At 40.1% G+C, this 272,941-nt stretch overlaps 7 protein-coding genes and 1 long non-coding RNA gene across 17 annotated transcripts; 2 read left to right on the top strand and 6 right to left on the bottom strand.

Annotated features, from left to right (window-relative positions):
- Positions 1–58,650: 58,650 nt before the first annotated feature.
- tmem38b (transmembrane protein 38B) lies at positions 58,651–72,471 on the bottom strand. Its single transcript, XM_074690631.1, has 6 exons — positions 72,033–72,471; positions 63,624–63,780; positions 63,003–63,187; positions 62,832–62,919; positions 61,563–61,680; positions 58,651–59,525 (listed from the first exon to the last, which is right to left on the bottom strand). The coding sequence occupies exons 1-6, from the start codon at positions 72,154–72,156 to the stop codon at positions 59,220–59,222; spliced, it is 978 nt and encodes a 325-aa protein (XP_074546732.1). The 5' UTR covers positions 72,157–72,471; the 3' UTR covers positions 58,651–59,219.
- Positions 72,472–76,143: 3,672 nt separating this feature from the next.
- On the top strand, positions 76,144–149,155 carry prag1 (PEAK1 related, kinase-activating pseudokinase 1). Of its 3 annotated transcripts, XM_074690321.1 has the most exons (8): positions 76,144–76,288; positions 100,366–100,469; positions 109,735–109,880; positions 130,550–130,883; positions 130,973–132,699; positions 141,441–141,586; positions 143,394–144,160; positions 146,804–149,155. In XM_074690321.1, exons 4-8 carry the CDS (start codon positions 130,626–130,628, stop codon positions 147,965–147,967), a joined length of 4,062 nt encoding a protein of 1,353 aa, XP_074546422.1. In that variant the 5' UTR covers positions 76,144–76,288; positions 100,366–100,469; positions 109,735–109,880; positions 130,550–130,625; the 3' UTR covers positions 147,968–149,155. The 3 variants fall into 3 exon arrangements, with proteins under 3 accessions (XP_074546422.1, XP_074546420.1, XP_074546419.1); XM_074690319.1 differs by lacking the exon at positions 109,735–109,880; XM_074690318.1 differs by lacking the exons at positions 76,144–76,288; positions 100,366–100,469; positions 109,735–109,880 and adding an exon at positions 126,723–126,978.
- A 5,000-nt stretch (positions 149,156–154,155) lies between these two features.
- On the bottom strand, positions 154,156–156,734 carry edf1 (endothelial differentiation-related factor 1). The gene is made up of 5 exons (XM_074689688.1): positions 156,482–156,734; positions 155,329–155,380; positions 155,032–155,192; positions 154,788–154,881; positions 154,156–154,710 (listed from the first exon to the last, which is right to left on the bottom strand). Exons 1-5 carry the CDS (start codon positions 156,557–156,559, stop codon positions 154,649–154,651), a joined length of 447 nt encoding a protein of 148 aa, XP_074545789.1. The 5' UTR covers positions 156,560–156,734; the 3' UTR covers positions 154,156–154,648.
- Positions 156,735–158,589: 1,855 nt separating this feature from the next.
- LOC141805739 (uncharacterized) lies at positions 158,590–160,514 on the bottom strand. The gene is made up of 4 exons (XR_012599727.1): positions 160,373–160,514; positions 159,414–159,552; positions 159,214–159,318; positions 158,590–158,971 (listed from the first exon to the last, which is right to left on the bottom strand). It is a non-coding gene; the product is annotated as an uncharacterized LOC141805739 (long non-coding RNA).
- Positions 160,515–161,929: 1,415 nt separating this feature from the next.
- On the bottom strand, positions 161,930–188,180 carry prrc2b (proline-rich coiled-coil 2B). Of its 4 annotated transcripts, none has more exons than XM_074689805.1 (31): positions 188,017–188,180; positions 180,371–180,548; positions 180,104–180,278; positions 179,755–179,857; positions 179,548–179,611; positions 179,238–179,381; positions 178,328–178,641; positions 178,015–178,139; positions 177,763–177,926; positions 177,198–177,282; positions 176,945–177,104; positions 176,046–176,391; positions 175,755–175,948; positions 174,878–175,079; positions 174,592–174,796; positions 171,521–173,551; positions 169,725–169,888; positions 169,484–169,599; positions 169,252–169,393; positions 169,084–169,160; positions 168,702–168,989; positions 168,523–168,624; positions 168,224–168,416; positions 168,036–168,133; positions 167,822–167,949; positions 167,488–167,728; positions 167,234–167,401; positions 166,533–166,630; positions 166,340–166,421; positions 165,787–165,996; positions 161,930–164,148 (listed from the first exon to the last, which is right to left on the bottom strand). In XM_074689805.1, exons 2-31 carry the CDS (start codon positions 180,483–180,485, stop codon positions 163,981–163,983), a joined length of 6,702 nt encoding a protein of 2,233 aa, XP_074545906.1. In that variant the 5' UTR covers positions 180,486–180,548; positions 188,017–188,180; the 3' UTR covers positions 161,930–163,980. The 4 variants fall into 4 exon arrangements, with proteins under 4 accessions (XP_074545906.1, XP_074545907.1, XP_074545905.1 ...); XM_074689806.1 differs by having other exon boundaries at positions 169,725–169,885; positions 180,104–180,281; XM_074689804.1 differs by having other exon boundaries at positions 180,104–180,281; positions 188,017–188,179.
- A 5,341-nt stretch (positions 188,181–193,521) lies between these two features.
- On the bottom strand, positions 193,522–202,177 carry LOC141804987 (inactive phospholipid phosphatase 7-like). Of its 2 annotated transcripts, none has more exons than XM_074689647.1 (3): positions 201,889–202,177; positions 201,018–201,757; positions 193,522–194,851 (listed from the first exon to the last, which is right to left on the bottom strand). In XM_074689647.1, exons 2-3 carry the CDS (start codon positions 201,523–201,525, stop codon positions 194,463–194,465), a joined length of 897 nt encoding a protein of 298 aa, XP_074545748.1. In that variant the 5' UTR covers positions 201,526–201,757; positions 201,889–202,177; the 3' UTR covers positions 193,522–194,462. The 2 variants fall into 2 exon arrangements, with proteins under 2 accessions (XP_074545748.1, XP_074545746.1); XM_074689645.1 differs by having other exon boundaries at positions 201,018–201,760.
- Positions 202,178–203,205: 1,028 nt separating this feature from the next.
- fam78ab (family with sequence similarity 78 member Ab) lies at positions 203,206–215,484 on the top strand. Of its 2 annotated transcripts, XM_074690814.1 has the most exons (3): positions 203,206–203,681; positions 204,459–204,762; positions 210,734–215,484. In XM_074690814.1, exons 2-3 carry the CDS (start codon positions 204,500–204,502, stop codon positions 211,257–211,259), a joined length of 789 nt encoding a protein of 262 aa, XP_074546915.1. In that variant the 5' UTR covers positions 203,206–203,681; positions 204,459–204,499; the 3' UTR covers positions 211,260–215,484. The 2 variants fall into 2 exon arrangements, with proteins under 2 accessions (XP_074546915.1, XP_074546914.1); XM_074690813.1 differs by lacking the exon at positions 203,206–203,681 and having other exon boundaries at positions 203,704–204,762.
- Positions 215,485–231,007: 15,523 nt separating this feature from the next.
- On the bottom strand, positions 231,008–272,675 carry nup214 (nucleoporin 214). 3 transcript variants are annotated; one of them, XM_074690143.1, is made up of 36 exons: positions 272,447–272,675; positions 270,641–270,836; positions 270,397–270,551; positions 270,107–270,305; positions 267,915–267,985; positions 267,733–267,796; positions 267,445–267,548; positions 267,037–267,143; positions 266,852–266,918; positions 266,478–266,601; positions 261,917–262,075; positions 259,427–259,913; positions 259,183–259,313; positions 258,986–259,074; positions 256,951–257,034; positions 256,526–256,675; positions 256,110–256,268; positions 255,898–256,001; positions 255,636–255,815; positions 254,446–254,534; positions 254,269–254,352; positions 253,725–254,033; positions 253,457–253,624; positions 252,990–253,098; positions 251,019–251,082; positions 250,224–250,293; positions 249,942–250,026; positions 248,862–248,914; positions 247,276–248,781; positions 245,232–245,299; positions 244,968–245,148; positions 244,735–244,887; positions 237,606–237,777; positions 236,502–236,647; positions 234,318–234,354; positions 231,008–231,541 (listed from the first exon to the last, which is right to left on the bottom strand). In XM_074690143.1, exons 1-36 carry the CDS (start codon positions 272,486–272,488, stop codon positions 231,505–231,507), a joined length of 6,003 nt encoding a protein of 2,000 aa, XP_074546244.1. In that variant the 5' UTR covers positions 272,489–272,675; the 3' UTR covers positions 231,008–231,504. The 3 variants fall into 3 exon arrangements, with proteins under 3 accessions (XP_074546244.1, XP_074546245.1, XP_074546243.1); XM_074690144.1 differs by having other exon boundaries at positions 244,968–245,145; positions 254,269–254,355; XM_074690142.1 differs by having other exon boundaries at positions 254,269–254,355.
- Positions 272,676–272,941: the final 266 nt, after the last annotated feature.

Here is a 272,941-nt window from a genome sequence, read left to right on the forward strand (position 1 = left end):
TAACACCTTATTTTGTGGCTCAAAACATGAATGTGGCTTATTTTGTTCCTAATTAAATATTTTCACTAAAAATAGGACAAACTCCTGCTAAGATTTAAGTTTTTGCAGTGCGACTTTAGAATGCACTCGTCTGATTTCTCGTCAGAGTATCTCATTACCGTAAATAAAAGTCACATTCACTTGACAACCCCAGAAATAGTAACGCATTTAAGAATTTACGAACTAAAACTAAGACCTGAAATGCTCGTTATGTCATGTAAAAGTAGTTGCCAATGCAGCGAGCCAAGTTTGGTGAAGTTTCTCGAAAGAGGATGTAATACTTACTTTAAAACACTCCTGTGAGAAAGTGTGAGTAATGTATTGGCAGATGTTTTTACACAAATCAATAATTTATTGGGAGGTAAGATCAAGAAAGATTTGTTTCTGGACTTGACAGGTGAATGTGACTTTTACTGAGTGTAATGAGATGTTTTAACAAGAAATGTAACAGATACCCTCAATGCTATATTACTACAGAGTTTAAAAATTGTGTGATGTTAATGTCACTGTTTTAAATCATTTGACCTCAAGTGATTCTAAAGTTTTGTAGCTTAATGATTCAGTCTTGGTTTTGATTTTCAAAATAAAAGACTTTTACTTCTTTTCTTTTTGTCTTGCAGAGTTCTGCGAGGAAAATAAACTTAGAGAGCCCTTCAACCTCATTTTTATTCTTCTACTAAAACTGGATGGTTGTAATGGCTGTGATCAGGGTGGTGTGAGAGGGATGAATGACGTCTTTTGCAGACAGTAGATGTTAAGAACATTTCCTTTGAGTATAACAAAAGTGCCTAAATCAGGCATGTCCAAATACAGGTTCATTTTCATATGGCCCCTAGCTTTGAAATTACAATTTATTACTAATGGCACTTCAATTCTTCACGTTCTAAATTATGAGTATGTAAGTGCACAGCTGACATCTTCAACTATCTGGTGCATAGTGGTCACTGCAGAGCAGAGCTACCTGAAAGTAATGTTCTCTTAAATGCAATGATTTCTGCAGTGGAGGTTAAAAAGCTCATCAACAATAAACAATGCAAAGTTAAAATGTTTTTGAATATGTTTAAATGTTTTGCAAAGCATAAAAAAATATTAATGGAATTACAAAATAAATTTTAAAAATGAATAAATTAAAAACAAATTCACAATAATAATAATAATAATAATAATAATAATAATAATAATAATAATAATAATAATAATAATAATAATAAAATTATTATTATTATTATTATTATTATTATTATTATTATTATTATTATTATTCAAACATAAAATAGTGGAAATGTCTGTATAATTCTGAAAAAATACAATATTTGAAAATCAACTGTAACTTTTTTTCATGCCCAAAGAAAAATAAAAAAAACTAAAGGAAATCATCGTGACACTGGCTTTCATATTTCAAGCATCAGAGAGTTAAATGAACACATTTCTTAGGTTCTGTGAAAATGTGCTTGGGCATCTAAAGCTCAAAAATCACATTTGGGAGAATCAATACAAGATTAAAGTTATCAAATGATGTAGAAAATGCAAAAAATGGTGCATTAGATAGTTCAGAAATCAGGATAAGAAATATTTGGTATAGAATTGTTGTTTTTAGGTCAAAATAGTCTAAAAAAAATCAATAAAAACAATCAGGAAAAAATCCAGACCCTGATCCTGCCATAAAAAATCTCTTGACATACTTACTTCATATCGTCTCCTAATATAGAACGTTTTCCTTGAGAAGAAGCAGAGTTTACTGATGTTAACGCAGCACGTAACACTGCAGAGAACTGACCACTTATCATCTGGTATTAAGAGACATTTAAGAGGCAGAGGGACTGAGGCAAACAAGACAGCTGAGGTTTGATTTCATAAGTCCATGATGATGGAATAAGAATGATGAGAAGTCACTATAATGAATCAAAAATCAAATTTCGCCCTCTAAGTCACCCCTGGCTCTCAATGGTTTTTTATAAAACAGTAAAAATTAAATCATAAACAGCAACAAAAGGTTGTTTGCATCCCAAAAAACTTCTTTTTACTGTGTGTGACATTCAAACACCTTACAAACCTCAAACGAGCGCACAGTCTGACGACTCTTTGCTGATTTACAGGCAGAGACGCAGTGAGGAATTAAATTTTTGTAAGATACAGACGCAGTTAATCATACTTGACAAGTGTTGGTGTTGCCTCATGTGAGGTTTGGCTTATGAATTATGGATTGTGCTGCTCATATTTTTTGTGAAATTTAATAGAAAGCTCCACGTTCAAGGCTGCTCCTCACTACTACTGTAACACAGGGTTGTACACAGCGTTGTTAAACAATGTGACACAAAGTGTGCCCAAAATATACGACACCTTGGCATCTGAGTTATGTAAGTATTTTAAATATATAATGTGCTGTTATGCAGAAGGTGACAGATGGAGACAGGAATGAATCTTTTTTTAAATGCAGGTCAATAGTGCCAGTTCTCCTGTTGCAGTGACGTACGTAGCTGCATGTATTTCCCAAACACTGTGGCTGCAAATCGTTTGGCACGAAGCTGACTTCCTGCTCCTTCAGGGTTACCTAAGACACCCTGTTGTTCATTCACCTGAATCTTTTAACTCTGAGCGTCCTTAAGAAGCTAAAAACACACCTGTAATTTTTACACCAACAGCATTTTTGATGTCTCAACAGATCCTTAAAGGAGTGTCTCTGGAGAATCAATGTGTGAAATACACACCCATGCAGACACGCACACATACACACACTGGGTTGACAGTGCGTCCTGTGGGTGCCAGGTAGCAGCCGGGGTTTATCACGCTGCTTGGACATATGGCTGCTGCGGCAAATCTGATTAATATGGGAAGGCCGTGCAGGAGTCCGGTGTACAGCAGAGGACAGGCTGCACCAGGACATCCCCACTGGTCTGGCCTCCCCCGCACACCATCCAGCACGGCTAAAAACAGAGCAGTCTGCAGGGATTCAGATGGTCTGAGCGGCAGGAGAGCAGGAGGAGCGGGGTCGCAGTCCAGATTTAGAAGATGACTTCTTGGAATCATCTAATACTAACACAAACTACAAGAAAAAATTTTTTTTGCAGCGAATAAAAAAGCATCCTTTTGCAAGTTATTCATTTTAAAACTGTTTGGGAAAAAAAATATTTTAGTGATACATTGGAATGTGGACCATGTCATGCTGGATGTTTTTCTTTATTCTGCTGAACGGTGAATGAATAAAACTTCACAGGACTGGAAGTGAGACACAGCAGAGTCCTGTATGGGTCAACAAACATTACAAGAGGTCTGGTGTATCAGACAGGAGAGAGCAGAGGAGATAAAAACAAAGATGGTCACCTTAAAAGCTGGAGATTTCATGGGTCAGTTACAAATCTGATTGAGCTGCATGATGCCACCGGTCACATAAACCTTCGGAAGAGATAACGTATAGTGTACAGGTGCTACATGAAGCAAATGTCACATTATTTTCACATGATTGTAATAATAAGTACCGCTTAGCTAGTTTTCAGACTGGCTCTGAGATGCTCTCACCAACTATGCTGCTGTGCCCGGATTGCAGGGCAGGATCTTGCTCCATTTCCCTCTGAAAAATCAGAGATGGGTGATGCCCACTAGCTCCTCAGGTTGCTTTCATATCTGTGCCTGTCAGTTGTACTTGTACTGTAGCCTGAGACAGAAAATAACACGCTTTCTTTAACGCAGGATGCTAATGGAAGCTAACTTTTTTTTTTTTTTGCCACATTGTCAATAGGCAGAGGTGAGTTAATTATAAAAAAGGCCTCTGCACTGGTTAGTCATAATGTAGCATCAACATCCTTTATGTTTCTTAACTTTATGTACACTCTTCTGAGGAATCATTTTAAAAATGTGTTCCTATTGTACTGAAGTTTAAAGAGGGGGTATGGGGGCATGAATATTTATATATATATATATATATATATATATATATATATATATATATATATATATATATATATATATATATATATATATATATACATATTAGGGCTGGGCAACGATTAAAACTTTTAATTGTAATTAATCGCATGATTTCCCTGATTAATCATAATTAATCGCATTGTGAAAGTGCCATAACATCTGTCATGCAAACACTAAATCAGTACTTGTTATACAGTGATAGGTAAATCACATATTTAGTGCAAATCAAATTTACAAAATGTAAATACAAAATTAAAGCTTATTGCCACTGTCAGGGCATTAAAGTGATACTCCGGGATGGAACAAGTTGGGTCCTATCACAAGGTTTAGGGCAGAAATTACCCCTACAGCAGTGTTTTTGTGCAGCAGAAGCCCAGGGCGCACGCACCAAAGGCCCCCCTTCCTGCTCGTCTGCCGGTTTCCTCTGTACTCAGACGGGGCCATATTTAACTTGACCAAAAACACAAATTAACAGACTCCCACCGAAAAAGTCTGATATCAGTCTGCATTCACGCCGTATTTAGAGAATTTTCAGCGCGTTACTTTCACACAAAAACACCGCTAAATAAGGCTCTAGTTCTCATCGTGTCTCTTCGTCCTAGCAGACTACCTGCGTTTGTTTATATCTGGCAGGCCGTGCACGCGTACTGATACACTAAGCGGCGAGCGCCTTTAAGTTCCGTGGCATTGCCCCTCTTCTCCATGCTTGTTTTGGTAACTCATCGTGTTTTTCCGCCAATTTCACTTCTGGTTCCACCGCGGTCAGCAACAGACATTTACAAAATAAAAGCATGTGAGCAACATGCACCAATGTGCGATAAAATATTCAACGGTGTTAATAGATTGACGGGTTAACGCGAAAATAACGCGCTAACTAGCACAGCACTGATATATATATATATATATATATATATATATATATATATATATATATATATATATATATATATATATATATATATATATATATATATCGTTGTTGACTTATGTTTATTAATTTGTAATGTCATGAATCTGCTTACTGTCCAAAACAGTCCGCTCCACAAACAGCTCCAGATCTTTTCAAATCTAATGAAATGATGATGTCATCACATAAGAATCTCCTTGGAGGGGAGGGCCTAAAAACACCAAGGTCGGCTCATTGCTCTGCCCCAAAAAGGCTTCCTAAGGCCTGGCTAATCTAAAGGAATGGGGTTAAAGGAGCAGGGAGCCTTAAAGAGACAGCAGCACAAAAAAGCATTTCAGACAGACAAATAAGGGTTTTCTAAAACAGCAGTGTGTGGGAAAGTTGAGATTTTGTTTGAGCTGTGAATCATGTAAAGCTACTACTTGTGCCTACAGTACAGTTAAGAGATGAAAAAAAAGTTAAGGTTTGTGTCCACAGGTGCTTATCTTAATAACTTTCTGTAAAATGAGAGAGAAGTTAAACTGAAGCCACATTTTTTGCACATACTTGTCAAATGTGACTAATTCTGCTCTAACACTTCTCCCTCATAAAAAGCAGACAATTCAAAAACACAGTAAACACAAAAACACACAAATGAAGCATCTGTTACTGTCAGGCTAACCTGACATTACAGAATCAGTTTACTCCAACAGTCTGACAGATCTACTCAATGGACTTTTTGATTATACGATTTTAATTTAAAAGACAGTAATTATTTTTCACCAGTATATACACCATCTGCTAAAAAATGTTGTTTCTCTAACAATTACATTGCAGCTACTGTTTGTGAGGGAACATACATGACTGAAGCTTTAACTACTTTGCCTTTTAGATACACTCTTTAATTAATCCAAAATGTTTGTGTGATGTCACAGTTATCCCAGAAACACCAGAAATTGAGGGCTGAATAACATTTTCTGGTCCATAAAACCAGAATCTGACGTGCTGTACAAACATTTTCCATGTATGCTTTTTTTTCCTTTTCATCGTTTGTGTTTCTTTTTTTTCCTGCTGTATTTCTATAGTATTGGGCCACTGGTGAATTTAAGGCCTTAAGTTGTCTGTCAGTGCATGCTGAGTTCAGCTCCTCAAGATTCTTTGCAGGAGTATGCAAGCAGAGGCTCAAAAGAAGAAGAATCTGAAAACACGCTTTATGAAAGACACAACTGTTAGGCAACATCTAGGGTGTCTAAGAGAGAACAACTGATCTTCAGGTGTCTCTGGGCTTTTATTTTGCAGGATTTTTACACCACATGTAGTTTAAAGTTATATTTTCCTCTGAACCTAGAGAGACAAGGCAGTGCAGCCATTACGTTGCACTTAAAGTACATAAAAGAGCAGCAAAAGGAACAATTCATATACCTGCTGTGTAATGGGGATGCAATTTTCAGCGGTCCAAACTTGAAATGCTCATTTGAATGAGAGCACTCTATGTTCAGCAGAATGCGACAAAGTTGTTACAGCAGACAAAGCAAGGCAGCATTTTAATCTCTGTTTGTTTCCAGCATTCAAAGAAGCTTTTCATCAAATATGAATACTGAAAAAGGCTCATCATATTTAAAGTGCATCTTTATTTATTCAAAGCAAATTGTTTATATATTTTATATTTTTTTACTGGAATACAACTAAAGCATTTCATGGTGTTGCAGTTTTTCTCCTCTTTTGACCTTCAATGCAAAACATTTGAATTTAAAATGTACTTATTCCATATAATCACACTTATACTGTACATTAAGGAAGATAAAAGTGGCCAGAGTCTATAAACCTTGCATACAATCTTGCAGATTGTTAGAAATCCCCGATATAATAAATAAAAAAAGAGCAAATATGACAGAAACAGCATGGGTTCAAGCAGCTAGCAAACTGCTGCCCTGTGATTTGCATAATCTTTCCATGGCTCATTTGGCTATCACACCCTGATATGTAGATGTCACTGGATGCATCACCTCTTGAAGGGCCAAGGGATTTTTCTGCCACTCCTGTTTCTTCCTCGTCTCCCTCATGGCTGGCTGGCTGCGGCTGCTCCTGATGGTGTGAGAGGCGAACTGTAAAGGAATGGTAACATCCTGCTGCCATGATTTTAATTCTCTCAGATCATCAACAAGTCATGAATGATATCATGAATCAAACAGAAACAGACACAGTTGTAAGTGATTAAAAAGAAAAGTCTTCATAACCACTCCTTCAGCTCAACAGGCTGATCTGAGTTGAAGCTAAACGTTAATAACTACACAGAAACATGTCTACCATGAAAACAAAAACATACTAACGGTCAGCTAGCTCACAACTTATGTAACCAGCAAGCTGAAGGTCGCTTTTTGTTGCAACTATGGACTTTATGAAACATGGACAGGACAACATCTACCCCAAAGTGAAGCCAAATCTTTAGAGCCCTTCCAGGTGATTTGGTCAAACTGAAAAATCAAAATACATTTCAGAATTTCTTGAAAGTGCTCCCTGCCATGCTTCCTTACTTGCGAGTGTACATTTTTCAGAGCTTATGTGCTCGGAAAATTTTACCTTTATTGATAGGACAGCTGGAGAGAGACTGAAAAGGTGAGAAGATGAGAGTGAGGGAAGACACGTGGCAAAGAGTTGTGGCTGGGAACCTAACCAGCAACTGCTTAAGCACAAGGGACAGTGCTTAAACCACTGATATAGGGGCCGTTTACAAGACAACAGTTTTAGGGTGAAACGCAAAACTATTGTAGCGTTTTGGCCTTGGGTTTATATGGAAGCGGTAAACCATGTTGTGCTTGTGCTGCTTAGTCTGCTGAAACTTCTAACTTCCTTTCAAACAAAATGTGCATCTGTTGCTGCACTTCTGCACTTAATATTCACCAATACACCAGATGATCAGCTCAACTCTACTTCAGTGGAGATCTACCAAAAGCAGCTTCTGGACGAGACAGTTATAGCACCAACTACGGGCCTGGCATGCTCACTACAGTGTTTTCAGTCCATGTAAACACAGATTTATATCACTGCGTTTTAGTGTTTTTGGATGAAACATTGTAATGTAAATGTGGCTATAGCCTGTGCCCTTGAGTCCTCAGAGGTGTTCCTTGCACAGTAAAGACCAAGCCAAGGAATCTGGTTGCCTGCGCAAGTGTCCACTGGAAAGTCATGATTAATTTCTCCAAAAAGAATCCTCAGAATCAAAATCATAGGTCTTTTATTTTTACCAGATACCAAAGCAATGATGCATCAATTTGCACAGAGCAGATTGATCAGGAAGTCATTCACTGAGACCTCATGAAACATTTCAAATAAAACACACTGTTGACACACTGAATGGCAAAATGACTGCTCTAATGTAGCCCTTTACCAATCTGTCAGACAACTGGAAGCACTTCTACAGTACTTGTCACATTCACCAATTCACATCACATTTAAACACTGATGGCTAAGGATGCTATTACAGAGGACCGCCTCTGTCACCAGGAACAACTCCTGCCTAAGGACACCTCAGCATGCAACTGCAGGAGCTGAAATCAAAGAGCCAACCTTCTCCCTGAGAGATACCTGATTCTACCACTGAGCCACAGCTGCCCTTGAAAGGCAGCGTTTTGGTTTCCCAAGCTCAGTCCTGACAGACTGAGATACTGTTACCCACACGAATTAAAGGGATACATCATCTGGGAAATATGAAAGTTTAGACAAAGTTTCATGCTAATCCATGTCCCTGGTGTTGAGATTTATAAATTCATATAAACGTAGGCCTACTGATGCTACAAGGTATAAAGACTGGGGACAAACCAGTTCATTAAGACCCATCCTCTGGACATCATGAATAATGGCAATATCATAATGACATCCGTCAAAACATGGTTGAAATAATCATTGAATAAGAATTTTTTTAAAATTCTTTTCTTTTTAAACTGAAGTGGAGTCCCCGTCAAACGGTCGCAGTTGTTTAAAAATTATCTTCTTGGGACCATGAACTTCATTAAAATACACTATGACATAATTCATAAGATAGGTTAGAAAATAACGGGTTGAAAAAAAAAAAATTTTGGAAAGTGTGTTTAACTGATGTAGTCAGATAAAAAAAGTCAGGGTCAATTAGATTCATCCTCTGGAAACCATGAATATTAGTACATAACAAAATAACTCGCTTTTAAGAACAGTTGAAAAACATTCTGTCCATGCCAAACGGTGTTAGAAAAAATGGACTCTTTATAATGTCTCCTGTGGGGACCATGAATGTAAGTGTAAATAGTAGCCAGAGATGTCTACTTGATGCTAAACATTGCTCAAAGTAAATAGTCCCCCCCAGTCTCAGGCTTATCTTCGATTGGTTTTTGCTTAACTTATCATCCACTGTTGAAAACAATACAATGAAAAATGTGAGGACATGGTTTTCCATATTGTTTAATCCATATTAAAGTGATTTGCTCTGAATTTTACCACAGTAAGAAGCTCACAGGGAGTGTGCACGTGTGTTTCTCTCTGTGTGTGCAGGTGGATAATTTCTCATTGTGGGGAATTTTATTGCTTTCAAGTCCTCATTCTCTGACCTCAGTGAAGTGATTGCCTCTGATAATGCCATTAACCACTGCCCTGCAATTCTCTGGGGCGCAGTCAAAGAGACTGAGAATAGAAAACACTTTCATTTCTGAGAGAGAGGTGTGGATGTTTCTTGCTCCTGATTTATCAAAGGGCAAAAATTGACCACATTTTATTTGCCTCCAACTAACTGAATCATACATCGATTGGTCCTCGGCCACTAAGCCTTTCATTTGTATTCCAGGAGCCGAGGCGGGGAAGCATGGTGAAATGAATGGGTTGTAACAAATGGCACTCTAATGTCTTAAAGCCAAGGCATCTTTTTCAATGTTTATTGCTTCAAATGTCAATAGAGAAGAGCATAACAATAATAAGAGCACTTTGTGTTGAGTATAATAGGGAGACGAATTAATGCCAAGTTTCTGCAAGTCGCTATGAGTTACTCAGTCTGCTGGTCCCCACTTAGGTCTAACTCAAATGTTTCAACAACCAGTGTATTGCTTACTATGGGATTTCATACACACATTCATCCCCATCCAACGATAACTCTTCTACACTTCTGTGTTCCTCCCAAGTAAGGTCTTGATGGTACAGATGTAGACATTTGAAAGTATCTGAAGGGATGACAGGTTTTTGAGCCCATGTCATGAAACTCTCAAATAGAATAGAATAGAATAGAATAGAATAGAATAGAATAGAATAGAATAGATCTTTATTGTCATTGTAACAAGTACAACGAAATGGAAGTCACAGCAGCAATCAACAAAACAAAAGTATGAAAGTGTATAGAAAGTGCAAAAAGGTCCATAAGAAGATAGATGCTGACAGCTTGTCCATCATCCTCCAGTTCAGCCAGCCTCCACCTCCACAGGGTCCAGGACTGAGCTTCTTCAGCAGTCTGTTCAGTCTCTGTCTCCTGGATCCTGTCTGCCCACAGCAGGTGAAGCTCTTCCAATGTGGCGTTGGTGTCTGATGTTAGCTCCGCTAGCCATGTCTGTGAATAGCATGATGCTACTCTGCCCTCTGGTATTCCCTCTGTTGCTGGGATAGTACAGCTAACTCATCCATCTTATTGGAGATAGATCTTACGTTCCCAATAACGATGGATGGAAGGACAGGTCCATGTCATCACTTTCACACCTGAGAACCAGCATGTTGTTCTCACTTCCTTCTCCTCACCTCCTCACATCAGGCCTTAAACCAGTTAGCATTGACATGCTACAGGCTGCTAGCAGCTGAGTTCACATGTAAACAATATGGCCATGGTTACATGTAGGATCTCCAGACAAACACAGGAGAAAAAGTAGTGAAAATATCACTGAAGCCACAAAACGTTGAGTGTCCACGACCAAAAAATGAGCCATACAAAGTGATGATCTACTCCAAATACAAAGATTACAAAAAAGAGACGAAAAAAATTACAAGAAACTGACAAAGAAGAGAGAGCTGCTGCAAAAGGCAGCCATAGCCAACAGGGCGGTGCCTAGCATGTAATATAGCAAATGTAGCAAATCTAATGAAATCTAGCAAATGTAATATAAGTGACGTTGAAATTGTCTCTCGATTGTATATTTACCTGTTCTTACTCAATGATTTAAAATGAAATTATCAGCTTCACAATCAATTACTCCAGAATCCTGTTTGAGTTTCCATGTGCGAGTCTGATTTTCCCAGGAGAACATGAATCCATTTACTAGATGAAAAGTCCCTTTGACAAGACTACACCAACCAACAAAGTTTAGCAGTGAGAAGTAAGATCTGTTCTTTTCTTTGAAGACAAGGAGTTCTTAGATTAAGTTTGCCGTGTAAGTGGACACTGGAGTGGGACTGCCAAAAAGAAAAAGGACAGAAGAGCAAAACTAGAGTAAGGTAACGTTTGTTTTGCTTGATAAATGAGCACTGGTAAGACACATGTATGTGTAAGTAAAGAGTGGTACCATTGTTCTTAAAAGATATTAGTTGTGATTGTTAAGGGCAGTCTGGTATTTTATACATTAAAGAGGGGTATTATTGTTCCTTAAAAGATATTATTTGTGGTTGAAACCTTGCATTGGTTAATTGTACCATCTAAGTGATTTGTTTTGTTTAAACCCTTTCTCAATACAACTGGTAAAATGATACAACTGTGGTTTGTATTTATCGATTGATCCACCAAGCTCCAGAGAGACGGACCTTAACATCTAGCATAGATTTGTATATATCCACGCGCACACACACACACACACACACACACACACACACACACACACACACACACACACACACACACACCTATTCATAGTTAATTCCATGATCTTATCATTATAGACATACCTTAAATACTGTTTTGATATGCACAAACTTAGTAAATTGTTACATACAACCAGGATCCACTAATGTTACATGTTACATGCACGTCTTAAACCACTGTCTGCGAGTACCACTAAACAGTCTGCTCACCTTCTGGGCAGTAAACTATGCTACAAACAGAGTTTACAAAGTTTATCTATTTGTGCTGTTTCAAACTACAGATTTATATATTACTTCATCACTTTGTATCCTGTAAAAAGTTGTCTTGAATCAAATGGATGATCCTCACAGTGTTTGTTAGCACAGCCCTTTATTTACATATATTACATACAAATACAGAAGTCATCTAACTTTTGATGGTAAAATGTGTAGAAATCTGAAAATTTAGGGAAAATTTAGAATTCGCTAGCGGCCAGATTTTGTACTGTAAGGCTGCTCCCTGTGACTGTTGAAGTGACAGAGGCCTTAGCAAACTAGAAGCTGCTGCTTTTTATCAAAAAACAAAACGGCACCTTTCCCTTAAATTCGTAAACACATATTGCACATACTGGTTTGTAGAAACATGGCGAGGCAAGATGGCAGCCTCCATGGAAGGGGACCAGCTACTGTGTAGATTAAAAAAAAAATCTCATGTTTAGGTGATAATACACTTATTTAAAAAAGTAAAACCTTTATTTCATTTCTACTCAATGCTGTGAACACTGAACCTTCAAATGTAAAGAAAACCATTTCCAGTTTGTTGCGACATTTCGGATTGCCTGTAAGCTACTTTGTTGTGCTGCTGTAGCTGAGCTTGCCCATCTAAACTTGTATCTCACAGTTTCTACCCTTGAATCATTTGAATCCACTGCATCCTCTTTCTTTGTCCCTCCATCTGTCCTTCCATCTATGCTTGTGCCTTCAGGCGCTGTCCACTGTGCCCAGTTGTTATCCCCATCCATGTAACAATAAATCTGCTCTGCCACACAAACTAAAAAGTCCCCAGGTGACTCAGGTCTCCTATCAGGGAACAGCCAAGCATACAGTGGACAGTGGCATCTCTGGGATTAAAAACTGCTGCATCCACTGTTCCCCCGGCCCATTGACGGATGGATAAAGCCTTGGACTTCACCTTATTGAAAGAAGCAGAGAGTGCCCGGGGAGCCATGAAATCCATAGACCCTTCTTTAAATGGGTTTGTAAGAGGCTTCCGCCAAGCAAACCACGGCTGAAAGAGCCCATTAAATAAAGCCCGGCTCCTCAGCAAGGAGCTGGGGCAGATTCATCAGAGAGGAGAAGGCAAAGATAATGATAGCTCATGGCCAGATGTGAGACTTTGGCTGTACTTGCATGTCATGTGAGACCACGTCAATGACAACAAGAACAGACACGCAAAGAGTATTTACCACTTACTTGTGCCTTTTTTCTCCTTTGTGTCTTGTACAGATTACAAACAGTTTCATTCAGAGTATTGTTCTTCAGGAACGGACCATTATCTTGAAGCTAAGCAGTTCCACATCTCAGAGGTCTTAAGGTATACCAGGGTAGGCATGAGTCCCCCCCCTGTCACTTCAGAAACCAGGGTGGGGACAGAAACCCACCTTTTTCTGATCCCTTCCTTGGTGGTTTGGCGAGACCTTCACAACAAAAGACAAGGTGGAATGCAGCCGGGTTTAGATTTGAATATCAATGTGGTCAGATAGGATGGGAAGGTGCTGGAAGGAGGGAGGCAGGAGCGCTGAGGAGGGCCTCTGGCAGGACAGTGGGTGAGATGTGGGGAGAGAGGGAGAGGGAGATTTGTCATTTGCTCTCCGTTCCACCTGCTCCCCTGTCATGCATCCTGCCGGGGGGGAAATAAACCCTGATGTCTGAGGGAGACAGAGAGGGAAGGGATGAGTGAGGTGGAGCAGGGGGGAAGCAAACGGAGGTGGAGGGGGAAGATGGACAGGAGCGAAAAGGAGACAAAAGAAGGCAAGATGAAATAAGAAAGAGACAGGAGGGAAATATATGCCCATCGCTGCATATTTGAGGTGCCAAGTCCTGATTTCTGTAGCTAACTACAGGGGCTGGCAGGTATGCAAATAGGAGGATGTTCCAGTGCACCACAAGATTACTTTTCCTGCATTTGCTATTCATATATTTGCAAGGTGACTCACTTCAGACAAAGCAGGTGATCAAGAGCCCTTTCCTCTTCTCTCTCCTTCTCTTCCTTCCCTCACATCTGAAAAAAAGCAAGGAGTAGAGAAGGAGAGCAGTGCAAGGCATGATGGATCCACAGCCTCAGCAGAAGTCATAAGCCTTGCAAATGCCACAGCCCACAATTGCATGCCCGCAGATTTGATATGTATTCCGTCAGCAAACCCCATTTAATCCATTTTGCTGTCAGCCCCCCTTAAAGGCATCTCGGCTAATACAGGGAGGGTTTGGAGTGCAGGAGAGACACAAACAAGACACCAACATGCATATCTAAAAATCACACCTGAATCACCGAGAAACATTTCATCTGTATGATTTCTACTTTGTTTCTCCTGCCAGTTCTCTTAAAATCTCTTCCTCCCTCAGGTTTAAACCTTGCAGACTGACTCTCCTAAAGCTTTAAAGCATTGACATATTTGATGACTAATTGCACAGGTTCAGGGAAGTTCACATTGCAACTAAGCTAAGGTAGCAAATAGATGTAGTTAACTTGGGAAAGTACCCAGAAACAGTCGTCTGCTGAGGCCCAGCCTTCTGGGTAAGGAGCTCAGACATTTTGCATTGAAAGAAGCCAGTTGAAGAGTTTTGAGCTTCTATTTTGGACAATGATTTTGGAAGGATCATCCAACTAAGGGAAAACCTATGGATCCCCAACAAAGGGCTGGAAAGGGCCAAATGGTTGTTGCCATATTGGTAAATTGGTAAAACTCATTTTTTGTTCAACCTAATTTTTTTGTTCAACCTAATTTTTATTTCTTCTTCTTTTCTTATTTATTTAGTTTTTTTCAGGTCCTGGTAAAAAATTCTAAGGAACTACATGGTTTGTGTGGCTCATTGCTATTCTTTCTTCCACGGGTCAAAGTCCTGAGTGGATTATGTAAGTCAGGCTAATGAGTGGAGAAAAAAAAAGTGATTGCAATGCTCCACCAGACCAGTGGAGGGCACCATAGAAGACAGACAAAACAATATAATACTGCAGTTAGCCTGTTAGCATGCAGGATAATTAGCCAGCGCTGGTTTTGATTGTGCTTTATCCCTTTGCTGATGAATTTGTTGACACTTGAAAGGCAAGAAGCACTAGTGGCAAAGCCGTCACTGGTTGAAGCCATTTTGAACATGCTAAACATGACGACAGCAGAGATCAACCCGTTTTTTTCGCATAGAAACCAGCCTGCTGATCGACCAGTTTCAGCGTGTTGCATCCCTCTTCAACAGCTTCAGATGATCATGAAATACTCATCTGATGAGAATATTTCAACTAGAGATAGGCCAATATGGATTTTTTGGGGCCTATACCAATACCGATACTGAATATTAGAAGGCAAGGAGGCCAAAAAACGATATTTGAAGCCGATATTCATTTGCAGTCAAAGTGAAAATATTGGCATGAAAATTTTGAACAATACAAAGTCCAATACTTAACTGCAATCAAATGCCTTCAAGCACAGCTTCCACGCTTAGCAGCATGTTTTATAAAGTTAAATGAAAACTTAAAAAAAAAAAAAAAATTCAGTGTAACTGCAATAAAACTGGACAGAATTGAGTTTGTGCTGCCTTTGACAGACATGAAATGCAGCTGAATTAATTTTCAGTTTGGTTTTACATGACTGATTTTAGATGACCATCTAGGGCTTCCATAGTGTAGACAGGGAGATATTATGTGCAGAGAATCATTAGAGCCAAAACAACATAGTTTTGAATGGGTTTCATATCGGCCGTCGGATTAAAAAAAAGGCAGATGCTGATATACTCCAAAAAGCCAAATATCGGCCCCGATAATTGGCTTGGCCAATTATCGGTCTATCCCTAATTTAAACACAGATATATGAGACTAAACTGCATTCCCAAGAATGTCTTCTGTTTTGGAACATCTGTTGAAAACTGAAGCTTCTGTAAGACTTTCAGCTGAAGGTCTTCATTTTTACAGGGTCACTCTTTAAACTTTAATACCAGAAGCTGATGAAGGCACAATCACACTATAGTGGACATTGGGTAAAACGATCCACCAATTAAAGACATCCAGCTTGCAGGCCCCACCCCCAACAGTTCCTGAACATCTGGGAAGCACTATCCTGCAGACATGGGAGTTTCTATGGCTAAATTGATTACCTCAGAACCAAATTTAGACCCTTATTGCAGAAAGAGCACATATGGTGCATTCCACTTGTACTCGGAACTGGGAAGTCAGGATTGGGAATGACGCAATCTCCGAATTCAGCGTTCTGGTTGCCAAGTCAGAAAAACTTGCATTACAGCAGTATTTCTGTATATAAACATCGGATAATACTATGGATATAACTGGAGCTTTATCACCGTTTACTCCTGAACTCTGAATTTCCTACTGGGAACTCGGAGGTGGTGTAGGTGCTCTGACTTCCAAGTCAGACATTCCGACCTCAGGGGGCATTCCAGTTGGGTGTTCCCACTTGAAACTCGGAAATTTGGACTACTAAGTACAAATGGAACGCACCAATAGTGGACGCTTGAGGAACTGTTTGCATCTCTGCATTAGCTTCAGTTCCCAGCTCTTGTTTGAAACACAACAGGAGGGGGATCTGTCCATACACAAAAAAATATCTCATGGAAGTCACTAGGTCCAGAGCAAACCTCAAAGAATGCAGGAATATATATGTGCTGCAGCATATTGACCAGGATGACAAACAGATCCATCCACACCCATCTCCCCATAAGCCTCTGTGGGGTTTCTGCGGGAGAGCTCTGAGATCTTTCTGCCCTTTATTCATCATTCATCTGTACGATCACAGCCCTGTAAGCTCTCAGTAAACATATGAACATGTACAACATTGAAGATTTCCTTTCAGACCCATGAATTTGTCACGGTACCATCACATAAGGAGAATATCTCTGAGGTACCCAGAGCACGACAAGGTGTCACAGTCTCTCCAAGGTCACGCTTCATCTCTCCACCAAGGCTGTCATGCAATCACTGGAAATAAATGAAAAGAGTGCAGCATCCTGAGGGGGGAAAAACCACTGCAAACACTGTGATAGTCTGAAATACCACGAAGAGGAGTTTGAAAATGGTTTCATAAATTACAATATTTCTTACAGTTCATTTTCAAATGAGGCAAGGGAACTCCAAAGTGACAATCATGTCCGTGGAGCCAGCTCAGAATGACAGTACCAGTATTTGTAAATTACATTCAAAGTGAATTTTTCCTTTTGGTGGAATCTCAGGAATCAAATCCAAGACTCCAGGCAACATAGTGACCCATATTTCATCATGTGGACACTTCCCTCTCATGACTAGGTTCACCCAGCTCTGGGAAATGCTTCTTTTTAGAGCTCTAATACAATCTGTTATCTCACACACTGAATGTTTTAACATCAGCTGTTACAGGACACAAAAATTCCTTCAGGTTAAAGCTTCTCTGAAAGATGCCGTCAAAATGAGAGGTGTTGTTTTAAAAACTTGTAATCGTTAGCTATTGGTAATTGAGGCATTAAGACAGTGCAACAGATTCTCCCTTATCTCAAAAATTAACAGCCTGTGTGGAAATTAAAGGGAATCTCATTTAGCCTCTGTATTTTTAGAAAAGCTGAAGAGCTCTCACTTAAATATTTATTATCCACAGGTGAAATCACAAAGCATGAAATGACACTTTTTGTCTTGACTTCTTAGTTGAATTTTAAACCTTACTCTAAAAAAGGTCACACTTGTCAATACAAAGATATGAAAGTAGTAGGTATGAAATATTAAAGCCGGGGCGTAACTCCAGGAAGCACAGAAGAAGTTGTCGGCATTTAATTTCACTTCTTTGTTGAGATTTCTTCCTGAGACAGTCGGCGGTGTCAGCAGATTCCTGCCGCTGGCACAAAATTCATGGGACAAGTGTCCATGTCAGCACTTTCTCCCCCTTCAGCCGGTGTATAAAAGGACATCACTTGTAAGCTGCAGTGAGCCCAAATTATACGGACAAATAAAACGGTATGACTGTGAGGGAGGCTGTTCACGGAGGATGCCCTTTCGGCTGAATGAAATGATGACTTGTTTGAGATTCTCACATCCACTGACAGATTGATAGCCAGTGTTTGTTGATTTGCTCTGACACTTTACATTCATTTGTAAGAGATCCACATTCATAGAATGTCTTCACTTCTTAAAGAAATACCCTTAATCTTAAAACATTGTTATTTTGTCCATCTGAGCTGCTGTAGAACCAGGCAGTGCAAAATGACACACTTATTGTGCTCCCAAGTTTATGTTCCAGTTGGAAAGTGGAAGCTAACAAGCTAAGCTAACAAGCTTATACTTGCAGAATTGAAACTTCAGAAGTTAGTTAGCCTGACTCTGGTTACCATTAAGTTTTAAGGGTTCAAGACTCGATCACAACACCTGAGTAAGTCCTGTACATCGGAGACTGTTAGGAAGAGGGTTCCAGCTAGCATTAGCTAGCATTAGACTTCATTTTGTGTAACTGGCTACAGTGAATGACCAGTCTGTCACAAAATTGTACCACGAGAAAAGTAGTCATAAAATTTGGAACTGTATTAGAATTAGGATGTAGGGCCTCAAGGGCTTGTGTACACAAAATACATCATTTTTCATACACTGTTCTTAAACTTGTCTACAGCAATCATAGAGATCTATTTGAAGGACTAAGAAACATTTTTTTTTATTTTTAAATGTACAATTTGGGGAAAAAACAGTATACAATATCAGGTTAGGCATATGATCACGATGTAAAGCTCAAGGGCCTGTGTCCACTAAATGCCTTTTTTATTCACCATGAACTTACATCAGCTGTTTTATATACAAGCTCATTGCATTTTCAGCATTTAGCATCTGAAACACCAAAAAGCTCTTGGCCACTGCTATTTTTCGTGGCTGCTCTCTGCACCTTACTTTTAAAAATGGTGTAACTGTCATCATCAAAAATGGGCGGGACTTCTGTTATCTGATGGGGGTTCTAGCCATTACTCGTCAAACTTCTTTTGTGGCCCTGGCTACAGTTAAAGACCAGACTGTTACAACCAAAAAAGGCTCCTATTAATGTGGTCTGCATTTTGGTCTCATAAAAGTTCAAACAGGTTGGAAATTAGTCAGGGTTTGGAGTTCAAGGACATGTGTCCACCAAAGGCTTTTTTTTTTTTTGCTTTGCACCATTTTCCTGAACAAGACCAATACAATGCAGCGTTTTTAGCATTCACTACTTTAAACACAAAATCACCCTCAATGCCTTTAGTTGAAACAAAAAATAAATAAACAAAAATAAAATAAAAAAACAATTATCATGATCAAGCAGGGGCGGGACTTCTGTTATCAATATTGTGAATGTCAATGTTTTAGAGGTACAATTTAATTTTTTTTTTTCTTAAATTCATTTGAATAAAAATGAAGCTTTACTTATTTGAACTCTTCAGACCTTTTTGAAAGCAGTACAACAATTATAAGTGATGATGAGAATGACCCTGAAATTAAGGTCATCACAAATGAATAAATAAATGCTTTAAAAAAATTGCTGGTTTTGGACACAGGCCCAAATGTTTTCAATATCATCCAGTTGAGAATAACAAGAAAGGTAACACAGAGGGGCAAACTGGGGTTAAGATTACTTTGAAACTGCTTGTTTTCCCATGTAAATCCAACTTACAGAGTGTAAGTTGAAACCGCAAAGTCAGTTGCCCTGGAGGAAAAAAAAGAGAACATGAGACACAAAACAGGTATACATAAGTATATATAATGCGAGAAATAACCAAACAAAATCACTGCAGGTATTAATGTCTAAGGAAAACATTAATTTTAATTTCAATTAAACCTCATTATAAAAAGATAACACCCTTTATGTTCCTGTTTCTTTTGCCATTCACACATACTGCAGTGAGAAGTTGGAGGAATGGTGAGGAGCTAAGTCAGGTTAGGACTTAGTAGCTGGTAGGTGTGGATTAAGGTTTTGGCTCATTAAAGAGGGAGCAGAGCCATAATCCACATCCACCCTCACTGCACACACACAAGGCTTACATACTGTACACACACAGGACCAAACACCAGGCTCAATCCATTAAAAAAGTTTGCATTCATTAATTTTGCATGACCTAATGGCAGGATCCTCTCTTTCAGGTTTTACACATGGAGCTGCTGCTGATGTAACCGGGTGGAAACGACAGGAAGGTTGCAGCAGGTATATAAACTGAGATTGTATCTGAGGCTGTAATGTTTCTGCGTCTGAATCAGGGTTATGGCTGCAGTCTTTTTCTGTGAGGTGAGGCTGAAGCAGAGGTCTGCAAAAGTCTAATCCTCCGCAGTTTTATCAAAATCCTCACAGGGCGTCATTATGAAGTTATTGATCTGGCGACTTGCCCTGCTGAATGTCAGTGTAAAGATAGAGGCAATTTTCTTGGTATATAACGGTATCAAAACTGCAGGCTCTGGCGTGAAAGCAAAAATAGTGAGGAGGTGTGTGGTGTAATGACTTATCATTGACATGATTCAATGTTTAAGTGACACCGTAGAAAAAGTGACACTTCATCTGAGGACTTTACTATTATATTACAATGTCTCAGTGACAGATGATTCTTTAAACTTGTTTGTGCACATTTCTTATTCATGCATTATCATTTTGCAAGCAAGAGCTGCACCATCAACAGGATGTGATTAAAAATAAGTTATACTGGAATGATGATTCTGACTTTGGTGTTGTTCTGTGCTGTCATTCATTTAAGTATCCACGATAGCTCCTAGAAATCCCCTCAGGGCCATATGGGTAGGAGGACAGAAATAAACAGACAAAAAATGGAAGAAGAGGGTTACATACGGCAAGGGATGGGTACCTTTCACATTTGAAACAATAAGGTATCAATGCCTGGTACCTAGCAATCAGTATTGATTCTTAGCCGTACCAATTTTTTAGAACTTTTGTGTGTGTTTATGTGGTAATAAATACTCATATTTTTGTTGTAATAAAAAGACAAAGTTTCTCAGTGTAACATAGTCATTTCTCAATATATAAACTAACAATACTGTGTTCATGTCCAGCATAGAAAATCACCTATTCTTTTACTCCCTCACAGTCACAAGGGAGGGTCTAGGTCAGGGGTGGGCTGGCCATCAGGAAATTCGGGACGTGTCCTGTTGCTGTCAGCTGGGCCAAGTCAAAGTCCAGGGCTGCTTTTCAGCCCCAGTCCGCCACTGGTATATAGGTACCGAAACATGGTACCATTTGACTTTACTTGACTCTGTACTCAGTACTACTACAGTACCTTTAAAAGTACATAAATCGGTTTCCCTACGTCTGGCCCCTCAGTTAAAGAATTTTACAATATCAAATGATTTTGGAAATGTGTCCGACCCCAAACATGATGAGGAAAAATGTCCTTTGAACAGTTTTGTTCTTGTACTGACAAAAATAAAGGTAACATGAAACATTATCTGCTTAAAAAAAGTTTCGACTCAATTAGCTCATCTTGATAACATATCAGTCTCTAACATCTGGCCTTGTCAGTCCCCATTGCTACTCAACCACTTATTAATACATCTAATCCTCCTTTCTCCTCTAGAACTACAGGCCCTTATCAAAGTTGCTGTTTTATTTTCAAAGTATTACAAAAAGTGATTGCTAACTAGCTTGCATCTCTCCTAGATGATCATGATATTTTAGATACATTTCAATCTGGCTCCCATCAGCACTATTCAGCAGAAACTGCTCTTCTCAGCATTTGATGCTGTTGAGGACAGGGTGTTTATCAGAGGCTCAGACTGAAGGTGGGTTTCTTTGAGTCAGTGGTGGACTGGATGTTTTCTTGTCTGTGTTACATTATGTCCAGTACTGGAGATGTCTAGAGGTGTCCCTCAGGGTACCATCCTGGGTCCTCTGATGTTTTCTCTTCATCTTCTCCTCCTGGGGTTTCTTTTTTTTCCTATTCATTTTTTTATTCAGGGTTTTTGTGCCTTTATCAGAGGTCACAGTAGTGGATAGAGTAGGAATCTGGGCAGAAATGGGGAGTGATACACTGGACAGAGTCTGCTTGAGTGATAACCTCATGGGGCACAACCTAAAGAGCCTTTATAGATGTTTCACACACTTTCTATACAGGTGACATTCAGCTGTACTTTTCTTTTAAAACGCTTAATGTCCTTAAGTTTTCAGTCCAATTTGACCGGATAATTTTCTTGATCCAAATCGAGATAAAACTGAAGATCGTATCGCTTCTCTTGAACATATTGCTTCAGAGTGGAACAAAGTCTTTATTTTTTATCATCACCTGTTAAATCTGCTTTGTTTTCACCTCGGCATCCAAATGAGCAAGGCCAATCCTCTTTTAAAAAAAAATGTGGCCAAACTCAGGCCTTTCTTTGTGAAGGGCTGAGCAAGAGATGATGTCTTTTTACATCTTTGCAATGCCTCTTTATATCATATCTGGTCTGAAAATGCTGACAAATCATCAAGAAGGTCTCCTGTTTCTCCAATACATTAACTTCTTTGAAAAATAGATGAAAATAGAATCAACGTCAGCCCTGCAGAAATGAAAACAACATCTTAATGATGCTGTAGAAGTAGCATCAAATGTGACAGCTCTGAAGAAGTGTGAGCTTTTTGAGCTGCAAGGTAATCATATGAGCTTTAAATAAGTAAAAACTTCAGCCGTGTAGGCGGGTACGCCTCAGTGGAAAGTACAATATGTATGCATTTGTTAACATTCATTTTTCTGCTGTTGATGGACACATATTCTTCCCCTAGGACCTTTTCCCTGCATTAACAGTCAGCCTGACAGAATTCAAAACATTCTCATTTTGCATGATAGTTTTCTGCACCCAAACGATCGTCACTGAGCACATCTCCCACATATTTGTTACAGTTTCTGACTTTCACCGTCCACACTCCTCCTTCCTCTGCATGAAAATCATGTGGGAGGGCACTACGGCACACAAAGGCAGAAAAAAAATCTGAACCACATCTGCAGGAGCTTCACCTTATCTCAGGAACACTGGAGGCAGCTTTTCAGGCATGTGATGTTTTATATTCAGGGCTAATATCCGGATTCAGATGAACAGAGGAACCCAGGTGTATCTGGCCACTGTCTGTGCAGAATTCAATCAAAGCAACAGCAGATCTGCTCCATCTCCCTCTCTTCCTCTCACTATTTCTCTTAATTTCATTTCTATCTGCAGGCAGGAATGATAGATGGGCGCTACTGCCACATCTAACAATAAACAAATGTTTTTTTTTACTTTTCTTTTGTACAATGCATCACCCATATTGATCTGTTCAACTGCCAACAGCCCTCAATGTCATTTTTTACTTTGTCTCCTTCTATCTTTTCCCGTCTGTCAAAAACCTTTGAGCATCATGAAGTTAAACCAGGTCAGCCGCCTCAAAACTGAAATATACTTGTTTACAGCATATCTCATTTCTCAGGTCCACAGTTTTTTTAATCTTCTCTTGAACTTTGAATGAACATTCAAGATTCATGTATTAGAATTAGAATCTGTTGAATAAAAGCATCACCCTGATTTTGCCAAGAAACAAGGGGGTGGGGGGGAATCTTTAGTATGAGAATTTAAATCATAAATATGAAATAATAAAATATATATGAAATGATATATTTAGTAATAATCAGCTAAAAAGAAATAAGAAAGGAAAGGGTAAGCACAATGATTTTTTTTTTGTATTTATCTCATCTCATTTTGACTCAATTTCTCATGATTCCATGGTTTTGCTCTGAGATGAGACTTTTTATCTCATCATTTTGATTCTTTATCCCATGATGATTATGATTTTTAGGAAGGCATATCAGGTCCATTGTAAATCTGGAAAAATATGTGCATGAGTTGAAGAGTAATATAATACCAACCACAAATTCATGAGAGAAAACATAGACAATGTTTGAGAACCTCATCCCCTCTCATTTTTCAGAAGTTGCTCATTTTTCACAACCACATAGACCTCAACTTCTCATTTTAATTGGATGTCTTTATGATCAGAAAACTTTTTCATTAATTTCATGAGAAAACTCACCTCCATATTGTGAAAAGGCTGCTGTGAATTTTATAGTAAGCTACTGTAAATATATTTACAGTATCATTAATGTATTCATGTCACTCATTTCTTTCTCTGATTTTTACTGCAATATACAGAAAAGACATTTACCAGGAAGTTACAGCAGATATGTTTATCTAACAATACACATACAATAAACACTGAAATACTATTGTTAGGATTTTTATAAATGCTCATTTCAGTTTGTTTTATTCTTTAATTTAATACCTCAGTCTTGTTTTTCTTCTGATTTTATTTGTTTTTCCTTTCCCCTTTGGCCTTAATTGTCACATTTTTTATTCAACATAAAGAGGAGGGAGGACCCAACTGGAGAAAACTACAAACTCATGGAACAAAAACCAAAAATCCAACAAACAAACAAACAAACAAAACTCAAAAATCTGAAAGCACTTACTCAGGGATGGAAGTCACAGCCACAAGAGGAAAAAAAACACAGAGAGCACAAGAAGTACATCAGATTAGGATTTAACACTGAGACTATACAGAGAGAGAGAGAGTAACAACAAGGCACAGGTGTAAGGCGAAACACAGGTAAAACCAATGAGGTGTAAGCAAAAAGGAGGGAAACACACAAGAGCAGGAAGTAAAACTAAACCAGAACACGGGGAGCTTAGTACTTCAAAATAAAACAGGAAACATTAAACACACTAAACAAACAAACAAATACGAGACGTACTGAGACACAGGACACTGATCGACAGTGACTGATAAACAACACAGAAGGATTGAAGCAGATTACACAGACTGTAACAGATTTTTGTAATCTGAACAGTGTTTTACTCCAATAACTGCAGTAATTTACTAGCTAAGGTCTTTTCAATATATTTCAGATAACAGCAAAGGGTTGTTGGAAAAATACAGTAATGATACTGTAAACTTAAAGACATTTATGTTACTATGAATAATTTTACAGTAATTTACTGTAAAAAATGAAGTGTTAAAAAATGTGAAGCTGAAACGTGAAGCTCTGGATCCAGCAGTGCTCCACTGTGGTGCACATTTGCCTCTGTGTGCTCACACTTGGTTGGGAGGGGATTGGATTTGCTCTCTCCATTTGGGCCACCAGTGATTAGATGAGTCTATGTCTGAGGGTTTAATCCTAGTTGGAAGGATCTCCAAGTTGCATGTGGCCTGCTTGCACGCACACATTCACACGCTCAAACTCACCATTTTAGATTCAGATCCAGATGTATCTCCTTCCTTTTTTTTTTCTTTCTTTTTTTTTTTTTAAAGTGGAGCTGCATCTGCATGCGGTGCTCATGGCACAGGCCCAAGCTGCTTATTGATGGGCAGATTTAGCCGTTCATTTCACTCAGACATTCCTTTGTTAGACCCTCATGCTGGCTTTCTTTCTCTGGACACACACACACACACACACACACACACACACACACACACACACACACACACACACACACACACACACACACACACACACACACACACACACACACACCATGTGTTGGATGATGTCAGCAGGGGATGGAGACTTTGAGTAACAGTCTAGAAAATAAAGAAATAAAGAAAATAATCCAGTTGTCAGATGTTGAATCTTTCTTTTCTTCTCCCACAGTGTGTGAAAATAGAAAGTTGATTAAATAATGAGTTAAATGAATCTCAGTGTATGTCAGATGTAAACATGCTTCATTCAGATAGACAGACCGGGTTTAGCATAACAATGCAGCTTCTTACTGTACATTAATATTCATATTCACACACTCATCTGCTGCTTTGACAAGTCAGGCCTGCATGCACCTGCCAGACACCTGTGTCAGATGGACACACACAAATTTATTTTCCCTCTTTTTTAAAATAAAAATACACACCAACTGTCGACTGACCACAATCCTCTCCTGTCCGTCTCATGTCTTCTTGATGTAAAGGTTACATTAATAATAAGATGAGTAAATTAATTCACAGAATTCTTTTCCGCCCCAACTTTGTCACAAGCTGTCGAAGAGGCAATTTGGATTTTTTACTGTTTTCTAATTTGTTTTCAAACATTTTTTTTTTCAACAGTTCCCTCCAGCACCAAAAAGTCATTTGAATTTTAATAAGTTGGATTAATCTGCTTACCAAAACACGTTTCAACAAGGACAGGTTTTCAAACTTTACAGCAGGAGGTTAAGGGAGGTGAGGGCAGGAAACAGTTTACTAAAAGAGGGAACTTGAACAACAAGTAAGAGTTTTTAAACACATCTTCAGTCTTGTTCTTTCCTTAGAAATAAAAAAAGGAAAGGATCCCCTCATTGTTGTCGTTAAGGTCCCTTCAGAGGATTTAATTTTTAAAAATTTTAAATCTGATTTTTCATCTCTTTTACTTTGGGTCATATAACACTATTACATTGTCACAGAATCTGTAACTTTTTGAAAGTACAATCTTGAGTAAATCTGCCAAAGCTTTAAGTTGTCTTAGTGTTTTTAAAAAAATATTATAATGGGCGTATGTGTAGATTTTAAGACACACTGTAATTGTTTTGGGTGAAACTTTCTAGTTGTTGTTTTGTTTTGTTTTTTTTCTTGAACATTTCTTGAGAGATTTTGCTTATTTAAAAAAAGAGATAAAAACATTTGAGGTATTATCAATATTCTTCTGGACTAATTTGCAGATTGTTTTTCTTTTTTTTCCCACTGTTTTATTTATTTTGTGGTCATTATTTTGTTACTTTAGAGTAAAAGAGTTACTTCCTGCTTGTTTAGGTTACTTCTGATTTTTGGAGGTATAATTTGATGTTTTTGTTTGAATATTTTGTTACTGGAGGTTTCTTTGTGGCTTGTTCTGGGCATTTTTGATTATTTCAGGCCAATTTATTAATTGTTTTGGTAGGTTTTTTATTGTTTGTTTATTTTGTTGGTTAATTTACTGGGATGTTTTTTTTGGCTCACTTTGGTAACTTTGGAGTCATTTTAATGTCCTTTCATTCAGGGTGCCTTAGGCCTCAACCCTGACAGCATAAAAATCATATTTATGTTTATTGAAGTGCTTTGTTTAAAGTACTGTACAATACTTTTAAACAAAATATATTTAAACTGTTTGAAAAACCTTAAGTGGGATTGATACATTTGCAAAATATAGTAGGGTATAGGTTTACAATTAAAATTAAAATTACAGCTGATAAAACTCAAGCTCAGCACAGAGATGACAACACTCATAAGATAACGACTAAAATCCCATGTAGCAGGTTACCTGAGGCTGTCTTATAGTCACTCATCCTAATTTTAGAGGCCAGCTAAAAAAATTTAAAAAATGATTATCAAATTAAATTTTATCTTTGGTACAGCATGAAATGTGTCTGTTTTAGTTGTAGGTGTCCTTTAAAAAAAGAAAAGTGTCTGCTTGCTGGGTTTTCCTCTCAGAGCCCTCTCTGCATGCATGTCTGCCATCGTGCCAGAGCAGCTGCTGTTTCCTCTGTCCCCCAGTGCAACTCATGCATCCTCTGGCTCCAACACACATCATCATGTTACTCATGCCATCCTAAAAAGAACACACACACACACACACACACACACACAAACACACACACACACACACACACACACACACACACACACACACACACACACACACACACACACACACACACACACACACACACACTCTGAGACACAGACAACACGTTACTCATTGCATCCCAAAGACAGGGCCAGCTCTCTCTCTCTCTCACACACACCATCCACGAAAACGGGCTACATAACAGTATTTCCAAAGTCTTCTCTTTTATTTTGTCTGTGAGGGGCCTTTCTCCTTGAGATTTTCTCCACATGCTCAAAGAGCATGCCTGTAGATATATACAATAGATGTAAGATACGTTGAAACTGCATCCTCTCAGTCCCCAGAGTCTCATATTGAAGAAGTCATTACTTCAAAACAAAATGTGTTTTGTGTATTTTAATGCAGTCTCTGCCTCGACTATATGAGATGTCTGCTCCTTTTCAACTTTTTCACTCAACCAAGGACCTACATTACATACAGTCACTCTGCCACTTCATCCTTTGGCTGCACGCTTTGAGATGAGTGACCTGCATGTTGCAGCTGACTCAGAGCACCTGGTAATGTGTGCAGCAAACAATGTGGCCATTCGTCTGGTGCTCCACAAAGAAGGACTTTGACTCTGACAGTTCATGTGCACCGTTCAAAGTTTGTTGCCAAGTATAACCACAGACAGCAAAACTTGCATAAACGCAGACATGTTCATTTTTGCTTGTAAAAGTAGTGTGAAAAGGGTAAAAAAATGAGAGACATTGACTGTTTTTCTAAAAGGTACTGATTTGGCTAAAATGTAGTGCATGAAAAAAATAAATCTGCCAAAAAATACAGCATGTCACACTGATCCAGGCAAGTCTACATCATACACCCACGAAGGATAGCACGAATGCTCATTGTCTTCTTCTTCTGTCTTTTGTGGGTGGCACTTTTAGGCCTATTTCTGCCACCTGCTGGAATAAGTAAGCATTACAAATACAACACAACGTACCAATGTTCGACATTAGATTAAGAGTGAAGTAATGGGAAAGAAACACTGGAGATTCTTTTCACTTCTAGTGATAAAAGGGTTAATACCCAAGGAGAAAATCCAGTTTGGAAAAATGAAGTCACTGTGGAAGTGCTGAAAGTCGCAGTTCATCTGGTATCCCCTTGAGGATACTAGAAAAACTGACTTTTACAGCATTAAAAAACATTGGGACACACTGTATAGGGATACTTTTTTATTATTATTATTATGCTCCTTGTGTGCAGTTTAATATGGATCATCGATGTCTTCATGAAATGGTTGTAACATGTTTTGGTCCAAAAAGCCAATAAATCAAGCACAGCAGCATTGTTTCCAGGCTCTAATAGCCCCTCTGTTCAGAACTCTTTGATTTAGTGGGCGTGACCTTCATATGTAAATGAGCCACCACTGATACCGCCCTGCTCTTCAGCGTCACTGAGAGCGGAGCCACGAGCTCCGAGTTCACAATGTGTAGAAAACAGTGAAGCTTGTTTACTGTAACATTACAGGATAAAACAACAGGCCAACCGCAGCTAAAGTTAGCATCCTGAAGCTAACACAGAGACAGGGGGGACACTGAGGAAAAGCTCTTACATCTGCTCCACAGCACATAGCATTTAAAATACTCACGTTTCCAGGGTCCGAGGTTTGTTGGTGGATGGTTAGTAATGCGCCTGGATTCAGGACCAGTCCATTCGCTAGCCCTCTGACGTACTGTCCAAAGTTGGAAAAGCAGTCAGCCGTGAAGTGACTAGCACACACATGCACAGTTTTACTGAGTGTAGCTGGCACATTTCCCTCATAAATGAACTCTAGCCACTTAGTCTTGTCTTCTTCAGAGATGAGAAGCTTGTGCATGGAACTATGTGGCTGTTTACAGCCAAAAACAGAGCAGTGATGGCTTTTCAACTTCAGCATTCTTCTCCCTGGGGAGATTTCTTTTGCTCTCCAGCAGCGGGGAGGATGTTCAGAAGTATCTGCTCCGGTGGACCAATCAGGTCAGACTTACTTCTGATTGGTCAAAAAAAGGGAATGGCTGACGTTGGCAAATCCCCAAAATCCAAACAGCTCATTTTAGGTCAACATTTTACATTCACAAGCACTACTAAGTACAGATTTTGTCATTAAATATCACATTTTGTGGGTTGGGAGGAAAGCCACAGACCCACACATTTTATTTTTTGCATAATATGGGACCTTTAAAAACTACACTTTATCAAGTGTCCACTTTTGGCTGACTCTGTAAATACCACAAAGCAAATGCACACCAATTCAAAAAACAATCTTTACTGCAAAAAATGACATATTTACAGCCTGGTTCAGTAACCCTTTGAGTCTGTTTTGCTCATTTCTCTATCAGCACATACTGTACAGGGGGGTAGTTAGAGCAATATTAAGATTATGAGCTTGCCCAATTAGAGGCACAGTTGACTTGATTGACAGCGGGTGGCGGTTGCTGTGAGTGTGGAGTCCGCCTCTTTGCACTGGACTACTTCAATGGAAGTTAGGTTGTGTTCAGCTTTTCCAATATGGCTGCAGACAACAACAGGCTCTGAAACTCTGTATCAGAATCAGATGTGTGAGGTCACTGAGACAACATCCATATAGTATATTTCAGATTTCAGTAATATTGTAACGATAGCAAAGGCTCTGCTATGTGGCTGTGTGTGTTTTTCTTCTGTTTTATGGTTTAAGGAGAGGTCTACTGATTCTAAATACAGCCCCTTCCTTTAACTAATGAGACTGTGTTTGTGATGGAGAAACAGCAGGAACCCGGGATTATTTCCCCTCAGAGCTGTCATGTTTTTGCATGAAATGTGATCATCTTTCCACTCAGACAGGATGTGACATAGATTGGAGTGCAAAGGATGGGAGATGAATCAGACAGGGACAATAAGAGGCTTCTTTTTGTCATTCTGCTGAGAAACAAACAGTGATTTCTGTGGAATTAAAATTGAAGAAAAGGGAGAAATGGCAACAGTTGGGCAGAGGAGGAGCAAAAAGTGGCGTGTTTCAGAGAAAGTAAGAATGTGTTTATATCGCCACGTAGACCTTTTGTCCCCAAACAATCTTTTTTTTTTGTCTGTGTTTTGATCTACATCAGTTCTCCACGGATGACGCCCAATCTCTGCTGCTCTGCAACCTGTCTTCGGTGCCACTTTTTATTGCGACAGAAGCAGTGAAAAATAGTTTGTTCCTTGCATATATAGATGTCTGCCTTGCTCTCAGAGGTGAGCGCAGCACAATTAGTATGCAACAAAGACACCCCGATGTGGCCGCAATCTGAATAGAGAAAATGAAAGTTGTGGAAAATATGATGTGTTTTCAGAGCCTTGGGAGAATGGAGCTAATATGCATGTCAGTCAAGCCTACTGGCAGCAGATAAAGCACAGCAACCATTTTATGCCTGAGAGTGACGAAGATATTGGTGTGAACTAACTGACCGGATGCTGTTTTCAGAGTCAGTGACCTCCAAACAGAGATTTATGCAGAGCAGGGGGGAGCGCGGGGAGAGCGGGAACAGTGATTCTCATTTGTCCGAGACGTCATTCAAATCGGGAGCGGAGTGACACTTCAATTAACTCCCCGTCCTCAACAAAGTTTACCTTGGTCTTCAGAAAGGCGCAGTATTTCATCTCATCCTGCAGGATTAGCCAATCATATTTCCAATCTTGGAGCTGTCACCATGGTGTCGCTGTGCGGCAGCTGGTAGTCATAATGACAATATATTCCTCAGGAAGTGAAGTGAACTGTTTTTCCCTCAGTTTTTCAAACTAAAGACAGTTTCTCAGTCCACATAGCTCCAAGGATAAATCCAGAATCTGTCCACCTTTTTCTTTTAACTCATCCTCAACCTTCTTGCATCAGCCTGTCGCTCATCTTTCCTCCTGTCTCCCTGTCTTTTGTTTATTTTTAAGTTTTCTGTCTACAAACTTGTTTCCTCCTTCCAGACTCTGGCAAAGAATCTGGGTTCAGTTTGGAGAAACACTCTGAGGAATCTCAGGATCTCAGAAGAGCAGCGGACACATAAAGACCTATGAGGACTGACATTCTTCCAGATGTTGCAGCAGGACAGCTCTGGCCAGCATCACCTCTCTCCACCTCTGGAAGGAAACACCAAGAGACGGCAGAGGAATGTGAGCAGATGTTCAGCTTCGCTGTATGTGGGCCCAGTCTGGTGTGGCTGCTCCCCTCATGGATATCATGACGGCTGACAAAGACTAACTATGTGTCTGCTGCAAGTGACAACATTTGCACTGCACGGTTTAATCATCCCTTCTGAAAAAAACATCTTATGTCATGGCTTATGGCACCCAAATGATCTGTGTTCACTTCAAATAACTTGCTTACTTACTTACTTGAAAGAGTTTCAGTGCCCAATCATGACCTACACTTTAAAACAAGATTATCAGTGCCCATATAGGTTATTTCAAAATGCTACTTATTAGCTTCTACCTCTAAGTCTCTTAATGACAACAGCTGGCTGACGAAGTTTGGATGTGAAAAGAGATATCTGTATTTTTCTCTGCTAGAAATGATTTCTTAAGTCTTTTTTTTTGGTAATGGGAACACAGGGGCCAAACTATCATAAAAAAGACAGAAGAGCAGAAGAAAGATAATAGGAGAGTGATACAGCCGAGCTAAAGGCTAAGATAAGGGTTAAGCTGTTTTGGATAATGTACAAACTTACATCATTTATTTGTTCTTCACTGTGTAACTGTACTGATAAATACCTTACCTCGTTGCATTGTATCCAGTAAAAAGTTGTCTTGAATAAAAAATATTAGTTCCAATACAAACACGCCTGGTTACAAGTCACGTCTTCACAACAGGGTGTGTGAGACTCCAGGCCAGAAGGTGGCGACGCAGTCTGGTTAAAACAGATCCTCCTCACAGCACTTTTAAGCAAATAAATTGAGCTAAACATTGATGTGAAGTTGGCCATTAGTTTTCACTCACTTCATACACACTGGTTTGTGTCATTCATGCTGCACACCTGACAAGAACTTGAGCCCTAACTCACATAATAAATTCAGTCAATGTTTTTTTTAAACAATATTAAAACCCTGCATTTGTGGTAATCTACATTGATGAGAACAATGAGACAAATGAGACAACACACTCCTCACTTCATGTCAGAGTTTTGCTCACCTTGTTCAAATTATACCTCACATAACCACCCGCCAGCTACACACAATTACTCACAAAATTAAAGGTTCTTAATCTTTGTTGCATTTTGAGACGAGGCACATGAGAAAACATTTAGCCTTACATGCTGAAAAATGTGTTACCTAGGATGATTGCGTGGTGTGAGATATACAGGCGTTCATCCAGTTACGAACGAGTTCCGTTACTGCGACGCGTTGTGACTGTAAATTTAGTGTAAGTTGGATTTTTACCCTAAATACCCCCAAAATCTCTAAATAACTATCCAACTACACATATTATACTTCATATTCATGGGAAAACAGTATAGACAATTAAAAAAGACATTTCATTTAAAATGAACAATAAACACTTTGACTCGACTCGAGATAAAGTGGACGATGCTGATGACTACGTAGCACTGCACAGCTGTGTATTCATACGCATTCTGCGTCAAAAACTAGCAGCTAACCAACAGAGCTGGGTAACTTCGAAACGTTCTCTATTTTCTCACGTACACATATTTATTGGCGTTGTAAAGTCGAAAACAACGTAAGTCGAAGATCTTCTGTATCTATTTTTCTCTAAAATTTAACACTTTATGTGTCATTAAAAATCTGCTGTTTGAAATGCCTCTTGTTGAACTCCTCACTATGGCTCTGATTTTGAGACTTCTCTGCCAAGATAAAATATCAATTGACACTGGTGTTTGCTTTCTCGTGCCATCAGCTATTTGTCCTTCACTTCTGAAAATTAGAACACCTGCTGTGTTATTGACTCATTTTAACTCTCTCTGCTGGTGGCAAAGACACACAAAACATGTGACCCTGAGCTCATTTTAAACATTCAAAAGGATACATGCACTTTATCATCCAGTGTTAGTGCTTTGCTTAAAGATCCTGTGTTGGTGTTTAAGTGTTTGAGGGAAAACATGATGTAAAATGTAAAATCTTAGTTGAGGTGAGAATTACAAGTATTCCCTGATTTATTACCGAGCTGTCATAAACAAGGCAATCATAATGTCACTCTTGAAGGCATGCATTTATTTCCTCTTGTCTGCTCTTCTTGTGCCTCCACTTTCCTTTCCTCCATTTAGCCACATTGCAATCCTACCTTCTAGCACACAAATGGCCTTAATTTGATATTTTCCAATCATTGTACTTTTTAAAGAGCTCCACTTGTTGTTCCTCTCCTCATCAGTCATAACTAATCAATGATCTGACGACACTTCAGACCTGTGTGAAATGTGAGATGTGATGATCAGAAACCTCTATGACTCACGCAGATGCAATAAATCTCTCTTTTTTTTCTCATTCCTCTGAGATCATCAATGTGTCATCTTTTGCGTGCAACACAGGCTCATTGCAGCTCATGCAAACATGCCAAATATTATTCCCCCCCAAAGCCTCATGCGGTAGGACATGACTCCTCCATCATTACACACCTTACAAAGTGCGTCCGCGGTCATGAATATCAATTCACTGCCCCATAAAGAAATGGATCTTGACAACAGCATCTAATAAGAATATTCACACTGTATATCCAGGCATGCGTGAATGAATATAATTGAGATATGTGGAGTATGAGCAAAAGAGAGGAAATGAAAAACACGAGGGAAACTGTAAGGAGATGGAGAGATGGAGAACTGTGAACTGAATACTGAGAGCGCTGATTGAAAATAGAAGAAAGATCAAAATTAGCCTGTAACAGTTGTTCACTGTGGCAGCACATGACCCCGGGTCTGAAACGCAGACGTCTTTTACTTTCTTACCTTAGATTCTCCTGCACAGACTCCTTAGGACCAGAGCATTGAGGACTCTGTAGGTTAGGATTTTCCAGGATTTTGGTGCCCCTGAAATAAAAAGTGCTGTTTTTTTGCCTGGCCTGTTAAAGAAAAAAAAAAACTCATCAATTTACTGTTTTTGAATGTGGACAGGACCTCAAAAGCCTCCCCCAAAACCCCAGTCCTCACCTCACCAGGACAGTGGGAGCTTGGCAGGTTCAGTAAGAAAGATGTTTTTTTTTCTTGTTCTTTTTCTTTTTAACGTTATATTTCCAAAAGTTTGTGTTGATTTTGGCACCCCCTCTGGACAGAGTGATAACTTATTTGATTTTTTCCAAGTTCTAGTTTCAGCTTCTAATGCCTTTATTCAAAGATGGTTTCCCAACCATACATGTTGGGTTGGTTAAGCTTGGTCTTGTTTGCGTTTTCAAAGCCAACCGTCCAAAGCTGGATGCCGACAGATCAGTAACATAATAGCGTGACCCCATAGGAGCGCAACACAGTGTACCCCACTAATAAATCCAACAAAGAAGAAAAATGCGACACAGTAAACAAAGAGCAACAATGGAAGACATCTAGCATTTCGTCCTCTTGCGATTGGCATGTGGCTCTTTGATTCAAAGCACAATCAAACTTTGATTCAGAGAAGACTGTGTACCACCAGGAGGAACGCAGCCGCTGTCACGTGGTTAGTGACGATTCTTTTGGCCAATCAAAGGTCTGCAGTGTTGTAGCTCCTCCTTCCGAGATCGGATTGATTTGGTCCGACACCGAGCAGTCTGACGGCTCATCTCGGTTATTTGGGGGTCTGTCCCGGGATTAGTCAGTAGAAACGTTGTAAAATGCGTGACAAACTGAACTGAACCGCTTGGTGGAAACGAGGCTTACTTGAGGACTAACCTCATGAGGGCGACACAAACTCCTTTGCTTGGAGCTCCAGGAGATTTTCTTCACAAAACAAAACGTATTCAGCTCCTTGGTGAAACGTGGACAGGAAATGAGATATTTGGGGAAAATGGTGATAACACCAAATTTTTGTCAATTTCCAGATGTCCCTTTAAGAGTTACTTCTCTGAAGGGTTATGTCCAACTCACTTGGTATTTTTTTCACAGCTATAAGAGATTTCAACTCTTGAAAAACTCAAAAGCTCCTTCACAAAAGTTTGAGGGTGTGGCTCTGGGTATTTCGTCAAGACACAATAAGTACAAGTGAGATTTGACCAGTATCGCCATCTAGTGGTAGTCCTCCTTTTTTAAATATATTTCTACATAGAAAAAATAATAATATACAACATGGAGTATTTAGTAGGTGGGCATTACATTCTATAATAGAAACTAGTTTCTAATACTTTGGATCTTAGTTTTGCCTCAAACAAGCCTCTTACATCTTATATTTTTATTGGCAAATTGAAGAAACCCATGGGGTTAAAAAAAAAAAACCTGGAATGATTCTTTAGGGTACAAGCTGGATAGAAGCTGAGAAAACAAAACAAAGAAGACATTTTGACTCTATCCTTTGCTTTGCATACTGCATTCTTCATGACAGAATAGCTTTAAATCTGCCTGATAAATTCTGCTCTCTTACTGGTTGCTAATGTTAGCTACATGCTAACTGTATTGTAGAAACCTGGAGAAGCATTTCTCCTTTTTCTTGTCGACAAACTGCCTCCCAACACATCCAGCCCCCCTGCAGCAACCAACAGCTGTCCACTGCAAACACAGGACACAACCCAGCAAACAAGACAGGCCATCACCTCCCAAACATCACATTTATCGAAGTGAAGTAATCACATTTCTATAACAGACAACTGAGGGAAAGATGTGTCACAGCCACACATTGATGAATGAACATGCCTGGTCCAGATTTAATGCTGAGCACTGCAGAAGAACCTGTTCTGAAAATAACACATGGCACACCTGGCTGGAACATGTGGTGACAACGCCACGAGTCTGGGAACAAAAGAAGTGGGGGAACGGCCTCAGTTTGACGGCATCCACAAATACTGCTGTCTGAGGAAAAGCAATAACAAATCTTGTTTTCTTCAATTCTTGTAGTACCTTTGAAAGGTAACGACAAAGAGGTGTTGGTGGTTTCATAGTCTTCATGCCATGCTATGCTCCTCTTGGTGTGTTCTGACCTTTGAGCAGGTGATACGACCAAAACAAACTTTCTGTTTTCAAGCCACTCCAGTTTTTCTCAGACTCAGTCAGATTTACATCCTTGATGTATTTTATTCCCACAAGTGTAGGTTACACATAGCATCATCAGCACTTTAGGCTAACCTTGATTTGCGGTATGAGACATAGAGCCAGAGGAAAGTTGTAAGGTTAAGGGGGGGGGGGTATTTTCTCATATTTTTAACATGGAATCCAGGGAATCTGAAAATCTATCAATGAACTGCTAGAAATGTTTCATTGTAAAAATAGCACAAGATTTTCTTCACTAGACTTGACGACGTGACAAGGTCTTTAAATACAAATCTCCCAACCTGTTTATGACACACTGGAGTGGTGAGTCTGAAACATTAAGGTCTGATCATAGCTCTGCCCCCTAAAAAGGTCTCCACAGGGCTAGCCAATCAGAAGGAAGGGGGTTTGTGGGGCAGGAGCCTTAAAGAGACAGCAGCTACAATGAAGCGTTTCAAACAGAGGCTGAAATGAGGGTTTTCTAAAACACCAGTGTAAGTAAAAAGATATATTCTTTCAAGCTGTAAATCATAATACAGTGGCACGGATGGTACAGTACAAAGCCTCCTTAACCTCCTCTTTAACCCTCTATTTTGTTTTTGTTCCATTTCAGGTTGTTTTACTAGCCTGTTGCCAGTCAATATGAATCACTGTAAAAAATTCATTATTGGTATTTGATATTTTTACAACTTTTTTAGTGTATTGTTGCCAAAATCCTAACTTCATTGTGACATGTTACTAGCATCAGATTTAGAATGGGCACATCATTTCCCAAGAGCAATCAAATTTTGCGGTTTAAAAGTTTAGTTGTCTTTGAATTATAATAAACTAGATTTTGTTTTTTTGATTTTTTGAAAGTTTCATTCACCTTGACAAAATTACTTGATGAAATGTGACTTTTGAGAGTTTTTTTAATTGTTACTAACATTTTCAATACTTAGTAAAGGTTAGTTAATTTACAAGCTCACACACGTCACCTCTTTTTGATGTGTATCAGTCTTTATCATGTTTAAGCTCACAAGCTCAACACTGCTGACCTTCCCGTAGTTAATGACCCTTGTTATCGCACGGGCTCCACACCAGCATTTTACACCAGGGAGAAAGTACAAACAACAGCCTCGGTCGAGCGCTCTTCAATCTCTGCTCCATAATAGCAGTTACCTTGGCACGGTGATATCCGTCATCATCATCTTGCATTAATTTGTCATAAAGGATGAGGTGTTTGAAGCTGCAGAGGGACCAAACACAGAGAGCAGTGACAGGGGCTCCCTCTGGTGTGATGAAGAAAAAAACACCGAGAGTTTCATGCTGTGATGGGAAAAATAGTATGTATGTCAAAATGATGTGACAAAATGATGTTTGGGGAAATTGAGCAGTGTTTCAGGGAAGATTGCTGAAGAATGATAGCAATTTAAGACTTTGTGAAACTCAGTTTATGTTGGAATCCTGAGAAATATTTCTGTTGGTTACTTTCTTTTTCTTGTGTATTTTTCTCAAATTTTAAGGGACAAACTGGTAAACATTTGGTCACCAGGATTTGCCTCAGAGCTCAGTGAGAGGAAGCTAAATGGGTAAAACATCAGGGCTGTGGCTACCATTGAAAACTCTGAGGTAATGTCCTTGGTACCGTTTCCTGGAAATGAGGATGTGGGGGATTTTTTGGCTCCTTCCAAAAATGTAGGACTGGGTTTATATTTGACACAAATTTTTTAGTTATCATGGACCTCATGACTATTTACAGCCTGGTGCCAAAAAATGGCTCATGTCTTAATTCAGGGGTGGGCAAACTTTTTGATTCGTGGGCCACAATGGGTTCTAACATCTGACAAAGGGGCCAGACCAGGAGCAGATGGATGGAGTGCTTTAGTAACCTATCAGGTTATCATTCGTTTATTCCATATCCGGTTTAGAATCCAAAATCGGAAAACGGATAACGACTTGTTATTCAATTTTTTTGTTTTCAAATCAAAAATCAGAAAACAAATAACGGTCTATTTTTTGCTGTTTTGATTTTGTTTTGAAATTAAAATTAGAATATGAGAGAATGGAATTATAATGGGAATTTTAATCTGTGTATGGTTTGTTCTTTTGTTATTCTGTTTCAAAACAAAATAATTTTTAAAAAAATGAAAAAATTGACTTGTTTTTTTGTTTTTCTGTTTTAAAGTAAGACGGAAAAACAGAATTACAGAAAAACAGAAAAACAGAAAAACAGAAAACGTGTTTTTTCTGTCCTGGTTGTAAAAATGAAATTACAAAAAATAAAAGATTGTCTAAAAATTGTTTAAGTGATATTTTGATATTAAATATTAACATCTCTATATAAAAATTAGACAAATAACTCACATTGAAGGTTTATACAGACATGTTCCTGAGCTTTTTTTTTAATATAAGTAACAGATCACTGACGATCTACTCCATCTTATCCGTGCGCATCTGTCCACTTCCATGTGCTTCATTGAGTTTTGTTTTGTCCACTTTCCTTTTCTTAGGTCTGTTCATCTTTACAGAAGGGCTGATGGGTCAGAGGGTAAAGTGCAAATGTGGAGTAATAGGCCTACGCTTCACCTCAACAAAGCCAATGTCTCTACAGTGCGCCATCTATTGGGAAAACATCAGAATTGCAGGGAAAATAAAACATTACCAAGGTTTATTAATTTAATTTTTTCAAGTTCGGCGGGTGGGATTAAAACGTGGCCCCCCGGCCGTAGTTTGCCCATGTCTGTCTTAATTGCTAATTTCACTATTGGCACACACTGTGCAAGGGTTGAATTTTTTCCTGACTCAGCAGTTGAGAAGATATTAAAGAAGATATTCCACCAAGCAGTCTGGTTCGGTTAGTCTCGGATCGGTTTGTCTCGGTACGGCGCGCATTTTATGGTGTTTCCACTGACTTATTCCGGGACAGATCCCCAAATAACCTAGAGGAGCCATCCCACTTTTTAGGACCCTTTCGTATGGGTGCCAGACTGAACCGATCCGCTCTCAGAAGGTGGAGCAACACACTGCAGACCGTTGATTGGCCAGAAGAATAGTCACTTACTTCAACAGTGGCTGCGTTTCTTCTGGCAGCACACAGTCTTCTCTGGAAACAAAAGCTTGATTGCACTTTATATCAAAGAGCTACATGCCAATCACAGAGAGGACAAAATGCTGCCCATCTTCCATCTATGCTCTCCGTTTACTGTGTCGCGTTTTTTCTTTGTTGGATTTATTAGCGGGGTAAAATGTGTTGCACTGCTACGGCGTCGCGCTATTGTTTAACAGCGGCGGCTTTTGGCATCCGGCTTACACGCCACCTACCACGAGAGGGCACAGTTTTGCTGTGGAAGCACAAACAGGATCAGGCTTAGTTGTACCAAACCGAACTGAAGGCACAGCTCAGGTCACGTTACTTGACGTTTGACTTTGCAGAGACTTTGCTTAATATTTATGTGGTCTATACCACAATCGACGAGTTTGATGGACTGGCTGTTTCTATTTTGAACTAAAACTAAAAATGCCTGGAACCACTGCCAGGGTTTCCCCTAAGCAACTGAAACAATATTTTTCTTGACATTATTTTAACATACCCGATCTCCAAAAGAAAACAGTAAAAATCTTGTTTGAACAATTCTTACTCATCCAAAATGTGGGACAAAATTAATCCAGCGGTAATTCTTCTTTTTCCTCAGGGGGCACCAAAATTGACACAGAGCATGAGTTCCTCAGAGGAGCTTTAAAGGGTACATATCATGCTGATCCGTGATTTAATACTTACATATAAAATAATAAAGTTGAAAACAAGACCTTACACCCCCTGAATTTTCAAAAAATGAGATATTGTATTTTTTCTGATATCCTAGAACGAGATTTGATGCCTCTTAAAATAGGTCATTGACATTTGGCCGTGAGATTTCAACCTTCGTGACGACACGAGGATCCTTTCTTTTTATTGGAGTAATCTGATAAAGCAGCTCCTCCTCTGTGAAGTCAGTTAGTCACACAACCGCCACCGAGGGATACACCCACCAAGAGCAGAGTATAAACATATAAACTCTCCATGTTACAGTACCGGTTTGACTCACCACACCGAAGCGTCCTGAGATGATCTGTGTCGAGGTGGATTTTCTTCCTCCTGAGCTACAGGACCGTCCAGGTCTGACTCTGGGTCCTATACAATAGGACGTGTCCTACACTCTGCCATTTTATTAGTGCTATCAATGCCTTACGGTGAAGTTTTGGCAAACAGCAAACTCGCTCGGTCTGCTCCATTCAATGTGGCGGTTTTGTAAATATTGCCATGCTGCAAAAACCGCCCCTGGCTCTACCCCCTCCGCCCCTCTGATAACTGACCAATCAGAGCACAAAGGGCTGTGACGCTGCGAGGTTATTGGAGGTCATTCTCGAAACGAAGCGTTTCAACGAGATCTTCAGAATGGCCTAAAATGAGGATATTGAGAACGCTATTGTGGGGCAATGAAGGAACTAAATGACTTGTACTGAGGGCAGAAATGCTTTACAGGCATCCTAGTCTGGCATAGTGAAAAGGAGAAACAAGCATGATATGTCCCCTTTAAGGAGGTGCTATGGGTCTAAATAAACTTTGAAATATGATGTTTGTAGCTATGTAACTAACATTTGTATAGAATGCAACTAAGACAACAAGATGTTTAGTTTTCAAGGAAGTTAGCATGACTCTCCAAAGGACTTCCAATGGTAATCACCTCAAAGCAGACTCCTGCACCTGTCAGACTTCTTAATATGGTTTGAAAAGCTCATTGAAAACATAATGTAGAGGAAAAAGTTATCGACAGTGTCTCTACCATTTTGACTGCCCTAGAAGTCTACAAGGACTTGGGCAAAAGAACTTAACACATGATTATTAGTATTACCAGGCAGAAAAAAGCAACAAGTAACTGTTACAGTCATGAAATCAAACCTGAGTTTACACTAAGTATCATGTCAGCAGTAACCCTGCTAGGTTTACAGGGAGGTCCATAGGGGACCGTGAGGAGGAAGCAATCTCTCCCACAGGAAGGGTTTCTGAGCAGATGGTTGCCTGGGTGTACAGGCTCGGTAGAAATCCTTCCTGCCCCCTTTTTTTTTCCTCCAGCATGTGTGTATGAGTGTGTGTGACTGTGTGTGAGTGAGTGTGTGTCACCCTGGCATCACGCAGCTCCTTCGCGAAGGGCAGCTGACAGCCATTCACCCACTCATCAGTTGAGACACCATGTTGGAGCTTGTCCTTGGTGTAGGAGGAGGCAGATTATAACCAGATTGTGGTGGAGGATTTGAGAATGTTTTCATCACTGATTTGAAGAAAAAAAATGTAGCAGGATTGGTGAGGAAAATGCTGGACCTTCCTGGAAGCTGTGTGAAGATTTAGTCTTTGGTATTTTTCATTTGGAAGCAGATTTTGGGCCAAACAAGAACACTGATTGCAGACTAATTTGAAAAATCCTAGATTACAAACAATGCTGTTCAGAGTCCCTATTTTGTGGTAGAGATTAAGTTTGGGCTACACATCTTAGACATGTGGAGTCCAGATCAGCGGGGGTTCAGACCCATGGACTTCTTTTAGCAGCTCAATGGTTGGTTGTGTCACCTGTTCTTCTGTCCTGAGGCAGATCCTTCCTAGCATATTTACTTCCTCTTTTCCATTCAATCATCTCCTGTTTCCTTCCTTCCTGAGCCCTTTAAAGATACAAAAAAAAAAAAAAAAACCTAACCCTGGTTTCCTGGTTTTAACCAACTTGACCTGAGCAATTATTATAGACCCAACTCAGGACTCCTGTATTCAAAGCAGTATTGGTTCAGCTACTGTTGATGTTTGCTCTTTCTGCAACATGAAAAGCTTGAGCTACTCTACCTCTGCCTCACTTTTTTCCTCCTTGCACTTTCTGGCTGGTTTCTAATGTATTCTACCCCCTTGGTGGCCTCAGGCCAGCCCAGCTCTTATGTTCCTCAACAATGAGGAGGGAGGAGGTCACTTGATGCCTCTCCTCAGCTCGACTCTGCTCTCTTTTGCTCCTCTCGTATTCTCTCATAGCCCCGCTCCTGTCTCCCTTTTCTTCTGTTATTCCTCTCTTCTTTTCTGCCTGTTTTCCCTCTTCTTTCGTTTTCTCCTCAGCCCCTGGGTGAGACTGTCCTACGCGGGTGCAACTCAGCTCTTTTCTCTGTCGTGGTTTGTCTCAAGAGAAATGATAGAGCTGATGGGGGGCACGTTTGGAGAGACAGGCTCGTCAGAAGACGATGTGACTCCTGAACATATACAGGACATGGCCTTAAATGTGTAGACACCCAAATATGAGAACTTGTGCTCCTGCCACATGAGCAATGAGCTTTGCTCACACTGGAAGATTTTTAGAATCTTAAAGGTAGTCTGTAGGATTTTAAGAAATAAAATGTCAACTTTTACAGGAATAATCAAGCGTCTCCTATGGGTTTCTACACATGTGTGTCAGTGTCTGTGTCTGCCTCAACACCTCCCCTGCCTGTGTGTTGATGTTTTGGTTGTGTCGAGACATTTCTGGACGGAGTAGATGTGGTATAATCAACCAATCACAGCGTGGCCAGTGTGCAAGACACTTAGTGGGTTGATGATAGCAAGTGGAAGAAGCTATTTAGAACAGCTACGATGGTGGATGTAGCATGGGGAAAAAAGAGAAGAATAAAGGGAAACAAACACTGAATAGACAAAGCTTTTTCCAAAGTGAGGGTAAATGTCTGTGATTAGCTAGTGCTAACATGCCAAGTCAGATACATGGCTCCCAGGTAGGAATACGATGCTAAGGGTGGTTGCTGGGCTATTAAGTGTGTTCACATAGTCATGGTTGGAAGCAGTAGGTGTGCGCTGCTGCTGGCACTGAGCCAAGGAGGAGAAGCCCTGTTTGAGCGTTGTGTTTACAAACAAGTAACTGAAATTCCTGTGGACCCTGCTTTTAGCAGATGTTGAAAAGGTGAGAGGGGCTGCACGCAACAGTTAGTGCAGCCTCACAACAAGAAGGTCACCGGTACCATTCCCTGCTAGGCCAGTGGGCCTTTCTGTCTGGCGTTTGCATGTTCCCCCCTTGCATGCATGAGTTCTCTGACTTCCTCCCACAGTCCAAAAACATGCTCATCAAGTTAATTGATTGCTCTACATTGTCTGTAGGTGTGAGTGTGAGCATGAATGGTTGTCTGTCTATGTGTCAGACTTGAGATTGACTGGCGACCAGTCCAGGGTGTACCGCGCCTCTCACCCAATGGCAGCTGGGATAGGCTCCAGCCACCCCTGACCCTGGACAGGATAAGGGGTTCAGCGGTTTAGAGGAGAATACACATTCAAGTCACTTTCACTTTTAAAACCAACCAAAAAACCAAAACTTCTTCTTGTATACAGTATCTAACTAAAGAAGCTATTCAGGCCTGAGTGGAAAACAACTTTTTCTACGTTTTGTTTTTTGCAAATATGTAAGATCAAGCACAAAATATATATTTATAAACCTCACTTTTAATGAGACTACATAGAATTGATTCCTCAAGGTTAAAACCCTCTTGTGTTTAGTATTGCTCAATTAAAATGTCAAATTCAAGATTTCCAGCCCCAACAATGAGTGGGGTTTCTTACATTCTTCTGTTCAAACTGCCCATGTAGCTTTCAGTTAATCCTGATCAGAAGTCTTGCTGCTCAGCCTCCCTTCCCTTGTATCCTTTTATCCTCATACAACCCAGAGGAGCTGCATCAGGAGCCGCGGCAGCCTCAGACTTCGTCTGTGGACTCAGCACAGGAACTTGCCATCAGGTCTTCATCGACCTCCCTCTCCACCCCTCAATCCCAGTCCAGGACCCTGCTGGCGGCCATGATGAATGATTCATCCTCTGAGCGAAAAGAGCTGACTCATCGCTGCTTTCCAGCTCCATATTTCCAAAGTGGGCAGGCGCTTAAATGGCTTTACCAATAGCCTCGTCTTGTGACCAGCAGCAGCTACCTTCTTCGACTTTCTGCTGCTGCTGAATATGCAGAAGAAGGAAGTGATGTATCAAAATGAATTGCTGTTTTTGAAGTTGTTGAGTTGGAGCCATGGAGACCTATTAATCCCTGCAGAACACAGCTTAACTAAGGTGCTGCTTTATTAAGTCTAAAGAAAAATCCCTATCAATTTAACATCTCAGAATTTTAACGTGTTTTTTTTTTGTGATAAGATTGGTTTGTGAATGATGCAGATGTCAGTTGGTCAGAGTTGGTTTCTCGTACTTTTCTGTGCACAAAGCTTGCCACATGTTGACATTTTAACTTGAAGGACATTTAGCTATGCTCTGCTGCAGTGAACTAATGCTCAATAACAGATCCATTTTCCTCACAGTACAGTACATTGATGTGTGTGTTGTATGGCCCGTCAGTGTCTGCCCTTCACTTCCTCTCCAGCAGTTATTACAGACATTTGAAATTCTGTGCCAGCTTCTAGATTGAGCAGGGGGATTACTCATCTGCCTCAGATATTGTGCTCCTTGGTGGTGCTTGGCTTTGTGGCTGATTTAATGAGAGTGGAAGGCTTTGTTGTTGTGAATTTTTCTCTATTCATCCAAAAGGGGAGGAAAGGAGAGCAGAAAAGAAATAAGGTAGCTACTCTCAGCTGCTTTTCCTGGTGAAAAGGAATGACAACTAATACCTGAGGGCACCTCCTTATCTCAAGCCTGTCAACACAGACAAGTCATATCATTCTCCAAGAGCTTTGCTCAATGGGAAAAAGCCATACACCAATGGGAATAAGCTCCGTCTTGAAAACAGTGGTGCTCTATCTCTGACTGTGGCTCGGTAACCTTTATCGTACGGTGTTTACGGAAGAATGGTTCCTCCCTTGCTCTGCCAAATTCTGAGACTTTCTTTCATTTCCTGATTTCAAAGCAGAGGCTGAGATGTTCTCGGCTTAAGAGGAAACAGGGTGAGGTGAGGAGGCAGGAAGTGATGGACAAAGATGAGATTAGGAGGGGGTGAAGAGAGAAGAGCAGGGTTGAGATTCAAAAGATGTGCTGACCGCAGGTGGAGATGAAAATGTGAGTCTCAGACATTTTATATTTGAGGATCAAAATTCCAGTGCAGACACTTTTTCAAGCTTGACCGGAAAATTGCAAGAGAAACAGAACTGAGGGCAATACGACAGGCTCACATTTCAGAAGGGTGATCATCAAAAAGTTGAAGTCATTGGTAAAAATCTAGCTGATCTTTACTGATGTAGATTCATAGGCAAATAAAATGTTGCAGATGAACAGGGCTGTAGTCAGAGTGACGGGGAACATCATACACTTTTCTTAGAACCCCAAAACCACCAAAGCCACAGCCTGCATGAACTCATGACAACCACATCCGTCCACACTGAAGGAGGAAGCTTGTTCCTCTCACTGGGACAAGTCTTAGAAAACTCTGCCTGACAAAGACGTTGATACTCACCCACACACAACTCGCTAAACTGTTATAAAACTCTCTTTCATGGTTGTAACTTGAGTCATTAAAGGTACAGGGTCTTGAAATGAGAACATTTAATGATGGTGTCCACTCCTCCCTTCTTTCCGTAAAGCAGTGTCCTTCTAAGTAACACAGCTCCTGTCAGGCCTGATAAGTATGGCTCTGCATTTGTCAGGCATTTACAGCCTAAAACGTGTATCAGGAAAAAAAATCTTCTGCCCATAAAAACGCAATCTTGTCTTTTTTCCTCTGTCCTTTGCAGCTGACAAGAAAAATGTCCCTGTAAAATGTTGTCACATATGTAAGGATCACATTCTTGGGATGAGCAGCAGAGCTAAGTTTGTGTATTTTGCCCATGTAAAATTTTCCAAACCTTCTCCTCCGATGCCAGATTGCTTCAACAAAGGTCAAATAAGCTGTTTGGCACTGGGAGAGAAGATTTGCCAAATTTTGCTGACAATCAGTTGTCTGGGGGAAATTCAGGAGTCACCGCAGCAATCAAGAAAACAAAAGTAGGACCGTGTCTATAAAGTGTAAAAAGGTCCATAAGAAAATAGATGACGACAGCTTGTCCATCATTCTCCAGTTCAGCCAGCCTCCACCTCCACAAGGTCCAGGACTGAACTTCTTCAGTCATGCTCCATCTCTGTCTCCTGTATCCTGTCTGTTCACAGCAGGTAAAGCTCTTCCAATGTGGTGTTGGTGACTGGTGTTAGCTCTATTTGCCATGTCTATGAATACCTATATGCTATTCTGCCTTCTGGTATATCCCCTATTGCTGGGCTAGGATGGCTAGCTTGTCCATCTGATTGGAGGTAGATCTTACATCCCCAACAACGATGGATGGAAGGACAGGTCGATGTCGTCACTTCTTAGCTCTCATCTCAGTACCAGCACGTCATCCTCACCTCCTTCTTTTCACCTGGTGGGGAAACATCAGGCCTTGCACCAGTTAGCATTGACATGCTACAGGCTGCAACAGCTGATCTCATATGTAAACAATGCGTAAAAAATGCGAGTAAAAATAGTAAAATTATCACTGAGGACAAAACCAATTTGGTGTCTACCAACAAATGACCCATACAAAGTAATGATCCACTCCAAATGCGAAGATGATAAAAAAGAGATGAAAAAAATTACTAGAAACAGACAAAGGTAAGAGCCGGCGCAACAGACAGCCACTTGGGTGGCACCTAGCAATGGAGTCTGTTCTGCTGATTGCTGCTAAATTCTATAAACTGATTCTTCAAGTATTAGTAATCTTATTTTGTGAAAATAACTTCAAGTTTCTGTGGGTGGGTTTTTGCCCTATCTGCATTATAATCACTTCATTACTAATGTGTAGTATTGCTGGACTAACAAAAAAAGTGTCTGTTTCTTGAGTGAGCAAACCATCCCATCTGACTCCTACAGGACTCAGGACTTATAAGATATCAACAATGAAATCATCTTTTGTGTCTTTAATGATCTTGTTTGCTTTTGAAGGCCATTTAGAAGCACCACTGTTAATTTCAAAGAAGTTTGAAAAGTTGCTTTCAAAAGCTCCCAGGTACTTTAAGTAAAAAAAAAAAACTGCTTAAAAGTAAATCTTCTATCCTCTGTCCAACATTTTAAATGTGATTTTTTATTTTATTTTACCTGTCTGAGTGTAAATCTTTCCTTGTTTCTCTGCCCTTGAATCTTTACTTTTAAATATCACACATGTAGGACATGTCTCCAGCCAATATCTGCTTGTATGCTAACAAGTACAAAATACAAATGAAGCTAGAGGAAATGTGTTGACTTTCCAATATAATTTCATCAATGATAAAAAAAAAAATCTCTATTCTTTTTTCCATCACTCTCTCTTCTGTCAAGATACCCAACATCTCATGGCTTATATCTGATGATGACAGTGATGATGAAGTATTGAGGACCTGTAGTCTCTAGAGTTCTGGGTTGCTCACATCCACTCCTCCCTCTCTTTGATATGATTGGTCGTTGAGTTAATTGTGGAGGTCACGGATGTTCTGGGAATTGAACTCCTCCCTCTGAGACTTTAAAAACTAGATCACTCAAAAGGAGATGGCATCATTAAAAGTAAACTAGTGCTGTGATAATAAAGACTGATTGCTACTATTTTTTGTTCTTCGTAGAAAACCGTTCAGTGATTAAAGCTGGAAGTAGAAAGAATGGTACTGTAGTATAAAGTCACATAAATTCACAAGGAAAAAGATTTTCTGCTCTCATCACACAATGGCTATGTGAATTCTCTGTCCTTTGAGTTTTGATTTATGCAAAAGTAGCTGATCCAGTGACCTGGTTTAACTGGTTTTGGGAAATTCTAACCCAAACAATGATGTCATTATAAGTAAGCGTTATGTTTGTTGAATTTTTGTGCTATACTTTTCGGAAAGCCACTTTTTACCTCCACCAAGGAGGTTATGTTTTTGGGAGAGTTTGTCTGTTTGTTTGTCTGTGAACAACAAAACTCAAAAAGTAACAAACAGATCTTGATGAAATTTTCAGGAAATGTTCAAAATGGGACAAGACAGAAGTGATTAAATTTTGGAGATGATCCAGATCACCGTCTGGATCTAGGATTTGTTTTTTTTAAAGGATTCTTTATCATTGTGAGATAGGGCTGTTTTCACCATATGTGTATATAACTCCACAATAAATGGTTGGATTGCTTTGCAAAACAATACAAGACAAGGTCACCATATTTTCTGACAGATGTAAAAGTACAATCCAGATCCTGGCAATGTTCTGGATACTAAGATTCACAATATGAAATACTGGGTCATCATAATTTTCAACACTGTCAGGTAACAAATTATGGTACAAACCTGCAACTAACACCAAATTGTAGCAGACAGTCTGCTGAAAGGGAGTATAACATTAAAGTAGGACTAAAGTGTTGTGTGACAATCACAGTATGCTTGGTAGAGGTCTGCTCTCTCTGAGACCTTTTCTAGTTTAAGCACTGATTTTCAAACCTACCACCTTTGTTCCTCAGACTCCTTAAGCAAATGCCAAAGCTAATGGGCTATAGCATGGTGCTTATATTTGCCAGTGGAAAGGCACACAGGAGGCTGCAGTTGAGTTCTGAGACCTGGTGTTAGTCTGTATTTCTCAGCCGACCCTTTGGTTGGAGTCATGCATTCCTTTCCAGACGCAGGTTGATCTTTGTGCCAGAGGGAGCTGGAGTAACAGATGGTTGCTGGAGCAAGTTTGGCCTTTCCCCACTGCTCTCTCCCTCTCCCACTTCCTTTCTCTTTCTCTCTTTCTCCTCACAATAACCCCACTGCTGTTCTCAAAGTAACACGATCTGCCGGCTCTGAAGGATTGGATTTTTACAGGACACATGAGCTCAGCACTGTACCAGCGATGGACACCCTGCTCCCTCTGTCTCTCAGCTTCCTTCCTGCACCTTCATCTCTTTTTCAGTCTCTAGTGAATGTTTCGTTTCTTCCTCCTCCTCCTCCCTTTGGCCCAGGTTCTCTTTTGTCTCCTTTATCTGTCTCCACCTCCTCCCCTCAGCTCATCTGTCATCGCTGCTTGTTGAGTCAACCGTGCTTTCTCCCTCTTCCTTCTTCCTCCTGGTGTTGTTTCATCATCCAGAAATCCCAACCATGACTGGGCTTTATCAGCTCACTTGTATAAATCTAACTCCTATCTAATCTCTTGCATCTGCTGTGCTATTGTTCTGCTTTTCTTTGTTTCACTGTGTCTTCAAGCAGCTTGCCTCTACTGTATCATGTTCTCCAGACTTCACTGATACTCTTATCGTGGTGGATATGGTCTCTTTATTTAGAGACAGGATGATCTGAGGTTCTTCTGGTGTGGTTTAGTTGTTTCTTTTTGGAGGTTAATCAGGGATACACACAAGCACAAACCCATACAAACACACTTATTAAGGATATTAGATTTAAACAGGCACAGCATGGTGTAGGAAAGACAGCCAGCTGTTCTCCGGACCATCCTAGATTTCTGAAACAGTGGCCATCTGTGGCGCAGAGATTGAGGGGGTGACCCGTTTTGAATTCAAAACATCTACAAATCAAATGCGAGACCACACATGCACGCACGTTCGCCCAACCCCTGCACCATCAAAGACGAAATTCAAATCACGGGAGTTAAGGCTGGCTCTGTGTGTGCCTTGCCATCTTTCCATCCACAAGGTGAGCTCCCTCTACCTCCTCTTTCTCCCTCTGACGGCATTGTAAATGGAATGAGTCTGGTTGCATTGCTGTATTACGCTGGGATAAAGTATCAGTGCTGGTAATCTTCCGTGGATTAATGGCTTCTTCTTTATCTGCTGCGGCTGCTCCACTCAGATGTCTGGCCGGGCCAGGAGCCTCCTGCTGGAATACTAATGACAGACAGACAGCTCCAGCTCTCCCTGTCCCCAGCCCCAGCCCAGCCCACAGGAGCTGTATGTGTGTGTGTGTGTTTGTGGAAGAAAGGGAGCACATATGTGTGAAGTGCATGTGCACAGCAGAGACAGAGAAGGAGACTTGCACGTGTCAAGAGTGAGTGTGTGTGCGCGCTCGTTTTGCCCCCAAGACCCTGTCGCCTCCTTTGTGAGGTATAGTCGCTGTCCTCTGTGTCCTGGCTGACACCTGCTTTGCATACAGGAGGGGCCAAGCAGGGAGAAGAGGAGGGGCAATGGTGGTGAAATGAGGGTCCCCCAGGATGTGAGAGAGGGACACAAGGGGAGGGGGCAAAGGAGGGAAGGAGGAGATACAGCAGATTAGTAGAAGAAAATAAAGCAGACTGATGGAGAAAGGAACAATGGGAGATTTTAACAGATACAACCAGCTTGACTATGTAATGTCGCCCATGCTGTGTAAATAACCTGCAGTATGGTGTTGTCATTGTGGATCGGCAACTCCAATTCCATTCGCTTTGCAGGAAGGTCACATCTACCCCATACAGACCCTGGGATAAGAATACCTAGTAGGTTCTTTATGAAAAGGAAAAAGACCAACACCAAAGGCCATCTGTTTCCTCAGTGAAAGAAAAAAAGAGAAGGTGGAGGAGGAGGGGGAGAGACAGAAGCACACCATGTACCAACTACTGGCTCGGCTTATGAGAGCAGGAATACAGAGGAGAACAAAAGAGGGCACCAAGCTTACCTAATTTCCAAGGTGGAGGAGTGGAGCAGGAACCAATGTTAGAGGAGGCAGGCAACAGAAAATCCAACTCATGGCACATCTGAGCTAACATCAACCCTAACTGTCCTCAAAGAAATGTGATCACATTTTAACATAACCTCATGAATATTAGAAAAATGAAAAAGAAGAAGTCATCCATTGATTTCTGAAGATATCAAGCCCAATAATGTTGGTCAACACATAGAAATGCTGACTCCAGGTAACCCAATCCAACCACAGGTAGCAAGAGTTTAAGGGGGTGCCAGAAGCAGAAACCAGTCAATAGCAACAGCAGAATCAGCTGTTCAGGGTGGGCCGAGTACATTCGGTAACATTTTTAATGGAGCATAATCCACACACTCAGCTTAGACACATGTAAAAAAGAAAAAAAAAAAACAAGCTAAATAAAGAAAACTTTGGTTTGACTTGTTTTTGAATGGCCAGTGTTAGCCCAAATATGGTATTGAGTGAGCTAGCATGTTGTGCTAACTTAGCCCTTTACAGTGTTGAGAACAGATTGGAACAGGTGCACAGATAACATACTAGTTTTCTACAAGCTCACCATTTAATTTATTTATTTATTCAATCAATCTGCCTCTTCTTTTCAAAGACCTTTATGACAAACAACAGTCATTTTATGAACAAAGTGTTGAAAACTAGTAGAGTGACAATGTAAGAACCTGAAACTATTTTTTTTAAGTTGCAATCACATTCAAATTTGTTTTTTATTTTTGAAGTTATAAAACTAAACAAAGGCCTCCACTTAAAACAAAACGAAAACACAAATGGCACAATAGCAAGTATCCATGTGTTGTCCTGGGGGTCATTTTGACCCAGAATAAAATCTTTTATTGTCAGAAACAGGGTATACTTTTCTGTAAACAAGGTCTTTTGGCCCTAAAGTCCCACCCCACCCTAGAAAAAAAAGAAAAGAAAAGAAAGAAGAAAAAGAAGTAGGAAAAAAACCCCAGAAACAATTGGTAATGGGTTGGACTGAAATAAGACTAAGGTGTAACACATCATTGATGACAGTTTATATTATATACTAAAATAACAGTCAAATCATGAAGGTTCATTTTTGACCCCAGAGGACAAAAGGTGTACGACAATCAGGATGACATTACAAGGGGTATGATTTTAAACAAGCTTAGAGATTTTCACATTTTCTTAAAGGGCAGAGTTCTCAATGAAAATAAACTATGTATGTGAAGTGGATTATTACAGGTGTATTGGTCTCATGATGGAGCTTCCATGGTTAAAGAGGAGAAACACTCTTGGTCAGTCTCATGACTCTGAAACTAGACGTCAGAGGGTTTTGAAAAGATTCACTTGTTATTCAGTCCAGTCATACACCAAAGCACACCTGTTCAATCTAATGCAATCCATTGCAATAGACCTGCAATAAATCCTTGTTGAGGTTACCACGATCTGTTTTTGTTGACAGTGAGTTAGAGAGGCTTTTATCCAGCTCCACATTCACTTTTGAGCGTTATTATAGGGAAAGATGGTTTAGATACTCAGTACGTGCTCCGCGTGAATCCACACAGGTTCAAACATAACATCTTGGATTTCCTCTCTTACCAGTAGAGTTTATAAGCATAATGATTTACTTTTGTGTTGTTCATAAAGTTCATTACCTGTCTTACCTCATTGGGACCAGACTGTGATTAATACTTGATTCTGACTGGTCAAACCATAGACTGAATAATTAATGAATACAGTCTCAGTTACATCACCCATCTGTTTCTGATACACAGTTTTGAAGCCTATCGTTGACAGAAGCCATAATCAAAATACTTAACTCAACCTGTCTTTGTTTAAGTTAGGATGAGGTAAAGAAGCAGACCTTTAGCACATGTCAGTCACGTCAGCTAAGCCCTTATACGGGCAAAACTCATACGTTTATGAACTTCTGAAATAATAGTTTATAAAAGAATTAATCCCCAGTAAAATTTGTGCCAACTGAGAAATTAGCTCTTTCAAATCAAGTGATCTGAATTTCCCCTCGGGGATAAATAAAGTATTTTCTATTTCTATTTCTATTTCTATTTTTTTGTACTAGGATGTAATCTCGGGATGGGTACCTTTCACATTTAAAAGAATACCGCACTAATTCCTGGTACCTGGCAATTGGTATCGGTACTCAATGGTACAAATTTTCAATACTTTTTTACGTTTATGTGGTAATAAATATTAATTTGTTTAACAGTAAAATCTCAGAGTTTTTCCAATTTAATACATGTATTTTTTAACATATAAACTTGCAATGCTGTGTTCATGTCCAGCCTGGAAAATCACCTACTCTGAGGTACCTAAACATGGTACCGTACTCGATACTACAGACGGAATTTGGACGGTACCTATAAATGTTCCTAAATTGGTACCCATCCCTGGTAAACATGCTCATTTTGCTTTCCGGTGTTTCTGCAGCCTGCCCCCAAATGGACGCGTAAAGAACTGCAATTTTTAGCACTTCTACAAAGCCTTCATATTTCAAAATAAGAAGTTTCGGCCTTCTAAAAATCCCCAAAACATCTCAATGGAGGGGTGGTCAGGCACAATTCATCTCTGCCTGTTGATGCTGCGACAAAAAACAGTACTGCTTCAAATGAGAGTATGAGCTAAATCAAATAAGAAAGACGCTATCTGTATGACATTGTGTTTAAGGGTTCACAACACTTAAGAACATTCATAGCACCATTGACTTGTATGACTTGTTTGCAATTTGCACCAATTCTCAGATACATCTTATTGCCATATATGAAATGCTGTATGAAGAATTAAGAAGTGTACATAACAAATACACATTTTAGAAGGGAACCCTCTCATTCTGTGTCCGTCACACACACACACACACACACACACACACACACACACACACACACACACACACACACACACACACACACACACACACACACACACACACACACACACACACACATACACACAGTCAGCTAGTCAGATTACAGTAGTTCCGTTTTTTGGCATTCTCCTCGCAGCTGTTCTTTACAAGCCAGATCTTGAATGGCGGGAGACATCGGCCGTTTGGTTTGGCGCCCAGTCAGGGCTCTCTGAAGAGGCTGCTGTGTTTTTGTGTGAGCATAAGTGTGTTTATGAGAGTGAAAGAGAAAGAGAGGGAGAGAAACATGTCATGCACACAACACCACAATGTTGTCACGACGTAGCTCCACACATTGCTTTCTCTCCTCCAGTTAGTATTCCCTCTCTTTATTCTGTCTTGTCCTCTATTTGCCTTTCTCCTTCCTTCCCCAGCCTTTTCCTGTGTGGTCCCAAGCACTTCTCTCCTTACTTTCATCTGACTTGAAGAGATAATGAGCTTGATTGCATCACCCGTTTGACAAAACTTTGGATTAAAAAACACTTTGATCATTTGGGAAATATCCCATAAGGAAGGAGTTGTCAGGAAAAAAGTAGTTATTGCTGTTACACCTATGAAAACTTTCTACCCTATTAGTTTTTCTCTTATTTATTTGATGTATCAGCCGTGGCAGACTTCAGCTTAGGGTGCACAGGATCCCAATAGAGCTCATGTCAGTGTGTGGTGAGAGGCCAAACAAGGTTCGGCCTGAGACATCACATTCAGACACCACTGAGCTGGAGCAGGTGCACAGCCACAAGCCATAAGATTGCAGCTCGTTTAACACTTTCACACTTATTTCCGTGGTGTGATGGGAGGTCTCACAAGGCAAAATATCAGTGAGATTATTGACACTGACTAAAACTGAGCCAAAAAGCTCACTGTAGCTTCATCTTTCCCAAACAAAAAAGGAGAATGACTTCACAATTGTTATTTTTTTTGTGTGGTTGTTCAGTGTAAGAGGGAAACAAAGGGGTTAGGTTTCAGTGGTGGTCGAAAGGATTTGTTAAGTGTGTGTGTGTGTGTGTGTGTGTGTGTGTGTGTGTGTGAGAGAGAGCCCTAGAGCTCTTTGTGCCTTTTTGATGGACTCAGCCTTTGTTGCCACTCTTCGTGTCACAGGCACATGCATCAACACGGACAAACTGACGCACACAAACGCTCAGCACTATCTGCATATAAGCCTACTGGTCTTCCTACCCTTAAGAGGACTATGTTAAATAGCTCCCCCTTAAATCCTCAGTGCAAACATCTAAAGTACATCTGTGTTTTCAAAGATCTTATTGGATTGAGTCACAGTTTCTTCACCCTGAAGTCATCTTCGTCCATCTAAATTCCCTCACCACTGAAAATGTCCTCATAAGACCACTAAACCGTCTGAGGTGAGTCCCAACAAGCACAGCTAAACCAGACCACACACACTCACACACGTGCAGGCAGACACCATTGGCTCTGCAAGGAAGGTCCCCTCCTGTCCCCATCCCCTCTCGCCTGCAGCTGCTGGCCAGCCTGTCAGTTCCCAGGCATCAAGCCATCAGAGATGATGCCTCCTTACACCACCTAGTGGCCATCACCTGTCATGACACTCTCAGCAACAGGAGCTCTGTCTCTGAGGCAGCAATGGGAGTGGGAGATGCAGCCAAAATAGACTTTTCATCCACTGTGTCATAAAATAAATCATGTAAGAGTGGAGACTATAGGCTGACACTATAATCTAAAATTGATGCTCAACTTTGAAATACAAACTTTAAAATTTTTCATTTATCTGTCATTTTTATAGTTTTACAGAATCTTTTTTATTTATTTATCAAATTTATAAAGGAAAGATTACTGATGTTAAATTTACTCACTTTATGTGTCATACCATAGCTGAGGTAAAGCTTCATTGTATATTCAGCTCCTGTGAAGGTCTCATCGACAAACGGGGTCTCCTACATCTTGAAAAATAATTTTTAAGACTTTAAAAACACATTACAATAGAGAAAAAAAATCTAGTAGGGGAGACTGGGTATGGTTGAAACATTTTATGCTTCAGCACCTCCAACTCTCTGAATTTTCATGTCAGAGTTCTTAAATTTTAACGCAAAGTACCCATATTTGTTTATTACAAATGGCACCAGTGTAAGCCACTGCAAGAATATTACAGACCTCACCAGGCAATGTCAAATACATAGTGGTCCTTTGTTCCCCACTGCCAGGGCGTCACAGTATGTCCTCCTGTACCTCAGAGAAAACCTAGCTGCTGCTCCAGTAACCTACACTGGGTCCAGTAACCTACACTGGGACATCACTGGACCCTCAGCTTCTGCAGTGATTTGTGGTAATATGTCAGATCCCATGTGCCTTTGTCACAGATCTGACTGATCTGTTCTTTGTGACTTCATCAGATGCTTTTTATAAACAACTGTGAGTCTTTCTTATCCACTACCTAGGCGTTATTTAAAAGTATTAAAATCAAGAAAATGTTCTTAGTTGTACATGAGGGGATGGTTCTGGCACTTTTTACGTGTCAGCCAGTGTTTAGCTAGCTGTATTGGTATAGTGGATTGAAATTAGCATGGGAAAAATGCATCACATTTTGCCTGAGAAACTACAATTCATTATGATATAAGTCAAATAGTTTTATCTGGAATAGTATAAGTACTAAAAAAATATACAGCCTTAGTCAAAAACTTTAATTTCTTACCTCAAAATCTATTTTTTTTTCTCTATAGAATCTGCATGCAGCTGCTTCCAGCATTGACAATCACAATGTGTGATCAGGGTGGAAGTGGGTAAATACTGAAATAATCTTATGACTATTTTATCCCTGATTGGTGGAATTGTTGGTGTTACAACTCTCCCTATGTTACAACCATACCTGGTCTCCCCTACTATTTTTTCACAGAGGAACAAACACACACAAACACACATATGTATAAAATATATTCACGTGTTGTGGTTGATTATATAACAAGCTGCTGTAAATATCACATATCTGTGGTTGCCATTTTGCACAAATTTTCAGCTTTCTATCCTGTGGATTTGTCACGTCTTTCTTTACATAGCACCTTTCACACATTCAAGCATTCAGTCCAAAGGAAAAAAATAAAAATAAAATAAGATTATTTCCAGCAACATCTTTGCTTGGTAATCAGCAGGGTGCATTAATGAATTAAAAAGTGTGGTTATTAAAATTGACTGTAAATACGTATGGACATCCCATTGTTCCAGTACAAAACCCTAATTTAGGGAGTAAAATAAGATTAAAAATGTGTCAATATCTAAAAATAAAATCCAATGTCAAGCATTGTGGAAATTTTAAAATGAGAGAGGCATTTTTTTTTGTAACCAAATAAAACAGAATGTAATTAAAGAATGCATTTTTTAGGACTATTTTTATTATTATTATTATTATTTTTCAACATTAAAAGTAGTTTGATGTATGCAAGTACATGTGAACAATACTTGGGCAAGATCATTGCTGAAAATGATTCTTAACTTGCTCTTTTCCACAAAGATTTAAATAAAGAAAGCACAGTTTTTAATAAATGGATGGTAATATTGTAGACGATGATGTTTATCAAAGACTAAATATAAGTAAAAAAAACAAGAATGAGATTGAAAGAAGCAGGTTATAGATGCGGTATAGAATGGCAGGCACACCCTAACGGCTTCTCTTTCTTGTGTCGGCCTCTGTGTGGATTTGACTGTGGATATTCAAATCAACTATGGTGTGTTTCCTACCAGAGTCCCTGTGGCTTAAAGTCTTGTGTATCAGACTTGTGTCGAACCTATACATGCATATAAACGCTGTTTTTGTGTGTCTATTGTGAAATATATATCTGATATTTCTGAACCTCATCCTTTTTTTTCTATCCGTGACCTTTACTCGGCTGCCGCAGTGAGGATTAAAGTCAAGTTTATAGAAATGTCTGCATGCATTGTGTAGAAAATTGAGGATTAATTTCCTGCACCTGACAACTGGAAAACAGGCAGAAATGTGGAGGAAAAAAGAGCCTGAGGAGATGTGTAGTTGAGCAGGTGAAGCGCAGGGGGTGAAAGGAGCAGGGGCTAGTCAGTGGGGGGGTTCTCAGTTCAGTGAGTAATTGTGGAGGGGGTCATAAAGGTCCGGACCTCATTAAGAGAATTGTCTGGGAACTTTCAGCTGCCGTCATGTCACCTGCCTTCCTGTCATCGGAGGAAAACAGCAGCTTATTAATGTCTTTCAGTTTTCCGGGTCACACAGTTCAGCATTAGAGGATCAACACACACAGTTTCTCAGCAAACAGTCTGAAAGGCAGGAGGCGAGTAATTGACATGCATACATCTGACATCTGAGGCGAATTAAAGGCAGGTACATCATCTCCAGCAGCATCGTCTCTTTTGATCGTCTTTTGAACGTCTTCTCTTTTCTCTTCAACACCGAACCCATCTGTTCTTAATTTGTATTCGCAGTGGGGTTCTTCTCCGTCTGAGATTACATAGATGAGAATTGAGGGGGATTTGAGGGGGATCTCTCTCCAGCAGCTTTTTAAAGCGAGTGAGGTATCAATCAGGTGCTGATGTTACTCTGATGCAATGTTTCAGCCTATAGAGGAGGTTACTTGTGGACGCTGAGCTGCTTTTAACCAACTCACCAGCAGCGAAGGGGAGCCTCTTCTCGTGTTGTACAACTTTTAAACTGAACTAATGATCTGCTTTTTATTCACGTGCTTTCAAACAGATTTCAAAGCACTCACTTGAGAAACTTCGAACGAAGATTGTCATCCATTCTGAAATCTCACACATTCAAGAGTGCAGTTTTTAGTATAAATAGAATAAAATATCTGAGTGTCGTAGAATATAAGCTTTTCTCTTTTATAAAATTACTTTTTGCCATTGCGGAGTAGGAAATATAGCATTTTCACAAAGTAGATTAGATACAGAGAGGAAAGAGGAAAGACAAACATTCATAGAGCAGCAGGTAAACAGCATTGTTCCCAAAACCCAGAGATAAAAGTTTCAGTTTGTTTTCATTATAAATATATATCGTAAAAATTAAGCTACACTTTTGTACTGCATGTGCGCAATCAGCCGTGGGATAGTTTGATTTTCACATCTGACAGCGTGAATATCACAGTACTGATTATCTCACAATAAGGTGCAGGGTTAGCTGGAGTCACCTCGTATTGAAATGCTTTTTTTAGCAGTCAGGAAACTTTAAGTCTTGACTTGACAAATCTGAATCAGAAATGACTCCACAACCCGACTTTGAGGTGAAAAGGCGCTACAGGGCAGGGGCTGACTACTCAGTCTTCTTGCAGCTCTTCGTCTCTTCATTCCCTGACTCGTCTTTGGCGTTGAGTGATTCACTTTGTCCGCTGACAGGAGAAGCAGGGCTGCGCTTCCTCACTCCTCCGTTCTCGGTGGACTCTTTGTTTTTGTCCGCAGTAGAGGCTGCAGTCTTCGCTGTTCTGTTATCAATGCAAGGTTTTTCTTCCTCACCGGTGAGGGCGGCGTAAGGGGAGTGGCCGGTGAAGAGGGTCTTGTAGACGGCGGACTCGATGGCAGCGAATGGGGAGGTGGAGGAGCCTGTCAGCATCATCCTCGACTGAAAAATTCAACAGTGAGGAATGAAATATGTGAATGTGTAAGAAATAACTGCAAAATGTCCTAGTTTCCAGAAGCTGTTAAAGACTTTCAGTTCTGAATTAGTCATAAGTCACATGACTGCTCATATCTGAAAGGGGTCACTCATGGTCATAAACCTTGACTGACTCATTAGCCAGCTGTGCAGATCTGACTAATCCTCACAGGGTTGAAGTCAGCAGCTATAGATGGATCAAACTTTCATCCAGGACACTAGTGTTTGAATCCCTTGATTTTGATTGGTCAAACTGGGTAAGAGGGCGGGATTGATTGTACAACATTAATATCTTATCATCATATCAACTCAATCTAGGGGCTATTTTGCTCTCAGCACGTTGACACTGTGACAAAAACACTGCTTCCTGTTGTTATCATTTTAAACTGGTAAACTTTGTGGCAAGTCAACTGGTCTGTGTAGAGTTTAGGAAGATGTTTCACCTTTCTCCAAATTTCGCACTTTATAAAACAAAAAGTGAGATTTGCAAAAAGTTGTTAGATTTGTGTTGTTTCAGTTAAAAAATGTGCTACTGCTAAACCCCTGGAATAAAGTTAACTGAATGGGGACAAAAATGTCAAAAAGTCTCAGAAGTGTCTAATTTATTTTTTATTAACCCTTAAAAAGAACTAAAGTCTCTCTCAAAAGGTTTCTTTTTATCTGTAATCTCTTTGATTTTCTTTTTCTTTAGTGTTAACTGATGGCACTCCTTTGGGCTTTTATTTTGAAGGCTGGGTTCAAACCAGGTTAGCGCCTAACAAGTAGCTTCCTTTTAGCTCTGTTAGTCAAGTCCTGCTATCCAGTCTCTTTTAAATGCTTTTTAAATGACTTTTTGGATTTTGAGTGTTTATTTTAATAATCTTGGGGGTTTGTTTACTGTCAATTTGTGTAGTTACATTTTTACATAATCTAAATTGTAATCTAACTCCTCATGTGACCGTTTATGTTGTAAATACAATGGTTGATTAGGTTATCAATGTTTTTTTCTGTTCCTGTTTCAGCAGTTTTCTTTAGCTATATGTCAATCATTTTTGGATCAATAAAATTGTCCTAAATCAATATTTTTATGTAAATGTTACATGAGTTGGTTGCTGGGGAATGAGCCAGATAATGTTTAATGGTTGAGCAATTTAACATCCAGGGCAGACCCCAACGCAAAGCTTTATGACTTTTTCTCCTGCTTAACCTCTTTATTTTAGAGTGTTAGCATCGTTGGAATGAAAACACAAAACGCACATGCTAGCTGGTGAAAAAGGAAAAACTTATAACAGCTAACAAGCTTTCTCCCAGAGGAGGAGGCCAAATGCTAAGATACAAGCAGGATAAATGTGTAAGACAGAAACACAGTTTCTAATAATTGCTAGTGTGCTCACGAAGTTTTTATATTTTAACATTTCAATATTAACAATCTTCCATATTAAGTTTTGAATGACAACGCTGATTTAATGGAAACCCTCTTTTCTTTCTAAAGTATGGCAATGAAAAATGTGCTTATGCTACGGGAAACTTTAGCATCCTTATCATTAGCAGCACAAAATAACATACAGCAGTTTTAGATGCAGCTTTTTAAATCTGATGAAATGGCTTGGCGTTAATTTGACGGATCAGAGACAGAGCAGGCAAACAGAATGAGAGTTGAAAGAAGACATGGTGGATTTATCTGTGTCTCAGTCAAGAGCACAAGTTTCCCAGAGAAGAGAGGATGATGCAAGCTGATGAAAATGATGCAAAAGCCCCAGCCCTGCGGGTAATACCGAGTTAATGTGAGTCACATCAGCTAAAACTTCAAAAAGGCAGCGAGAGAAAGGTCATTTAGAAGACAGGACACTGCAGACTTTGAGGGTGCAACAGCACAGAAACATTTTTGGTACCTGAGAAATGTTCAAAAAAACAGCTCAATACATCAAATTCTTTACTTCGCCAACAGAATTTAAAGCCTAATGCACGTCTTCCTGTTTCATTTTTATGGTCACATAACAAACACAACAACTATGACAGACTGACCTTGTTGACGACAGTGAAGACTGTGTAGAGGAGCATCAAGTGGTGCTTCTGGAGAGGCAGATAGTCTGTCTGCTGCAGAGCAAACAGCACAGCACCGATCAGGGTGATCTTCGTGGGGCTTTGAAAGAAAATTAAATGAGAGTTAAGCAACGATAAAACTGTGAATAAACATTAAATCATGTAAAGAACAAAGAAGTCTTAATGATCTCCCTTAAAAACATATACTGTTGTGCGCTTTATTTATATTTATTGACAAATTCACTGCACCAAAGACAAAGCATCATCTTCATTAAAGATGGGTATGGTGTTTTTTTTATTGTCCAATTGGTACCCTTGTGGTGGTACTATATGTTTAAAGCTCAAAAAAATCCCAAATTTTTCACACTAGTGTTTTACAGAATTCTTATTTTAGCTTCTCTAAAATGCTTAATTTCAGCTGCTGTCTCTTTTAGGCTCCATGCTCCACAAACCCCCTTTCCTCTGATTGGCTAGCCCTCAGGAGGCCTGTTAGCTTGGTATCTGGGACCACTCCTACTTGTAAAAATTAAAGATTCTTGTCTCTTTGACCTCATCATTTCAGCAGGTGTTGAGAAGATCTAGTGAAGACCCCATGCTAGTTTTAAACAGATTGTTTTGAGCCGTTTACAGACAGATTCAAGGATTTGTATAATGAATATTTCTGGGATGAATTAGTTGGTTATTTGTAAATCAACCCTTTGCCTTTGCTTACACTCCGCTCTTTTCTTCTTTTCTACTGTACCTCCCTTTCATCCCCTTGCCATCCCTGCAGAATGTAACATGTTCATTCTCAAACTACCTTTCTTTAATGATCCCAACTCCACCATACACTAAATGGGTCTTGGATGGTTGTTGTTTTGTTAGATTGATAAAAATATAATAAACTAGAGCAAGGTACATCATAAGCCAGTGTTTTTACTATATTTACATTTTGAATGGTAAAATGATCTGCGCCATGTGATGCCACAATATGGTTTATCTATAACTTTTAACAAACTTTTTCTTCTGGGGTTACTAAATCAAAACTGATGTGTTTTTTGACCTCCCTCGTAGAATTAAATCTAGTGGTGATTAGGGGAGTAAAGTATGTGTTTTAGCATTTCTGGATGAAACTCCTGGAAGACACCCCGACACATACTTAGCTGCAATTAAAAATTGTAGTTTGAAAAGCTCTAAAAGTCAAATCATTCCTTTGGATTTATTTTACTCCACTAGATCTCTTTTATCAGCAAAATGATATAGAAGACTTACTAAGACATCTTGAGGAGCTCATTGGTCTCTGGTTTCCAAACACCTCGAACAAGCTGTTCAAAGTTACTGATCAGACCTCCACCAGCACCTACAATTTAAACATAGTGTTACGTATGTATGCATTATTCAGTTTTCTCTTATAAAATTCTACATGCTACACCAGCTACTGACCTTTAGCCCAGCCGATGGCTATCATAACAAGCAGACTGTCCTTATATTTGCCGTGTGCCTGTGTGACCCCACCCAGCACCTTCCAAGTCCTGGTCACCTCCTTCATTCCTGAAAGCACCAGCCTGAGAGGCAGCAGGGCAGCGGTGCAGTAAACCAGGTCCATGGGGCAGTAAAACACCAGGTACCTGCAGAGACACGTGATTCAAATAAAGAGGAAAACTCTCAGAGCCCTTTTACATGTAAGAGTTCGCATAGTATATTTCTTCAGTGAGGGCCTCAGCTGACAGTCTGTCAATTACCCCCCCATTACCAGCAGAGGGCAGTGTTAGGTAACCCTGTGAGGAAGCTTGTTCTGGAGTGTAATTATACCTGACACCAGTAGAGGGACCCAGAGACAACATTTTAAAGATGGAAACTTCACAGTTTGCTTTGTTTCATTGAGAATTTTGACATTTCAAGCTCCTTAATACATTGAATCAGTTAGTTTCACATTTTTAAGAATTAAAAAAACTCTTAACTGTGCTCTGTGGTTGGAGGAAGAGGGAAATCATGAGTTTCTTCCTTGTCTTAGTTCCCTTCTTAATTAACAAACTTGTTTTTTTTCACCCTTGGATTATTTACCAGATGATGGAGGCGAGCAGAACACTGGTGCTGTTGGACAAAGGCGCAACAACAGGCTCGGCCAACATGATGGCAGATAGCACCGCTCCACCGAAACAGAAGAGCATGGAGCTGAACCAGCAGGCTAAAGGGCTGACTCTGGAGACCTGGAGAGCTCCTGTGCAAGAAGAGAAATATATTTATCATCAGATTCACCGTCAGTGGTGTATTTTCAATCTTTATGAGGCATTCGTAAAACAAAAAAAAGTAAAGAGTTCTGGTGGTGGGACAAAATTATGCTGCCATGCTTCCTTTAACAAGACAGAGTGAGCAGTCATCCAAATCCCTCTACTATGATCAAGACAATAACAAGTATTTTGTGTCAAAACCAATTCAACTCATCACATCAGGGTGGGAGACAACACTAAAGTTTGAGACCTTGGCCCTTTCCCTATCTGATAAACCAATCCCTGGCTCTGTGTAAATATTAACAGAGGGAACAAAGAGACAGGTCTGACAAGCTCTATTACATTATTTGTGTCTAGTTTACAGAGCAAAGTCCTGAGTAAATACATAACATTTACAGTTACAAATACCCCCATGCTGGAGATACCATCAGTTACTTGATGTTCCCACCCTTCTTTTAAAGGACACTGCCTTCACTTTGCTTGTCATGCCAATTACACACCAACTTCATTTGAAACAGTTTAGCTCACAATAATTCTTAACCGCTATGTGTCAAGATTTTTATGTTTTTGGAAGCTGAAAATATCAATATTGACTATAACATGAAAGAAAACGATGAATACAAGTAGGGAAGAGTTGGGATTTTGTATCATAATAAAAAAATGAATAGTTTAACATGAGAAAGCAAAAGTGCCGCTGTGATATTAAGAAGTACAAAAAAAACCTAGTGACTTCTGCAGCAACAAAGAGTTCAGAGAGGAACTCATATGAAAAAAATAAACAAAAAATGACCCTATCCATTTAGATGCATTATCTGGAAAGTTTGCACAGCCACTAAATGAATCTTTTTATCTTTATGTTTGCAGTGGGAGTGAGGAACCATTCGACTAATGGGCAAATATCTATAAGTTACTATTAAATAGTATTTTTGCTTGTATTGCCCATCCTTAGAATAAAGTGAAGTTAAAGTTCACATAGTTTTATGGACAATATACTTCAGTCCATTGGTATTTTACACCTCTATTCACACATGCATAAAAACATGACCAAATCTTTCTGCTTGGGCGGCTCATGCTTGGTCTTTCAAAGTACTATTCAACTGTCACTGGCATCTTTTCAGAAATTGGTCAAATTTCCTGTTTCTGAAGCTCTTAGCACTTGGATGTAGTAGTTGTTAATTTTTGCATGTTCTTTTGCTATTTGATGGTATTCATTCTTCTCCTGTTATGTAATGTGATTAGCAAACAGCTTTAGGACCAAGTGGCAACCTCCAGTTTAAGAATATGAGACAATGTGGAAGTGCTAAAATGTGCTTTTTCTCGAGTGTCCACTTGAGGTTGACTCCTGAAGTACACATACACACCAAGCAAAAAAAAAGCTGTTTTCAAAGCAGGAATTAACCTTTTCACAGCGTGGTTCAAAAAATGTCTCCTGTCTGAATCGCTAATTTTGCTATTGGCACACACTGCATAGGGGGGTGAATTTTTTTCTAACTTGGCAGTTCAGAGGATATTAAGATGACAAGCTCGCCCAATCAGAGGTACAGCTCAGGTCATATGACTGAAAGGCACCCTAGCTGTACTCAAAGCCCTTGCCACTTCCGAAACAGCTGCAATAGCTGATCCTCTCCTAAAAAATCTGTTTCAGAAACAAACGGGTGACGTCAGGGAGACTATGTCCATCAATTATACAGTCTATGTTAAGGATGCGCTACAGCTACCATCTGGTGAGAATACTGTATTACAATCAGGGACTGGAAAAAAATGATTAAAAAAATGTGATCTCCCTTTTCAGTAGATAATACAGGTGATAAACATAGGATTTTAATGAAGTACGGAAAATTCAATGACTTGTGTTTGATTGGCACCAAGTAGTTCCCACAGAATCGCTTTAGAAATACAGTAGCGTTGGTTCACCATGTTGATCTAAGGTTTGTCAGAAAACCTGACCAATCCCTAATGTAAACAAAAATGACTGAATTTTCAATGCTGGCTAACTTAACCAGGATATTTTTCTGCCAGCTTCTTTTGTAAAATTCCCAGTAAGCGAAGTTCAGCTAATTTGTGAACAAACCAGGTAAAAATCAGAAAAACTTTCTACAAGCGAGTGACTGGATGAACTGTTGATCCACTTCACATTGGGTGGAGTTTCTCTGCTCTAAACCTCAAAAGTCAGTATGTTTTTTATTGTTGTGTTTGTTGAGAGGCAACACCCTTATAAATGATGTTTTATTAATAACAGAGAGACTTCCATCTTGTCCACAAGCATTACTCAGCTGCTTTCTCTCATTTCAACAACAGCATACAAGTTATGAGAGTATGTCTCAGAGAGGAAATCTCCTGCTTTAAGATGCAGACAAATTCCTCAAGGTTTCTGAGCCTTGATGATCTAAAATGATCTAGAAATTGTCAGTTCTCCATGTGTGAGAGTTCCTTTGGACTGACTGTAGCCACCCAAGGACAATTGGTTGTACAGTATGTGTTTCACTTAACCTTATACAGGAAGCAGCTCAGTCAATATGGAGTCAACATGACTGTACACAGGACCATGGAGGTAATCTGAGGATTAAAGACAGATTATAGACTCCTGGAGAGAGAGAGATTGGTAAACCAGGAAGACTTATGGCTCTATCTCCTCCTCTGCAGGCTTCAGGTCTTTGTAGAGTGGAACATGTTAGAGAGGACATCAGAATAACTGTCTACTTACAAATACATATGGTCTACAGCTAAAAGAGTTATTAGAAATTTGATAGAAGTACTATGTACAACCATACAATGGAAAAACTCATACAGACCCATGGCATTGTGGACATCTTTTAATTGAGCAAAATCCTGGATTCTGCTTCAGTAAATGTAAAGTCAATACAACATAAAAATAATGAATAAGCATCTTAAAATTTTACTAAGATTTCCTGTTGTTTTATCCTGCTTTTGTACTTTCTGCCTCTTCTCTCATTTTAAGTAGCAGAGAATGTGCCCTTAATTTACCAGACATCCTAATCTGACTAATCCCTCAGACTAGTCAGCTAAAAAAGGATTTAATACAATTGTTTCAAAACTTTTGGGTCAGTTATTATACTGTGTTGACCTTTTTTAAAGCTATTAGAAAATCCTCTTAGTGTTAGATCCATGTTTCCAATAATTTGGAGTTTTTGGGTTGTACATGGGACAGTTGTATATGGTCCATTTTTGGCTTTGTTTTCATTGGAGAAAAGATAAGTCTATCACTGGATTTCTTTGATGCAACACTACAAAAAAAAAATTCCTTTGTTGCAGAGATATTTTGCACTCAGAAAGTCAACATCAACTTGAGGCTAATATATATGCAAGGAATTTTACTATGGAACTGCATAATACAGGGATGTGATCTTTGTGACATCACTCATTTGTTTCTGATACAGAGATTTGAAGCCTATTGTCAGCAGTAGCCATATAATTACCAAACCAGATTTCTGTGGAGTTTGGATGAGGCTAACAGGCAGTCTCTTAAACCTTAAGTTGAATTGCTCATAGGTTGAATAACTCATCAGTTTTTGTACACTTGAAAGTTTAATAACTTTAAAAATGGACAAACTGCACAATTCAGACCATAAATGGTTTTGACCCAGCCTGTAAACATGCTAATTTCTGCTTTACATATCAGCTTTTTTGAATGGGTTTGTGGGTTTCCAGGTTTCTGGAGACTGCCTCTCTTGCACACCTGATGAACTGCAATATTGAGCACTTCTGCTAAGGCTTTACATTTTACTGGTGTGATTCTATTTGGTGCAAAATGTTGTTTTTAATGTTGTTAAGTATCTTCATACAGTCGTTTCCACTAACAGCCATCAAAGCCAATTCTGCTGCTCTATGTTCGTAAACAGAACTGAATTTACTCCCCTTGTTTTTTTATTGTGCACCTGTTCCTTTCATCTCATGTCTTTGAACTTTCTCGTTGCCCCTGGTTCACCCCTCACCATTAAAGACTTTTATCAACTAGAAATAACTACAGCAGCTGCAACACATGCACAAAAACAAGCACTGCTTTTTAAGTACTTAGGAGAGGAAAATGGTGACACAATCACACCATTCTCCCTTTGAGCTGACGCTGTAAACCGTAGATAAAGAACCTTAGTGATTTAGGAGAAGCTCTCTCTGTAAAAACAGGAAGTTGTACCCAAATCTCACAGGAAAAAAGTGGTTATAATACACCTCATCAATCTTTGGCAGTCATGCATACCCTGTCCTACTGTGCAGACACCTCAGACTATAGAAGCTATAGATGACACCTAACAGCTCTGTATCAACAGCTCATGGGAACCTCACAATGTTCACAAAGTTCACAGTGTCGCTATGTCAACACTTCAGGTTTCAGAGCAGAACAAAATGTAGGTGGTGTATGTCTCTGACAGGCTAACCACCAACTTTACAAGCCAATCATTGAGAAAATATTTATGTTCCATAAAATAAAGAAGCACACTTTCACCCATAGTTACAGCACCATAAGAAAAATGCTAGAAATAAAAATGTATGGGCCATGAAGCTAGATCTCCTAACAAGCCTCTACCTCCAGGCTTGCTCTTAAAGGAGACACTATAACAAGTCAAATTTACAAGTCAAATTTCCAGGTGAGGTACCAAGAACTGTTTTCTTTACTTTTTTTCCAGTTTAAAGTATTGACTATCCAAACATTAAAGGGTAAGAAGAAGATTTTCTTGTTTATTTTTTTTCCCTCGAGTTCTGTTTCTTCTCATTCCAGAGCCACATAACAGAGTTGTACTGCTGTATTTTTATGACCCTCAAAACTAAGCACTCATGGAGGCCAGTAATGGTTTGTAGGGGGGGGGGGGGGGGGGGTAAACTCAAAGTCACTATAACTCAAGTTAACCCATTTACAGATGGGTTCTAACAGCATTTTCTGGGCCTCAAGTGGACGCTAAAGGAACTGCAGTCAGTTTCAAATACTTTGGTGGTGGCTTTATTTTTTAACTGCTACAATTCTAAGCTTGGCTGAAACAATGTGACGACCCCTAGTGCAAAATTATATAGCCTATGTGGAAGTGCTAAAAACTGCAGTTCTTTAAGCACCCACTTGAGGCTGGCTTCAGAAACATTGGACACACAAACACACCAACTCAAAAAAGCTGATCTTTACAGCAAAAATAAGCATGTTTCTAGTCTGGCTCATTTGTTCTGTTCACATTTGCCTATTTTTTTATCGGCACACACTGTATGAGAAGTAATTTTTTTCTTTCGCTCGTCATTTTTTTTATTAACAAGATTTGCCCATATAAGGGCATGGCTAATTTGATTGACAGGTAGCACACTGCAGCCACCGGCAAAGAGACTAAAGGTCAACCTCTTTTCCGCACCCAAACTTGGACAAATTTAGGTTGAGTTCACCTTTTTTAATGTGACCTCCATCGACTAAAGGCTTCAAAACTAATATTTAAAACAAATAAGTGATGTCAAGGAGATAACATCCATGTAATATGCAGTCTATGGTTGAGACTTGTTAACTTCAAATACCTTTACATGTCTATTAAATAAAGGAGCATAGCTATTTGGTTTTAAATAAGATTGATGCAAATTTAATATGAAATGTTTAATTTATTTCACTTTTAACTGACTTTTTTTTTTATAAACTTTTGCATTCTGATGTTTTTTTTCTGCTGTCACTCTTATGGTGTAGAGGGGAGAGTTTGGGGGTATGATTTGCATATTGTCACCGACTAAAGCAACCCTCCCTTCCACACCAAAAGTGAAAGAAAGCTAAAAACTGAAAAAAGACAATACGCTTAAAAAAAGGTGTGATCAAACTGTCATTGATTAAAAAATGTCATTAAATAAATACAAAATGATTTCAATTCAAAACCATCAGGATGCAAAAATGTTTTAAAATGAAATAATATAAAACATTTCATGTTTGCGTTTTTAACTTCAGAAAAAAGTTATCAATGCCATTACCTGTTTTGATGCCATTATATTTTGTTTAATACACATTTTTCCAATGCCAATGTTTCTTTTTTAAGTTTCAACTTCAGTTTAAGTTTCACTGCCAAATTTTATTTTTAATACCAAACATTATAGTCACTGTTTTGGCGCCATAAAAGTCTACAACAGTTTGTGTGTTCTTGCCCAAATGTGGTTACTTTTGGTTTCAAAAAAAGACAGATTAAAAGCCAAACTAGACATGATAGAATATTAGAGAGCAATCGAATTGATGACTTTGCACTGTGTGTTGTTCATGGTAGAGACAGCAAGATGAAAATTCATTGAGTTACAACTGCAGCAATGAGAGTGAAGCCTGATAAAGTCCTAACCAAGAGCATGATCACAGGTGTCATTTAAGACTGCCTGCTGCACAGGCCTCACACCTCCTTCCTCTTAATCTACTATGTTTTTTTTTGCTTTCAAAAAACCTTTATCAAACTAACGTCCCTTTTCAAACATTTTCTCCCCTTCTATCTTGTCCCGCCTGTGGACACTGCCCTTGCGTGCAGGACCAGATAAGAAAAAGTGGCTAATCTCCGGTTATTTTTGGATTGGACCAATGATTGACACGCAACCACTGTTCTTCCTTCATGTCCCTGTCCTCTTGAGTCTACTCAATCCAAACACAATGTTTATAAATCTGCTCAGAATAACGCCATGCTAATCTGCATTGACAGTGTTACAAACATGTGGAAATAACTGGAAGGCTCTTTAAAAACTTGGTACTGACTTAGTTTCTGCTAAGGATAAGTGATTCAGATAAGTGTTGTCCAGCTTCAAAGGTTTGGATAATTAGAAAAAAGTGCAGATGCTAAATTTCTATTTGTGAAAGTGCTGAGCAGCTGCAGCACTAAACTCTGAGGCTGGATGCAGTTAAAGGCAGTGAGGGAAGATTTAGCACAGGAAGGAGAAAAGAGAGAAACAGGGTTGAAAGGTTTACAGCATTCCTTTCCTTTTTGGGGAGGAGAAGAACTGGAGCTCAGTTCCTGTTTATTTCTTGATTTTTACAGAAGTTTTACAGGATGTTCTTTTTTCTTCAAGAGGCTTCTTTTTAAGCAAGTAACCCTTAATGTGAAACACACAAACTGGAAGGGGGGCTATTCAAGGTTTTGTGTTGTGTTTACTGACTGCTACGATATTGTCTCTCCATATTTACACACTCTGTTTGTATCAGCTCCAGATAGATGGGAGCTGAAGGCGAAGGGTTAAAAGGTCACGGGAGCTCAGATGCTTTGCAAGGCAAGTTCAAAAATAGACTCTCAGCGGCGGGACTACAATGGACTGTGTGTGTGCTCTTGTGTTTGTGTGTGTGTGTGGTTAAAGTCCACCTGTCCCTGTTGCTACTTCCCCTGTGACATAACATAGCTGGCTTGGTGCTGGGCTTTGGTTTGAGCTGTGACAATCGACTGTTACAGAGAAAGTTTTTTAAAAGTTAGGTTGTGTTTTGTGAGTAAATAAGAAAGCAAAAATAGCATGGGGATCAGTTAGATGATGAAAGACGACTGTGTGCAGGTTGGTTGTTCAAGAAATAAACTCATAATTGAGTTAACTTTTGACAACTGTCAGTTGCAGTATTACAATAAAACTATTTAGATGATTGGGACCATTTGAGGATCACTGGTGACATGTTGGTTCTTTTAAAGCAATCTATTCATATTGATTAAGTCTTTCAGATATCTATATAGGAAAATTATGTTAAATGACTCAATAAATGAGAATTACAGTTGCATTCACTGGTGTTTTTTATCTGTTATCCAAGTTCTGGGGTAGTTGCGTACCACCTTTGTATTTCAAATTGCTGCATTGCAGACTTATACACTTCTCCAATATAAAACCTAAATTATGAACACCTAAGAACACAACATTTTCATAGCTTTAGTTATTGTGAAAAAAATGTGGATTTTCCTCTTAAAAATGAAACCAGCTGGAATCTCCACAGTACATGACAGTTGCTACACCATGTAATATTAATCAAAGAAAAAGAATATAATATTTTTTTAAGAGTGTTCAAAGTATTTTTTATTTGATTACCGTTACATTTTCTGTAAAGTTTCTGTTATCGAAGTCAATTCGTTCTAGTTTAAGTTGAAACATAATGTCCCAAAAATGACTGCACGGTACATGGTGCCTGTAATACCAGCATAGCTCCAGGCTTGTTACAGAGGTACAACTCCAACCAGGTGCAAAGTATTGCATAATAATGCATAACAGCTCCTTTGAGTTGTCCCAAAACTTAAATATGGTTCAGGCGCTTAAACTTGGGCTTACTTACCTGGCTGCTCCCTCAAAGCCATGACTGACACGATGTAATGCGCCATGTCAAAGTATGGAAACATGGACAAGTTTGCCAGTCCGTGGGACAGCTCGTCCAAATGCAGCACGTCAAACACATCCATAGTGTTGTTTGTAAAACTCTACAGAAGATGTGAACAAGTTTATCCAAATTAGGAGTTCTTCTGTTTAAAAAGCGGCACCGGTCCAACTCAGAGCATCAAGGCAGTAGCGGCTCGGTCCGTCAGCTGGTGGCCCAAACAGCTGTGTGTCTCTGATGCGCTGATGCTCTGCTGCCAAGTTGCTCACAGCTGATTAGTTGCCTTCTGGGGTTACCTCTCGCGACCGGGCAACAGTTCTGTATCGCCTCAGGACGGTCATTATCGATGACCCCCCTTCTCGACGCTGTCATCAGCGCATAGGCGGAATTCCTGCTCTGTGTTCCGCCATACTAGTGATGTGGCGGGCGGAGCTAGTTCGGCTCGCTGATTGGTTAAGCGGAAGCACGGCGAACCAATCATGTGTCAGAGTGTGGCTCAGCGGGGTGATGCTACAGGGTTTGGAAACGCTTGCTGGACCCAAACAAACAAATCTCCCCAGCCATTACAGATATTTGATTTCAATATGACAAAATAGAAGCGATTTATACTTCTGCTTTGAATCTTGGGTTGGTCTCTGGGTTTTATTCTACCAGCTATCTCTAAATCCTACCCCAATTCATTTTTTAATTTCAAAGTTTATTCATGAAAAACTGTTACTCTTACCTTCCTTTATTACTGTGTCAGTTTGTCTCCTAAAATACACTTGGGCTTAAATTTTGGACATTAAGATGATGGAATATTAGAGAAAATGTAGTCTGTTTAACTGGTACATAAGAAGACACTGCTGCCTAAAAGTGTTTCTACAAAAAACAGTCGACTGCTGTCACAGTGTGAGCCCCATCTTAGCTGTTTAACCACAGAGCTATTCATGTTTTCACAATAACATATGAGAGGACACTGGAGACTTCACAGTGTGTTCACAACAGTGGACTGGTTGAACTCAATTGAACTGAGTGAGGTTAGATTGACTGCAACGTTTGTGGTTTCACTGTGGCTTCAGAAACCATGTGCAAATCATCCACTGTAAAAACTCGAAAATGAAGAAAAGAGGTCTTTCTTTAATAAAATTGGTTGCCATGGATTGCTCTCATGAGAGACACTTCTGTAGGACACAGGCTCTGTGACTGATGACTTACAGAGAAGAAAGTTTGCTGACAGAATGTGTGATGAAATCTGGATGTGTAAACTTCCCCACTTTCATCACCTCACTTTGTTGACCGAGGACTTTGTGATAGTTTTCTATCTTAAGCAAATGCTTTGAGAATTGTGTTGAAATGTACACTATGTTTAAACCATGTGACGTCTTTCATATGGCTGTCTTCTCATTGACATGACCATGCCACCTGGTGGTCACTCCAAGAAAAACCTTGATTTCCTTTTTTTTTTTTTTTTTTTAAAAAACATCATCTTGTTGCCCTATATCTCTACTGCAATTTGCATATTCTAATAAGTGCTGTAGTCTTACTAAGTCGTCTTGGAGTTTGTGTCATTTAAAAGCTTAATGTTGTTGTTATTTACCCAATCATTTTCCATCACAGCAGCAGAAGGAGGCAGAAAGACACTGTGGCAGCTAATCAACTGTAACAAATGCTTCTGCTGAAAAATATCATTCAAATGGTACTTTACCTGTTTTATTTATTTATTTGTTTGTTTGTTTATTTATTTTTAGATGGTAACAGTGGGAAATAGCAACATAATCTGTAATTTTATCTAAGAACCACTAGATGGCAGGAGTTTGCCACCAATCAAAAGCCTGAGCACGCTCAAGTCTTCTCTCTAACAATGTTATCTATCCAATATCCAAGGAATGAAATATTACTCCAACCATAGCTGATGTGTCTTGTATTTACAGGAACAAGTCTTCAATCGATCATCCAGACTGCTTACAGACATTTTTTGGAAAAATAAATAGTCCTTATGAGATTAAGTTGATTTTATTAGTCATCAGTCCTGGGCTTAATGAAGGTGTGGACCAGGTGTATGCACGCCTTGTCTGACCTTTACAACACACACCATTGTGTCAAACACTGAATTTATAGTGATAAACATCTGACAGACATAATGTAGATGACGCAGAATGCCTCTCATGGCCGTGCTGTGATGTAATCCTGTATTTAAAACCAACATCACCCTCAAACTCCACCCGAAACCACTCCTGTGTTTGTGTTGGTACACTAGCGGAGGACCGAGATGTGTATCAGCTTGTTGAAACCTCTCACTTGTTCAATATGTCGTCACTGTAGGCTGTAGATTATCTCCAGAGCCTGCTGTTCAGATATCCTCCCCACTATATTGTGTGGCACCTTCCATAAATATATTATAGGACTGTGGGTCTTTCAGGTTCAAGGCTCAGCACTAAAACACACACAGACACTCTCTCTCCTCTCTCTCATCTGAGCTCTTCTCATCAGTATTCTCTCTGTGGTGCAGGATTAAACTGTGTCCGCAGCACAGGGACTGCCTCTCATTCCTCAGATTTCTGGGGCCCACCTCAAAGACCCAGAGGCAAGAACTGGGGATTTAGCAACTACAGATTTTTATTTAATTACGTCTGTGGCCACAAACCCTGCATCAATGTGATACCCTCTGTTTCAAACCCCGAAGTGACTCCCTCTGGGCAATGTCAGGCTGGGGTGAAACAAAATGAGGTTGTGCCTGTGTTTCAGATATGTGTCCTCTTGGAGAGTTTGCTGGTGTTGGAACGGCTTCCGTTGAATTATAGTTAAACAATTGAAGGTCAGGTAAAAGTATTCAGTGACGTATAAAGAATAATATTGTGCTCAGCTTGTCAGTGAGGGCAAAGTCATGTTTGGTCAACATTCATTGCTGCTACAAGTGAAATATTTGAAATTAATCACATTAAGACTGAATTCCTTGTTGGGACATTTTTCAGTTATAAAAGGTCTAAACCTTTGCAAGTTGCCATGAACAGGTAAACAAAGGCAGAAATGAAATCTCCAGAATTAAAAAAAAAAAATCAATTAATTTAAAAAAATTAGACAGATGCAACCCAGGTAAATAATATCATTTATGTTGTCTTCAGGGCTTGACATTAACACCGGCCAACCGGCCAAATGCGGGTGGATTTTGGCAGTGGCTGGTAACACCACTGCTCCCACTGGCCACTTTGGCGGGTTGAATTTTATTTCAAACATTGAGCAGAAAGACAAGCAAAAAGATTACTCTGATGATGAAAGCTCTGAGGAAATATAATTTACCTCTCCTTCATTGTCATTCTCATGAAAAAAGAAATTATTTTCTGATTACAATTGTTAATAAATATTTAAGCAGACAGTGTCTCTTGCTGAGTTTTTATCAGTTCAATTAATCCCCTTTACAATTTTATCATAAGCAATAACAAACAACTATTTTAATTACTATGTCTTAATAGACTGCATATTTTCATATGAAAGGAGCACACTGTTACACACAGCTTTATCAGAGCTGAACACCTGATTAAGGACCTGTGGATTTTAACATTGATGTGGTCTGGTTTTAGTGTGCATAGGGGTCATTTACAGTTAAAGAAGGTGTAAATCTTTTTACAGTAAACTTTAGCGTGTCATCATTGGCTTTAATCAAATAGAACATAATTATCCAACAACAAATTGTGGCCAGTGAAAACACTGAGTGGCTAGTAACTCAGGGATACCACTAGCCACAGTGGCTGGTGAGCAAAAAAGTTAATGCCAAGCCCTGTATGTCTTATTTAATACCTTGCAATAAATCATGTCATATTAATTTGTCTTACATATTATCTTGTTTTATTTTCTGTCATATCAATATTTTCGATATTGATATTACAGAATTAATATGCAAAATTAATAAATATTAGTATGAGAAATTAGGTGTATCACAGTTTAAAAGTTTTTAATTAATGTTGTCAATTGATAACGAAAGCGTGCTCCAGGTCGCGTCTAGTCATGTGACACGCGCCGGCCAATCACGGCGCTCGCGGCATCACATCAGACAGCAGCTGTTGTCAATCGCAGGTAATTAGCTCTGGTGACGGCAAGTGCACGTCCGCACGTTACGCTCGTTTACCCTCCGTTACTAGCATGACGCTGTTTGCTCAAAGTGCACTAAGTTGCCCTCCTCTATCTGTCTGCCTGTTTCGCCGGATTGAGCGCCCATGAATCCTCTTCTGAACGCAATGGTGAGCTGTTGAGTAACACTGAATAACACCGAATACTACTGCTGTTGGTAGCATGCTAGCTTTTTATACTTTGAGCATTTCACATCCTGAACTCTTTAAAGGTATCTTTATTTCAAACCACTTGGGGGCAGTGTAACAGAGAAATTGACCGACTGTCCCAAACAGTCTTTGCTAACCACGAGGTTTAACTTAAAACTTGTTTGAGTTTTAGTTTAGATAGTAAAATCCAGGGTTGTTCTTCGAGAAAAAAAGCTTCTTACCCAAAATAATGACACAAATGTGAGCACTGAGATGTCAAAAAGCATGAAACAGTGAATTTGTTAGCCTTAGCAGAAAAACAATTAGAAGAATTTGCATCCAGCATGTAAAGCATCTTGAGTTTTTTTCATTCGAGTTACTTTCATGTCACGTTATTGAATAATATTTATTTGTATTTCTTCACGGAGGAGTAAAATGAACTCGTAGCTGTTTAAAAAGTACAGAAATATAAATAAGAAAATAATGTAAATAAAAAACGGAGGGCTTCAACAAATAATATGGAAAATGAATGATTAATGAGCCATGAATATGCACTTCAGGCCGTAAAGGACTAGAAATTCTTCTAAAATCTTACCTAATAAACTCAACATGAAACAGGGAAAGGCCTTTTGGTCTGCATATTGTTGCTTTCAGAGAAGTAACAGAGTGAATTTCTTGGTACAGTGAGAAAGATGCAGTATACAAACCCATAAATCAAACTGAACCACTGTGGGATTCATTATCTGTGTGTGAGAGTGTGTCTCTGACTGAGCTCGGCACTAAATGACTTTCCAAGAACTTTTTTTAATCAGCATGCCCAAAGCTCTCCAGGGTCTCAATCGAGCTTACGGTTCCTCAGCAGTTTGAAGTTCAATTTTGATAAAACTTTTGCCTCTTGTGTAACATGTTAAAATACCTAATATCAAAAAGGAGACCAAAGAAAGGCTTAAGGTGACACCCTGAAGAGTTTAAGCGCAGCACTACTGTAGCTGACTTTTCTCCAATGGCTTCTTGGATTCTTGTGACTCACTCGGTCAAATTGATTGTAATTATAGCATGGCACCCTAATCTTTCTAAATTACTGACTTAAGTATCTTCAAACACTTACTCTTCCAAATTCATCCTTCTTGTTAGTGCTGGATGAGGTTTGGTGAGATCAAGTCTCCCAGTAAACAAATTTACAGCACTTAACATGTAGCTCAGAGTCATTAGGCTACATGTTTTCTATACTGTATTGATGTGACGCTCATACCTAATTGTGTTAACTACTTGATTGTGATTGGCTAAAAATCCTTAACAGTATTTATACATTTACAGTGGAAACTTGATCGTATTTATTACATCAAAGCAATCAGTAAAAAGGGGGACTGGTATATTTTACTTCTGCTTATTGACACTGTGGCAAAAATGTACATTTTGATGGCATTTTAATTTGGTAGATATTGTATTAAAATGTAAGTTTCCATCTAAGGCTAATCCTGAGAATTTGGAAATAGTGAGTTCATAGGCCGAATTGTTAGAGCTGCCTGAGAAGCCAACTGTGTTCATGCGGAACCCATAGCTCATCCTTTAAGGATTCCCACATCCACGACCTTCTATTCACTACACTGTATCCCTTTAAAGTTCAAACTTAAAAGTGCTCACCCACACATCCAAGTGTGCACCTAAACTTTTCAGTATACAATTTTCACTTTAAATAGTGAGTATTTTAAAGTGAACACTTTGAAGAGCATACTTGTAAGTTCAAATTTTGTAGTGCATACTTAATATGCACACTTTGATTTGAATTCAAAAGTTGTCAAAAACCATAAAGTGTGTTGATTTCATTCAGGAGCTTCACAAGTGAATATCCCCTAAGGATCTGTAGGACTGTGTAGGCTACTATGGTGTCTTCTCTGTACCCGCAAGTGAACACATTAGTGAGTACTCGTTGGTATTCACAGAAATGCAAGGTTGTTAGTGCTTTGAAGGTTGCATTTAAAAGTGCACACTTATATCAGAACCTAAAAGTTGTAAAAAGAACATTTAATTTGTTCATAGTTATAAGTTGTAGTATATAACTATTATATTATTATGTATTATAGTCATAAGTTCATGGCAGGCTAATTCAGCATTCTGCATTAGAAGTTGAGCGCAAGCTTTTCAAGACTTCATTCAACCATTTTCAGACATGCCTTCAGTCATTCATCTTCAGCATTCTGCATTAGCAGTTCAGCGCAAGCTGCTTCAGCATTCTGCATTTACAGCGCAGAAATTGCTTTTCTAGTTTGCTGACATCGTGCTCAGACTGTTACAAATGAACATCCAAGTTCTGTCGGACTTACCTGCTGCTCTGTCTATGCCCCATTCTTGAAAGTGCACATAATACTTTGAAGTGCATACTTACAAGTGCACCACTCGAAGTCTTTACTTGTAAATTTGCATTTGTGTTGCTTTGTTTTGTTACATTTAATATGACCAATAAACAGTTGTCTAACACAACAACAGCAAGATATGACGGTAAAATAGAAAATCCAAAGATTGTACAATTGTTATATTAGCAGCAGTTCTTATAAATTTGGTAATTCATTACACATAGAAGTTTAGTACTTTTAGTTCTAAAATGTGGTATGTTTTTCATACAATCCTGCCTATTTTCTCTATGAGCTAAAGTGATATTTGTCTACTTCAACCTCTACCAGAGAACCTGTGACTGAGGAGTTACAACAGGACAGTAACAAACATTAATCCCCAGCAACAACAACTCTTAAAACAGAAACTAACCCTGAAACACCCTGGAAAGAGCAGTGACATTTTTGTGGTTAGCTAAAATTTCAAACGATGCGTTAGCTTCATATAAGGTTACTGTGGTTTGCAGAACATGTGAGAGGCCAACATGCTGGAGCTAAACTTGTTTGTTTCTGCTGAACCTTCTCAACACAAACATACATACAAACCCTGTTAGTAGAGAAACAGCAACAATGTTCCAGCAGCTAACATAAGAGCATCAGGTGCTTCTTGGTGCCAGCAGTGTAACAGACTCCTCTGGGTGCTCTCAAGCCTCATGGAAGACACAAAGACGTTAGTTACACAAAGGCTCACTTGTGTTTAACCTGAACACAGTGTTTATATGAAAACGGAAGAACTGCCTTTAGAATGACTGAAAAAGGTCAGAAGGGGTTCAGGATCAGTTCCTCCAAGTCATTTTCTCATACACCCCCTCTCCTGGTCTTGTTCAGCTGAATGAAGTACTGTGGCTTGGTTCAATCAGACAAGCGTGGTCTCATTGATCTGCTTCAACATTGATTAAAAACTCTTAGTAAGTAGGTTTTAATTGACTATACACCATTGTAGGTCTAAAAGGACTTGTGTGAAGCTCGGTTATCTTTTTTACTTGCTCTAGTAAGACAGAATAGGATCAATTGGATTATTGTAAAACAGTAAATAAAAAAGTTTGGAACCGAAAAGAGCTACAGTAAACCATGTCTGGTTTCTTGTACAGGTGCTTCATGGTTTTGACTTTTCTTAGAATTAGGTTGAACTGCATCAGCGAAACAGAGGGCAGTGACGTGGGACAATGAGGTCCTCGGCACGTTAAATGTACATGGAAGGTCAGTCAGTGAGTCAGATAGTTGTTTTCCGCCTCAGGAAACTCGATGTATGTGGGACATTAGTCGCCTCTGGGTCTGGATGGAAAAACCTCTCACCCTCGAGACCTTTCCACACTATTCTCAGCTGCCAGAGACACACACACACATATACACAAATACATGTGAACGATGTAGACACTCTGAGGTCTATCTTCGGCATCCTCAACCAAATGTGTGTGCTGGTGTGTGTCTGCACGACCACACAGCGATGCAGGGAGTCGTGTGGCTGGCGTCACTCTGTGGTAAATTAGTAGTCATGTTATAAACAGATTATTTTAGTCTCTGATTACGTACTTACTAAATGATGGCTTAGCCTAAACACCAGCGACTCTGCCCAAGTGTCCTCTCCTCTTTGATTACACGGAGGAGGTTTCAGGGATAAGTATCAGACTGAAGAAAGTTGCAGAGAATGATAACTAAGAAGTTTAAAGGTATGTCTCAGGCACCTCCCACTCAGTCTTCCAAGTTGGTTTCACTTGAAGGATAAAAATTGTAACTAAAGCCTGAAATATTTGACTGACTCCTAAAACCAATCACCCAGTGCCAAATTGGATGTGGTGCAAAACTTTTTTATCTTCTCACCACTTTTACATTTCTTGTTAGATCCCATGTTTAATTTCAGATGTATGTAGATTTTGAGGCCAGACAAGGAAAAACTTAGGAATTTCCTTTTCATTTCCTTCTCCACCTTTACCCGGATGTAGCAGCTGTTTCCGCATACAACTGTGAAAAAGGAGTATTAATGTTCTTTGTGACACACAGGGTGTGATGCTAATACTGACAACACACACCAACTCAGGCTTTCTGTTGGAACCCTTCCGAGTATTGAAACAAATGAAATCACCTCTGCTTGCGTTATGATCTCAGACACGGGGGGGAAAGGGTGGAGCGTGAACTGCACCCTCTTAACAAACCTCACCGACCTCCTCTCTCTCATAAATCCCTCGAGCACACGTGCACTTCTTCTGCTTTTCTCCCACTGTATCATTTTGGTAGAGCCAAATGTGGGTGTAGTCTGCCTTTGGTGAAACCACACTACATAGCTGGTTGGAGGAATGGCTGTGGCAATACCTTCACAGAAACAATGACTGTTTATGTTAGTCACAGAGGGTTGAATGGAAACAGAAGTGGCAACTAGGAAAAAAAGAGCCTCACCCAAAACAGGACCTGATTTTTTACCCTGCAGTGTCTGCAAGTCTGGTCTTTTCAAATTAGGGCCTTTAAAATCACAGGGGTAAGAAAAATTAAGATTTAACCAGAGGACTCGTGTAGGAGTGAGAGTAAAAGCAAACATTAAACACACTCTGGCATTAAGACAATCAGAGAAGAACTGACCCTTTGCACTGACCTTTAACTTCATCTGTGAGAGAAGATTACTCACAGCAATTCACCTTGAGGACAGAACAAAACAGGTCTATCCTATGCCAGGAGATACGCTGTGGGAACATTCTTGATATTCACAAGTGTAGATATGGAGCTTCTGAAGGGCATGGGCAGAGTTTGTTTTGGCTTATCAATTTTTTTTTTTTTTTAATGCAGGTATGGTCAGATAAAATTAGCCTACTCAGGTCAATAACAAACTGTGGATCACTGCTTTACGTTTGCTTTCAAACTAAGGTAGATAGATGGTAACACATATTTTCAACAACACACATCTTTCTGTTTCTTGGGGTCTTAAAAAGAATTGCTCTATGATCAACTCCTGCCCCAAAATATAAATAATCCCATGCTCAAACATAAAGCCTACCAAGTGGGATAGAAAATAGAAGCAATAGAAAGGGGAAGATGATCTTTTGCAAATAAAAAAATATTGCAGATAAACAGAAACTTTTATTGCCCCTAATGACATATGCCAGTAAACTCCAACTCAACTAAACGTATATTCTTATACAAGACTAAACCAGAATGAAGACAGTGGTCATGAAAATACCAAATAAGTAGTAGTTCCTTAATTGGCCACTCGAGGCTAGCTCAAAGAAACAAGTTAATCCCCAAAGCTTGTAATTGAAGTAACCCATCTTGTGTCATCCAAGTGGTGACAAGCAGTTGGACAGTTCAGAAACACTTCTGATGTATGCTGTATTTAATCTTTCTTGCTAACAAATTAGCCTCCATCATGGGCTGGATGACTCCATAAATTTGATGGACAGCCTAAAAGCTTGAATTGAGACTTTTAACCAAAGAGTGGCACTACTTTTTCGGTACCAGTTTTTCATTCTAACAAAGTCACATTCATAAGCATCAGCACCTGGGTGAGACAGAAGCTCAAAACGAGAGTCAACAGCAGAATAAGCTATTTGGCGTTGGCAGAGAAGATTTGGCAAATGTTTCATGGGCACAACCTATATACTCTGCTGCCCATGAATGCATGTTCCTTTAAAATGTGGCACCAGTTAAAGGGAAATGAACAGGCTTTCCAAAGGTATATGATTTATTGTTACAACAAATACATTATCTACCAAACACAAAATGCCTTACTTTTTGTGCTAGGTTTAAATGTTTTTACTTTTACCCAAGCAGAATAAGGCAGCCAGCTTAATACAGCGTATTTTCACACCTTTTGTAACACTGCTTGGTTGTTTGGTTTCTCTCTCCCCGTCTTATTATCTGGTCTATTCATTGCCATTAACAGGGTGTCAGACTGCAGGTCAACTGAAACAGCTGAGCCTACTGAGGGACTGCCAAAGGCTCTGTCTGCTCTCTATTGGCTTCTTACCGGTGAGGAGAAAGGAGTGTTTGTGTGCAATTCAGTACAAAGATCCACGGTGGGAAACCTTGTTGTGTATTTTGCACACACTGATAGGCTGTGTATTTTCTGTGTTGAAATCGAGGCCAAGGCCTGACCAGAGAAACTTGTTGTCAAGGGCACTTTAAATTCGTTAGGTCTCCTTATGCTTTATGATTGACTCTCATTTACATTGCAACCCATTTAAATGCCATTTCTTTTAGGGTAATTAAACATCTCCTTCATACCACCATCATCACCATTTTAAAGCCATATTCCCATCTTTTTGCATTTCCTCCTGTTGCTTCAGGCAGACACTCAGATTAATCAAGCCTGACTTGAGCTGTTGTCGTGCTGAGGAGGAATGCTCCTCTTGACTCTCTTCGTGCTTGAGGATAATTGGTACTGATTACTGCCTCTTACTGTGTGTACTCACTGCTCACTGATGAGGAAAAGCTCAAACACACAGATGCTCACAAACACACAGACGCACTTTGTTGTGGCAGAGAGAAACACTCGAAACACAAAGGCTTGTACGTGCAGACACACACTCACACACACACTGATTCCCCTATTATCTGTGCTGGCACATACCTGTAGAGGAGGAAGCTTGTTTATATGAGCTGCTGTGTCTCTTAGAGACATTCCAGGATGGTTTTCCCACGCTGAGGGCGGTAGATGGTGAGGGTGGTGGATCGGCTTGGGGCAACAACCTCTTGGACTTTGTGTTGATAGCCGGTGCATGAACATCCAAAAACACACATTCCTCTGAGACATGTCCAGACATGTTGGAGGAGAGTATGCAAGGACACACACTTTTCCTCTGATTGGGTTGTTTAGAGAAATTAAGAAGGGTGCAGTGATCCAAGTTTCCCTCCTTGTGGTAAATTAGGTCTCCAAAAGTAGTATGGGAGGCAGATCCTAGGCAGCTCTTCCATGAAATCACTTACCCTTTTGGATACAGGAGGCAGATGCGCGCTCTTTGGCTTTTTTGACAAGGCTAACCTCTAATCCACACATTAAGCGTGAGCACCATGCTGCACAGTGCTGTGTTTTTTTTGCACGTGCCATTTCATACTCAATGTGTCTCTGGAGCGCAGTGCAGTGCACTGCATAGCAGGTGGAAATGCAAGATCACAGGAAAACCACATGTTCCTGCAGAAATCACACCCATGACAACGTACTTGCATGGTAATTGATCAGTATGTTAAACTCACCTGGAAGTCCCAAAATGTTAAAAAAAATCTAAGTTTTTCATCTCCAAGATTAAGTTGGCCTTGACTAAAGCATTGGATTTCCTCTGGGTCTGACCTGCTGAATAATTTTCCTGTTTGGTACAAGCTGACCTACCAAGAGTGACGCGTCTTCGGGCAAATAAAGACTCTCCCTTGGTGTTGGCGGTGCAGACGGACCGCAGTGCATGCTGTGTGAATGCTATGATCGACTAGAGTGGTTTCTAAGCAGAGTCGCACACCGTCTTGCGCTGCACACCACACACCGCTCACCGGTGTGGTTACCTTTAGTAGGGCTTTGCATCGTTGGTATCGTACATATTTGAATGGTTCTGGTTCTTGTCAATTCCTTATTTCAATTCCATTATTTTGCAGATTAAAAGCAATGAATATCACAAGAAGAAAAGTAAGTCTGCCTTTATTGTAGGGCCATTTAGACTCTCTAGTTTGACTGTCAACTGTGCAAATGACCTTTGCCTGAAAATGTATGTCACTGTCAGGAACTGAAATGTATGTGCCTTTTAGAATCCACAAATCTTCATAATTTGGATATAGTTCCTGATTTCCAACCCTAACCATTAAAGCTGGCCCAGCCTTAGATCAGACTCTAGATATGCTGCTTTAGGCTTAGACTAAAGGAGAACTGATGCACAGAGCTCCTGTCTCCTCCTCCATCTCTCCACAGAGGTACATTTATTTTCCTTTTATGCATGCAATTGTTTCTACCCCACCTGCTGATGTCAAATCCTGTTGCTACAATAATTACTGACAGCCATTCGTAACTCCATAGCACCATTGTTCGCATTTCTTTGCCTATACCATTGTGCCCACCAGTGAGACTCTTTCTGATGAGGTGTTTTGGGATTGGTAGATAACAACGGTTCTCTTCGAATATTGTTAGACCAGACTCTAAACCGTGCCTTTATGTGACGTCTCCACTTTTGTTGAGATTTGGCACCTTTTTAAAAAGATTGATTTGACACCTGTGAACTGCAGTTACCGTTACTGTTGTATCTTGAACCATCTCATTGCTTATAAATACAGGTGTTGTAGCTTTGCCAAGATGGCAGCAACAGTTAAGCTTTAGAAAAATGACACGATAATGCAGCCAACATTAGAGACACACGGTAAAAACAGAGAAGAAAACCACAAGCGTGAAGCCTCCCTGAACTCTGTGGCTCCAAAATAGATCTTATCATCAAGGCTCCCGTTGCCAGACAACTGACGACAGAGAACCGTTGACTGTCTATTTATGCACACACACTCACACACATTAAACTGCTGTTAAAGCCCGCTGCAGCATCCACAAAGCACCCATTGCCAGTGTTTATCAGCAACGTTTTGATGAAACCAGACTCCCCAGGCATCAGAGAGCCCAAAGAAGCAAAGCAAAGAAGGCGGCCCCCACCCTCCTGTCTGTCTCTTTCACCCCCAGCTGAGAGGGAGGGGCACTGCTGTGCCCAGTAAGACCCAGGCGTCTGATTTATACCCCGCAGGTGTCTGGCATGTTCATGTGCATGCATGCAGAAGTCCCTGCACATGCAGCGTTGGAACAGATCTGCCCCTTCAATGGGCTGCAGGAAGAAACCGTAAGATGAATGTTTCACACTTTGAAGCTGCTTCATTAATCCTGCACTGTAAACGTCTCTGAACTGCTTTCTTTGTCAGATTAAGTGTGCACTTGTGGCCTCACTGCAAAGCGCACAATAAAGTTAGGAAGAATTTAACAGTTATCTGAACAACTGAGAAGACTTAACTAGGATTTTACGCCTTCAGATAAAGAATAACCAACAAGTTTTTGTCTATGAGCAGGACGGTTTTTATATTGACACAATCACAGATAAGTAGTTGGAAAAAAGTAATTTCTACTGTTTCAAAGAGAATTACACAGAAAGTAAGTTTCTTTATTGAACTATTTAGGACAGGGAGGAAAAATGAAGTAAGTGACAAATGTATTGATGTACAAGCTGTTGTTTACTTTTTGTACCATTTAAAGCTCCTCCGAAGTGTGTTTTTGAAGCTCCCCTGAGAAGTTTCTTTAAACTCCTTGAAGATTTAATTTGAAACACCTCTAAAGAGTTTTTAAGCTCCTGTAAGGGGTTTTAGAGCTACTGTATGGATTATATTTTAAAGCTAAAGTAAAGATTTTGTTGTAATAGGTAGGAAGCACATTGTTTTTATGAGCCACAAGGGCCAACCTGATCAGGATTTTATTAACAAACTAATGATGTCATATGTGATCCCAATAATTGCTGCTGCAGGGTAGGTGTGAGATGAAGTGATTTTTTTTTTTCATCTCCTAAAGCAGATCATCTTGACTAAGAAAAGAAGCCATAGTTTAAATTTAAAACTGCAATTTAGAAGCAGAATAAAATTAACAGACACTTGAGGTACCAGTTTGTTCACAGCAGGACACCAAAATCACTGCAAATCAATGAATCTTCCTCACATGAGCTTTAATCTCACTTTAAATTTGGTTTTTGACATCCTCTTGTGTTTATTTGGCTAAAAGACAGAGAAACAAAAACTAAATATAGTCCTCTTCTGTGTATACTTTTTACTTGTCTCAGCAGTTTCTTTCACTAGGACTACAGTGAAGCATTACAGAAGCATCTTCACAGACACCTAAAAGCCAAATTGCTGCCTCCGTGTTAAAGTCTCCTCTGGTGAAAAACTGTCAGACACCCATTCTGTGAAGTTTTGCCTGCATGTCTGACAAGTTCACAGGAAGCACCGACAGTGTGCTGTGGGTCTGTTGACATACGCTCACACAGATCATCACACAAAGACAGGTAAACAAACAGTACATCTTTTCTCAGGGCTGCTGACAAAGCATCAGATTCTCAAGCTCCAAAAGTAGAAAAGGATAAGTTTTAACTTAAATCTAGGATTGATCTGCATTTTCTCTCTTTTTCTACATTCCCCAGACTCCTCTTTGTGTCTTAAACCAGCCCCACCCTTTCTCTACATCTCCTCTTTCATGTTCCCAGACGGAGAGTCTAGATAAAGGGTATACTATTAGAGGAGATAGAAGGGAAAGTGATGAGGCGATAAGAAAGACAGGCTGTGTGGTCACTAAAGGGGTGTTCAGAGAGGGGTCGGGTTAGTGAAGACTGCTGAATCAGCTCTTCCTCACACCCATCTCTTGATCTATTACAGAGTTTCCCCAGGGAGCGCTTACTTTCTCAAGGCTTCAGGCTTTATATAACAGGACCATTCATTGAAGAGACAGCTCACAGTGACAGGGATTACATTTCAGTCACATTATCATTAAACTTCTGATGGGGATTTTTTTTTGTGTCTTCTAAAACTTCTTTTTCTCTTGGCCTCTCCTTTTTTTTTTTTTTTTTGGGGGGGGGGGGGGTTCATTGATGTTGATGGTCAGTCCACTGACATTAGCAGACTTTATGCTTAACAATTTCCCTGTCAAATCTTTACATCACGCAGGGGCAGCCAGACTTAACATCGACCAGTCTACTGCAGCTATCTTAGCTTAGTACAGAGATAAGGCAAGGCAAGGCAAGGCAAGTTTATTTGTAGAGCACAATTCTTACACAAGGCAATTCAAAGTGCTTTACAGCTAAAATAAAATAAAATCACAACAGGCAAAATAAAATTAGTGGTCACATAGAGCTCATACAACCCCACTTCAAAAAAACTGAACTGTCCCTTTAAGAACTAAACATACAAAGAAATGTACATTACTCTCCCACAAGAGATTTCCATTCAATACACTCAATACGTAAATTATCTCCTTGTTGGCCAAAACTGATAGAGAAAAATAGCGCTAGCTTGATGCAAATGTATTGATACGCTAGTGGTTAGCATACATCAGTATTACTTTCGGTTTTATAACAGAATTTTAACTTTTATCACAGAAACAAATCACACTTACTCTTTGCAAACAATACCGAGAACTCTAGATGTCAAAATACTTACAGGCAAGATAGAAGAAAAGGGGCGTGCAGGCTCATGGTTGACTTTGGTATTAACACGGCAAGCTCAATATGCTATAACCATTGTGATACACTAGATGGCATATTTCAATATACAACAAAACAGTACATCAACGTCATGCAACATGTGATTTTTACTTATTTTTATTCACATCCAGAGATATCCAGATCTGCTGGCGAATTTCACATTTATTTACTTATTAACGCAATAAAATCCTTTGCAAGTAATGCAACCAAGGTGGATGTCTTCCACATTTCCAGAGAAGGGGAACATGATTGTAGTTCACAAAACATGTGCCACGAGTTTTCCAAAAGGAGCAAGGAAGTTAGCCAGTCAGTTTGACAAGGCTCATTTAAGTCATCTGACAAGCTGTCGTAGCAACACATGTATATTGAGGAAATATAAAGCAGCAGCTAATGTTAGCACCAACAAAACGGTATGTGCCATGATTCATCTGGCATTTGATGACGCATAACCTAGAGCTATTCATTCCTTAAATCGATTTAATTATCCATTCAAAATAAGAGCAATTGAGGACAGGAAGCAAACCCCAACACCTGTTGGTTGTTTGCTTGAAAACTGAATAGAGTGAAGTCTAAACTCATCTTATCCCACTTTTGTTGTATAACGTATGATAGACAGAAAAATCAAAGTGTTAATGCCAAAAGAACATGTGAAAATCCACCACAGCTTTAAAATCAAGCTGAATAACCCTGAGGAAAATAACTGTGGGAAGTTGTTTTTGGCTATGATGATGCATCGTTATTTTCAGCTGTTAAAAAAACCCAAATATAATAAAACGTCCGTCCACATCTGTTCGTCCCTGGCTGCATCTTCCTCTCCTTGCCCTACATTTAGCTCACTCATCTTTAAGTCGAAACAATAGGGAGCAGCTAAGAGTAGGTCAAGGCCATCACAGACACTCACACAGCTCAGATGACCGTTCTCATTGGCTGACAGGAAGGAAGTGGATGAATACCAGGAAGTAAGGTTCACTGGAAAGACCTTAACGGCTGCAGCCGCTTTGGTTGCTGGAGGCTAAAATGTGAAAAAATTCTCTGAGTCTGCCCAACTCTGCTGCCGCTGTTGCTTAGCAACTCTGATTAAGTTTAATCAGTGAGAGACCTTTATCTGCTCCAGACTGCAGCGTGTGCCCTGCCCTTTGGAGAGGTCACAGCAGTCTGAGTGTGTGTGTGTGTGTGTGTGTGTGTGTGTGCATATGCAGTGATAAGATGATGATCAGAGTTTCTTGACATCTATGGCTCCACATTCTCATGTTTTATGGCATTTTTCCTCTTCATTGTTTCTTCAAATATCTAAAAAGGCAATTTTAGCATTTTCTTTAGAGCATAAATAAATGAGGATAAATAATCCTTCTCCCTCTGGGCTGTTTTCATTATTAATTCGCTGAAACCACATTCAGTAAGGCTGTCCGATTCACCACACATTTCTCACAATCAGCACTCTATTTCTTCTCACTCTCCCTTTATCTCATTGCTTCTTCTATCTTCCCTTCAATCTCTCACTGTATGTCAGCCTCACCTTTATTCCACAATCACATTCTTCGGTCCTTATAAGGAAACAACAGGTAAAGACGCTAAACCTACACAGAGAGAGATGGTGGTGAAAGCAGTTATGCGTGTAAACCTATATCAAGCCTGTAAATGATTAATCGACGGTAGGAGACGTGTTTATTTTGTATTCAGCTCACACAAGGTGTTGGTTTTTCTGTAACATCTTTGGCTGAGGTAGAGAAGGAAAGGAGTATGGAGATAACTGTACTCCCTGCAGAAGTTCAAAAGTGCTTTTCTCTCATCTTGAAAATGAACAAAACAAGATCTGAAGTAAAAGCTCTCACCACAGGATACTGTTAAGATTGTGGTGTGTGTTAAAGCGTACTTCCTTTTGTGATCACAGGAAAGCAGATGTAAACACAAATGCAGACTCACTCCAAAAATTGCTCAACATAGCTTTATTCTTTTGCAAGAAGTGGAGGTGAAATTCTAGCAACATCCCTGCAAATACAAAACATGATCCTTTCACCCTGCCAGTTCAGGGTGCAGTGTAATGTTTTGTATTTGACTTGAATATCTTTTTTTTCTTACATTTAAGCCTTGCAAATCATTCACGTTCCTTCATTTACGTTGAGGTCAAGATACAATTGTAACAAACCCAAATTGGTCATAAAGGGCAATGCTAAGTGAGAATAACTGCAAACCCAGATGAAGACTTCTGAGATTCATTCATTCATTCATTTTCTGAACCACTTATCCTGTTCAGGGTTGCAGGTGGCTGGAGCCTATCCCAGCTGTCATTGGTCGAGAGGCGAGGTACACCCTGGACTGGCCGCCAGCCAATCACAGGGCTGACACGTAGACAGACAACTTAAACTGTCTTTGAGAAATTGTTTCATAAATGTGCTGGAACTGAAGGTGAGAGCAGAGGAGTTACGGGATCACTTTCTCTACATGGTTTCAGAGCCAGCCTCAAGTGGATGTGTGATGAACTGCAGCTTTTGGCGCTTCTGCTCGTGTTTTTTGAGATCCCTGGTCATAAATACGAAACCAATGTTAATGTGCAAAAAATGGGCATTTCATCTGTACACCACTTGAGGAAGGAACCAGGAACCACATTAACACCAGGCAAATATAGTGGATTTTAAACCAAAAATGAAACTCATTTCTTTTAGAGTTAATAAACTTACGAGTTTTGTCCACATAAGGACATAGTTGGCTTGACTGACTGGCAGAAATGTAAGAAGGCTAAAGCTCTGTCTCTTTACCTCATCCTAACTCAAACTAAACCAGCTCAGCATTTCCAGCATGGTCCTCTTCGATGATAGGCTTCAAAACTCTGTATAAGAAGCAGATGGGTGATGTCACAGAGACTACATCCATATATCATACAGTCCATGGTGTTTACACATTGTGCATCTGGAGCTTCTCCAACCTTTACACCTAATGTAAAATCCCAAGCAGGGATATCAATATTTTATTGAAGCAGGATCAATATCCAAGCACAGATGAAATAACAGCAGAGCTTTACTGCCATGGTTACCATCAGTGGCAACAACGCAAGTCTCTCATTAGGTGTAGAGGACCTGCTCAGAAGTTCATGATTTACTCGTCCTGGTTTTAGATTTCAAAGAAGTACGTGGGCCTTTTGACAAAAACGTAAACTACACAGTAACCTCAGCTAAAAATTAGTCCAAAGTCCCGGACTAGACGTCACCTCAGTTTTTCTTAAATGGTGAAACCTGTATAGAAAAGAAATATACATTATGTGGTTTTAGCCTAAAAAGCAGAAAACTGTTGAAATGAGAGGGAATAACTACAAGGGGAAAAGCGACTTGAAAAATGAATGGTTTGGATTTTTTTTTTTCTGTTTTTTTTTTTTTTTAATTTAATTTTATTTGTATTAATGCCCATTTCTTGCCCTACATAATTGATTGCAAAAATTTCTTAGTTATACTAAGTGTCTGATCTCTGGACAGCACAGCTATTGTAGTCGGTTGGATTTCCTGTATTTCTGTCAACGGGCAGAGCAGCACTTACAGACGTTTACTGCATAAACACAGAGCCACAGGACAAAAAGAGACAGCTAACAAAACCACCGCAATTATTAATCAAACCACTGATACAGGGAGACAGATGGTAGAGTGTGTGTGTGTGTGTGTGTGTGTGTGTGTGTGTGTGTGTGTGTGTGTGTGTGTGTGTGTGTGTGTGTGTGAGACAGCTGTGGCTGTCATACATGTTTGACGTAAACCTTCCCAGGTGTTGCCTCCTGGGCCTCACCAAGGGAGGCATGGTGGGCATTTTTCTGAGAGTGTGTGTTTGTCTAGTTGTGTGTCTGTCTGAGGGGAAATCAACACTTCTGTGTGTGTGTGTGTGTGTGTGTGTGTGTGTGTGTGTGTGTGTGTGTGTGTGTGTGTGTGTGTGTGTGTGTGTGTGTGTTTTTCTTACTCTTGGGTTTCGGTGCCGATACACAAGTGTACATGTCATGTCCTGCCCTCGTCAAAGTGAGTGTTCGCAGTAAATCTCATGCTGTGTCTCAAAGCAGTTGGCATGGAAAGAGACAAAGGGAATTTTCTTAAAGCTGAAGCAGCTCTCACGTGTGCATTCTTCTCATTCCAAAATCCGGCCAACGCCAAGATTAAACAAAGGAGAGATTTAATTTAGTCAGCGAATATTTGTTCAGGAAGTCTTGTTTGGAGCAAAGAGTCCAAAAGGAGCAGGAAAAAGAAAAAGGCAAATAACTGCTGAAACTGGAGACATTTAAAATATGCTCAAAAAAATCTGTATACATATGCCCTTAACAAACTACTGATTATAAAACCTGTCAAGACACAGAAATGTGTTGAAATCTATTACGGCACTTGTACACCTATACATTAAGACTTCTCCCTTTACCCCCTGATCATTTGAAATTGTGGTACATGTCACTTTAGATCTGACCTGACATGACACCACATGTGCCAGTTTCAAACTTTTACTGCAATCTTGCTTCTCTTCGTCTGAATTAGTGTATTTTAGAAAAGAGCGACGACAACGACTCTTAAGACCTCTAAAAAGCAAACTTTAATTCACGCATCATTAGTCAGTCATGTATTGAACCCATGAGCAATTTCAAAAGCCCTGACACCGCAATAATGTGAGTCACTTTCGACATCAGCAGATAAAACCAGAAGTTGTCTGTGAGCCTTGTGGTATCAGCCACGTCATTCATTTGCATTGCTGTCATCATCATCATCATCACCATCATCACCACATTCTGGTGAAGCTTGTGACCCACAATGGGGCGAGAAGAAAAACAGACAAAGAGTTCCTGTGGTCGTGATCTGACCGGACCTTGAATGGCTCCGTCACCTGCTGCTCGACACTGACAGGAAGCAGATCTCTGACTGATCTGGTTTCAGTTCCCCGGCCGCTCAGAAGCAGGAAGTTTGACTGATAAGAAAGAGTCAGACAATGAACAAGCATGAAATATATCAGTGAAGAGGACCTTATACTGAAGCCACGTGCTTGTGTACAGACGTATGCAATACATACCTCATGACTGCCCTGAAGTTGTGTGCATGATTACAAAGCATGATTTATGACATGAAAACTGCTTACACTGCTCTCTGTTGCTGGTAGTGCAATAAATGAGCTTATTGTTTCACTATCTGCACAGAAAAAAAACATGGCAGACTCCCGGTAATGAAAGGCATTTATCAGGTTTCTCATCAAAAAAGGAAAACTTGGGCCTTTTGTCCTGTTACTGTTGCAGTGTTTTCTGCTGAACTGCAACATCACAATACGAAAATAACAAAACAGCAGCACACATTTGGATAGTTTAGTTTTAACCATCTAAAGCTCAAAATGTCCACATGACATTAAAAGCAACAGACAGATTGTTGTTTGTGTTTTCACACAGTTACAGTCTTTCACCCCTTTCTGTTAAATTCCAAAGCTGTTGTTTAAAATCCCAAAGGATCTACATAAAACACAGTTCAGGATATCCTGCTGGTGGCGATCCTTCCTTCAGGAAGGGGATGAGAGGTCAGCACATGCTAATTTTTGTGCTGCAGGAAGAGGGTGTCAGTATTATGAGGGCGTGTGGCGCGACTGGCCTGGATTTCCCTGTATGTGAAAGCTGTGGGCACAGCACTGTGGTGAAAGTAGTTTACCTCATCTTTTAAGGGTTATTTGAAAACATTAAGAAAAAGTTAAGGACTGGTGTTTCTGTTTCATGCTATGCCGCAATGTTTGTATGTCTACTTGACTACCTGGCTTACTACCAATAATGAAGTATTTCTTCCTTTTATGTGCTTACTTAAAGCACCTGTAAGTAGTTTATAGCAGACTGAATGTTATAGCAACATCTCAAACAAGACCATGAGAAGAAAGCCTGGTTTATACTTCTGTGTTGAATCAACAGTGTAGCCTACACGTACGTAGTTCAGCAACTCAGACTCAGAATAAATCATACAGATTTATTATCATTACTATACAAATCATACTGCCTACATGTGATGTGGAGAAATACTGAAAAGAGACGCTCACACAACATGGAAGAACATTTCAAAAGTTTTGAATGAATTATACGTTCGCACAGTTTGTCCACAGGGGGCACCAAAACCAACACAAACAGAAAATACCTCACAGGAGCTTTAAACAAGAAAAAACATTGTTTTGTCAGATCAAAAGTGATGATAGAAATGACAAAGAAGTTCAATTTTACAATTTTATTTGACCGACTAATGATAATTAATGTTGCTTTACAATACTTAGCCATTATTCATCTACTGGTCAGTACAATGCTCTTTTGTATTACACAAGTAGTTTGTTTTTTGTTTATGGTACAATATCAAGATTGCAGCTATCAACAGCCTGTTATTTTTTTCTCAGTTATTTGTTTAATACAGGGCAAATAAAACACTCATAAGTCAGTTTGAGAGTCTTACAAACAGAACAAAGTCCTAGCACAAACACAAGCTTAATTAGCCTAAGTTGAAGCAGATCATGTCAAGTTGTTCTCACAAAATTCACAGTAATCAGTGAAAATTAAAAAAAAGAAAAGACTTAAATTATGGGCATATTGGTTAAAAGTGTTACAGACTGCTTTGTTTTGATAAATGTAATACCTTCAGTTATTTGAAATTGCAAATGTCGCCTCAATTTCAAGGATTTCAGAGAGATGTGAGCTCTACCCAGCATTCTGAATCTGTGACAGGTCTAATGACTAACCCAATGGTCATCCCGCTCCCCAAACTCTCACTCTCTCTCTCTCTCTCTCTCTCTCTCTCACACACACACACACACACACACACACACACACACACACACACACACACACACACACACACACACACACACACACACACTCTCACACACACTCTCCCCTCAATACCACAAACAGAGCATAGCCAATTAAGTGAGATGAGCAGCAAAGCTTGGAGTTACTGGAAGCACACAAAAGGCTTTTGTATGGCAGCCCCTCACCAACACACACTGGTTGAATGTATGGGAAAAGATTAACCATGCATACATTACTATGTAGCCAGAAACCATTATGGAGGAGTGTGATTCACGCAGACTGCGCCTCTTTTCTGCATCTTCACACTGAATGTGGACGGCCCGTAAGACCAATCATTTCAAGAACTGAAGCAAAATAAAAGATGTGCCTCTAACAACCCCAAGGGCAGATTTGTTCATGTTTATTTAAATTAATGATTTTGACAGACTTAAAGAGCTGAATTTTAAAACTCTTTCACAGTTTAGAGACTTAAACAGTTTCTTAAGGGAGGAAGGGCGGACAGGAGAGAAAACAGGGGAGATTGAGTGGTGTGTGGGGAAATAGAGGGAAAAGGGGGAACACAAAGACGGACCCTTGACAAAGGATAAGAAAAAATCATTGTTCAAGCAGAAAAGAATTATTATTAGTTTAGACAAAGGAGAGGAAAAAGAAAAGGAAAACAGAAAGAAAATGGAGAGCACAGAGGAGCAGGCATGTCCTGACTCATCCAGACAGACAATAGGTGAATGATACAGTGTCCAACCTGGTTATAATTCAACAACCGGTGCTGGCTGGTTAAGAAGACCAGTGAAAACACGTTTGGAGAGAAGATACTGTGATACATCACACGGACACAGAATTCCTGGCGACTTCCTGAAACATCTTAGGGTGAGATGCATGTGTTCAAATAAACAATCTTCACCTTGGGAATCTTAAACTGAAACTGATACAGTTTCTATTACATCATCCATTGGTTTCAGATGCGCTGTTCTGAGGCCTATAGATGGTGGTTGACATCATAAAAATTCTTGTAAGTATCAACCTAAGTACTGGTAGAGGTGAAGTTGAGGAAGGCTATTAGCTTCCTGGTCAACAGTCAAGTTTAACATTCCCCACAATATGCAAAACTCATAACCTTAATATCCACGCATGTAATAAATAACTAGCCAAGATTAGCTTTTTAAAAAGGGTTTTGTTTGTGGCATATGGTGTTTTTGTTGCCAGCCCCAACTGAACATCAAAGGAGCTGCAGTATTTTTGCACTTACATATTAGCTCATATTTCACAGCCAAATGGTGCTCATAGATACAAATGTACTACGAATGGCAGGGGCAATACTTATACTCATGTCTTGGTTTGAAGTGAGGAGAGGGACCACTGACTGTATAACATACGGATATAGTCTCCATGATGTCGCCCATTTGTTTTTGCTATGGAGCTTTTAAGCCTATTGGCAATGGATCCTCAATGGAAATGCTAAACTTAATGTAGCTTTGTTCAAGTCTGGATGGTGTTAAGAGGTGGGCCTGGGAGTCTACCTATGTATCCATCAAGTCAGCTGTGGCCCTTAAATTGGTAAAACTTGAAAGTTTGATAACTTTAAAAGTTAAATTAAAAATCACAACCCTCCCTCGAAAGTATGAAATGTGTTTATCAGTGCTGTTAAAATCAGGTTGCTGCTTGAGAGAGACGCACAACAGGATGCGGTTTAGAGAGTTATTTTTAAGATTAAAACAACAGAGGTGTCCACCCATCTAGTTTTTCATGTGAGACTTAATTCAATGATAGAGCCCCAGAGAACTTTCTTGAAAATTTCAGAGTTTGCATACTTAAGCAGCATGTTTGTAATGGATATCTGAATCTGACAAGTCTTCCATTGTAACAGTTTTGTGAATGAGCAGTAAAATATTTATAAGCAATTTTGTCCTGGATACCTCCCAGCTCATAAAATACAAACATGAATGCCAGCCTGCATGCTCAAGCAAACTGATGCCAACATGCATACAAATGAAGACAGCTGTGTTGCTGCCTGTATACCCGCTGTAGTCGCTAGCATGCTCCAATCTGCAGAAGGCTGTATGAAATTGAATAATTCAAAAGCAGTGAGGGTTGGTTTCTCGGTCTAATTTCAAACACACACAGACAAACACACACAGACATTCATCGACACATACAGTATGATGTCAATCACACTATACCTTTACAGAGTCTTCAAGGGCAGACCTATTTCTATTTAATGAAGACTTCAATAAATGTATCATTAAAAGACAGAAGGGTAATGGAGTAGGAAGATAGCCCAGGACCAAGATGTGTTATTTACTTGTTTACTTATCTTAAAAAGCAATTTAAAATTTAGGGCAATGCTCCTGATATAGAGTTTTAAACATTAATACCCATAACTCTTGCACCTGAAGAATAAATTAAAGAGGAGGTATTATTCTTTCCATTAAATTAAAGAGGTGGTATTTTGCTTTCAAACATGGGTATAAAGCAACAATGCTGGATGTCTCGTATAAATTTGACAATTTTTCAAACTGCTACTTATTCATGTGTTGTAGAAATCCCTGAATCTGTCTGTTACAGATCAAAATGTTGTTTTCTTTTTAGCTGCAAATCATGTAAAGCTACTGCGGGGGTACCAAAGTGACAGGATATGCATTCATTTCTTTAAAATAAATGAATAAATAAATAATCCTGATGTCGTTCAAAAATTTGCTAAAAATAAATTTTCTGCCCTTGGTAGTACAAAGAGAAAAACACTTTTCCATTAAATTGGGACTTTTAAAATTGCTGAAAGTAAATGTAAAGTCAAATAAAAATGTATTTTTTTCTATCCAGAAGTAGAAACTTCTGGTTTTAAAAATGAAGGAGAAAAGGTTCATTTAACAGTTGACTTTTTTGTTTTGTCACTCTTATGCAACCAATGAATGTTTTTATATATTTTTTCCTTCATCTTTATTCAAATATCTTGTATTGTTTTAATGTAGAGTGCCTACAGTAACATGTTGATCCTCATGTTCTCAGTCTGTAAACATAAAAGCATGGACATATTGATAAACAGCACACCAGAAAAACACAGATCATTACACAAACTGATCTAACTCCATGTGAAACAACGATCAGTGTTCAAAGTTCAAAAAAACACAGTCAGGGACATGTATTCACATCTTTCCTGTGATTTATTTGACATTTACTGGGATGTTCCCTTTGTCCTCTGGAGAGTTTTTCAAGCCGAGAGATTTTCGAGTTCCTTCCATTTCCACGGGAAACAAAGGTTGTAACCTCGAGGGTTGGTGGTGCATTTACTGTCTCTTCTTCAGTGGTGATGGTGACAGAGTCAGGGAGGAATGCAGCTGGAAGCGTCACCGCTGGAAGAAATTGTTCAGGAAGGTGTTCATTAGATTTCCCTTTTCCAACACAGGCAGTAATTTGTTAGCAGGCAGACACGGTGATAGGCAGTGCGCTTTTTTATTTTGGTTTCCAACAGACCAAAAAAGAAAGAAGTGAGACAGCTTGAATAGAAAACGGGTCTAAACCTTATTTTTTTTTGACTTCTTGAGAGTACAATGCAAAATAACAGCAGAACATTAAGATGTTCTAACATGTTTCATCTTTTCCAAAATCCTGCAGCAAGTTTTTGTACAGCTGTTTTCATGATCTTCACCACAGTGACAGGACTGTGGCTTTTTCCGAAAACACCCGCCACTCACAATTTAATTTGATTTTTTCAACCCCGTCCAAAATATGTGTGAATGGTTGCACCCTCAACTGTGCCACAACAATGCACTGAGAAAAGTAGTTTGGATGGTCACTTACCAAGCAATATGTTCCACCATGCAGACTGACGAGAAAAAACAATGTGCAGTGGCTTTTTTGAACCAAAAACAAGGTGTTTCATGATGAGATCAGAATTTTTTTCAATTTTTCATAGTCTGCATGCATGAGACAAATTACATAATTATTTCATTAAAAATAAACTGTATACTACATTTAGTTTAGTATTTTGTTAGAATACCTACTGTATAATATTAATCAATGAAAGTCTTGATATTTTGGATTCTAATAGTAGTGTAAAGCTCATACGTTTTGACTGTGTTTGTAACTCTTTTTCAGTGCCTCTGCAGCAAGCCTCAAGCAGAGACTCAAGGAACTGCAGTTCTCAGCATTTCTGCATAGGTTTCATATCATAAGACTGGAGGTTGCAGCTTTAAAAACACATAACAGAGCATGTAGGATGGAACTGCCTGCTTGTGAAAGACACAGAAATATTTCTTAAACGAAAAAAAACACCTCATCTTTGAGTTTGTTGTTTCTTCCCTTTTGTGTGTTGTGTCATCTGAGCCTTCTCAACAAACTGCTGACATCACTGACGATGTTCTCTGGAAGGAGGGCTACAAGTTCAGCCTTGATGTGGTTGAATTTTGCATGTAACGCCTGGCTGGTGAAGTTAACCTGTTTAATCCTCTCTCTGAGCAGCTAATTCTTTGCCCTTGAGAGAATAAGGTCTGCCCTGTGCCCTTTGACAGTAGAAACCAGCCGTAAGCTTTTGAGTCATTGCTGTCAAGTTGCTGAGTCGAGTCGTAGCTGTCTGCCCTTTTGATTAAAGCAGAGGTGGTTCAGATAATCCACCATCTTCCTACAAAAATTCTCATGCTCCAATATCACCTTGGGGGTATTCAACCTGAAGTGTATTACAATATGTCCATGTAGATTCTTCTTCATCCATGTCATGGTAATTCTGAAGACACAAAAAAATAGAAAAGCACTCAGAGAGCACAGACCTCCACTAAGCATATTGTGATTCACACCAACACTTTAGTCCTACTTTAATGTTATACTTCCTTTCAGCAGACTGTCTGCTACATTTTGGTGTTAGCTGCAGGTTTGTACAATAATTTGTTTTCTGGCAGTGTTGAAAATTATGATGACCCAGTACATATTACATATTCCAGATCTTAGTATCCAGAATATTGCCAGGATCTGGATCGTACTTTTACATCTGTCAGAAATCATGGTGACCTTGTCTTGTCTTGTTTTGCAAAGCAATCCGACCATTTATTTACGCATACGGTGAAAACGGCCCTATCTCACAATGATAAAGAATCCTTTAAAAATATCCTGGTTCCAGACGATGATCCGGATCACCTCCACAATTTAATCACTTCTTCCTTATCCCGTTTTGAACATTTCCTGAAAATTTCATCAAGATCCATTTGGTAGTATTTGAGTTATGTGGTTCACAGACAGACAGACAAACTTTCTTTTGGTGGCGGTAACAAAGAAACTGGACTGTGTTGAGTCCCAAACCACCACCGTTTAGTTACGTTAGCTTAAATGCTAGCTGCCTTTGAAAGCAATGGTTACTCAAAATGTAAATCACAAAGTCACCTGCCACAAATGGAAAGTCCACTTCTGCTGATCACTGTTTAAACCTACAGACCCAGTAAAGTCCATGGTTTCTTTTCTGATATGGAATTAAAGCCACTTGAAAGTCATGGCAAGTCAAAAAGCAGTTATAGAACTGAGTGCCCAATGACACAACCCACTTGCTTCATCTGCATTTATGTGTAAAAATTCAGATTATGCCTCAAAAATGTTCATGAAAAACCTGAGAGATGTATCACTTTCATCAAAAAGCCTTTTGAGTTCCATTCAGTCAGTTATAAGCAGAGCTAAGCTTATTAGTTTTTGCTTGTACTTACATTGCAAAACTAAAAGTCTTTCTTCTTTCTTTTATAGAAAAGTGTTCGATCCTTGTTCAAGTTTTCTGAAAGTCTGGGAACTGCGCCACAATCTGCCCTGCTGGGACTCGAGGGACAACAACCAAATGAAGTTCAGCCTTGGTGAGAAATAAATAATGGAGTTGTCAAAATGCTTTCTCAACTTATGAGTCATTATAACAATTAGGGAGTGAGTTTATTCCCCCTTTCCCCAAACAGCAGAGTCAGTCTCTTTGTCTTCAGATCCTCTATTATTGCTGGAGGCCACTTTAATTGCACAGAGTCCCATTTTCTGATTCAGCACTTCCACCGCGTTAGAAAAGCAATCAGGATTGTCCCACAGCGATGCGCTTTATTGCTCTGCTCGCTCCGTCTTATTTCAGATGATGTGAAGTGAAACACAGAACAATGTTCGGTGAAGCTCTGAGGCCAAATCAGGGGGATGTTTTGCTCCATTTTGTTGCCTCATTGTGTTTGTGTGATTAAATCGTTCATTTGTAAGGGACGTCCTTGCTGCTTAGGTTTGAACAACAGGAAGATCTTGTCTGTTGTCCTGTCACTTCAGGTTTTCTTTTTCTCTTTCCTTTTCTGAGCTTTTTCCTTCCTTTCTTCTTTGCTTTCCCTCTTTTTTTTACCTGAGTGTTTACTGTTTTTTTTCAAGTTCTGTACATTTTTTTTATCTTTAACACATTCTCATTTTTATGAATTTAGGCCTCCCTAATTGAATTACTTTGACGTTAGTTTGAAGTTCAATGTTTCTAAACATAACAGATGACACAGAGTGTAAATATCAATACTGCAGTCATTAAACAGCTATTACTAATGTATTCTATTACATTTGTAAGATTCATTAGACATGTCTGATATAGTGGCTCGTTGTATTGATCATGTCTGGAGTATTAAAGCAAATCCACCTCCAGAAACAAGACCAAAGCAAGCACATTGATCAAAAGAGCTGCTCTTAATACTTGGCCCAAGGTACATGAAATGCCCGCAGGCAAATCAACATGAAGGCCACCAGCGGGAGGAATAAAGCAACAGAAAGTGTAACAAAAATACATCTGTACATCTGCAAGTCTTATTTTTGGCAGGGGTTCCCATTTATATGCTAACAAGTCGGGGCCAAGCAGCAGCTCATTGAAGCCCATTTTTACAAATTAAAAAAAAAACAAAATCAGAAGACTTTCCAATAGGACAAAAAGGTAAACTTGTCAAAACTATGAGACGAGAAGTTAAAATTGGAGATAAAAGTCAGAATTCCCATGAGATAAAAAGAAATTTTATTACTAACACTTTAAACATCTCATACATTTGACTTAAGATCTCAAAATGTCAAATTTTCACATCATAATTTCAACTTCCTTTTTTTTTTATTATTAAGGCAAGTTTCCTTTTTTTAATCTGGCAGAAACAGGCTTCCATAGAAACCTCCAGTATTCAACAATGAAGCCAAATGCAAAACTGTAGTTCCTGAAGTGTCCACTTGAGGCCAGCTGCAAAACCCAAAGAATCTACATTATGTATCACATTAAAATTCAAATACCGCAAAATTAAACATATTTAGACCTGTTCAAAAATGATTAGGGTGTGTAGCTCATTCATTTATCATTCATTTATTTTTCAGTTGGGAGTTTAGGCAATAACTTTAGCTCTTTTAGAAGAATAGAATAGAATAGAATAGAATAGAATAGAATAGAATAGAATAGAATAGAATAGAATAGAATAGATCTTTATTGTCATTGTAACAAGTACAACGAAATTGAAGTCACAGCAGCAAAAGTAAGAAAGTGTATAGAAAGTGCAAAAAGGTCCATAAGAAAATAGATGATGACAACATGTCCATCATTCTCCAGTTCAGCCAGCCTCCACCTCCACAGGGTCCAGGACTGAGCTTCTTCAGTCAAGCTCCATCTCTGTCTCCTAGTCGGGCTCTGTCTGCTCACAGCAGGTGAAGCTCCTCCAATGTGACGTTGGTGTCTGATGTTCGCCTCATTAGCCATGTCTGTGAATAGCATGATGCTACTCTGCCCTCTGGTATTCCCTCTGTTGCTGGGTTAGCACAGCTAGCTCATCCATCTTATTGGAGATAGATCTTATGTTCTCAATAACCATGGACAAAAGGACAGGTCAATGTTGTCACTTCTTAGCTCACACCTGAGAACCAGCACATCGTCCTCACCTCCTTCTCCTCACCTTGTGGGGAAACATCAGGCCTTGCACCAGTTAGCATTGACATGCTACAGGCTGCTAACAGCTAATTTCACATGTAAACAACGCGACCATGGTTACATGTAGGATCTCCAGACAAACACAGGAGAAAAAATAGTAAAATTATCACTGAAGCTACAAAAACAATTTGGTGTCAATGACCAGCAAATGAACCAAACAAAGTAATGATCCACTACAAATACAAAGATTATGAAAAAGAGACCAAAAAATGACAGGAAACGGACAAGGAAGAGAGAGCTGCTGCAAAAGGCAGCCACAGCCAACAGGGTGGCGCCTAGCAATTTTTTTAAGGGTGACTTCAATCTAATAAAGTAACAGTAAGCACTTATTAGCTCTGTGCAAGCCTTCCAACAAATGGTTACAGATGAAGTCTTAAAATAGTCATTTCATGCTAGCTGACCTACTTGTAAAATATTTGTGGCCTCAATCTTAAAACTTCAGCCCTCATCATGTTACAAACTTGCACACATTCAGACAAGTTTCACCATGTCTCACTGCACAGCATTTATTTTAATTGTCCAAATTATGACTTGATCATGTTTTTGGCGTCCTGTACAGTTGTTTTCAGTAAGCAAACAGAAGGATTTTTTTCTCTCTGAAGCAAAGCCAAATCACCCTACCTCCAACTTAAACCCTGATTTCTTCTCGAGTCTCATTTTTGAACATCTCAACTCTCTGAGGAAAGGAACTGAGAGGAAGAGAAATTGAAGATGTTGGGAGGAGACAAAGACTTCACTGTAGCTGGACATTTGCTGCTGAAACTCCAAACTAAGCACAAAAAAAGAGTAATAGCGCAGGAAAGACCTGCACCTGTGGCAGCCCTGTCAACAAATGACAAGCGATCACTGATCCCTGTTGTGATGGGGCTTTGCAGACACACAAACACACTCACACACACAAACACACACAGAAACCAGACAGGAATTTCTGGTCTCCCCCTCAAGACAGGTGCTTATTAAGAAAGCAAAGCCCTTCTTTTCTTCCTCTTGGTGCCCTACTTGGCAGAGGTCAAGAAACTGAATGTCAGAGAAAAAAAAGAGGGATGATGACTTCTTCTGGACCACACACCACTCCTAAGATTTGCACTAAAGAAACCAGAAAAGTGGGATAAGTCAACAAAATTCAGCCTGTTTGATCCATTTGCCAAATGTTTGTACTGCAAACATCGGCTTCTTTCAATTTGCTTTTTTATGTTACAGCTGAAAGCAGATAAAATAGAAGCTTTTTTTCAGTCTCAGGAAGATTTTTGGATTTAATAGAATGAAATGGAGGAATCTGTGATAAAAACTAGGAGGATCTAGAAATGTTGCTTGTAACCTTCCATTGTCTCTGATGGCTCTCTAGAAATCTTGCTCTAAGAACGAAAAAAATGCATGTGAGGTCACACCTGAAGATCTGATAAAACTCAGAGACAAGACATTACAAAATAGCGACAATATTTGATCTGGTTTGATCCCTTAATGGTTATTTACAAAAAACTGTTTTCCGTATCAGAGCTAGCTGTTCTCATTAGCATGGGAATAAGAAGAAACCTCCGGTCAGGAAATATGATGCCCATGCAGAAGTATTGAAATCTGTAATTCTTCAAGTGTCCTGTAAATGCAACAAAAAACGCGCTCACACCCATTTAAAAAAAGAAGATTTTACCTTCCTTTGAAACGTCTTAAACTTATGAATTTGGTCATATAAAGGCATAGCTGACTTGATTGACAGTCTCTTTCCACATGGCTGCTGTCGACAATAGGCTTCAAAACTCTGTATCAGAAACAAATGGGTGATGTCACAGAGATTTATGTCCATATTTTATTTTATCTATGAATGGCAACCAGTTGACAATTGGTACCTGAAACGTGTGATAATATCACACTGATATTGTGTGATACTCAATCACGGACAACAAGAACCACCTATGGCAGAAAAAAGTAACTCTCAGAAGTTGCATACCAAAAAATCTGCAGCGTTGCTTTTCTGAGTGTTAAAAAGTAAAGAAGCTGAACCACAGCACTGGTAACAAAAGATTTCACAGAAACTTGGTTAAAAAAATATTTGAGATGTGGATTAACATTGATTTCAAATACTTTTAATGTGCTTAATTTTTGTAGATAAGACCCTGAGGCTCCATATGGATTTGGGTGTAGGGTGGCTTTGCAGATGAAGTGGCTACATTTTACATTTTAAGTCCCTTTCAAACTGGTTTCTCGTTTCATGTCTGGACGATCCGTCTCCCACCCTCAGTGATAATAATCCCTCTGTTCTGCTGACTTCAGCACTCTGCTTTTAATATTCCTGCTATTGTTGTGGCTTTCCTCCTCCGCACTGTTAATCTGGAAGTTGTTTGAAATGTGAAGCCGGAGCGCTGTGGGGTTTCTCGTTGTGGTTGCTGATGGAGGATGGTATGTTCCTCATGAATCAAGGATCAGTGAGATTGTGTGGGAGCGAGGCCAGCACTTCCTCTGCGGTTAGATAGGACGTTTCATGGTCATTATTTTTTTACCTCTGTACATGAGTTTGTGTGTTGATAGATCTGATACGACAGCTGCCAAAAAAAGACTGTCTACACATCTTACATGTGTGTTACATGACATTGTTTGTGTGTATGTGTGGACATGGCTTGATGGTTTGCATGCTTCAGAGGGTGGTATGAGTCTCTGAGACTGTATGTATTTTATAGCACTCATTAAGCTTGGTTGGATGGTTGCTGTAAGTCATTAAATCGAAGTTTGGCATGGCCCAGTGCGTGTGTATGGACCCAGAAAATCAGGGTTATATATAAAAAAGATATGGTCTGCGTGTGCTGAGATGAGAAGTGGTAAACAAAAGGTAAATACTGCTTTGAAAAAGGGGAGTAGCATTCATTTTCTGTTTTGAAGTTATTTTAGCTGGAGAAGCTGGTTCAGATCAGTTTTGTTGTGCTAACCAAGTTGAAGCTGATTAGCTTCACCTAGCATGAAAACAAGGTGTAAAAGCGAGCTTTGCTTGGTCTAAATTTCATGAAATCTGCTCTTAAGTTATTTAAATTAATGATTTTATAACAACAAGTTGGGCGTTTTATTGAAAAATAAAGACTGGTCTAAAACAGCTGGACTCCAAGCTAGCTGCTTCATGATGCTGCTGCTTTTTGCCAAGTCATGCTATTCAGTTGCTGTAGCTTCATTTTCAGGGCTTGTGTTCCTCCAAAAACCTCTTCCACATAAAAATTTTGTGACCCTGGTTTGCCTGAGAAGCAAAAATATGAATCTTTAAAGTTTTTTGTTTTTAAGATATTAAGTGAAGCTAACCACTTTCGCAACCATGTTTCTGCCATGTTTTGTTTAAGTATTAATAATTCCCAAGATGAACTGTCTGAAAATAATACCATTGTCCTCATATTTGAACTCTTGTTATGAACTGAAGGCTTCATTTTAAAGATTATTGTTGTTGAGGTGTAGCTGTAGCGATTATTATTTTCATGAAACTTCAGTGTTAATGCTCCGTTTAATCAGCATTTCTTCCTGTTACAGCCTAATCACACGCCACACCTCTCCCTCTCTCCACACACAAGATTATTAATCACCACATTGTAATTTAAGCACATTTAGCTCCAGAAACTCTGACCTGCTTTCTCTCTCTGATAATAATAACCAGGAGAGTGAGCAGGTGCTCTCATCATCCTAATGCACTGTACCCGGTAATACGATCTCCTGGGCAGAGGGGCTGTAAGTGAGCGCTTTCCCCTGTCATCCCTTAAAATCCCACTGGACCAGCATTATGCTCCTGTAAATTATTCAAGTGGACATAAGTCTGAAGGGTTTATCATCAGGAGGTATTACTGTTCTTACCTTAGATTACCTGTTTGTTATAAGTCTCCTGTCTTCCTAAGAGAAAAGCATTTTCTTCCCACAGTTCATCTTCACTTAATCAGCCTAACATGTGTACTTTCAACCACATCGCAGAGGTGACAAGAATGCCTTTTAATCTGCCAGAGAAAAAAAAGAGCCTTGTGTCCCACTGTGCAAGATTATCCGTGCGAGTGTGTGGTCAGCCACCAGCGATATAATTGAGCTGAGTGCCAGATGTGCCCCTCGTACATTATAAATGATAGTGGCAAACATAAGGTCTGCATGGGGTTTCCACATCAATGACCCCCTCTGAGTCTTTCTCTGAGATCAGCTCTGTATGAGTGTCTGTTTTATTGTTATTCATAATTTTGATTTATTGCAGCTTGTTCTTCCTGAATAGTCAAACTCATTTGTCTTCTCGTCTTTTTGGAAAAAATGGTGGAACAGAAGAGGAATTCTGCGGCTTAACTTCAGTATAGACTTTACTGAAAAGGGCATTTAGTCAAATTAGACATGTTTGTGGTAAAGGTTATTTAAATAAATGTATAACTCTTATGCTTCAAGAAATCTGACAACTCATTAAAAAGCCTGAACCACAATAGCCTGAAACTTTGTAACATGTTTATCAGACTTACTATTAAACCATTTAGAGTCGGTTTACAGTATGACACAAATATCCAACAAAGTTTGAATTTCTGATGTTAAAATAATATCAAATAGCTGTTTGCAGCCTGGTCAATATATAAGAAGGCAGAAAAAGGTTTTAGCAAGGAGCATCAAATACAGTGGTGAGAGAAAAGTTTTCAGATATCCAATGCATTTATGAAATATTGCATTAAGAATCACTCGTAGGTCTTCAGGTGCAATTTCTTTTAGTACAGTCACTGCCAAAATATAAATAAATCCTAAAAAAAATCTTAAAACTGATTGTTTCCATTAAGAAATGTTGAGTATTGGGTCATTTTGTGACCAGTTCTCCACTAATGAAGGTTGTGCTTTTTGCTAAAAGACAATTTTTGTTGCTGTGCTCCATGTCTACATAAAGGCAGCATATTTGAAGGTTCTTCAGAGACAAAAATGCCTAAAACGAGGAGCCTAACTCAGGGAAAAATCCTGAGTTACAGATTCTCAGCCAGTGAGGGCAGCTGCCATCAGATAGCCAGGAAGTGCAGATCAGGTTCTTCAGCAGTTGAGTACACTCTGTGAAGAACCAACAGCTCGGAAGACAAACCAAGATCTGAGTGTCCAAGAGTTTCTGAGACCAACTTTTGGATCATGGCTTAAAGTGATACTCCGGGATGGAACAAGTTGGGTCCTATCACAAGGTTTAGGGCAGAAATTACCCCCATAGCAGTGTTTTTGTGCTGCAGAAGCCCAGAGCGCACGCACCTAACACCCCCTCCCTGCTCCTCTGCTGGTTTCCTCTGCACTCAGACGGGGCCAATTTTTACTTGACCAAAAACACAAATAAATGGACTCCCACCGAAAAAATCTGATATCAGTCTGCATTCACGCTTTATTTAGAGAATTATCAGCGTGTTACTTTCACACAAAAACACCGCTAAATAAGGCTCTAGTTCTCATCGTGTCTCTTCCTCCTGGCAGACTACCTGCGTTTGTTTATATCTGGCACGCCGCGCACGCGGACTGATACACCAAGCGGCGAGCGCCTCGTAGCCAGCTGTGGCTCTGCAGGTAGCGCCGTTTTATGACACAATGAGAACTAAAGCCTTGTTTAGCGGTGTTTTTGTGTAAAAGTAACGCGCTGAAAATTCTCTAAATAAAGCGTGAATGCAGACCGATATCAGATTTTTTCGGTTGGAGTCCGTTTATTTGTGTCTTGGGTCATGTAAAAATTGGCCCCGTCTGAATGCAGAGGAAACCGGCAGAGGAGCAGAGAGGGGGTCTTTGGTGCGTGCGCCCTGGGCTTCTGCTGCACAAAAACACTGCTGTAGGGGTAATTTCTGCCCTAAACCTTGTGATAGGACCCAACTTGTTCCATCTTGGAGTATCACTTTCAGGTCCTACAAGGCTGTCAAGCAGCCCCTGATCTATGAGAGACAGAGGTTAGCCTGGTGTCGTTGAGCCCAAGCACACAAGAACTGGACAGCCAGGAACTGGAAGGGGATCCTTTGGTCTGATGAGTCCAGCTTCATCCCTCCCCTGCTGATGTGGGGGTACACAGAAGGCCAGGAGAAGAACTATCTCCAGCATGTACAGTACCTACTGTCAGCATGGTGGAAGAGGTATCATGGTTCGGGGATGCATGAGTGCTGCTGGTGTTGGTCATCTCACTGTCTGTGAAAGCACACAACTTCCTCAAACCCACATGCTCTCTTCTGTACATGCTTTGCGTCATCAAGGTCAAAACTGGATGTTTTAACAAGACCTAACATCATCCTTTTCAACATCCTAACCGCATCTTATCCAGCCGAAGCAACATTTGCAGGTATTTTAATACTAAATTGTCAACAAGTTAACTCACATGCAAGCTAATATTAGCTGCATATTCTTCTTTTTAAAAGCTATGTCCTACTAGCTTTGTGATTTGAGGTGGTTTTGCTTTTCAGTGGTTTTAATAGACAACAAAGAGATTAATTAAAGACGATGCAAAGAAACAAAATGCTCCACATGGTTCCATATTTTTCTCATAGGGAAAACATGAGTTAAGTCATTACAGATCAGATTTATAAGCTGTACCAGGCTGGATTAATAAACATGCTCCTGTATCCCTTGTTATTCTCCTCCTCTCTCTCTCCTCTCCCTTTAAATTGGTGGGGCAGGTGTTTGGGTGCAGCAGAGGTTAATGCATCTTTCTTCCCTCTCCTTAGAGACCTGTGTCTACAGCCCTGTTTCATACCATTAAAAAGTAATTGTGATTAATGCGGGCGCACACACACACACACACACACACACACACACACACACACACACACACACACACACAAACACACACACATACAGTATCTTATTATGTTTATGGAATTAAATGACATATTCCTTCCAATGTTTAAGGTGATTTATGACTTAATGTAATTAAATCCTGTTTGTGAGAACATCTGTTATATATTGGATTTCAGAGGCTTTGTGCCTCATTTCTTTTTTCCATTTTAATATTACTCAAAACACACTCTGACATCCAGGATTTTCTCTGCTTCTGCATAGTTCTCTGTTTACCTATTCAGAGTTATTCAAAAAACACTGATGAGCAGACTCTTTGTTTGAATCTCTAACACGTGTATTATTGGGAGAAGTACAACGTGTGAAAATCTTTACAACAGTGCATATCAGATGTTGATGATGGTGATTATTATAATCAGGATTGTTATTGCTCATTACAGCAATCCGGACATTACTGCCACAGCTGCTCATAAACAAGTCGCAGGAAAATGGGATGCCTGATTTGAATGCAGATGAGACGACCTGCCGAGAGCGTGGGAAGCTTCATAATTACTTCTCTTTGTGTGAAACTTGAAAACAGAAACAGGTAAACCCAAAAACAATCCTGTCAGAATCAACGCCACACTCGACTGCAGATCTCTTTCCTGTGGGGCTTTATCAGCAGTCTGCTCTGGGTCACACTGCAGACATATTTGTTTTCTATGCTGCCTGGTCAAAAAAGGAATTATTGCTCCACGCTCCTGTGCCATAATAAGCCTCCAATATTGATTTCCTTTGGATTTACTGATCATTAATGCTGCTGGGGTTGTTTTTCTCACACAAGCTTTATTTTAAGATGCAGTGGGGTGTTGGATGCTACACTCCATTTCCTTTCAGCTCACTCAATCAGGTTATTATTTTTATGCATTTGGTTTGTTCAGATGTGCTTGGAGGAAAAAACATTTTTCCTTTGTCAGTTAGAGCCAGTATGAAGGAGACAAGGAGCCACTTAGGGGAGGGGGGGGGGGGGGGGGGGGGGGTAAATTTAGAATTTGTTTATTTGTGAACAGACCATGGTCAATAACAAACACTAATATTACCATTTTAACACTCTGTATCAGAGTTAGCTGAAAGCTAGTTTGCATCTGCAGTCTCTTAGCTGATCTTCAATACAATATCACATGGTTGAACACACACACACAGACATTTTTTTTTAAATTGAAGCAGTAATTTTATGAGAATGCAAAATCTAAATTTGTGAAAAATGTCTTAGCATTACTAGATTTAAGTGCAGCTATACTGTAATCAAGTCAAACAAATTTCCAGGAATGGAAAAAGTAATACTACAAAACTTATGATTATACAATACTTAAGTCCTTTAATGGGAAAATCATGAATGTTAAGAATAATTTGAAAAATGTTAAGACAAAAAATATATATATTAATTTAAAAAATCTGTAAATTTATGTGAATGATGTCATAATATTATAAGGAAAAAGGGTAGATTTTCACAACAAAAATTGTAAATGTGATTTTATGTGAATAAACTTGTAGTAAATCAAGAACAAAGTATCAAGAAAATAAAATCTCAGATTTGCAAAGACAGTGTTATAATATCAATATCAAGATCCTAAATGTAAGCAATTGAGCCACAAGGATAAGTTCAAATTAATACAAGCATAAAGTTGTAAAAGAAAGAGTTGTGAATTATTTTATAGTTTTACTGCCTTGAAGTCATAAGAATAAAGGCAGAAGAGTTGAAAAAGGAAAAACAAAGTTGCATTTTTTTTCAGAATGAAAGATTTGGTGAAAAAAAAAGTTAATTTATTGGATCATAGATTCATGAGGAAAAGTAGTCAATTCAAAGGAGCAGAGCTGAAACATAGTAAAAAATAATGTTTCGGACTTCCTGTTATGGCGCCCAAGGAGGACGTGATTTGCTTTGCTCTGCTGTAGCTTCCAAAAATAATTTCTAAAGACCTCGTGCTGACACAAATTTTCCCTAAAATATTGCATTAGGATTTGAAGGTCAACATGATGCAAAGGGAGATTAAAAAAAAAAAAAGCCACAAATCAAACAGAAGGAGTAACTTAACTGTACTCTCCAAAGCAGTGTAGCTTCAAAAGCTAAAGCTAATGCTAACATGGCTACACAGAAGATGTCGGACGCAAACGAAGAGCATTGGTCGGCAAACAGGTCAGGTCTGTGGAAAGTAAAGTTGACCAAGTTCTGTCCATGTTGAGCTCAGTGAAAAAATAATGTTTCATTTTTAGCCTTTGATTGGCGAGGATATTATTTTGAAGGGGAAAGTGAATGTGTGCCGTCTGCACTCAGAGGATGCTTTATGATCTTGTGAAGTTATACTGGGTTATACTCAGTCTCACACAGAATAAGAAAACATCTTTAGGGACATCAAAACTACAATTTTACAAATATCTAACCACAGACCCAAAACTATTACCAGTTTATTATACAGCCTATTATCAACACTGACATCGTTGTTCCTCAAATCCAGCCTGTAAACAAAGACTCTGCTGAGGAGCCACGTGCATGCCTGAGTGAAACCCGGGCCTTTTGTCTCTGGTTCTGGTTCAACACACAAATGCAAGCGGGTAAAGAATCACTGGACTGACAGGTTTCCCGCAACTCGACCTGACTTTAGCTAACCCATGTGGAATTTCAAGGTTTAGTGATTGAGTTACATTTGAGAGGCTTGACAAGATATGAAATGTTGCACATTTCTCAAACAGAGCTCAGAAGTCTGGAGGGATCCCCTGAGCCGCAGTTATGTACAGTTTGGAAAGTAGTGTTTGAGTGTTAAAAGGAGACAGAAAACTCTGAGCTGACCAAATTAGAGGAATCTCTATGGATGAAAGCGATGATAAAATCACAGCCCTGATCCACAACCTCAAAACATAAAAACCAAGAAGTAAAGCAGTCCAGATCATCTATTTCCATCTCTGCTCCCCAGACGGACAAAAAGGTTATTTCTGAAAACATGACTGGCTATTTTTACACACCCAGAATATCACCGTCTTGTTTACTGATTCTCTGTCCCATTTCACAGCGCTCACCCCCTCCTCCTCCTCTCTTGTTCCACTTCTCTATCCCACTCAGCCTGTGAGCCTCAGATTTAACAAGCAGAGATTAAGACGGAGGAGAATCACACCCAGTCTCTGACTTTACAAGACGTGTCTCTTTTCTGCATCTGCGATTGTAATTACACAGCAATCTGCTGCTCCCACTCACTGTGCCCTCCATTTTCATCTGTCTTTGTGTTCAACCTCCCTTCTTCTTTCTTTTCTTCACTGTTTGTTTTTCAGTATACATACTTTTTTCCACCATTGCAAACATCTTGGTTTTAAAGTTTATAGTCACTTTTACCAAGTTTTTTGATTTCATATTCATGTATTTGATGAAACAGGACTTCTGCTAAACCTGGCGACTGCCTAACCCACCAAAAACTTCCCTTTAGTTGTTGGCAGACTAGGGAAGCCAAGAGTTTCAGTTCCTCCTACATCATTTGCATGCTAAATTTCACTCACCAGCAAAAATAAGGACGTGCTCCTACACATCATAGTCAGCTAAACAAAACCAAACCTCAGCGTGCTTTTCAAGTGCACCATTAGGCTCTATATTTTCTTCACACAAGTCTCTGACGTGACTCTTCAACTCGATGATATTGTCTGAACATTCCCACATAAAGGTGAATATAACCAGAAAGTAAACCTACCTTCAGAGAGAACTATCGCAAAGATAATTTTGGAGAATCATTACATTAGCATGTCCTCTTCCTCTTCAGTTGGCTAACAGTGTCTGAGCAGGTGTCTCAAATGCTTCTACCAAAAGAATGATAATTCAGTAACATCATTGCAACAGAATAATGAATAAAGCCAAAATAAAACACTTGAGGCATGAGCAAGAGGTACAATTAAACCATTTCTCCATCATGGTGTATCATGTAACCAAACTAAACCACAAATTTCTAAAGCAGGTACTTTGCACTCCCATTACCCATCTCAGTCAACTCCCATCAGCCTGAATGGCCTCTTTGTTAACAGACTGCACCTAAACACAACATCTGTACACACCAAGCCAAGCATGTTTGCAGCCTGGTACAAAATATGTCTCCCGTCTGAATTGTTGCTTTAGAAGATATGAAGATGACAAGATCGCCCAATCTGTTAGTGTGGAGGCTCGAAGCTGACCTTATTCCCAATTTGGTTCCTGCCGGCAATTTGCTTCAAATATCTGTGTCAGTAACAGACGGGTAAAATCACGGAGACTACGTCCACTTATTATATGGTAATGGTCAGACCCAATCGTTTGTCATTTATTAGGATTTGGCTTGGGTCCTTTACACAGCCCGTGCTGGAATGTAATATGACATTCACACCAAACAAAAATAAAACTAGAAAAACACTCAGAGAGCACAGACTTCCACCAATGATATTGTGATTATCACCAACACTTTAGTCCTACTTTGATATTATACTCCCTTTCAGCAGACTGTCTGCTACAATTTGGTGTTAGCTGCAGGTTTGTACGATAATTTGTTTCCTGTCAATGTTGAAAATTATTATGACCCAGTTCATATTTCATATTCCAGATCTTAGTATCCAGAATATTGCCAGGATCTGGATCATAGTTTTACATCAGTCAGAAATTATGATGACCTTGTCTTGTATTGTTTTGCAAAGCAATTTGATCATTTATCATGGTGTTGTATCTCAAAATGATAAAGAATCCTTTAAAAAAGTCCTGGATCCAGACGGTGATCCAGATCACCTCAAAAATTTAATCACCTCTTCCTTATCCCATTTTGAGCATTTCTTGAAAATTTCATCAAGATCCGTTGGTTATTTTTTGAGTTATGTTGTTCACAGACAAACAGACTCCCAAAAACATACCCTTCTTGATGGAGGTAATTTGCACTGGTGATTTCAATATAAAGTCACTGTAAAGATGCTAGTTCCTAGTGGCAGCGCAACAGATGCTAATTAGACTATGTTAATTGAGTGTTTAATTGAGTTAAAAAATAATAATAATTAAACATGTGAATTGTGCAAATTCCTGAAGCATTCCATGCTAAACGTGGTTCATTTGAATTCCCCTGGTGACATAAAACTTTTTGTTGGTGGTGTGGCAATACCTGTATATGGTGCATCCACACACATGAACACAGGGCACGTTCAGACCAAGCATCACTCTGATCAGGCGGCTCGTTTAGTGGTGGAAATAATAACCACCCTGGAGAAGGGCGATGACTCTCTACCTGAACTCCCACGGTCATATCTTCAGCTCATGTTTGAAGTTTTTGAGGTGAGGAACCATTCTTTTAACTATTTGGTCAATTTATGTGCATTTTGTTTTCTTTTTACAGAACAACCTTGAAAATTATACTCCTAGAAAACTTTGCTAGATGGGTACAACATGTGCAGAGTGAATCAGTGTTGTGCTTTTTAATGAGAAATAAGCAGCACACACATGAACACATCCAGCTCTAGAAAAACACACAGCAAAAATCAGCCAGGATCAAGAGAGCTGCTAAGTTTGATTCTTTCCTCAAACCAGGCTCACGTCTTTGGTGTCTGACATGATATAAAGACGTGCTGACCTCGCGGAGGTCATCACAGGAAAACAAGGAGGGGGAGGTGAAGTCTGGAGTGAACGTGCGTCTGGGAACCAAGTGTGATTCACACGCTACTCATCCCCATACAGCTCTGCTCTATACAGAGCCCCAGGCACTTCACTGAGAGGGGGCTTTGTGTGGAGTCCTCTGAGTGTTTGTGAGTGAGAGTTCCAAAGACCTCCTGTGAATCAACAACTGTATTTTTCATTTGTCTCCTCCTGACAAGTCAAGAGTTTGTGGTTTGTTCATTTGCTTCTTTGTTCTTTAGACTCAGAACAGCCCGCAGGAAGAAAGGAATCAAACAGGAATCAGCACAGGACTGAGTTCAAGTCAAGTAAAGTTCATCTGCACAAACTGGGGCACAAAAAGAAAGAGGCTGACTTGTGTTGTTTGACTCCACACGTGGCTTTAAGTGGAGAAGTGAAACGAGCTGTTTCCCACAATAGAGCTAATTAGAGCACTGCTTCTAAACGCATTACGTTGAGGGCTTGAGAGTGACAGAAGCGTGGTCACGAATCTCACAACTCCATGGAAACTTCATCATTCACACCTCTTTCATCCCCGGAAACTGCTAAAAATAGCAAAAAATTACTGCGAATAAGTAAGAATACACTGAAATGTAAATTAAAATAAACCTCTTTGATAGAAACCAGACTGAAAAGAGGGGACATGGATGTGAAGACCTTTTCTCAACGCTGTGTGGGTGAGGCTAATCACATTTTGATTGACAGCTCCCAGGCTTTGCTCACAACAATGGTGCTGGAGACAATCGGTGCAGTGTTGTACTTAATTTTAATCTTAGAGACGTCAGACTCAAAGGAGGAGATGTCCTGCTAACAGACTCTCTGATGGTTCACTGAATGAGGAGTTCATTTCCATTGCAAGCGGTTAGCATGTGCCTGCAGTTTTAGCCAAAGTGTCTCTTTTTTTGTACACCTATGAATCCAATGTTAAAGCCCTGTTTCCACCAAGCAGTCCGGTCTAGATCAGTACGGTTTGGTACAGGTTGGCTTGGTTGAGCTTGGTCCTTTTTGTGTTTCCACAGCCAACCTTGCCTCCTCTCGGTAGGCGACGTGTCGACAGCCGCATCAGTAACATAATAGCCTGACGCCATAGCAGCACGACACAGTGTACCCTGCAAATAAATCCAACAAAGAAGAAAAAGGCAACACAGTTCACAAAGAAGACATCAAGCATTTCATCCTCTTTGTGATCGGCATGTTGCTCTTTGATACAAAGTGCAATCAAGCTTTGTTTCAGAGAAATGTAGACGCTGTCGCATGATGAGTGACGATCCTTTTGACCAATCAACAGTCCGTAGTGCCGTAGCTCCACCTTCTGAGTTGGATCGGTTTTTATAACAGAAATTGGGACGGCTCGTCTCGGTTAAGGGTCTGTTGGATTAGTCTGCGGAAACACCGTAGAATGTGTGCTGTACCGAGATGACCAGAATTGAACCGCTTGGTGGAAACGAGGCTAAAGTGATGGCTGTGTTAGCTCCTGCTGTTAGGACACAGGAAAACTCTAAAAGCTAATACACCCCACCAATAAAAATACACTGAGCAAAAGAAATAAATATGCAACACTTTTGTTTTTGCACCCATTTTTCATGAGCTGAACTCAAAGATCTGAGACTGTTAAGGAAAGACCTTTTTCTCTTAAACATTGTTCAAGTGTTGCTTGAATGAGGGAGGCATTGCATCTTGAGCGTGGAGAAGCCTCCTTGCCTCAAACTCTACGTCTCTCTTTTGCACCTTGGTGTTCACCTCTGACACCAGTTTGAGAAGAGACCTGACACCCTAATCAAATCTGTCCAAATGAAAACCTGGTTTCTCTGCTGAAGGCTGAGGAATTTTGCTAGAAGAGCCACCTTGGCTCTAAAGGGCTGCATGTGCCAGTGCATCTCCAATGGTTTGGTCATGAATTGTTGTACAAACACAATTAGTCTTCCAGGCTCAATGCTCACTACAAATTTTTAGTCTTTGATGTTTTATTTCCTCCTTTTATCATTTGATGTTTTGTCAGACCCTTATTGGCTCCAAGAAAAGAATCTTGTTCTTTCGCCTTGACCCTCACATCAGAGGTGACAACACCAAAGGAGCAGCTCCAGCTCTCAGTCTGGTGTTGAGGTGAAAGGTCAGTGCTCTGTCCTACATACTGAAAATAACTATTCAAAGTAAGACAAGGCGGCTTTACAAAGGTCAATGTGTTTGTATTTAAGTACAAAAATGAGGCTCTTGAGGGTTTCATTGATGAGTTAACACTGTTTAAGTGACAGGTGGATTTCTTAATAAGTGGAGGTTGTATGTATGTGTGAGTGTGGGAGAACGAGACGGGGACAGAGTGCACATCCAGCCCGTCAGAGTCGCACTGAGTGGGAGGAATGTCAGCGACTGACTGTAATCTCAGCTCTGAGGAAGATCAATCATGTGAGAAACCTGCGAGGCAGACAGGAGGAGACTGCAGTCACACAGCGGTGTGAGATTTCTGAGATTTCATATTTGGAGAGAGAGTTAAAGACGACAGACTCATAAACAGAATTCCTTCGTCATTTTAAAATTACAAGTAATCTGCAGAACTTTCCTCAGCAGCTTTTAATTTAGCATTCCAACAGACTAAAATAACTCTACTTTACCTTCTCTGTCCTGTGTTCACTTTTACCCTGTTCAAAGGTTGGTGCACCATTTTTAGCTAATGTTGGCGTGTTGCCTCAGGAAGGCAGAGTAGTTTGACCTGACTTTGTAATGAAGCTGTCGGAGCCTGGCTTGAATTAAAAGGGTTTTTATTTTCACTGGAAGACTGGAGGGGACATTAGACTCAGCAGCAAAGCAGGTTTATAGAATCCTTCGATAAGTGTTTTAACTTAATGATTCACCTCAAATATGAATACAAGCTTGAAGCTTTTGCAGGTGCTAAGTTTTCATTTTGATATGCACTGTATTCATACGTGTTTAAACTCCAAACTATAAACACGTTTGCTTGTCAACAAGTGAAGCAGGCATCTGCTTGGGCCCCCAGGCCAGTAGAGGCTCCTGACACACTGTATGTGCTCTGATGTGTCACATGTGAATTATCCCTGTTTCTCTATAGAAGAGGCTTAAAAATAAAAAAGGAGTCTGAATGAAAGTGATATAGGAAAGATGAAAAAGGAGAACAGAGAACAGTAATAATGACTAAATGAATCAGTAAATGACTGCCTGTTGCTTTTCTAGCCCATGGGGGGAGTAATGCATAAATAACAGAATTATATCATGGTGTTTCTGCTTTGACAGTTATAATAGCTCACAGATCAGTCAAGTGTGTCAACCCCTAATAGTAGTGACCGGGTTGAGAGCAGGGAAACACCACTGCACGTGCTGCTGAGAATCAGTTTCTCAGCAGATATCTGCCTTGACGGTTGCATTTTTCAATCTTACTTTATTACCTCCGCCAAGGAGGTTTATGTTTTTTGGGAGAGTTTGTCTGTCTATCTGTTTGTCTTTGAACAACATAACTCAAAAACTAACAAACAGATTTTCATGAAATTTTCAGGAAATGTTCAAAATGGGATAAGGGAGAAATACTTAAATTTTGGTGGTGATCTGGATCACCATCTGGATCTAGGATATTTTTAAATAATTCTTTATCATTGTGAGATAGGGCTGTTTTCACCATATGTGTATATAACTCCACCATAAATGGTCGGATTGCTTTGCAAAACAATACAAGACAAGGTCATCATAATTTCTGACAGATGTTAAAGTACGATCCAGACCCTGGCAATATTCTGGATACTAAGATCTGGAATATGAAATATGTACTGGGTCATAATAATTTTCAACGCTGTCAGGTAACAAATTATCGTACAAACCTGCAACTAACACCAAATTGTAGCAGACAGTCTGCTGAAAGAGAGTATAACATTAAAGTAGGACTTCAGTGTTGCATCACAATCACAATATGAATGGTGGAGGTCTGCGCTCTCTAAGTGCTTTTCTAGTTCAAACAGTGCAATGCCGGTTCATTTTGGTAGACTTCCAGCTTGTCCATCACATTAAATAGCAAACAGCAGGAAAATAAATGTCAGGGAACTTTTTCTTTCAGTGATGTCTTGAACAAGCTTCTCTTGTCTCTCAGCTGTCCCTTGATACCAGATGTTAAGGAGCTAGTTTTCTGCAGTATTAGGTGTTGTGTGAACATCAGCAAACTCTGCTTCTTCGCAAAGAAAATCGTCTCCATTATGGGATGATATAGGGAAAATATGTCAGGATCTTTTCATGGCAGGATCAGGATCTGGATTTAATCAGAATTGTTTTTCATATTCAGACTATTTTTCAAACAACATTTAGCCTCAAATATTTCTTAATCTGCATTTTGGACTGTTTTTCTGCACTGTCTAATTTTAATCTAGTCTTGTGTCCTCTGATGTGTTCAGCTATTAACTTAACTCAATGGTTTTCTCTAACTTGGTCGTGTGACCTGTTTTTGAGAGAAAGAAGGAGATGATGGAGAGATACAGATTAAGTGAGAAAGAGAAGAAGAGACAGCCCCCTCTGAGAATGTGGGACTTTGGCTAACTTGAAAAAATGTCCTGAGTCCCCCCCCCATGAACCCCTGAACCTCCACACTCCCCGTGCCCTGCTATGATAGCTGAGGCCTGGTCTGACCTGGGCATCTGTGGAGTGCTAATGCATCTGGCAGATGGTGTGTGGGTGTTGGCGTGTGTGTGTGTGTGTGGGTGTTGGCGTGTGTGTGTGTGTGTGTGCGCATCTGTGAAAAAACTACGCTAACATTCGTGTTTGTGTTTATGTGTGTTAAGCATTCAAGCAAAGCAGCCGTCACATCCCAGGACAAACAGGTCAATGGTGTGCACTAGGTATTAGCGAGGTACATGTGTGAGCCAGATTAACAGCCAATCACAAATCGAGCAGCTGCTACGTCTCTAACTCACTGCCTCAGACATGTGTGCCTGATAAGAAAAATCCAACAGCTTTGACCCTGTGGACTGGAGTGAGATTTTATCATCTGAGTTGACACTTTAACAAGAAAAATTATGTAAAGTGTTTGAAGATTCTTGTCATCATTATGTTTGGGTGATACAGTAAAACAGAAAATCTGGTTCCTCAGCAGGTGTGAGATCTCAAATGTAACCATCTGTACTACAAGTCCTCTTTTATCAGGAACAAAACAGGCCTTGCCAAATTTCCCTTCAGTTGTATTTATTTTATTTTAGTTATTTCTGATTCCCCTTATCACTGCTGTGGTGTTGGAGTGATTTGGTGTCAGAGAAGTTGATTGCAAGTATGTTTGCACATTCGCATTTCCACATCAAGGAGCTCCAATGGCTGTGTTTGAATATCGGCTAACACTGGCTGTGTCCAAAGTTGAAAAAGTTTGTCTTCTGAAACTATTAAACTCAGCATTGATTTTAAACTGTTTCATTATTTAGAAGCAATGCAAAATCAACCCCCTTAGTGTCTTTGTTGATGTTCCCAGCAGCTGTTGGCTAAGCTAGGCTAATTACCCTCTTGCTCTTACCACATGCTTGATGCTCTGTGTCTACATGGTGCTAACCCCAAGTCCTTTCAAGTCTCTAACGTGTTGTGATCGTTCCTATTCTTCAAACAAGGTGATAATTTCAGAAGAAAAACAAGAATTTAAACTTGGTAGTTTTACATTTACAAGCCAACTCTTAATGTAAACGCCATAGACAGGTAGAATTTAAAAGAAATGGGTTGTTGAAGTATATGTTTTGTTTCCTTCACCGATTCACATGTAATGGTTTTATTTTGACATAGTATTGTTTCTTATCATCACTGTGCTTATTCACAATTATAATTTTAACATTTAGAGCTTAGGAACATTTTTGAAACAGGATTTACATACAGTGTCTTATAATAACATAAGTAATCCTGGTAAATTAAGGTGAGATCACATCGGAATCTCTATAAACAAATGATGATGTGTCCCATTGATGTTGAAATTAAGCGTGAGGGTTTTGTGTGTGTGTGTGTGTGTGTATGTGTGTGTGTTTGCGTGTGTGTGTGTGTGTGTCATAATCACAGGGGGCAGCCTGTAGGGACAGGTACAGGAATGCACCCATGGAGGCAGCGGAGAAACATCGTCATCGGAGACTGTGTAGGTGATGGAAAGCATACAGTGGAGTGGGGTTTGTGTGTGTGTGTGTGTGTGTGTGTGTGTGTGTGTGTGTGTGTGTGTGTGTGTGTGTGTGTGTGTGTGTGTGTGTGTGTGTGTGTGTGTGTGTGTGTGTGTGTGGGTGTGTGTGTGTGTGTGTGTGTGTGTGTGTGTGTGTGTGTGTGGCATGTTATTTAACTTTGTGTGTTTGTGTGAGGTGCGGCTCTGCCTTGCGTTATCTCTGCATTCCTTACCACAAAACCTCCTCACACACAACTGCTATGGCAACCAAGAATGGAAAAGGCACTGAATCTGACACCCCAACTCTCCCTTTGACAGACACACACACATACGCACACACACACACACACACACACACACAATTAATTCCTGGTGCCTGGCTCTCAGAGGCATACAGTTACATGAGGGGGCTAGCTTTGAATGTTCAGGTTTTAAGAGCGACAACCTGGGGAGAAAAAAGTGAGTCCTGAGGGAATAAGTCTTCAATCTGGCTTTTTGTAGTGCTTCCGACAGGCAGTATACAGCAAACAGAAATGTGCTCCTTTTATCTTTCATGTCAAGCACCTGCTGTAAAATCTCCAAATTCCCCTTGAACTTCAATATGTTTTCAGTCCATTTTAACACAATCTGACAGAAGCATTGAGTTACAAATGGGTAGTGTAAAGTCTCCTGAGACTGACTTCTCTTCACAGTCAGGCCACATGCAAACAAAGCCCTTTTGGTGTCGTGACAGGATATCTTTTATGGGGCCTCCTGTGGTAAAAGGGAAGTGTCACACAGAAAAAGTCAGAAACCTGAGCTGCACCACAAGCTGGTTTGTCAATTAGCCCAAACAAACACTGCGAGGGCCAAACTCTGAACTTCTGCTTTTGGGGAAGAGAGTTTATAGCTAGCAAGAACAATGCTTACAAAGACAGTTTACAAGAGTATCATATCAAAGCCTACACAGTAACTGCTTTTAAGTTACCTTAACAGTATTGTATTGTAATTTCTGCCGTAACTCATTGGGAAAGGTCCATTCTGTATATTACATACAGCACTGATGAGTATTTAATCTTATGTTAGAAATAATCTTCCCTCTTTTTTGGCTTTACATCACAATTATTCTCCCACATACAAACTAGCTGTCCTTGTTTGTGGTCATACAGATTTGTTTTGTTTTATGATATCTCTGTCATTTTTGATTGATTTACTTAATGTTAGATTATAATGTTAATGCTTCTGATGTTACTGTTGTTATTTTGTTGCGTAATGTCCCCATGAGGAATAATAAACAATAACTGAATCATGGTATTATAACTGGATTGATTTTCTGTTTGACATGCTAAGTGCCACCCTGTTGGCTATAGCTGCCTTTTGCAGCAGCTCTCTCTTCTTTTTTCGTTTCTTGTAAATTTTTTGTCTCTTTTTCATAATCTTTGTATTTGGAGTGGATCATTACTTTGATTGGCTCATTTGTTGGTCACAGATACCAAACTTTTTGTGGCTTCAGCGAAATTTTAACTATTTTTGCTCCTATGTTTGTCTGGAGATCCTACATGTAACCATGGCTGCATTGTTTACATGTGAACTCAGCTGTTAGCAGCCTGTAGCATGTCAATGCTAACTGGTGTAAGGCCTGATGTCTTCCCACAAGGTGAGGAGAGGGGGGTGGGGATGATGTGCTGGTTCTCAGGTGTGAGCTAAGAAGTGACGACATGGACCTGTCCTTCCATCCATCATTATTGGGAACGTACGATCTGTCTCCAATAAGATGGACGAGCTAATTGTGCTAACCCAGCAACAGAGGTAATAATGAAAAATATTAATGAAAAAAAATACTCCTGCTCAACCTGTTAGGACTCTAATATGCACAACCACCTCCTCATTTCACAACATCCCTTACTTTAACATAGAGGGTTGTTAGTTAAATTATAAAGCCAGTATAGACCACAAACTATATGGGGTCACTTTTTAGCTCCTCAGCACAAGCTTGACTAACACTAAACACCTGAAGCTGGGTGTTTAAGCTGATAAGTGCTGTAACTCTCTTAAGACATTCATTGCCTTTTGTTCAATTGAGTTCCTAGGTTAAAACTTTGGATGTGATTGATGTGTCATTACTTAGTGTGTTTTGTCTTTGTCTTGGACACCATGGACACCTTTGTAGTTTTGTTGTTGTCAGACTTTGCACCAACATTCTTGAAAGTTATTTAACATCCTTGATGTTGAAGCACTAGTATCTTTATGACCTCTGCCTCTTAAAAGAGCCAAACACTTAATTTTAGAGAGCACAAAGGATCAGGTAAAATCATGAAGTCAACTTTGAAATGTAGCTTAATGAAAAATCCCATCTGTGAGTAAAAAACTGCACTCTCTACACAGTCAATTTCACTTAAAGTCTGAGATATTCACTTTCCTGAGCCAACAGAGCATCCTCAGCACTTTAATATGACTCTGCTTATCCTAAGTGACAGTGGGCTCAGTGGGAGAGATAGCGTTGCTCCTATCTTGCCTGAGTAATGCTTTAAATGAAGTCAATTTTTGCTACTTTGCATGAAAACCCGCCTCTCTCCTCTCTGAATTTAATTTGAGATGATTGTCCCTTTAAAAATTCATCCATTCTGAGGAGGAAAAACGTGCAGGTAGAGCAGTGAGTGATGCAGGTGGATGCATAGATACTAACCGTGAATCCATCACTTTTCGCCACACTGCAGGGGAATCAGGAGAGATGCAAACACTATACATCATACCGAGCTGTCGGAGTACAGCTCATATTTCAGCATCTTGACGTTGTATCTGTGGCCGGCTGGTTTATGATTGGCTCTCCTCCAACAGCATCCTCACATTGCAGTGTGCAGCCTCTCCCTCAAACTCAGAGCAGTCTGCAGAATGTCAACAAACTGCTAATTCATCAGTGGGCACGGCGTGGCAGAGGCTCTCACGGCCGGCCAGATTAACAGTGAGTGGCTGTGATGCCCTTCATAATTTAAGGGAGGCTTATAAAAGATGAGCAGCTGAAAATGTTTTATGGGACACGGTGTACACAGGATGACAACTTCAGCCTCGTGCCAGCACTAGAAAGTGCTGCACATGTTTGTGGCTGCAGTATATTTCAGCAAATGACCTCTTTAATTCACCTACAATAATGTGATTTCAATTTCGATGCTCACACCGTGTTTTAGCAGCACAATTCAGACTCTAGACACACAATTTATCACAGCGTGTCAAGGGAAAGATATGACAGCCCCTCCTGTGAGTGTGCAGTGTGACTCTACATACAAATATAGGCATGCACATCACTATTAGGACAGGATATGAGGCTTCCTCCATCAGTGCTGTAGCTTCTCAAGCAAACTGAGAGAGAAAAAGTGCCATTCTGTGCATGCAGCAACTTTTATTCATCTACTACCTAATAACAAGCCTGCGTATTATTATGGGATATGCTACATCCTGCACAATGAGATTTAAAATTTGCATCATTACTCCAGCAAAATGTTTCTCTATGCTACTCTCCAGTATTTTTATGCAAAGCACAAGCCGTTCAAATCACCCCATTAGCAGAATTATTACACACTCTGAGCTGCCAAAAATAGATGCGAGGCAACAAACTCTTAATCCTCTTGATGAAATTGTGACTCTTTCCAGATTCAACAGGTGGTCTTGTAAAAAGATATCACTTTTCCTGGATCCAGTCTGTGCCACGCCACTTATGCTGATTGTCTCAGCTCGGCTATAAATCTTTGTGAGAGGTTCAGGAAACCGGTTGGTTCTGTGTCCAATCAATTCATATGCATGGATGTATACTTTAGGAAGACGTATAGCAGAGTGATAGGGTCCTGAGGAAGGAAGAGTTGGCTACCTGATCTGAGGGTTTTACAGACTCTGTAATTAAACATCTCTGTAGGCCCTCTTTATCTATGATAGTGAAGAAATGTTAAATGGGCTGAAAACAGTCTTGATTCCAGGGGTGCTGTGTTTAAATAACTCAAGAAGCCAACAGATAACACCTTGTTCTCGTGTTATTCCTCAGTAAGACACAAGAAGAGACTCTCAGTCAAAAGGTTAATCTCAATGGATGACTGCCTTTATCCAGCACAGCGGCTGTTTGTCGCTCTGCCTCTCCTTTTGCTGCCTCTAATGGAAACCAGCAGGGGGTCCCGCCCGGCTCAGTAGCAGGGCCAATGTTTTTCTACTTCTCCTGTCACCCCAGGCATGATGAACAGGAGCAGGAGCAGTCCAGGGGGTAGCAGTGGGGAAGGAGCTGCAAAAAGCAGGAAGGCCTGTGTATGTCTAATGTTAGCCAAATCAAAGGGTCTGTGATCAAGACTGAGGGCTTTTAGAATATATCTGAACAGCTTAAAAAGGGGGTTTCTGTCTTTTCTGCATTCCCTCCAAAGCATATCCAGTAATGTCTCATGAACACTACATTTGGACTATGAATATTTTACTTTTATAAAGCTAAAGCTCTGTACATTCTGCAAAAACTCAAGACTGCTTGTTCAAATAAATGTGTTTATTGTGATGTGAAAATGTGCCTTGTGAATATCCACAGCTTAAAAGCGCATTAAAAGAAACACTACAAAGTGGTGCAAAAAAAGACATAAACTGTGCAATAAAATAGGCAAAAATGCAGGATAAGAAATATATGGGGCTAAAAATGTTGTTTGCAGGTCAAACTAATCTGAAATAAAAAAAAATCCTGATAAAATCCAGATCCTGATCCAGCCATAAAAACATCCGGACATATTCTCCCCATATCGCCCCCTAATGGAGAACATTATCCTTAACCATAGACTGTATAAAACATGGACGCACTCTCCTCGATGTCACCCATCTGTTTTTGAAACGAAAAATGAAGCACATCGGCTTTTGCTGCCAAATTGGTTGTGGCAAGGGGTTTGCGTTCAGCTAGAGGGGGCCTGTCGGTTACGTGACCCTGAGCTGTGCCTCTGATTGGGCGAGCTTGTGATCGTAATATCCTCTGAACTGCTAAGTTTAAAAAAATATATATCCCCTGTGCAGTGTGTGCTGATAGTAAAATCAGAGACTCAGACAGGAGCCGTTTTTTGAACCAGGCTGTAAATAGGTTAATTTCTGCTTTGAAAACATCTTGTTTTTGTTTGGCTTGGTGTGTATGTGACTGATACTTCCAGAGCCAGCTTCAAGCAGACACTCAAGAAACAGCAGATTTTAGCACTTCCGCATTGTCTCATATTCTTGGACCAGAGATTGCCACTTGTGTGTAACACTGCAGAAAAAAATCTGTTTTTTTTTTAACTCCCCCAAGCAGCCAGAAGTAAAACAGGGCTGTTTTTTTATTCCCAGTTTTATGAACAATGAATTTTGCTTTTGCGTCTTCTGCAACATAAGCAACATTCATTGTTTCAGGCGATAAAAATAGAGGATAAATAGAAAGTATTTATTCTATACGAGGTTTGAAGTGTACAGCTGAAATTTGTGGTACTAGGTGGTATTCAGTGAAGCAAATTTAGATATCCAAACCTGTATGTTGTTGGAAAAAAAAACATGGGGGAACATCTCTAATGACAGCTTGTAAGGACAAAAGCCTTAATGAAAATGTGTGACTCTGGCCACTGTCCAGACTGCATGCCTGGGTAGGAGCTCCTCCCACCTCCCTCCCTGTGCTCTCCCCACGCCGCCGCCGCCGCTGCTGCTTCTGCTGCTGCAGAGGACTCCTCCTGCTCCGCCTCAGCTCAGCACTCCACCTCTGCACAGTGCAACAGCAGCAACAGAAGCAGCATGCCCGGCTGGAGCTGAAGCTGAAGCGAGCCTGCTGCAGGAGCTGTCTTCCCCCGGTGTATTAACCTGTCGGGTGCTGGATACGTGAAGGAAAACGGATATCTGTATGTGCGAGATTTACACAGCTGTGTAGTTGTGTGTATCCTCTGTTTTTGGAGGGTTTTTTGTGTTGCCAGGGAAGGAAAGTCCGAGCAGGTGAGCTTGCAGTAGATAACCTTGGCTACTCTCGCATGGTTATAGTAATGCAGCTGTGACGTTTTCTAAATTTCCTTTTCAATACTCCACTCTCATTTTGTAAGCAGCTAATAATGAGATAAGTTGCTGTAGTTTTTTCCCTTGAAAAGCTTTTTTTTCGAACAGGTGAAAAAAAACAAAATCCATTGTTGCCAGTTGTGCGCGTGGACATTCGAATATATTTGATACATTAACCGATTAACCGACCATGAAAGTATTCAACCGAATTCCAGTTACTTCAACCTCAAAAACAGATGCTCAAACCGAAACACGTGTGTGGTGTTGAAGGTGTATCAAAACAGGTGCTTCTCGGCTACTCAATTTAATGGATTTTAAGGTGAAAGTTTGGCGTTAATACCCGAAAAGTGAACACTTTTTGGCGGAAATCCCTCGAAAAAACAGGTTGACCCCCCCTGAATGAATGAGCTGGGAGTGAGGCAGCCGTGACAAATGCTGCTCGTAAAGAATTCGGTGACTAAACACAGATTTGACCTGGTTATTAGACCGTAGTAGCCGCTTTTTAGTCCGGTTATTATTTTCTTATGAATGACTGACTTCATTGTTTGTAGCTTTTTGTGGTGGGTGAGCATTTATTTTGGTGAAACACTGCAACTATGAGGGGAAAAAGTCGGTTCAATCATGTATAAGAAAATGTTTCAGTAAACACAGTGAACATGAAACGACCTTTACTTCACCAAAGCAGCCAGTGGTGTGTTTAGGGGGTCAAACGTGACTGCTGTAGCTTCTGCTTTAGGGAGTGTAGTTTTACCAGCTGTTTAAAGTTGATAAGCCCTCTAACCTTTACCTTAATTACTCCTGTGGGCTATTTAAAATGTTGCCATCCTGTCTGATTGTCTGTTGCCGGACCAGTGTATTTCAACATGTTAGCTTCAAGACGTGAGACGTATTCATGGGAACAGTTTCAGCCTCCATGCTCAAAACAAAAGTAGGTTTTCAGTATTTAATTTTCTAATTTGCATCAAATGTGACTTTTGAGACATCTAGTGGCCAGGCGTTTGAGTGATGTGCTGTATATGGGCAGAGATCAATGGGATTTCATTTGTGATGTTAAAATAGTCATATTGTATGTATTTGCCTGTTCTTAACACAATTTGAAATAGGCTTTGGGCGACCTGGCCAGTCCATTTAGGGCAAGGTCCTTAAGAAAAAAACTTCTGGGATTTATTTTGTTGTAATTACAACAAAAAAGTTGTCTTGAACAAAGAAAAGTAGAGTAAAAAAAGACAATAACATCTCCTTGTATTAACTTCTAAAATAAGTGTATGCTTTAATAAGAGTCACATCCTTATGACAGTTGGTTATAGTGATCATGGGTAATAGAGTCTTTACCTGGAAGCTTTTCCTCACAGTGCCTTTTATTTGGCTTTGACTGTAAATTCAACATCCAGTCTCAAGTTTTATTTCGAAAAGCAGTTTTTTGGCACTCTCATATGGATAGATTTCTAGCATGAGCGTGTGTGTTCTTACAAGTGAGAAATATTGGACCTTGAGCTTGAGAAGGTGTGGGGAATGTGGACAGGAGGGTCTATGTCTGTTCAAAAGAAAAATGTTGTGAAGATGTAAACAAGAGCGAGAAGAAACTGTCCAGAAAAATGTTTAGAAATTTTATCTGAGCCTCAGCCTTTTTTGTGTTTAGTCTTCTTTGACTCCCTGCTGTGAAACAGCAACAACAAAGTGTCTCCTGAACTCGATCTGGCTACTCATTGTCATCGCTCAGCTGAACCCCTCAAGACATACTCCTGTGTCAGTCAGTCTCTTTCTCTCTAACAGGAGGCCTGGTAGTCAAATGATCTGTGTGTCTCTGATCAGTCATCACTTCGTATGACTCATGCACAGTGCCATAAGATGTTAAGCAAGACTTGGTTTCCTCTGTTGTCGCAGGAACGGTTAAACAAACAGTGAGCTAGTCGGGTGCTTTCCTGCCTTAACTGAGTCAGACAGAACAAAGAAAAATGTAAACATGCATTATCTTTACCAACAGGAAATCTCTTCATGCTTAAGGGATTAGTGGATCGTGAGGGTGTTATACTGGAGCCTTGAGTTACCAGAAGGTTCAGAAGTCTTTTGCACTCTTTATCTTTGGTCAATAAATGTTGGTATTTTGGACATATCAAAGATCACTGAGGCTTAAAGAGAGTCTAATGTTACAGGAAAGCTTAGTCGACACTTAAGCACACCCAGACCCCCTTGATTGTCCCATGGGAGTACTTATTTACCCTCTTAAACTGTACCTTTTTTCTCATTCTGCAGATAATGAGTGTAGATGCTGGGTTAATGTTGCTCTCTGTCTTTGCAGCACCTTGTTGAAAGGCAATTAAAGCTGTGTAAAGACCATAAAGAGGGACACCCAGATGCAAGGAAGCATGGGATCTCTGTGAAATGGTGTTGATCTTCTCACTGTCAGTCCAGTTAAACAGGACACACAGGAGAAAGAGGAAGGAGGTGTGTGGGGGTCAGTTTGTTTGTGAGAGAAGGACACATGTGGAGTGGGAGGTTTCTGTGTGTGTGTGTGGAGGGGGGAAGGGAGGTTGTCGTGGGTGTGAGATTCACCCTTGTAAGACTTGCGCCTGTAGACATTCCTGACATTCCGACCTCCAGGATGCTTGAGGCTCCTCCATCTTCTTCTAGCATGTCGGGGGCTGCGGAGGACCCTGGAGGGCTTTTATGTCACAGGGCTCGCACCGTCAGGGCCTTTGGTTGAACAGAAACCACATACCCTCTAATTTAGGAGGCCATGGGAACAAGTAGCTCAGACGGCTGCAGGTCTTCTTACGTTGCATCCACAGATGACACTTTAACCTTAACTGTGGTCTCCTGTGAGTATAAAGGCACTTGCCAGCTTTGACACCTGCAACACTGTCTTAAAAACTCCATGCAGATTTTTTCTCATCAAATCTTTGTAATTTTTTGGAATTGTACACCTCCCAAAATAGGCGCATTAATAATGGAGAATTAAAGCTTGACAAAACAGTTACTTGATTTGTATTGTGATAAATATTGATACCAACTGACATTAAAGAAATTACCGTGATAGCATTTTTCTCATATCGCCCAACCCTATAAGTAGTTCTTCAATACCAACAGGATTTTTGTTTTAACTGTAAACCTCAGCAGTGGTATGCAGTCCTAAAAATGTTGGACTGGTGTATCCGTAGTCACTGTTACCTGATCTACTCTCGGTGTCTGTATTAGACCATATCCGTGTATCCCCAAATACCTGTACACTATTTTCCAAATCTTTAATTGTTAGTCTCATCTTTCAAACCTTTTTTTTTTTGCTCTGAAAAAATCCCAAGTGTTGGGCAAATTAAGTGCCTAGGTGGACTTTTTCAAGAAGCCACAGCACTTATGTCATGTGAACAGCTTGTCTCAGTGACAAAGACATGCCGGGTTATTATTGTGATTCAGCCTTTGCACACAAAGCATCCACTTCCTCCTAACAATGTTCCTTTCTCTTCTCTCCTTCCCTTTTCATTATCATCCTGTGACATTTGAATCTTCGCTGATCCAGCCATGACAGCTCATCCCTTGTCCCCCCGATCCATCAACATCCTCTTCTGACCGAACCCTGATTTAGCAGTCCAAAGATGTCAGCGTGCAGCGACTTTGCAGAACACGTGTGGAAACCCGGCTCTTGTAAGAACTGCTTCCACCCGCTCAGCGCGCACCACAAAGCTGTTGCCGGCTTGGGTGGCAGCGCACCAGCCGCTTGTTTGAAGAGCAGCTTGGGAGGTGATGAAGAAGGTGGAGTGACGTCACCTTCGCCCTACAGCAAGCCAACCATCGCTGTCAAGCCCACGATGATGAATGAGTCGATAACCGATGTTAACATGAATGTTGAGCAGGTGATTCTCGTACATTTTCCAAACACTAGATTTCATTTCTAGTTTGACAATATATCTGTTCTTTAACTTGTTCTGTTTTTGTGTTTTAGGAGAACACGAAGAGCCCAGCTGAGCGATTGGGCCTGACAAAGCTTTTGGACTTATCATCTCTTTACATTGACAACAACGGCTGCAACAAAGCCCACAGAGATGCAGTTCTTAAGAGCCCTGAATCAAAGAAAGACTACAACAACTGCTTCTCTTTTGCTTCCTTATCCCCCAACATCCTGCCCAAAGACTCCATGATCATCAGCAACATCTTTGTCACCCAGGAGGAGGGTAAAAGTTCCCAGAATGTGAAGAAGAACGCCAGTGGAGACAAGCAGAAAACAACCACAACAAGAACCAAGAGCACTTATAATGGAATTGGTGTTTCTGCCAAGGTAAATCATCAGGAGTCCAATGAGGCGTCAATAGAGGTAACTTTTCCTCTGGATATTGTCTCGTCCAATCCGGCCACAGTTCATATAAATGGTATCAGCAGTGGGAGTGCTGCTACTGTTACAAATAAGACATCCAGCACTTCACCAAACAAAGCCCTAAGTGTGGACACTACGAGCAACGATCATCCACCTCCACCAACCCTCCATTCTCCTCCCGTCCTGTCTGAACAGACAAGCCTATCAGACTCAACCTGCTCTTATCGCAGTAGTACAGATTCACTTCCTGGGCCAGAAGGTTTGGGACAGGTCCGGACTGGGAGCCCCAAAAGTCCATCAGTCACAGGAAGCTTTGAGTCCGCCCCAAGTTCTCCTGAGGGAAAATCAAATTCAGAACCCATTTATGCAGAAAGCACCAAGAAAAAGCGCAGGCCGCAAGGAAACGGGGTGCACTCAAATCCAGAGTCTCCCACCCAGACGTCCAAGGGCCCTGAGCTTTCAGGAGAAACTCAACGGGCCACAATCACCGTAATGGCAACCCACACGGAGGAGAACAACAGGACTTTCTACCTGAGCAGTCCAGATTCAGCCATCGGCACCCAGTGCCACTTCAGCCCCACAGCACGCAAAGACCCCAGCAGCCCGGCCTTCAGGTGGCCAAGTCCAAGCCACAGTGCACCATCCTTGACTACAGAGGTCTTCCATACTCCTAATATAAACCCCAAGCCTCAGTCCAGCCCACCCATTCCCCCAAAGAGGACAAGTCGATCCCCCAAACTGGGAACCTCCAGCCTTTCTCCATCCGTGTCCTCTCCAGTTCCTCTTCCTGATCTCCCCAAACTTGGAACCTCCAGCCTGTCTACGTCCGTCTCCTCCCCGATCCCCCTCCCAGAACTCCCCATGCTTTTCCTAGTCTCAGCTCGAGAGGGCCACTTCAAAGTCCACACTGAGACCCACAGCACAGTGGCGCCCGAACGTTGGCACAAGCCGCTCCACCACAACTCCGGTTGGAACTGTCGCATCGAGGAGGAAGAGGAGGAAGAAGAGAAAGAGCGGAAAGAAGGGGAAAAGAAGAAGCTGGCTGCCAAGCCGGGGCAGACAACCGCTCGGGTGACAGGCCTGGTCAATGGTGCCGCTGTCTGGAAGGAGGCCAAGGCCCACAGCAGCAGCCCCCCTCCGTTGACAGAGCCAGGCACGGCCCCCCCAGCTGCCCCCAACAATGGAGCCTGTCAGGGGGATACTGAGGGCACCGGTGCAGAGGAGGAGGGCAAGCAGAACGGGAGCATGCCGGCAAGGCAACCGGTGCATGGCGGCTCATCAGAGGTGCTGGCAGCAGGGAAAGGAGCTGCCAACAATGAGGCCAATCCTCCACCCCCCCCTCCAAAAAAACTGCACAGGTAAGCCTCTCAAAGAAACTTTTGTTATGCTTTCGCAAGTTAATCAACGACTTTCTTGACTGTGAGGAACACATGTCCTGTATCTGAAGATAATCGATGTATGTCGACATTAGTGATGAAACGTTTTCACTCATGTTATTGAGGAAGTGTCTGAATGTCAAGCTGCCAAGTAGCCAGGCCGTAACATCGCTAGATTACAAGAATTCTCATTGGTCGATATAAAACATCTTTTTATGTTAACTGGACAAAAATTACAAGACGCCCTTTATGTGGAAGAAGCCCAGAGCATTTATTATAAACCAACGTTCTTGAGGAAGAGTTGATCCTAAATTCTGTATACAGCAACTGTTAAAAAAAATAAACAAGCTTAGCAATGTGCTTTAATCAAACTGTAAACACGTGAGGTAAGATGACTTGCATTCACTTTATTACCCACTCTAGCACATATTGCATGCATACACCCCAGTCTTGCGTTATATATGCAACTGTACTTCAACCCTGGCATAGAAGTTTCATTATACTCCATAATTTATCAGTTATATAACATACTTAGTTTAACTGTGTTTTGCACTCTGATGGGGCATCTATATTTAGCATTAGAGTACATTATGGAATATAATCTGTATTTAATTACTTCTGTGTTGGAGCACACTCATGCATCTTAGTGCACTCGTCTGTGCCTTCTCCTTTCATACCATCATTATTCTTCCTTGAATCAACCTCCATTCTTGCGCCGTGTAATCATTCAAACTGGCCATAGTTGTCAATGCATGCCTTGTTCTATTCACGCTGGTAATGTGACTTTTTTTCTATTCTAATTAACACACAAAATGGGTCTGTTAAATAGTCTCCTGCTGTGTCACATTGCTGTAAATTTGTTTTGGCTGCAGGACAAAAGATGGAACTGTAAAGAGACACAAAAAAGGAGCTGGTTCCATTGATATTGTCACGCAGGGACACAACTGTCATTACGAATTGTTCGGATGCATCTTTATGTCACTGGATGTTCACTTAATGCTGATGAATTTAGAAGACTAGGCAAATTCAATTGCCTAAAGGCCCTGAGAGGACATTATAAGTGATCTTGAAGTAATCTCAATTTTATACATTTGTCTGTTCATAATCTACTACTTAAAATGAGGTTATCTGCACCAAAATCAATTATTTCTAAATGCTATTCCCCTGTATGTGCTTTAGAGTTGGGTTTTCCCCAGAAGAACATGAATCTATTCACAGCACATAGACCAAAAGTCCACTATACTGGCTGGCAAAATTTAAAAGTGGGTGGCAAGATCTGGGCCGTCCAACCTTTACTGATGAAATAGGACCATTCGTACTAATGGTGAAAAAAAATGATTAGCGGATTTCATGAGCCTGGTTAACGCCCCAACAGAGCATTGAATTTAACCTCACCAGGGGCTAACGGCAGGATTATTGCACCTGTTGGGTTGTTTTAAAGATAGCAGACATCATGCTTACGAGTTACTGTTTAAAGAGGCTGCGAGGAGTTTGAAAGTGATCTTGAAAAAGTCTCCTTTCTAGATATATGCCTGACCATAATCCACACTTTAAAATGAGATTATCAGCGCCAATATTAGTGGTTACAGGTTATTTTAAATTGCTACTTCTTAGCATCCACTTTGGGTCGACCAGGAGCGTACTGATTAACTTGGTCTCAATGACAAAACCACGCCAGCTGACAAAGTTGAGTAGAGAGAAGAGATAAGACACAGAAATCTGCTTTTTTCTCTGCTAAAAACTATTTCTGTGACTAATTGTGTTGTGATGGAGGAAACAGGAGCTGAACTGTCAGGCAAAAAAAGTACAGCGGAGTAGAAGAAAGCTAAACAGGAGAGTGATACAGCCTGAGCTGAAGGCTAACTAGCCTTTAGCTTGGCAACAAATCCTCCTCATAGCAAATTTAAGACAAAATATGCAAAGAGAACAGATATAAAGGGTTCAAATGAATCCTTTAGAAAAGTATGACCATGTTGAGGTATACAGCAAATTAGGATTTAAGAGGCAACATTTTTCGTGTGTATTGCTTTTTATGCGAAGAACGCATGCACAATTTGAGTTGGATAAGGGTTCTGCAGGAAGGTCCTAAATATATGACATTGGGCACCTGCCTTTGTTTCATGGTGGAATGAGGTAATTTGCCAATTTTTTGGCAGACCTACACGCGGCTTACACTAAGTCCAAATTGGCCATTCCATAACGTTACGACTAATGGTCCCATTTCTTTAATCACTGGACGTGTATACGGGCTCTTGCCTTTTTTTCAATCGACTTCTTGGATTTATTTTGGAGTAATAGTGGATGCTAGAGCTGGACTGTCAAAAAAAAAAGGACACAAGAGCAGAAAACAGCTGAACAGGAGAGTGATAGAGCACAGGCTAAAGCACAGGCTACAGGCTGAAACAAGGGCTAAGCTGTTTGTGATAATGTGCATTATTTAAAGCCCACATACAGTGTAACATCCCAGAAGCTCAGTGTCTTTACATATTCATACATTTCTGCTTTTATTCAAGTTGTGCAGCGTTCTAATCCACCCAGGGCTAAGAGGTCATTTCTTAGCTGTCACATCCCCTCACGTGTCTTAACCTGAGTCTGCATGCTGCTAAGAATACACCCTACTCTCTGAGTCAGCCACAGAAAGGAGCCACACTGCAGTTATTAAAACATCAAATGATGTCCTCTAAATAAACTCTGCTTTGTCCGAGGTGTGTGATGAAGTGCAGCACGCAGCCCGAGACTTCCTTGAGACAAACAGATGTTTCGCCACCTTAAGCTGCCGGAGTCAGCAAAAGCTGAGTGGGAGTGTTTAACTGTGAAAAACACAGTTTGCTGATCAAATTTCAAGGGCCCTTATGTCTGCGGTAATTCTAGTAAGGACCCATCTCTGCTGTTATGACATTGCCGACATTCTGCGCTGATAAAAATACACCTTGTTGAGACACATGTGGGAACACGCCTCGAGCCAGCCATCAAGCGACAGTTGTGGCTTTCTGGTGTTCCAAGTTTATCTTTTGGTTCAACGTGTTGTGTCAGCGAGTGTCCTCGGTCAGCAAGTCAAGTGCCTCAGGGACTAAGAATCTAAAATTTTATCTGTGAACTATTCCAGTATACTCCAAAGAGAAACAGAAATCTGAGTTGAAAATAGTCATGATAAAAACATGCCCATGAAGCAGCATTTTCAGATTCTGAATTATTAAAAAACCACAAATGCTTTAAGGAGTCTACTAATTTTCCACCTTCAATCCTCCTATCAGGGGGAACTTAATGCATGGGGTTGGTCAAACGTGTGTGTGTGTGTGTGTGCATGAGTTTAGGTCTTGGTACTCTTTAACGTGGGAAGGCGTGTCAACTTGTAAGTGAAGGTTGCTGGAGGGGATGGGCTCTGGTGAACAGATTGTTGCCCCTGGCACTCAGTTGCCACCAATAGAAGCAGAATTTATAGATCAGCCATGTGGATTGGAGTCCACTAACTTGGACTTGGGTGTGAATTGCCTTTTGCTTCCTATACTATCGTTCCAAGATGTGGTGCCGCCCCTCCCATCCTGCCGCCGTCCTGATCCCTTCTGCGCTGCAGAACAGATAGCATCTTGTTGCTGCCTGACAGACCCAGACCTGCTCTAAAATACAACTCCTGGGTCAATGAGTGAATGCTATATATGAAATTTAGCTGCTTTAATTTTGTGCATCTAATGGGTGCCCTTGGTTTCCTGTGGAGACACACTTTAAATACACATATGACTCGTGTGGAGCCAGGGTTCTGTTTCTACACATGGAGGGGCTTTAGAGAGCCTCCATTCTGATCCAGGGGCATTCTGAGCCCGTCAGCCTGATGAGGACCTCTCCAGTATGAGGTAGGCACCTGTTGGAGCCTTTTCTTCTTTCTGTGTGTTTCATAAGAGATTGTGATGAAACATCTTCTGTTTGACGCGTGAAGGAAGGAAGTGGTGATGCTCTGCTCTGAACAGGAAGACGGTGGCAGAGTTTGAGTTTCAGGGAGATCGTGACAAACCACACAGGTCTCTGCTTGTTTCAAACCCAAGCTGGATGCTCTCTCTGCAGAGTCACAGATGGTATAGGGGCAACTTTTTGCCCTTTTCTTCTTCTAATCCTTCTCTACCTTAATTATCTCATTCTTTCATTTTAGGCTCATCCTGCTTGTGAGATTAAATTACTAGTAAGATTTAGAGGATTAGAAGTGAAATTGATTAAGAACAATGTGTGCAACCGCTCTACCAGATGTAGTGCAAATACATGAAAGTGGGTTTGTAATGAATAAGGGTGATAGAGGAGGAGATAGCAAGACAAGGCTGCAGTGTGAGAGAGATAAGGAAGACTGGTGTCAAACATTAATGGAGGTTTGTTTCAAAGATGTGGGTTATGAAGCAATATATCTATGGTTACTATCCTTCAATCAGAGGACAGAAACAATGTGTTATTCTTCTCTGTGTCGTGACGTACAAAGGTATAAAAAAAGTTACAAAAACAGTACAAACAATACCATAAAAACGACCTTTGTGAGTGACTTTATCAGATAGCATCAAGTTTGACAGGGAAGGCTTGAAAGAGAGCCAGACAGTGAAACCAGCACTGCAATTCGATCCACCACAACAACAACACTACAGTTTATTCTGAGTCTTATTTTACGCTGTCACACTGCTATCTCTAGCTACTTAGCTGTAATCTCAGTCTGAGCCCTTTTAGAAACACCACCAGCTCCTCTCACACAGCTTTTAATACCACACACATGTCAGAGGGGCATGCGTGTCAACAGATCCACTGTGTTTCTCACTGTTTACATTCTGAATCCTGGCTGCTGTCGTTGTGCCGGTTGATTGCAGAACACAAACATTGTGCCAGAAGTTTACTGGGTCGGGGGTAATATCTCACGTAGACTTTGTATTAACGAGGGAACAGATTTAATCTACTTTGAGGTCATTAGCAATGAATAGATTTATTAATAGATGTTTGGGCTAACACTGGGCACACCAAGCAGAGTGAATAAAAAGAGCTATTTGTACCAATGTGTCAACAAACTGAAAAGTTTGCTGGGATTTAGGAAAAGCAGTAATTCAGAGAAATAACCAAATCTTGGAAATTTGTTACACATTTTAACACTTTTCAGACATTTAAAGCCCCGGTAAGAAACTTTGTTTTTTTTTGTTGATTTTGGCGCCCCCCTTGGAGAAACTTGCATCTCTCATCTCTTTACTAGTTTTGCCCGGTACTTGTACTCTCTTATGATTTTTTTTTTTATGTTTTAATCTGTCATTTATTAATAGTCCAGGCTTACACTGGGAATGCCCAAGGTGGGAAAAAAGGGACATTTGGGTTAATATGAAAACAAAATCAATTTTTTGGTAAAGTAAGACGAACACTGTCATGTCAAGGCATATCTTAACCTTAGGAAATTTGGTGGGCATTTTCATCTTCTGCAACATTTGAAGCTCTTGTAAGGAACTTTTGCTTTGTTTTGATTTCGGCACCCCTCTTTTGGGGGGTTTCTACCTAGGGATGGGTGCCTTTCACATTTGAATTGATAAGGTACCGATGCCCGGTGCCTGGCTATTGGTATCTGTACTCAACACTACCAATTTTTGGTACTTTTTTGTGTTTATGTGGTAAAACGTCAATTTTTTTCAATTGAACACGATCATTTTTCAATAAACAACATTGCAATGCTGTGTTCATGTCCAGCATGGAAAATCACCCACTCTTCCTCTCCCTAACAGTCACAAGGATGCATTTAGGTACCTCAACATGGTACCTTTTGATTTTACACGAATCAGTACCTGGTACTTTTGACAGAATTCGGTCGGTACCTATAAAAGTACCTAATTCGGTACCTATCCCTATTTTTACCTGTAGAAATGCTCTCCTATGAAAAATATTTATTTTAATCAAATGAAGGCTGACTTCATCTAACACCTACCCCCAGCTGCATTTCCTTCAGTAGAAATAAGTAAATAGGTAATGTAACCCTGGTAATTGTGGTTTTACGTGCTTACACAGCTTAAATAGAGGTATTAGTATTAAATTCAACTTGTTTCAAATTAGAAAAAAAATCTCCCACAGGACCTTTGAAGTTTAAAACTGCTTCATATTATTGTGATGACTATCAGCTGATGATTGGACTGGGATTCCTCCATGCTCTCTTAATCAAGATCAAGGAGCCTTTTTTTAATTCGCCCTTGCTCCAAGGCTCCTCCATCCGTGCGCATCCTCCCTCCCGCAGGACATACGCAACGACAGTCTTTCACCAAGGAAGGCAAACCTCATGTTTTGGATACAAATCTGAGAGATCTAGAGGGAGACGTGCAAAGGTGCACACATGCACACATGCACATATTCCCCCCCGCAGCCATTACACTTTCTGCTCTGCCTCAGCATTTGCACTGCCTTTCATCACTGCTCTTTGGTCTGTAAAACGATCCTTTAGCTAAGTGCCCAAAGAGAATACCTTACCCTTTGTCTCCCCCCCTGTGCTCCTCTCCTTTCTCCTCCTCATCTGTGTGTTGTGCTGATTTATGGTGGAATAGAAGTCAGAGGCCGGGAGATGAATGGAGAGGAGAGTCATTTTGTGATGGAAAGGAGGAAAGGGAGATGAAGGGATGGGGTTGGACGTTGTCTCCTCAAGCCATTAGTCCTCTAATGAGACAAGTGAAAGGCTGTCACTCAAACTAATTGGTTAGCTTGATTAGAAAGTCTGCTCACGCTGTGTTCACTCGTGTGATGAGCGATAGGCCATGAAGATAAACTGATCAAGATGGAGGGCAAAGCTGCTTCGAGTGGCTCATCATGAATCTTTCATAAATTCAAAGCTGAAATCAAAAGCAATGATACTTTTGTAAAATCTAAAACCTCTGAGTTTTTGTTGCTAGTTTCTCATTAAACAGGTAATATTTTGATGTTTTTATGTTATGGCAGGAACAGCATATATTTTCTATGCTGGAAAACCATGGACAGAGCTGTTTAAGCGATGTGCCTATGTTGTAAATGAGATCAACAAATTAATGGAATAGGGTGGAAAAAAATGAACTGAAATCTTCATTTTCAATCTTGAATTCAACATTACATTCAAAACAGAAACAGCTGAAAAACAGATGGTTCAGTCACAGATTATGTTGCGATTGTTCGCAGCATCTAGTATGGGCCTATAAAACTCATCAGCAACATATATTAGCCTCTGAATGGATGCTTACTTGTCAGTGATTCCAGTATAGCCAATGATTAGCATTTAACAACTTCCAGCCAAGACTTCTTGTCTATATTTCAGATGCAAATGTCATCATTTTTTGAGCATAAAACACTCTGGAACAGTTTGTCTGTTTCTTAGTTTTGTTGTAAGCAATAAGTTACATCGAGGCCTCACTTTGGCTAACTTTAACAGAAAGGGCCTTGAAAATGTAGCTTATTTTCTTGTGATTAACTTGGCGTTAACAAATTGAAATTTTGTCAAAACTATACACTCCATGATGAACTTTTGATTTCAAAATGTAAATATATGTTCCACCTGCTTTTGCTCTCCATAGGGACTGTTGTCCCTGCATATCCCAAAGACTACCAGTTTGTAGTTTTCCAATATTACTTGGACTACAAAAACATGACATACAGAAACCAGAACATTCCTCAGGCTGGAAAACCAGACCCCCAAAAACAGATCAAGTAAAAATACTATTTGATAGTCACTGCAAACTTTTCGCTGTTTAATAGTTACTCACTCCCCCCTGCTGACATAGAGAGATAGAGATCCAGTTTATGACTGAGCAATGTTGCTAGATATGACATATCTATATCTATGTATCCATATATCTTTATATATTTATAAATGGATGTGGCCTACTTCTATATATAATAGTTTTACCAAGCAAAGCTTTCTCTCCATGATTTGGAATATTATTCATGATTTTTGTTATTTGATGGGGAAAACATCTTTTAGATACCCCCAAATCCCCATGTGCTGGTTCCATCACATTACAAGCAGGGGCTCCAAATGATAATAACAAAACAATCCTTTTTAGGTTTGAGATAGTTGTCATTCGACTGTTTTTATTAAATTATTCTACAATATTTGAAAATCACATTTTATCAGTATCTTAACATTTCTAATTGAGATGAAGCCACAAGAAAAACGGACTTATTAACAATACAGGAGACAAGTTATTTGACTTTTTGGAAACAGAAATACAACTTAATACCACTCTTTGGATGTAGAATTGGTCACTCTTTAAAGACACTACCGGGAGGATATTTCTTTAAACATACCTACAAAAATGTAACCACATACCTTCATAACCAAACCAGGTTGTCATGTAAAGTCTAAGCCTCCTAGGATCAGATGATATGCTCAGGGATAAAGTCCTCATTACTATCAACAGAGTCTTTCATGGTGTAGCATTTTTGTCACAGATTAAAATCAACACTGAATCAAGAAGTGCTCCACTTAAACATGGAACTGAAACTACTCATGACGGTAAATCGCCCCTCATCCAAAAACATGCGTGCTCTTTCACATGAACAGTTTGGTAAATCTTATCATTGTGAAGAGGACGTCAAGAGGAAGTGGAGAGGTTCCACATCCATAAACAGACAAAAAAAGAGGTGAACTTCCAGGTGCTTGGTGGATGTTTTTTAACTTTGGACACATACTCCCTGGTAGACAATAACAGGTTTGAATACATGATTTCTCTTCCTATCACACTCATTTTCTTTCTTCTCTGTTACAGAGTGTGTGGTATGATGAGTGGCAGCAACATGGAGCTGGACCGCTGCAGCCAACAAGGATCAGTGGAGAGTCCTACTTCATCTCTACGGGGGCTGGGAAGTGCCAGTTTACCCACTGCGTCCTCTGACAACCTGACTGCAGACACTGGTATGTACTGCTGGCTTGTAATAAGGCTGGGTTTAGAGGATTTGTATTGATGTGACTGAGGTGCATGGCTATTTGCTCCAAGTGAAACATGTAGAATTCAACTAGGACTTGAAATCAATTTAGAAAAGTGGTTTCTGAATTGATTTTATAGATGTGTGAATGGCCTCGGTGTAATTGAGCTGTGTTATCAGTCTTAGTCAAAGATTCACTTTGAGTTAAGTGAGTAGCTGTGAAAAAAAGAAAGGAAACACTGCAGAGTTTTATGATATTAGTCTGTCAACTTCTGCTTTCCTTTGATTTGGTTTCAAACTGGTATTTACTCCAGCAATCGTCAAAACTCAAGACCAGTTGTGGAATGACTGGCATGTGTCCTCGGTTTAGAAATTATTGTCATCCTCCACCTATCAGCTTCAAACCTCCGTGGCACTCAGACGCTCGTAATCGCTGCAACTTCCTGGCCAATGTTGTTTGAAGAGATAATTATGGACTCTGATAACGAGGGAAAATGGGCTTGGCTACATCCTACAGAGAGAGTACTTTTTTCTTTCGTCTTCCCCGTCTTCTCTGTCTGTGAAAGCAGTTATTGAAGACTGCACCGCACAATTATCTGAGTATCTGTCTCCTCTGGTGGGATGTCAAGTTTCACCTCTGAGTCTTTAATTGACAAATGGATAATAACTGGATGGAAGATGTTTTGAGTGTCAGCTTGAGTCCTGGATTGTGGAAATGTTCAGCTCGTGTGAAGATAAGAGGTAGGTGTTTGTCGTATGGGGACGAGGTGAAGGGCAGTGACAGAAGGGGTGTAGTGAATAAACCAGATTCACAGCTGTTACACCAAACTGTAAAAGACAGGAAGCACTTTGAGACTGAGAAACAGGAGTGAAGGTGTGTGACTTCAGTGAAAAGAAAAGTTTGTTATAGCTTTTGGTCTCTGTCAATCCATTTCAGGGTGTACTCCGCAGCTACTGTTCAGCTAGCAAAGTAAAGCTGACTACAGTTTCTATGTTGTTTTTCATTGCTATGCTATGCTACATAATTTCCAAATCAATGCCAAAAAGATTATGTGTAGAATGTTATGTGTGAAGCTGAGCAGTCTTATCTTGCTCTATATAATCATGCTTATCCCCAAGCTAACAAACAAGGCCATCAAAAAATGTTGATTTCAAGATAATTTTCTCGATTTGATTAAGACTCATGAAAACAGAGGAAAAAAATAAGTCTCCTGATCTCACATTAGGTAGCGCTTCGATGGCAATAGATTTTATGTGCCCTCTTGTTAAACAAAAAAAGAAGATTTTTATTTAATTTCCTTCCCGTTGTTTACCCTACTGATTTGGAATGCTAACAGTAGCTAACATTTTAGCTGCAGTGTCAACAGGCAATGGTAAAACATGGTTAACTTGTTCCCACTGATTGGTTTCATGGTATGAGTGATTATGCTTATTTTTGACACTATAATCATCATCATTTCACTTTTTCACATAGTCTGGTGTTAAAAAAGCAAACTAAAAATTGTAATTATCAAAGAATCACAATTTAAATCAAATCGGCACTCCAAAAATCGTCATAGAATTGAATCGCAACAAAAGTATATCGTCCCAGCCCCAATATTTTGACCAATCTGAATCCAGGTAGTATTGAATTGAGGTATTTTGGTTTTCATTGAGTTTGCATGGACTATACATCGATATATAAGATATTAGCTTTCAACTTTAGCAGTACTCATTAGCAGTAAAGCTTCTTTTGTTCCCCTTATTCCAGCATACGATCAGGCAATATGCTGATGACACACTCTTCTATCTTCCAGGATCTCGGGATGCATCACGGATGTCCTGCTCCTCTCCATTCACCAGGAGTCCAGCTGCTTCAGCTCCTGCATCTCCTCATCCCCCCTCCTTCAACAGCATCAGCAACCAGCCACCTCCACTCCCTGAGAAGAAGATGGTCAACCGCACGGTGTCAGCCCCAGACAGTGCAAACGGGAAACCCTTTGTCCGAGCCTACCCACGCCTCCCATTCACTGGTTCAGAGAGCAACGTGTGTCGGCCTGCTGATGTCTCCTCTCGGTCCAGTTTGCCGTCCAGCCCAGTTGATCCCCGACCCATTTTCTCTTCCAATGAGTCTCTGGAGCGATGCCATGCCTTGACGGGCCGATCCTCCAGGTCCCGCACTCTGGACGAGCCTCTGAAGACTCACGGGCGTTTGGGTGTCCATTGTCGAAGCAGCATTACCTGCTCCTCTTCTCCACAGCTCAGCGCCCCCTTCTCGGCTTCAGAACCGGGTCTGGCCCCAAATTTAGGCTCAAGCCTGCAGCTCCAGACTCTCCTCAGTAACATAGACAGCAGGGAGGGAGTGTACTCCAAACTGGGAGGCCTGTACGCTGAGTCTCTGCGGCGCTTGGCTCTTAAATGTGAGGATCACTTCACTCGCTCCCAGAGGAACCCGCTGAGGTTTGAGGAGAGTAACTGGTCTCTGTTCAGGCTCACATCCAACAAGCCGAGCTGCAATGCTGGTGATGCTGTCTACTATTCTGCTGCCTGTGCTTCAGATCCCAGCAACTCCTACGCTGTGAAGGTAACCCCAGAACACCTGTGATTTGTTCTCTACTTAGTTTTGTTTACAGGGGAGTTTAGTTCAGCTCACTCCTCCACTGTTAAAGATATACATCTCACAGTAGGTGTTGTAAATTGGCAGATTAAGAGATTTAAAAAGGGCGGCGGTGTTGCTTGTCCTTGAGTTAGAAATGGGATGACTCTGCTGCAGAACAAACCTTCAGGGAATGTCGTGTAAACAACCTAGAAGAAGGGTGTGGATCCAGCCCCATTGACCTTTGTCCAAAAGTCATGTGCTGTACAAAGCAGCGGCTGTTTGTACAGTGAGTGTTGTGCCACGGCGTGTGTGCCCACACTCTTGTGTAATATCCTAAGGCTCAATTAATCTTCAGATTCCAGGCAGGATTTACAGTCAGACAAACCCTGCTGCAAGGCCACACACTCACACGCACATTCACACACATCTCCCAATGGTGTAAAAGTATACGGACATTTTTGGATAGTATGCTAATTCTGACCTTTTGATAAGGTTCAATTTTAACTGGATCTGCTCAGATTTCATGATGCGTTGTTAAAGTTTAAGAATCTTGGGTCAACTTAGGTCCTGGGTCTATGGTCATATTAAAAAGCTATCCTGCCAATTAGTGATATTGCAAGGGTCATCCAGCATTGGAGATCATCTTTGCTTGTCTTAAAAAGGAGGATAAAATTGTTGATTCCCAAGTAAGCGATGTTAGCAGTGCAAAGGGTGTGAAGTGGAGTTAAGGATACATCCCAACCATTAGGACAGAGTGGAAAAAAGTAGATTTAGACTGTCGATGGAATGGTCAGCGATTATGGAACACTGTTCATGAGTTGGATGGCAATCTGATAGATTTTGTAGATACAGGAGCGTATCGTCAGCTTGAAGACTGATTTAAAGATTTTGAACAAGAAGCTCAATGCAGATGGCAAATAACAAGAGTGGGTATCCCTGCCTAGTTCCTGTGTTCAGAGTGAAACATTATGATATTATGTCATTGGCAGACAGAATGTCCCAATCAGCATTTTTTGCTCCGGATAAAGACTCCCTTTTTTAGTATTGAATATCTGCTGATACCAAGTCCAATATTAAGGTTTGCCAAGATAAATTTTGCCAAAGAGGCAAGAGAGTAGAGCTGCACACTTAAAGAAGTCATTTAATTTGTTTTACATGCTCTCGATATGAGGCTCTTAAAGTTGTGTGCATGCGTTACAGAACGCTTCAATCCAAGGCAGCTCTGAACACAACTCTAATGAGATGGTGTGTGATTCATAATGGTAGAGCCTGGTCGGGAAACAAATGCCACTCACCAATCAATTAAAAAATACCAACGTCAACTTCAATCCAATACTGAAGATCGGGACATTTTTGATTGGTGGTGATTGCAGTGAGTGGTGTTATGTGAAGAAACGTTGCCCAGTAATTAAGTGACTTTTTGAAATCGTTTTTTTTTAAGCACTACTTTTAAGAGATCCTAATTAACCTTGTCAAAAGCCTTTTCTGCGTCTTTTGGACCTAACTGTCTCTGATGTGGTTTAGGAAGAGTAGTGGATTAGATTAAATAGTCTGAGTAAAATGTTTGAATGGAATGCGCAATCCCAATCTTGGTAGCAAGTACTGGACTGGTACGGACTCAGTAGGATTGGATATCAGTGACAAAAAGCCGATGAATGGGACAGATCTGTGCAACTTATTTCTATGCTGTTCTGTGTTAACAACAACCATGTGCTTGTGCAACATCATCAACACTGGTAGGTCCGTGCATTTTTGCTAGACAGAGCTAAAATAGCATGAAGGAGGCTACTGCAGCCCGGCAGTTTGAAGGTAGTTCATACTTGATTCACCAACAGCTCTGATGGCAACTTGCAAGCCCAGGTATGGGTATCAGTACAACCCTAATTGTTGGATGGGCTTCTTCCTTTAACGACGCCAAAGTGTCTGAACGTATGATCGATGAGTGAATAGGTTCTAGATGAGATGTGAGGGTTTTACTTATGGTTTTTGTATCAGTATCAGTGATGGTGGATGACAACTTGACAGAAAGGTAGAATGTCAGTACAACGATAAAGTCTGACTGTAATAAGTTTTCAAGAGGTAGAAAGCCTAATTCGCACCACTCAGTATGAGATCATCAGCATAAAAATGAATGGCTTTACATGAAGGCGTTTTTCCATTGTGTTGCCATCTGAAACTTCGGCCTCATGAAAGCAGATTTTAGCCAAAATAATCCCATAGAGAGATTATATTTGTAAATCTGAGTCCTGGAACACAATGATAACATACCCAAATATTATCAGACACAATTTGTGTTTGTTACAGATTTTCTTTTCTTAAATCTGAAAGGCAGAGACCCAGAGCTTGAGTGGTTTACTTGTGCACAAGCTGAGTGTAGTGAAGGTATCAACTTGTGTACTGGTGTCTTTAAAGAAAAACTGTGTTGCCGCTTTTTAGGTCAGAGTTTTAAACCACTTCGAAGACTTTGCTTTCACTTGAACAGGACTGAATTGGCCTTGGTCTGTGAGTCTTGCTAACAAAAATCCCTTTCTTGTATTTCTTGGCTCCTTTTCCTTCCCGTCTGTTTTTTCAATCCTCAACCCCTCCCTTTCTCTTCACCCTCCTCCCCCTCCTCCCCCTCCTCTCCAGATCTGTAAGAGTCCGTCCACAGAGTCCAAACAGAGTCATCTCTACAGCCTGTCAGTGCAGCAGAGCATGCCGCCCCACTTCAACCTGCAGCAGGACTGTGGACACTTCCTCGCTTGTGTTCCCCAGAGCATGCTGCCGTCTGAGGAAGTCTCCGCTCCCACCGCACCAGCTCCATCCCTGCCTCAGTCTTCCACGCATGTGTCCGGACCCCAGGTGGACAGAGAACGTGTGGTGGTCATCACCCCAGAGATCCCTCAGCAGACAGCTGCTGACTTTGTCCGGGAGTGGCAGGCGTTCCATAAAGCTCAGCCGGAGGTGTACGAGCGCCGTGTGTGTTTCCTCCTCCTGCAGCTCTGCAATGGTTTGGAGCACCTGAAAGAGCACGGCGTCACGCACAGAGACCTCTGCCTTGAAAACCTTTTGCTCGTACCCCACCAGAAAAAAATGTCACAGTTACACAAGCAAAACTCCACTGACAGTAACAGCAGTAACGGTTCCAGTGGTGTAGATGTTCAGCGTCACCTTCCTCGGCTGCTCATTAGCAACTTCGCTAAAGCTAAGCGCCGCTCCTCTGAGGACGCTGCATCAGTAACAGTAGATCCTCGCATCAAACGCGACCATGCAAGACTGGCGCCAGAGATCGTCTCGGCAGCACAGTACCGTAAATTCGACGAGTTCCAGACCGGCATCTTGATCTACGAACTCCTCCATCAACCCAACCCGTTTGAGGTGAGTCCAGCTCTGAGGGAGCAAGACTACCGCTGCGAGGACTTACCCCAAATCCCCTCTGTGTCCCTTTACTCAACCGGGCTCCAGAGGCTGGCTCAGCTGCTGCTCCAACCTGACCCCATCAAGCGCATCCACATCCAGGAGGCGAAGCGCATTCTGCAGAGTCTCCTGTGGGGCCCCAGGAAGGATTTGATGGAGCAGCAGTGGGAGAGACATGGACACGGCGGGGGAGGTTTTGTCGGAGGATCCCGTCACGAAGGGCTCCTGAACTGGCTGGATGTGAAGCGGGCGCTGCTGATGATGAAGTTCGCAGAGCGGTCGCTGGAGCCGGAGAGGAACGCAGAGCTTGAGGACTGGTTGTGCTGTCAGTACTTTTCCACGGCTCATCCTCTGTCGCTGTGCCACACGGCCGAACTGCTCTACTCGATAAAGTGACCGCTAATGACTGAACAAAAAGAACAAAGAGTGAAAATCAATGTCTAAACACTATGGACGGGTCTTTTGGACATACTGTGAACCACCCACCTGTTTGTGCTACTGCTACATGCATGAGAGTTCAGCATCAAGCTAGCCGTCCACTATCAGTGTCCCATCAATTTAACCAATTAGCGAGAATCAGCTGTTTTTAGGTTTTACGGACCAATCACTAAACCACTCCTCTACTGACTACTGATGCTGCCATCAAGAAAAGACAGCATCCATAAATTTTTAACACACTTACCAAAGTTTCATGTCTGACACTGCATTTGTGTATTTATTGTTAGCGATTAAGAGAAAGCTAATCAATCATAACCACCCTTTGAATCCGCCAGATTTGCAAAGTACGCTGTGTGGCATCTCCATAAATGTGCAGCTAACTTTTATTTTGTTTGATATCTTGATAGACATATAAGATCCCTGCCAGGTTAACACTGTTGCATCTCTTGTGAACCTGTTGATAAACGTGTACATGGTGCTGTTTTTCGTGTTGAACACACAATTCATCTTTTTGTTTTCCTCAAAAAATCTAAGAGATTCTTAAACGATCGCCTCTCCTGAAAAGATGCCCTTTTTTCCCCCTTCATGTTGATATTTCAACATTTGTCACAGTGCCTTTTGTTTTACTTTGTACAAATACGTGTATCAGTGACTCCTAAGCCAAATGTAAATATCACCGATCATTCGTCCTTTGTGAAACTGGCCTTTCACAGAATGTTCCAGAAACAGTTTTGTACAGTGATTTGTAGATGATAAAAAAATGAGCCCGAGCAGGTCTTAAGAAGCTGTGGAATATGAGCAGCAGTTAAAAATATTTATGATGTAATTTGTTATTCTGTAGTACTCACTGGATTCCTCTGTTTATTTTCCTATGTGGCTTATTCCTTGGCGTAACAGCAGCTGGGCCTGTTTTATTTGTTGCCTCCTGTGTCCCATGTGGACTCCAGAGAAAACTTCATGTCCTGGGTGTTTCACTTTTTTTTCCTGATAAAATCCATTGTAGCAAGAGTTAGCCAGCCTGCATGCAGGTTTCTGTCCACAGCGGACTGATGTATCAACACTGAAGAGAAAAAAACATGGTCAAACTCACAACTAATACATTGTTGATTTGAATTATTTTGTGTTTGCATCTATCAATAAACTGTGCATATATTTTCTCACAGTAAAATCTGCTCTTTGATCTTTTTATTTTGGTGTTTAAAGCTTAAAGTAAGGAAACAATAATTTCAGTTTGGACATATTCACCGAAAAAGTTTTGTTTTGTGTCTTAACATGGTTTGATGCATAGGGTTTTAAATATTGGCATCAATTACAAAGGCAGAATAAAGACAGTATCCAAAAAAGCAATCATGGGTAACAAATGAAAAACAGTTTTTGGAGCTTGTTTTTTATATAAGATTATCACCCAGTTCAGTTGAGTTAAATACTTCTATCTGATTGGTCAAAACAGAGCAGCAGCCCTCAATCTAGAAAAATGAACCTTGTGCAGAAATGTTAAAACTGTAGTTCCTCTCGTGACCACCGGGTTTTAGTGAAATCAACACAAATATTTTAAAAAAGATGATTTTCCCAGCAAACACAAACTTGGTTCATAGAGAATAGTTTGGGTCTAAATAGGTAATTTCTCTATCTAGGTGGTGAATATTCGTATAACTTATTATTTTTTTTAAGGTTTTCTAACGTACAAGTTTTGTCTATATAAGGGCATGGCTGACTTGACTGAAACCATAGACTGTAAAAGAAAATGGATGTCATCTTGCTCGGCTCAAAGTGAGGTCACCACAAAAACTGCTCCCCCTGGTGGCTGGCTGCAGTATAGGTAAAAAAAATCTGTCTTTCCAGTCATTCCAGATGGGCTGTGGTCAAACTTGAAAAAAATTAATACTCCTCGTAGAAATGTTTCTCACGTCTGATTGTTGTGATTTGAAAATATCATTTGGCTGTCTTGTATACAAGTCCTCTTTTTTATGAAAAGTTTTATTTTCATTAGTTAAAAGAGGTTAAAAACAAGGTTTTATGTCACGTTTAACGATGATTGACAGCTGCCGTTCCCGTGTATTTTTTTCGGGGATTCTAAAATGTGTCAATCGGTAGAGTCAAGAAGTGATTAGACTCTCAAAAGAAAGGAAATAATAATTATTTTCGTCACCCGGCTTCACTCAGATTCTCTCAGAATCCCTCACAGTCTCTACTGCGCAGACTCTGGCTGCACAACTTCTTCAATGGCTGTGCCTGTGACGGGGGAATTTTGTCTTCAAAACCATACAATGGTAAATGGCGGAGCCACGCTGCCCACTCTATATACGGGCTATGACTTGGTTTTCAAAATGGTTTTCAAAACTCTGTGTCAGAAAAAAATGTTTGATTTCACAAGGACTACGTCAATTAAATGTTCATTGGTCAAAACTCATAGCAGTGACAATCTCCACAAAATCTGGTGGAAAACAAACTTGGTCATCTAAAAAGTAGGTTGCAGTGTCATACGCTAAGGGATCTGATGAGATGTTAAAGTTACAAACGATGAAACTGGATGTATTTCTTTTAGCTGCTTAAATATATCACTTTAAAATTATTAAAATAATCTTTAAAACTGTGTCAACTTGTTGCTACTGATTGCTTTATTGGTACTCTGGTAATACACTTGGTAATGTAAAGTGAGCAGGTGGTAATACAAATCAGAATCCGAACAGGGTGAGCAAGACCAAGATGTAAATGACAGATTCTATCCCCTATAACCACCTGCTCACTGTGCGTTACTCTGACAGTATATAATCAGATGTTTCAATGTATGATTTTAGTTTTTTAGTTAATGCATTTTTTAAAGTATTTGTATATTTTTGAGGTGCATTTTGAAGGAATGAGAGCGATTTTCAAACCAATAGAAGACATGAGAGTAAAAACCAAAGCCCCAAAAACTCAAAGCGTCTGTTGTTTTTGTTGAAGATAGTGCTCCTCACAGATCAAGACAACAGGTTAAACATGTAGAAGAATCTCAATTTGAGTTTGCACCCTCAGGGCAAAACAGACCCCGATGTTACCCCCTCATACACCCCCCATACAGCTTTCCTGCTTCCCGTCGCCCCTTCAAAAACCAACGACTGCCTGCTTGTCATAGGTGGAACTATGTTGCTATGGTGTTTTAACCAATGGAGTGGCATTTCCAGAAACACACCCGGTCTCTGTCTCCCTCTCTCTTTCACACACACACACACACACACACACACACACACACACACACACACACACACACACACACACACACACACACACACACACACACACACACAGATGCAGAGAGCAAAGCAGCCTGTTGAGCAGGAATCCAAATAACCCCCTGGTAACAACAGCAAGGCTCCCTCCTTTGTTTGTCCAGTGAACACCGGCCGGTCAGGAGGCTGCATACTTTCTACCAGCAAATATGCCTCCTAGAGCACCAACTTCAGAGCTGGACATGAGGAGAGGAAAACAAAGACAAGTGAAACCTCCTGCAGCTGAAACGTGAAAACAGCTCAAACTACCTGCTGTCAGAGACATCATTTAACAGAGAAGATCAAAACAGTATGTTTATTTGTGCTGGAGGGGATGGCTGAACATCAAAACAAGGAGTGATGCAAAGGTATTTTACAAAGTTTTCTTGCTGACATTTTTGGAAAAAGTAGCGCTATGTAACTACAAATAAAAACATTACCTCCTTGCTTTGCATCCTGGGAAAATGTGTGTTGAATGAAGAAAAATAAACTTGAAAAGCAAATGCTCGTCTTCGCAAGAGTCACGTCCTTATAACAGTTAATGATTGCGCTTACAGGAAACAGTCTTAATCCCACAGAAACCTTATTGATTTCGGCCACAGGTGTCACTGCAATCAACATCAAACAGGTAGTCTTGACAGAGACTTGAAGTTTGTAAATAATTCGTTTTGCAGCAAATGTCTACGTGTCTGGTGCTTATGTGAAAACTCACTGATAACACTGCCAAATCACAGTTTATGGAAATGTGGTACTCAGTTCAAACCACTGATGACACAGCACAAACTGTCCCCCTCTTCATATTTTAGCCATGCTTATGTATTCACCCCATTAACAGCCTGAATATTTCATGCTGAGTAGGCTGGCTGAGCTGGTGCAGAGGAGAGCTATCGAGGAATTTAGTAAAGAAAAAAAAAACATTTAAAAACAACCCCCCAAAAAAGAGTTTTTTAAAGATGATACTTTATTGTTTTCAGTGTTAGTCTCCTGACTGGCCAAACAGCCTCAGTGATGTTGAATAAAATATCCCCCAATTCCTGATCCCGTCCTCTTTACTTTCCCTCCTGGTCCTTCACACTCCACCGGCCTTCAAACTCCCGTCAAGACAACCCTCCACGTTCAAGTCCTTGAGCCTGAGCGTGTTCTGCCCCACTTGCACTTCCCCTCTCACCGAGCTGCTTTTGTTATTCTGCAACAATGAGGGCCCATGAATGTTTAATACAACAGAAGGCGGCCTTACCACCAGCAAGAGTAATCCGCAAATCAATAAGGCATGGTTGTAGGAAGAGGAGTGCTGCAGAGAAAAGAAAAGCACTGCAATAAGAGCTACTTAGAGCTATCTCAAGGTCCATCCAACAAAAAGTTTTGTACGGCATCTGAATTTCTAATTTTTCATTTAAGCAGCTGATTTGACCATGTATCAGTTCTTTTGATGGGAGTTTTGAAGACAGCTTTTCAAAAAGAGAGATTGAAAGATTTGCAAAAAAAAAAAAAATGTTTTCACCAGTATTATCAAACAATTTTTTTAAAATCTTTTTGCCAAAATGTCTTTTGATTGAAGTTTATGACTCCAGAAAAACAGCTTTCATTCTTCATATTTCACTCTTATGGCTGCATGGCTGTATCTCAAGGTTTAACCAACGAATTAACAACAAACTAACAACTAAACAAAATGAAACAAAGAGATAAATTGAACAGAGCATCTTAAAAATCAAATCGCTATTCAATTTGAAAAAAGTAAAAGACAAATCAAAGTGAGTTGGCAGATACAAAAAGAATGAAGTTTGCATTTCTACCTCGATTAAAAACGTTTGCTATTTTAAATAGTGTGGCTACATCTAGTGGCTAAATATGGTACTACATTCAGATTCCAGTTACAAAGTTGCATTCATTTTTGTACTGTCCAAACTTTGATGTAATGAATCATGTTCTGAATTGTTTATATTTACATTTTCTGCCAAGTGAACAAACAAAACAAATCAAATCAAAACAAAACAAAAGTTTATCCAGTAAAATCTCGTGAAAATATATTTGGACTGTGCTACTTGCATGTAACTAAAGCTCTGTACATTCTCTATAAATTCAAGAACTCTTACAGCTGATGTATACCTCAGCATCATGTCTATATAATGTATGTAAAAGCAGGTTAGGTATATGTGTGCAGATATGCATGTATGAAGGTATGAGTACATGTACAAGTGTACATGTAGAGATAATGTACATGTGCATGTTAGTCTTTATCCACTTGTATCAACATTCTTTTGTATTTGCTGCCTACCTTTTTTCATGTTTTTGTTTGTTGTTGTAGTTTTGGAGACAAGCAATGTGCATGAGCATGTGAAGTTAAAAAAAAAACATAAAAGGACATGAAAATGATACAGTGTTGAAAAAGCCCTCTGCAATTCAAAAGTCTGAATATGAAAAATAATCCTAATAAATTCCAGATCCTGATTTTAAAAAATCCTTACATATTTCCCCACATCGTCCCCTAGTGGTGATCATTTTCTTTGAGAGGAAGCAGTTTGCTGATGTTTATGTAGTACGTAAAGCTGCACAAAACTGATCATTTATTTGGTATCAAGAGACAATTGAGCGACAGGTGAGCTTTTATTTTAATCAGTTTTTAATAATGACATAAGTATGTTTGACACCACCTTGTGACTGATTTTTCCATAAAATTACTATGAGTTAACAAATAAAGTGGTCATATGAAACTTTCACAGTTAACTAGAATGTTATTTCATTATCCTGCACTTTGAAACATATTTCAGCCAGAATATGTGTCACTGCAAAGATTTCTTCATAGGTGTATTAAAAGGAACAGGTTTATTCTCCTGTGGCCACAAACTCACACCCAGAAATGTTGTGATTTGCCAAACTTTATTTGTAGATCAAAACAAAGCACAGCATTGAAACAGTTGAGAACTGTAATGACATTCACCCACTCACCGAAGTGTGTGAAACAGAGATGCAATCAAGCACTTTGGCTTAAGATCATGCTCAGTTAACGTTAGTCAAACTAGTCTGATTGGTCATGAACATTAATCCACCTTTTCAGTGATTTCTCACCGCAGTCAAAAAGGCTGAATTCATCATGCTGAAGCCGAAGCAGACGTGAGTGAAACCAGATACACAGAGCGTCAGAGTTTGTGATGCATTCGATCATTCATTAGATAATGTGGTCGACAGAGAAAGAGAGAGAAAGAGTGTGTTTAAGATGACTTGTCAGTCTGCAGCGTGTGATGCAGTGGAGCACCTGGTCCTCAAGCAGGACTCAGGTGAGATCAGCCCAGGAAGAGGAGGGGATACAGGAGAGAGGAGAGAATGGGGAGGGGGTCAGGGTTTTCAGGGAAGGAGGGAACCGAGGGGAGGGGCTGATTTCGAGGCTTTATCTTCAATTCTTCTTGGTGGGTGCCTCCATGGGCTTTCCAATATCCTTCCCACGGAGCTTCATACCTGTTCACACATGAGGAAGATATGAATCAAACAGCTGGCAGCTTAGAGATTAAACTGAAAACAAACTGTTTTCTTACCGATTGCTCTCTCTATCTTGCCCATGACTTGGTTGTTGGGGATTGCTCGCCCACACTCGTAGTCGGCAATGACTTGTGGCTTCTCGTTAATTTTCTGGATGAAAACATCAATTACAAATTATTTAAACTTTTAACACTCCAGGTTTAATTTCTTCTCAGGGCTGGAATATACAGAGTAGTGGTGTCGCGGAAAGCTAATTAGTCTGTTTTCTAATCATTTCTGTTGGATGAGTCTTGTACTCACGGTGGCCAGGTCTTTCTGGGTCAGGCCTTTAGCCTGTCTGCCCTGCTGAATAACCTTCCCCACCTCCAGAGTAACCCTGTCATGGTGCAGCTCCTCTGTCTCTCGGTCCAGCTTGGCTGTGTTCTTTGTCACAAGGTGCTGTCTGTTCTGCCCTGCAGACCCTATGTGACGAGAATCAGACAGTTCAGTAAACAAACCCCAACAATCACAGCGTGTTGAATTTCCCTCACAGAGATTACAAACATTTTACTGTAGGTGAAATGTTCATAACAGTTTGTTTTTTAAAAAATGACTTACATTTCTTGGTTGTCTCAATGTCCTCTCCACGTCTCTGAGCAGAGGTGATGGCCTAGAGGAAAGGTGGATATGGGTGGATCACAATCATGTTTCATTGACAGCAGATTTCATCATGTGCAGGTTCATGTGAGGCCATTACAGTTCTTTCTACCAATCCTGTAGTTAATAAGTAACAAATATGTTTGTATCGAAGTGGGACAGAAGTTAAAATATAACAGAAACAATCCTGCTTAAGGACAATGTTGTATACCAACACAGATTCCTTTAACATATTCCTCATGTATCTATTTTTCTATGTTATAACTTATTCAAACAATTCTTGTGTTGGCTGTAAATTCTACCATGTCCTCTATTCATTATAATGAAATATATGTGTGTTTTAGGAGTGGCTGTGGATTTTTAGAAGTGCCTCTATCTAATTGTGTTGTCATGCAGTTAAAAATACAATTTCCTGCCTTGGGTAAACAAACGGTAGATACTAACTATGGTGAGAAACTCTCATATCTCTTTATTTGCCCACAACAAGGCCATTTATAGCGTTACAGCAGCATAGCGTTGTGTAAACATAACACTAATATAAAAATAAACTATGTATATTTCATATTCTACTATAAATTAATTACAAGCAATATTTACGCACTAAATGCAAGTAAGAAATGTACACAGCTTTATATTTTCTGTTTTATTACATTCTCGAAAAGGGAGTATCGTTCGTTGTTAATATTGACGAACTTTATGTTGCATAACCTTGTATAATCAGACGTATGACAAGGTTTAATAAAGGTATTAAATATCGAAAGCGAGCTAACGGTAGCACTAGGATAGCTTCTTCACAGTTCATGTTGCAGTTAAAGAGCCAATAATTCAAAGGAAGTAGAGTTGTTGTGTTTTCAACGATGGGAAAAATCAAAAGTTTTCTGGTGAACTGGTTAGTAAGCCTTTCTCTAGTGCACTGTTGTTAAAAGAAACGACGCATGGTAGACGTTTGCTCGGAATTCGACACACAAAAGCGACAGCAGTCATTGGAAATATGCGAAGCTCGCTACACAAGTCAGTTACCGTGATATTTAAGCAAATTACAATGACGCATGTTAAAATTATGCCTGGAAAAAAAGAACATTGAACGGTGACGACGTGAGACGCTCGTTCCAACCTGCTTGGACTTGGACTGGGCAGCGGTCGGGCCCTTCTTCCTCAGCACAGTCACGGTATCCCAGTCACTTTCTGCCATTGTTCCAGGGATTCACTCGATACCCGTTTAAAGTGTAATATAGATATACAAAAATAAATTCGACGCAGTGTTGAAAAAGATCCCTTTAAACAGGGTAGTGCTACTTCAGCGTGTCACAGCTTCCTCCCAGAAATATTACCCCACGCGCTCTGCCAAAGCTTTATTTAAAACGCTCGTGAACAGTTGCAAAATAGGGCAGAGTCAGCAGCGCCCCCTACAGGCGGAGTGTGCTGACCTACATCCACACAGACTGCGTTTAATGGTCCCAATTCACAGAGTGTCGGGTTTCACATTTTACTCACTCATTACATCAGTCAAAAACTTGTTGGTCATGTTACGAAACCTTGGTTCAGACCTGTGTCTGTTAGTTGTTTTCAACACAAAGTCCAAACGTGGGAATTCTTTTTGTTGTTGTTGTTGTTGTGGATTATTTCCTTTAAAAAAAAATGACTTTACACTCGGAATAAATCCAGTAGAACCTACTCTGCAACAAGGTTATGATAGTTTTTGTTTGTCATTATAGTTTAGTTTTAGTTAGTTTTGACATTTTATTTTCCATTACAGTTTAGTTTTAGTTTTAGAGCAGGCATTCTAGTTTTTATTTAGTTTTGACTTTTGCAACAAGGCTTAGTTTTAGTTTAGTTTTTTCATACCTTATTAACCAGGTGCAGGATTCAAAAAGGTCAGAATAAAAATTTTGTCATACCGTTTATTTTCAAGTCCAACATAGTGCTCACTGCTCAGTCAATGCTGATACCAAAATGTTGGCTGCTGCCTTAAACACATGAAAATAATATAAACTTACAGTAAAAAAAATATAAGCATCAATTATATAAAATAATGTTGACATAAATTACATAAAAATAATATTAACATAAATTATAAAAAAACAATACCATATGAGCTTCAATAAATAAAAACTTGGACTCAAATACAATAAAAACTTGGACTCTGTAACAATTAAACTATTACAGATGCTCTAATTCATTGCTCCTCTACGTTTCGTTGCAGCACAGCGCACAGCTAGTCAGTGCAGTAAACAAGCTCGTCCCTATACGTCGCTGTGATGGTGCTGTGCGGCACTGACAACTGCCTAAAACTGTCTAAAATTGGTTGGGAAAATGTGTCGGATTAATTCAAATCCAAAAGGCTATTAATATTGTCAAAAACTATAACTAAGGGAATTTTGTCTATCATTTTAGTTAGTTTCAGTTAGCTTTGTGAACACAAGATACAGTTTTAGTTTACTTGTGGTTTTTGTTTTCTTTTCTAGTTTTTATTAGTTTGAGTTAACTGCAATGTATTTCAAATTTTAGTTTTTGTTTTTAGTTTCGTTTTAGTTAACTATTACAACCTTGCTCTGCAAGCCCTGAAAAGGTGTAATAATAATATTAATAATAATATTAATAATAATACTACTACTACTAATAATAATAAACCTGTATCATATATCAACTTAAAATATTGGTTTACAAGTTGTCTAGACAAGAAAAAGGGTACAAACTTAAATGTACATTGTGATTCATAAAAATGCCACAGCAGGAGAACAAAGGTAACAGGAAGTAAGGGAAGAAATAGAATTGGTATGAAAGATTTAGACAGAAATGAAAAGTAAATAATAAAATAAGAAACGTAAAAAAATACGACGTTAATAATAAATATTGTAAGTTCAATGAAGTTAAACTGAATAACTCTTTTTTAAGTGAAAAAAGGCAATAAGACTAAAACAAGAATACAACATCACTTTCGAGTTTTTTTGAAAGTCAAGCAGTCTTGATTTAAAGGGTTCTGTTTTGTTAAGTTTTCAGTCTTGACTTTGGAACAACTAAATCACAATGTTTTTTGGGGGTTTCCTTTTTTGTTATTTCCATGAAACACACCACTCACCACTAAGATATATTTAAGCATCCCTTACGTTACAGCATTTACTAAATTTTATCAAGAGTACATATGTTATGAGTTTTATTTTTAAACATGGTTTGGATAGACTGTACTTAAAAAAAAGATCCTTGGAAATCAAACTGGATACTGATATTTGTCAAGTGCACTTTAATTAAAAACTAGCTACAACAACATTACATTACAGGGGATACGGTGATATAAAATATGAAGTTCTACTCATGTTTAAAACTCTGTGGTGTAACAGATAAAATTGTTTCGGAACAAAAAACAAATGTGCAAAGAGTAGGGTTTTCTGAATCATTTTGAATTTGAAACCACAGGTGATCTATAAGCCTGTCGACCAGGTCACCAGTTACAGGACATTTCAGAGGCAGCATCACTATTTCGTCTAGTGCGAATTGGAGACCATCCATACTCGGACTGAGCATCCTCATTCTGGTGAAAACGTCCCCAGCGGTGTCCATGTTTGGAACTCTGTTTTCCTGCCCATGCACGGGGCTTGGGATTCATCTGGGAAAAGGAAAGTTTCAACCGTTGTATTATTGTTTGATCAGAGATCACCTCATTTGTTTCAGTCCCTTCTGGTAACTTCTAGAGGTAGTTTGATTGACTACAAATTTACATTTACAAATAACTACAAAGACTGAAATGGAAGTACTATATTCCAGTTGGTATCAAATTTTTAAGACACTACTGTACTCTACACCAACATTTGCATACATGACCCATCAATACCTGCGCCTGACCCTCACCTGAACAAAAACAGTTGTGTTCATATGAAGAGTCTCCACTCGCTCTGACAAGTGATTTAACCACTCCAGATGATCAGTGATCGCCTTGGTTAGATCACCAGTGCTCTGTTTTGGGGGAAAAGTAGAAAAGAGCTCAAACATGGGTTTTTATAGACCTGTTACGATAAAAAAAAAAAAGTTTTTTGTCCTTCAAACCGTACCCCTGACAAATTGTCCTTGAGGTCAACAGCAGCAAGGCGAACATGCTCGAGTTTGTCAGCCTGCTCCTTTAGCCGGTCATCAAGCTCCTGCATCATCATCAAGCCTTCATCGCGTCTGATGCCACGTTTTGTAGCCATCCTGGGACACAAAAACATACAGGGAAAAAAACATTTGGCTACTTTATATTGTAATCAGCTGTGATTAACTATACATTAACCACTAGAGGGAGACACAGCTTTCTTTACTTGTCTTGGGTGCTGATGCATATTTTTATGGGACCTCTTTGCCAAACAGTGAAAAAAAAACTTGTAATTTTTGGTAGTTTTACCCCTTCTCTCTAACTTATGAATACTTAAAAAATAAAAAATAAGCACATTTTAAAACTGTCACTAAATGAAAGCTTCAGTAAACTGAGCAAACATTCAGTAACAAGAGTTTTGCTGCTTCACAAGCCATCAAAACAACAATAGGGGGCTCATACGACATCCCCTGTTTTTGATTTATTCACAACGGATTGATTTGTGTACAAGTTACTTTGTTTTCGATCTGTAATTTTTTAAGAAAGGTGATTCAAAGCTTAAACAGTGTTTATGTATGGCTTTCAAATGTAACAGTAGACGTAAGCTAGCTCCAGGTAACATGGCTGACGAAGATAAGAAGTTTGCCCCATGTTAAGCGCATGTTGTTCGTATGTAGGTAACTTTTGTTTGCGGGGGCTACAGCCACATGTTTCTCACTAACATAAAAACTGGTCACTTGATGTGTCAAACTCACAAAACATTCAAAAATATTAATTTTCTACGTTAATGTTCTTGCGTTCCAATAAACTCCTGTAATAAGTGAATGTGCGCGAGCTCCTGAAGATTTCGAATGTTCAAAATCAATAGCGCGTGCAACAAGATATGCGCGAGACACATCGGCGAGCGAAACATAAAGTTATAAACAACGTGCAAAGTACCTTTTTAATCCACCAACGGAGGGGCACAGGGGTTACTTTCAAACAAGAGTGAATAATTCCTGCAGTAAAAACAGCTACTTCCTCACTCCGCAGTCAGTGCGGGGAGACTTCCCTTCGTCCAGACAGGCTCCTTTTGTCCTGCAAAAATCTCTGGAATTTGGTACAGTTGACGTCACGTGGTGTGTTTTTTTTTTGCAGGTGGGTTATAACTGGAGTATTACGGTAATTTTGTATGGGATATGTCACTGGAATAGAGGAATGGATAACAAGGTCACACAAAAGCAGGTGTGGCTCATCCTTGGCTACAAATGAACACAACAGGGGTGTTCAAGCTTTTTTCAGAGGGCCACGTTTGATTAGTAAAAATAATAATGTGGACCTGCATAAATGTTTTACTTGATGAATAATGTTTTTAGTAATCTTCAGAGTTGTCTTGTGTCATCAATACATACTTGATATCAGTTGAAAGAATCAAGAAAAGAAGGGAAAATGTGTCAAGATTTTTCTATGGCAGGATCAGGATCTGGATTTTATCATACTTGTTTTTTTTATGATGTTTTGAAGACTATTTTGACCTGCAAACAGAATTTAAGCTTCAAATATTCCTCGGCACGGTAAAATTTCACATGAGCACAGTTAAGTTTCTGGTGTGCACAAGAAACACATTTTTATTATTGCTGCCTATGTTCCTCTTGGGGCTCTGTACATTTTCACGCCATGTTAAATACATTTATTTGAGCACGTCAGCTGTAAGTTGTTGAGTTTCTGTATAATATACAGAGCTCTAGCTTTATACAAGGAGCCTATGCGTAGTCCAAATGTAGTTTTTGAAAATTACCGGATATATGGTTTTGTTTGTGCACTTGACAGAAAACAGAACTGCACACATGATCTGGAACATGATGAATTTTGGGCCACAATTAATACACTGTGGGATGAAAGCTGGGGACAGCATGGCAATTTACTTTAGGCCTGATTTTTGACATACCTGGGATAAAGGAAATTATTACACCACACTTTCCAGACCTTAATTGTTGAACTATTTGCTCACTTAGTCTCTCAAAGAGCAGTGAAACACACATCCACCCATGGTTTTGAGACTTTGACTATTTAAAGGGGCAATGCAGAGACACAATCATGTTACTAATCTGTTGCAAATTAACCAATTAGTTAAAAAATGTTCCTCCTACAGTTTTTAAGTGTTATACACAAGCTTCAGGGTTTTGTTTCTGAAACTTGTTGCTATCATAAAGTTAAAAGTAAGTCCTACGTTATGAGAGTATCTATGAGGCAGTGTAGAGAGGAGCAGAACATATCTGGCACTGCAATGTCAAACTCTTTATTTTCATTTGAATGGGCATTTCGTGGGTCAACAAATTGAATGCTGGTCCCCTGGTGTAAACTTGAGTAAAACATCAAAACACAACACATTATGTGAACTGTGTATTTCAAGATATTGTGCTCAACACTGCCAAAAAAAAACCTCCCCCATTATTTCTGCTTTTCAAAACAGAGAAATGATTTTGATGTGACAAATTGAGAATACAGAATCAAAAGTACATTTAAGAAATCACAACTGCTTTATTTGTTTTTCTTTCAATAAGCTCTTTTTTAACAAGGGAGAGTAATGACCAAATATCTGAAAGGATAAAGATCAGGTAGGATAAATAGAATGCTGGATCAGCTTTAGAAAGCACTGGTCCTCTGAAAAAAAAAATGAAATATGCATCTTAAAAGTACAAAAAGAAAAAGTCAGGGTGATATTTTGGTGCAGGTACGATGATGAGAAGCATCAAAGTCTTTTGCAGTAAGGGATAAGATGCAGAGAGAAAAAAAAAACACTCCAAGCCCAATAAAACCTATCAACAGGTGAAAGCAGTCCATTCTGAGAACACAGTGACCTTTTCAACATTAAATCCTTTATAGTGCCACAATATCTAAAATGAAATGTGGATTGAAGCCTCCCCTCGCTGACAAGGCTCGACTGTACAGTTAAGTATGCATATACATATATACCAGTGAAACACTGTCTTAAAGAGAAATCGCAACATTTTGTAGTGTCACGGAGCAGTATGGTAAGCAGTAACATTGAACCAGTTATGACATTGTGAGCTTCAAAACAAGTGTTCAATACAAAAAAGAAAAAAAATAAACAAAATGAATGAAAACTCCGACAGCTTCACATTTTCAAATAGAACACAAACTTTAAAAAGTCCTTCGTAGTCCACTGGAACTGCAGTGCTCACAAAAAAAGCTCAAGCAAAGATCAGATTTTAATGCAGCAAGCAATGCGCCCCTCGGTTGTGATCGTAGCAGAAAGGTTATTGGACCCTGATTGTGATTATAGATAGGCTGCATTTATTGCTAGTGCCACCTCAGAGACCAGAATAATCAAATGAAGATGAGTCTTCAGAGTTCCCCACAGTGCTGTTAGAGAGGACTTAAACGGAATTAAAGTCTTTTAAGAGCCTTGGAAAGAAAAAAAAAAGCAAAACACCCCCGACTGAGGCGCAGAAATCATTACTTACATCACATGTTCATCAACAGACAGACAGTTTGATTAATTACAACCCAAATAAAGCAATAAGAAAGCAACCATTTCAATCAGCTATGTGTAGAGGGCGGAGTCTTTTACAGAACCAAGTCTCTCCCCCTGTTAATTTCACTTCACAATGACTCCAAAAAACAGATGCCAGCTTCTCGAAATCCAGGCAGTCGATGGCAGCACGATGAAGGCCGAGTTCAGGTGCAGTCTTTGTGAAATGTCGCTGCCAGCTTACACACGTTCAGCAGGTCACATGCACACACGCTGTTTCAATGCCGGTGAAGTTTTGTTTCTTGTGGAAGCAACATGATTTCAGTAAAAATGTCCACATTTTTGTGTTTCAATTTACAGACAGAAGAGAGCGACAGAATGTAAAAGCAAAGAACGGAGTTTAAGAAAAGAGTTTAAGTCTACTGATCGAAGCCAAAGTTCATGGGCGGGGTGCATTTCAAAGTGATGCATTCTCACCATGACATGCAAAGATGTCCACAAATTAGGGGATCTTTTTTTTTATTTTTAATAAAAGACGTCCTTTACGAAGAGGAGGAGGGGTGATGACTCGGTTATTTTATTTACCAGTAAAAATGCCAATGAAAAATGACAAAAAGTGCCCCAAATTTGTTTAAAAATGTTGAACAGACTTTTCTTCTCAGTCAGTTGTATCTTAAGGGCTACAGTCCATAAACAGGGAGTAAATACAGTTTGGCAAAATGGTGTGAAAATGAACCATCCATCTTTCCTTTTCCCCACCTCAAAGAGAAACACAAAAAAACAGAAATATTTTTCTCTCCTTACCAATCTCCCCTTCAAAGTGACTAATAATAAATTAAAGAGGACCTTGAAGAGACCTGCTTAAAAGACTGTGTCTATGTATATATTTATATATATTTATATATCTCTATACGTGGTGTGAAATAATAGTGTCCAGTTCTGACAGTTCATTATGTTGTCCCCCCCGCCCTGCTTTCTTGGTATATGCTGAGTCCAAACAGACTCAGAGGTTGGTCAGGGGGCTCTGTGTGTCGGCAGGCTGGGTGGTGATGAGGATTTTTAAGGTCCATTGTTATGCCTTGCCTTCCTCTACTTTGACAGCCTGGGGTTTGATGGCTCCAGTGCGTGCTGGTTTGGCTTGCCCTGTGGAGGGCAGGGGCTCCTGGAGTTTGCTGGTCATGCCCCCGGGTGGTGTCTTGAGCTCACCCACTGCTTTGCGTACATCTCGCAGGGTTTTGTTCTGCGCAAAGGGAAGGAGGAGGGGCTTAGACACAAAGCAGCGCCTGGAAAAACATACATTTATGTGCATTTTATCAGTTTTTGGCAGTTTGAACAGGCACTAAGCTAAGTACAGGCAATACAATAGTTCTTCCTCAAAGCAGATCTGGCAGAAACTGGTTGTTTAACATGGACAGAAATGACACTATGATACAGCTAAGATCATCTGCTTTTCAACACAAGCCCAGAAATTCCCCTACAATTATTTTTTTTCACTTCCTTTTTACTTTTAAAGCCTTAGCAACACATTTTCACCACCTGAAACTAGGGCTGGGTATCAAAAACTGGTTCCAAATTACCAAGACTCATAGAATCAAAAGGTACGTGCATTTTGGTTCCGTGCATCGGCTCCCAACGGTGACACACATTTTATGGATCTATCTCTAGTGAGAATTTTGCATGCAAAGGTTTATCTTTGGTTTTGAGGTACACTGTCATGTGGCAGCAATTCAACAAAGAGACTGATCATGGCCGCTCAAAAGGTTGACGAAACTTTGCTCAAAAGGAGGAAGCAGGTTTGCTATGACACCACCTTCAACATGATGTGAGCCCGGAGAAGACTCTTAGTGTTGCCAACTCCTCAGTAAGGAAAGTAGCTATTGGCTGTCCTACAAGTGGCTTAACCATTTGCCTGTAATTATCATTGACGCTATAGGAAAGAGGAGTAACGTTGTGAGAGGCAAGAATTGAGAAGAAAACACCCTAAGTATGTTTAAAAGTACAAATTCATTTGCATGTAGTTGCCTGCTCCGGCTCCAGCTGGGAGGGACTGCAGCAAAGAAGGACAATTTTAGAAAAAAAAAGTTTCAGGACGGGTCTAAAAACTTGTGAAACACGGCAACAAAGTTGGTAGTATATTATCTCAGGCAAAATACACCTCGTTTGCATTTAAAGTGAGGTAAACAATTTTTTTTCCAATTGTTTCAGTTTTTTTAATGGATAAGAGTTCAGAGCTCTCCTTCACCTCTCATTCCAATGAGGAGTCCCTGTGGTGCAGCAACAGTTGACAGTTGATTTTGAGAGAACAATATGGTCAGGCAACTTTTCTCCTCTTGGGATATTTGTTTTACTCTCCAAAAGTTGTGGAATAAAAACCAGGAATTGATGAAAAAATGATACCCAACCCTACATAAAACTGCATCAGCAAGCTTTTGTTAATGTGTAAGAGAATCTTTAAGCTACATTCAGATGATTTAGTCCTAAAATGCCCCCCACTGAAAGTATTAATCAACCGTGGGCTGAGATTTGTGCCACTAGAAATACATTGAAGTTCAAACGCATGATCTGAAGTTGAATTTGAAGTTTTAAAATTGTATTGGGTGATTTAGTACTTTTGAATTTAAGGGACATAATAAGTTGAATATAAAGTAGGTCATATAAAGGCAGGTTCAATGCAAATTAAATCTATTTTAAAACATTTAAATCAACAAAAAGTAACAAGTTTCTCCTGGCACAAGTTTCAGCCCATGATCAACACTTCTAGGTTATAACTAAACTACACACAGCCAATATCATGTTATACACACGCAACAAGAAACACAGATATAGAAAAAGAAAATGGATAAAATCAAATTACCTATATTTACAGTGGGTGGCTCACCTTCATGCCATCCTCTGGCCCTTTGACGGGGGGCTCAGGGGCAGAGGGAGGGGTGGAGTGAGAAGGGTCACGGCCGGGGTTGGGGTAAGGGGGGGAGCGGATGATGACAGGTTTGTTGACCTGCATGACGGGTCTCTGGATGGGGTTGGGGAAAGGGCCAGTGGTAGGGGGGCGCATGTGCATCACCATGCTGCCCTGGGCAGGGGGGACCTGTTGGTCAGGGGGTGAGGAGGGGGAGGGAGGAATGAGGGGAAGGGGAATGAATCAAAAGAGACAATTAGCATGTAATAATTTTAATTTTGCCCAAAATGTAAGGAAATATGTTTTTTGTTGTTTGGCATCGGCAGAGAAGATTCAGCAAATTCTTCATGGATGCAAGCGACATTCTCAGATCTGCTGCCACAAATGCATTCTCTTAAAACACTTTATTATCCACAATACACATTTCTTCAACAATATTTTAGCATCTTAAAATAAACCCTAAGATGCAAAAAAGAGCTTAATAACCTTAACACAGCAAATATATCTTATCAAACTAACTTAAAATAAATACCTGTTGAGCAAAATGTGTTGGTAGAGGACCGACCGGCCCTCCAGGACCAGAGGGTTTCCCACTAGGACTGGCAGAGCCGGGCCTGAAGGAGAGAAAATGAAGAGTATTTTTATAACTTTTTCTTAAAACCTGCATTAATGATTGACCAAATCCTGCTTGTTGATGTTTCCGAGCAGCACATTGCCTCACCCACCTGTAAGACCCAGATATGCCTGGAGAATGACTGGGCTTCTCAGCGAACTGGAATCCTTTCATTTCCATCTGTGAGCCCTGCGAGAAGGATGACGGACACTGCGGATCAAAGAAATGTGTTAATGTTACACATCTTTCTTTTCATTTTATGATGTCAAATGAATCCAATTTTAACCTTTTATGACCCACTACACCAAGTCTACCAGAGCATGCCTTTACATTTTTACATGTGTCAATTTCCTGTGTTTAACGTTTGCTATACATCGCTTATATCCCAAACTTTAATGAACTGTATAGACTTTTGTCAAGATTAACTTAGAAAAAACGCTAAAAGTGCAATAAACCATTAAAAAGTTTTAACTTAACACATGTATTTCTACACACAGGAATGTCATGGCTGTATCTCTCAAAAATCTAAACATAAAAACATGATGTCACGTATTTAACGTAGGAAGAAATGGATCGTAATTTTTTTATTGTTTACACTTCATTCTAGATTTCCCCTGACACATTAGCAGAACAAAACAGCGCTCTGGGACATGGTGAAAACACACTAAGTGTAACTGCCAAGGTTTTATACACAAAAGGAATGATAGATCTATCTTATCTGCTTTTAAATCTACCTTCAGTGTTCTACATTTGGCTTAACAGGGTTAATTCCTATGATCAAAGTAATAACAAATCAAAGCATTTTAAACTGACCTCTCGGCTGCCAGTCATGACACCAGGCTGGGATCCAGGTGGGAGCATCCTGCGGGGAGCGCCTACAGACAGGTTCTGTCCCTGCTGCAGCTGGATGGACTGTGGGAGGATGAGGTGCTGCTGGGCTGAGCCATAGCGCAGCTGAGAGCCAGGCAGCGGCATTGTCACCTGGAGGAAAATAATTATGTTATTTTTTCACATCCAAACATTGATGGTGCTCCTGCTGTTACTGTGAGATTCATCAACCCACTGACCTGAATGAGTTGAGAGTCCATCAGCTGGGAGGAACCCATACCGGGGCCCTGGTTCATTTGGCTGTCGTAGACCAGCTGCTGGCTGCCGTTCATGGGCTGGTAGTGTGAGCCTGACTGCTGCTTGACCATGTCTGAGGGTTGCATGCCAGGGAACGCTGAGTAAGGCCCTTTTAGAGGGGCTCCACCAGACAGCACCATGGGGCTGGGCTGGGACAGGTTGGGGTGCATGTAGACCTGGGATCTGAAAGTAGGAAGACAACAGGAGGAAGCAGAATGAGTGACTGAAAAGTGGAAGCTAACAGGCGCATGTTAATTGAATGAAAAAACAAGGTACCTGAAGGGGGGGATGGAGTTAAACATCTCCTGCGACTGAGAGACGGGCAGACCTCCACGAAGCCCCAGCTGAGCCTGAGCTTGAAGAGATGTGTGCAAGGAGATCGGGATCTGCTGGGCTGCAGCCGCCTGATGGAAACATGAAGAAAACAATCATGTCTGCTCTAACACAACTGAACCTGTCTGTGATTCTGTTAATACGACTTTAGCTCTACCTGTTGGTACGTCTGCTGCTGAGTCATGGTGGGAGGAACAAGGCGTGGCTGGCTCGGAAACACATGACCGTCTAGATACAACGGTGGGATGTGATTACCTGCAAAAAGAACGGGAAACAACACGTTTTTAAATTATATTCCCCAAAGACAGCGCCCTCATCAGACAGGTGTAATAAAATGCAGTTTACCTTGCATGGACATGGAAGGTGCGACAGAAGCAACCGGCATCTGAGGCATGGACACTCCTCCAAATGAGCTATAGCTGACGCCACTGGATGAGCCGACGCTGCAAGGAGGCTGAGCCCCAGAGGCACCACCGCCGGGGGAGCCCTGCTCGGGGAGGGACTGGGAGTTCTCCCAAGCTTTACGGGCCGACTCCATCTGAAGACGACAAGACATTTTAGGATGACTTGCATCTTTGAAATGCAAAGTCTACGTGGAAAGACATTGATTCTTCACTGCTAGCATGGGGTTGTACTCCAGATACCTTCAGTGTGAGATCAGCGCTGGGAAAGGAGATGGGGTTGAGGTTGATGCCTGGCTGCAGGTGATTGGATCGCAGCATGGGGATGCTCTGATTGAGAGCCGTCTGGAAAACAACAAGCTGAGGATCACTCAGATGTCACAGCAGCATTTACACACTTTTAAATCACTTCATTCACTCACATTGGTGGTCAGAGCATCCTGAAGCTTGTTCACAGGATTGGACACAGGCACAGGGGTGGAGCCAGGCGGGAGGCTGAAATCAGAGTCTTTGGCACTGACTCCAAACTCGATAGGCGGCACAGGAAGCACGGAGTCCACATGGAGGTCCACTCCGTTGACGGGTGTGATGGGGCCCCCTTCCAGACGATCGACACCTTCTGAGCCTTTGCGGTGCTTCAGGGATCGCTCGTTTCCGATGGGTCCTGGCTTGTGCTGCTCTTTAGTCTGCTCTGGGCCAGCATCAGAGTCCTGGTAAAGAAGAATGAAATGCTGAACCATGAAATGCTCTTATCTGCAGAGTGAATATGCAACAAGGTTGAGAAGAGCAACTACAAGCTCCTACCTCAGAGTTTGGTTCGCTTCCAGTGTAGGACACCTGTTTTGTCCACGAGTCTCCTCCTGAAGACTGAACTGAAAGCGCTGAAAAAGATAAAAATAAATTCAGAAAACAGTTAAAAAGTGCATTTAATTGGTATTTATTCTAATAATTTGTTCTGAGTGGGTTTCTTACCTGAGCTGTTTGTCTCCCATATTTCTGTCCCCAGGTTGTTCGAGGTGAGCGTCTCCTCAGGTTGTTCCAGGCTCATACTTCCTTGCTTCTTGGCGAAGCGTGGTGGTATCTTGGATGCGATTGTCCTGTTCTTCACTGGCACCTGAGGAACGACGCAGGATACATTTTTAGCAAACTGAGCACTTTTTGTTTCTCCTCAGCGTGATCACTCTCCGAGCATAAGGTCACTTACAGGAGCCACTTGTTCCTTCCTCCTTCTCTCATCTTCCTGGGGGCGTCTCTGTTTTTTGGACAGGGCGTCCTGGAATCCATCTGGTGTGGAAACTGGTCCTCCAATGTCTCCCTCAACTACACAACAGGCATGTGATCAATGAAAAATATTACCTTATTAAGTTAGGGAATTCGGTTTTGTATTGTATTAAATGTTTCCATCAGCATGGAGGAAAAAGATCAATCTGAGATGCTGGACTCACGTGGGTAGCTGCTGATCTCGTACTGGGACAGAGGTTCGACAATGTCTGTCTTGACAGGTCCTTGCTTCAGCTCTTTGTCGAGTTTCTTCCCAGAGGACTCGCTGGGCTCCCTCTCCTCTGGCTGTTCAATGCTGTAGACCGGGCCTGACTCATCCGGGCCTCTGCTGAGAAAACAGGAAAGGCAGAGTTAAAGAAGGATATTCTGAGCACAAAGAAAAGATCAATAATCTGAATCAAATGTTCCAAAAATAAGTTTCTATTTCAAGGCGAGGTTGCCCAAAGCAAACTGTATTAAACACTGTTTTTACATCAGGTGTGATCAGCATCTGACAGGAAGAAGACAGGAACAGATTCTGACAGCGCAATACCTCGCTGTTGGTTTATTAAACTCCATGTTTGGATCAAGTGAGGATTAAATATATACTGAAGAGCAGGGCTGACACGATACGCTCTTCTCGCGATTTAATTCTTTTTTTTGAAAACGAAAAAAAAAAAACATTTATTGACGAAGAATCCTGATTTTAATAGTCAAACAAAAAAATCTCAATATATCGATTTTCAATTTTTTTCTCCCCGCTCTGCTGAAGAGAGAAAAAGAACGAGAATGAATAAGGGAAAGCGAAAGAGAAAGACAGGGAGAAATGCTGAATAAGAAAGAAAGAGAGAAAATGAATTGGGGAAAGAGACAGAATATGACTAGGAGAGAAAAAGATTGTGAGAATGAATGAAAGAAAGAGACAGAATGAATGTTTGAGAAAGAGAGAGGAAGAGCGATGGATTTAAGACAGAAAAGGAATAAGAGAGAAAGACAGGGAGAATATATAATTAAATAAAAGAAAGAGAAAATGAGAATAAGTGAGAAGACAGAGAAAATTAATAAGAGAAGGAAAGAAAAAGAGAAGGGTGAAAGTGTGAAGACAAGAGAAAGTAAGTTAGAGAAAGAGTGATAGAAACTGAAAAAATAAATAAAAATGAAAGAGAATAGGAGGATGAGTGAAAAAGAGGGAGCGTGAGAATGAATGAGGGAAGGAGAAGGCGGAGTACTAACAGTAGTATCAGTCAGAGCTACAGAGCTGTTAGCAGCAGGCCATAATAAATACATACGATGATAAAGTTTTATAAGCCACTTTTTATTCTGGTGTCCACTTTTGAGGTTGTGATTTAAAATTTGCTTTGCACAGTAGGAGTCAGTCTGAAGTTCAATTTAGCTGTCCCTGCATACCTCCTGTTTTTACTTTAGAACTGAAAGACCTTATTTCCCACGTCTGCCCAGCCAAATCCCACTCCATTCACATCTTTTTTTTTTAGTGTTGTGTCTTCACACAGGATGGCACGAACTGCCAAGGCAGTGCGTTTGTTTTTGTTGGTGTGCATCTCTGACTTCTGTGTTTTTTCTTCTTCTCCTTTTGACGTTGCAGAGCTGGATACAAGAGTCCAGCTTCCAAGAGCCATAGTAGAAGAAGGACACAGAGTCTGACGCGGGGATATAAAGTGTAGTGTGAGCAGTGAAGTCCTGTCAGAGCATCGGGTCATGGTGTGAGAACATGTTTCGTGGGCTGCAAACTTTTGAACTCCACAATACAGTCATGCAGTTTGAGATGGAGCAGAGTAAAATGATTTAAAATATCGCACAGGCTTAAAAGGCATAACATTGTTATCAACACAGCTCAACGATGTAAAATCAACAGGTTGAGTTTACTACAAACATAAGTGTAAACTCAAAAGGACATTCATCGTCATATCACAGTCTTAAAAGTGCTTCACTTCATTTATATTTCTTTTAGGTTTCAGCTCACCTCGTACATGTCGTCCCTCCGTTCTGCCAGCTGTCACTCCTGTTGGACGAGGAGGTCGGTGGCTCGGGTGTGCGCACCAACTTGCTCGCCTCCAACAAGGAAGGCTCTCCTTTCCTGTTCTGCCGCTCCACCAGCGGCCTCTGGCTGGAGAAGCTTCTCTTACAAAGCTCCCTCTTCTCACCAGAGCCTGGCTCACTGTGACCAGAGTCAGAGGGAACGTCACCGTGTCCCTGCGGAGCGGTGCCTCCACTTCCTCCTCGCTTCTCCCTCCAGTCACCAAAGTCACTGTTCTCCGATCCCGTCTCCCATTCCTCGGTCTGGCCGTGTTGGTTGGCTCGTGCGCTGGAGTAGTGACCGCTGGGCCAGCTGTCCTCTCCGGTGCCTTTGGGGCGGTTCGGCCAAGGGTTTGCAAAGTCTCCGTTGATGTACTCATCACTCGTCCACTGGTTGGAGCCGGGTTCACGCTCTTGTCGCAGTCGGCGGAATCTTGGGGGTTTGTCTTGACGGGGTGGACGCCGTCTTCTTAACATCTGCCTGTCGGGGTTGTCACTGTCAAAGTAGTATTCTCCTTCCCTGTCCTCTGTGCCGTTTTCCATGAATGAGCCAGTAAATTTTGGGGGGTACTTCAGAGCCTCACGCTCCACAGGAGGTCTGCGAGAGTACGTAGTGTCAGCTCCAGGACCATAACCGTTTTCTTGCATGGAGCCACCACCAAACTGGGGTCCACGGCCCCTCCAAGTAGACATTTCTCTGGATCCTCCAAAGTTTCGGTTGTAACTTCCAGTAGTGTTAAGTCTTGGAGGAAGCATGCGGCCTCCAAAGTTTCTGCTGGACTTTGTTTTATCTCTGGAATCTTGACCCCCCTGGTCGTCTGTGTAGACCTTGTTGGACCTCCAGGAGTCTCTATCAGCTTTACAGGCTTCTCCAGAATCTGTGTGACCTTCCCCGTTCTCAGATCCCTTCTGGCGTCGCCTCTTTGGCAGTTCTTCGTATTCCGAGGCTTCGCTCAACGTCTCGCTGACGTTTCGCCTTCTGGGCTTGCCCCTCTGGAACTCCTCCACCTTGACGAGGTCTCTGGGTGCTGCTCGGCCTCGGCCTGCGCGCTGAGCTCCACTGCTGCTGCTGTTGTTGTATGCTCCTCTGAGATTGTCTCCGCCTCGGCCACCACGGCCTCCTCCTCTTGAGCTGAACTCCCTGAAGCCTCTGCTCCGGCCCCTGCCGGTGCCCCTGACTGCCCCAAAGGCCTGTTCTTCATCTATGAAGATCCAGTTATTGCGCCGTGGTGCGTGGGGCTCCCTGTTCTCCTGGCTGTCTCTAGGTGAGTGACTCTTGTTGCTGTCCCAGGTGCTCTCTTTGGGAGAGTCATCACTGTGGGTGCTCAGGGGCCTCTCTGTTTTAATAGGAGCTGGTGACTGACGCTGCCTTTCTTCAGGCTGTTTCTCAACAACAGGTGAGGCTGAGTGTCTGTTGCTTGCTGGCTGGTTATCTTTCTTTAAATCGTAAACATTTGTGAGGATTTCTTTCTCAAGGCGGTAAGGTACGGTTTTCTCCTCAGGCTCAGGTTTAGGCTTCTCATTCTCTTTGTCTTCCACTTTGAGAGCTTTGAGAACGGGTTTCTTGATGGGTCCTGTTCTGCGAATCAAAGTCCGCCCACTGGTCTCAGAAGGCTGACTGACACTACTACTGGAACTGGAACTCCCTTCAGACCACTGGCTTTGGGCATTGCTGAGTCTTTCATCTTGTTTGAGGCCTCCGTCTCTTTTCCAGCTGTCTTTTGAGCCGTCCAAGATGTCATCGTGGGATTCAGGGCCGTCTTTCAGATGCTTGTCTCTGGAGTCTTGTTTTGGGAAATCACTATCTGCGTGATTCTGGGCGAGGTGTTGAGCAGTGGTCAGTAAGCCTTGGTCAGGGTGGCGGTGTTCTCGGTCAGAGCCTCGGCTCTGGTAGGCATGATGGGGGAGATCATCCTGATTCAGGCAATCATTGCCTCTGTCTTCATAGGAGTCCTGTTGAGAGCTGGCCAAATCACTTCTGTGGATAAGAAGATGCAATGTTAAAAAAAAAAAAAATTCTAAACCAGACTATATTAAAGCTATGGTGTACGATTTGGAAGCTTTGTACATCTTAATAACACCGTTTATAAGGATGTTATGGTCCAATCTACATAATATAAAGACCAAAAAGAATGAAAAAAATCCATTCAGTATATCCGCTGCAAAGCTACATACAAGTTGCCAATCCAAACCGCGCATGGCATGCGTGGCGTCCTTCCCTACTACCCCTCTCACGTCAGCTAGCTGCTCAGCTACTGAAGGGTCATGGAGCCAGAGAAGACCGAAACCAGGAAGCTTTTACTGTTACCCTCCACAGGGAAGGGAAGAAAACAAAAAAGGAAAAGGCTAAAGCAAGGAAGAATTATGAGCGATACAGGCGCCAACAGAGACTGAATATTGGAGAAATGTTTGACTGGTGGAAAAAGCTGCAGAGAGATTTGGGACTGAAGACAGCCGAGTTTCTGTTGAACCGGTAATGACTTTGTTCAACACAGGGGGAGATGTCAGCTGAATAACTCTGGTTAGTCTATGCCTATACTGGCTAATGACTAAACGCTGCTGGTCAGAACAGGTCGGCTCTGTCAATAGATTTAAGCATAAGTTAGCCCCACATCTTTAACATTGTAAACTGAGCTGGTGAAGACACGCCGAGAAAGGTAAAGCCTCGCTCACAGTCGGCTCTGCTATGATCAGCTAGCGTTGGCAACGCCAGACCTGCTTCGCCCGCTAAGTTTTGATCGCACCAGTCCAACTGAAAAAGCTACCACTGTGTGTTACAAGGAGGGTGACTGTCTTGTTTGTTACATTTTCTGCCAGCCGGCTTCTTGCTCTGTCGGAGGGGGCGTGTTGTTAGGAGGCGAAGAAGGGCGATATGAGCTGAGGGGCGGGATCTTGGAACACGGAGAGGAGGGATGAGTGAGGCTGCATTTTTCGAATGTGTCTCATCAGCCAAACTGGGTTTCAGATCATAGACCATAGCTTTAAGTGAATCAAGTCTTTTACGAGACGATAGCTGACCTGTCATCCAGCTGGCCACTATCTGAGCTCTCATGCTGTCTCTGGTAAGGAGGAGTGAAGCTGCGTAACGGGTAGCCATCTTGGTTCCATGTAGGATAAGGCTCAGTCGAAGGGGCTCGTCTCTCTTGGTGCACACTGGGATGGCATCCTTCATCAGAACCAGGACTGTTAAGGTGGTCTTGATGCATCATGGGTTTCATCATTCCTGGATAAGACAATCAAGTTTAAGACCTGAACACCTCAGGGAGATTTCATGCAAGAGGCATGACTTCAGGTTTTTGCTCACCTGATGAATGAACAGCGCCAGCGTAGTAGTCCACGGGAGATCTTCCTTGACTCATGCGAGGATCCATGAATGGTGGCATCATCATCCAGCGGGGATCGAACCCAAGCACGTGTGGTGGATAGTAGCCCCGCTGGTTGTGGCTTGAGCTGGAAGAGGAGGGGTGACCCGACTGCTGCCAGTGCTGCATTTTGTAAGCTTGTTCCTGGAAAATGTAAACAAAAATATTTACTTTGGAAAGCATCCACAGTGCTGAGAGGCAACAATGTAGGTGTTTATCTCCATAAGAGACAGTCTTTATCAGAATAAATGCTTCTTAGTGTCTCAAAAGCATGTTTAAAAAAAAAAGACCTGAACCCAATCTTCAATTTCACCCTGCCTTAATGCTACTCTCATTATAGAATTAATAACTTTATTTATACACAATGTTTTAACAGGAAGAAGAAAAGGCAAATACAAGCCACTACTGAAGACAAATAACATCAGGGATTATTCATGAAAAATCAGCCAAAAGTTTTCAACAATAAGCAGAAAAAGTGCATCCCACAAATGCATGTTCCTTACAACTGTGGCACCATATAAAAGTGCAATAAATAGATTTACTGACAATTAAAGAGTTATTATCATGAGTCATTGTCACAACAAAGAAATGTTCCACCAAACACAAACTTCCTTACTTTACTGCTAAGCAGAGTTCTAACGCGAGTAAACAACTGACAATCCAATCAAAGGAGAACATTTAAACCCCTGCTGTACATGTTTACATGTTGGTTACTGTCACCTTAAAGAAACTCTTCTTGCAAAGCAGCAACTAATACATGACCTATTAGCATGGGGATTAGGACTTTATAGGTTAGAAAGGACATCAGCTGGAACTCACCTGCTGCTGCTGGTGGTGCTGGGGCTGCTTCTGGAAGCGAGGAGGCACAGGTTTGGAGGAGTGACGTCCACTGTAGTCTCCTGACGGGGAGGAGGGCTCCTGGCTTTCGTCTTCACTGCCGCGGTAGTTAGAGAAGCTGGGCTCGTCACGGTAACTGTGGCTAGAAGAGTGGTCTGGGGGGCCATCACTTCCATCTGGAAGAAAATATGATTGCCAATGTGCTTAGATTACTTTTTAATTAAACGTTTTACTACATATTCATGATAGAGAACAATATGATTCTGTCTTTACCCTTTGTGCTGTACTGCCAGCTCTCATGGCTGCTTTTACTCTGCTCCCTGTGTGGGGAAAGTGGAGCGTCTTTGCCCTCTCCTTCCTTCTGCCCCTCTTCTGTCCTTGACATCTGCCTTTCAGTCTTCCCAAACTTCTCGTCCAGCTTTTTGAGTTTTTCAGCGCAGGCCGCCAGACGTTCCTCCCGGGCACGCCTCTCCTCCTCCTCCCTGCGCCTGCGGGCTCTCTCGACAGCCTCGGACAGCTCAGGTGACAAGTATTTCGCCCGTGCCGGACCCTGAGTCTGAGACTGGCGCTGGTGATCGTCCTGGTCAGCTGGGGACTCTCTTTGATTTTTTTGCTGGGACTTGGAAAGGAAACAGAGGAAATTTGGATTATGATCTGAAAACTAGAAACCCTTTACATTGTTTATTTGGTTCTTTTCTTAATGCTACCCCTAAATGCCCACCCATACTGAGAACCCAAAGCCTCACAGACTTGTTTAGAGAAGTAAAACCCCAAGCTATATCTGTGAAAATCTACCTGTGCTTTTGTTTTTGAAGGAATGAATTTCTCACATAAAGGCCCAAAAAACAGATGCATAACCTGTGTTTCCACCATATCTAAAACATTCTTTTCAGCTGCCAAAGTAAAAGACTTCACAAGAGAAAAAGAAGTGAGATATGTCTCTATGGTAACTGCAAGGTCATCTCTCCCAACTCAAAATGACAGCCTCACTTGAGGGTGTGTGCAGACGCACCGCAACTATATGCTCTGTGCTGCCTTATCCTCTGCAGGCTCAAACAGCTTAAAGCACAATCTGTGTTTTAACTGAGGATAACATCATAATGAGTTAAGCTTCCATAAGTAATCTTAAAAGGGGGAGGATGAAAGAAAAACACGATATAGTGTGTAGTTACCGGGGCATCCGTGGGGAGATATCTGCTGCTGGTCTTCCTCTGGGCTTCGTGGTGGTGATGTTGGTAAGAATAACTCTCCTCAGGGCCCTCTGTGGGGTAAGACGCCTCACCCGAGCTCAGGGAGGATTGGCAGTTCTCTCTTTCTCTCTCCCATTCAGTCCTAAAGAGCAACAGATTCAAATTTAAACCTTAAAAACAGAACTGAGACTATTTATAGCAACAATCAGCAAAGTGATAAGATAAGAAGTCTCACCACATCTTGTTTTTGTCACTTGAGTGTTCCTCTTCATCATCGCTAAACTTGAGCTTCTCACTGTAATCGACTTCTTCATGGAGTCCTGATGAAATCAAACAGAGTGACAATCAGTTTAGGGATGAGAGACTGAGCACTGGGGATGTCCCTGATGTATTTTCTAGCTGGTTAACAGAGAGAAGTGAAATCATGGGATTTAAGGTTAAATGTATGCACCAGACTCTGACAAACTCAAGACCTTGTTACTGATTCAATGTCAAATGCTCAGTGAAGGAAGACATTTCAGCCAAGACCAAAGGACAAAGCTGAACGTACAGCGCCCAATCTCTACCAAGCTCAAGAATGAAACTGTATTCGCAACAAAGCAGGCGAAATAAAAGTTAGATAGGGCAGTAAACCATCTATTCTTTGCTGAATGGAAATCAACATTGAAGTAACTACATTTGATCTACAAATGTTTCAGTTACACCGACTCCATATGATGCTGGCATGAGGGATTGGGGTGTGCACTGTAACTTACACTAACAGAGCACTGCACAGTTGAAAATTCTCATAAAATACTCACCAGCCCATCCATCCTCGCAGTCATTGTCAAGCTCATCTAGATCCTTCAGGTCCTCTGGATTGATGATGGCCGGGCGCTGCGGTCTGTCACCAGGCCTGCGGATGGGCTGAGAAGAAAGCCGAGGTGGAGCGCGGACAAAGCGGTTCTCTCTCTTCACGTCTCCACTGCAATAATAAAAGGGCAGAAGGAACAATTTAGTATATGTTAGGTTTTGAAAACTTGTAGGTCAAACTCTCTTGTGGTCAGACTTACTTGACAAGTTCTGGTTTGGTATAGCTCTGTCTGAAAGTGGGTTTGCTGTCAAATCGAGCAGGGGCGGCAACAGAAGTAGGAGGGTTGTCAGTGCCCGGAGCTTCACGTGTCTCTTTGGAGCACATCTGGAGACAGCAGAAGACAAATATTCTTATAATTTTAAGACTCCGCCTTCGACTCTGTAGAACTATGACAAACATTTTTATAATTTCTAATATTTCAAAGATGGAAAAAGTCATTAATACAAATAAATTAATCAAGGAAAGAAACCATTAAGCAAAGTCTTGGCCTGAAAGAGCTGTATATTACTTACAAATGCAGGCAACATGTCGTGGTAGACAGCAGTGGAGGTGTGGTGAAGCTGGTACTGCAGCGCAGTGGGGACGGTTGTTCTGCGGACAGGCTGGGCGGGTCGCAGCGAAGGCTCCTTAGGGTCGAGGACCGGAGACTGAGCAGTCGCTGCACTGGAGGAGGTTGTGCCGGTGGCAGAGGGCGGGTGAGCTGAGGCTGGAGGGGTGCCGGTCTCACCCAGGGCAGTGATCTTACCCTCAGGATCTGCTGGCAGGCCGAGGGTCAGGGACGAGGGCTGAAGGTTCCTGCCACCACCTTCCCTCCAGCTCGTCACATCTTGGGGAAGAAACAGATGCTACTTTGAATCTTGTACAAGGAGAAAGCTGCAGTTTAAAATATCCTAAAACCTAAAAATGACAGCTTTTTTTCCCCTTTGCCTCTAAGGTCAAACCCTGGGGTGGCAGCTGTGAGTCACTGAGAAAGATGACAGCATTTCAGTGGAGGAGCTCTACTTGCCCTAAAAACACAGAGCACTAAGAAGAGCACACAGCTCTGGGACAAAAATCTGAATTTACCACTATTTTCACTTTTTCTTAAGGAGCTATAAATATATGCTAACAGGTATTAAAGCTTGAGAGCATCAGATTTTACTTTTTCTGTGCCTACTTTCCACATATGTGTCTGAAAGGCAGCTCATTAACAAGTCAACAGCTAGCCTTTACAAACTTGATACATCAAGAGTTGGCCTATGAGTGAATACTACACACTCAGTTAATTTCCACCACGGCTTAAGTTAGCAGCTTCTACAGTTTTCAAAAAGCACCACTCAGCACTACAGACAGATAAACCTCTAACCGCAAATTAAATGATTCATTTCCAGCAGACTCTATCTTGTAACTGTGAGCCTGCCAACTCTTTGGAGCCGGGCTTACTCTGGGGGCGGAGGCTTGGTCCGGGCCCATACGACGGATCGAAGCCGCTTCTTTCCTTGCCAGCCCTGTCCTGTTCTCCAGCTGCCTTCAGCGTGGGAAATTCCTCGTGAGAGAAGGGCTGAAGTCGGTTTGAGGCCCTTGAACCTGCAGGAACAGGACGAAGAGACAGTGTCAGTCTGGCTGGATTTGTGTTGTACAAATTTGCTAAGACAGGCAGCGGTCAGAGTATGGACAGGGAATTGTTCATGAGAAGCGTGTCATTGGGTTTTAAACACATCTCACGCCTCATTACAAAGCTGAGATGACTCACCATCTTGCTCGACTGCCTTTCCATTTAGCTGGGCCCATTGCTTTGGTCCACCTGTGTTTGTGTTCTGTGGAAGTGAAGAAAACATGGTCACAGTCTGACAGCTGGATTAGATCTCTGACCGACAAATTCCCTCTCAGCCTACTTCTGATATGAATCAAGTCTCCACACAACAAGCGTTCCAGATCAACCTCTGCTGCACATACACACCTCCTGGTTGGCTACCGGTGAGGGCTTCTGAAGATTGGAGACAGATTTCTGTAAAGCCAGCTGCGGCTGCGACTGCGGCAGCTGTGGTATTGATGCAATAGAACTGCAAAAGAAGAAGTCAGATTTTAAAGAAGTTAATGAGATCATGTGCATGGAAGCTTGAATCCTCTGAGCAGGTGTGAAAACAACAACCCATGCACTCATAGTGTAGCAGCTTTACAACAACAGCTGAGTACTTCAAAGCTCAGAGACATGTTTTATTTTTTTGATGTGCTTCAAAGTAAAAAATGCTGTTAGAGTCCCAGATCTGAGGTCACGATGAGAGGAAAAGGTCATTTTCTCCCCTCACCTCTTTTGATCGGGTTGTTCCTGCTTGTTCGCCCATCCTGTACCGTCTTTAGGCACAATAATCACGTTGGGATCGTTTCCTTTGTTTTCGGACTTCAAGCTCGGCAGGTGAGCAGGTGGGGGCATGCGCCGGGCTGTGGCCACTTTTCCAAGACTCTGTAAGCCATGTCGCGGGACTGCTGGGAGAGGAACCAGAGAGGTCAGAAACAGGATCCAAGCCTGGAACTGTATTATAATCTACAGTGAAATGAAGAAAATTCACGCTTACCTGTGTTTTTCTGAGTTTCTATTGATTTTCCCTTGTACTTGTCAAATAGGCTGAGTGAGGAATACTTGCTTTTCCCATCCTTGGACTTGGTTATTTGCCCCAAACGATCGGACATTGCGATGTAATGTCATCGAGTATGGAAATTTTTCTTTGCGCCTCTTCCCAGTGCCTTCAGATTCTGGAACGAGGAGAGAAGCGTTTGAGTTTAGACCTTTAACTTTAATCACTTTTATCTACTCACGTGATGAAGCTTCAGTTTATTTCATCCATCAAAACATCTGCATATATCTTATGTCATGATCATTTTGGTCACTAAAAAGGGAGCAAAAGGTAAACATGGGTTCCCTTTCATTTACTATTAAACATAGGGTGGGATATCCTTTAACTGCTTTGCTTTACTTTGCTTTAATCTTGTAAACAAGACACTTCTACACTCAATGTCGCTCTAAAACATACTCAAACCTAAAGTTTAATGTTAACCCTCAAATCTATCACGAAAAATAAAATTCTTTCACAAAATAAAGTTGTGTAAAGCTGGTGAAGACCTGTAAAAAGGGGTAAATATGTGGAAGGCCGTAGCAAGGAATTGAGTTTTTGCTAGGGGTGTGACAGTACATGTATTCAAACGAGTACAGTAAGTTTATGTTAGCCGCTGCACATGAGTCTTTAATATTCACGTCAGTACTCGTCTATGATTGGCTGAGCAGGGAAGGCGTTTTAATATTCATGAGGAAAGTGGTCTGTGATTCGTGCTTTGCGATCGTGTGCATATCATGTGGACGTGACGTCTCACGGTGAGCCAATCAGGAGATGAATATCAAAGAGCTTCACAGGAGCTTGTGTCTGAATTGTGCATCATGGCTGCTGCTAACGACCCACCGGAGCTTGAAGAGCCTCCCCCCTCTCTGTATAATGGCAAGTTTTTGGTTTAATAAACATGCTGAACAAGCAAATGGTTTTGCGTTGTTCCATACTGTACCAAAAATGTACCGAACCGTGTCCCTAAAACCAAGGTACGCACCAAACCATGATTTTTGTGTACTGTTACACCTCTAGTTTTTGCTTTGCCTTTTTTGTATAAAATTTTAGGAATATATTTGTTATGTGTAGTTGCATGTTGGCCGCACGCATGACTTCCAAATATTTGTCCATTAACTAACTGCATCATGAAAGCAAGGCAGGTGCAGAACGTCAAATGAGGGGGGAACTTCCTAAAAAAAAAAACTCTATCCAACAAATACAACACTTTGCATAAACAGCAATAAGCGTGAAAATATCTCTAAATCCAAATTTGCCCCTACAGCAGTAATTTTGTGCAGCAGAAGCCCAGGGCGCTCGCACCTAAGACCCCCTCCCTGCTCGACAGCAGGTTTCCTCTGCACTCAGACGGGGCCAATATTATTTGACCAAAAACACAAATAAACGGACTCCCACCGAAAAAATCTGATATTGGTCTGCATTCACGCTTTATTGAGAGAATTTTCAGTGTGTTACTTTTTTTGTTTATATCTGGCACGCCGTGCACGCGGACTGATACACTAAGCGGCAAGCGCCTCGTAGCCAGCTGTGGCTCTGCAGCAGAGGTAGCGCCATTTTATGCCAAGATGAGAACAAAGCCTTATTTAGAGGTGGTTTTGTGTGAAAGTAACGCACTGAAAATTCTCTGCATAAAGCGTGAATGCAGACTGATATCAGATTTTTTCGGTGGGTTTATTTGCGTTTTTGGTCAAGTAAAATTGGCCCCGTCTGAGTGCAGAGGAAACCGGCAGAGGAGCAGGGAGGGGGTCTTTGGTGCGAGCGCTCTGGGCTTCTGCTGCACAAAAACACTGCTGTATGGGTAATTTCTGCCCTAAACCTTGTGATAGGACCCAACTTGTTCCATCCGGGATGTTTCACTTAAATATCCTTTCTTTTTGCATAATTCCTTCCAAACAGTAATGTATGTGCACAACGTTTGCCATCACCAACAGGTGCTGTAATCCTGCTATCCGTGGCTGTAATGGTCAGGTCTACCTCCATTAAATTTACATCATAAATCGATTTTCAACAAACTGTCCATTTTCATCGCTAATGGCAGGACGTTTCTACGTGCCATGTAATTAGTCCACTGAGTGGTACGGGACATTTTTGCATGTATTTCCAACATTTCCAACAATCGGCACACATCACTTGGTCTCCTCTCTGCCCTTCATTGTAGTAGTTGCTGTATGATAACGGCAAAAAGATAATAGCTTTAAAATAATAATACACTCAAAATTTCTGACAAAGCATGTAGAAAATGTATGTGATCTGACGCTCTTACAGACCACACTGTGTTTGGGAGGAGTACTGCGGAGCTACGTGTACACATTAATACAGAAGTATGTACTTATGTACTGCTTTAGAGTGCGTTGGCTTCCATAGCAACAGCTCAAAGCACAAAACCCCTCTTCTTTACACAGTTAAATAAACATCTACCACCTAAAAGATCTGGGGAACAAAAGTGTTTAGAAGTGTTTGGGTGTTTTTGTAACATGTTTTCATTTTAATGTTTCGAGCATACCTTTGTTCAGACACCAATACCTTATTACAGGTAACCTGCACAGTTAGGAAGTGTGAGTAGGGCTACAGGTTTCTTTGCTTTCATCATAAGATGTTATATTAAACTTTGAGGCAAGACAAAAAACACTCTAGCAGCTGACACTGAACTGAGAATGAAAAATTACATTCACAGAAATTAATTTGACATTTTTTGTTGAGCTTGTTGCAACAAAGAGATGTACATTTTCTTTGGGTTAACAGAAAATTAAAGAATAAACAGCTAGAGCTGGTAAAATCTGCTCATGAGAGAAATTAAAGCTTACCAGCTAAAAATAACCTGCATTTTGCATACGTGACCAACCATGACTTTGTTCTCTGAGCAGAACACTGATGGACGGGACATAGTAAGCAGTGGCAAAGAGCACGGATCTGCAACAGTGAGAGGGGAACACAACGCTTTGTGTCCTGTTCATCTTTTCAGCCTGGCCTTTCATGAAAGGCAAACAGCCATTTTTAAGAGCCAGTGCGCTGCAGATATTGTGCACACATGAAGAGCCTGTTAAGTGAAATTCTCAGTAGGGTAAATATAGTTGATGACACTGTGTCAATGATGTGGGTAATTTTATGATCATGGTATTTCATTTCATCAATATGTATATAAGCAACCTTCATAAAGAAAATAGAAGATAGCGTTCAGTCTCTTCTGTTGGTGCGGGTTCTTTCATATCAAGGCTGCAATTTCATTATTTTTCCAGTAATGCTCAATATATTTCTTCCTACTTTAGTTATTTAATGTGTGATATGTCAATGATTGTGAAGTGCAAGCTCCCTGTCAACAGTTTGTCCATCTTATTTGATGCTTAGAGGACCAAATAAACCATCGGATTTGCTGATTTAAAGTGATACTCTGGGATGGAACAAGTTGGGTCCTATCATAAGGTTTAGGGCAGAAATTACCCCTACAGCAGTGATTTTGTGCAGCAGAAGCCCAGGGCGCACGCACCAAACACCCCCTCCCTGCTCCTCTGCACTCAGACGGGGCCAATTTTACTTGACCAAAAACTCAAATAAACGGACTCCCACTGAAAAAATCTGATATCGGTCTGCATTCACGCTTTATTTAGAGAATTTTCAGCGTGTTGCTTTCACACAAAACCACCGCTAATTGAGGCTCTAGTTCTCATTGTGTCGTAAAACGGCGCTACCTCCGCTGCAGAGCCACAGCTGGCTACGAAGCACTCTCCGCTTAGTGTATCAGTCCATGCACGGGACGTGCCAGATATAAACAAACGCAGGTAGTCTGCCAGGACGAAGAGACACGATGAGAACAAAGCCTTATTTAGCGGTGTTTTTGTGTGAAAGTAACGCGCTGAAATTAATTATTTATTTATTCTCTAAATAAAGCAAGAATGCAGACCGCTATCAGATTTTTTCAGTGGGAGTCCGTTTATTTGTGTATTTGGTCAAGTAAAAATTGGCCCCGGCTGAGTGCAGAGGAAACCGGCAGAGGAGCAGGGAGGGGGTGTTTGGTTCGTGCGCCCTGGGCTTCTGCTGCACAAAAACACTGCTGTAGGGGTAATTTCTGCCCTAAACCTTGTGATAGGACTTAACTTGTTCCATCCCGGAGTATCACTTTAAGAATGGGAAGAGTAAGCGGTGTTGTTGTGACGGAGCACGTGCACACAGCATGCACTAAGAAATGTAACTTTGGTCAACTTCCTGCATGTTTGTGCAGAGGTATGGACTTGTTTATATGCTTTATCCTGCAGCAATTCATACTTGTGCGTTCGCGTCACAGTACTCCACCAAAACAGTGCGATTCCCATGCTAGTCTTATCACCAGTTCCCAGTCCTGCCATATTCTTTGCTTGTTCACGCAGAGAAAACTTTGACAACGCCAAGTATATTATCTGAGCATCTTATGTCTGACTCTGGGCTGATGCATGTTAGGCACCAGTTGGTCAAATTGCAATTATTACAAAAAAAAAGGATAAGCTGCGGGGGAAAGGTATGTATGGCTTTTGTATGGCTAATACTGAAATAGGACGCTACCAGTCTGACAAACCAATCACAGGGCTTGAGTTTGGCCCAACCTTGACCATCTTTTCCCAACATAGAATGTAAATAACAGTTTGGTGGATAATACATCTAAAGATTCTGGTGGCCAAAAAACAATGCTGCTCAATGTGTCAGCTTCAGATATTACAAATCTTTTCCTAAACTTTCTGTTTTTATTTGGCTAGGTACCACCACAAAATCTATGCCAATTGACATAGGTAGTGTATTTTGAGTACACAGTATTCAACATATTCAACACTTTCACCCCAAAAAATAGAAAATAAACTTAAAAAAAAAACATTCTGATTTGCAAGTGTCATGATGTCGCCATGTTACGAATCTCTGATCTTCCCTGGTCAAAACTCCATGTATTATTCTCTGAAACATTCAAGTTTAATGAATTAGGTTTGCTCTGCATCTTTTCTTTGCTTATACCTGAACAGAGTCCTGAAATTATATACTGTAATAGCAAAACATTTGGCTCTGTGACTAAAAATAATTTGCTATGCTTTGCATGGACTCATAAACAAACACCATCACCAATAACAACAAACTGCAGACAGCGCAAAAATCAAAACATGTACATTAACCAAATGTGCAAAAGCCTGAAAAGACAATATCGAAGTAGATGCTAATTAAATAAAATGTAACTGTTGTATACTTAAGAAAAGAAAAACATAATCAAACACACACAAGATGGTTCTGGTTCTTTGTGGAGCAAAGACAGAGTTTGACCACTGGCTAAGAAAGGATTTGCATCTTTACAACTCCGTGTGGCCTGGTGAGGAAAATAAGTCACATTCAGCTAGAGCTGAAATGATTACTCGAATGATTCGAGGTACTCGATTACAAAAAATACTTGAGTAATTTTCTCCGCCTCGAGGAATCGTTTCATTTAAAAAAAGATCAAAGAGTGGTATTTCAAATAGAGCTGAGGACATATTAAGAGAGTTTTCAGACCCATCCAGCTACCTCTTATACAAAATAGCATCTAGCAACAAATCTAGCTTCTTTTCTTGAGTTTGGAGGCTAATGGGTCATTCTACGAAACGGGTGCCATTTGGGCCTGCAACATTTGATGAGATGTACAAGGCACAAAGTGTGTTTACAAATTTTGTAGCTACCAAAGCAAAGGCTCTTTGACATGCTGTATCAGAAAATTCTATTTCTTAAAGAGAAAAAAATTCATTTGAAAAATAACTGCTCTTTAACTAAACAAAAATGTATTTTATCCAATTACTCGATTAATCGATGGGATTTTCAGTAGAATACTCGAATACTAAAATATTCGATAGCTGCAGCCCTACATTCAGCGCAGCTATGAAATATGTTTACAAAAGAAGCCATCAACTCAGCAGTTTACAAAAGAGGTGCAAAAAACAACAAATCAATCCAACCAATGCACAGAAAACCCCAGTAACATTTTAAAGGAGGTATGTAAGGGCTAACATATATTGAGAGGGTTGTTATTGAGGACTGGAATCCTGACAGGAAGGGTTTCCTCTTACCTTAAAAAAGTTCACTTAACCCTGCTTCTTACATCTCTCCTTCTATAATTAACCAGTTGACACCAGATATTAATTGAGAGATGAGCTTTTCACTGGTTTTAAATCCAGGTGACTAAGACAACATGCACATAGATTAGTTTTTTATCGCATTACTTTGGAGACTTACTTTCTGTATCAGTGTGTAAGCGCAATTACAACTGATCCTCTAAAATCTGTAATGAAAGCAGCGTACCCCGCAATGATGTGGTCTGAACTACTATGTTAGCTATCTGAATATTACAGACAACTAAGTCGTTGCTATGAAATGACATGGCAGAAACAAGTACCCATACACGGCAATGTAAAGACAATTTGAGTCAGATTTCATCCTGCAGTCCACAGCTGGTGATCTGAATACTACGAGGAAGGACCTGTGCAAATAAATGTCGTCCAATGAGCCCAACACCAGACTACCCACTGCGTATCGGAGGCCGCTCGGGTTCACATCTGCACGGGCGTTTGACTGAGATTGATGGAGACGCAAATCCGTCAATATGGATCAATCAGAAGGCAGTCACAGAAGACAATGTTAGGACTTGCTCAGCTATGTTTAATCCGCAACCCCTTCCACAAGAAGCACAATTTATTAAGCTTGGCTAACGCAGTTGTGAAAGCTAGTGCTATGACAGCGCACCATACTTAATTTTCTACACGGCAGACAGTACAGCAGCTCAAAGAAAATAACATAACTAAAATATATAAATAACCACACTAGCCAAATTTTGCCATATATTTCTCAAAGAATAGTATGTGGGCGCTCTAATGTCAGTTTCAGATGCCGTTACCTCCTTGAAAGCTAATGCTAATTTCAGCACATGAAACTGACACCAGCCAATTTACTGCACGAACACAAAAACAAAGACTTGTGAGTCTAAATAAGGTGGTTAAATAGAGTTAAAGAAGTTAAAAGACTCCCACATTTCTTTATAACATGGCATCAAAACATAGGAGTTAAGGAAGACCCTTGGTGTAGTTGCTGAACATCAGAAGTGGAATAAGCTAGCTGGTAGCTAAAAGAAAAAATGGCTATGTAAACATCAAGTGCAAGTGACCAAGGCCTCATAGGGCTGTGTATCACCATTTTGACCACATCTCAGACGTTGAACATACCAGCAAATTCTACTTAATTTACAGCTTATCCACCTGGAAATTACAAAAACAACCACTTCTACTACTTAGCATTAGCTAGCTTCGAGAGTCGATAACTAGCGTAATGCCAATCCCGTTTAATTTCCAGTCTGGTGTTCAAAAACAACCTTGACAGGCCCCGTTATTTCAGTGCAGGGGTGTTAGGTGTGTTAAACGCACTACTTATTTGCAGAAACATCACGAAAGCACTCGAGCAAGTGCCAGCGTTTTTAAGCTTTCTCTGCTTTCAAAGTGGTTAGACGATAGGGATGGAAATGTAGGACAAGGCGATTAAAAATGGCTGCTGCACAGAACAAAGCAACAATAAAACTCGGCAGCGGAGAAGACGAGCTAGAGTACAGATTAAAACAACCGTTCACATCCATAACTCACCGATTCAACGATTTAGAGTGTCTTCTGGTCAGTGACAGGAATATATTTCCACAGAACGCTGTCTAATCAAAGGATGGATGGCGATTGTAAAGCCCAATCTTCATAGGTTGAACCGATTGCAGTGTTCTTGCTGGGGTCCTACCCGGCCTGAAAATGAACAGGGTTGTGTGTAGGCTGGATCCGCTGCCTGAGACGTCGTACGTCACCAAACCACGTCCGCAGGGTGTCACAAAAAGCGCCCTCTGCTGGCTCTTTTTTTAACAATCTAAAGTTATTGCCAGTCTATGAATAAAAGTTAATAATTGAGTGTAAATGTCACAGCAATTAAACTAAAAGTATGTGATATTTCACATTACAGGCATTGACGCATGTTTATAGCAATAACCAGGCTGTTGGCTTCCTTATTTTGTACATATGCATATAATATTCAGCTATGATATTCAAAGAGCTGACTTTTTTTAGTCAACTCTGACTTTACTTTGACTTCTTTTTGCACCAGGAAAGTATTTGATTGATATAAATTAATGATATTTATAGAATGAAATATGCAACCAGCATGAAAACTTGAGACAAGCTTATTAAAACCAAAACATATTTCGAATTGTTTGAGAAACTTTCTCAGAATTTTTTGCCGCTGACATAGCTAATGGCCATATCTATGACAAACAAAAATACATTCAGAGATGAATTGCATGGAATGAATTATATCAGAAATCACAACAATACTGATCCATGTTGTTTCTATGAATTTATGCCTGTTTCCACGCTATTGGGCTAATTGCTTTATCTGTTTAAAAAATCTAATTGTGCTTTTAAACAGTTTAGAGAATGACACAAAAGTTTATTATCATTTATGTTTATATTATGAGCCTGTCTTTAAAAGAACAAGAACTGAGAAAAGTGGATTTTATTTAGTGTGGACACCTGCCACTCTTTATTAAACTTTGTTAAACATTGTACAGAATATCTGACTCAGGAGTGAACACTTAAGACAACACAATTATACCATAATACAGACAAGTGCTTTTGGTGCACCCTTATGGAAAAGAAACAAAATCTGTCTAATGCATTTTTTTGCAATACAAATTTTCCACCTCTTGTGTGATGAATATATATATATTTAATGTCCTGCATGTTTTGATTTCCACATGAATTTAAAACTGAGATGAGAAATACAGACATGTCATTACAATTAGTTTAAGATTGCATATACAGCCAAAGAAAACAACATTGTATAATGTGATATTAGTTTGCTATATGCAATCAAGAACATAACACTAAAATTATCTTTTCTGCATATGTGTTTGAGCTGTGTCTGTGAACCTGAATCTCTTTCTCTTTTTTTTTCTTCTTTTTTTTTTTAATGAAGTGGTTCAGTCACAGTCAAACAACCAATCCGAAATTGTCTCTCACAAAACCTAGCCAATCATAGCATCTCAGTTCAAGTTTGCGTCATCCAGCCTTTATCTCCCACTCCCTAACTCTCTCACTCCTTTCCTTGCAGGAACAGAGAGCAAAACAGCTGGACAGCAAATACCAGGTGCTGTTTTGAACAGTTTCGGGTGTACACTAAACAGATCTTCAATGTAAGTTTACTATAACTAGTGGCAAAGAAAGTCTGCATAGCAATGTTTTGTATGCATTAACCAGGCAACATTAAGTGGGGGACGGTTTATGTTGCCATCTGTTGTTTAAAGTTGTAAAGAGGAATACTGAGCTTTTTAAGTGAGGGTATATTATAAATAGCAACTGGGTACAGGGTCCTGCACAAGGACACTTTGGTGGAAGCTGGAATTGAACCATCAACCTTCCAGTTGAGAGGTGACCTACTGTATCACTGTCACAGCTGTCTCACTCAAAAAGAAAAATAAGAACGGACAAAAATAATTGAATAAACAAATAAATAAATAAATAAATAAATAAATAAATAAATAAATAAATAAGAATGGACATGAATCAATTAAAAATAAATAAATAAGATAAATTAATAAATTGTTCTTTTCTGCTAGTTTTCTCCGTTGAGTTATCAATTCTGATATTTAAACAACACAAAAATTGGAATCTCACATCTATTAGGAGCATCTTTCTGCTTTATAGTTGTCTGTAAAAGGTGCTAGTCTACCCAAATTAAATTGTCTCTAAAAGTAAGACAAACTCTAAGATAAATTGTGGTGATGATGTAAAGGAACAAGGGGAAAATGGGTGTGCAGGATATTTTTATAGGATGACAGTGAAATTAAAGCCATGTTTTTTAGGAAAGAAAATCATTTTTTTTCCCCTATAGTTTCTAAATCTTTTACAATTTTTAGACTGAGCAATGCTGTATTATTATGGTTCTTTTTTGAGCCAAAAAGTCAAGTAATAGTGCCCCAGAGAAACTACCTTACCAGACTACAGCTCCCTGAAGTAATGACATGCACTGTCCTATAGAGTGCGCACTTGTTCTTCAAACCATTTTTTTTCCAAAAGGGTGCAAAAATCTCTCACTGATCCTCCAGGTACTACACATTTTGTTTGCTCTAAAGTCACAGTTTGCAGGAAAGACTTGGCCTTGCATGTGGTGTTCTCACAGATGATTTTCACGTTTCTATCTCGATAAAAGAGCATTTCTGGAAATATCCACATAAAAAATTATAAAAGTAATGGTAATCCATTTGAACACACTTACAGCTGCATACCTACAGAGGTCAGCGGCAGCTTGGAGGGTGTGTAGTCAAATGTTGCCTACATCTCCTGTGCATGACGCAACAGAACACTGAGACTAAACTGCGTGCACTGTAGTGTCTGTTGAGTCAGTGCATGAGGAAGCTGCAGGATCAGGCCTGCAGACACTATTAGCCCTTACTCACAGCGATATTTTGGGAACATGCTTTGCAGAGTTGTAGTGGCCTTGATTCTAGAAAAACCTTCATGGGGAAAAGCTGCTGTTTGGTTTTCTCAGACTCTAACAGAAAGAAAATTATCCTTATATGACCCTGCAATCTTACATTTGATTGTGACATGTCGGCAAGACTCACAGAGTGAAGAAAGCAGCAGAATTTAAACTTTCACATCATCTTGGGGAACCTCGTCGTGTGGCAAGATGTCAAATTGTGCAACAGTGGCTTTTGTCAGAAGTGTGGTGCACATGAAAAACCAATCATAGTCTAAAAGAATAAATATTCAACATGAGATTTGACCGAGGATAGAAAGCATTACACTTTTTTCTAACTTTAAGTCAGTGAAGGGTTTTGTTTTGTTTTTCAGCTCAGACGAAATTCAAACTCTTTGCCACAAACTTTTCAGGGTTTTTCTTTTTTAGAGGCAGTTTCAGTTCTGTTTATTAACAGTTACATGACTGTTGTTTCCTGTCAGACTTTTCTGTGGTAAGAAGAAGTGTGACAGGAAACCGGTGACACGAAGTGACACTCGTCAGAAGCGTCACAGCAGTTGTATGTAACTGCTCAGCTTTAAGAGAAAAATTTCTCCAAGTCATTTCATATTTATAAGACTTAATGATGATACACATTTTGAGTACTGAAACATCAACAATAGATTTTACGCTGACATTCTGCAGGAGTTTGAGGGACTAATACCACTTCTTTACACCTGTTAATAAATCAGACACGTGATGTACTATCTTAAACTTAAAAACACAGTGAGGACTTAATAAGAGAAACAGTCTCAATTTAATATATTTCCCTTGTCATTATACATGACTTAAAATGAGATCATCAGCGCCAGAATCAGTTATTATTCCATGTTCAGGTTGGATCTTCTCATCTTCTCAGGGTAACACGAAACCATTTACGATACTCTACCGGTCTGTTTAACCTTGAGAGTCTGTCAATAAAATGAAGAGTGAGGTTACGTTAGCTCTGCTTGGTGAGGATGGAGTTGGTAGATGAGACTTGTTAGGATATGACCAGGATTCACCAACATTACAGGTTAAAGACACGTCTCAGAGTACTGGGCTGTGAGTAACACTACACAGAGAATCTGCTCACCTTCTGTACACGAAACTACGCTACAAACTAAGTCTACAAAATCGGGTTAAGCTGTTTATTTCTAAATAAAACTAAATACGTTACCTTGTTGTTCTCAAGAAAAGTGATGTTCAAAAGAAGATCTACTCTTTATCCATGTGCTTTCATAAGAAATGCACGCCCTGGAACAGTTACATCCTTATGACAGTGGGTGCAAGTGCTCGTGGGAAGAAGTCCTCATCACAGAAACACACTACCAATTCTGGCACCAGGTGTCACTGCAATTAACGTCAAACCGATAATCCTTGTTTTTCTAATGTGAACAAAAGTCCCATCAGAAACAAGGCAATTTACAGATCATATTTTAGGATTTTGTGGTGGCCAAACAAATTTTGATGCGGGGGCAATGCCACCCTTTACCATCCTTCTGGACATGTCCCTGGCAAAAAAATAAAAAATAAAATAAAATAAAATTATATAAATAAATAAATAAATAAATAATCTGGCATTAACACACCTGGCAAGCTTTAAGTCAAAATTAAACATATATAGAATGTAGTGAAATAATTTCATCCGAGCTTACATAAGCTAAAAAGTATCAATGCTATATTTAACACGGATGATCTTTAACAAAAAGCATTTATTTTTCTGCAGTGTGGGATCATACTGAGCATCAGGCAGTCAGGCTGTCTTGTCACTTTCTGTTTCCTCACATCACACTTCTTTATCATTTCGATGACCCAGTTTCACAACATGTGATGCCTCCCTGGAAAAGAAAAAAAAACATTCATGTGATGTTTGACGCAATCAGAAAAAGTTGTGTGGAGCCACAATATAAATAAGCAGTTCAGCTGATACATTAACACGGTTTACTTTATGATATGTATAATGTTGAATTTTTCATTCTGGTCTCATTTCCCTTCCAGGCTCAGTTTCTCTTCCCTCCTGAAAACAGGGGAGGATGGGGGGAGGTATAGCGTACACCCTGGAGGGGTTTCCACATCTCTGTGCTGAGTCCTTCCTGGTTCTGGTTTCTTTTTCCATTTTTTACATGTGGCTGTGATGGAAGGTGAGAGCTGGCAGGGCATGGTATCAACTCAAGGATGTTGAAGCTAACTGTGGAGCCTGCATGAGGCATCATGGGCTTAACTTTATGAAACACTGGTGAAAGGAGGTGTCCACTGGATTATCTCTGTGACGCTCTGGATTTCACAGCTCATCTATCCCCATCATGTCTTGGTTTGCTGGGGGACACTAGATACCATGTGGTGGATTGTGTAACTTGTTAGTTGGGAAGGTACTTCCAGATCCAAAGCATCTTCAAAATCCACAATCCACTGAATTATTAGAAAGGTGTATGGGAACAAGAGAAAACAGCTATCTGGAAAATAAATCAAATCAAATTTTTAGCTAAAATCTTTCGTCTCTAGTTTAAAAAAAATAAAATAATGAAACACAAAGGCTTCCAAATGTTATCGACAGCTCATCTTTGTTTATTAATGAGATGGAAAAACAAAGAAAAAACATGAAATACTGTATAAATAATACAGTACATTAATTTACACAAAGTGTATTTACACACCAAACTAATACAAGGAAGTTGGTTAAACAAACCAAAAAAAGAGGCAGATCATTTCAAAGGTCCCTTGTGTATGGAGTTAATAAAAGCCACTGCGGAAAATATATTTTAGAATGAAAAAACAAGTATGGAAAATAAATAAATAAAGTAATAAATAAATGGAACTTTGGATAAAAATGTTTGATCACTTTAGAAAAATTCCAAATTTTGTGCACCTGAGACCTTTGTCTTACTCTAGCAGCAAATAGTTCAGCAGAATCAAACATAAGTCCATGTTTCATTGATAAAAAGTAAAAAAAAATGTCTCAAACAAACAAGTCATGCCGAAAAGAAACAGTATGGTCTGTCCAAACAACAATCAGGGAAATTCTTCCATGTTACATCCATATTTACAGTCGTAGGCACCAAACTTCATTCAGTGTTCCATGTATTTAAGTATCTGACACTTAAAAATAAACACAAAAAATCAAGATATAAACAAAAAGAGTAAGAGAAAGTAGGAGGAGTAAGCAGGGGAGGAAGTGGGATGGTAAAGAGCAAGAGGCACACTGACTCAGAGAGAATTTGGTGCATAGGTAAAGGTTCAGTTAAAGTTAAAAGTACTTTTCACCACATTATCGTTTTCCCTTAGTGTCGTTATCTATTGAAATTAAGAAAAGAAGGTGTTTGTTAGTGGATTTAACTGTAGAAAGTAAGATTCAGGAAGCATTATTGAGGTTTTGTAAGGTCATGGGACCTGGGTGCAACATGCAAGTCAGCATCCCATTTGAAACATCAATGCTTCTCTTTTCACACCCTGCAACAAGATTCCCTTTTCCAGCAGGTAAAATTGACAAGACCCCAAGAGAGCAACATTAGTGTCTCATATAAGTCTTGTTTCCCAGCATGATAATATCAAAAGCTCAGAAAAAGGGACTCCAGCTAAGCGTGCTAATTGAAATGAGAGTCTGACAAGTGCTCGACGACAGCCACACCGACTCCATCAAGCTGAAGTGGAGCATGCCCAATGCGAAGCCACACACCATGTCAGTCAGGTGGTGTTTCCCCAGCAGCACCCGGGACATGCCCACAAAGAAGGCCCACAGCACCAGCAGGATGCGGAGCGGCACAGCCAGGACCAGGTGAGACAACAGGAACTTGGAGACCATAGCAGCCCGGCTGGCGTGAGCAGCAGGAAATGAGTAGGTGTCCATGGCGACACAGTCCAAGAAGCCTGGGGTCATCTCCCAGGGTCCTCTGCGCTTAACCAATCTTTGGACGCCAGCCACGGTCATGACATCAAGAATGAGGGCTGTCAGGTGAAAAAGTAATGAAGATTAATTGATTACTCAATGCTCAGCAAATGGCAGTAAGAGATGAGTTATCATATGTCAATACAAGGCCAACAACAATACATCAAGACACAGAGTTTCACTGTTGTTGCTGCAGGTGATTGATTCTGATGTAACATTCGTTATTTCCATTTATACCATCTGGACATTTATGAGGTAATTAAAAAAGTAAAAAACAAATAAAAAACTCTGCCACACAAGATTTCTTCAAACATGTGTTTTTAGCCTGAAATTAATATTACTCTAACATCTTTGAATTATTAAGGGCCAACTGTCACTCTTAGCCCTTTCCCGTCGTCTTGCCCCTTCCCTTCCAAAAAAAAATAGGTGTAAAAACACATCACTCACTACTCTATCCCGGCTACGTCATCACCCCTAGATGCTCGCTGGCTGTTGTTGGCAGAGCAACTATTTATTCACTTCCAAACAAAACACATTTTTACAAACTGATAATAAACCAATGTCAGATTAGGGTGACAAAGTCACAGCAAACAGACTTCACTACGATGTACTCCATTACATGAGTAATTAAGACAGCTAAGCTATGAAAAGCGAATGTAAAGCAAATGTTACAGTATTTGGAAGCTAAAACATGTAACTTCTGAATACCATAACATTTGCTTTTCAAAGCTTATGTAGCTGATACAGCTCCTGAACGCAGCTTAGCTGTCAAATCATTCATGAAATGAAGCACATTGTAGAAAAGCCAGTTTGCTTATAATTTCTTACCCTGGTCTGACATCAGTGAAGCTATTATTAGCTCTAGCTTTAGCTGTCACTATAGCAGCATTAGGTAGACTGTTAAAACAAGCAACTTCAAAATACAACGAACAATTCAAAACATGGCTAATAGTTACGTGAAGTAGCAAAGGATTGGGTATCTAATTACAAAAATGTTGATATCATGGGAAATTTGTCATACTCCTTGGTTTCAAGTGAGGTTCTGGTTTGTCTTCTTTTAAAGGGCTGTGTAGCTCTTCTCCTTGATCATGAGGAGAATTGCAACACCACATCACTATACATGCATGAGCAAAACCAAGGGCTAAGGGGTAAGACGAGGGCCAAGGAGTAGAATTGGGATTGGCTCTTGGTGAGCACTATGATAATAGTTTGACACACAAGTTACATCTGCTAAATTGTCATCACTTCAGCCCACAGTAAAATATACCAAAAGATATCAGATAAATTGATTAAATTTAGATTGATGTTCCCATTTGGTCCAAACATTTTGTAACTAAACTGATAAAAAAAAGCAAAAAATAAAAAAAGCTAACTTGTAAAATCTTTTAAACTACCATTATTTTGTGTGGGTTTTTTTTTTAGGAAAAATACCTTCACTGCTCTTTGTGTTGTGTTGTTACAAACCAGTGCTAGCATGCTAACATACTAAATACAATTGCAAACACCATCAGTTCCAAAGAGATTAACTGTGACACGAGAAGTATAATTCATTTATCACCAGCAAACTCCATGTTGTAAAACTTTTTAAGTCCTCATTAATCTTCACACTAAGTTGAAAGCAACTGTTGTTCCCATGTAAACAGATATTGAGGTGACTAAGAATAACCAATATACCACTGGTAGCACTTGCTTTGAGTCCACATACCAGACATTTGCAGATGCCTTTTATAGCTCCTTAGCCTTCCCAAAAATACCCTCCACCTCGCCATCTGTAACTTCTGTTATATTCTGATACCTTTACACAAATAAACTGATGTGCAAGATTAGCGTTAGTCTTCTGGCACATCAGTTATAGTCACCTATTTCTTATTCCAGTCACTTACTAGCTGTCCTACATGGCAACCATTCTCAACTTTGATTCCAGCATCTTGGTGACAAGCTAATTAAATTGTGACATATTCATTTTCATCGGGAGGAAAAACCTAAATGCTTCAGGAAGGAATGAATGAACAGAAGAGAGATAGGCAGGATACTGGAAACGGGTGAGATTTTTGTGAAGACTGCTGTGGTTCCCCCGGGTTTGACAGTGACCTTGGATAGAGTTAAAGTACTGAATGGAGGAGGAAGGTGAGCCAAGCATTGACACATCAAAGCATCACCTCTAATGAACAGCCTGTTTGTGGGGTGGCATCCTTGTGTTGTGCAGCAAAATTTTAGTTTGGGATTTTGGCTCTAAGGTTTGTTCTTTGAAATATGCAGAAATGCATCCATTAGCAGCATTTTGACCTGAAATAACTGTTTTTAAATAGTAGGGGATGTGAAGTGAATGTATGCTGTGTATTCAATGTTCTTTTAGCTTTGTTTTTGGTCTCCTCCAACCTTTGAGTAGAACATCCTGTGTATTTCTTTATGCGCTAAATGCTTCCTTATGATGCTAACTTTTCATTTGCGGATTAGTGTTTCCAAATCATAGACTGTAAAAAACAAAACATGAATGTCACCCACTGGTTTCTGAGGACGCGTTGCGAAGTCAAACAATGGCAAGTGGTGTTTAATAAAAATACTGACTCAACCTAAGTTTTAGTCATCCATGACACAAGCAAATAGGTGAAGGTGAGGAGGGCCCTAAGCCTTAGGATGAACAGCTACTTCAGTTACTCAATAACTCTCAGCTGTAAGAACACAATAAAATTAAACAAAATAAAATCCCTTTCATGGTCAGACCTGAGCTGGTTTTTGTACCATGCTATGAACACGTTTCCTGTAGAATTGGGCATTTAATATGGGAAATAGTGGGGATTCCTTAAATTTTGGAGCCACCCCTAGTGGACACTAAAGGAACAGGAGGTTTTGCTCTTCATTTTCCAACACCAGAAATTGCCGCTTGTTGTCAAGTGGAGAATTAAATAAAGTTTTTAACTCTAGATCAAAAAATAAAGTTATATATTGTTGAACTGATTAAAGTAACTCCAATAGTGGTTTCAAATTCTATTTCTATCAGGGTGCTTTGAGCTACAAACAGGTAACCCCACTGAAACATTACACTGAATGCCAAGAGTATTCTGAATGCTTCACCAAGCTTAATGAAAAATTAATCAAAGACAGCAGCTGTGTGAGCATGGCCCCAAACCATGTCTGTTACTGTTCACACCCTGAGGTCTCGGATGAAGAACAGAGAGTCAGGGGTTTTACACTCTCACCCAATTGTTCTTGTATGTGCTATTGGTGTCAAAATGTACTATCTATGTGAATATTACATACATTAAAACTTTTCTGGAAAGTTAACGCCATTAACAATATTAAACCTCATGTAAGCAACTTTTTAGTGTATCACTCACATTGAATATTTGATTTGTAAAATGAAAAATTGTTCGAAATCTTCATGTAAGAACAATAAGTATTTTTGTTCTGCTTGCTTTTGTAGGTCATATGAGGCATAGCTATTTATTCCAGTTTATTCCATAGCCAGTTAAAATTCCTAGAAAGACTTCTATAATGATATATAAAGAGTATTTTTTTCTGATAAAGTAAGACCTTGCAAGAATTCACCACATTAAGTGCTTAAAAAGTGTTGAAACACAGAATAGAGAATTCTTTGTATAAACCACTCTGAAGACACTTCCTTTATGCCAAGGTTGATTTAAGTGCGAACAGAACTGTCTAATTTAGTACCCGTTTGTGCCTTAAGCATTTACCGGGGCTCTAAGATTTTCCTTTTCGAATGAATAAATTGCGCATGGTTTGGGGTAAACATGAATCCTTTGAGAAGTGCAGTGACCAAGTTTCACAGAAAAAGAAACCAGCTTGAACACTGCACTCGATAAAAGCAGGAACATTCCTTTCACAGTCAAGGTCTGCTTTTGAGTCTCTGACATGCTCATTAGTTGTTTGGACAGCAGAAGTCATTGTGGAGCTGCAGTATGTTTTCAAAACATTGTATGGGAAAATTTTCCTCACTGCCTTTCTCAAGTGCTTGTGGTCTCAGGTTGAATTAAACCAGCCTTGACAGGCCACTCTGGGCTGATTAACTTCTTGTTAGGTGTAAACAAAACAGAATTTCAGCCTGTATTAACTTGATATTCCTTCACCATAGTTCGGTGCATCATAGATTTATCAATGGACAAGGAATTATCCTGAAATGATAATAAACTATTTAGGATTTAACACTGGTGATGACAGAGTAAACCAGTATCCCACAACTAGATACCAATCACGACTGTTTCTTTGGTCAATAATCTGTGTTTAGGTCCAGACAGTGAGAGTTTGTGCATATTGCTGTACATACAGGTAGCCCATAATGGCACTCATTTAATCTCTCTGTCCCATATTTTCAGCCCAGACAATCCCAGTAGATGCATATTCACCTCTGAGGTTTCTGCCTGGTAGGGCCTGTGTCAATTAACAGAGCTTGTGTGCTGGCAGCCCTTCAATTTAAGACACCTCCTCACTGTGTCACAAAAGCTGTCCTATGGCACCTCTAATTCCCTTTTCAGTGACTTTTATGCCTGTTTTTAAAAGCACCTGAAAATTATACCAAGTGTACCAAAAAAACAAGTGTAGATGATTTCTACACTATAAAAACTTCTATCATTTTTCATAATAAAGTTGAAATCACAAGTCCCTAACATTCTTAATTTGGATTGGTTGTTGGTAGAAATATGGCACTGACAAACCTAGTAGTGTTCCCAAGGTTGAACTATCTTCAGCCTAAAGTGAAACAAAGCAACAAAAAACAGCTGATGCTAGGAGCTTTTTTGAGCTCAGGACGCCAAGTGGTGAAAACACTGAACTGCATTGGCTTTGTTTAACACAGCTGCCACCACCTCAAATAAAGCCACGTTTCCACCTAGCAGACCGGTTTGGTTGGTCTCGGTAGGACGCACATTTTGTGGCGTTTCCACTGACTTATCCCGGGAGAGATCCCCAAATTACCTAGACGACCCATCCCACTTTTTGGGACCTTTTTGTTTGGGTGCCAGACTGAACTGATCCGCTCTCGGAAAGTGGAGCTACAACACTGTAGACCGTTGATTGGTCAAAAGAATCGTCACTTACCCCCTGACAGCGGCTGCATTTCTCCTGGCGGCACACAGACTTCTCTGAAACAAAGCTTGATTACACTTTGTATCAAAGAGCTACATGCCAATCACAAAGAGGAAGAAGTGCTGCATGTCTCCCATCTATGCTCTTTGTTTACTGTGACACGGTTTTCTTCTTCGTTGGCTTTATTAGCGGGGTAGACTATCACACTGCTACAGCTGTGGCTTTCTGCATCTGGCTCACACGAGAGGGCACAGTTTGCTGTGGAAACGCAAATGGGATCAGACTTAGCTGTACCAAACTGTGCCAAACTGTACTAAACCAAACCGGACTGCTTGGTGGAAACCCGGCTTATGATGCTTCCAGAGGACACAGGCCCTTAAAAAGGGAGGGGTTTTTTGTTTGTTGCAGGGCAGTTGCTCATTGTAGAATTCAGTTGTATCTTTTTGAGTGATATAGCTAAAAGTAACAGAGTTTTTACAATTCGTAAAAATCACTGGATAACCTTTGCTTTTCAGTAATATGTAAGTTATTAAAATGTATTAGATTAGTAAAAATTTAGTATTTTGAGAAAAATGTCTAACAAAGTCGCATTATGAAATAAGATTATTAGAAATTCACTCCTACCTATAAAATTTTGATTCATAAATCCGTCAGAAAAGGTTTCTTACTGAACTGAAGTGAACATTTTTTCATTATCTCTCATATAAAGTCAGTTCCTTTAGCATGGCTGCATTATATCATACATTTGAAAAATTAAACATTAGATAATGATTAAGACCCATTAATATGTAATGGGGCTTTGATTGTATCCAGAACTGAACGATGATCAACAAAGGACATTTTTATCATCACCATAAGAGTTTAAAAACACACTATAGTTGCTATTTAATAACTAACACCTGATAAATAATTTATATTTTTTAGCTGAGGGCTTTGTCAATGTAAATAAAACAATTGGTTGCAAGATTGTATTTTCATCTTATGGCTACAGAAAACATGTTTATCATTTAAATGCTTAGTTATATAAACAACTGAATAAAACGTACCCTGAAATTTTAGCCTGTAGTTTAGGGATGTAACTGCATGGCTAAAGAAGCATCCAAAAGGAAACAACACGATGCAAAGCCAACTGATGCAAGTTCTGATGTGTTTGGAGAGACTGCTGAGTGTAGTGACATTTACCGAGCAGCAGGTTGACCAGGACCTCTTGCCCTGCCAGGGTGTTACTCCTCGTGAGACAAACAATGGTGCCAATGATCCACGTGATGCCGTGCCCTGTGAGTGCCAGCAGGGTCACCATAGAGCGGCAGCCTCCCCACGAGGACGACGTGTAAGCGCACACTCCCATGCGCTTTGAGAGGCAGATGTCGATGGCGAGGAGGGAGTTCATCGCTATCCCCTTAAATGAAGGGTTCAGCTGCATACAGTCCTCTTCCGGCATCTTTCCAGACTCTCTCCGATCCTTGCTGCCGCTGTCGGTGGGTTCTTCGTTTGACTGGCTCGTTTGGTGCTTCATCGGACCCGGTCTCCTGGCGCTTCCTCGGCTTTCAGTGGCAGGAGGCCCGCTGCTGCTGCTGCCTCCGCTGCTGCCTGCGCGGGGGGGCTGTTGGTTCAGGGACATGAACTCAGGTCTGCTCAGGACACTGTTCCTCTCCCGAGCCCTGGATCTCACATTGTATCCAGCAGGCATGTTTGTATATGGACAATTTCTCCTCTGTGGCTCTCAAGCAGGTGATTCAAGTGGTGCTAGATCACCACGACAGTGAAGTGTCCCAGGAAACACCCCCCTGGTCCAGTCCTCCCCCTCCTCTGGCCTTAATAGATATATTTAGACCAGCTGGAATGTGCGATGGCCATGCTGTTTATACCACCAGGCGCTGTATTGAATGGCATCAGCCACAGCCAATCCGGTGAAACACGATCTGCTGGATAAGATAACAACATCTAGTTACGCAAAGCATGGCACAAGTACACAGCTGGAAGGTGCGTTACTGCGCGTGCTGCTGTGGAAAAACAAGCTAGTGTGTGCAAGCTAAAAACACGAGCCTCTTACCCAGCAAAGGAGGAATATACACAGTCAGTCCAAATCTCCAATTGCACCAGTGATGTCCTCACAACAAGGGAATTGGATATTGGAGAAAAGCGATGCAGGAAAACGCCGGAACAGTAAACAATCAGCTAATATCGCCAACAAAGGGTGAAGACAACGCAGCGTCCCCGGTGCAGCGTTTGCTTCTCCCGGATTTGACGTAATTTACGCACGATCCTGACTCCAACCCTGCGGCGTGACTGCCGTGGAGCGGAGTTCTCCAAGGTGCTTAAAACAGACAGGGGCATGCCAGGGGAGAAAGGAGCTAGACGTGAGATAGATTTTGGAAATATCTTTTCATTAATTCAAAAAGGAAGATGGGTTAAGGTTGTTCTATGGGGAAAAAATTCCCATGACAAACCAGTGACCACAACAAACGAGTTTTAAACGACATGGCAGATTGGAACAAATAGCACCAAATTTGTGTCAGCCCATGCAATCTTTTTCTTTTCTTTTTTTTCTTTCTGTCGTTAACTTATTTAAGTGTTTCAAGAAAACTATATATATATATATATATATATATATATATATATATATATATATATATATATATATATATATATATATATATATATATATATATATATATATATATATATAGCTTAGTAAATAACCAATAAAATAAAATAAAATAGTTGGACATTGGGTATTTCACGAGTGCTGAAATGAAAACACTAAGACTTAGACTTTTTACCATGTATCACTGTGCTTCACAATAATGTTTTTAAATACATTTCAAAGAATATGATAAATTGGAATAGAATATCATTTTATTGATATCTCACTGAGGAAACTGTTCTGTTACAGCTGCTGACGTGAAATGAAAGGAACAAAGTGGAAAATCCAATGACAGAAAAAGAAAAAGTGAAATTTACAGAATCTATAATCTGATCCCTGGGATTGATTCTTCTTCTTCTTCTTCTTCTTCTTCTTCTTCTTCTTCTTATTATTATTATTATTATTATTATTATTATTATTATTATTATTATTATTATTGTTGTTGTTGTTGTTGTTGTTGTTATTATATGGTCCCGTGACCACGACTATACAGGTACATTACATCGTTTTGAGCTAGCAGAGCATAGAAACACAGGTTATAATAAAGTATCTTAAAATACAAACAGGAAACCTTTGACGTTTCTTAATACTCTGGCAGCGAGATTATTTGGACCTACCACATCTACGCCTCCATTTCCCAGCATGCTCGCAGCTTGCAGCGGAAGTGTCGTCTCAAAGATACTTATAAAGCTGCTTCCAGGCAGCTGAGAGAGACCAATTCGTAGCGGGGTGAACCTGCCGCGGCAGCGATGGGACGAGCCCGGAGAAATGACCGCTCGTACGGGAGGAATTTAAGCTAAACGGCGTCCCCCAAGCGCAGACAGGGAACCCGCGACTGTCTGTCGAAGTATGTGACAGCTGATACCCCTCGTCCCCACGGAGACATTACCATGTTTTTGATTATTTCCAAAATCGAAGAATGGATCTGGTGAAATGGGTTCTGAAGTTGACCCGGCGGTGTCCTCTGGATGTTGCAGCGCTGCTCTGTCTGAAACTCGACTAGATTTCAGCGCCTGTGGACATGCTACCTCTCTCCGTGGGACGGTGTATTTATATAGTTGCAGTTGTAGCGGAGAAATAACGGGAGCCGGTGTGCTGGAGCTAACGGAATTACCTCTCTGACCGAAGAAACTGTGTGAGCCACTGCTCGGCGTGAATCTCCCCCTGCTAAGGAGACTTTCATGTGGATAGTTTTATAGGTAGATTTTTTTTTCTCTTTTTTCTTTTTTGTTTTCTTTTTTTCTTTTTGCATGTTGTCTAAAAATAGACCACAATTCATGCACTTGCACTGCACGAGCCTTTAATCCGCACGCTCCGTGTTACGCTCTTAAATCGTCAAATTACACTTTTTATTGTGAGGAATTGGGGCCACGGCGGATTAAACGCACATTAGACTGCAGCGCACAGCGTGAGCGTCACATCTGAAAAGACACTTGTGGTTTTTAAATGTCCATCCGCATGCACTGCCCAGCGCTGTCTCCGTCAGCTGGATGTAGATTTTTAACCTTTGGGATGTTTTTTTTTTTCAGTTTCACAGAAGAGAACATGACGCCAAGGTGTAACTCAAACTGTTTGTATGAATTATTTAGAGTATTACCCTGAAACTTTTACGCGCACCTTCTCACTGGATACATGTTTCCAAAGTATCTGTGTGCTTGTGATAAAGCGCTTTTAAGAGGCACTGACTTGTGACCTGACAGCATGGAAACATCACGCTTGAGGAAAGTCACAGCACCTGTGCTTTTTCAATGAACTTACTTTTACGCACCGGAAAGCATGAGCTCTTTAGATCTGACGTTTCTTCTTCCTCTTCATTTGAGAGTCATTTTTGATCAAAGATGCATGTTTTTTAAAGACACAGTGCTATAAATAACCACCTTTTAATCTTGTATTTTTCCTCTCTTTTTTGACTCTATGATGTGGTTCCAACTGAGGTAATCATCTTGCTGTTTCCATGCGTCTTTCTTCTCCCCCAGACCTCTGGACGTTGTTGTGGATTGTGTTGCTATTTAATGCAATGGGCTGTATCCAGAGTATCAGGTGTAAGCCCAAAAGTTTCCGAGACAGTATCATCGTCCTGGAGGTGAACAGTTCCATCGACCCGAACCCTACCAGCATCGACGAGTCATCCAGCGTGGTGCTGCGCTACAGGACGCCGCACTTCAGAGCGTGTGCCCGGGTTCTAGTGCCGCCGGTAGCCGGTAAAGAGACATGGACTATCGGCTGGATTCAAGCGTGTAACCACATGGAGTTCTACAATACTTATGGAAACAAAGGGATGTGAGTATCATGGGTATCATCATACTTTGACATCAGACTTTGAGTACCTTACAAGTTTCTTTAAAAAAAAAAGAAAAAAAATACTGACGCCATGTGTCACATTTACGACAAGTGAAAGTCAACTTTTTCCACTACTAATCTGATAGTTTTTATACACAGGCATAGTATTGCCAAGTGCCAAGAAATGCCACTTTTGACTTCTTAAAGTGTATGGTGGCATATTTGCTTGGTAGTTGTAGGTCCAAACAAAAAGTTTACCATTATTTATGGCAAAGAGCAACTTAAAACACATATTTTGATTAAAAAGATAACAAAAATATGAAATGATACCTAAAGGAAGACCTGAACTTTAATCCAATAATTAATATAAAAATGTAAATGTAAAATATACTAGAATACCGTATCCCACCCTGGGTAACATATAACATCACTTAGGACACAATTAAAGAACCCTTTAACTCACATTAAAAGAAGTTTATCCCATCAAATATCACATTTAACCCATTTTTATATTAAAGGTGCTGAGAAGAGGCAGGTTATTTCAGTGTATTTTCAAAAGATGGGTTGTGAAACTGTTTGCCTTCCTGTTTTTGTCATGCAAAGATGCTGAAATGATGCTCCATTGGCAATGCAATACATAGCTGTGAAACCTTATGCATGGCTGCAGCTCTGTTGCCTGGTGGTGTGTTATAGCAGTGGCATCCTAACATTCACATCTGTATTGAGCAGAATGAGTAAAAGATTTCTAGCTAAGTAATAAATTGACTTGTCTGTGTGTGCACTTTAAAATTCAATCAGTAGCTCGGTTATCTGCAGTATGTGGGCTCCTGGCTTTGTGCCTGCAGGCTACAAAGTACTTCAGACCCTGACAGATGTGAGAATAGGACATTGTGATGGAAAATAATTGCTCTGACCTTTCAGATTATGCACTTGTCGATATATGTATATAGTTATTTGTGCAAATGTGGTCATTAAATTCACGAACGTGAGATTAATCTTTTTTAAACAGTTTTTGGAATAAAACAATGTGATAACAGCTTTCTAAGTTTCTGACCACTGTTAGGGATCTTGGGTGTGAGCAAGCTAAAAAGCTATAGGCTGAATTTTTGACAAACAGCATTTGCACTTTATCCTGTAGTGAGACACCACAAGTTATACTCTTTATCTATAGACCCTACAGCTGAGGATGTGTGAGTGCTGCATGCCTAAGATTAGAGGTCCCCCACCCAAGCCTGGTCACACGTATGTCTGTTTTTAAGAGAGACAGTGAGAGAACACTTATTTACTCCATAAGTGTAGAAAACTCAATGTGCTTTCTAAACGGCAAATATAGTAAATACCATGTTACCAGTATTAAAAGCAAATAGTTATCAAACTTAAAATTTATTGCCGCTTATTTTATCAATGTTTTTTTTTTCTGTCTACAAGTGGTGTTTGTTTTATGCAGGAACTCAAAACAATCAGATTATGTTTCTCCATTTGTAGTCAAAAAATATGAAATAAAAAGCTAAAGAAAGATTCCTTCTAAAGATTAGCGTCTCGAAATGATAGTCTGTAAGGTTAAAAGACACTTGACAGTTTTTCCTATTTAAAGCTCTTGTACGTAACTTCCAATTTCTGTTGATTTTGGTGCCCCCTGTGGACTAAGTGGTTGTTTCAGCTAGAATCTAAAAGTAAATCTTATTCTGCTCTTCTTTGGTCAAGCTAATCAGCCTTTGTGAGTCTTTGTTAAGAAACAAGTTAAAAACAGTCTGTTTGACACCTACCCTGTGGCAGCAGCAGCTATAAAGAAATAATCCATCTTGTTGCTGAGGATCTGCATTGCTTGCAAGGATTATAAAGTGGTGGCAGTATTAGTATTAAACTCCTCATACAATCTGAAAGCCATGCAGGATATATGCTTTAAAAACATGAAAAATATCACAGTCAAAGAATCTTAAAAAACAAACAAACATATTGTTAATAACTATTTATAAATATGTTACCCGTACCAACTAAGGACAGCAGTGATCAGTATCCTGATCTACCCTTCATGAGGTGACTGATACCTATACACACATGGAGCTTTATACTGTGTATAGAGTTTCGGAATGCAGCCACACACCGTGCAGCAGTACTTGCAGAGCCAAATCCCTCGTTCATGCAGTGTTTTCATTAAATTTTCAACCCCTGTAGCTCATGCAAAAAACTACTCTTATGCATTTATTAAAGTCATAAAACCAGACAATCGCCACCGAGGCCACAATTCTCAACATTCATTTTTGAAACCCCTCTTAGGATGCGAGTGATGAGTCTCCTCTCACTGCTGAGATTCTCATACTAAGTAGTTTCTTTGATGGCAATAAAGCTTCAGCATGCTGTAATTGGAAAGAACAGCCGAAGACAGTAATGAGGATGATTTCTCAGTTGGCTTTAGATGATGTGTTTGAGATTCTGGACACATTCAGGGATGCTCCCCTTGGTCTGCTGTCCTTGCCTTTTAGAAGATACAGGGTTGTAGGTTTGGACAGTATGTGTGTATTTATGAGCAGGTTGGCACAAAACTAAAATTCTTGTAATGCCAGAAAACATATAAAAATGGCGCAAAGCGAAGTTAGGGAATTTCAGAATTCAACTCATTTAAGTCAAAAACGACCAAATTTATAGCCATTCATCAAAATCACACAACAGAATTTGTTCTCTGACATTAACTCAGAGTGTAGATGCAGAAAATCAAACTATTGCTATAATCTAAATGCAAATGTAGTCTCAGCTACAGTTAGCATTCAAGTAGCTCCAAGATAGCACTCTATCCTCAACCTTGCATTTTTCTGGCCATGTAACCTTAAGCAACTATTAGCAAACAAGTAACTTTAGCACCAAGTAATTCCTGGCTAACATTGCCTTTTGTTAGTTTTAAAACTGAGGAATTAGCTTCCGGCTGAAAAAGATGTCGGATCACTTGAAAGGATCCAGCCTTCTTAGCCTGAAAATTGTGGAGAAGCAGAAAATCTAAACAATCCCTATGCTTAAAATGTTGTGGTCAGCAATCAAAAAGACAACCAACAGTGACATTTGAAGAGACGTTGATTTGAATTGAAAGACACAGTTGGCATTTAGCTAGCTCCTAGCTAACGTTCCATTGCCAAGATTGAATTTCTGGTTTGGTAGATTATTGGGACATTTTGGGTTGGTCAACATTTTGGATGATTCTTTAGCTACTTTTTGCTAACTTCTAACTTAAGTGAAAGGTCTTTTCTTATTTAAATTACTGTTTGCTAGTTTTAAAACCTAGTAGTAGGCTTTTTGCAAAGCATTAAATGTTTTGCCAAGTCTTATGCTACTGTTAGCTAATAGCGAACTTAAGTATTAGGTAATACTTAACTTTGAAACCACCCTGTGAGCTTTGTTCCAGCTCATTATCTTTTAAAAAAGGTTTGCAGCCTGAAAAATTGAGGAGATACAGAAGCTCTGAACAATTTCTATGATTGAAATGCTTTGGCAACTAAAAAGACAACAAAGTGTTGAGTCGTGTTCATAAGCAAGAGTTTGTACTCAAGTAGCTCCTTGCTATCAATTGCAAGCAAGCTAGCATTTCGGTTGGGTAGTATGTAGTCCAAAGCTACTGTTAGCTAACAGCTAAATTTAGCAACAAATAATAGTACAGTCTATGTAAAACATTCTGTTTTCACAAACTGTTCCTGCCTTTACAATTGCATCAATTATTACTATTCTTGTAGCCCAGCCTCAGGTAGCTAGCTGGCTGAGCTATCATAGCAGTTTCAAGGTGTCTGTTTTAACATTTTTATTGCTCAATTCTACTGAGTTGAAAACAAAAACTAATACGAAGCACTGTATTACTTGTTGTAATGTGGTGAAGTTGGCTAGGAATTGGTTGAATGCTAACTGTAGCTTGAACTTGACATCCCTCCAGATTTGATCATTTATTGTCTTCAAGTAATTATTCTTTTGTGATGTGAAAAAATGATTCAATCCATGCGATTCTCTACACTTACATAATTATCAAACCCTTAATAGAGCAGTACACTTTTTTGAGCTTTTGAGCTTCCCACACAAAGTGTGATGTCAGAGGAAAATGTCTTCCTTGTTAACACTGTGAATCATGTCCTAAAATGAACATTTAGATACATTTCTTGATAAAGTGGTCATAGAGAAACTCACACAAACACTCTCACACCTGTGGGTGAACATACTTAAACTCACTGCAATTGGTTGAATAACTGCCTTGGCAGTGAATTTCATCACTTCCACTCCTACAAAGTCAATCTAGTCTTCACCATCTGTGAAAAAAGCGTCTTGTGAGCGCTTTCAGAATGTCTCATCAACTGATGCAAACATGCAAATGAACGTAGTTGCGAAGTTGCACGAACAGGAAATGAGCTGTCTTCACATCACTAAAATACCATCAGTGACGTGGTTTGCACACTGGCGCTGTCAAGTCTTTCATTAGATCAGAGTCTAGTGTGGTCAGTTTCAGGCCTCAGAGTCAACTTCCACTTCAGAGTTTGGTCTACAATACCTTTCTGTACCTCAGCCACTATGGCACAGAAGTACAAACCAGGCTTAAGCTATAGTCACTGTTCCTCCATCACATTTTCTCTTTTGTTAAAAAATACAATACTTAAAGATAGCTTATTTAACTCTTTATTAAATTACTCTCCTAATAAGGAGTTTGGGGATAGATACACCTGTCCATTTAAGCTAGTTAGAGAATCACAATGAAAAGCAGTTGAGACTTTTAAAGTGAATCATTTTTAACATCTTAAAACTAACACCAACGCCACTTTTTACAGACCATTTGGCTGTGACAAAGCTTCTCTGAAAGGATTTCTCTACGCATAATCAGAGTTCCTTAGTTGCTAGATGACACCTCTTTCTATCTGTGTGCTGTCTAATATGATTGATGTGCAGTGTGCTGTTACATTGTGCTTTTGCTGCATCTTCATTCACGTAGAGGACTAGTTCTCAGTTTGCCTGTCAAACAAACAAACAAACAAGCACAGAGGGTATTCAGTGTTCTCATGAATAATAAATTGGAGAAGTTTTCCCTTAGAATCTGATGCAGATATTTAATGTTGTAATGTTTGGGTATTGGAGCTGTCTGAGGTCATGACAAAATGGAAAATTGCTGCAAATTGTTTCGGACCAACTGAGAGGATTAAGTGATTTTTTTTTTTTTTCAGACAGAAATGGACGCACGCACACACACACACACACACAAGAGCTCAGCTGCACACCCAAACACACAATCCCACATGCACACTGGCTAGCTATTATCATGCCTGACATGCTAATCTCCCCCCCTGGGTGAATACATAAATGACAATGCGTGGCCAAGCCCAGCAGGCAGGAAGTCATGTGGCTGGTGATCACACTGTTATCTCCTCAGTCCTGCTGATCCTCAGAAACAGGGAATGAAAGGTGAGCTTGTTCCTGCTGGGGGCGGAAAATCAATAACTGGACACAGCAGAGGTAGCAGCTCAGTTAAGTTTTAGTGTCGCCTGCTGTGCGTGTCACAATATTTTACTGTTGGATTGTGTTTTTACCCAACAGTTTGGAAATTGGCTGAGAAATCCTGCTGCGATCCGTCTATTGAGATGCTAATTCTCTATACAGACAGGATTAGACAGGAGCAATCTTTTGTATCTTGTTCTGTGCCAGAGATTAACTCAAAGCAAAGTTATAGTTTTTTTACAACTTTTGACTGATTTTTGTGGTTTTCAGTCAGGTTTTTATGAGACACCTTTAGAATTTTTTTAAGAAAACATCATTACCTAATCTTTTTTCATGCAAAACTTTAGCTGAAAACAAACAATGGATTGTTTATGTCCTCTCCTCAGACAAATCTGTTCAAGAAATTGATAAAAGCAATAATGAAAAGACTAAAATTGTTTCCTGGAGTAGCTCCTATGAATATCAACAAGCTCCATTGGGAGTTGAGTCTTCAAGTGTTTCTTCTTTTACTTCCCAGGTCAAGTTGGGAGCTCCCCGACCTTCGTGATGGGAAAATCCAAGCCATCAGTGACTCAGACGGGGTCAACTATCCTTGGTACGGCAACACGACGGAGACCTGCACTGTCGTAGGCCCCACCAAGAAGGACAGCAAGTTTACGGTTAGCATGAATGACAATTTCTATCCCAGTGTGACCTGGGGCGTGCCCGTCAGCGACAGTAATGTGCCTCAGCTTAGCAGCATCCGCCGCGACCAGAGCTTTACCACCTGGCTGGTGGCGATCAACCAGGCCACGTCGGAGACGCTCGTCCTGCAGACAATCCGCTGGAGGATGCGGCTCCACATCAATGTGGAGCCAGATAAACCTCTTGGTAACCGGGCTGTCCTGAACGAGCCTGTGGCCCAGGAACAGCCTCATATCCTGGGAAAGAACGAGCCCATCCCCACTAACGCCATGGTCAAGCCTAACGCCAATGATGCCCAGGTGCTGATGTGGCGGCCAAAGAATGGTGACCCTGTGGTGGTCATCCCACCCAAATATTGACCTGCTTCACTGACCAGACTGGCCTTGGATACCTTTACAGTATCATCTCCTTATTTTTTACTTTTAAGTTCCTGCTCATCACCAGCTTTTACTGCTGTAACCTTTTCCCTCCGTTTTGCCTCAAAATCCTCCTCTTCTGTGTTTAAAAAAAAAGATGAAAAAATGGGCCGAGACTAAGAAACCAGCTTCGAGAAGAGGTAAAGCTGGAGAACTTTAAACTGGAGTGAACAAACTGCAACCATTCTACCTTCAGACTGGGTCGGGTCGCACTGTGCTAAATGAAATCATTGCAAAAATGAAAAAAGAATTTATTTGTTTTTTTATCTCAGTTTTATATATTTTGAGTTTGTGATTGTGGGTGAATTTAAGTATTTACATGTCCGTGAACATGTCCGTGAACATGTCGGAGCACATGTTACACACGTGAACATGTACAAACCTTGTTTATGAATACCAGTTGTGTTTTAATTTATAGGCTGGGAGCGAGTGCATTGAGTTTTATTTGTTGATCTTGTCCTGTTTTACGAGAGACAAAGTGTATTGGGTGACATTGTAGATTTTAGTACTTTTTTTAAATACATGCAAGACATTCAATCCATGCTGCCTTAAGTTTACATCGCTTTCCACTGCAAACGTATTAGCCTTAAACAAAGTGCAATGCAGTATTTTGTTCATTTGTCCCGTCTCTTCCAGACCGTTGGTGCTGGTGTGTGTGTGGGTTTAGGACAGGAACACCAGAGAAGAAGAAACAGGGGTATAATTAGCATCAGATCTAAACCCTCTCAACAGCAACCAACACAGTTACATGCAATACTACTGAGAAGTCCTCGGGTGAACTTGTTGATTTCATTGTATTTTCTCTAAAGGCAGTTGTAGCATTCAAAATCGGGCGTAGATTTTCCTTTCAGTGTCATCTCAGGGTCCTGTTTTCACTTCCTTCTCTTCCCTTTTTCTGTTTGGCCTCCACTTTTGTGCCATTGTGAATGCATCCACTGGACTTATTTATGTTGCCTTCCTTATTTTCTATGGATCTAGAGTTTGAGACATGTTTGTATCTCCTGTTTTCATTGTTTTTTGAATTACACCCTTTCGAAGGTGTCATTTGCTCCAGACTTCTCCCTCTCCCTTTTTCTTTCTTTCGTCTCACTCGTGTCTGTTGTCGAGGCTGAAAAGCAGAGCAGAGGAGGCATGCAAGTTTGATCCCGACTGCTCGGTTGGCATATAGATGACCCACTTCCTTTGCTCTCGCTGCAGAAATGTGGAGCTTGTCTCCCTTTATTACAGCGCCAGCAAATGTTCGACACAAACACGCATAAATAAACAGCTCTGCTCAGCTAAATAAAGACAAATGAGATGATGTCTAATAAACTGCTAATCTGGAGGAAGGGCTGCAAACACAACCTTTTTTTAAAAAAGCAAAAGGAAGAAAGGCGGCAAATGAAACTAGGGCTTGTTATCTCCTTGTCTTGTGGAGCAAATAAGGGTAATATGTAATTAACTATGAACACGGATGCTCCTTAAATCTTTTTGAGCTTCCTTTGACTGCAGTTTTAAGAAGTAGACACAATTTTTACAGAATGTGCTTCTGTATGAAAGCTAGGCAAGGTTAGCCTAACCATTTTCTGGCACTTAGCTTTATCTCCGGCAAACAAAATGAGAGTTATACCAATATTTTTATCTAGCTCTTATAATTAAATATATATTGAATTGCAGTTGAACATCAGTGTTAAATCAAATTGTGCAAAATAAGCTAGCTAATGCTCTGCTGTGAAGTTTTAAGTTAGGGCCTGTCTCCATTGATGCAGTTTCTGTTTTTAGCTGGCAGAGTCTTCGAGTGTAATTTTTCACTGGTGCCTTGTGTTCCTGCATTACAAACGTTATTCTGGAGCCTTTCTTACTTCTGTTGGTAGTGATCTAGCCTGTTCATGCTTCACATCTACTTTCATTAAGTGGAAAGCTAGAGATTTTGCATTAAATATCTGCTCCTTTTGAATTTGATTGGTTGATGATAGAGACGTGACATTGACAGGGGCAGCTGTTTTTCAAAATTTTGACCAATGTCAAATGAAAGTGCTGCAACTTCAGCATTATGATACCCTGAGTATTGATTGCTGAAAAGGCTTAACTGCCCTCAGTGGAGACAGGCCCTAATTTTGCAAACTTGAACCAGACTCAATTGTGATGCCTGGTTGATGCCAGCAGCTAAATATAATTAAACAATATTTTACATTACACACACGTGTATGTCTGCATCAGACCATCCTGTTGGGCTGTGTGACGGCGGTCGCCCGTGCTTGGTTTCTACATGGCTTCATGGTGAAGAGAGATGGAGAAGTTTAGAGGCTATTGGGGGACTGCTGTCATAATTAGATCTGCAGTGACACACTTACATGCCCTAGATGGACCCAACAGTTCTGAGGCGTGCTATCTAACCTCAGGGCTGGCTGGAGTCAGGGGTGACGCTTAAGTGAAGTTAAACAGCAAAGGTCTGGGTCAAAGTCTGCGTGTGAGACCTGGTGTCAAGCCCCAAATGAACTCAAAGACAGTCAAGTGGCCAGTGGGCAAATGAAGATGAAGGTGAAAACAACTTTAATCTATTTAGACATTAGAGCCAGCTCAAAATAACGCTGACATTTTGCCAAGCACAACTTGGATGTCAACCACAAAGAAAGCTGTGGTTCATATTTTTGGACTCCCCGACCCCTCACCTAACGTAGCCTGGGGCTATTTTGGCACTGCCAACTGCCTCGTAGTGTCTTGCCATGACCTATGGACACCGGTAGTACTCTGGACTACAAGTAACGTGATTAAACCTTGACATGCAGAGTGAGCTGCTCACACACTATGTGTGTGTGTGTTCATGTGAAATCCCATTTGTAAGGATTTAGGCAGGTCAGGGAGTTTCTCTGATGTGCTACGAATGCTGTTGAGTCATGAGTCTTCCTCTTGCTGTCTTCCTCTTTCATATGCACATGGACAGTGTAGGGAAGGTAACGTCCTTGTCAGTGAATAGGGACAGAGATTGCCTTCCCAGCACACACACGCACGCACGCACGCACGCGCGCGCGCACACACACACACAGACACACACACACAGACACACACACACACACACACACACACACACACACACACACACACACACACACACACACACACACACACACGCACGCACAACACCTCCAGGGTAAAGGAGCAGGCCTGGCATGGTATCTGATTGTCACAGCAGTGTCACATTGGCAGTGTGAACTCGTTTGTCAGCCCTGCACGTGGCCCATCTGACAAACACATGCACATGCCACAAAGCCATATGCACAAACACACACTTGTTTACTCGTATGTAGACAGGAAGTGGTTCATGTACCAGTGTGTGATGTAAAACCAGAGTTGAAATATGAAAGTAAAAAAGGAGTATTTGGGGTAATTTATGTGTGTGTGTGTGTGTGTGTGTGTGTGTGTGTGTGTGTGTGTGTGTGTGTGTGTGTGTGTGTGTGTGTGTGTGTGTGTGTGTGTGTGTGTGAGTGACAGAGAGAGGCACTTAAAATGTGTCAGTGATGTGTTAGTGCTTCCAAAAAATGCTTGTTCCCTCAAAAAAGCCACAGAAAAACAAATTTGCACATTACTGGTTTGCTGTATGGAAGGCCATAGGTGCCAAAATTCCGATCGAGCCAAAACCTCTGCATTCGGGCATTGTTACTGATTAAATAATGACAAACAAAAAATAAATAAAAGGGTCTTTGTAGTGCCAAGTGACTGAAAGCCTCCTGTCCTAAACCTACACCTGTATAGTTCTTCTTAGGGCTGCTATTGTTTCTTCCCATCTTTGTGTTGTTATTTAACTCCCAGTGAAACAGCGTCCCTTTATTTCCACCAATAGTACATCCCAAAGTTCACACTCAGGACCGCCTGCCTTCATTTCTCAGCTTTTCCTTCTAAACTTTCTGCTTCTTTTCCTTTAGACGTAAACACAATCCCATGGTTAAAAACAAATCCTAAATGTAGCACAAAAGGTGAAATGGGCAGCCATATGTGTTTCTCATGTTGTGTGGTTATGTTTTCTGAAAATACAGCACTGAAATAGTCATTTCTGTTCTTTTGTTTAGCTTTGACTTTTACACCAATACTTGAAAAATGGGTCAGTTCTGGCAAATATTTAAAACTGTGAAAATGCACAACACTGGGGGAAAAAATAGAATATAAAAAATGTTTTTTCATGAATGAATAAAATGTGCAAAAATGGCACCGTTCCCTGTCTTGCTAGTAAATATCCTTTTTGTATGTGTTTTGTCTCCAAGTTTCTCACATTCAAACGCAAACCTACCCACATGCTGGGAGTTAGCTAGACGTACAGCACATCATTTTCAGAACAATTCCACTGAATCTTCCAGTTTCCTCATAAACATATCTCTTTGTAGCGTCTCCTTTATACCATTCTGAACATTGTGCTCATTCAATCCGTACAAATTAAAGAACCAGATACCCACTGAGCCAGGACAAAGATCCACAGCCCTACATGCCATTTTGAAAAGCCTGCACTCATATGAACAAACCCTGAGGCTGAACATACATGGATGAGCACACGCTGTTCTGTAGGTTCCTGTCAATCAAGAGATTTCTGTAACAGGATGCTTTCTCTCTGTTTGCCTCCCTATGCGAATGACAGCATTAAAATCATAGCAAAGGAAAGGAAGCAAGGAAAGGATGAATACTGGAAGCAAAACTTTAACAGATGATTAATGGGCTTTCTTACAAATCTTCCAAGTGAAAACTGTTTGCTTCCATTTGCATCCTACTGGTAAACCATGTGGCTAAAACATTAGCTTCTGTTAGCATGTTTAGTCAACAGGCTAAACAACAAAGACATTTTCACACTGGATCCTGTCTCGTAATCCTAGCAATAGCGAAAGAGCAATGGAGCCATTCTTAAAAAGTGAACAACATGCTTTCGTTCCAAAGTATAACTGCAGACTGCTCATGTATTTTTCATATCTTTTTGTACCCAGCATCCAGTTAACTAGTGTTCGATCTTCTTTCACTCTGCTGATGATCAGAAAGAGAGATGTCTCCTGAAATGTGTCGATTGCTGTGTGAAGTTTCGTTTCAAATCCAAACCCTCTGAGGCTGTTGTTTTGATAGATTTTGTGCAGCTCGTTGCTGCTCATGTTATTCTGCACTCTCCTAGTTTTGCCATATCATTAATAACAACCCTTCCCACCAGGGCTCGGCAGTTGTGAGAAAGGAATAATTTTGTTCCTCTTCTGTTTGAGAAACTCCCAAACCTCCAAAAAGTCTGCCTCACTTCTCCTAACAGTTTTTCCTTTTAGGAGATCTCTCAAGGGCGGAGATGCTTTGTGAATAACTTTAATCTTTGTCAGTATTTAGACCCATCTCTGAGGGGAGAGTCTTAGAAAACTCCATGAGTCTACAAACCGTAGAATTTCATCACTTGGAGCAACTCTTTGTACTGAAAAACTTGATGAATGCAACCACAGGAGATTTGAGATCAACTAATGAGAAATGAGGCAGAATCTTCTGCGAAGATGGTAATCGCGCCTCCAGAGAAGTTTTAGTGAATTTGATATTCCATGCTGAGGAGTACTGCAGCTTGTTCTGGAGGCAGAATCTCCAAATGTATTTTTTAAAAAAACAGACGAAGGTTTGGTTAAACTGTGAAAACTTTGTTGTGAAACTGTTAAATTAGCTGCAATAAGTGGTTGAGTCATATAAGTTTGGAAAGTATGGAAAAGTACATAACCTTTTGGTTGAAAGACATACCAAAAATCAGATACATCTACACATCAAATTAGAAATTATAATAAAAATGAACATGAAATGTGCCTCCTCCAAAATACGTTGAAACCATGAAGACCACAAGTTTTGTGATTGGTCCACCGAGCAGGGTCGTATTTCATGTATTTGCAACATTAACAGAATCAGTGATTATCAGCGATACATTGCATCCCCTCCGACAACTCCACTCTATTCCTCGTTGCTATAGTTGCTCTAGAATTGAAGGCAATATGTATCAGCTTTAATATAACATGAAACACTCAAATTCGTTGTGAAACACCATGGTGATCTGACAACCATATAGACCACACTGCCTTCTTGTGTTTTGGAGGAGTATTACACCATGGCACAAATACACATCAGGCTCACGACTGAAATACACCAGACGCGTCCCCAGTCCTTCTCTGCTCCGTCACAGCACCAGATCAGATAGATACTGAGCCAGACATGGAGCTGGGAAGCATAAAATGGGGAAGGTGGAGTGGGAGAGAAAGTCGTGACCGGAAACTACATAAAAAACACCCAGTGACTTTCTGTCTAACCCCAACACAGTCGAGGCAGATGTCTGTCTAACATGAGTCTGGTTCTGTCCAAGGTTTCTGCCCGTTGAAAGGAAGTTTTTCCTTGCCATTGTAACTTGCTAAATGCTGTAAAGTCCTGTACTCATGGTGGATTAAGATAAGATAAGACTCCTTATCTTGTCTTGATGTTGGGTTTCTGCTAATAAAGTTTTATTAACATTTACGGGTCTAGACCTGTGAATGTTTTTGTAAAGTGTCTTGAGATAACGTTTGTTATGATTTGGCGCTACACAAATAAACATTGATTGATTAATTGATTGATTGATTGATTGGTTGATTGAATAAAACAAACCGTGTCAAAATCAGTTTGTATTTAGATGACTATTAAAAAAAATATATATATTTTAATTTTTGGCTGTTAGTCTGCTTAATCTTGCTGCCTTACTGAAACTGAGCCATTAAAAACTTATTTTTGAAGTGGTCTTAAGTCAACTGTGTTAACATATTAAGACAAGGATAATCCAATCAAACCCCAGCAAAGAGACTTTACCAGTCATAGGGACCATTTACACCAAAACGGTTTTAGTACTGTTGAATTTCGGCCATGCCTTTACACCGAAAAGGCGTTTTAGCTGACCTTAAACACAAACTTTTGAATAGTAGAATTTTACTGAAACGCTGCAGTAAACAACAAGCTGGCATTTTCAGTGCAAGCGCTGACGTCACGCTAGGCTTCTGGCATACTAAAGTACAAGAGTACTGTTGTTAGAATTGTTGCAGACTACCATGTTGTGCTTGTGCTGCTCAATGTTCTGACCTTCTTTCAACAAAATGTGCATCTTTTGCACCACTTTTGCACTTAGTATTCACCAATAGCTACTAAAAGCCCTACCTAGACAAGACAGTTATAGCGCCAACTACAGGCCTGGCATGCTTACTACAGCGTTTTCAGTTCCTCAGCGTTTCCATGCAGACACAGATTTTTTTCCACTGTGTTTTTGTGTTTTCAGATGAAACGCTGTCATGTAAACGGGGCCATAAAGTGACTCTGTTCCACTTGTTTAAACACCATTGAATTCTCCACTCTTCGCTTCAGTTGTTTCTGAATTTGCACATGCACTTAGCCTTCATACATACTTTCTGCCACATAACTGTCTTGAGGCTGTCTTGCAAAAGCTCGGCCATTTCTTAAAACAGCTGTTGTTTGCAGCAGACATTGCACAAACAGGAGTGAAAAGGGGCCTTTGTTTGGGATCAGCAACAGATTAATACACATTTGGTGTTCCACTGTAGAGTTCAGAGTGTGTGGAACTGACCTCAAATCAACTACAGTGCCCTTATTTTTCTCCCAGTGCAGGAATCTGTCTCAAAGTTGATATTACCACAAGCGATTGGTGGCCTACATACTAATCAATTTTACAAATTCATTAAACTTTTAGTATTTATTTGTCAAATTTTGGAACATGAGAATTGATGAAAATTGAAAAAGCCTAGATTAGAAATTAGATCCACTGTTGAACATTTGTGAAAACCCCTCCCTTATTAACCATTTCTATTCATATATATGTATTATATCACATCTTCAGGGGATTTAAAGAACGCCACATGAAATATTTGATGAATCCTTTAAGCCTCTGAGCTACACTCTTTTTTAAAGATAAATCAGAATAGATCCAAGAGCTCGCTGTAGCTCTTTTTTATCCCTCCAACACAAAACATTTGGTTAACTTACTCCACCATACGAATCTGAACTGAGTGATTAAAATGCAAGAGGGCCCATAATGAGTTTTCTCCACTTCTGTAGCGCACCATCATTATAACTCTTTAAGGATTGCAAAGTTCTCCATTGGGTTGCTTTAGTTTCAGTTCATTGTTGAATTAACTGTATAATATCACCACATTAAGCAAAGAGGTAGGACCTTGGAATTAATCTCAAGTCCACAGTGGAGGCAAGGAGCTGATAGATTCCCTTTTCTTTAACGGAACAGATAGGGACGACAGTGACTCAGTAACTTGAAAATAGTTTTGGGTTGGGCTGGTGCAAAATAATTTTCTCCCAGTTTGATTCTTTTAGGACTTTTGGGATGCCGATTCAATATCACAATTTAAGTTTGCATTCACAATCTGCAACACTAGACCATGTACAAAAGTTGAATGATGATGATCCTGTCTACAGAGCAAATCAGGGGCCATATTTTCCCTAAAAATGCACATCACATTTGTGTCAATTTTTAGGATTTATGCAGGGGATCTGACATCACATTACTAGATCCTCTTATATGAGCCTGATGATTTTGGCAGCTACCTGTTAATACTGTGGCAAAAATGATGGTTTTTGTCGGCATTCCAAATCTGAAAACTTTGCAGCAACTATGTAGAGCAACATTCTGTCCTGCAATCCAGGCAAGTGCTTTTTAAAGTTACTGATCCCTACAAAGTAGCTCAGTTCATATGAAGACGCAATAATTGTTACAGTGTTGAAAGTTTTGACTTGTGTGAAGAGCAAAGCTGTGAACCAAACAGCAAGGAGCCTAATAAGAATCTACTGCTACTGGAACGTAACACCCATGAAACCTGAGGGACTACTTTTTTTTAAGTCTAAATGGATCATGTATTAAATCTAAAATTCCTTTTTAAATGTTGCAGTTTTAAAGATTAATTTTATCTTCTTCATATCTCCAGTTGGTAGCTGGGTAATGAGCAGGATAATGTATCATGTCGGGCTGGTGGAAACTTAAAGTGACAAGACACCTCTGTGATCTGTTGGAATTCTAATTTGCATAACCACCTGTTTACTGTAGATGATTCCTTACATAATAACTGTAGTCAAATGTAAAAAAAAGAAAAACTTATTTTAAAGATTAGATTATTATTAGAAGATTATTTCAAAGATGATGCTATCTTGTGGTGCCTGGGTCAAAATTAAACCTAAGGTATTTCTTTCAGCACTCTTGCCCTGTTTCCTGCCTCCTTTCTCTATATCTAAAGCCATAAAAAAGCATGAAAATAATATTTAAAAAAGAGATAAATAATTGCCTATCTAGTTATAAACCTATGTGGCTTTCTTCCTGCTTAACCTTTATATTATTAGCTTCCCTTACTTTGGACAGGGAGAATAGATTCTCTGTCAGGTTGAGTTTTATGTAAAGTGAAAAGTTGTTCTCTGTGTTAAAAAAGTCCAACAGCAGTTAATTTTGCTCACAGACCAGCAGCCTCCACTGTCTCTGCTATCCTGGTCACATTCCTGAGCGGCACATTCACAGCTATATTTACTTGGCTCGGAGTCTGTGAGTATGCTGCTGTGTCTCCCTGCATACATCCACCTGTCCCTATGTGTAATACCAAATAATCACTGTGCCACTGTATCTCTGGCACCAGACGTAACTATTTATATACTCCTAGTGTGCCAATGTTAGAGTCGCTTCCTGTTGTGCAGTGTGATCTCTGAGACAATACCAGGGCTTATGACAAGCTGATCCTCAGAAAACGACCTGCTATTTCTGTTAGAATCTCTCATCTTCAGCATAATGTTATTATCAAACACAATCTGGACTACTTCAGACTGGATTTTTCTCCTGTTGTTGTTAAAACAACACGTACATCAGGACTCTATCTAGCAGGGCATCTTGGCCATTAATGCAGTCGATAGCTGCTTACTGTACGGTGTAATGTGATTTTCCATTAAAATTAATGATAGCCATTAAACAGTGAACACCCCACAAGCTGCTGCAGGGCTGCTTATAGACAAACTTTTAATTGCCATCAGTGTAATTACAGCATGTGATGCAGCTGCAGCACACTCCTCTCACACGGTGCCAAGGCTTTAGTAATAGCCAGACATCAGAAGCAGCTCCTGAGGGAGCGCGCTACACCCTTAAACACAGATATAAACTGAACACCTCGGCTGACCTGGGACTGGCTTGTCTATAATTAATGTAAAGCAACATGAATACCTTAACTGGTATTATTAAACCATAAGAGTGAGTCACTCACTGGTTTAACTTAAAAGCTGGATCATTTCAGTGAGATAAGATGTATTTCTTAAGTAGCAGAGAGTAAAGCAGCTTTAAAGAACGATAGAACGAAAAAAAAGAATATAAAAAAAAAATCAAGGTAATAATTACTAATGCTACATTTATTCCTGACACTTCCTGTGTAGATGGGCCACTGCAGTGTTGTCCCAGGTGCTGATTTATTTCCAGATGGCATTTACGATCAGGTCTCTTGGCTTAAAACCCTTCCTACGTTTTTGCTTTTACAACGTTCATTGTTGGGGACTGCATGTTATGTATAGCACTTCCATTTATAAATATCAAGCAATATTTGATGTAGGATAAGTTGATGAAACAACTGTATTTAAATACTGCTTTGCGGCACCTTTAAAGCTCCTCTGAGTGTTTTTTAGCTGGTTATGAAACGACCTAAAAAATACTTACGATGTCTCTTGTTGACCTAGAAAAATGAAAGACACCATCAGCAGAGAGTTTAAATGTTATTTTCTTAAAGAATTTTGTTAACATTTTTCATAGCACAGACTTTGAACAAGCCGCACAGTTTTCTTTTTCTTCCTTTCTTTTTTTTTGTTACAAAACACAACTCACACATACTCAAGATGAAACCAGTAAAGAAGTGAGAGGTAACACTTTGTTTATAGGGGGCGCCAGAATCAAGTTAAACTGAAAGTCCCTCACAGGAGCTTTAATAAAGGCTAAAATTTGAACTTAAACCTTGAGAAAAACACATTTACAGTTTATTGTTGCCAAGTTGTTCAAGTATATTTTTGTTGGTGCTGATGGTTTCTATTTAGTTTTCTATATAGTAATACTGCTGCAAAGTGCTGTACTCATGGTGGGTTAAGATGAGATAAGACTCCTTATCTTGCCTTGATGTTGGGTTTCTGTTAGTAAATTCTATTAACATTAACGGGTCTAGACCTGTTGATGTTTTTGGAAAGTGTCTTGGGATAATGTTTGTTATGATTTGGCGCTATACAAATAAAGACTGATTGGTTGATAATACTTTTTAAAACTTAGTGCATTTAAAACCTGATCAAAAAAATTAATACTTTAAATAAGTACAAGAAAGTCATTGACAGTTAAACCCTACGTGATTGAAGTGAACAATAAAATCATACGATGCTGTATTAATCTATATCAAGTAAGCGATAATTTGAAGTGAGCAGGTAGGTTCTTGCTCACCCTGAAAGGACTCTATTTGCACCTTTTAATTTTAAACTATCTCACTTATTGTCACTCAATGAAAAAATCTATCAATGAAAAAAAAATGACGCAAAATTTCTTTGATTTTTTAAAAGTAACGACCTTAAGACATGAACAAGTTGACATTAGATATTGTAGAGATGATCTTATTCACATAAAACTGGGCATTTCCACTGAAGGTAACATTACAGAAGGTTAATTAGATAACTGGAAAAGTATCCAAGTTGATTCTTGTCATCATTAAGCTCTCTTTTATTCAGGTATCACTACTGTCTATGGTTTATGTTATTTAGTTGTGACTGGCATCTTAGAGATACACTTACCAGCACTGCTGCTCATGTCTGGATTGCAGGACAGGATGTTGTTTCACTTTTCTCTATCAGGGATGGTTGCAGCCCGGTAGCTCCTCAAGCTGCTCTCACATCTGTTCCCAGTAATCATTTCCTGACTCTCACAATAAACTAATTTTTCAATATATATATATATATTTTTAAGAACAAAATTATTTTATTGTTACATCTTACTATCTAGCACAAGCTAACAGGTACAACATTAACTGTGCTAAAGCTAAGAGCACACAGATTGGATAAACTGACTAACACACTGAGGCATTATCAGCAGTTGGTTGACATGTTTGGATGTAATTAAGGTAAAAGCCGACTGAGCACATGGCCTGTGATTCCAGCGCTTATCCTCTTTGACTAATCAGAAAAATACAGCAGTGGTGACTGCGTCTGCATCCTTTTATCTTTTACAGACATGTGGCTAAACCACCTGACAATGAACTGATGAGGTTCTTTGTGAATTAAAAACCATAACAACAATTTCCCATTGAGCTCTTAGCTACTATATAAGCCAAAGACTCTGGTATTGCCTTTCATGCTGTTTATACAGAATCCTTTGCACCTCTCACATCAGCAGACCTTTTTTATTTGATAATTTCAAGATGATTCAGTTTTGGTTCATGATTTATCTCAAATTATGGAAACAAAGAGCCACATCTGCTGAGACTTGCATTTTTAATATGCACTGCAGTGCAAGATACAGGCTTGGTGAAATAGGGAAACTGTTAGATTTAGCAAATAAAGAATATCACCCTTCACTGAGATTCAAGAACTGAAACTAAAATACTCTCAAAGGACATTTATAAAAACTGATTCAATCAAATCTTCTGCAGCAAAAGGGATTTCAGAAAGTTCTCCAAAACAACTGAAACGGAATTAATCTTCAAGAGGCTAGAAAAGCTATTGACACAACTCTTCCTGGGATGTTTTCTGACAAACGTGATAAACTTTGGTGCTGTCTGTGGTGGAAACCCAGGCATAAACTTGACCTTGGTGTCATAGAAACAAGGAATGCTCACCTGTGTGGGAAATTTGGAGGTGAAGTCGGGGACTCAGCTGTGTCTGCTTTAACGCTTTTAAAAGACAAACAGCTTTTATGGTAAAAGAGAGGGGCTGTTTTGAAAGTAAGAAGACTCGTATTAAAGGCACCACATATCCAGATCCTCCAGTAATAGTAAGTGACTTGAGAGTAAAGATATCTGTTGCATTCTTCACATTTGAATATGGGAGATGAGTGAAAGGTTTGGGTAAAAAAATGAACATATTTTACAATGACACAAAAATGTGCATTTGTGGGTTTATTTTTCAAATCATTTAAACATTTCAAATCGATTTTCTAAAATGTGTATAATATTGTATTGTAGTTTAACAAACCTTACTTTTATGTACTATAACATAACACATTGCATCATATTTATCCTTACCTTACCGTAAACCAATGAATCTTATTGTTTGGCTTCTTACCTCATCCCACCTTATTGTGACAAAAACTAAAATATTCATTAGTAATGTATCTTACCTTTCCTTAATGTACCATTACATATTGTATTGTAATGTCTGTAAAGTATCATTTTATACTATACCTTAGCTTGCCTTTCCATACATTACATTACAGGTTTGTGTCTTTTTCTATTGTTCCCTATCTTGCTGTAACTTAACGTGACTTAGCAGAATTTAGTTTGATGTAATGTATTGCCTTTTACCTAACCTCACCAAATAGTAAAGTTTTGTATCATTTCATATTGCTCCATGCCTTGCCACAATGTGACATAACTTCAGATAACTTAACATAACTAAATTTAACTTAGCATAACGTAACATACGGAACTTAAACTAACCGATAGTAACTTAGTGCAACTTAAAGGTCCCATATAATGCAAAAATCACTTACTGTTATGTGATGCATCGTAACCTCACTGTACCGTAACTTACTGTACCTTTTCCTATTGTACCTCACCTTGCCATATTTTAACATATTTGCCATACTTTACTCTAAGTAGTGTAACTTACCTTACTGTACTGTGATGTATTGTATTGAATTGTACCGTAACACATTGTAACAAACTGTATTGTACCTTAACTTACTGTTTTTTTAATGTAAGGCACCATTTTGTATGCTTTTAAACTTTTCAGCTTGTAACCCCGAAAATAATCCTGCCAAGCACTCACGTTAGCCTTTTCTAGCAGTGTTGCTCACTGTTGCAGGCACACTCTGGTTGGCCAATTCAAAATAGACCAATAATTTAGCTTAATTAAAAGCAAACAAACAAAAAAAAACTTGAGATAATCAATTTTGCTGGTCAGTAGAAAATTAGCCTTTTTGTATGTCAAGTTGTGTTTCCTGTGCTGCAGTAAATTAAGCTGCTACTGCTACTGCTTTCATTAATCTGGGGGATCATGTCGCAACAAAGACGGCATATGATTAAGTGTTTATATTTAAGTGACACTTTTTTTTATATTTTAGTATTAAAGGATAAAATAAACAATCTTATCATGTTGTATCATTTTGGATTGTTTTGTATCTTACTGTGCTGTACCATTTTTTTGTTGTTTCGTTTTGTATGTTTTCACATAGTATCATAAAGAATGCTCTCTTCCCAAACCTCAGCACACTGCTGCTCTCCTGATGCTTAAAATCTTCTCCCCTGACATTTGTGACAATGCCCAACATCCACGATCAAGTCTATTAGATAAGACTTTAAGCCCATTCTCCATAATCCATTCACATGCCAAGTCAGAGCTGAAATTGATGTTGCATGCACCTGTCTGTGTCATGCCACGTGTTAATGAAGAGAGCTCTTTGACATCCTCTGCTGTCTGGGCTCTGTGTGTATTTGCAGGACTAAATGGAGTTTGAAATTAAAGCTTCCTGAATAAAGCTCCTTTGAAGTATCGGGATAAGTAATGACACTGAACTGTTTAATCCCTGTGGGTGAGTTCAAGAAAGACAGTAAATGAAGAGGAAGTGAAGCAGGTGGATCATTTAAGGCTGGGAGGTTTGGATGGACTTAGTGGTACAGTAGCTTCAGGAGTTATCTATCATGTATTATGTTCACGTCGGTGGCCCTGCATTGCTCAAAGCTGTGCTTAGCATTTAAGCACAAATTCTAGCATACAAAGTGATAAAGCTCTTACATGCTGCAACTAAATACTGCTGGTACCTACAGGCCTGTGTGTGAGAGGGCTCAAAGAGGGGACACACACATAACTGGAGGAGAGAAGCTGCAGATGATTTATAAGAAAAACTGTGATAACTCCTGGCTACTTAAGAGTCAGATAAAAATGTTTTATGCCAAAGCTACACAAGGTAATGGACTCATCCAATTACCTTTATTATGTGTGGACTGGGCCAAAAAAAAAAAATGAATGTGCAGATTTATAGGATTGTTTGACAAGCTGAGAAGTTTTCAGATTCCCCCCAGAGAAAAAGATGAAAAGAAAATGCCATGAGGTGAGTTTTAGCTTAGAGTAAAAGTTACCATGCTAACATGCTGACAATTGTGAGGCTTTTAAGCTATAGTGCTGTTAAAAAGTTTCACCATGTTTTATATTGATTGAGCTTTGGCATGTCTGGGTTTGCTGGTATTAGACATGAGGTATGTCTGATCATAGAGTTTTGGGAAGAGGTATTTATGTTTATCCTCAGGGGAGCATGAATCTGCTTACAATTACCACACTGCAGAAAGACTGAAAGCTAAGCATGGTTTAAAGTTTCATTTTTACTTAAAATTTTTGAATAAGACTTGACATGAGCCACATTCACCTATATTTCAACATTCATGGTTTGCAGAGCGCGTACCGTAAAACTTTTTTGGGGGAACCCTTGATTTATTTTAGCATCACAATGACATAAAGATCTCTTATTTGGGGATTGCACTGCAAAATCTGAAATCTAAACAAGTATTTACATCTTAAATTTATTAAAAACTGTGAGTTAGACCAAATATGAGCTACATTCACCAGACAAGTCCCAAAAAGGTCATAAGGTATTGAAATATGAATGAAGTAAAAAAGATGCTTGTAAAATAATTCATCATCGGATGAATTCGTCATTGGAGTGACGTCTGCTTGTTTACTTCCCTGAAGTAAAAATGATGACTTAAAACTAGAAATAAAAAAAAAGAAAATAATTAAATTTTCTCTTTACAACTTAATTTAGATTCATTTTGTCTTTTATACCTTGAAATGAAACATTTTTAAGACTGTGCCAAGTAATTTTAGCTTGTTTTGAGTCTAAGAAAATATTTTACGACAAAATAAAACACAACCTTCCACTTTCAGTTTTTCACAGCGCACAACAATCAAATCAATTTATTATTTCAAATTTAAGCTTAAATAAATCAAAACTTCATGGTGATGCCACATTAAACCATAAGTTCCCAAGAGTCATTTGGGTACATCCTCTGGAAACCATTAAGGTAAAAAACATTGGCAAGCTGAGATATGTGACCACATTTGGACCCATTGTTCAGAAATATGACTTTATTTCCAAATATTCTCCTTACAATAAGGAAATCTGAGCCAAAACTAATGGTAACCAATACTTTCATTTTATATTTCAGTTTATTTAAAGATTTCAGTTTGCAAAGGCTTAAATTGGGGATCTGGTGTACCAAACAAGAATTGTTTGGTATAACCTCAGATGGTGAATGTTTCATTATCACATCTACTTGCCATTTATATGTCTTGTTTTCCAAAAAGGGGTTAAGTCTGGGAAAGAGTGATCCGCACTGCACCACAAAGTCAGCGCAGTGTGTTGAGGTAAGAGAAACTGGGGGCGAGGTCTCCCTCGTTTGTTAGTGGATTATTGGATTTGGATTATCTGAGCAGGCAAAATTACCCATTAGGGAAAACTGTAGCATGCTCAGTCAGAAAAGCTCCACCTTACAAACACTCACCTCACACAATGGAGGAACCCAAACACTGTTCCCTGTACAACACAGTCAGAGGGATATTTGGGAGACCAGGACATTCAGTCTGGCCCACACTGGGGTGCAGTGACTCATATTGAGATTATTCATATGTCAGCAAAGAAGTGAAGATGTGCTCAGAGGCTGCTTATAATTGCTTACTTTGAGAAGGAGGGGGACGGTCTATGAATGACAGCAGGGGGAAGGGTAAGAGAGTGTCCAGCTATTTAAAACTGAATTCCAGAAGACAGCTGCCAGTTTCAGCAGTGTTTGGAAGACTTTCGTGGAATTTTAATCAACAGGAATAGAGAGGTGATGTCATTTTTTTTTATATTATTATTTGAGTTTTATTTGTGAAAAAAAATAGAAGAACTGTGTCAAATCCTTTCATAATTCCAGTTGTGGTGTGGGTGCTAAAATCTCTTAATCTGATCGGCTTTAGCTGAAAGCATTATGGACTTTGGCTCAGTGACTGTGCAGCTGTAATCCACATCTTTACCCAGGACACCAAAAAGATATTGCCCTGGTTTCTGATGATGGACAGAAAGGTGATTGTTTTGTGTCTTCAATCCAAAGTACTAATCAATTATTTTTTTTCTGTGGCGGTTTGGTTAACTACAAAGTCCTGCTTAGAAAGAGAGTAAAAACATCAGCACAGGTATCAGCATTTGATACAGATATCTTTACCAGTAGCAGTATTGGCCTTTAATACTGACAGCACTAACGGTATCACTATCAGCTTTTCATACAGATACCAGCACCACCTGGTGATACCAGCCTTTGGCACTGAAACCTGAACAAAAGACAATATAGGGCTTGAAACTGATGACAGTACCTATTAAACTATCAATATCAACTTTGATACCTGTACCAGTACCTACCGCTGGAACCAGCCTTTGGTACTGATACCAAAACCCAAGTCAGTAGCAGCCTTTAAAACTGGAACCAGCATCGATGATGTTAATATAAACTTTGATTACACCAGGACATATCATTGGTACCAGCCTGTGGTCCTGGTAAACAACCAATGTCAGTAACCTCCTTTCATACCAATACCGGAACCAAAGTCAGCACAAGCCTTTGATACAGATAGTGTGATATGGAAAGCACCACCAGCACCACCTGGTGATACCAGCCTTTGGTACTGAAACCTGAACAAAAGACAATATAGGGCTTGAAACTGATAACAGTACCTATTAAACTATCAATATCATCGATGATGATGTACCAGTACCTACTGGTGGACCCAGTCTTTGGTACTGATACCAGAACATAAGTCATTAACTGTCAGTAACAGTTGACACAAGATGTTGATACTCTTACTATTTGGTAGTACTGACATTTGGCTCCGATACCAGAACCAAAGTTAGGAACTGTCTTTGGTACTGACACCAAAACCAAGTTCAGTAGTATTCTTTGATACCGATACTGATATTGATAAAAGTGTCACTGCTGCAAAGCTGTGTTTTTATTACACCTTTTTGCAAAATAGAAGCAATATTTTTGAAGTTTCAATTAAGAACAGTTGTGCCTTGCTGCCGCTTCCATTACGACTAGAAATGTGCACAACTTGAGTAAAATAATACATAACGTAATGATGATAAAGATTTGTGGACATTAGGTTTTTTATTTACTGGTCAGACTGTTGGCTGTGATCATGCCAACTGAAAACAGGGAGTAACAAAACATTGAATGAAAATCATCATCTCCAGCTCACCTGCTCTCTCTCACACACACACCTCCGTACTGATGCCAGAACCAAAGTCAGTCGCAGCCTTTGCCACTAATCCTTGAACTCTGAGTCCGAAACTGCCTTTGGTACTGCCTAAGAACTAAAGTCATTTAGGTCCAGTTACAGTTTATAAAAGCTGCTGTTACTAGTACCATCAAGTTTACCAGCCTGCTTCCAGGACCAATGCTGGTATTGATACTGATATTGGTACTAGTACCAGTAACAGTTACTGTATTGGCCTTAGATTCAGCCCGAAACACTGTACTAGTAAACTGGTCAATGCATTGATCTGATGCGATAACAAATAAGATCATAAGGAATCAGCAGGTTGAAAAGTACTCAGTAATGTAACAAACTCTAAAAGTGCTGCAGAAGCATGATACTATGCTAGTCAAAGCTAGAAAAATGACAATAAATATTTAGTTTTTAAATATGAAGTCCTTCGCAAGGCATCAGTATTTGAGAGTTATTCTGAAAACGTTTCCACTGAAATCTGAATGAATTGACCAAATGGTAAACAAATTAAAATCTTTATTTATAAACAATGCCACCATGGCTAATCTGTTTTTATCTCCTGAGGTCCACTGAGGAATGTGGGTTTGACCACTGGAGCAGGTGGGTGGTTGAGGTCACATTTTATGACCCAACATTCCCGTGCCACTTCAGAGCGACCCAGACCTCTGCCACCCGTCTGCTGAGAGATGGCAGATAAGAGAGGACAGAGCGACAGTGACATGCTCCAAATCCATAAGCCAGGGAGAGCAATTCTGTTGATGGTGGCCGAATGCCACAGCAGAGAGGCTACGAAAAGATCCCCATCAGCATTCTCCCACAGGCCGATGCGGCTCTGTGTGCGAGTCAATGAATTCTTTACTGAACATGGAGGAATGAGCTGCATATCAAGGAGGATTTAGCATTAATTAGTGAGCACATCTTAACATGGCCAGAGGCATGCTGCCATGCTATTCTTTATGTCACATCAAATTAAACTGTGTTCACTATAATCCGCTTCAGATTGAGATTAGATTTTCACTGGAAAAAGTAAATACTGGATGTCTGATGCTCTGCTTTTGGCGGGAAATACAAACACGTTTTAGAGCAAGCTGTGGTGTTGAGTCAAATAAAAGCTTAAAAATCAGATTTAAATTCAGTGCCGTCAGCTTTGAAAAATATAAAGACTTAAAAAAAAAATCAAATACACAAACAATTTCCTTTCAGAACTGTCATTTATTTCCACTTTTCGTGTAAAAAATATACCAAGCTGAGGTTTACCAAAAATAATCTCACTTTCTTTAAGTTTGGAACAGCCTACTTGTTAAAAGAAGTTCACAGACAGAGAGCTTTAAAGTTTTGGGGCATTCAAATTCTTAAAAAAAGAATCAAAAACCTCTAAGAGCTGGAGACAAAAATGAACCCAGAAGACCAAAACCAACCTTGGATGATGAGGGATGAAAATTTTGAAACTTTAAAGTCATTGCTTGATTCTTGAAAATGTAATTTCCAAAACTAATCTCTGTCTGTCTGTATAAATGAAGAACTTTTAAACACCTTTACCCATGCAAGCAGGTAAGTAACTCAGAGTTGTTTTCAAAATAACTGCTTTAGCAAAGAAAACGCAATTAAAAATGTCATCTCATTCACTTTATTCATCATTTTGTCCTCAATGCGAGACACTCCACCCCTCACTCCAACGAATGTGGCACAAAGAGCTTGATTGCAGAAAATAAAACTAACTTCTCCAACTGGAAAATGTTTGTTGAGGTGATCTGGAAGAAAAAATAATAGACAAAGAAGAGTGGTAAGGGTTTCATTAAAAGTTATTATTTCTATCATTACTATTACTAGAGAACAGGTAAAAGATCTTATTTCGCTGATACTGAACCCCCCTGTGATGATGTGATTTTTAATTTGAGAGCACAAATTACAAACCTTTGAAAGAGCAGCTGTAGTATTGATTCTACTGCCATCATTTGTCAGTATTTCTTTTTTTGTGTTTGCTGTTTCTGATGAATCCTTACTCGACATTATTTCTTCCACACATTCGGTCCTTTTCTTGAGTCTTATAAGCCAATAACTTGTACCCACATGATGAAAATGATCAGCTTTAATGAGACTTGAAAAGCGCTGTGGTGTTGATTGTAGTGATCCCTTTGGTTTTAGGGGATAGAGACTCTGTTTCCCATGAGCAGCATCACCAACTTGGCTCTTTTGTTTTGAAGCAAATGAATGGAGAGCAGATCTTGTTTTCAACACTACTTTTCTTTGTCCAAGATAACTTTACACAGGATGCAAAGTGACAAGGTAAAGTATTTATTCATGGTTACGTAACACTATTGTTTGATATGTGACAACAAGCAAACTTTGTAAACTCAGTAGCTTAAACCCCGTTTCCACCAAGCAGTTCAGTTCAGTTCATCTCAGTACAGCACTCATTTTACGGCATTTCCTCTGACTTATCCCAGGACAGATCCCCAAATAACCGAGAGCTGTCTCATTTTTTGGGACCCTTCCGTAGGGGTGCCAGGTCAAACCGATCCCATCTCGGGAGGTGGAGCTACAACACTGCAGACTGTTGATTGGTCGAAAGAATCGTCACTTACTGTGCATCAGCTGTTGTATTTCTCCTGGCGGCACACAGTCTTCTCTGAAACAAAGCTTGATTGCGCTTTGTAACAAAGAGCTTCATGCCAATCACAAAGACAACAAATTGCTGGATGTCTTCTATCATTGCTCTTTGTTTGCGGTGTCACTTTTTTCTTCTGTGTTGGATTTATTGGTGGAGTACACTGTGTCACGCTGCTATGGCATCACACTATTATGCTACTGATGTGACTGTCAGCATCAAGCTTACACGGGGCCCATCACAAGGGGGCACAGTTGGTTGTGGAAACTCAAACAGGACCAAGCTTAACCGAGCCAACCCATAGCAAACCGTACTGATCTAAACCTTGGTGGAAATGGGGCAAGAGTTTAGCGCCAGACTACGTTCAGTTCTAGTTCTAGTGCTTTGAGATGTGTGCGTAACAAGAAACGTTAATCAGTCCTGGTTATCTCCTATCAGTGCTCATCTACCAACCCTAATCTCACCAGCAGAGCTAATGCAACCTCACTCTTCATTTTATTGATAGACTCTCAAGTTTGAACAGACCACTGCAGAATAACTGCTGACTGTGGGTTGGATTGAACATTATCACAAACAGCTTAGCCTGTGTTTTAGCCCGTGCTCCATCACTCCCCTGTTCAGCTTTCTTCTGCTCTTCTGTCCTTTTTCTTTTTGTCAGTTCAGCTCCAGTGTCCACGGTTACAACAAAAAAAAATCCAAGAAATACTTTTTTCAAGAAAAAGGACAGGTCTTACTTCTCACTGCTAAACTTTGTCAGCCAGTGTAATGTCAATTTGCACCTCAAATGGAGAAATAGCATTTAAAACTAACCAATTTTGGCGCTGATCGTCTCATTTTGAATCTTGGATTACGAACAGGCAATTACACAAAAGTGAGACTATTTCAAGATCATCCATCGAACCCTCATAGGGCCTTTAGAGCACTGTATGTAACGTGAATAGTGTGAATGTAATGGTGCTGGGCTTTAAGAGGCCTGTTTTGGGGTCTTACCTTGTCATATATCAAAGTATGATTTTGAGTGGGTGAAGTGGGTTAAAATACAGTTTTTCTCTGTTGTAATGATTTTGTTTGTGCTAATGGCTGTGCTGTGCTGTTAATTCACAGTACAAATGTAGTTTTATTTTCGTTTAATCAAAGAATTGTTTTGCATATGTGCAGTAAAATAGGTGATGGCTGTTTTTTATGCTGATGTGTAAAGGATAGCAAAGAAGCACAACAAGCAGCAGAAAGATGAGCCAAAATAGGAACTAAAAAAGAATGGGAGAGAAGGATTATTAACAGCATGTGAATATGTCCGATGGGCTGAGCCTCGTCTCCCCACACACTCCTGCACACTTCAGAGTGCATTCCTCTGGAACACACCCCGGGGAACGTTGGCTGCCATGTGACACGCAGCAGCAAACACAGGGGCAGGAAGCAGAGGAGAGGGAGGAGAGACGGTAGAGATGAGGGATGAGAGCGACAGAGGAAAGGAGACAGTAGGATCTGATCGCAGGGGGTGGTTGGTTAAGAAGCACTACTGGAGCGTTCAATCATGCAGCTCACGGTTCAGGGAAAGGTACTCTCCACAGGGAGTCAGGAGGATTTAGTCTTATTAGTATTTCTAAGAATGTATTCTATATCGTTTAATGTATTACCTTTATCTCTAAATCATTTTTCTTTTTGTAATTTCTGTTCAGGGTTTGGGTGTTAAACCTTGACAAAGCTCAGCCTGACTTCAAATGAAGGCAGGAGAAACAGAGAAGTGGAAAAAAAAGTGGAAAGAAGAGCTGTTTGAAAACAAAAAACTTCTATAGGGAGAAGTTTTGTGAAAAGAAGCTCAGGCTGCTGCCAGAGCAAAGTGTGGGATGGTCTACTCATTGATTTACATCAACACACAAAGAGATTCAGTTCAAACTTTATATGGTGAGCAATCTTACTGGTTTGCAGAACCAAAGGTGCTTCCAGATGGAAAACCTGCAGAAAGGAGGAAAAAAAAGAGGTTATTTTTGTGACTATCAGTAAAATCTTAAAAGATCAAAGGGGGAGGATGTTACAGTGCCTCACGAGACAGCTGATAATTGTCCTTATAAGGGATGACAGAAATCAGTAAAATAATGATTATAGACAGAAAGAGAAGAGGATAGATGTAACAGGCAGCAAAACAATGTTACAACAATGTACGTTTTTGCCTGCGTCAAATATTTTTTCTGTTGATTTATCTTTTAGTTGTTTAAACCAACTGTCTAACCGTTTTATCCAGCAATTACTTTTGCCTTCTTTCAAAATAAAAGCGAAAACTGAAGAAGCTGCATTGTGAATCATATCTCATGTTGTGTCATTTAATGTAGTGACATAAAAAGTGTTGTGAGGTTTCACATTGAATAGCGTTGTGTCGTTCGGTATGGTATGGTATGGTACAGTACAGTACTGTACGGTACGGTACAATAACTAATCACATAATTTCGTATCTTGTATCATACTTCATCATAATAAGGGATGCACGATATTATCGGCACAATATCGGTATCAGCTGATAAAAACTTAAAAACACGTTTATCGGTATTGGCAGATATGAAAATTTCTGCCGATATGCACAGCCGATAAGGTGCTATTCAGTTTGGATTATTATTATTTTCTTTTTGAAAAATAAACTTCTTAAATAAAATGTAGCACTTCATTTATTTGCACTGCAGAGCTCTGTGTCTGTCACCAGGTTGTTACAGTAGCTCTAAAATAATCAAATGCAACTTGGTTATGTTTAAAAATGCATTGTACATTTTAAGTTCATGTGATCTAAAGAAATTATTTTTCTGTATTTCAATACTGAATGTCTTGAGTTTGAAAAAATAATACATTTCTTATTTATGGTAAAATCAAATGTTTTTTTTGTCTTGTTTTATGTGTGTTTCTTAAACAAATAAGACCGTCACAATAAGAGTAACATATAAATTCCAGTACAGGATAGACTTAGCTTTCTTTACAGTGAAAAAAACAAACAAACTTGTGATTATCGGTATCGGCCAAAAGGGGTTTCGATATATTGGCATATCGGATATCGGCAAAAATTCAATATGAGCATCCCTAATCATAATGTGTCATATATCCTAACATGCTGTATCACATCAGATGATACCAATTTACATTTTATTGTACAGTGGAGTATAGTAACTAAACATTGTGTTGTATTGTACGGTAAGGTATCATAAAAAAAATATTCAATAGTAAATACTTAATTGTATCATAATATATTATGAAATGCTGTACTATATTGTGGCCTATCAGATTGTAGTGTTAAGTATCACATCTTGTCATATCATATTGAATCCTGTTGTGTTGTATTGTGACATTAAGTATCATATATCATAGCCTGTTTTAATGTAGAACATCAAATCAAATTGTGTTGTCCTAACACACTATACAGTATTGTATCATCATATCCTGTTGTCATACCATAAAGTATCTAATCAGATAATTTTGCATCTTTTAAAGTGTTATAATGTGTTGTCTCATATAACATGCTGTGTTAATTGGTGTAGTATCAGATTACACTGTTTTGCATCATGCTGTACAGTGTCATATCGTTTCATATTGTATACTTTTACATTCTGTCTTAAAATATTGTTTCATAACATGTTGTATCGTATCGTGTTAAGTCATATCAAAATGTGTTATGTCACAGTGAATCCTGTCAAACTGTTTCATTTCATGTCTTGTCGTATAGTATTGTGTGATTTATACTGCATTGTGTCAAATTGTATCATACTGTATTGTGTTGTATCATATTGTGCCACGTCTTGTATCAAGTTGAATCAATTGCGAGATTTCTTGACTTCAAGCGACAAAACAGCACACAGAAAAAATCAGAAGCAGAAAAACTCTGACCTGCAAACAATGCATACAAACCTCAAAAACATGATGCCCTGACTTTTCTGTCATAGCCGACAAGTAGAAGTAGTTTTACTTCAAAGATTGTGAGAACTGTGCTAAATCTCCACTTGTGATGTAATTTTTCTGCTTGCAACACTGAATTAGTGCTGCTTAACAAGTGGCTATTTGAAGATGATGAGGAGAAAAAAAAGGGAATGGAAAAAACTAGAGGGAAACTAGAGTAGGAGTCTCACCTCCAGCCTGTGGCTGCTGTCCAAAGCCTGAGAAGCTGCTGGGCTGGCTTCCAAACCCGGAGCCCTGCTGTGCCAGGCCCCCGAACGATGGCGGGTTCTGGTTGGCTAGAGCGCCGAAGGATGGGGCGCTGGGAGGTGGAGCGAACCTGTCAACGGAGGCAGAGAGAAAGAAGCAGTCAGAAAAAAAGTACAGCTGTTTGAAAGACTGACTAGTGAAAAAAATAGATTGTTTTTTCTTGTTTAGCTTCCACCAAGTAAACATCCGAGCCAGGCAGAAGGTGTCAGTTGGTGTTTGAGTGTATGTGTGTATCTGTGTGTGTCTGTGAGGATTGGGAAATGGGGCTTTAAGCCGTAATCCCCTCTGCACCATTGACTCACATTGGAGAGAAAGGGGAGACTAAGCAAAATAGAGGGAGAGCAGGCCAGTTTAATCTGCAGGCAGCAGCCAGATTATCTGAGGGGAGTAATCTAGTCCATGGTTTTAGGCTCATAGCTGTGCTCGCGGTGATGAAACAAGCACATTGTGGACATAACAAGGTTGGAAATGCTGGAGAAATCATAACAACGGATGTCAGGAGACGGGGATTAGATACATTTATAAATAGCTCTGTAGTTAAAAATGAAATTGAAGTCAAGATTAAGATGGTTGAGATCTGTAAATAGTCCCGATTCAGAGAGTACACCTTCAGTTTTTCTATCAAATTGAATCTTAACCGTTCACGGTTGGAGGAAAAGGGTATGTATTTCATCAGTGGTTTAATCTGAAGGAGAACAGCTCTGGTTAGTACTCAGACCAGGTTGTAAATTAATGGTCCAAGCAAACCTCGCTCCATTTGCTTTATTTGATCTCATCATCTCTGTAGTTTAGTGTTGATGGTATTCGACAATGATTGTGCATGCTCCCCTTCAGTAGCTTGATGTGTTCTGCTTGTGTGACTGCGCACTCAGTGAGAGAGCTCACAGATGTTCTGTTTACGAAAAAAAATAAAACCCTCTTCTCCACGCTGCAGGCAAAAATCCTGCTGCTCCACTGCCTCCTGTGTGTGTGCACAAAAAGCCTGGTGACACGACGTCGTCTCTAATGGAACAAACTGAGTTTCTTACCCAAATCCTCCCATGCTGGAAGCGGCTGTTCCCTCTCCAAAGACTTTACTGGCAGATGAGGGCATGCTGCCGCTGAAGGAGGGGCTCGCTCCGAATGCTGCTGCGCCGCCAAATGCAGGGGGGCTGCCAAAGGAAGGGGGGCTCCCAAATACGGGGCCACTTCCAAAACCACCTGTGAAGAGGGAAAAGAGGGGGGCGTCTTAGAAGTTTGGAAAGAGGAACTGATGCAAGGAACTGATAAGCACTGATTTTTTACAAATAAAGGATAAAAATTCTGTATTTAAAAAAAAAAATGGGGGCAACTTTACTTAGACTCTTGAATAAATGAAGACATATATGTATTTCAAATCGGTTTGAACAACCGAATGACTTATCTAAAGGTAATTACCTTAGAACATTAAGATAAAGCTAAATTAAAAACAAAACAAAACATTACAATCAAAGACTCTTTGCACATGAATTCATTGTATTGTTGGACAGGAAGTTGTTCCCTGCTGTCTTTTACTGGCTAAACATATATGGACCGGACTACAAGCTCTAATACTTATAAAAGTGGGGTGTTGGTAGTGGAACTGCCTCAAAGTTCAGGTTGTGGCTCATAAAGCTAGTCCTTGAGCTGGTAGCGAGGGTTTCAATCCTTTCCCATGTCACTGTCCACTCTCCCACTGTTCCTTGTTCTGTCCACTATCCTGAATTTCTGAATCAAGGCATAAAAAGACTGCAAAGAACTAAGAAAAGAAAAAAAATATGATATAGAAGTCCCGAGTCTCGTGGCTGCTGGTCTAGTTGGGTTTTGTTTGTCCTACAGAATCACTGGTATAAATTTGGGTGTTATGATGAACTAAAACTCCTCACGGAAGCTTTAAAGAGAAAACAATCTACGACAAAGACATCTTCATAAATTCAAGATGAAACCGGACTTAAACACCAATCAGAAAACAGTTTCTAATGAGAAAAGTACTCAAAGAACGCAGACCTCCACCAAGCATATTGTGATTGTCACCAACACTTTAGTCCTACTTTAATGTTATACTCCCTTTCAGCAGACTGTCTGCTACAATTTGGTGTTAGTTGCGGGTTTGTACAATAATTTGTTACCTGACGGTGTCAAAAATTATGATGACCCAGTACATATTTTATATTCCAGATCTTAGTATCCAGAATATTGCCAGGATCTGGATCATACTTTTAATATCTTTCAGAAATTACCATGACCTCAACTTGTATTGTCCTGCAAAGCAACCCGACCATTTATGGGGGAGTTATATTCACATATGGTGAAAACAGCCCTATCTCACAATGATTAAGAATCCTTTAAAAAAATCCTGGATCCAGACCATGATCCAGATCACCTCTAAAATGTAATCACTTCTTCCTCATCCCATTTTCTTGAAAATTTCATCAAGATCCTACAATACTTTTTGAGTTATGTTGTTCACAGACAAACTCTCCCAAAAACATAACCTCCTTGGTGAAGGTAGAAATCCTCTTTGTTAGCATTTGGTTTCGATTCGCTGGTCCTCAGACACCATCAAATTAAAATTTTGTCTTTGAGTGTTGAGTTCTTATGTGAGCTGTGTAATCAGTGGGGTAATGTATAGTGAGCAGGTTCATTCATTCATTCATTAGTCTTCTAGAGCTCTTCTTGTTCAGGTTCCCAGGTGGCTGGAGCCTATCCCAGTTGTCTCTGAGCAAGAGGTGCGGTCCACCCTGGACTGGTTGCCAGTCAATCACAGGGCTGACACAGAGACAGACAAACTTCCACACCTACGGGCAATTAAGAATCACCAATTAACCTTGCCTGAACCAGGATTGACAGCCCTGGTGAGATGATTGTGACAGCAAATGTGAACCTTGACCATTTTTCTTTACATAGCACCTATCTTTTGTTGTGAGAACTTTGTTATTTTTGGACAACACATTGACAGCAAAGTGAAGGGGTGAATACTTTTCACCAGCTCAAAGGCCCCAGTGGTACCAGGCAGAGGGAGAAAAGCTGGGCTGAAATTACAGCCTGGCTACCAGCATGCCCCAATAAATAATTGATCCAGCTAATGTAACAAGATTACACTTGTGTGTGGGCCAGTGATAGGGCAGTAGTGAGCCGAGGGTTCAGTGATATGCTAAGGGAGCTGAGAGATGGTTTGAATGGATGGTGTAACTACAATAACAAAGAGATTCAAAATGAAAGGAGAAGGGTCTCTATCTTAAAGTGCTTACTGCTGCTGGGTTGTCTCATCACACTTCTATCTCTCTGAGTAGTGACTGTTACGTCACTTTGCTCTTTCTGCTTCAGACACAAATGTCAATTTTGACATTCAAAATGTAGAAACAACAAATAAGATTCAAATCATGGCCATTTGGTAACATCTGGTCTGGAGAAACTAAACTATTGCTGAGGTGAGAAAGCTGCAGATCCTTCAACGTCCACTTGAGGCTTGCTGCAAATTCCCCAGCAGAAACATGTACAGCTAAGTAAAATGGGAAAAAAAATCACTCTGAATAGCTTATTTCTCCAATTTCTATAAGAGAGTTGTATACAAGGAGGCTTTTGGCCGGCCTCTCTCTTTTATCATCAATAGGCTTTGAAACTTCCCTCCTCGATTGTGATTGGTCAGCTGGGGAGAAGTGCCATTGACTGAGTTATTTTTAACTGAGAGCACTACTACAAGGAACAGCTGATGCTGTGGGCATTTTTGTTGGCTGAAAGCACTGGACTAGACTGGTTTTGTAAAGAAAATAGTGCAGCCAGAGCAAAAAGAAACAAACTGTGAGTGGACATAGGCCCTAGCTACATCAAAACTACATCAAAATTAAACAGAAAATTCTGAATTTCAGTTTTAAAGCACTGTAAACAAGGGACAGCTACTGCTAATGGTGCTTTTATTCGTAAGATGCTAAGTGCTGAAAGCAGAGAATCCTGTGGGTTTTGTACAGAAAATTAGTGCTGTCAAAGCAAAAAGAAAAAACTTTAAGTGGACACAGGCCCTAACTAAATTAAAGCTAAAACAAAAAATGTTGACTTCAGTTAAAAACAAAACAAAAACAACAACAAAATCTTTGTTTTAAACTTTTAACCTTACAATGTACCGTAGCCTCATTTAACTGCAAGGGCCCGTATGTACATCCAGTCATAACACAAATGGGATAATTTGTCTTAGGACGCGGTCACACTGGCCAATCGTGCCATGCCTAAGCACGCTTCAGCCGTAAAGCACGTTTGGAATGGCCAGTGTGACCGTAACCATACCGTGCTCAAGCACGATTCCCTTCCGTGCTTTCGCCCGCTTCGGGGGGGGGGGGGGGCTTCTGCACGGTTTACTTCATGTACGAGCACAAGCACGCAGACAGCGCATGCGATCCATTACATATAATCACCGTGAGCGCATCTCTCGACAATCATTTTAAACAAAGCGGGGGTTTTAGAGGGCTGTGTCGGGCGAAAACAACTTAATATAAGTTCAAAAGTCTCTAAAGTTGTAGCAGTGCTCTCTGTGTCTCATTGTGCTGACTCTGATGAGATTGCACTTCAAACAGACGCTTGACGATGACGTAGGCGGGCTGTGCGCGTGTCTGATACCCGCCAAAGTCTGGTTCATATTGAGGTAGTGTGACCGCTGGCCGTACCCTCCAGCTGGGGAACAGCGTTGCAGGGGGGCAATCGTGCTTAGGCACGGCACGTTTTGGATGGCCAGTGTGACCGCGTCCTTAACGTACTGTTATGGAACAGTCCATTAGGCCTTAGTGTTTGCCACATGCACGACTGCCAAAAAAAATGTCCATTTCACTAATTAAACCATGAAAGTGAGGCAGGAGGAGGATGTTAAATGTGAGGGGAACCGCCTGGAAAACCCCTATCCAACAAATTTAAAATGGGAATGCGTACTTCATATAAACAGAGATAAACAAGGTGAGCTAAACCGATGCCACTTACAAAAGAGCAAGAAAAAATAAGAACAAAAAATTAGAAGAATATAGACTGAACAAACAGCTCTTAGCTAGTCATTTATCAAAGATTAGAAACAGGATCGGAGGGAAAGATTAGCAAAATATTTTGAAGAGGGTAAATGTGTATGGTGTTTCCCAGCGCCATCTTTATAAAAGACAAAAGGGTGTGGTTATCCTGCCAGTGGTGCCTGTAACGGTGGGGTCAAGCGGCATCATATTTGATGCTCTGTTGGGGTGTAACCTGGTTCATGCAAACCACGAATAGAACAGTCCGTTTTAATCGCTATTGGCTGGACATGCATACAGACCAGCTTAGTTAACATATCAATTACCATTTTTTTGGAATTTAAAATTTAAAAGTCTAAAGAACAAAATCAGCAGGAATAAAAGCCACATGTAAACCTGCCATGTCAGTCCTTATCTGCTGTGTGAAGCTAAAGCAGTTTCAAAGCATCACGATAACTCAAACAACCCACATGACTCCACACTTGGACTCTTGGATGTTATTTACCTGCAAAACATCAGCTTTTCCTTACATAGCGTAGCATAGCCAATGTAGAAGTCAACAGTATCAGATACACACAGAAAAAAAACTGTGATGTAAAATACAAAGATGCTACAAACATGTTTTAAAATCTATCCCTTTTGTAAGCAGCACTGTAGCTCCACTGGCTTGTAATTACCTAAGATATTATACTGCAGCTCGATTTGACACTGCAATAGATACATCAAATCTTTGTTTCACAGCACTGTGACTTAGCAGCTCTAATAGGGAACATCGCATCAGCAGCGCTGGGCAGGTAATACTGGAGCATGACTACATCACTCTCTGCTCTGCTGGGCTGACGAGATAAGGGCACTAGCTGTAGCCGAGATTATAAAGGAGAAAGGAATGTCAAGAGTTGCCTGCTGTGCAAAATAGGATTATGTAAAGGTGAGCAGGGTTTCTATCACAAGGCCTTTAACATCAGCACAGGAAAGCCCTGAAGCCAGAGAATAACATACACTGTTAATACAAGCGAGGAGATGTGTACTTACTTCATAACAGTGGGATTTACATTCACTAAGCTCAATTCTTAGGAAGAATACCTGAAGCCTGAGGAAGTGTTGCTGACAAATGGAAACAAGCGTGGTCTGGAAAATGTGTTAACATTTTCTTTCAAATTTTAACCAGAAAATTCACCACTGCCCCTCCAATGAAAAAACTTAAAACTGGTAAAATGCTGCAAAAATGTTCACAAGAAAAAAATTTGATGACATCCAAACCCTTTGTTTTATTGGAAGTAGTGAAAAAGACGCATCTAATGTTGATCTCATTAACAATGCATGCTCATGTCCTTTTTTTTCTCCTTCTGTGCAATGATTTATAGAGTGTTTTCAAAAGTTGAAAGTTTGGCAACAAACTCTTCTACAACAAGTAATTAGTTTTTCTCACTTAATCTTAAATGGGCTTGGGTCCAGTTCAGCTCATGTTTCAAGATCCTGTTAATTCAATTTATACATAATTTTAAGTTACAACTTTAGGCCTCTACACTAGAGGGAGTGGGGGTATTAAAGGTGAGACAGTGGCCTCAGACTCGAAGCAAACCAAGACCACCCGCAATACAAGCGTGCAACCTAACCTCATGGTCAAGCCTAAGCCTAATGATGTTTATTCAAAGCTTCCCCCTTGCATGGTGGAGATACAACCTGCTTCTGTGGGAACAGAAACAAACTGTGTAGACAGATGATGGTTTTTGGGTATGATTTTGAGCCCATGCAGTGAGTTCCACTACAGAGTCATGTCTGTTTTATAAAATACTGCCTGAAGGCTCGAAGATGTTTGCCATCCAGTATTTTTTTGATCTAGTTCTTTTTGTCCCTGAATCTTTGAATTATATTTCCTGCACTTTTGATGAAAAAATCATCAAATTTCTTTGTATTATTGGTAAGGACAGACCTATTATTGGCTGGGCCAATTGTTGGCTGGGCTGATTATTGGTGCCGATAAACGGCATTTTGACGCATATCGGCGTCAGCCCTTTTTTTCATTTGATGGTGGATAGGAGATCAATTTAAAACTGGATTATTTAGGCTCTGTCTACAATCTCTACTACAGCAAGTTCCCACCAACAACACCATCTGATTGGTTACACAAAGAGCCACTGCATCTGATTATTCCAATTTTCAGTGACTCTTATGAGATATGCTGCTGATCCTAGGAGCTGTTTAAAAACATGCGCTTTAAGGCCTTAAATAAAGTTAGGTGTTTAAATTGTATTATTCAAAATTTTGGAGAACATTTTCACTTTTACTGCAAATGAATATCAGCTCCAAATACTGGTTATTGGCCTCTTTGGCTACTAACAATCGGTACCATCGATATCCGCCCCGGAAAGTATATATTGGTATACATATTGGCCCATCTCTGGCTATTAGGAGCTATTTATTCTTCCCGTCTTTACTCAGGAACCTGGTCTCTGTGGAACGGCTCTTTAAGACATGTTACTTACCTGCTGCAAACTGACCTATTAAGCTGGGAGACATCACCTGTGTTTTTGTAAAAGACTTAAATTTGGGTGTGAAGTTTGGATGGTGGGAGTTTTCTTCAATAACACAAAATTATTCAGAGAAAAACATCTGTTTTTAAATCTAATTTCTGATAAATTGTTATTTCAATCACAGAATCAGCATTGGCTCACGTTTTCTTTCATCAGTGAACCTGAACAGATAGGCTCTAAAACACCATTAAAGTCAGCTGCCGTTTTGCCCCAACAGTTGAAAGCTCTCATCCTATGTACTGTATAAAGGCTACGGCCCTGTTGGACTGAAAATGTGTTTTCGTCTTTTTAAAAAGAGAAGCAAAAGAAGGACATCGCTTGGTGTCTACAGCTGAAACTGAACCTGACTGTGCGGACATAAAAACAGCCACACAGTTAAGACCAAAGCCTGCTGACCAGTGGAGAGAGACAGGGAGAAAGGAAGAGTTTTACGAATCAAACAGTTCACACTCAGAGAGCAGAGTGAGTCATTAACCTTGAGTAACACTCTCCAGGAACTGAAAAACATCTTGAGTTGCATTGAAAATACCTTCAAGAACTTGTTTTTGTTGTGCTCAGGCAAGAAGCAAGTAAAGCACTTTTCTTAATTCCATGGAAACTGAAAAGATACAACATTTAGCACCTTGTTCTGTAAGCTGTACCTTGTTTTGCTGGAGTGGAAAAGGAGCCGAACCCCTGTGACGCCACACTCCCTCCACCTGTGCTGAAGGTCCCACTGGGTTTCTGTTCGCCAAAGGAGGATTGTCCGAATCCAAAGGCCTTTGCACCGCTGTTCCCAAACAGACTGGCGGAACCTGGAGGAGAAATTTGCAAATCAACTTGTTTCAAAAGATATTTTTGGGATAGCAGTCCAACTCAAGAAGCAATAAGTTACCTGTCTGCTGAGCTGGCTGTCCAAACCCACTGGTAGCTGCTGTGGTGCCAAATGGGTTCTTGCTGGCAGCTTCTTCACTTGGTTTACCACCCAGGCCTCCAAAGAAGCCTCCACCTCCTGTTGAGCCGGCTGGATTAGCTGAACTTGACCCGAACAATCCTCCACCAGAAGACGACTGCTGCTAGAATGGGGAAATGTTTGTGTTATATAAACGTTCGGAAAAGAGAGATTCAGTGTCTCTATTTATAAAATCAGGGATCGTACCTGTCCAAACACACCACCACTGCTCTGCTGGGAGCCGAATACAGGTGCAGAAGAAGTGCAGCCGAAAGCTGAGATAAAAAAGAGAGACAAAGTCAGTCAAAACCTTTTCGTCTTGCTTCTGAAACTTCAGCCCCCTCAAGGTCCGTAGACAGGAGTCTCACAGCTGATACGTGGTCATCATCAGCTGTCCACTTTGACTCAGACATTCCAAAACAGCTTCGGGAATTTAGGGAATCTTCGGGAATGGGACAACTCCCCTCTTCCCATACCATCCTCAATATTCATGCTGCCACGCCTCCATTCTCCTCCTATCCGGACTTCGATGCAGAAATTAGTGTTGCACGATTAATCAAATTGCAATCACGATTTCATAATGTGCAGACGTAATTGCACAAAAGGGTACAACGTGCGATTCAAATGGCTAAATGTGTGTTTAAAAACGTGACAACCTCTCCGGCACCTTTGAGCTGCTCTCAGCGTGTTTACGTGCAGCAAGGCAGTAAACGAGAACTAACAAAGGAAATAAAAACAAGAACGTCATAAAAATGTTTTTCTTTGACCGGAAGCATTGGTCCGTACCAACAATGCAAAGTTTAATATAAACCAGAAGTCTTATCAGTGTAACTTCAAACTCCATTCCCTTGGTATTCTGTTTTTTTTTCTAGCACTTTCAAGGAGTTAGCTTTAAATTGTTTCTTGAAAAAATCTCAAAGCCGAGACAGCTTTTTATCCACCCGCAAACAAAATTTTGAGATAGAAACTTAGATAGGTTGCTGATGGAGATAAATGCTGAAGAAATCGTTTGACTTATACCTGAGGGACAGGTGAGTCCCACATTTTACTGTAAATCTATATTCCATGAGCTGAACCCTGTGTTCCGCATAAGTCCATCCATTGATGAGACAGTTGCCTGAGGTACCTGCAAATAGGTATGTGCCCTGAAGCAGGGGTGTGACCGCACTTTTTAGACTGGGGTGACCCAACCAGGGCACTGACTTGTGCAGGGGGGCCTAGTTAACCCGCACTTCACTGAAAAGCATATATTGTTTTAGCCTATATATCCTAAAAATAAGGATGTATAAGCTGCAGCATTTAAGGCTCAAACATCGAAACTAAAGCATCTTTAAAAACAATCAAAAAAAGCATCTAAAACCAAAATTAAACTATACTGAAGTATACTAAAAACAGCACTGCACCAGTTTTTCTTGGATGTATTTTAAAAATTTAAAATGTTTAAAATAGAATTTAGCGCATTGTTAATTGAGAAATAAATATTTCCGCCAATAATCTTTGTAAGTTCCTGAAAAGCAAAGCATGTAGCCTCATATAACAATTCATTAGAGGTGGGAGAAAAAATTGAAAATCGATTAATTGGAGTTTTTTATTGGACAATATCAAAACCAGAATTGTTTGTCAAAAATTATTTTTCTTTTAATTCAAATTCTTCATTTCAGTCTTTGTTTATAAACTGGGCTGGAAAAAAGTTACCATTTTTCTCCAGCAGTGGGTGAAATGTTTCTCTCTAACTCACGTGATGTGCATTTTATGGGAAAATATGGCTCCTGATATAGTCTGTAGACATTGTCATCATCATTTGACTTTTTTTCTTTTTTTAAATCGAATCGCCACCCCAAAAAACATAATAGAATCAAACCAGCTCTACAATTCGTTATAATCACAATGTTGTTCCAAACAGTTGCACATTTTTGCTAAATGTGCGAAGAATTCAGCATACCAAGAGGTTTATGTTTGATCTAGTATCCAGGCTAATCCTATGTGATGGGGTGTTACAGAATGCACTGGAAACAAATGTTAAAAGAAACCGTCATTATTTGTGGTTCAGCTGGTCTACCCCATGAAATTTACAAAATCAAGAGGGAAATTAGAGGGAAAAAAAGTGACTTCTCTGAGCTTGAGAGCTACACAGTATAACTAGCAACAGTATAATTAAGCTTTAAAAGTGGTGCAGCAAAAAAAAAAAATCAATTGTTCAAATAACAAATTAATCGATTTGTTAACAGTTCAGATGCAGAGTCTATCTTACCTGAAGGCTGTCCAAAGCTGAATCCTGAAGACGAGGATGTCGTCGTGTTGCTCCCGAACACAGATGCCTGCCCGAATCCAGAGCTCTGTCCAAAAGCTGGAGCTGTGCTCTGTCCAAACAGTCCCGAGCCTGTACTGCTGGCTGTGTTGGCGCTGCTCGTTCCAAAGGAGAAGGAGCTGCTGTTGCTGGCTGTGGCAGCTCCAAAAAGACCCGCTCCAGTTGTTGCGCTGTTAGTAGTCGTTCCGAATGCTGATTGGCCGAAAGAAAAGCCGCTGGCTGATCCTGTGCTGCTCGCAGGCTGGCCGAACCCTGTCACCTGCCCGAATACAGCTTTTCCAAAACCGGTTCCAGCTGATGTGCCGAAACCAGCTGAGGCAAATCCTGTGGCTACAGGGGCCGCAGGGCTGGAGGAGGCTGGAGGTGCAGCAGGTTGCCCAAAAACAGAGGGAGCAGTTGTAGTGGTTGTTGCACTGGTAACAACTGTAGGGGTGGGAGTGGTGGTAGCAGAGGCAACTGTACTGATGACCGGAGTAGCTTCAACAGTGCTGCTGTCTGTTGTTGCAGGAGCAGCAGGCTGGGTAAAAATGGAGCCAGGTTTGTCAGAACTGGGCGCCTGGACAGCTACAGGGGCTGGCTGAGAGACGGTCGGGGCAACATCAGACGTGGGAGCAGGAGCAGCAGTGGTGGTATCAGGAGTGGTTTCTCCTGAGGGAGCAGCAGCTGCTGCTGTTGGTGGTGGTGGTGGTGGAGGGGTTTCTTCAGCTGGTGGGGTGATAGAAGAGGGAGGTTCTGGGGTGGGTGCTGCTGGGGCAGGTGTTGGTGCTTTAACTGTCGTTTCTGTGGTCGAATCAGCTGCAGGCTCAGGTAAAACTGGAGGGCTTATGCGCTCCACAACTGGTTCAGGCTCAGGTGGTGGAGGCGAGGGCTCTGAAGGCGGCGGTGGTGTAACTTTTGGTTGCTCTGTAGAGTCTGGAGCAGCAGCAAGAAGACTGCTGAAGGACGTGGCCAAAGCGGAGGCTGCCGAGTTAGCCTGTGGAACAGAGAAAGCAGGCTTTGGGGTGGATTCAGGAGGCTTGAACAAACTGCCTGACGCTGCCCCCTTGGACAAATCCACTCCTGCCGAATCCTCTGCGGACTTTTGAAGACCTGCACCAAAGCTAAACTGTGCTGCCCCCTTCCCTGCACTGAGTCCAGTTTCTCCAAATGCAAATGATACAGCAGGAGATTTGGTGGATGCATCTTTAGCCTCTTCTCCTTGGCCAACACGGAGTCCAGAGAAAATACCCAGAGTCTCTCCTCCAGCTGTCTTGACGGGCTGTGGATCAACCCTGAGAGCAGGTGTGGCAGTGATAGGTTTTTCTCCTTGGGTGCTTGGTGGTGGGGTGGGAGAAGCAGTGCCGAGGGCAGGGGATGTGGACTTAGGGGTGAGGGAGAAGGGCTCTTCTCCTGTCTGGCCGAACGACATCTTGCCGTTTCCACCAAAGGAGAATTTGTTCACGTCCTTTCCTGTAAGGACAAAAAATATATAAATTGAATGTTGTGGTATAAGCACACTATCAAACAGCAAACTGTTGTATTATTTTTACCTTGTGACATCCCCGCTCCTTGAGTTATCGCAGGAAAACCAAAGCCTGAAGTTCTGGAAAGGAAAATTTGAGACAGCATGACAAAAGGGACAAAATATTTACCTCCTGTACTTTGATTTGTTATGATCTGTGCTCTTAATAGGAATCTAAAAAATCAGGATTTTATCAATAAGACAAAACCCTTCAAGTTACCATTACCCACATGCTAGCAGACATATTTATTTAGGCAAGCATTCGCGTCCTAACACGTCCAGTGGTGGCACTGATTGAGCACTGTGATTTTAGATTTGTTGTTTTATGTTTTAGTTGTACTATGTTTTTCTACTGTGAAGCACTTTGTGACTTGTGTCTGTGAAAAGTGCTATACAAATAAAGTTTACTTACTTACTAACTAGCATGCAGTTTAACAAGACCTGATTCAAACATGAGAGACAATAGCTAACAGCAATAAGTAAGAAGAGTCATATCAAATACTGCAAAGTAAAAACTAAAATCAATTAAAGACCTAATTAGCACCAGGATAGCATATATTTATGATAAAACAATTCAAATTTCAAAGGAAGTATAAAACAAAAGAATACAATTAAATATTATTAAGAAAATAAAATATAATGAAGATAAATTACAAAAAGAAAATATATTGAAACAAAATAAAGGTGAATAATTAAAATGACAAAATACATTAAAATAAAATTAAATGAAATGACTCAAACATCAGGAAATTAATTAAAATAGAATTATCAATAAAACTAAGATGTAAGAAAACAAATTAAAATAAAAATGGATAAAATATAAAAAAGATCAAAATAAAAATAAAAAATTACAAAAAAAAAATAGGAAACAACTGAAAATAATGAAACAAAGTATTATGAATAAAGTAAAATTAATTAAAAATTTAAATAAAAAATGATAAAACAAAATGAACAAAATAAAATAATTAAAATGTGATAAGTCGAATTAAAACATGCTTAAATCAAATGAATTCAAACAAAATGTAATTTAATCCACTCAATGTAAATAAACTAAAATAAACCTAACCAAAATCAAATAAATAAAAATGTGTTGTTTTTTTTTTCTCACCCTGATGCAAAGGAGAAACCTTTGCTGGTATTTTGTTCAGCAGAGCTGGCAGGAGCTACGGAAATATCAGCTTTGGACAGTTGACCTAAAGCACACAAGTTACTTGAAGTCAGTCAAAAGTGTAAAAAGGTGTTTTATCAAGACAAGTTACATCACTTTCTAGTACTCAGCCAACGATTGGCTAAAGAAAAAAAGGTTTACAAAATATGTGTAAAAAAGCCAAGGAACTGGTTCTTATGTGGAAATTTCACAGCCATATGGAATAAGTTTGATAGTGCTCACCAAACACGAAGCCTGACTGTGGAGCTGTTGTACCTTCAGATGAAATCTTCTGAATACCCTGGGCAGAATTCTGCAAAGAGACCAGCTGTTAAAATTCAATCACTTAAATTCTTTAATACAAAAATAAATCACACTTTAATGCTTGGACACATAGGTTCTTCTGAAATGTTTGCTACTGGTTGGCATTCAGGCCTGAGGATTGGTATGTTTGGGTCATTCCTGTTTAACTGAACTTGGCCCTCTACAGTGAAGGAGATTAGTGTGAGGAGTTCCTCTGTTGCCCAATTGTGACTTGTAGCATCGAGATGGGAGGAAGCTCATGCATGCTCTCACTCATGCAGTTCATGGCAGGTCTTTAAAACCTGTCAGCAGCAGGCTGTGACTTCTGACAGGTGGATAAAAAGGGTAGGTGGATAAAATATATGCAGTCAAAGATATTTATGCCTGCAGCATGCTGCTCAGAAAGTTGGTGTCAGATAATTTATTTCAACGAACTTTTATGTTTGTAGTAGATTATTAACAGCTAAGTTAAACACTTGGTTCTGATTGGTCAAAACCCCAAACGAAAACGACCTGATCCCAGTCAGGCATATTTCATCTCTGCTTGTTGACACTGTGTCAAAAAGTTACTATTTACAATTTTAACAGACTTGTTAGCCGTATAAAATGTGTCAGAACTTTTCAGACTCTATAGAAATAATTAAACACAAGTCTCGATTTGAAGCAGCGTACCTGTTTGGGTGAATTTAACACAAAAACTTGAACGTCAGCTTGACTGGTAGGTGTCGTACTTACTCGTTTTGCCTGGTTGGAAGAAACTGCTGCAAAGGCTTGAGCAGCTGACTCTGGTGCTGATGAGCTGGAGAAATAACAAGAAGAGAGAAATTATTATTATGTTGTTCAAGCTTTCAAATGATATACATAAGACAAGTTTTATAAGTCAGGAACAATGAGGGGTTAGTTTTTAATATATAAGGTGTTCAGAAACACAAATAAAGGTGTTGAGATTTGAGGTAACTTGAATTTTCATGTTTTAATTTGAAATGTCAAACCTTTTTTTAGGGATGCACGATATTGGATTTTTGCCGATATCCGATATGCCGATACATCGAAACCCCTTTTGGCCGATACCGATAATCACAAGTTTGTTGTTTTTTTCACTGTAAAGAAAGCTAAGTCTATCCTGTACTGGAATTTATATGTTACTCTTATTGTGACGGTCTTATTTGTTTAAGAAACACACATAAAACAAGACACAAAACATTTGATTTTACCATAAATAAGAAAAGTATCATTTTTTCAAACTCAAGACATTCAGTACTGAAATACAGAAAACTAATTTCTTTAGATCACATGAACTTTAAATGTACAATGCATTTTTAAACATAACCAAGTTGCATTTTATTATGTTAGAGCTACTGTAACAACCTGGTGACAGACACAGAGCTCTGCAGTGTAAATAAATGAAGTGCTACATTTTATTTAAGGAGCTTATTTTTCAGATGGAAAATAATAATAATCCTAACTGAATAGCATGTTCATATGTGCATATCGGCAGAAATTTTCATATCTGCCGATACTGATAAACGTGTTTTTAAGCTTTTATCAGCTGATACCAATATTGTGCCAATAATATCGTGCATCCCTACTTTTTTGTATGTAAGAGATTTTAGTGTGACATCAGGCAAAAGCTCACTTTCATAATCATCTTAGCTCTCACAATGCTTTTCTTTGCTTGTTTGTTATTGAAAGAAAGGTTTTGTTTGGGAAAAGCCCCAAGGAGGGGTGGCCCGTCCAAATACCAAGCACAAAAGTGGAGTGATGCCCAGTGAGGCAGAAAGCGTACGATGGAGGAGACTGGATGGGGCAGAGCATGAAGTGCACGGAGCAAATAAACAGAGTAAAAAGAGAGCTAAAAGAAGGACATAATGAGAGAAAAGCTGATGTTAAAAAAAGGGAACTGCATTGGAGACAAAAAACAGAATAAAAAAATTAAAATAGGTGAACTACATGAAACATGCCAGGCTCGAGGGAACAGCTAAGATGCTAACGTAAGACTAGCAGTCTCTTCCTGTTGTGTGCACTGGCTGAGATAAGGTGAAGCCAGTGACCTGATAAATCTATACTGAGAAGACACTCTCAAAACAAACACCGGAGCCCTGGAGGAGCTGTGACAGACCGTCTAACGTCTCTGAATCAGGAATAGATCTAAGCTGATGCAGACATGATTTTACACCATAAACATTACATAACCTGCTGACACAAGCATATAATATATCCAAACACACACAGAATACTGATTGTGTGGAGTTGTTTCACCTTTAAGGAAATAAGGGAATGAAAACAGGTGTGTCTACTTACATGCTCCTCAAAATCATTCCCAGGCACATTTATCTATACTGTGAACATGACTGACTTCTTTAAGTGTACAAAATGAAGCAGGCATGGTGCTGACATCCAATTTAAAGCTGGAGTCTGCACAGAGAGGTTCAGCTGTCAGAGCTGCAGAATCAACGCCTGCCCTTTGTGCTAACCCAAATACACAACTCAGTGGTGTGAAGATCCCTCAAATGGAAGACAAAACAGCCTCAATATAATATTAACTCAAGCTTTATAGGCTTAACCAGCGATCAGAACTTTATTTCATAAAGTCTTTTGTTAGTTTCAGATAATACACAATCCAAAACATCAAGTCAGATACTTTAAGATACTCACCTTCTACTTGAAGAATTCTAATGAAAAACTCAACTGAGGATGTGTAATTACCTGATGATGCTGGACACCACAGGAGGTCCCTTCTCTTTCAGTTCCTGAACGTTGACGACCTGAGGAACGGTCTTCAACGTGGACTCTGTCAAAGAAGTGCTGATGACAGCTAGAAAGCAAACAACCACTCGTTTCAGAAAAACAGCTTCAAACACAGGACGAATGTTTACTTTGAAAACTTGCATGAAAAGCAGTTTAGTGTGATAAAATGAAAACAAGGTTGTCATGGTGATCCAAGCCAGACAAGAATCAAACACCAGATAAAGAAGTGAGTGTTGAGTTCGAGCTGGGACAGAAAGTTTGAGTCAGACTGGAAGTCTGTGTCTCCCCCTGCTGAATAAGTGAAGGCATAGCAGCTCAGTTTAAAACAAAGAGCTGCATGAACACAGGATGTTGCCCCTAACAACTCACTACATCCTCTTATTTAGAGATCAACAAAGATTTACTCTGAGTGGCTGAGCTCCTACCTGGCTTCTGGGTGGCCATCTGCCTACGTAGAGCAGCTGTAGCAGCTGCCTGCTGGGCGGGGATGGTCACAGGGATGTTCCTCTCGCTTGGTGGGGCCCCGTGTTTCACTGTCTTTGTGGCGAGAGCGGTGCTGTCAGCCCCACTGAGGTTGATCTTATTGGAGGGAACTGGAATATCAAAGCAGTGTTTGTGTTAAACCACTTCAGCTTGAGTTGAAGTTAAATTTCAAAAACACATCAAGGGTTGCCAGGAATATGAATCCCTCACCCGGGCTTGCAATAGGGCTAAGTCCAAACCCCAAACCCTGCACAGAGTGAAGTTTGGCTAAAGGTGTGGACTGGATGGCCCCAAAGCCTGGCTGGATGGACGGGGTCCTCACGACTGTAGGGTGACGGGGTGTCATAGCTGGAGGGAGGACAGGCAGGGGAAACGGTTCTGACTGTAGCTCCTCCTCCTCCTCCAGCTCAAGGTGAGCTGGGTGTGGCTCCAAGGACTGGGACAGGGAGGACGTGGAGCTCACATCGTCCAGGTCTTCGTAGTATTTAGGAGAGAGGAAGGCTGAGCGGGACAGGTTAGCTGGAAGAGAGGACGAAGAAATAAGGTTAAAATTATCCTCAAGTGATTTCTTGACAACAAACTAAATTTTTTAGATGATTTGGCCTCTAAAATCTGGACTTGATGTGCTGGTTTTGCACTTAGGATGCAAGGCCGAACTGAGCCTGCTGTGTAAAAAAAACAGGCTCTGACAGCATCAAGAAATGCTGTCAGTGAACAACAACTCTGACTAATTGTAGTTGCAAGATGTGTGTACCTGGTGCAGTTGAGCGGACAGGAGGCATCTGACCCTTCGACAGGAAGTTACGCAGCTGAGATTGTTTCACAGGTGAAATCTTTGCTGCTGGAGAAACACCCTCAGTTAGTTTGTGTTAAAAACAAGAAACATCAAACTCTTTGTCATTATTTGTCAGAAGTCTACAAAGTTCAATACCTGGAGATTTGGTTTGAGTCTTCGGAGAGGTGGTGTCCAGCTTGGCTTTCAGGAGCGCATCCCTCAAACTGTCCAGCTCACTCTCCATGCTGTCAGAAAACACAGACACAAGCTCAGCTATGAAGACAGGTCAGTTTAAAGAGACAGACACACAATATAAATGTAGCCATCACTTAAAGAGTGTAGCACAGAAAGACACTGATGCAATGTCAAGTATATCTGACAGTACAGTGTAGGATGTAATTTATCTAATAAGTTTTCAAATAAGCCAATTTAACATTGAATACAATGACTAAAAAAGAAAATTAGGGCCCTGGAAATGTTTTTTTTAGCGGTTCAGTGCATTATTTTTTTTAACATTGATAATAAATTCACAATTCTGGAAAAAAGCAGCCAAAATTGAGACTCAAATCTCAGGATCTAGTCTGTTTCTGATCTTTACTCTAACCTTTTAGAGAACTAAATACTGACTTTGTTCTCCAAGATTTTGATTTTTCAGATTCTGAAAATCAACTGGGAAATATGAGAAAAAAGTCAGAATTCTGAACTTTTCTCTTGCAACTCAAACTTTTCTTACATCTTTCTAAGAAAAGCATATTTCTGCCTCTGTTTAGGATTCTGATATCAAAAGGATTAGAGTGTAGACTTTTTTGTTTATATATATTTCTTAGTTTAAAGTCATAATTCTGAAGGGAAAATAGGGCAGATTTCTGACATTTTCTTTCTTTAATGACTTTCCTCAAATTCCATGTTTGTAGCTTGTGTTAGTTTTTATGTTTTGGCTGATAAAGCACTTTGTAAACTTTTTTTCTTAAAAGTGCTATACAAATAAAGTTTTTATTATTATTATATTTTAAAATGAAATTCTCTAAAAATAAGAAAAAAAGAAAGAAAACGATGCAGAATTTTGACTACCTTGTGTGTTTCTAAAAAGAGTCATATTCCTGCTTTTATTTGGGATTCTGAGATCAAAGGGTCAGAATTCTGACTTTTTACTCATATTTCTGAGATTAAAGTCAGATTACGTTTTGAATTTATATTTTATTGTTTGTTGTACTGAATTTACCACTAGAAAAAAATAAAGTGGCCCTCTCCCAAAGCTTCCATATAAAGTCTTAACAAAGCAAAGGAAATATTTCAGACAAGTGTAGATCCCATGGATTGTAAAACTCAACAGCTACAGCTCTCACCTCGCTGTTCTTGCAGTCGCCGTGCTGGGGTTGATTGTTGGGGTAGTGCTCTTATTGTAAAGCTGCAGTGACGTGAGCTCCTTCACCAGCTGCTCCAGTCTGTTCCTCTGCTGGTTGATAATGTACAGGTTGTTGGACAGTGTGGTGAACAGGCCTTCACGGCCCGGCACAACCATGTGTCTGTGATAAAAGAGAAACATTTCATCATTCATGGTGTTCAACTCAAAATGTCTTCAGGTTAAAATTCTGAAATTTTACTCACTTCTGCTTTTTCTTCTTCTCAAGATGTTTCTCCCATTCCACATCCAACACGTCGTTCACATCTTCGACAGCAAACTTAACATACTGGTACAACCTGCGGATCTCCTAAATAAAATAAAACCATAAAAAAGATGCAGAAAATAATGAGTATGAAGATTATTCAAAAGTATCTATTCATGCAAATATTGCCTGAGTCATCCGCCTGCTGTTCACCTTCAGCTGCTCCTCACTGCGTGGGTCCAGAGGTTTTTTGTACAGCAGCTGTCTGTAATTTCTGTCTTTGCTCAGCTCACTCTGAGCCTTGGCTTCTTCTGCTCCAGCAAAGCCCTCCAGTAAGGTGGTCTTTAGAGTGCCAATGTCCCCATGGAGAGACTGAGAATCACAAACAGGCAAGAGTTAAGGAGATAGAAACTGACTTCATCTGAAAAGGAGACAATTATCAAATCAAATTAAATAAAGATGTACCAAATGCAGTTTGGAAAAGTTTGGAAGGTTAAAAGATTGAACCGATCACTGACAGTTGAGAAGTGTACTTAAAGGGAAAACATCAGCTGAATTGTTTTTGTCCTTATTTAACCTTTTTAGGGTAATGTCTACAAGATGAAACATGTTTATTATTAAAAGAGCACCTCGGTTGTTTCCTTGATCTCCAGGGTGAAAATATGGAGATCCTCTGAATCCTTCCTCAACTCCTTCATCTCATCATTGGTGCCGACTTTGAAGTCAGCTCTGCTGCTCCGTGCTTTAAGGTCGTCCAACTCCTTCTGGAAATGTGCAATCTGACAACAAGTCAAGACATGTTACTTTGAGGAAAAATCAGCAGAAGGACAGAGACTCTGATGCAACTTTAAAAAGAAGGATGTCAATGACAAGACTTTGGAAATATCCACACATTTAAAAGTTGTTTTTCATTACAAAGAAAGTATTTGTGAGAACACCTGCCAAAACATTTGTTTTTACATTGGGAAGTTTCTTTCCCTTTATGAATCAAACGTATTTCAGACGTTTCCTCATCGAAAACAGCACGTTACACCTGACCGATTGTACGTCTCACCTCCTCTAGTATCCCGGCCATGATGGGATCAGAGTCTTTCTTCTGCTGCAGCTGCTTCTCCAGGGCCTTCACGCTAACAGCTGCCTGCACAGAGGAAAGGTAAAACAGCTACATGAATACTTGCTACTGAGGCAGTGAGAAAGACACAGCGATCAATAACTGCAACTTATACAAGTCTGGAGGATAAAAACTTAAATGTACTGAAGTCGTGTTCAAAGGTTTCTCCAGGTCTAACCTGACAGGGAAATTACTGTTGCTAGTAGCAACAGCAGCAGTTAAGAGTTCTGAAGCAGTAACATGGTTTACTTCATTGTTTCTTGACACCTCTCAATGCAAATATTTCACCTTTATGTCAGCTTGATCTGTCTCTGTAGCTTTTTACATCCATGATCATTTTGTGATATTTCATAAATTTCTTTGTTTTATTTATTTTTTCACAAAAGTGGCTCCTATGCTTCAGTATCTTACAGATGTTATTTCCTGCTTCCATTTTTTTCTTTTAAAAGGGTCACAACAGAGTGGCAACATCTAAATCCTTGAAGCTTAACTCTTACAAAACCCCTGAATTGCATCTACCAACCAATTAAAAAAAAATGCCTTTAATGTAGCAGCATTTACAGTGGCACTAAACGCTAATGCTAACATACAGAATGCTAATACTAACATATAGAATGCAAAAAACTTAGGGTAACTAAATCCTGATATCGAGTCTTCAGTATAACAAGAAAAGTAGTGGGTGAGTTTAGTTTCTCTTGAAGGACCCAAAAGGATGAAGTCGCAATTGAAAACATAATTAAGAAGCATATATGCTAAATCAGAAAAGATGTAACATGCAAAAAGCCAATGAAAGTTGCTAAACTTTGTGCGACACAAGTAAAAGCTAATCAGGTTTATTACATTTTAATACGTAATTAGCATCAGGAGAAGCCAACATTTTTTGACTGTCATTGTTTAATTTGCCTTTAGCTTTCCCCTATGTTTAACGTTTGTTGAATTCATGTTAATCTGAGTAATTTGTTGCCGGGTAGATGTTCCTGGTTGTGGTAAAAAAGTCAAATAAACATAGAAAATGTGACTGTGATAGACCAGGACACAAGTGTGAGAAGACGCGTAAGAACAGCTCGGTGGCTCTCAGGATGAATTTGCTAGGAAAATCAAGTCACTATAGTCTGTATAGCAAGTGTGCTGGCATTGCTGTAGTTGTTGCTGCTTTTCAAATCATCAACTTGTTTACTTGCTACCTTCACTTGCGTTGTTTCTGTGCTTTTCACCCACATTAAAAAACTGTTCTATAACCTTTCAGCATATATCACGCTTAGAGGTATATGTTAATCATATAAAAGTCTCACAAAGGAAACGTTAATTTAGATACGCAAACAGTTGACGAGGGTCAAGGAGATAGGAAGGATTTGGGAATGGGTATCCTCATTCTGAAATCCTCCAGAAGCTTCCTCTCTCCTCAATCCTCTTCCCCTTTTAGGTGCATTTAACAAACCTGAGGGCCTGAGGGTTTCCAAGCTATTTAAATGAGAGCCAGCTTACCTGTCTGTTCTCAGCTAAACTCAACTTGAGTTATAAGGCACTTTAACAACAACTACAGCTGAAACAAATAAATAAATAAATTGGTGGTGCAGGTACTAAAATAATTGTTTCATTGTTCTTGAAAACAATTTAAGACAGTGAGGGGGCTTGTTTTGTGTCAAAGGGGGAGCTTGTTCCACAATTTGGAGCAGCAACAGAAAAAGCTCTGTCCCTTCTAAATGTACGTTTTGACCTCAGTACCTCGGCACCAAGCAGGGGGGCAAAGGAGCTCAGAGAGCTTCTGAATTTATTTGTATTTGGTCTCTATGTGGACTGAATGTTACACTTTTTGAACAGACAGCAGGCTACTTATAATGCCAAAACTGAATACAGTTGTATGTTAATGAAAGTTTTGTCCTTTAAATGTGCCTCTGCAGGGAAACCTGAACATTTTCGGACACATTTTAACTTAAAGATGACAAAAGCAGCAAAATCCTCCATATCTAAACAGGACCTGTGGGGTTTGGACACGGCTCTGGGTGGCAGGAGCAGGTTTCTGGACCACTGTGGGTGGTGTGCTGCTTTGAACTGGACGAACTGGAGCTGCAATAACAAAGTTGTAAAGATGATTTTTATTTTACAAAGAAAATGCAAGAATTACACGACTGTTTAGGGGATTATAGTAAAGAAACAGGGAAGGGGGTTTCTTACTCAGACCAGCTGGTGGCTTAGTGGCTGAGGGTGGTGGCGCGGTTGAACTGCTGGAAACTATTGCTTTGGGCAGTGGAGAACTGAAGGAGAATGGCTGCGGGGCTGACGTCGGGGCCTCCAGTGCTGAAAACCTTAGAGAAACAGACAACAGCTGAAACTTTTAATCTTTCACATTTTTAATCCTGAACACTATCAAACACAAGCAAAGACTGAATTAGAAACAAAACTAAAAATAGAGATGTACCTCCCGTTAAGATTCAGTTTCACAGTTGGAGGAGAAGGAGCAGCGATGGTCTGTGGTGTTGGAGCTGGAGCTGGAGCTGGAGCAGGAGCAGGAGCAGAAGTTGCAGCAGGAGCTGGGACTGGAGCTGCCACTGCTGAAGGTTTGATGGTAGGAGCAAATGAAAATGCAGAAGAAGCTGAGGGAGTTTCAGAGGGAGGTTTGGAGGCAAAGGAGAATCCTGAGGGTGCCGACCCAAATGCTGTGGATCCCCCAAGGGAGAACGCTGATGGCGCGGAGGGGGTGCAAGTAGACGGGACTGAGAAAGTAAAGCTGGATGAGGATGATGATGTAGGATTTGTGGGGCCGACGCCAAACGGGGTGGCGGAGAACGAGGCAGCAGGAGCAGGAGGAGCGGAAACAGCTGCTGGAGTCAGGCCGAGGTTGGAGAATGTTGCTGGGGCAGCTGGGACGGAGGCTGCCACTTTGGGAGCTGGTGTTGCCAAAGACCCTGTGAACAGAAAACAAATCAGCTTCCTTTTGATCTCCTCACATTACAGGATAACTTGTCTACAAGCAAAGGTTGCTAATAGAGGAAGAATCTGGATTAGCCTTAGAGAGGAGAAAAACTTCCAATTTTTCACAGCAATAATTCTTTGAAACATCAAAGAAGTTTGAACAAATGTTGTCGAGCCTCTCTGAATGAGTTTGGCAGACAAATAAGACAGTTTAATGGAAAATAAGCCCTTCACAGTCTAGCCGAAGATCCCTACATAATCAAAACAGCTGGTCCTGAATAAATGTTTGTGAATATTAAGAGAAAAACCACAAAGAGAGAGGAAAACAAAGATGACTGTCACCGTTTGTGAATCAAATCCTGTGTTTTAAATTTGTGTTGAAAAACTGCACTTCCCACCACGAAACTCAAACTAAAACTTTGTTTTTTAAGGACATGTTTGAGATAAAGGTAAAGGCAAAATAAAACCTCCAGACTTCAGTTGTTGCATTCAGTTGGGTTATTTTCGAGTCATTTTCAAAAATATAACTTAGAGCTCCTGTGAGGAGTTTGTCTTTGGTTGTGAAACAGATTTAAATTACAGCTGATGCCTGTTTATGACCTAACAAAGTAACCAGACCATCAAAGAGGTCGACTGTTGATGTCTGGTTTGGATGTTTGAAACTACTGCAGTAGAGTGGGCGTCAGGAAAGCTGCAAAAACAACGTTTTCTGGAGCAAGTTAGGCAATAAGTGATAGAGTTAACTGTTAAGAAGTCTCATTAAAGAAACCTGAGGTCCCATGATTGGAACGAACTGAAAGTTCCTCACAGCAGAGTTTAAGATAAGTTTTAAAAGCAGTCGCTAAAGGTGGTGCTAATTTTTTTTTCATCAGACAAACAATCACTCTCACTGTATTTGGAGAGGACAGGAAATGAGCCGCAGCTTGGATTTGCAACACAAAGAGATGCAGACAGTGGTTTCAGGTTGTGATTTGAGTTCATGCAGTGAGTTTTATTACAGAGTAATGTCTGTTTTTAATGCAGTGTAGCCTGAGGACTGCAAGATCATGGCCGTTTTTGACCCTATCTATTTTTGTACAGAGATTTCAGTGAGTGCAGAAAAGGTTGGATTTGAACCTAAGCCCTGTTTCCACCAAGCAGGACTGTTTGCATCAGTACAGACTGGCACGGGTTAGATTGGTAAAGCCTGATCCTGGATTGCTGGTTCTAAAATGGCTCGATGAAGCTAAACCAGAGGAACAAAAAGCTTGACCAGATGGCACATAAAACTGAATTTCGTTGTTGTGCTGTGTTGTTGTGCTGTGTTAAACTGGGAAAACTGATAAGAAAGGGGAACCCCAAGTAGGCAGGAGCTGTTCAAAACATTAACAAGAACAGCTCCTGCCTACCTGGGGTACCTCATCCAGGTCTACACTCCTTCTCGCTCACTACGCTCTGATTGTGAATGACACCTGGTGCTTCCAACCCAGTGTGGCTACAAATCTCTAGCCAGACTCTTCTCCTCTGTTGTACCCAAATGGTGGAATGAATTACCACAGTCTATAAGATCAACAGAGTCCCTTTCTACTTTTAAGAGACGTCTGAAGACTCATCTGTTCAGGGAACACTATGGCACTTAATCTGACCCTTCTCCTCTTTGTCCTCAAGGGTGGGATGAGTCAGAAAGTCTCAGACCCAGCACTTCGTGAATTTTCAGCAATAATTACTGAATATTGTTGAAGGTTGAAGTATATTATTGCAGCAACTAATTGTGGTTGGTTTGCATATAAAAAAAAAATCTTGCACTTAATGGCAGTGCCTGCAGCCAAATAACTTGTAGCACTTTAGTTGCACTAACTAGGTTTCCCCTTCTGTCCAAATTCTTGCTTGTGTTGTATGTTGCTTTGGACAAAAGTGTCTGTTAAATGAAACTGTTAAACTGTAAAGCAGAGATCATTGTTTTTTTTATTTTTGCACACATTCTACAGACACCTCTCTACTCCATCGGCTGACTTACCTGGTTTGGGCAGCCTCTCCCCTTCCAAGGTGAGCGTGGAGGGTGTTGTGACCAGCTGTTTGACCCCAGGATTGAGGTTGAGCATGGCAAAGGGGCAGAGCAGTCCCTCGGTGGAGAGCATCAGCATGACTGGAGCTGGAGGCAGGGTCTTCTCATCAGCTTTGGGAGTTAATAGAGATGAAACATTAGTAACACAGAGAAAGGTTTAGTCAACATTAGCTTAGCCTCTCCCTGGTAGGACATTTTTCTTTAGCTATATTAAATAAGAGCCGCATTCATGCATAATCTTCATAACACAGTAACAGACAGGAATTATTTAGCGTTCTGCACAGCTCTGTGCTTCCAAATCACACCACAACACAAGGGAGACAATTAACAGCTCAGTGTTGTCTGCTTGCTATGCTTGCTCTGTTCATGGAGACAAAACGCTGCTTTATTATCACTTGAATCATGAGAGTGTTTAAGGCGTCCGAGCACAAATGCTGTATGTTGCTGCTCCTATTTTCACTGTGACCTTCCTCTTATCCCGCCTCCCGCCTGGTTGAAATAAGTACCTAGTGTTCAGCCGGAAAAGGCACACTGTAGCCGCGTAGAGAGAAAGGGAGAAGTGTTCTGAGATGCCTCATTTGGTAAAACACAGTCCACTTCATTTCTCTTCCTGCCAACCCCCCCAAACTCATCCCTGCTCTTCACACCCACTTCTTAAATTCACGCTGTGGGCTGCAAACAAAAAACGGCGACTCCAGTCTGAACCAACATTTAAATGAGTCTTCACACCCCAAATTAAAGATGCATTAGTCAGAGATGATTCTAGTCATTTTGAGATCTGTCCACTTCCTGAACACTTTGTCCTTTTTTTGTTCCCTGCAGGAGTGTGTGTCATATCTTAAACTTTCCTCTGGCATAACTTTCGCTGTCATCAGGGGATGAAAGCAGTAGCGGTGCATGTCTGTGTGTGATTAATTACCGCTGACTCACCACGCTGACTACTACCTTCTATTTAGCATCTACTGTAAATTCATCTCATGCTCTGGGTGTACGCTTCTCACATTACAATATGGCTTTATTATCCCTGTATAGTCAAACGCTACATATGAGACACCTTTACTTCTTCTAAAACACGTTAATGTGACGTTTGATTCACGTTTGACTAAAAAACATGCACAAACACAGACAGCACAGATAAAAAACTGCATCTAAAGTTGAGTCTTATCGAACTTATGAAACTAAAGTTTGAGAGATAGTGAGAGGGGATGAGATAGAGACTGAACAGACGGGAGAGGCACACGGTAAACCTCATCAGCATTCTGCAACAGGATTGTCTGGGCTTTGTTGTTTGTTGTGGTCCTCTAGCTTGTCTGAGCCATTTTAATGAGTGCATTTTCTTTTTTTTTTCCCCTCTTTTTTTGTCTCCACAGATAACGCTCTCCCTCTGCTTTCCCTATCTAACGTCTCTTTCTGGATAAAAGGTTTTGATCACTTAACAATCATGTCAAAATGTTGCTCAAATTGCAGGTTTTTCTCTCTTGCCGGGGAGGGAGTTCTTGGAGCCAGTGAGCGGGGGAGAGATGTGACTAGACAGCAGCAGCAGCAGCCCTACGTGAATGTCTGGCAGACTTGGCCATTTAAGATAAAACAGTGTACTGAGACTGGAGCTTATCACTATTCTTTACACATGCTGCAATAGAGTACTGCAGTGGATGCTGTATGCACAAAGAAGCCTGATGGATATAAGATGATCTGAAAAATCGACACTCGTAAAACAAGACATAAAGCAAGAGAAAACACCAACTAGTCTGAAATTAGAAAAGCGAGACAAAAGATGATTTGTTTCCATCTGAATGAGTAAAACATTCATCGGTATGAAATTCTTTTGGCATAAATATTTATTATAACAAACTTATCACAGTGGGTGGTATTGCTGGTGGCAGATGGTGCACAAAACTGCCTGAACTTGCTTCATTTTCTTTTAATTCTTTACTGTCATTTGTGTCTTTCTCATAAACTCAGCACTGTCAGCCTTTTTTATACTTCGATAACAAGAAAAATTAAAGTTATCATTCGGCTATACTAGAAATGTGAACACCACCTTCGATGATAGGCATCAGAATTACTATTTTGGTTTGATGATTTATTTTACAGCCCCCAGCTTTCAGCGAATAATATATTAAATGTTGCACTAAAATGAATCACCTTCTTTACCTTCTTTATATTGTGCACATTTACATTTTCTGTCAAGTGCACAATCAAAACCAAAGTGTGATGTCTCACAAACTAGGCTACACTGCAAAAAACTGAAATCTTATCAAGTGTTTTTATCTTATCTTAAATAAAAGTTGTCTTTTATACTTGATATTAGCCACAATCAACTGGTCAGTCCAGAAGAATGTCTTGTTTTATGTTATTTGAAGACAAAAATGAGGTCTGACTTGCTTGGATCAAGTAAAAAAAATCTGCAAATAGAACAAGAAACATTTGCTCAAAACTAGAATAATGTCTTAATGTGAGTAACCTTTCTCTTGTTCTATTGGCAGATTTTTTTTAACTCCTTACAAGCAATTGAGACCTCATTTTTCTTTAAATAACTTTAAATGAGACTTTTTTCTGGACTGGTCAGGTGAATGAGGCTCATATTAAATCTAAAAAGACATTTTCTACTGAAAATAAGACAAAAACACTTCATTTCAGATTGCAGTTTTTTCCAGTGTACTTGTATAAAGTAGCGGTGGGTCATACTACGCCAACGCTTCAGAGCATGTGCTGAGAAATTCAGAAAGAATTTAATGAAATGTGCAGCGAGGCTTGTTGCATTTAGTGAGGGTGACACCACTGGTGAAGTGTGAAGCCCATAGACTGTATAAAATATGGACGTAGTCTCTGTGACGTCACCAGTCTGTTCCTGTAACAGTTAAATTAAGCCAATACGCAGGACACAGCCACATTGGATATGATGCAGGCTCTGAGCTCCCTTTCTAACAGCTACAAGGCATCTGTCACATGAGCTGATCTGTGTCTCTCATTGGACAGTTAGACGATCCTAATATGTTCAAAACTGCTGAGTTAGAAAAAAATTAACCTTGCGCACAGTGTGTACTAATAGAGAAATTAACATTGCAGACCCAAGCTGTTATTGAACCAGGCTGTAAATTTCCTTTTTAATGCCATAACTTCCTGTTTCTTCTTCCACATAGGCTTCATTTTTTTAATTCAGATGTCGCCCCTTGGTGAAGCCTCGCCTGTTCAGGAAGTAATTAATGTTTTGGTATGGTTTGAGATCATAGAGGTGGATTTTTTTTAAACTGCTGTGTTTTTTTTTTTTTTGATGGAGTCTGCAAGAAAGAGGGCGTTTCATCTGAGCCCTACAGAACAGTTTCCTTCAAAGCAGGATAAGTTGTTTCTTAAAGGATGATATCTTTCTGGATATAAAGTCCTAAAGCTATAAAAGTACTTACTTTATGTCATAAGGAATATTTAATCCTCCTTACTTTGAGAAAAACATGCAGCAGTTGTTAATAATTGTCATTTTGACTTATTGAAACGTTGACAAAACTATTTATTGATCAACATTTGACAAGTGATGATAGCTTTCCTTATTTTTTCACATTATTTTATGATATAAATGATTACATCAACAATGCATAAAACGCATTAATTAAGATTTATCCATTTCTTTTTCTTAGCAGTCCTTTCCATAGCTGCTTATTGCAGAACAGTGACCAGCAGAGGGGTTTATGTTTATATGAAGCCTCAAGAAATTAACCTTTTTGTGAATCTTTTGGCAGGAAGGCTACAAGGTTTCAAAAAAGCTTCATCTCACCTTCACTCATATAAAACTAAAGCTCCAAACATTCAGCAGAAACCCAAGAACATGTTGATGTGTTTAAATTAGTGCTTTTATCATGATGGGAAAACATGCTTCATGAACTTCAAGCGTTCAAAAAGACTAGATTCAAGTTATGATGGTGCAGAAAAGGCAACAACTGGTGCTTCAAATTGCTGAAAATGCAGGATAAGAAAATTTTGGTCAAAAAATGTTGTTTGCAGCTCAAAAAAATCTGAAAATGAAAAACATTCCAGGTAAAATCCAGATCCTGGCCCTGCCATAAAAAAATCCTAACATATTTTCCCCACATCCCCCCCTGGGTGAGAACATTTTCCTTAAAAAGACGAAAATTTGCTGATGTCCACACAGCACATTACAATACAGAAGACTGACCACTTAACATCTGGTATCACGAGAGAATTGATAGACACATGAGGTTTGATTTTTTGTAATGATGGCACAATAATGTCTGATGACACAAAGTGACTTTTTTTGGTCAAATTTCTGTTTAAATCCCTAATCTGTGCTTTTTTCAACAAGATATATTTTTACAATAACTTTTATAAAGTGCATCAGCCCTTGTCTCAGATACTTGAGAATACTAGGTACTTTAAAGTTCTCTTAGTGCTTCATGAGAACAAATGGTTTTTCCGTCCTTAAACATTGGGTGAGTGCAGGGACATTGTGTAAGAATCTGGTCAGAGTGGAGAAAGAGAGCACAGAGCCAAATCCTCTTACTGATGTAGATCTCCTGCTGGCTGGTGAAGTCTATCGCTAAGCCGAGGGGAAGAGTGTCGTCGTTTGTCTCGGTCACCGGGAGTTCAGCTCGACTCGCATCCTCCAGAACCCAAAGCTCCCAGATCTAAAAGAACAAATGGTTGCTGTCGTCATCAAAGTCTGACATTCGGTATGCGTGCACCATGAAATAATCCCTCAAACAAACTGTAAATCAAAGCTAGATGACATTATCAGGATAGGGTCTGCTGTTATATAAACCACAGAGCATCAGAACTCAGTGTAACTTTGATCAAATCAAGCCAAGACCTAACAAAATAAATGCTTTTTCTTTCTATTTTTATTCAAAGATGTATGATTTAAAGTTATTTACGTACCTTGTCATCTTGTCTGGCTATGACGCTGACTTCAATGGAGGCTGCTGATGCAGCAAAAACAAGATCCCTGGATGGAATCAACAAAAATCAAATCACCCTTACATGAAACAAACTTAAAGGAACAACACACTGAATTTTGTCAGCAGAGGTCCTTTGTGAATCCTGTAAACGGCACTAAGTCTTACCAGTCCTCTACGTGGCTGAGGAAGTAGTGGTGCTGTCGCTCAGTGCAGCTGCCGTACACTGTGTCACTGAAGTTCAGATACTTTGTCTCCACTTTGTCATCCTTCTTCTACAAACAAAAACAGGAGAAAAAGAGAATTGGTGTGTTTCTTTCTATGTCTCTGTCTAGATTTGTGAAACGAAATGGTAACAGCAGAGTGCAAGTTTCCTTCTAAGCTATAATACATAACCTGGCAAAGGAGTGAGGCAGTGTGTGGACGATATCATTATTTATTTAAAAAGGGGAACCTTTTATGTTTATTTCAAAACAAATCATGGTCAAATCTAGCAAAAGAGGGGCAACCTGCCAAGGATGAAAAAAAAAGCCCTTGCTGGGATTCAGCGGATGTTTGTATGTAGGGCGTACTCACAGGGAGGGAGATCAGCACGAGCTCAGGAGGGGTCTCCAGAGAGCCGTCTGCAGCAGCGTACACCACTGCAAACACGAAGGTTTTCAGCCACAGCACATCCAGAACTGAGAGAGGGGGAACAAGAAAAAGAGCCGTTATCAGCCAGGGGAAATGATCTGTACACAGCAATAAAAACAAAATGTGAGACGGTTACCTATTTTTTTGAGTGTCACTGACAGAAATAAATCAAAGCTCAGCATTTACGCACACACAAAACAAACAGATTTAATACTTATTACGTCATCTTACCTTTGACGGGTTCATCAGAGGTGTAGAAGTCTGGACATGGGATGACTTTCTTTTGTTCTAGTGCCTTTTGAACAAAGGAAAAAAATAATTACTTCTCTTTATTTGATATTTTTCTGTCCTGTGTCACTGAATGTACAGTCTTCATTCTTACAAACCACATTACTAGAATTAAGTTGACTCACTGGCGTATACTGACTGACTGTGGCGTCCATTTTTCCTGCAGCGACCTGTTTTCCTTTTGGACTCCAGCAAACTGCAAGACATAAAAAAACAAAGAAATAAAGATTTGAGCCACAGCAGACATGCAGATTGCTGACTTATTTCTGCACGAGTTGGTAAAACTACACGATTGTAGACAATGATTTGATTATAACGAATGGAATAATTATTCTGCCTCTTGATTAACTAATCATACAGAAGATTTAGAATAGCTGTGAAATATTTCTTCATCTAAAACATGAAAATCAAAGTACAATTTCAATTTTGCAAATATAGAAGAGCTTGCACACTACTGTTAAATGCGCTTCAGAACTTTTTAGTTTAATTAGATTTCAATGCTGTTTGTATTGCTGTTTAGTTAAGTATTAACTTTTGAAAATGCTATGTGTTAATTTAGTTTTTACACTGAGCTAGTCTCATTCAACAATCCACACGCTGATGGCACAGACTGCTACATTAGGGGCCCATCGGTATTGGCTAATCCCATTCATTCAGTCACATTCCCATTCACACACCACTGACCAACAGCGGGGGCATTTTGGGGTTGCACGAGGACACTTCAACATGTGACAACAGGAGCTGGGATGAAACCCCCGACTTTGTTTGAGGGACGAAGACTGTAACACTGAGCCTCATCCACTTCACCATCCCTGCCTACTTTATAGAAGCTAGTTTGTGACACAAGCAACAGTAAATCCTTAATGCTATTTATTGGAGTGTGGGCTCACACACTTCATGCCAACCCTGCAAAAATAAACTACCCCAGTGTAAAAAGTCTAGATACATGACTACTTGTTAGCATGTACCTTTTCATAATTATACGTTTTTTTTCTGTTATTGTGCTCATCAACAGATGGATTCATGAGAAACAGAGGGCTGAGTTAACAGAGTAGAGGAGGCTGCAGAGAAAGATGGGGGATTTTCACCCAGGTAAAAATCTGACAACTTCCCAAGCATTCTGTCCATGTAGTATGCCATGCTCTCTTTAACTGGAGGATAGTGAGAATTTTAATGACAGTCTTAAAACCAAAAACCCTTGCGAAACGATTCTTCACTGTCTATAGCAAAGAATAAAAAGGACATTTTATCTGAAGAGCAACACGCTTTGAACATGTTGGTCGCCCTGTTAACTAAAAAGCTCTCTCATGTTTCAGAGAAAGAGATCAAGCAAGTTCCTTAAAGGATAAGTTCGGTTTATACAGCTTTTACATTGTTTATAGAATGAAGTAGAACAAAATACTCACCTGGAAGGCTTTCCTGATCCAAGCAGTGCTTCGGGAGATATTTAGATCCAAAATTGTGCAGCGGACGTCCATATAATGGGATCCATCGGGGCATAGACAGCGCCGCTCCTAAAACTGCATTAATTGTCCAAAATCTCATGTTTTTCACCAATATTCCATCATGGTCCGCTCCGAGTTAGTGCTCTGCTGCAGTCTGTGTCACTCCAGACAGCGCTGTGTGGCTGTACTGACCTCTGAACTGACGAAGACTTTGTTTATGTTTGCCCCTCCACGCATGCACAGTGCAGCTCATTGTTTCACGGCAGGCTACATGACGACAGAGCGGAGGGGCAATCATAAAACAAAGTCTACGTCAGTTCAGAGTTCAGTACAGCCACACAGCGCTGTCTGGAGTGACACAGACTGCAGCAGAGGACTAACCTGGAGCGGACCATGATGGAATATTGGTGAAAAACACAAGTTTTTGGACGATTAATGCAGTTTTAGGAGCGGCGCTGTCTATGCCCTGATGGATCCCATTATACGGACGTCCGCTGCACAATTTTGGATCTAAATATCTCCCAAAGCACTGCTTGGATCAGGAAAGCCTTCCGGGTGAGTATTTTGTTCTACTTCATTCTATAAACAATGTAAAAGCTGTATGAACTGAACTTACCCTTTAAAGTTCACGATAGACTTTGGAATATTCAAGAAAAGGGTTTTAACTGTTGCTGATAAGAGGTCTAGTCTAGATTGAGCCCTTTGAGCTGCTCCTGAGATGGTCTTTTTCTCATAACTCAAATTTTAGTCGGGAAACACAGGAGTCAGAGCGCCTGATGAGCGCAGGACAGGTCACATCTTTTTGTGCAGTTATACAATAGCAGATTCTCCTGTTGGGATTAGTGTAATCATGCAGCACTCGCTTTACTCACGGCATGTGATGCCATTTGACGCAGGCAGCTCTGCTGTAACTTTGGCGCCATCAGTAACTTCCAAAATCATCATACTGCCATCAGACAGACAGGCAGCGAGCATGGGTACCAGGACAGGATTCCACATCAGGTCCTGGACCAAAGTTCCAGGAGGAACTGCTGGCATCAGGGATGCAAAAGGTAACTTCTGTGGTCTTCCCTGAAAAGTAACATATAAAAAAAGTTTGAAAATAAATAAAGCAGCTTATCTAGAACACTGGACTATGAAATTCACTGATTAAAGCAGTTACCGCGTTCAGGAAGGTGCGGACGTCATAGAATGTGAGAGACAAACCAGCACTCTCAGATGCTCCACATACTGATAACGTTAGCTCATCACAACTAAGAGCTAAATGATGTAGAGACATTTCTACAGTCACCTCTGCCAAAGCTGCGACCCCATCGACTGGAGGAAAACAGGGAATCAGGTTAAATTAGGAGAAGCAGACACAAATGGGAAGTAAGCCTGTAAGGAGTGAGAGCTCCTTTTCATACCGATTTCGTTGGAGGTGCCATCAGTTTTATCAGCTGCCAGGATGTCTTGGGTCAGGTAAACTTTGAATGTTTTGTCAAGGCCAACAAATGTAAGGCCATATTTGTTGGAGATGGTGAGCAGACTGGATCTTTCTTTTGGTGACTCATCAGTTGGAGTGAAAACTCTCGCCTTCTTCATCTGACGAAACTGGAAATCCTGAAAAAGGAAAACAAGAACTTAGGACGTGGTCACACTGGCAAACTGTGCCATGCTTACGCACACGTTTGGACAGTGTGACCGCAAGTGTGCCATGCACGATTCACTTCTCTGCTTTGGCATGCTTCAGAAAGGTGGGCTTCAGCGCAGTTCACTTCATGCACAAGCACAAGATCCATGTGGTCCATGACATTTTAACACTGCTACTGCTATCAACAATCATTTTAAACAGTGTCAGGGGTGTAAGAGGGCTGTGTCGGATGGAAAAGACTTAACATAGGCCAAAAAGTCAGGAAAGTTGTACCAGTGATCTCTGTGTCTCATTGTGCTGACTTTGATGAGATCACGCTTTATGTAAACAGACACTTCACGATGACGTAGGCAAGTCATGTGTGTGTGATACCTGCTGAAGTCTGGTATATATTGGTGTAGTGTGACCACTGGCTGCACTCTCCAGGGGGGCAGTTTGGATAGCCAGTGTGGTGTGTCAAAATCACCCATAGGTGTGAGTGTGTGCGTGAGATGTTGTCTGTCTCTGTGTGTCAGCCCTGTGATTGATTGGTGACCAGTCCACGGTGTACTTTGCCTCTCACCCAAAGACAGCTGAGACAGGCTCCAAACCCCTTTTCAAACCACGATTGGAATCTGCACATAAGCTATCACCATAAAACTTAGTTATATTCCTCTATCACTATCCCCAACACAGTCAAGGGGAATGTCTGTGTAACAAGAGTCTGGTTTTGGCCATGACTTCTGCCTGTGACAGGGGAGTTTATCTTACCCCTGTTAGTTCATCAAAGCTGCAAAAGTCTGTACTCATGTTGGTTTAACATAGGATCAAACTACTTGTCTTTTTTGATATTAGGTGTATTTCAATAGTATATTGTTTGCAGGTCTAGATCCGTTTTTGATTTTTAAAAGAGATGTTGTAATTTGGCGAAATAGACAGATAGACAGATAGACAGATAGATAGATAGATAGATAGATAGATAGATAGATAGATAGATGTGGTTGAATTTAGCTAGTTCAGACGTACCTCTATAATAATTCAAAATAAAAAAAATCTTACAAAAGGGCAATGCAAAGACTTATTCGCCCCTTTCATTTCCGACAGAAAACTTAGGTTTCAGTTTGACACGTTTGTTTACAAAACGTGGACGTACATTACTGCATTTAGCTACGTTCAGCCCGCAGACTACAAACGCTAACTTAAGCTAGCTTTGTAGTATTGCAGGACAATATATTTTACATGAATATATAATGACGGAAAGTTTAACACCAGTGGAAATGTTAAAACAATTAACTGAGAGTCAGCTCTTCAACACTACATGTAATATTTTAAGAAGCTAGCAAGCTAACAAGCTATTTAGTTACAGTAAATGTAACGGTGACTGATCACTTTTTCTCTGTATCTAAAAACTGTAACCGTAGTTTGAAAATGACCACTCACTGAAGAGACTGTAGTTTTTAGGTGTTAAAACAACATTTTAAGCCGACTACCTTACGGCTAAGCTAGCCAGACTCACAGTGATTGCATTGACGCAGTGCTAGCAGACATTAGCTACCACATGCTAACATGTCAACACAACTTGTAGATAACAAGCGCGTACCTTCATTTCCCTCTCAGGAGGGGAGTCCGCGTCTTCACTCATTTTGAGGACAGAACAGACCTGTCTGTACCCAAAATGTTAAAATATTTTATTTCTTCTTCGTCACTTTTCGGATAAATTTGTGAAGAGCCACATGAGAGAGTCAGGCAGCTAAATACAAGCAGCGGGATTTTCCAGTACGTACAGATCCATTGCGTCACAGATTCGCAGGATGACAAATGGATGCCAGAGAGAGACCATCGATGGAACAATGTCAAAAAGGCATTTTTTCGTGGCTTCTTTTGCAATTACCTTTTTTGATACATAGACGGACGCAAACAATATTTTTATAACAAGAATACAATACTGCGATGTGAAATAGAGAAGAAAAAATGGTATTTCTAAGGAAATCTAAAACAATCATTCCAGGAGTTTATGCAATTTTCAAAGTCATTAAAATATTCAAATAATTATGGCTTTTGAATTTTAATGTCTTATGTATGATGCTGTGTGACA

Source organism: Halichoeres trimaculatus, unplaced genomic scaffold (assembly GCF_033239565.1).
Source record: "Halichoeres trimaculatus isolate MK-OKI-2021-1 unplaced genomic scaffold, fHalTri1.1 fHalTri1_scaffold_16, whole genome shotgun sequence".
Classification (NCBI taxonomy): domain Eukaryota; kingdom Metazoa; phylum Chordata; class Actinopteri; order Labriformes; family Labridae; genus Halichoeres; species Halichoeres trimaculatus.

What these genes read in the sequence shown, in the direction of transcription:
- tmem38b (XM_074690631.1), bottom strand. Translation starts at nt 72,156, where the DNA reads ATGGATGTGTTTGACGTGCTGCATTTGGACGAGCTGTCCCACGGACTG. An exon ending in CTGCTCGCCTCCATCATCTG is followed by an intron (nt 63,188 to 63,623) that starts GTAAATAATCCA and finishes GTGTCTCTGCAG; the next exon opens with GTACCTGGTGTTTTACTGCC. An exon ending in GAGCTCCTCAAGATGTCTTA is followed by an intron (nt 61,681 to 62,831) that starts GTAAGTCTTCTA and finishes TTTCTTTCAAAG; the next exon opens with CCCCACGAAGATCACCCTGA.
- prag1 (XM_074690321.1), top strand. Translation starts at nt 130,626, where the DNA reads ATGTCAGCGTGCAGCGACTTTGCAGAACACGTGTGGAAACCCGGCTCT. An exon ending in CCTCCAAAAAAACTGCACAG is followed by an intron (nt 132,700 to 141,440) that starts GTAAGCCTCTCA and finishes TCTCTGTTACAG; the next exon opens with AGTGTGTGGTATGATGAGTG. An exon ending in CAACCTGACTGCAGACACTG is followed by an intron (nt 141,587 to 143,393) that starts GTATGTACTGCT and finishes TCTATCTTCCAG; the next exon opens with GATCTCGGGATGCATCACGG.
- edf1 (XM_074689688.1), bottom strand. Translation starts at nt 156,559, where the DNA reads ATGGCAGAAAGTGACTGGGATACCGTGACTGTGCTGAGGAAGAAGGGC. An exon ending in CCCAGTCCAAGTCCAAGCAG is followed by an intron (nt 155,381 to 156,481) that starts GTTGGAACGAGC and finishes CCTTTCCTCTAG; the next exon opens with GCCATCACCTCTGCTCAGAG. An exon ending in CATTGAGACAACCAAGAAAT is followed by an intron (nt 155,193 to 155,328) that starts GTAAGTCATTTT and finishes CTCGTCACATAG; the next exon opens with GGTCTGCAGGGCAGAACAGA.
- prrc2b (XM_074689804.1), bottom strand. Translation starts at nt 180,485, where the DNA reads ATGTCCGATCGTTTGGGGCAAATAACCAAGTCCAAGGATGGGAAAAGC. An exon ending in ACCAAGCCTCCGCCCCCAGA is followed by an intron (nt 178,642 to 179,237) that starts GTAAGCCCGGCT and finishes TTCTTCCCCAAG; the next exon opens with ATGTGACGAGCTGGAGGGAA. An exon ending in AGGATGCTCTGACCACCAAT is followed by an intron (nt 168,625 to 168,701) that starts GTGAGTGAATGA and finishes GTTGTTTTCCAG; the next exon opens with ACGGCTCTCAATCAGAGCAT.
- LOC141804987 (XM_074689647.1), bottom strand. Translation starts at nt 201,525, where the DNA reads ATGCCTGCTGGATACAATGTGAGATCCAGGGCTCGGGAGAGGAACAGT. An exon ending in CCTGGTCAACCTGCTGCTCG is followed by an intron (nt 194,852 to 201,017) that starts GTAAATGTCACT and finishes TTCACCTGACAG; the next exon opens with CCCTCATTCTTGATGTCATG.
- fam78ab (XM_074690813.1), top strand. Translation starts at nt 204,437, where the DNA reads ATGCGTCTTTCTTCTCCCCCAGACCTCTGGACGTTGTTGTGGATTGTG. An exon ending in ACTTATGGAAACAAAGGGAT is followed by an intron (nt 204,763 to 210,733) that starts GTGAGTATCATG and finishes TTTACTTCCCAG; the next exon opens with GTCAAGTTGGGAGCTCCCCG.
- nup214 (XM_074690142.1), bottom strand. Translation starts at nt 272,488, where the DNA reads ATGAGTGAAGACGCGGACTCCCCTCCTGAGAGGGAAATGAAG. An exon ending in TCGTGCTGATCTCCCTCCCT is followed by an intron (nt 267,144 to 267,444) that starts GTGAGTACGCCC and finishes TTTTGTTTGTAG; the next exon opens with AAGAAGGATGACAAAGTGGA. An exon ending in GCAGTGAGGAGCAGCTGAAG is followed by an intron (nt 256,002 to 256,109) that starts GTGAACAGCAGG and finishes TATTTTATTTAG; the next exon opens with GAGATCCGCAGGTTGTACCA.